Genomic DNA, 288,358 nt, shown 5'->3' on the forward strand with positions numbered 1-288,358 from the left:
TGATAATACCTATCAAATGGTTCTACACACAGCAAGCTACCCAGGTCATCAGTAGATTCCTAAATTACTAATGCAGACCAATGTGCCATCATAAAAAACAAATGGCTCACAGGAACAAACAGGATGAAAGTAGATTTTGGAAAGAATCTTACATTGTACTATGGTAAGCATCTAACAACTCACCAAAGTATAGGAAAGGGATTCCACAATACATCAAAATATTCAACAAGCAGCAGGCTACCTGGACCATCAACAAAACACATTCAGCAATTAGATTACATCTAATGGGAATCAGCCAGCTCCTCAGTAGATTCCTGATATAAAACGGCTCAGGCTTGGTCTCAAGGTCTCGAGTCATGAACAGTATGAGGATGTAAGTAGGTCTTGGAAAGACTCTTCCATTTTATTATGGTAAGTGTCTAACAGCTAACTCAACAATAGCTCTGTATAAGGCTCTTTGCCATGTAAGTTTAAATAGCAGTTCCATGCCAACTGCCCACCCCATATCATTGGGAGGAGCTTTAGAACTTATCCCAAAGCAGAGCCACAAAATGTCTCAACAGTCCAGACTAGAGAGCAGCTAACAGAATCATATTCATATATTTCAACTTAGCAGTCATTCCCAGACCTATATATGTCATCTTCTGCAAGGAATAATGCTTTTATCAGAAGATAATCAGTGAATTCTATGATTCTTACAAATAGCCTCTATTATTGAGACCATGACTGGTATAAGATATCCTGTTGCCCAGTTGCATCATCAGACCTTATGTCCAATTAGAAGCCTTACAACCCACTCCATTGACTAAAAGCAGAGCATACTGGAGCAGGAATGTGTGCCCAGGACCACTGTTGATGCAGGAGTGTATTAAAGGGCTTGTCAACTACAGAAAATGGCATTGCTTTTAGTTAATGGGGTGGGCGGTATATCATCTGATTTGCTGTACAGTCCAACTAAACAACTGCAAATAACTTCAGTGTATGCTCGGGCAGGGGTTACAATACAGACATAAACTATTTTTAATATTAAGGGACACTGAACCCAAATTTCTTCTTTCGTGATTCAGATAGAGCATGCACTTTTAAGCAAGTTTCTAATTTACTCCTATTATCAATTTTTCTTCGTTCTCTTGCTATCTTTAATTGAAAAGGAAGGCATCTAAGCGTTTTTTTTTGTTCAGGACGCTGGACAGCACTTTGTTATTGGTTGATGAATTTATCCAGCAATCAGCAAGGAAAACCCAGGTTGTTCATCAAAAATGGGCCGGCATCTAAACTTACATTCTTGCATTTTAAATAAAGATACCAAGAGAATGAATAAAATATGATAATATGAGTAAATTAGAAAGTTGCTTAAAATTTCATGCTCTATCTGAATCACAAAATAAAAAAATTGGGTTCAGTGTTCCTTTAAGGGATAGATTATAAGACACAATAGGGATAATAGGTTTAACAAACAATGGAGAGCGCTACCAAGGGCATTACAAATCAAAACAAGAGCAAAATAAAGTGAATATGTATTAATAATATATTATAATAGCAGCCCTTATAGAAAAAGACCAGATAAAAAAACACAAAGAAAACAGCGCTATAAAATCATATATACAAAATATTTATTTCAAAATTAAAATGACTAACAATCAGTGAAATAGTCTATAAAAGACACAAGAAATAAAAATATATCTGTCTGTCATGGAGATCAAACAATGTGGGGCTCACTTATCACTTGACACCATATATTATTATTGCAGGATCTCTTGTTTGAGCAGTATTTTACCAATTCAATAGGTATAATGTTGGAAAGGAAAAAGTTTGTTTATTGTACCTTTAACCATGTTTCCATAATCTTGATAGAGGTTAAGTAGATGCCAATTTACATTACTTATATATACTTCTTTTGTTTATGTTGAACATAATGTTCTGAACACTTGTTCTTTTTCCTGGACTATGATCATTCATCCAAGACAATTCTGAATCCAACCACTTTGATCTCCATTCAATTCTCCACACACCCTTGGCTGAGAGAGGTATCTGTAAGTTTTTTATGTTTCATTATTCACCTATCTATTAATTAAATGTAGTAACCTTGATAAGTGTAATTATTAACTGCTGGGATATGGAGAATGCCTGGGGGATTTCTATTTTCCAGTGTGGAGGAAATTTCATTGCCATCCCCATATTGGTATGCACTTTCCCAAATTTGCTTTCATATGATGATGCTACACACAATGATAAAGGGTCCATAGGCAGATCCACCTTCACTTCTTTATTACTCATGGTGTAGTATGAGGCTATTACAGGCCAATACCACTTTGGGGGTACATTAGACTACCTGCAAAGTGAGGCAACAGTGAGTTTTGGCTGATGAGTAAGGGCCTGCTAACAGACACCTTATCCCCCCGGTTTCATCTTTTTTTAAATGAGGGGTTTAACTTGTACCCCTAGGATGCTGGTGATTGTAGATGCCAAAGTCACAAAACATTTCTTATGTGAAAGATATTATGCTCAAAATGGATAGAAATCGAAAGATGAGGCAGCAGTCGTTCCTTGTATGCATAAAAGTCAAATCTTTATTCTTCAATTTAAAACATCACAGCAAAGGGTAACAAGAATGCAGGCTGGTTGACTAGTTTCGGCACTGATTACGGCACTGCCGAAACTAGTCAACCAGACTGCATTCTTTTTACCCTTTGCTGTGATGTTTTAAATTGAAGAATAAAGATTTGACTTTTACGCATACAAGGAACGACTGCTGCCTCATCTTTCGATTTCTATCCATTTTGGGGATGACAAGGAGTCCCCCTTTTTGGCAGTCAGTCTCCTCAAGGATCCTCACACTCTGGCTACAAAACAGTGAAGTTGCTTGAGAGTAAGTGCCGTGTTTTCCTGATGGCGATAGGCTGAAGACGACACCCCCCCCCCCCCCGATTCTGCATGCCCCTGATGACGTCATACGCCACTCTACGGAGACCCGGAAGTCTGAAAGTGTAAGAGAACGGAGAGGAGCTGACCCTTGCAAGGGAGCCGGCGTTTTTTGCCGAAGTTTGTCCCTATTTAGGACTACACCTCTGAGGAGTTCGCACTGATAAGCCTAACGGGATACTAGTGACTTCTAACGGCAGAAGGGTGAGTTTTGTGATTTCACCTATTCCGCTTCAGTGGATGCCTTAGAGGACTGGGGTAATTACAGATTGTGCATTTGTTTGGGGGGTGGGGGTTTGCGCCACTACCACAGCCTTGTTTCACACGGTACACTTTGCCCATCACTGACATTTTCCAGAGTGCTACTTTATCCAGATTGAGTGTTCATGTTACATCTGGGATAGTTTTCTCTATATTGTAAATGAATATATACATGCCTCTCTATAATATTTTCATTAAACTGACACATTTCCACATCTCTCAGCACACTTATTTTACTATATAGTTTGTGAACATATATTATAGCTGAACACTTGATTAGAAATGCTGACAAACTAAAGTTAATTGGTTGAGTGTTAAGTGTTCGGAAATAAGGTACTTTTCCCTATCTCTTAACATTGAAAACAACCACCTGAAGCTGTAGCAAAAAAAAAGCTGCCCCAGCCTTTATGAAATTTGACATGCCGTCCCGTTGCAACGATTCTTGTCCACCCAAATGAAAAAAATGTTTTGCCTCCCCCTTGACAAATCCCTGCTTCAAGCTTATATGTATCTATAAGAAGAGGAGGAGATTATATAGTTGTAATTGATTATTCCCTCTTACTGGTGATGATTACTGGTAATATTTTAATTGTTAGGGCTATTTAAAGGGTAATGGTATATTTTAGTATAGTTAAAGGGATAGAAAGGTTAAAATTGAAATGTGCATAGATGCATTTCACTTTTGAATAGAAACATTTTGCAATAAACTTCCATAAGCAAAAATGATTACTGTTTCATCTGCATATGCACATATGCTACAATTGACTAGAGGATCAGAAATCAAACACCCTGCCTGCTTAGAAAGCTGATGGTGGTGTGTATCGTATCTGTTCAAAAAAAGTGTACTTTGAAAGCAGCTAAAGAAATAAATTGTGTTTATTTTAAATAGATAAACTGAAACCACAAAATTATGCAAATAGTTTTATACCTTATATCTAAATAAAACCATTGGGGGTACTTAATATAAATATTAGAATAAGATACATTCAGCATTTATGCACATAAAATTGCAAGTTATAGTAAAAAGTCTCAATGAAACTACTTGATTTATTTAGAAAAGAATAAAAGCTTATTTTAAATTCTTGTTACTGCCCGAAAAAAAAACAACGATCCAATGATATAGAAAAAGTCTATGGCCTAGATTTGGAGTTTGGCGTTAGCCGTGAAAACCAGCGTTAGAGGCTCCTAACGCTGGTTTTAGGCTAACTCCGGTATTTGGAGTCACTCAAAATAGGGTCTAACGCTCACTTTTCAGCCGCGACTTTTCCATACCGCAGATCCCCTTACGTAAATTTCGTATCCTATCTTTTCAATGGGATTTTTCTAACTCCGGTATTTAGAGTCGTGGCTGAAGTGAGCGTTAGACATCTAACGACAAAACTCCAGCCGCAGGAAAAAAGTCAGTAGTTAAGAGCTTTCTGGGCTAACGCCGGTTTATAAAGCTCTTAACTACTGTGCTCTAAAGTACACTAACACCCATAAACTACCTATGTACCCCTAAACCGAGGCCCCCCACATCGCCGCCACTCGATTCAATTTTTTTAACCCCTAATCTGCCGACCGCCACCTACGTTATCCTTATGTACCCCTAATCTGCTGCCCCTAACACCGCCAACCCCTGTATTATATTTATTAACCCCTAACCTGCCCCCCACAACGTCGCCTCCACCTACCTACACTTATTAACCCCTAATCTGCCGACCGCAAAGCGCCGCCACCTACGTTATCCTTATGTACCCCTAATCTGCTGCCCCTAACACCGCCGACCCCTGTATTATATTTATTAACCCCTAACCTGCCCCCCACAACGTCGCCTCCACCTACCTACACTTATTAACCCCTAATCTGCCGACCGCAAAGCGCCGCCACCTACGTTATCCTTATGTACCCCTAATCTGCTGCCCCTAACACCGCCGACCCCTATATTATATTTATTAACCCCTAATCTGCCCCCCACAACGTCGCCTCCACCTGCCTACACTTATTAACCCCTAATCTGCCGACCGGAGCTCACCGCTACTATAATAAATGTATTAACCCCTAAAGCTAAGTCTAACCCTAACACCCCCCTAAGTTAAATATAATTTTTATCTAACGAAATTAATTAACTCTTATTAAATAAATTATTCCTATTTAAAGATAAATACTTACCTGTAAAATAAATCCTAATATAGCTACAATATAAATTATAATTATATTATAGCTATTTTAGGATTTATATTTATTTGACAGGCAACTTTGTAATTATTTTAACCAGGTACAATAGCTATTAAATAGTTAAGAACTATTTAATAGCTACCTAGTTAAAATAATTACAAAATTACCTGTAAAATAAATCCTAACCTAAGTTACAATTAAACCTAACACTATACTATCATTAAATTAATTAAATAAACTACCTACAATTACCTACAATTAACCTAACACTACACTATCAATAAATTAATTAAATACAATTCCTACAAATAAATACAATTAAATAAACTAGCTAAAGTACAAAAAATAAAAAAGAACTAAGTTACAAAAAATAAAAAAATATTTACAAACATAAGAAAAATATTACAACAATTTTAAACTAATTATACCTACTCTAAGCCCCCTAATAAAATAACAAAGACCCCCAAAATAAAAAATGCCCTACCCTATTCTAAATTACTAAAGTTCAAAGCTCTTTTACCTTACCAGCCCTGAACAGGGCACTTTGCGGGGCATGCCCCAAGAAGTTCAGCTCTTTTGCCTGTAAAAAGAAAAACATACAATACCCCCCCCCCCAACATTACAACCCACCACCCACATACCCCTAATCTAACCCAAACCCCCCTTAAATAAACCTAACACTAAGCCCCTGAAGATCTTCCTACCTTATCTTCACCATACCAGGTTCACCGATCCGTCCTGAAGAGCTCCTCCGATGTCCTGATCCAAGCCCAAGCGGGGGGCTGAAGAGGTCCATGATCCGGCTGAAGTCTTCATCCAAGCGGGAGCTGAAGAGGTCCATGATCCGGATGAAGTCTTCATCCAAGCGGGAGCTGAAGAGGTCCATGATCCGGATGAAGTCTTCTATCAACGGCATCTTCAATCTTCTTTCTTCCGGATCCATCTTGCAGACCTCCAACGCGGAACATCCTCTTCTCCCGACGCCTACTAGCCGAATGACGGTTCCTTTAAGGGACGTCATCCAAGATGGCGTCCCTCAAATTCCGATTGGCTGATAGGATTGTATCAGCCAATCGGAATTAAGGTAGGAATATTCTGATTGGCTGATCGAATCAGCCAATCAGAATCAAGTTCAATCCGATTGGCTGATCCAATCAGCCAATCAGATTGAGCTTGCATTCTATTGGCTGATCGGAACAGCCAATTGAATGCGAGCTCAATCTGATTGGCTGATTGGATCAGCCAATCGGATTGAACTTGATTCTGATTGGCTGATTCCATCAGCCAATCAGAATATTCCTACCTTAATTCCGATTGGCTGATAGAATCCTATCAGCCAATCGGAATTCGAGGGACGCCATCTTGGATGACGTCCCTTAAAGGAACCGTCATTCGGCTAGTAGGCGTCGGGAGAAGAGGATGTTCCGCGTCGGAGGTCTGCAAGATGGATCCGGAAGAAAGAAGATTGAAGATGCCGTTGATAGGAGACTTCATCCGGATCATGGACCTCTTCAGCTCCCGCTTGGATGAAGACTTCAGCCGGATCATGGACCTCTTCAGTCCCCCGCTTGGGCTTGGATCAGGACATCGGAGGAGCTCTTCAGGACGGATCGGTGAACCTGGTATGGTGAAGATAAAGTAGGAAGATCTTCAGGGGCTTAGTGTTAGGTTTATTTAAGGGGGGTTTGGGTTAGATTAGGGGTATGTGGGTGGTGGGTTGTAATGTTGGGGGGGGTATTGTATGTTTTTCTTTTTACAGGCAAAAGAGCTGAACTTCTTGGGGCATGCCCCGCAAAGGGCCCTGTTCAGGGCTGGTAAGGTAAAAGAGCTTTGAACTTTAGTAATTTAGAATAGGGTAGGGCATTTTTTATTTTGGGGGTCTTTGTTATTTTATTAGGGGGCTTAGAGTAGGTGTAATTAGTTTAAAATTGTTGTAATATTTTTCTTATTATTGTAAATATTTTTTTATTTTTTGTAACTTAGTTCTTTTTTATTTTTTGTACTTTAGCTAGTTTATTTAATTGTATTTATTTGTAGGAATTGTATTTAATTAATTTATTGATAGTGTAGTGTTAGGTTAATTGTAGGTAATTGTAGGTAGTTTATTTAATTAATTTAATGATAGTATAGTGTTAGGTTTAATTGTAACTTAGGTTAGGATTTATTTTACAGGTAATTTTGTAATTATTTTAACTAGGTAGCTATTAAATAGTTCTTAACTATTTAATAGCTATTGTATCTGGTTAAAATAATTACAAAGTTGCCTGTCAAATAAATATTAATCCTAAAATAGCTATAATATAATTATAATTTATATTGTAGCTATATTAGGATTTATTTTACAGATAAGTATTTATCTTTAAATAGGAATAATTTATTTAATAAGAGATAATTAATTTCGTTAGATGTAAATTATATTTAACTTAGGGGGGTGTTAGTGTTAGGGTTAGACTTAGCTTTAGGGGTTAATACATTTATTAGAATAGCGGTGAGCTCCAGTCGGCAGATTAGGGGTTAATAATTGAAGTTAGGTGTCGGCAATGTTAGGGAGGGCAGATTAGGGGTTAATACTATTTATTATAGGGTTAGTGAGGCGGATTAGGGGTTAAAAACTTTATTATAGTAGCGCTCAGGTCCGGTCGGCAGATTAGGGGTTAATAAGTGTAGGCAGGTGGAGGCGACATTGTGGGGGGCAGATTAGGGGTTAATAAATATAATATAGGGGTCGGCGATGTTAGGGCAGCAGATTAGGGGTACATAGGGATAATGTAAGTAGCGGCGGTTTACGGAGCGGCAGATTAGGGGTTAATAATAATATGCAGGGGTCAGCGATAGCGGGGGCGGTAGATTAGGGCTTAATAAGTGTAAGGTTAGGGGTGTTTAGACTCGGGGTACATGTTAGAGTGGTAGGTGCAGACGTAGGAAGTGTTTCCCCATAGGAAACAATGGGGCTGCGTTAGGAGCTGAACGCGGCTTTTTTGCAGGTGTTAGGTTTTTTTTCAGCACAAACAGCCCCATTGTTTTCTATGGGAGAATCGTGCACGAGCACGTTTTTGAGGCTGGCCACTTGCGTAAGCAACTCTGGTATCGAGAGTTGAAGCTGCGTTAAATATGCTCTACGCTCCCTTTTTGGAGCCTAACGCAGCCTTTATGTGGACTCTCAATACCAGAGTTATTTTTATGGTGCGGCCAGAAAAAAGCCGGCGTTAGCTACGCGGGTCTTTATCGACAAAACTCCAAATCTAGCTGTATGATTTTAAGGGATTATTTTTCAACCAGTATTATAATTGCAGCATAAAATCCCTTTAGAATATATATAAAACAGAAGTTACTGATGGTACCTTTACTTTGATAGCCAGTGCTTTATTATGGTTTATACCAAGGTTATTTGCAATTGTTATGAACAAATAAAATCACCCAGAACCCGAAAACTGATTTCTCCGCTCTATCCTCCACTCTTGCAATCTGGGATGCTCATGCTGTCTAATGGCAGAATGGCATTCACTCTTATGTATTACATCACTGATCGGGTGTCTGGAGGTCACGTGATGTTGAAACGCCTATCAGAGAGGTAGATTACCGGCATTGAGTCTTAATACAACTTCAGTAATGTTACTAAATTCACAAATAAAATTAGAGCACTCTAATATGAAAGTGTATTGTAACAAATCCAAAAGGATTGCGAAAGTTACGAAATTTCCAAGATACTGGCACATCAGCTATGCACAAATAGTGCACAATGCATTCATTGACTAACGATTCTGTAGTCTATTTATTATTCACATCCACTATCCTACAAATTGAATCCCATGACCTTAAATATCAATCAAATTTCACATGGCCAATATTGTATATCATGTTACTTATGTCAGTACATACAATATTGTCTTTTCTCATATTTCTTATTCCCAAAAATTGATTAGGTCTCATTTGGAGTTGAGACCCCTTGGGGTCCTTGTGCCCAGTCTATAGAGCATCTCTATCTATTTTATTATGGTCCAAACCAAACTGTCTGGGCAACTATGAGGTACCTTTCTAAAATGAGTAACCAAAGGTGTTGTAAGGGAACCTGTTTTTATATTTGACAGATGTTCCCTTATTCGCGATCTGACGTCACGTGTTGTGAGGCCTACATATTGAACTTGACATACTTACACAAGTCAAAAGATACACTGCATCTGTGGTGTGACAGTTCATACAATTGTTGTGTTCAAATCTTTTTCCTGTAATCACATTGTGGAAGCTTGCACAGATGCTCACAAACTTTACAGGTGGAGTTCCCACACCTGTAAACTCCCTTGTGACTTAACCATGTATTCTACTGACTCCTAGTTGCCTCTAATTTTGTGGGTGATAAAATATTCCACAGGGTTCTACCTTTCCTATAAGAAAACCTACACCCCTTGGTCACCACCCATTCCAGCATCACACCTGATGATAGGAGAGGGAAATGTTTTCAAATGATGTTACACACATTCTGATATTGATCATTATATCTAGTCACAAAGTTGACCCCTTCAAATTTATTAGGGGATACATTTTTTACCTTCAATAATTCCTCATTTGCAATATCATTTACTGTATTTCTAGATGTTTCTATGAAATGATGTGTGTACCCTCTTTCTTTGAGCTGTTTCACTAGTCCATCTCACTATTTCACTTAAAGGGACAGTCAAGTCCAAAAAAAACTTTCATGTCTCAAATAGGGCATGTAATTTTAAACAACTTTCCAATTTACTTTTATCACCAATTTTGCTTTGTTCTCTTGGTATTCTTAGTTGAAAGCTAAACCTAGGAAGGCTCATATGATAATTCCTAAGCCCTTGAAGGCCGCCTCTAATCACATGCTTTTGTATTTGCTTTTCACAACAGGGGAGAGCTAGTTCCTGTAAACCATATAGATAACATTGTGAGCACGCCTGTGAATTGTGGCAGACTGCACTAATTGGCTAAAATGAAAGTTAATAGATAATAAATAAAATGTCATGTGATCAAGGGGCTGTCAGAAGATGCTTAGATACAAGGTAATCACAGAGGTAAAAAGTATATTAATATAACCGTGGTGGCTGTGCAAAACTGGGGAATGGGTAATAAAAGGATTATCTATCTTTTAAAACAACAAAAATTCTGGTGTTGACTGTCCCTTTAAGTGAAATGTTCTGTACAACAGTAATTGACCCATACTGGCGAATACAAGGTAAGCCGGATAGAGATACTTTTGATGCAGTTTGCTTTGTGACAGATTGACAGGCTAAGAAGCATAGAGGCCAGGGGGGAATCCATGGATACGTCCAATTATTACAATTGAATGTGATATAATATGAATGGTACTTACAAATCTATAGCACACATGACGGTTCTCCTATCAATCGCATTACAATCCTCTTGTTATTTATGTGACTTATTATTTACGTGACTGATTGCAGTACAATAGACGGTTGCTATATTAGCCCTTTGTCTACACCCAACCCCCCAAATCAAGTACGTTTAGAAACCGCATTGAAGATTATATGATCCCAATCAGGTAATATAGGAGACTTTACTTTTTTTCTACTTTTTTTAAGATGTACATGTGATGATGTTTGGATCCTTTTTATTTATTTCAGTTGATTTTATTTAAAAGGGCAGTATTAGTGTATTGTTTGTACAAATGGCATCTGTTTTTACTATGGACACTGTTTACACTGTTCAGCAGTTTATTATTATTACTCATTAGTAAGGATAAGATAAAATAACATAACTTATGCATCTATATATTATCATCCAGTGGCATTGATTTCAAATCTAATTACTTAACGTTTAATATAAAACAAGTAAACTTCTGTATACAATAAAGAATCAACATTCCATTTATTTATTGGTTCAAAAAACTCTTTTTTAATCACTGTAGACACCACCATTTTGTTTTATTATTGAATTGACATGCTTTGTAATATATTTTCATGCAGATCTATCTGAATTTCTTTACTCTTCAAAATGAATGGTACTTGGTAAAAGCATTATTTTAATGTTTTTTTTTTATAAACAACACTTTGTCTTTTATTTATAAGTTCCCCAATTAAGTTTATGTGCGCAAGCGATATTTAGCGCTCCACCTGTAATCTGGCCCTTAATCTTTAAAACGTATTAATAAAAATGATACTGGACATCCTTGAATAGTTACATGGGCCTCTATTTAAGAAATTCTGGAGGACCTGATCCGACAGTGCGGATCAGGTCCGCCAGACCTCACTGAATATGGCGAGCAATGCACTCGCCGTATTCAGCATTGCACCATCAGCTCACAAGAGCTGCTGGTGCAACGCCGCCCCCTGCAGACTCGCCAACAATGGGCCGCCAGCAGGGGGTGTCAATCAACCCGATCGTACTCAATCGGGTTGATTTCCGGCGATGTCTGTCCGCCTGCTCAGAGCAGGCAGACAGGTTATGGAGCAGCGGTCTTTGTGACCGCTGCTTCATAACTGCTGTTTCTGGCGAGCCTGCAGGCTCGCCAGAAACACGGGGCATCAAGCTCCATTCGGAGTTTGATAGATAAGCCCCATGATCTCAATCCAATAGTGCAACAGAGCACTTATGGGATGTGATGGAAGGAGTTGCAGCATAATGTGCACCCGGAAAATCAGTAGCGATTGTGTGATGCTAGCATGTCCACGTTACCCTGAACTTCTAAGTGATGTTTCCAGCACCTTTTTAAACGCGTACTACAAAGAATGCAGACTGTTCTGAGGCCAAAGTGGAGTCCTTCACAGTATTTAAAATATGTATCTAATTAAGAGGCCACTATTTAGCCCTAGTATAACTCTTCAAGCTTATACATAGATAAGTAATGAAATACAGAATGCATATGACTATTTGTGTAGCTTAAAGGGGCAGACAACACAAAATTCTTCTTTCATGATTCAGACAGAGCATACAATTTAAAACACCTTTTCAATTAACTTCTAATATCAAATTTGCTTGATTCTCTTAGTATCATTTTGAAGGAGCCCAATGCAGTACTGAGAGCTAGCTGAACACATTAAATGAGCCAATTGCAAGAGTCATATATATGCAGCCACCATTTACCAGTAGTGCATTGCCTACATATGTATGTTTTTTCAACAAATCAAAGAGAATGAAGCAAATTAGATAGAAGTAAATTGGAAAGTTTTTTTTTTTTTAATGGTATGCTCTATTTAAATCATGAAAGAACATTTTTGGATTTAATATCCCTTTAAAGGGATGTTAAATCTTTTATTTATTTTTGACCAATATCCCTCTATTCCCTCCTTTCTGTTATGTATTCTAATTTAGTCCATACCTTGTGCAAAATAATGATATGTGAAATAGTACCCCTAATCAAACCCCACCTTATTAAATATATGGCATGTGTATGGCTGGCCCTTGGCTCTTCTTAAATGAATACAAATAGTAAAAAAAAACTTCATAAAGTAGGGTAAAATAACTCACAATATTTAACAATTATTCAGTCAGAACTTAAAGAGAATAAATATCTAATATATTCATATTAAGCTTAAACTGTATTCTTAAATAGCTCAGCCTCTCATAGAGCAAGAAACAAGTTTAGGCCTAAATAACCTGCATCGTAGAAACTGTGCACTCTCAGAGGAATAAAACAATATTTTCCTTGTATGTGAAATGATGTATCAGCAAGTATTCATTCCTCTATCCCAGCGGTTCCCAACCTTTTTTCCCTCCCATACCCCTTGATTAGACTTTTCATTTAGGAGTACCCCATATCTCCATTACCCCTACTCATCCATCAAAAACGTTTTTTTTTTTCATTTTCTTAGGTTAGCTCTGAGGAGTCCCAGCAGGGAAGCAGCCTATATGGATTGCCACCACCCACAAGATAAGACCAACAAGACCTTCTATGGGAGGCCATGGGACACTATGGAGATTTTTTTTTTACATGTTGATGTCCATATCTATTATATGCAGCTGAGAAGGGAAGCGTGTAACCTCAATTACTCAGCTGCATACGAGAAGCGTTATTGCTATATAGAGCGCTGCAGAGAATAGGATTAGGATGTATTCTAGTCCAGACAGTGTGCTGATATAAAATATACACAGGCCGTTCTGCCACTATGGTTCAGCACTACACTGCTACGGCTTTACTGTATGGAACTAAAATATATCAGGTGTTCTGAGGCTCTCTAGCTGCAGCAGACTAGCACTATATAGCTAGCAATGCTTCTTGTATGCAGCTGAGTGAGAAGCAGCTGGTGTCCTCATTTACTGATCATATGGTACCTGCGCCTGTTAGAGTTGCGATGTTGCAGATCTCCATAGTCCGCATCACATACCTCCATGGCAGACCCTCCACCAAGCAGTTCAGACACTGTAACAGGCTAGTAGGCTACAGAGTTGTGGTGTGTGTTACGGATCGCCAGGGCCTGGATCACATCTGTGATATTTTCGCAGGGGAAGTTCTGCCAGTGGGAGGTTGTAGCATGAGCAGGCTTTAATAAAATACTGTTTTTAGTGGTCACCGGTCACCACCTCCTTCAGCACGATTAGGGGCAAGACACAGGATACAGGGAAGGGACTACAGTGCACAGTGTAAGTGAAACACCCTAACACTTACCTCAGAGCTGTCAAAGTCGATCTGGCGGTTAAATTCACAAAATTAGCGAGTAGATCTTTCGCATCCAGCAGCAGCCAATTATTGCACTAAACTGTTAAGCATTATGAAAGCTAACAACGGAACATTATGATCAGATTACCACCAATCACTGATCAGATTACATTGTAATGGCCAATCAGTTAGTTAGAAAATGACATACTAGGCAGAATAAACTGTGAGGCAGAATAAACTGAGTTTAGGACCATTCTTTGTGCAACGTACTTGCCTGTGCTTTCTGCAGAGCTACTGTTTCTGCGATAACATCGCAGTATGTTCTGCCTTGGGGCGCACTTCTGTTCCGCCATTACCAACAATATTTTCGCGTACCCCCGACTGGTCCACCGTGTACCCCCAGGGGTACACGTACCACAGGATGGGAACCGCTGCTCTTTCCCACAAAAGACCAGCAAATTCTTGGTCTCAGCAAAGCATGTTGAATCATAGAATAGAGACGAATGTTGCGAGCTGCCACCTTCTTCCGCATTCGGATCATAACAAATGGCCCGAATGCACATTCAACAACTTTCAGCAAATCCTATTCTCATTTAAGACACAGTGGAATAAAATTAAAGTGTGAAATACATCAAAATTATTAATTAAATGAGGGTACAAGAGTGCAATATTAAATGTTTGAAATGGAGATTTTACATGTAAAAAACATAAAGGAGAAACATAGTCCAAGAGTAGATAAATAAGGGAGCCTGGGAGACCACAAAAAAGTATGGGCAAATAATGGGGATCCCTGGAAATATGGAAGGAATGGCAACCCTATAAAACGATTAAATAGTTTTCACCCAAATTACAAGATATTAAATATGGAATTAATCTATTCCATAACCTGTATGAGATTCACAGATGCCTGTTCACCAAGTTAACATATTAACATAATGTTGCTTTCTTTATTATTTATTAAATACAGATTTGCTGCATTAGCATTCAGTAAAACTGGATTTTAAAATAAATTCCTGAAAACAGAAAAATATAGCTGATACTAATTTGTCACATTCTTAGGTTTCAGAATTTGCCAGGAAACTTGGAACATTTGGCAAGTGTACAGAAGAGTGACAGTGTTTTATTAAAGGGACAGTCAACACCAGAATTGTTGTTTAAAAAGATAGATAATCCCTTTATTACCCATCCCCTAGTTTTACAGTTATAATAATACACTTCACCTCTGTGATTACCTTGTATCTAAGCCTCTGCAAACTGCCCCCTTATTTTGTTATTTTGACATATTTTCATTTTAGCCAATCAGTGCTCAATCCTAGGTAACTTCACGTGCGTGAGCTCAATGTTATCTATATGAAACACATGAACAAACACCCTCTAGTGGTGAAAACGGTCCAAATGCATTCAGATTAGAGGAGGCCTTCAAGGTCTAAGAAATTAGCATATGAACCTCCTAGGTTTAGCTTGGTAAGAATACCAAGAGAACAAAGCAAAATTGGTGATAAAAGTAAATTGGAAAGTTGTTTAAAATGACATGCCCTATCTGAATCATGAAAGTTTATTTTGGACTTGACTGTCCCTTTAAACTGTATGAGCATGATAAATGGCATGTTTATTTACACGATCTGCTCCCATTCTTTGAGACAAACAGTTAAACTATGTACAAAATAGCAAGATTAGATGGTTGTAAATAGATGATAACAAATAACGGGTTAAACCATTGTACCATCTTTTTAAAGGCACATTAGACGACCTTTTGAGAGTTAGCTGTAGCTTATATCACACTCAATACAGATGTTACGTGGCAATTGGCAAAGGGACCGAGCCTTTATTAGCACCTATATGTAGCACCTAGTAGAAGAGGGTCTTCACTAAGCCGCGCCCTCGTCCCCCGTGAATGGCGGCCTGCCAAACACAAACAGTTACCATTGGATAAAGGCGACAGCTGCCGTGTTCTAATTTGCTGACAAATAATGGGCCGTAGCTAAAGATCAACTGTTCTCCTATTGGTTGCAAATGAGTAACTGTAGAACTAGATGTTTTCGGGATGATTGGATTTCTGGTATCTGACAGTTTTGTGATTGGCTACTACTCACTCAGGGCGGGACTGGTACCCCCGGCGTGTCCGACTCCTAGCTGGGGACACAGACCAGAAGAAGATTACGCGTGAACTGGATAAGGGACGATGGCTAGTCTCGGTGTTGGAGGTTGCTTATTTTTTCTGCTCTGTGGAGTGGCTGCTGGGGAGACCCGGATCAAAGAGTCAGTGAAAACCGGTAATGAGAGGAGTGAACGATTAATTAATAAATTAATGTGTTGTCTATACTATAGCACGACCAATAACTGAAGAAATGACTTTTGTAAACAATTATTATTAGAACTGAGTTGAGGCCAAAGTTATATTTAGATATGGCTTTCATATGAACATGTAATAGAAGTGAATACTACGAGATGCGCTATCTAGGAGTATTAGAAGGTTTACCTGAGGTTATGAGTGTATTCTCTAGGAAGTAAACCAATCAACAGCTCAGTAAATAAACAAAAGTTGTTTTATAGGATTTGATAAAGAATTAGTAGTGTGAACCATTGGCTAATCAGACAGCTGTCTGTATTTGTATGCTTTCCAGGGCTGTATAACCTTTTCAGATGGGGGCTACAATGGATAAAGTTTTTGCCAGCAGAACTGTGATTTTTTTTAAAAATATTTTAACCAAAAGAAAATGTGTAATTGTATTGAAGCATACCCCCAAATCTCTACATTTTAGCAATATGAATTGTACTGCTAGAGAACCATAAGCTGTACATACATTCAGACCTAGAAACTGGTGTCTACATTGGATTTTGTTTTTCTGAAGAGCAAGAATGAGTCATTTGTAGAGAAAAAGATAGATCTGTCTCTTTCCTTGCTTAAAGGGACATTCCAGCCAAAATTGGAGTCCACATGGATGCATTTCAGTCTTGAATAGAAGCATTTTTGTAATATACATGTATAAGCAAAAATGCTTCTTATAAAAGCTAGTGGTATCAAAAGTTTTTTTTTAAGTATGCACCATGGATCATCATTTTAAACATCACTTGCCCAGAGAGCCTAATGTGCTTGTACCATCTGGTAATGACTTAATTTAATTGCTGACATTATACAAGCCCCACTTGTGCTCCCAGCAGCTGCATTATTTTAAATGCTGATGCACTGAAATTGTCTAGCTATGCTTCACATGCATGTGCAGAGAAAAAATGTTAACACTAAAACAGTGATAACTTTTACTAGAAGCATTTTTAGAAGCATGTATATTGTAAATGTTTCTTTTCAAAGATGTAATTAATCTGTGGATATTTCAATTTTGACCGGAATGTACCTTTTTAAAGGGATAGGAAATTAAAAGTTAAACTTGCATGATTCAGATAGATCATGTCATTTTAAGACGCTTTTAAATTAGCTTCTATTTTCAAATGTGCTTCATTCTCTTAGTACCCCTTGTTAAAAAAGAATACGCACATATCATACACTAGTGGGAGCTGCTGCTGATTGGTGCCTGCACACATTTGTCTCTTGTGATTGGCTAACTAGATGTGTTCAGCTAGCTGCCAGTAGTGCAGTGCTGTCCCTTCAACAATGCATAACATGAGAATGAAGCTACTTTGATAATAGAAGTAAATTGGAGAGTTGTTTAAATTGTATGTTCTATCTGAATCATAAAATAACATTTTGGGTTTACTATCCCTTTAAGTTGCCTTAATGATAATGTGTTGCAAATGGGGAGAGGTAGAGAGGACTCACTCTAAAATACTATACTGTATAAGACAATGGTACACATAAGTATTTACCCCATAAACACCATAGGTAGGATGCTAGATAAAATAACATTAGAGATGGTACCTTCCCTCATCCATCCCGGAGTATAAGCACAGATGTATAGGTGCTAGAAATGTCCACGCACTCTGGGAGAAAGCTGTTTTGGTAATTAAGTGATGGAATGTTAGAATTCAAAGTCTGTTATGTTAAAATGACAAAAAATGTATTTTAGATGTGACTTTAAGCATTTTTTGCTACATAATTTTGCAAAAAAATGCTTCTGAGAACTTTATCATTTATCTTGTGAGAACTTTTGTCTAGAAAGCATTGCCAATAAGTAAAGCCACTTGCACTCCGTTATGTACTCGGCATTCTGTGATGTCACCAGCAGTTGAATCACACACTTATCAGATGCTATTGCACACAGCTCTACCTGTGAAAAAAAAGCAGTGTGTATATATATATATATATATATATATATATATATATATATATATATATATATATATATATATATATATGCACTTTGTATATATGTGTGTGTGTGTATGTATATATGTGTGTGTATATATATATATATATATATATATATATGTATATGTATATATATATATATGACATAATGTTTATCAAAATCATTTTGCAAATAAGTCTATTGCAAATTACATGTTTCAAATCTGAGATGTGCTACTGTGCATTTCAAATGTGAATTTCACTTCCCTTTAAAGGAACATTCTAGTTTTTTGTGCTCATGATGAAAAGGGCATTGCTTTTTTTGTAGCAAGAGATTCTGGTGAGCCGTATACACACATAGCCGCAAATTACTGGTTGTGTCCTGCTATGGTTAAACCGGGTTAAATACCAATACCTTAAAGTGATGGTAAGCGAGGATTTACCATTGCTGTAAATAAAGGGGACTTTCAGTCATGAAGTATAAAAAAACTTTAATGCTGAAAGTATCTTTATTTGCAAGTTTATGCCGAGCTGAGTGCATGCCCAAAACACTGTTTTCTCCTTAAGGTGACTTATTCACCTCTTGGCCAATAACGTTCTAGTCATACAGCATAATGCCAATCGGCTAGCACGCTATTGGCTAAGAGGTGGAAACGTCACCTAGTTAAAAAAATAGATTTTTGCAGTGGGTAGCAGGAGTCGCTTAGCTCGACATAATTTCGCTGCAAATAAAGGTACTTTCAGCATGAAGTTTTTTTTTTATACTTCATGACTGAAAGTCTCCTTTATTTACTGCACTGGAAAATACTAGCATTTCAAAAATGCTAGGATTTACCATAACATTAAAGGGATACTAACCCCACATTTTTTTTCTTTCATGATTCAGATAGAGCATGCAATTTTAAGCAACTTTCTAATTTACTCCTATCCCCAAGGCAAAACATGCTGTGATCTGAGATGTCATCGCAGAAAATGCAGCATGTCTGCAGAAAGAATGGGACACATGCAGGGACTGTTAGTGCTTTAACTTTTGCAGTGCTGCTCCACATTAGACTGTTCTCATCAAACAGAGCTTTGCTCTGGCTACATTGTGTAAGTTTTTTCTTAAACACAGTCCATCCAGAGAAAAGCCCTGTTGGAAGTGAACTGTCAGATATGCAGTAAAGCTGTAAAGCAGCAGTGCATTAATTGTGGACTAACTATTCAAACCCGCCCCTAGCCTTTCCCAGTCTGCAAAGCTGTGTTTTTTTTTTTTTTTATGTAAGACATTCTTATGAGAAATGCACATTTTTTATTACTACATTTTTATGTTAGACCAAGGGAAAAGGAAACAAATTTATTCAAGAGACATTATACCATTTATTTGTATGCAGCTAATTTGCAATGCAATTTTCAACTACTGCACTATATTATAAAACTTTAAAAATTGCAATTTAACTGGTGCTTTGGTGCAACTGCCTAATTTAAAATTTTATTTTATTTGAAAATGACCTGCAGAAAAATTTTCACTAAAAAAAAATCTCATTGCAGAAAGTGAAAATAAGTTCTGCCTCTAGGACTCCTATTATCAATTTTTCTTTGTTCTCATGTTATCTTGGTTTGAAAAAGCAGTAATAAAAGGTTAGGAGCCGTCCCATTTTTAGTTCAGCACCTTGGTAGAGTTTGCTGATTGGTTTGCTACATTTAGCCACAAATCTGCAAGTGCTACCCATGTGCTGAACACAAAATGGTCTGGCTCTAAAGCTTACATTACTGCTTTTTCAAATCAAGATAGCATGATAGCAAAGGAAAATTTATAATAGGAGTAAATTAGAAAGGTGCTTAAAATCTCATGCTCTATCTAAATCATGAAAGAAAACAATTGTGTTTATTATCCCTTTAAAGGGCCATAATACCCAAATGTTTAAACACTTGAAAGTGATGCAGCATAAATATAAAAAGCTGATTAGAAAATATCACCTGAACATCTCTATGTAAAAAAGAAAGATATTTTACCTCAAAAGTTCCTCAGTAGCCACCTCCCATTGTAAAGGATTTCTAAGCAGCATATTAGTGCGTCTGTCCTGGGACAGCTGAAAGGATGAGCTTCGTGCACTCTCATATTATTTCACCAATCAGGTAAAGGAAGCTTACTATGAAATCTCATGAGAGTTAAGTCAAATGACCTCAGCACTGCTGATGCTGATTGGCTGCTGTTCATTTATTAATTTTTTTAATTTTTTTACCTGCAGCTGGGAGCAGCGGAGTATAACTTTTTACACAGAACTTAACTCTGCTGAGCTGAGGAGATTGTGAGGTAAAATATCTTCCTTTTTTACATAGTGATGCTCAGGTGATATTTTCCTGTCAGCTTTTTACAGTTATACTGCATCAGTTTCAAGTGATTTAGCATACGAGTATTATGTCCCTTTAAGAATAAAATGCTTTATAACACAGCATAAGTGTAATAGAATGCTCTAGTTTGTTAAAGGGTCATTAAAGTCATAATTAAACTTTCAAGATTCAGATAGACCATGCAGTTTTAATCAACTTTCCAATTTACCTTTATTATTAAATTTACTTTGATCTTCTGGTACCCTTTGTTGAAGAGTAAGCTTTGGTAGGCGCATAGGAGTTCAGAAGCGTGCACATGTTTTTAGTGTATATATTGACATATGCACATTCTTATTTAAAGGGACAGTCTAGTCCAAAATAAACTTTCATTATTCAGATAGGGCATGTCATTTTAAACAATTTTCCAATTTACTTCTATCACCAATTTTGCTTTGTTCTCTTGGTATTCTTAGATAAAAGCTACATCTAGGAGGTTCATATGCAAATTTCTAAGCCCTTGAAGGCCGCCTTTTAGCTTGGGGCATTTTGACAGTTTTTCACCACTAGAAGGTGTTAGTTTATGTGTTTTCATATAGATAACACTGCTCACGCACGCGGAGTTCCTAGGAGCCAGCACTGATTGGCTAAAATGCAAGTCTATCAAAACAACTGACATAAGGGGCAGTCTGCAGAGGCTTAGATACAAGGTAATCACAGAGGTAAAAAGTATGTTTATATAACTGTGTTGGTTATGCAAAACTAGGGAATGGGTAATAAAGGGATTATCTATGTTTTAAAACAATAAATATTCTGGTGTAGACTGTCCCTTTAAAAACTGGCATGCTGAAGCTTATAGTGATGGTAAATTGTAGTGTTTCAGAAATGCTAGGATTTACCATCATTAAAAATAAAGGCGACCTTCATTCGTCAGTTAAAAAACAAACAAAAAAAACCTGATGAATAGGTACGTTTATCTCGCCGCGGCTTATTCGATAACCTAAGCGCTACCGGCCGCCCAAGGCACAGCTCAATTAAGTGACTTTTCTACTGCCTTAAAATGAAAGTAAATCCTAGTGTTTTACAAACGCTCGGATTTACTATTGAAACAAATAAAGGGCACTTTCATTCATGAAGTATAAGATACCTCATGTAGAAAGCTCCTTTATTTGATTCAATCGATCGCCGCTCTTAGCTCCTACAGCAGAGCACAGCTAAAAAAATTTTTGGCTAAGAGGTGACGTTTTCACCTCTTAGCCAATAGCCGTGCGCGGTAAATCCGGCTTCCATGGCCGCCAAGCCGCATTTACTGCACTTCTATTGGCTAAGTGGTGAAAACGTCACCTTAGCCAAAAAATTTTTTAGCTGAGCGCGGCTGTAGCAGCTAAAAACGGCGAGCGATTGAATCAAATAATGGAGCTTTCTACATGAAGTATCTTATACTTCATAAATGAAAGTGCCCTTTATTTGTTTCAATAGTAAATCCTAGCGTTTGTAAAACGCTAGGATTTACTTTCACTTTAAAGTGAAGGTAAATCCTAGCATTTCAGAAACGCTAGGATTTACCATGGGAACAAATAAAGGGCACTTTCATTCATGCTGAAAGCTCCTTTATTTGTTCAAAGCGATCGCCTTCACTGAGCTGCTAAGGCAGCCAACCGGCAGAACGCTATTTTCGCTATATGGCAGAGAGGTGATGTTTCCACCTCCTTAGCCAATAGCCGTGCCGGAAATCTGGCTTGGCGTAGCGTATTTGAATTTCAGCGCTATATTAAAATGTAAATTACACAGCATCTTCATTACAACTGACAAATCAAACCCCATCTAAAATATTAAAATTCCGGATCTGTTTTTATAAAGGGGAGAGTTAACCATCACTTTTAAAGATTCCTAAAGGAGTAAAAATGGAATGCTCATTTATTACTGTATTTTATTATTATTATTATTATTATTATTATTATTATTATTATTATTATTATAACAAAAACTTGTTTCTGTGTTTAACCTCTTTGCAGAAGTTAAAGTGAAGGTAAACTTAGCACGCTTCGATTATTTCCAATGTAAATACTTATAAAATTAGCAGTACTTTAAGTCATCAATTTAATTATTTTCATGTATTTACCGAGTTATCAGCATTTTTATCTTCATTTCTAATCGTTTCCAAATCAGCCCGTTTTTTTTTTTTTTTTTTGGCCGGTCACGTTCTTGAAACAGCCAATAGTGAGTCTGGCCGTTAGGCGGCCGTCATTTGACGTCACAACATAGCTTGATGTTCTGCGCATGCGTTGGCATCACTTACTCTGCCTTCCAAGCCGGGCTCGCTCTAGTTTAGCGCATGCGCGATTAAGAGGATTGACGACTGCGCTTTAGATATAAAATGATTTGAGTCACGCAGGCGCAAATAGAGTATACAGGGAAGTGTGCGCATGCGCAAGTTTTCCGGCAATCTAGAACGCGCTTTGGAAGTACGTATAGAGCGGGTGGGACCGCTCTGTACGTAATAGATTGAAAAACCCGGAAATCCATGGAGGGAGGAGCGAAGACCGGCCGAGATCGTAAATAAAAATGTTTTATAATACAATTATCTATATACAAATAGTTAAAAAAAACATAGCGATCAGACTATATAGTAGATGACTAATATAATAAAGCTTGCTAAAACAGAAAACTTTACCTTCACTTTAAATATGTAATTAAAGGGACAGTCTAGTACAACATTTTTGTTGTTTAAAAAGATAGATAATCCCTTTATTACCCATTCTCCGGTTTTGCATCACTAACACTATTATATACAGTTACTTTTAACCCCTGTGATTACCTTGTATCTGAACCACTGCAAACTGCTCTCTTATTTCAGTTCTTTTGACAGGCTTGCATTTTAGTCAATTAGTGATGACTCATAAATAACTCCACGGGAGTGCACACAATGTTATCTATATGACACAAATGAACTAGCACTACCTAACTGTGAAAACTGTCACAATGCACTGAGATAAGAGGTGGACTTCAATCACTTAGAAATTAGCATATGAGCCTACCTAGGTTTAGCTTTCAACAAAGAATACAAAAGCAAATAAAGCAACTTTGATGTTAAAAGTAAATTGGAAAGTTGTTTTAAAAGGACATGCCCTATCTGAATCATGACAGTTTAATTTTTACTAGACTGTCCCTTTTGAATTGCCACCAGGACCACCTCCATGCTGTTTCATAGTAGGACACTAGTGATTGGTGACTGTGCGCATATGCTGTTTCTGACTTGTTTGCCAATTGCACATTCCTTAGCTAGCAGCAATGCATTGTGACCCCTGAGTGCAACTTTAACACCTTTGCAGGTGTTAGACACAACAATAAACTAGCATGTGTCACTGTAGGTTAGGTACCCTGGTGGAAGAGACAATCTCTATCTATCTCAGACTATGCCTCATACTTTATAAACAAGGGATAATATAGATTTGCAAGTCGGCATACTCATGATGTACAAGTAGTACAATCCACTGTATTCCCAGCTGCCCCATTCCCTGAGGCACTGTCTATCTATCTGAATATCTAAGCACATACCTGTAAAATCTACTTGTCCATCACTCCCTTCCCTGAAGGTATATTAAAAAATGTATTGCAGTTCTTCCTAACATCCGTTCCTAGCCTACATATTAAACATGGGAACAAGTTATATAAGAGATGAATCAGCTCACTGCAAGTAAAAAAAAAAAGTTTTTATAGTCTCCTGTAAACAGTAGTCTATTCCTTAGCATTGTACTGTAATTTAATGATGCCATATATTAATACTAGTGATGTGTTACGTTTGGTAAAGAAACATTGAGTAATAAAGCTACAAAAATATTGGATTATAAAGAGAAGTCTTCACATTGCTGACAACTTCCTTTTTGCAAAAGAATATCCATAGTCAACACATTACTATCATTTTAAAAATACTTCCTATATTTTAGTGCTATAACCTAAAATGTCCTTTTTGCTTCAGAAGCTAAAGCTTTATATTGATAGTTTAATCTGGTACCTACTTGAGATAAATTATGTTGCATAATGTGACTAAACTATCTGTCTGTATCCTACGAGTCCCTGCATATACAAGTATTTCCGTGCACCGCCTCTTCCCTTGTAATGTTTTTATTCCCAGAAAGTTCCTTGGAGGAAATCCAGCATATTTGTCCCTCATCCTTCTACACAGCTGTTACACTCATCATCTGACGTTTTTTTTCTTCCCGTCCTTTTTGCTCTCTGCTCCTTCCTCTTTGTCTCTTCTATCTTATACATCTACTGTTTCATCCTTTTGACATTATGTATATTTTTTCTCTTTATACTGTCTCCTTTTTATTTGTATTATGCCCTTTTTATTTCATCTTTATGTTTTCTATGTGTATTTTTTTTTTAACTTTTTTTTTTTCCCCTCTTTTTTTTTTTTTTCTTTCATTTTTTTTCCACAGTTCTGAATTTTCTTTTTCTCCTTAGGCAATCCCCATACATTCCCTTGGCTCCTCTCGTAACCGGATCCCAGACTTTTGCAAAGTTATTTAGTTTAGGAATTAAATGGGCTTCTTTGTCCAACCCTTCGTGCCACGTTTAGTATTATTAGTACCCAAGAGGCAACATGCAGTAGTAATAAATTCCTACAGCCCCTATTAAGAGTTACTTGTTATATTTACTGCTTTAGTTGATCAGTTCACTAGTTTTTCTTTTTCCTAGAAATATCTTTGTGAGACATCATGTTAACTAGTCTTTTAAGATTTGTATTACCGATCTAGCAAATTCATAAATATTATATAAAAAAATGCACAAAAAATAAACTTGTGTGTGGATTTGCAAACGTCTTTACACACAAAGCAAATTGTTCTAATAAATTCAGTTTCACACATCAGCACACAGCAAATATGCAGAAATTATCCAAACTGTCTAAACTCATTTGATGTGGGATATAATATAGCAGTGCTTGTAGCCAAAGTTTTAGGCTTGTTATAAAGGCTCCTTTATATACATTTTGCATGTTTATATGTGCGTGTGTGTTTTTTATAACTATGGATTTTAATAATGTAAAATAGAAATGTTACCTCAGCAGAGATCTGCAATCAGTTTAAATCCTGTGAAAGTAAATGAGTTTAGTTTTGTAATATTTGAATAAAAATTATTTTCTTTGGATACTGATGCGGCTGATCACGAGTCGTTTGGCGTTACATTTGAATGTGGTTATTGCTAGAAAGAGCTTCCGGTGCCCTTTGGAAGAATTTTCTTTTTGTATATATTAGGCGTTTCCGTTTTTTAGGTACTTTATTTTATGCAAAGTTCATTTTGGGGTTTTTTAGTTACTGTATTGTACAAATGTTGAGATGTCAAATTCACAGGCGGTTTTAATCTGAACCTCAGCATCACATATATTATTTGTACCACCTTTTACATCATGCAACTTTTTTTTTTTTAAACTTGCTTCCATTACTGGACAAGAATCTGACCTCCCTATTTAGATGTGTTTTGTAAGGTGATTATACTTACTGAAGAAATAACTGAGTTGTATTGTAAAATGCACAAGGCCAGACTTGCAAGAAAAATAGCTTCAATTAGTCATTCCTAAATTGTGCTCACACCTACATATGGTAACCTTAATTAGTGGTTATTTTCTATGAGGATGACTGTTTAATTACTTTGAATGTTGATATGTGCATGCAATTTGATGCATGATGAAACGCAAACAGCTAGATTAAATATGACAATGTTGGACATGCCTGGTACAATAATTAAAGGGTCATGAAACCCATTTTTTTTTTCTTTCATGATTGAGATAAAACATGCAATTGTAAACAACTTTCCAATTTACCTCTATGGTCTAATTTGTTTTGTTGTCTTTGTATCCTTTGTTGAAAAGGATACCTAGGTAGACTCAGGAGCTGCTGATTGGTGTCTGCCAGTATTCAGCTAGCTCCCAGTATTGCATTGCTGTTTCTTCAACAAAGGATACCAAGATAATTAATTCTGTAGCAGTGCTTGACAAATGTGTTTAAAAATTAGGAGCCAGTAAGAATATTTAGGATCCAGGTATATTCTTAGGAGCCAGACAGTTGATTTTTATATAGACATATGGAGAATAACCCAAAAAGTTAGGAGCCAGGGGTAAAATTCTAGGAACCAGTGGCTCCCAGGCTCCTGGGTTTGTCGAGCCTTGCTGCAATGAGTTAAGGGAAGACCTTTAAAGAAATCTGCAGGTACAGGAGGGAAAAAAATACCATCTTGAGTAGAAACCGTGCCACTGTAGTTGTACCCAGCAGTTTAATGTCCCTTTTTTAAATAATGAATACAGTGAGCGACTTTGATTATACAAGATAAAAGTAGTAGTTAAAAATAGACTAGCTTGTAAAGGACAAAAAAAATGAAAATATATACAGCTCTGGAAAAAAAATTAAGACAACTACAAAATGATCTGTTTGTCTGGTTTTACTATTATAGGTATGTGTTTGTGTAAAATAAGAAGAATTTTTGTTTTATTCTATAATTACTGACATTTCTCCCAAATTCCAAATGCAAATATTGTAATTTATAGTGTTTATTTGCAGAAAATGCCAAAATAACAAAAAAAGATGGTAGTTTCAGACCTCGATTAATGTAAAGAAAACCAGTTCATATTAATTTGTAAACAACACAATACTAATGTTTTTACGTAGCAATAGTTCAGGAATCAATATTTGGTAGAATAACCCCGATTTTATAATCACAGCTTACATGCGTCTTGGCATGATCTCAACCAGTCTCCCATTGCTGTTGGGTGACTTTATGTCACTCCTGGCGCAAAAAATTAAAGCAGGCTTTGTTTGATTGCTTGTGACGATCTATCTTCCTCTTGATCACATTCCAGAGGTTTTCAATGGGGTCAGGTCTGGAGATTGGGCTGGCCTTGACCGAGTCTTGATCTGGTGATCCTCCATCCACACCTTTTATTGACCTGGCTGTATGACATGAAGCATTGTCTTGCTGGAAAAAACAAATCCTCAGGAATTGCGAAATTTGTTAGAGTAGAAGGAAACGTTTTTTTTCCAGGATAACTTTGTAAGTGGGTTGATTCATGTGTCCTTCACAAAGATAAATCTTCCTGATTCCAGGTCATCTTCTCTGATTAGTCCAGTTTTTAGCTTTGCCCAACATCTGGTTGTCAAATAGTTAGATGGAGACCTGGAGAGGCTTACAAGCTACAGTGTCTCGCACCCACTGTTAAATTTGGTGGACGATCGACGATGGTCTGGGCATGCTTCAGCAAGGTTGGAATCAAGCAGATTTATATTTGTGAAGGACGCAAGAATCAAGCCACATCCAAGGTTATTCTGGAAAAAAAACTTTCTTTCTGCTCTGACAAAGTTCCCCAACTCTGAGGCTTGTTTTTTTCCCCCCCAGAAGGACAATGCTCCATGCCACACAGTCAGGCCAATCAAGGTGTGGATGGTGATCAAGATCCTGTAATAGTCAGCTCATTCTCCAGACCTGGACCAATTGAAAGCCTGGAATCTAATCAAGAGGAAGATGGATGGTCACAAGCCAACAAACAAAGCCGAGCTGATTTATTTTTGTGTCGGGAGTGGCATAAAGTCACCCAACAGCAATGTGGAAGACTGGTGGAGAGCATGCCAAGACGCATGAAAGCTGTGATTGAAAATCAGGGTTATTCTACCAAATATTGATTTCTGAACTCTTGTAATGCTAAGTTAAAACATTAGTATTGTTGTGTTTTAAAAATAAATATGAACGTGTTTTATTTGCATTAATCGAGGTCGGAAAACACTGTATCTTTATGTTGAACAGTTGTAATTTCCTGCAAATAAACGGCGAGATTACGAGTTTTGCGTTATGAGGGGTGCGGTACTAACTTGCACGTTATTGTCACCGCTCACTTTCCTACAGCGCTGGTATTACAGGTTTTTACAAACCCGGTGTTAAAAGGCAAGAAGTGAGCATAGAGCAAAATTGAGCTCCATACCGCACTCCCAATACCAGCGCTGCTTAAGTCAGCGGTGAGCTGGTTGTACGTGCTCGTGCACAATTTCCCCATAGACATCAATGGGGAGAGCCGGCTGAGAAAAAGTCTAACACATGCTAAAAAGCAGCGTAAAGCTCAGTAACGCAGCCCCATTGATTCCTATGGGGAAACACATTTTATGTTTACACCTAACACCCTAACATGAACTCAGAGTCTAAACTCCCCTAATCTTACATTTATTAACCCATAATCTGCCGCCCCCGACATCGCTGACACCTGCATTATACTTATTACCCCTAATCTGCCGCCCCCAACGTCGCTGCCACTATATTAAATTTATTAACCTGTAAATCTAACCCTAACACCCACCTAATTTAAATATAATTAAAATAAATCTAAATAAAACATACTGTCATTACCTAAATTATTCCTATTTAAAATTAAATACTTACCTATAAAATAAACCATAAGCTAGCTACAATATAACTAATAGTTACATTGTATCTATCTTAGGGTTTATTTTTATTTTACAGGCAAGTTTGTATTTATTTTAACTAGGTAGAATAGTTACTAAATAGTTATTAACTATTTAATAACTACCTAGCTAAAATAAATACAAATTGACCTGTAAAATAAAACCTAACCTGTCTTACACTAACACCTAACCTAACCCTACAATTAAATAAATTCCCTAAATTAAATACAATTAAATAAATTCAATACAGTTAGCTAAATTACAAAAAAAAACAGAACACTAAATTACAGAAAATAAAAAACAAATTACACCTAATCTAATAGCCCTATCAAAATAAAAAAAGCCCACCCAAAATTAAAAAAACCCTAGCCTAAAAAAAAACTACCGATAACCCTTAAAAGGGCCTTTTGCGGGGCATTGCCCCAAAGAAATCAGCTCTTTTACCTGTAAAAAAAAATACAAACAACCCCCCAAACAGTAAAACCCACCACCCACACAACCAACCCCCCAAATAAAACCCTAACTAAAAAAACCTAAGCTCCCCATTGCCTTGAAAAGGGCATTTGGATGGGCATTGCCCTTAAAAGGGCATTTAGTTCTATTGCAGCCCAAACTCCTAATCTACAAAATAAAACCCACCCAATACACCCTTAAAAATAATATTTAACAAGTGTTTGTGAGGCGGGAGTTTAGGGGTTAATGTTTATTCTAGTGGCGGAGATTAGGGGTTAATATTTTTATTATAGTGTTTGCGATGCGGGAGGGCCTCGGTTTACGGGTTAATAGGCAGTTTATGGGTGTTAGTGTAATTTTTAGCACTTTAGTTATGAGTTTTATGCTACAGCGTTGTAGTGTAAAACTCATAACTATTGACTTTAAAAAGTGGTAAGAATTTTGATGGGATAGGGTGTACCGCTCACTTTTTGGCCTCCCAGGATAAGCTCGTAATAACGGCGCTATGGAATTCCCATAGAAAAAAGACTATACGCAATTTGCGCAAGTTAATTTGCGGTAAGGCCAAAAAAGTGTGCAGTGCCCCTAAATCTGCAAGACTCGTAATAGCAGCGGTAGTAAAAAAAGCAGTGTTATGAGGCTTAAAGGGCCACTAAACCCAAAATCTTTCTTTAATGATTCAGATAGAACATACAAATTTAAACCATATTACAATTTACTTCTATTATTTATTTTGCTTCATTTTTTAGATATCCTTAGTTGAAGAAAAAGCAATGCACATGGGTGAGCCAATCACATGAGGTTTCTATGTGCAGCAACCAATTAGCAGCTACTGAGCATATCTAGATATGCTTTCTCCAACATAGGTGTGTCCGGTCCACGGCGTCATCCTTACTTGTGGGATATTCTCTTCCCCAACAGGAAATGGCAAAGAGCCCAGCAAAGCTGGTCACATGATCCCTCCTAGGCTCCGCCTTCCCCAGTCATTCTCTTTGCCGTTGTACAGGCAACATCTCCACGGAGATGGCTTAGAGTTTTTTAGTGTTTAACTGTAGTTTTTATTATTCAATCAAGAGTTTGTTATTTTAAAATAGTGCTGGTATGTACTATTTACTCTGAAACAGAAAAGAGATGAAGATTTCTGTTTGTAAGAGGAAAATGATTTTAGCAACCGTTACTAAAATCGATGGCTGTTCCACACAGGACTGTTGAGAGGAATTAACTTCAGTTGGGGGAACAGTGAGCAGACTTTTGCTGCTTGAGGTATGACACATTCTAACAAGACGATGTAATGCTGGAAGCTGTCATTTTCCCTATGGGATCCGGTAAGCCATTTTTATTACAGACAGTAAATAAGGGCTTCACAAGGGCTTGTTAAGACTGTAGACATTTTCTGGGCTAAATCGATTCATATATAAACATATTTAGCCTTGAGGAATCATTTTAATCTGGGTATTTTGTAAAATAATATCGGCAGGCACTGTTTTGGACACCTTATTCTCTAGGGGCTTTCCCTAATCATAGGCAGAGCCTCATTTTCGCGCCGGTATTGCGCACTTGTTTTTGAGAAGCATGACATGCAGTCGCATGTGTGAGGAGCTCTGATACATAGAAAAGACTTTCTGAAGGCGTCATTTGGTATCGTATTCCCCTTTGGGCTTGGTTGGGTCTCAGCAAAGCAGATACCAGGGACTGTAAAGGGGTTAAAGATAAAAACGGCTCCGGTTCCGTTATTTTAAGGGTTAAAGCTTCCAAATTTGGTGTGCAATACTTTTAAGGCTTTAAGACACTGTGGTGAAATTTTGGTGAATTTTGAACAATTCCTTCATACTTTTTCGCAATTGCAGTAATAAAGTGTGTTCAGTTTAAAATTTAAAGTGACAGTAACGGTTTTATTTTAAAACGTTTTTTGTACTTTGTTATCAAGTTTATGCCTGTTTAACATGTCTGAACTACCAGATAGACTGTGTTCTGAATGTGGGGAAGCCAAGGTTCCTTCTCATTTAAATAGATGTGATTTATGTGACACAGAAAATGATGCCCAAGATGATTCCTCAAGTGAGGGGAGTAAGCATGGTACTGCATCATCCCCTCCTTCGTCTACACCAGTCTTGCCCACTCAGGAGGCCCCTAGTACATCTAGTGCGCCAATACTCCTTACTATGCAACAATTAACGGCTGTAATGGATAATTCTATCAAAAACATTTTAGCCAAAATGCCCACTTATCAGCGTAAGCGCGACTGCTCTGTTTTAGATACTGAAGAGCATGAGGACGCTGATGATAATGGTTCTGATATGCCCCTACACCAGTCTGAGGGGGCCAGGGAGGTTTTGTCTGAGGGAGAAATTTCAGATTCAGGGAAAATTTCTCAACAAGCTGAACCCGATGTGATTACATTTAAATTTAAGTTGGAACATCTCCGCGCTCTGCTTAAGGAGGTGTTATCCACTCTGGATGATTGTGAGAATTTGATCATCCCAGAGAAACTATGTAAAATGGACAAGTTCCTAGAGGTCCCGGGGCCCCCAGAAGCTTTTCCTATACCCAAGCGGGTGGCGGACATTGTAAATAAAGAATGGGAAAGGCCCGGTATACCTTTCGTCCCTCCCCCCATATTTAAAAAATTGTTTCCTATGGTCGACCCCAGAAAGGACTTATGGCAGACAGTCCCTAAGGTCGAGGGGGCGGTTTCTACTTTAAACAAACGCACCACTATACCCATAGAAGATAGTTGTGCTTTCAAAGATCCTATGGATAAAAAATTAGAAGGTTTGCTTAAAAAGATGTTTGTTCAGCAAGGTTACCTTCTACAACCAATTTCATGCATTGTCCCTGTCACTACAGCCGCGTGTTTCTGGTTCGATGAGCTAGAAAAGGCGATCGATAGTGATTCTCCTCCTTATGAGGAGATTATGGACAGAATCCGTGCTCTCAAATTGGCTAATTCTTTCACCCTAGACGCCACTTTGCAATTGGCTAGGTTAGCGGCGAAAAATTCTGGATTTGCTATTGTGGCGCGCAGAGCGCTTTGGTTGAAATCTTGGTCAGCGGATGCGTCTTCCAAGAACAAATTGCTTAACATTCCTTTCAAGGGGAAAACGCTGTTTGGCCCTGACTTGAAAGAGATTATCTCTGATATCACTGGGGGTAAGGGCCACGCCCTTCCTCAGGATAGGTCTTTCAAGACCAAAAATAAACCTAATTTTCGTCCCTTTCGTAGAAAAGGATCAGCCCCAAGTGCTACGTCCTCTAAGCAAGAGGGTAATACTTCTCAAGCCAAGCCAGCCTGGAGACCAATGCAAGGCTGGAACAAGGGAAAGCAGGCCAAGAAACCTGCCACTGCTACCAAGACAGCATGAAATGTTGGCCCCCGATCCGGGACCGGATCTGGTGGGGGGCAGACTCTCTCTCTTCGCTCAGGCTTGGGCAAGAGATGTTCTGGATCCTTGGGCACTAGAAATAGTCTCCCAAGGTTATCTTCTGGAATTCAAGGGGCTTCCCCCAAGGGGGAGGTTCCACAGGTCTCAATTGTCTTCAGACCACATAAAGAGACAGGCATTCTTACATTGTGTAGAAGACCTGTTAAAAATGGGAGTGATTCATCCTGTTCCATTAGGAGAACAAGGGATGGGGTTCTACTCCAATCTGTTCGTAGTTCCCAAAAAAGAGGGAACGTTCAGACCAATCTTAGATCTCAAGATCCTAAACAAGTTTCTCAAGGTTCCATCGTTCAAAATGGAAACCATTCGAACAATTCTTCCTTCCATCCAGGAAGGTCTATTCATGACCACGGTGGATTTAAAGGATGCGTATCTACATATTCCTATCCACAAGGAACATCATCGGTTCCTAAGGTTCGCATTCCTGGACAAGCATTACCAGTTCGTGGCACTTCCTTTCGGATTAGCCACTGCTCCAAGGATTTTCACAAAGGTACTAGGGTCCCTTCTAGCGGTACTAAGACCAAGGGGCATTGCAGTAGTACCTTACTTGGACGACATTCTGATTCAAGCGTCGTCCCTTCCTCAAGCAAAGGCTCACACGGACATAGTCCTGGCCTTTCTCAGATCTCACGGATGGAAAGTGAACGTAGAAAAGAGTTCTCTATCTCCGTCAACAAGGGTTCCCTTCTTGGGAACAATAATAGACTCCTTAGAAATGAGGATTTTTCTGACAGAGGCCAGAAAAACAAAACTTCTAAACTCTTGTCAAACACTTCATTCCGTTCCTCTTCCTTCCATAGCGCAGTGCATGGAAGTAATAGGTTTGATGGTAGCGGCAATGGACATAGTTCCTTTTGCGCGCATTCATCTAAGACCATTACAACTGTGCATGCTCAGTCAGTGGAATGGGGACTATACAGACTTGTCTCCGACGATACAAGTAAATCAGAGGACCAGAGACTCACTCCGTTGGTGGCTGTCCCTGGACAATCTGTCACAAGGGATGACCTTCCGCAGACCAGAGTGGGTCATTGTCACGACCGACGCCAGTCTGATGGGCTGGGGCGCGGTCTGGGGACCCCTGAAAGCTCAGGGTCTTTGGTCTCGGGAAGAATCTCTTCTACCGATAAATATTCTGGAACTGAGAGCGATATTCAATGCTCTCAAGGCTTGGCCTCAGCTAGCAAAGGCCAAGTTCATACGGTTTCAATCAGACAACATGACGACTGTTGCGTACATCAACCATCAGGGGGGAACAAGGAGTTCCCTGGCGATGGAAGAAGTGACCAAAATCATTCAATGGGCGGAGACTCACTCCTGCCACCTGTCTGCAATCCACATCCCAGGAGTGGAAAATTGGGAAGCGGATTTTCTGAGTCGTCAGACATTACATCCGGGGGAGTGGGAACTCCATCCGGAAATCTTTGCCCAAATTACTCAACTGTGGGGCATTCCAGACATGGATCTGATGGCCTCTCGTCAGAACTTCAAGGTTCCTTGCTACGGGTCCAGATCCAGGGATCCCAAGGCGACTCTAGTAGATGCACTAGTAGCACCTTGGACCTTCAAACTAGCTTATGTATTCCCGCCGTTTCCTCTCATCCCCAGGCTGGTAGCCAGGATCAATCAGGAGAGGGCGTCGGTGATCTTGATAGCTTCTGCGTGGCCACGCAGGACTTGGTATGCAGATCTGGTGAATATGTCATCGGCTCCACCATGGAAGCTACCTTGGAGACGAGACCTTCTTGTTCAAGGTCCGTTCGAACATCCGAATCTGGTCTCACTACAGCTGACTGCTTGGAGATTGAACGCTTGATCTTATCAAAACGAGGGTTCTCAGATTCTGTTATTGATACTCTTGTTCAGGCCAGAAATCCTGTAACTAGAAAAATTTACCACAAAATATGGAAAAAATATATCTGTTGGTGTGAATCTAAAGGATTCCCTTGGGACAAGGTTAAGATTCCTAAGATTCTATCCTTTCTTCAAGAAGGATTGGAGAAAGGATTATCTGCAAGTTCCTTGAAGGGACAGATTTCTGCCTTGTCTGTGTTACTTCACAAAAAGCTGGCAGCTGTGCCAGATGTTCAAGCCTTTGTTCAGGCTCTGGTTAGAATCAAGCCTGTTTACAAACCTTTGACTCCTCCTTGGAGTCTCAACTTAGTTCTTTCAGTTCTTCAGGGGGTTCCGTTTGAACCCTTACATTCCGTTGATATTAAGTTATTATCTTGGAAAGTTTTGTTTTTGGTTGCAATTTCTTCTGCTAGAAGAGTTTCAGAATTATCTGCTCTGCAGTGTTCTCCTCCTTATCTGGTGTTCCATGCAGATAAGGTGGTTTTACGTACTAAACCTGGTTTTCTTCCGAAAGTTGTTTCTAACAAAAACATTAACCAGGAGATAGTCGTGCCTTCTTTGTGTCCGAATCCAGTTTCAAAGAAGGAACGTTTGTTGCACAATTTGGATGTTGTTCGCGCTCTAAAATTCTATTTAGATGCTACAAAGGATTTTAGACAAACATCTTCCTTGTTTGTTGTTTATTCTGGTAAATGGAGAGGTCAAAAGGCAACTTCTACCTCTCTCTCTTTTTGGCTTAAAAGCATCATCAGATTGGCTTATGAGACTGCCGGACGGCAGCCTCCTGAAAGAATCACAGCTCATTCCACTAGGGCTGTGGCTTCCACATGGGCCTTCAAGAACGAGGCTTCTGTTGATCAGATATGTAGGGCAGCGACTTGGTCTTCACTGCACACTTTTACCAAATTTTACAAGTTTGATACTTTTGCTTCTTCTGAGGCTATTTTTGGGAGAAAGGTTTTGCAAGCCGTGGTGCCTTCCATTTAGGTGACCTGATTTGCTCCCTCCCTTCATCCGTGTCCTAAAGCTTTGGTATTGGTTCCCACAAGTAAGGATGACGCCGTGGACCGGACACACCTATGTTGGAGAAAACAGAATTTATGTTTACCTGATAAATTACTTTCTCCAACGGTGTGTCCGGTCCACGGCCCGCCCTGGTTTTTTAATCAGGTCTGATAATTTATTTTCTTTAACTACAGTCACCACGGTATCATATGGTTTCTCCTATGCAAATATTCCTCCTTTACGTCGGTCGAATGACTGGGGAAGGCGGAGCCTAGGAGGGATCATGTGACCAGCTTTGCTGGGCTCTTTGCCATTTCCTGTTGGGGAAGAGAATATCCCACAAGTAAGGATGACGCCGTGGACCGGACACACCGTTGGAGAAAGTAATTTATCAGGTAAACATAAATTCTGTTTTTCAGCAAAGAATATCAAGAGAATAAAACAAATTAGATAATAGAAGTAAATTAGAAAGATGTTTAAAAATGCATTCTCTTTCTAAATCATGAAAGAAAAAATGTGGTTGTCATGTCCCTTTAACGCTGCTTTTTTACTCATAACGCAAGACTCGTAATCTAGCCGAAATACTCTAAATGACAATATGTTTATTTGAAATTTGGGAGAAATGTTGTCATTAGTTTATAGCGTAAAACAACATTTTTCATTTTACTCAAACATACACATAAATAGTAAAAATATATATATTTTTTGAAAACTATAAGATATTTGACTTTTGATATCAAATCGGCATACACCAAGTAGGAAGGGAATTTATAGGAGGACTGTTTGTGGTCAGAACAAATACTTCTGTGTGCATTCCTTGCTGGATTGACTCTCATTGTCTGTCTCTCTTTCCTAGCCCACCCTGAAATGAGTGAATTCAGTTGGTAGGACCAGCCATTTATATGTGGCTTCTATTGTGGGCTTGTGGCCCATTGTCAGAGGTGAATTTAGCTTATGTGGCTCATAGACGTGGAAAATTTGGTTTGTGTGACTACTTGGGAAATAGTTATTTTGATTTGCATTCATCCTGGCTGGGATATATATATATATATATAATTTTTTTTTTTTTTTCTGTCACAATAATGGTTACATACCATAATATACATCTGCCTGATATTTTTGATGCCCAATTTACCATGTGTGGACCCAGGAACCGCTAAGAATAATGCATTTATTTACAAACAAATGTAAATCAAATACTGACAATCTATATGCAGTGTGCATCCTTTATTGGCCAGTAACACAAGTGTTGAATTTATTTTGGTCATCAGCAAACAAGAAATACCAGTGCCAGTGTTGTTGTATACAGAAATAGACTCCGCTGCCTGCACAGTCTCAAATATATCCCTTTTACTAGATGTATTTTTGCTAAACTGTAATAGAAAATAAAGATTTAAGCAGTGGGGGAGCTCTGATACAGAAGGAAGTGAAAAGACATTGTTTAGCAGAATGGAAGGTAAGATGTGATATTGGACATAATACAGAAGAACTAACATAGCATTAAAGGAGAAACGTTTTGTACTTTCTGGGTAGCATAAAGGGACAATAAAGTAAAAATTAAGCGTCATGATTCAGCTAAGAGATGCAATTTTCCAATTTACTTTGGTTATCTCATATGCACTTGTTATGCTTTGTTGAAAAGCATACTTAGGTAGGAGCAGCAATGCACTACTGAGAGCAAGCTGCTGATTGGTGGCTGCACATATATGCTTCTTGTTATTGCCTTACTTGATTTGTTCAGTTAGCTCCCAGTAGTACATTGCTGCCCCTTCAGCGAAGGATACCAAGAGAATGAACCAAATGTGATAATAGAAGTCATTTAGGAAGTTGTTAAAAATCACACGTTGTGATTTATGGAAGGAAAACAATGTGGGTTTCGTGTCGCTTTAACTGGAAGTGACTAGAGAGATCTCAGTAGGGTAGAGGATGAAGATACCTTAATAGCTTCATTCAGAACAGTTTGCAGGTAAGACGTGGGATGCATGAAGACCAGAGAGTGAAATATTTTGCAGTTATCTAGACAGAAGAAGCCTGAATAAGAATTTATCAGTGGAATGTCCATAAAGTGCATATTTACAAAATGTGGCACTTCAAAAAATTGTAGACTGATTTATGTAACAGAAAAATGTTAGTGGCCCAGTATGATTGCCAGGTAGCAGCCTTGCTGAAATGGTGGAATTAAAGTATTAATGACTTAATATAAAATACGGATATAGGGTCAGGGTTTGGAAATAATGGGGAAATATGTCAGACACCTGGAAGCCATCAACAATGCACTGATGTGTTTTGTCTAAATTGCAGGTATAAAGTGTAGAGGGGGGGGGGGGTTACAGGTAATTTTCATCAGAAGAGATCTGATATTATGGACCCTATTTCTTTATTCCAATGCTTAAGTAACCCAACAGACCAGGTTGTAAGACTTTTTCTTCCTTAGCACAGTTTAGTCAATGACAGTGATGGGGTCTGATCAGCTTAAGCAGGAAAATGACATCTGGTCTCTGGCCTACTTGCTCTCAAGTTAAAAAATATGGCTGTAGAGAAGGAAAGTGTGTGTAGAAACCTAATGCCTACCTCAGACTTCAGTTCATAACCCATGCTCCTGTTCACCTTCTCAGCCACATCCCCTCATCAGGCATCTTATCAGATCCTGGCAGCCCCTCTCAGCCAGATGCCTCAGATCAGATCCTGGCAGCCCCTCTCAGCCAGATGCCTCAGATCAGATCCTGGCAGCCCCTCTCAGCCACATGCCTCAGATCAAATCCTGGCAGCCCCTCTCAGCCACATACCTCAGATCAGATCCTGGCAGCCCCTCTCAGCCACATGCCTCAGATCAGATCCTGGCAGGCCCTCTCAGCCACATGCCTCAGATCAGATCCTAGCAGCCCCTCTCAGCCACATGCCCACATCAGGCCTCAGATCAGATCCTGGCAGCCCCTCTCAGCCACATGCCCACATCAGGCCTCAGATCAGATCCTGGCAGCCCCTCTCAGCAACGTGCCCACATCAGACTTTAGAGCAGCCCGTCTCGGTCACATGCTCACATCAGACCTCACTTTACACTCTGGGAGCCCCTCTCAGCCACATGCCCACATCAGGCCTCAGATCAGAACCTGGCAGCCCCTTTCAGCCACATGCCCACATCAGGCCTCAGATCAGAACCTGGCAGCCCCTTTCAGCCACATGCCCACATCAGGCCTCAGATCAGAACCTGGCAGCCCCTTTCAGCCACATGCCCACATCAGACCTCAGATCAGATCCTGGCAGCCCCTCTCAGCAACGTGCCCACATCAGACTTTAGAGCAGCCCGTCTCGGTCACATGCTCACATCAGACCTCACTTTACACTCTGGGAGCCCCTTTCAGCCACATGCCCACATCAGGCCTCAGATCAGAACCTGGCAGCCCCTTTCAGCCACATGCCCACATCAGGCCTCAGATCAGAACCTGGCAGCCCCTTTCAGCCACATGCCCACATCAGACCTCAGATCAGAACCTGACAGCCCCTCTCAGCCACATGCCCACATCAGATCCTGGCAGCCCCTCTCAGCCACATGCCTCAGATCAGATCCTGGCAGCCCCTCTCAGCCACATGCCTCAGATCAGATCCTGGCAGCCCCTCTCAGCCACATGCCTCAGATCAGATCCTGGCAGCCCCTCTCAGCCACATGCCTCAGATCAGATCCTGGCAGCCCCTCTCAGCCACATGCCTCAGATCAGATCCTGGCAGCCCCTCTCAGCCACATGCCTCAGATCAAATCCTGGCAGCCCCTCTCAGCCACATACCTCAGATCAGATCCTGGCAGCCCCTCTCAGCCACATGCCTCAGATCAGATCCTGGCAGGCCCTCTCAGCCACATGCCTCAGATCAGATCCTAGCAGCCCCTCTCAGCCACATGCCCACATCAGGCCTCAGATCAGATCCTGGCAGCCCCTCTCAGCAACGTGCCCACATCAGACTTTAGAGCAGCCCGTCTCGGTCACATGCTCACATCAGACCTCACTTTACACTCTGGGAGCCCCTCTCAGCCACATGCCCACATCAGGCCTCAGATCAGAACCTGGCAGCCCCTTTCAGCCACATGCCCACATCAGGCCTCAGATCAGAACCTGGCAGCCCCTTTCAGCCACATGCCCACATCAGGCCTCAGATCAGAACCTGGCAGCCCCTTTCAGCCACATGCCCACATCAGACCTCAGATCAGATCCTGGCAGCCCCTCTCAGCAACGTGCCCACATCAGACTTTAGAGCAGCCCGTCTCGGTCACATGCTCACATCAGACCTCACTTTACACTCTGGGAGCCCCTTTCAGCCACATGCCCACATCAGGCCTCAGATCAGAACCTGGCAGCCCCTTTCAGCCACATGCCCACATCAGGCCTCAGATCAGAACCTGGCAGCCCCTTTCAGCCACATGCCCACATCAGACCTCAGATCAGAACCTGACAGCCCCTCTCAGCCACATGCCCACATCAGATCCTGGCAGCCCCTCTCAGCCACATGCCTCAGATCAGATCCTGGCAGCCCCTCTCAGCCACATGCCTCAGATCAGATCCTGGCAGCCCCTCTCAGCCACATGCCTCAGATCAGATCCTGGCAGCCCCTCTCAGCCACATGCCTCAGATCAGATCCTGGCAGCCCCTCTCAGCCACATGCCTCAGATCAGATCCTGGCAGCCCCTCTCAGCCACATGCCTCAGATCAGATCCTGGCAGCCCCTCTCAGCCACATGCCTCAGATCAGATCCTGGCAGCCCCTCTCAGCCACATGCCACAGATCAGATCCTGGCAGCCCCTCTCAGCCACATGCCTCAGATCAGATCCTGGCAGCCCCTCTCAGCCACATGCCTCAGATCAGATCCTGGCAGCCCCTCTCAGCCACATGCCTCAGATCAGATGCTGGCAGCCCCTCTCAGCCACATGCCTCAGGTCAGATCCTGGCAGCCCCTCTCAGCCACATGCCCACATCAGGCCTCAGATCAGATCCTGGCAGCCCCTCTCAGCCACATGCCCACATCAGGCATCAGATCAGAACCTGACAGCCCCTTTCAGCCACATGCCCACATCAGACTTTAGAGCAGCCCGTCTCGGTCACATGCCCACATCAGACCTCACTTTACACTCTGGGAGCCCCTCTCAGCCACATGCCCACATCAGGCCTCAGATCAGAACCTGGCAGCCCCTTTCAGCCACATGCCCACATCAGACCTCAGATCAGAACCTGACAGCCCCTTTCAGCCACATGCCCACATCAGACTTTAGAGCAGCCCGTCTCGGTCACATGCCCACATCAGACCTCACTTTACACTCTGGGAGCCCCTCTCAGCCACATGCCCACATCAGGCCTCAGATCAGAACCTGGCAGCCCCTTTCAGCCACATGCCCACATCAGGCCTCAGATCAGAACCTGGCAGCCCCTTTCAGCCACATGCCCACATCAGGCCTCAGATCAGAACCTGGCAGCCCCTTTCAGCCACATGCCCACATCAGACATCAGATCCTGGCAGCCCCTCTCAGCCACATGCCCACATCAGACTTTAGAGCAGCCCGTCTCGGTCACATGCTCACATCAGACCTCACTTTACACTCTGGGAGCCCCTCTCAGCCACATGCCCACATCAGGCCTCAGATCAGAACCTGGCAGCCCCTTTCAGCCACATGCCCACATCAGGCCTCAGATCAGAACCTGGCAGCCCCTTTCAGCCACATGCCCACATCAGACCTCAGATCAGAACCTGACAGCCCCTCTCAGCCACATGTCCACATCAGATCCTGGCAGCCCCTCTCAGCCACATGTCCACATCAGATCCTGGCAGCCCCTCTCAGCCACATGCCTCAGATCAGATCCTGGCAGCCCCTCTCAGCCACATGCCTCAGATCAGATCCTGGCAGCCCCTCTCAGCCACATGCCTCAGATCAGATCCTGGCAGCCCCTCTCAGCCACATGCCTCAGATCAGATCCTGGCAGCCCCTCTCAGCCACATGCCTCAGATCAGATCCTGGCAGCCCCTCTCAGCCACATGCCTCAGATCAGATCCTGGCAGCCCCTCTCAGCCACATGCCTCAGATCAGATCCTGGCAGCCCCTCTCAGCCACATGCCTCAGATCAGATCCTGGCAGCCCCTCTCAGCCACATGCCTCAGATCAGATCCTGGCAGCCCCTCTCAGCCACATGCCTCAGATCAGATCCTGGCAGCCCCTCTCAGCCACATGCCTCAGATCAGATCCTGGCAGCCCCTCTCAGCCACATGCCTCAGGTCAGATCCTGGCAGCCCCTCTCAGCCACATGCCTCAGGTCAGATCCTGGCAGCCCCTCTCAGCCACATGCCCACATCAGGCCTCAGATCAGATCCTGGCAGCCCCTCTCAGCAACGTGCCCACATCAGACTTTAGAGCAGCCCGTCTCGGTCACATGCCCACATCAGACCTCACTTTACACTCTGGGAGCCCCTCTCAGCCACATGCCCACACCAGGCCTCAGATCAGAACCTGGCAGCCCCTTTCAGCCACATGCCCACATCAGACCTCAGATCAGAACCTGACAGCCCCTTTCAGCCACATGCCCACATCAGACTTTAGAGCAGCCCGTCTCGGTCACATGCCCACATCAGACCTCACTTTACACTCTGGGAGCCCCTCTCAGCCACATGCCCACATCAGGCCTCTGATCAGAACCTGGCAGCCCCTTTCAGCCACATGCCCACATCAGACCTCGGATCAGAACCTGGCAGCCCCTTTCAGCCACATGCCCACATCAGACTTTAGAGCAGCCCGTCTCAGCCACATGCCCACATCAGGCCTCAGATCAGAACCTGGCAGCCCCTTTCAGCCACATGCCCACATCAGACCTCAGATCAGAACCTGACAGCCCCTCTCAGCCACATGCCCACATCAGACCATGGCAGCCCCTCTAAGTCATATATTCACATCAGACCATAGCAGCCTCTTTCAATCACGTTTCACATCAGATCCTCGCAACCCCTCTTACACTCTGGGAGCCCCTCTCAGCCACATGCCCACATCAGGCCTCACATTACACTCTGGGAGCCCCTCTCAGCCACATGCAAATATCAGACTTCAGATCAGACCCTAGCAGCCCATCTCCGCCATATATTCACATCAGACCTCAGATCAGACCATAGCAGCCTCTATCAACCACATGCCCACGTTAGGCCCCACATCAGATCCTGGCAGCCCTCTTAGCCACATGCCCACATCAGACTTCAATTCAGACCATGACAGCCTCTCTTAGCCATATGCTCTCATCAGACCTCCAGACAGTTAGTCCTATTTATAGATGATTAAGAACAGCTGTACTCTATATATGTGTAGTATAAAGCTGTGCACTGAATGAATGATCATTTTGAATGAATTATGATAGTTTTAAATGTGTAGCTACCAGGGATAACACTTTTTTTTCTACCTCACAGGGGCATGCTAGGTTGAAAACAATGTATTCCATTTTGTTAGACCTTGTTGTTCACTACCTGTTTAACCCAAGCAAAGGTTTTAAACATGTAGTTAAAGTTGTGCGCCCATTGCCAGTCCTGAGAAGAAGCTGCATAAATACATTTCCACCAATCACTGGCTTAGTTACCAGGTGTTAAACTTATATTGAAAAAGAGCATTAGTTTAAAAATAAAATGCTGTAGCATTTATTTTTTAACACTAGAATGTCACTTTAAGTTGCATAAATAATGGCAGCTTTATAAACACAATCATAAACACTTTAGACATTTAAATGCCACTCTATCTCAATATCTCTGATATGAATGTATTTTATCAGGAATAAATGAGCTATTGTATAAATGGTAGGTTATAATAGTACAGAATAAAAAAAAATTGATGTTGATAATTGAGATGAACCCTTCCACTACGGAGTCTTGTTACACCCCCTGTGCTGAAGCCATTCCCTATAAATGTCCAGGTTTAACAAGTAAAATCAGGGCCAGTAAGTTCTTTGCCCCTACATGACTGTGGCACAACTGATCCCGCCTGCGTCACACCAGACTCTGCATAGTTTAGTATAATGTAACTTGTAGCCAATCCTGCCATATAAAAATTTTGATCACCCCTGCTTTAGACAATATGGCCTCAGTCTTGAATGCAAAAAAGTTGCAGGTGAACCCCCACTGCAACTTTTCCCAGCCAAATACTGTACTAGGGCTTCAGGTACCAGACATAAAGCCCTATCTTTTGGTTACAGTAGCATTCTGGTTCCTTGTGTCCCTTTAAATTAAAGGGACAGTCAACACCAGAATTTTTGTTGGTTAAAAAGAAAGATAATCCCTTTATTACTCATTCCCCAGTTTTGCATAACCAACACTGTTATATTAATACACTTTTTACCTCTGTGATTAACTTGTATCTAAGCATATTCTGACAGCCCCCTGATCACGACATTTTATTTATTATCTATTGACTTTCATTTTAGCAATTAGTGCAGTGTCTGCCACAAGTCACGGGCGTGATCACAATGTTATCTATATGGCTCACATGAACTAGCTCTCCCCTGTTGTGAAAAGCAAATAAAAAAGCATGTGATAAGAGGCGGCCTTCAAGGGCTTAGAAATTATCAACCATAAACAGAGGAAATAGTTCAAGTGGTGTGAGTTTAACCAGGTAAAAAATGGAGAAGATAGTAGTAGTGGAGGTGCTTTTATAGATACAGAAAGTTACTTTCAAACCTCCTTTTCACGTACTCTACCCTAACTCCCCCTGGAAACAAAGCACCAGACCAAACAGCGTGGGGGAGTTCCTCTCTCCTCACACAAAGTTGAATGTAGAAACCTACCTTCCGGTTTACAACATACTCTCATATAGCAAATATTCACAAGCAGGTAACCTTAAGCCTCTAAGCAATGCTGCACATACCTCCAATCTTGCAATACTCCAGTGTTTTTTTTCACATTCTGTTTCTGGGATGCGACTCGGTGTGCAGTATATGTAGACGCTTCCTGATTGAGGCAATCCTCGGTCCCCCGTCCTACTGGCACTTCCGGTTCGTTGCGCCAAACTCTGCAGTCTCCAGCCTAAAGCTCCGTGCTCACTCTGGCCAAAAAAATGGTTGTTATATTACCTTTGTGTGTGGAGCCTTTGGCCAGGCTCCAGGTGTGATCTTTTAAATATCGCCAACTCTGCAGTCACTATGGACAATGGGGGTAATACAGAGACAGCCCCACTCTTGTTTTCCTTGAGATCAGAGAAAGAAAGGGACACAGCAGCAAGGGATTACAATAACATTTTCTCTACAGATAAAACCAACTACAGTTTAATAACACTATTTGAAGAATTGGAATTTTTACTTCTCAAAGAGGATAAATGAATTTGGGATATCAAAACCCTGAACAAGTATCAGGAATTGGGCATTATACCAATGGGTCTTAGGCTAAACAAGTTCCCTACATTCCTAACGGAGGATAGGACATTCATAGAGCTTTGGAATAGTTATCTATCCGAATGTTCTTTCAAGCTAATGAAACTTATCTGTGATTACAAACAGAAGGCTCTGGAGGAGATTGCTTTGAAGATAAGAGAAGTACAAAAGGAATTGAATCTGCGAAGTAAAGAGCCTAATTTTCTAAAGTTTGATAATACCTTACAGCAAATAACAGCAGAAGCAAAGGCACTTCTTCTTGAAGTGAAACATAAGTACCTGAGGGACCAGCAAGATCATGACTTGAACAGAGTCTATGTATGGAATAAGAGGGATAGATCCCTATTAAGGAAAGAACAGAATAAAAGTGAATTCTTCCCTGGTCAACAGCGAGGTACAAACAGACAGACGTATTCGTGGAAGGAGGGTGAACTTTTATGAAAGGGAGGGTGAGTCCTGGGACGAGGGCTCAGCCTCAGGAGGAGAAGAACGCCAAACCTCTGAACAGGTGGTGAAACTAAAGGCTATTCCCCCCCATCCTTAAGACACTGACTCCTCAATTCCACCAGCAGTCGCACTACAGGGACGAGACAATACCTGGATTAGGAGGCCGAAGGGACATTGGAGACCAGGATCAAGCTTAGTTGGAGCAGGTTTTTTCCATCCCCCAAAAAACACCAAAAGGGGGGGAGAAGTAAATCCAAACGAAGATCCTGCTTACCAGTACAAGGAGCAGACAAGGTATCCACAGAGGAGAGGAAGAAGGGGTAACTACAGATACGGAACATAATGAATCTATCTAAGTATACCCCCAATATCCATGAACTGGAAGTCTTGAGCCTTGGGTTAACCTTTGTACCAACAGCCAATTTCAACTCGTTTGTAACTCTACTTAATGTGAACAAACTCATCAGAGACTTGACATTGAGAACATTTTTCAATACTCACCCTAAGAAAGGGAGTCATGATGCCATTCAAGTAAATATTTCTTGGAGGGTGCAAGGGCCACTGAGGGATAATACTCTGTTTTCAGGAGATATGTGACGTAGGAGTTTTGGAATCTCTAGAGGAAGGTGGAGGAACAGAAAGACACGAAAGTGTTAGGACTCCTTCCCTTAGGGAAAAGTCCACCTTCTACCCCATACAAAGTAGGGGGAACATCCTCGAGAAATTTCAAAAAAGAGTAGAGGAAGATCTCACTCGCCTCTACTATAAATCTGTCAGGTGCAGAAATAATATCACTGACCAACAGAAGAGGGTGCTCAATAGGCTAAGTAAAAATAATGACATCATCATTAGGGCCGCAGATAAGGGTGGGACCATTTGTCCTTTTGAATAGGAGTGATTTCATAGCAGAGGCTGAGAGACAGCTATGCAATCTAGAGGATTACACAAGTTTGCCTGGGGACCCTACGCGGGCCTACCAACATCAATTGGCCTCCCTTGTAGATGACGGGTTGGAACTTCGTTTTATTGATCTAGACACACAAAACTTATTGGTGTCTAATCCTACCATTGCTACCTTTAATCACCTACCTAAGGTTCATAAGTCGGTAGAAAATGTACAGGGGAGGCCAATAATTAGTGGTATTGACTCCTTACTGGAACATCTGTCCGAGTGGCTGGACAACATCTTACAGCTTATGGTGAGTACCTTGTGGAGCCACTTGGCAGATACCAAGCATGTTATAAATCTTCTTAGTAACATTACATGGAGATCTAATTACAAGTGGCTTACTGTGGATATCAAATCACTCTATACCTCTATACCACATACTAAGGGCCTGGAGGCTATACGCTTTTTTATGGATAAACACTATGGAGGGGACCCAGACTTTGTATAATATGTAGTGGAAGTCACCAGATTCCTCCTTACCCATAATTATTTCGAATTTTAGGGGAGTTTCTTTCTCCAGAGGCGAGGGACGGCGATGGGGGCTAAATTTGCCCCCTCCTATGCCAACCTGTTCATGGGTTGGTGTGAGCTGTCCCACGTCTTTGGGGAGGGGAACCCCCACAGGCAAGGGATAATTTGGTACGGACGTTTTATTGACGACCTGCTCTTTATCTGGGGGGGATCGGATAAATATCTGACTTTATTGAGAACCTTGACAATAACACTGTGGGTATTGGTTTCACCTCTGAGGTCCAGACCACACAAGTACATTTTTTAGATATCACTCTTGAAGGGGTATCTGGTCAAGGGATCAGGACGGAGGTATACCGTAAACCGATTGCAGGAAATTCGATTCTCCATGCCTCCAGTTGTCACCCCGAAGGGTATTCGGGGGGGTAGCTAAGGGCCAATTCATCCGCTTAAAAAGAAACTGTAATTTTTCTTCAGTATATGAGAAACAGGCGGATGAATTGACGACAAGGCTTTAGGAGAGAGGGTATAGTCCTCAGAAGAACAGTAGAGCCAGGAAAACAGTTAAAAGGATTCCCAGAAGAAACCTACTGAGCCAGAAAAGAAATGCCCAGAAAACAAAATTGGATGTGACTGAATACTCCAATAACAGTCACCTTTATTACTGAATATTCCAGACCGTATAGTGAAATTTGTCAAATTGTAGGCAAACATTTTAAACTCCTTGCCGCGGATGATGGTTTGATCAACGTGGTTGATCAAGGAGTGAGGTTTGCCTATAAAAAGAACAGGACCATAGGGAATATTGTGGCCCCTACCAGGATTAGATCTGAGATCCCAACTGGCTCTTCATGGCTCAGATGTGTGGGCACGTTTAGATGCCATCATCACACCTGTGTAGCATGTGAAAGAGTGAGTGTAGGGGACTCCTTTAGCACGTCTGTAACGAGAGAGAATTTCAGGATTAAGTTTTGCCTCAATTGCAGACAAACCTACATAATGTATGTGATTACATGTAAAGAATGTTCCCTCCAGTGTGTAGGGCTTACGACGAGGGAGGCTAGAACCTGTATCAAGGAGCATCTGTCTGACATTGCTATCCCCATGGTACAGGACCCTCATAGCTCCATATTGTTTCTATTGTTCATTATGGTATATTTGTAGTTTCCCTCTGTCTGTTAATTATCTGCATTTTGTGAGGTCGAACAGTCCCCTGATCTGATCCCTTGCAATATGACTGGTGTCATGATTAAATTCAAGATTTATTATTGTCTGGTGTTAGATTTTGCAAAACTATCTAATATTTTTTTATTTTCACAACATTGTTTTCCAGCATTAGTATTTATCTTGTTTAGGCTCCGGAAGGAGGCATGTTAGTCTGAAGCAGACTTTTAATGTGTATACATCCGGTCCCGTTTCTCTGACCACATTCGTAGGGGACCTACCTACAGTGTTCATATCAGCACTATGCTTAAGTTAGTCTATTTAATTAAAGGATTACTTTCCGTTATAATTTTTAAGCCAAACAACTAACATATTAAATTTAATAAACAATTAAAACTTACTGACCTATATTTTCTCCAAAGCGAAGTTTCATAACGTTCTAAAAGTTATATCTTTTATTTGCCGATGATGTCACGTTATCCTGCCCACTATTTTCAGCACTGCATGTTCAAAATACTTAAACCAATGAAATTGTGTTTAAAGCGCCATTTTGAAACCTAGGTATTGTAAACGGATTGGTACAGAGCAAAGGATACCCGCAGAGTGGGTGTGGAAAACAATTCAATTTGCAGACAAGATTTCTGATATACGGTAGAGATATGTTAATGAAATGCTATTGATAAAAAGCGTATTTGGGGTAGTTAGTTGGTAACAGGCATAGAAAATATTTACTTACAGTGGCCCTTTAAACTAAGCATTTTCCATTACTATACTAAGTATATTTGCCTTCCCCTGGTCGGTTATTTAGACATAGTCTTAGTTGTGACGTATTAATTTCCACAATATATTTGACAGAGAAGTTTCCATAACAACCGAGGGGATAGGATCTTAAATGTGGGCACAGTACAGATTACGGAACTTGAGGGTGTGTGTCGCAGGTTGTAAACCTGATTGGTCACATTGCTAGGGGGTGTGAATACCCAGTGACCAATCACAGTGAGGGCTAGAGTTTTTAACTTTAATAGATTGTTTGCTTTTTAGCGTGGCTATGAGTAAGGCTAATGCTGAAACGCGTCAGCCATAGTATTTGTTAGCTCTTGTAACTATTCATCTCTGTATTTTACCCGAGGCTATACACCCTCTAGCACACTCTGTTAGTTTTACATTCATTTTGGATAGTCCATCCATTAAACTCACTTAACAGCAATCGCTCCGTGCTTCTCAGTTTTTTTTTGTATACAATTAGAAATTATCATATGAGCCTTCAGGTTTAGCTTTCAACTAAGAATACCGAGAGAACAAAGCAAAATTGGTGATAAAACTAATTGGAGAGTTGTTTAAAATTATATGCCCTATTTGAAACATGAAAGTTTTTTTATATTTTATATATTTCACTATAAGTTAAAGGGATATGAAACCCAAAAAAAATTCTTTTGTGATTCATTTTAAAAAAAGTTTCCAATTTACTTCCCATGATATTCTGTGTTGAAGAGATACCTATGTATGCATTTGGAGCATTACATGGCAGGAAATAGTGCTGCAATCTAGTGCTCTTGCAAATGGATAACATTCTTGCAAAACTGTTGCCATATAGTGCTCCAGAAGTGGGGTGGCTCCTAAGCATGCATCCATGCTTTTCAACAAAAGAAACCAAGAGAATGAACAAAAATTGATTATAAAAGTAAATTGGAAAGTTGTTTAAAATCACATGCTCTAAATGGGCACCATTTATTAAATCCCTCCCGATTATATTATATTCCCCTTTCAAAACACAGAGCTGGTTTTACTGGGGCTTTGGTGAATGGATTGGACTCAGGAGAGTTGGTGGGGGGGGGGGGGAGGAGGGAGGACTGAGGAGGAAGAATCCTTCCCCTTATTATTTTTTTTGTTTGTTTGTTTTTTTTTGTTTTCTTTCATGTAATTAGCAAGAGTCCATGAGCTAGTGACGTATGGGATATACATTCCTACCAGGAGGGGCAAAGTTTCCCAAACCTTAAAATGCCTATAAATACACCCCTCACCACACCCACAATTCAGTTTTACAAACTTTGCCTCCGATGGAGGTGGTGAAGTAAGTTTGTGCTAGATTCTACGTTGATATGCGCTCCACAGCAAGTTGGAGCCCGGTTTTCCTCTCAGCGTGCAGTGAATGTCAGAGGGATGTGAGGAGAGTATTGCCTATTTGAATGCAGTGATCTCCTTCTACGGGGTCTATTTCATAGGTTCTCTGTTATCGGTCGTAGAGATTCATCTCTTACCTCCCTTTTCAGATCGACGATATACTCTTATATATACCATTACCTCTGCTGATTCTCGTTTCAGTACTGGTTTGGCTTTCTACAAACATGTAGATGAGTGTCCTGGGGTAAGTAAATCTTATTTTCTGTGACACTCTAAGCTATGGTTGGGCACTTTATTTATAAAGTTCTAAATATATGTATTCAAACATTTATTTGCCTTGACTCAGAATGTTCAACTTTCCTTATTTTTCAGACAGTCAGTTTCATATTTGGGATAATGCATTTGAATTAATCCATTTTTTCTTACCTTCAATTTGACTCTTTTTTTTCCTGTGGGCTGTTAGGCTCGCGGGGGCTGAAAATGCTTCATTTTATTGCGTCATTCTTGGCGCGGACTTTTTTGGCGCAAAAATTCTTTTCCGTTTCCGGCGTCATATGTGTCGCCGGAAGTTGCGTCATTTTTTGACGTTATTTTGCGCCAAAAATGTCGGCGTTCCGGATGTGGCGTCATTTTTGGCGCCAAAAGCATTTAGGCGCCAAATAATGTGGGCGTCTTATTTGGCGCTAAAAAATAAGGGCGTCGCTTTTGTCTCCACATTATTTAAGTCTTATTTTTTCATTGCTTCTGGTTGCTAGAAGCTTGTTCTTTGGCATTTTTTTCCCATTCCTGAAACTGTCATTTAAGGAATTTGATCAATTTTGCTTTATATGTTGTTTTTTCTCTTACATATTGCAAGATGTCTCACGTTGCATCTGAGTCAGAAGATACTACAGGAAAATCGCTGTCTAGTGCTGGAGCTATCAAGCTAAGTGTATCTGCTATAATTTTTTGTATCTGTTTCTCCAGCTGTTGTTTGTATTGCATGTCATGTCAAACTTATTAATGCAGATAAAATTTCCTTTAGTACTGTTACATTACCTGTTGCTGTTCTGTCAACATCTAATTTTCATAGTGTTCCTGATAAACATAAGAGATTTTATTTTTTAAATCCATTAAGAAGGCTATGTCTGTTATTTCTCCTTCTAGTTTACATAAAAGTCTTTTAAAACTTCGCTTTTTTCAGATGAATTTTTAAATGAACATCATCATTCTGATACTGATAATGGTTCTTCTGGTTCAGAGGTTTCTGTCTCAGAGGTTGATGCTGATAAAATCTTTGTATTTGTTCAAGATGGAATTTATTCGTTCTTTATTTAAAGAAGTATTAATTGCATTAGAAATAGAGGATTCTGGTCCTCTTGATACTAAATCTAAACGTTTAATTAAGGTTTTTAAATCTCCTGTAGTTATTCCAGAAGTGTTTAATCTCCCTGATGCTATTTCTGAAGTAATTTCCAGGGAATGGAATAATTTGGGTAATTCTTTTACTCCTTCTAAACGTTTTAAGCAATTATATCCTATGCCATCTGACAGATTAGAGTTTTTTTGGGACAAAATCCCTAAGGTTATGGGGCTGTCTCTACTCCTGCTAATTGTGCTACTATTCCTACGGTAGATAGTAATTCATTTTAAGGATCCTTTAGATAGGAAAATTGAATCCTTTCTAAGAAAAGCTTACTTATGTTCAGGTAATCTTCTTAGACCTGCTATATTTTTAGCGGATGTTGCTGCAGCTTCAACTTTTTGGTTAGAAGCTTTAGCGCAACAAGTAACAGATCATAATTTTTTAGCATTATTATTATTCTATAACATGCTAATAATTTTATTGGTGATACCATCTTTTGATATCATTAGAGTTGATGTCAGGTATATGTCTCTAGCTATTTTAGCTAGAAAAGCTTTATGGATTAAACTTGGAATGCTGATATGTCTTCTAAGTCAACTTTCCTTTTCTTTCCAGGGTAATAAATTATTATTTCAACTGTTTCTGGAAGGAAGGGAACTTTTTTTACCAAAGGATAAAAAAAATCTAAGGTAAATTTAGGTCTAATAATCATTTTTCGTTCCTTTCCTCACAATAAGGAACAAAAGCCTGATCCTTCATCCTCAGGAGCGGTATCAGTTTGGAAACTATTTCCAGTTTGGAATATATCCAAGCCTTATAGAAAACCTATAGCCAGCTCCTAAGTACCCATGAAGGTGCGGACCTTATTCCAGCTCAGCTGGTATGGGGCAGATTACGTTTTCTTCAAAGAAATTTTGATCAATTCCGTTCTCAATTTCTGGTTTTAGAACATTGTTTCAGAAAGGTACAGCATTGGCTTCAGTTAAGGCCTCCTGCTAAGAGATTTTTTTCTTTCCCATGTCCCAGTTAACACAGCAAAGGCTCAGCATTTCTGAAATGTGTTTCAGATCTAGAGTTGGCTGGAGTAATTATGCCAGTTCCAGTTCTGGAACAGGGGCTGGGGTTTTATTTTATCTCTTCATTGTACCAAAGAAGGTCAATTCCTTCAGACCAGTTCCGGATCTATCAATATTGAATCGTTATGTAAGGATACCAACATTCAGTTTCTGTAGGACTGTCCTGCCTTTTGTTTAGCAAGGGCATTATATGTCTACAATAGATTTACAGTATGTGTATCTGCATATTCCGATTCATCCAGATCACTTTTAGTGTCTGAGATTCTCTTTTTAGACAAGCATTACCAGTTTTGTGGCTCTACCGTTTGGCTTAGCCTCAGTTCCAAGAATTTTTTTCAAAGATTCTCGGTGCCCTTCTTTCTGTAATCAGCGAACAGGGTTTTGGTATTTCCTTATTGGACGATATCTGGGTACTTGCTCAGTCTTCTCATTTTCGAAGAATCTCATATGAATCGACTTGTGGTGTTCTTCAAGTTCATGGTTGGAGGATCAATTTACCAATCAGTTCATTGATTCCTCAGACAAGGGTAACCTTTTTAGGTTTCTAGAATAGATTCAGTGTCTATGACTCTGTCCTTGTCAGACAAGTGAAGTTTAACATTGATTTCAGCTTGTCAAAACCTTCAGTCACAATCATTCCCTTTGGTAGCCTTATGCATGGAAATTTTAGGTCTTAGGACTGCCGCATCAGATGCAATCTCCTTTGCTCGTTTTTCACATGCGACCTCTTCAGCTCTGTTTGCTGAACCAATGGTGCAGGGATTACTCAAAGATATCTCACTTAATATCTTTAAACCGATTATACGACACTCTCTGACATGGTGGACAGTTCACCATCGTTTAGTTCAGGGGGCTTCTTTGTTCTTCCGACCTGGACTATAATCTCAACAGATGCAAGTCTTACAGGTTGGGGAGCTGTGTGGGGGTATCTGACGGCACAAGGGGTTTGGGAATCTCAGGAGGTGAGATTTCCGATCAATATTTTGGAACTCCGTGCAATTTCAGAGCTCTTCAGTCTTGGCCTCTTCTGAAGAGAGAGTTGTTCATTTGTTTTCAGATAGACAATGTCACAACTGTGGCATACATCAATCATCAAGGAGGGACTCACAGTCCTCTGGCTATGAAAGAAGTATCTCGAATTTTGGTTTGGGCGGAATCCAGCTCCTGTCTAATCTCTGCGGTTCATATCCCAGGTATGGACAATTGGAAAGCGGATTATCTCAGTCGACAAACGTTGCACCTGGGCGAATGGTCTTCACCCAGAGGTATTTCCTCAGATTGTTCAAATGTGGGAACTCCCAGAAATAGATCTGATGGCTTCTCATCTAAACAAGAAACTTCCCTGGTATCTGTCCGGATCCAGGGATCCTCGGGCGGCGGCAGTGGATGCATTATCTCTTCCTTAAAAGTGTCATCCTGCCTATATCTTTCCGCCTCTAGTTCTTCTTCCAAGCGTATTCTCCAATATTCTAAGGAATGCTCGTTTGTCCTGCTGGTAGCTCCAGCATGGCCTCACAGGTTTTGGTATGCGGATCTTGTCCGGATGGCCTCTTGCCAGCTGTAGACTCTTCCGTTAAGACCAGTCTTTCTGTCTCAAGGTTCTTTTTTCCATCAGGATCTCAAAACCTTAATTTTAAGGTATGGAGTTTGAACGCTTGATTCTTGGTCAAAGAGGTTTCTCTGACTCTGTGATTGATACTATGTGACAGGCTCGTAAATCTGTATCTAGAGAGATATATTATAGAGTCTGGAAGATTTATATTTCTTCAGGATGGTTTAGATAAAGGTTTGTCCGCAAGTTTCTTGAAAGACAAATCTCTGCTCTTTCTGTTCTTTTTCACAGAAGGATTGCTAATCTTCCTGATATTCATTGTTTTGTACAAGCTTTGGTTCGTATAAAACCTGTCATGTCAATTTCTCCTCCTTGGAGTTTGAATTTGGTTCTGGGGGCTCTTCAAGCTCCTCCTTTTGAACCCATGCATTCTTTGGTCATTATATTACTTTCTTGGAAAGTTTTGTTTCTTTTGGCCATCTCTTCTGCCAGAAGAGTCTCTGAATTATCTACTCTTTTTTGTGAGTCTCCTTTTCTGATTTTGCATCAGGATAAGGCGGTGCTGCGAACTTCTTTGGAATTTTTTACCTAAGGTTGTGAATTCTAACAACATTAGTAGAGAAATTGTGGTTCCTTCATTATGTCCTAATCCTATGAATTCTAAGGAGAAATCATTGCATTCTTTGGATGCTGTTAGAGCTTTGTGATATTATGTTGAAGCTATTAAGTCTTTCCGAAAGACTTCTAGTCTATTTGTCATCTTTTCCGGTTCTAGAAAAGATCAGAAAGCTTCTGCCATTTCTTTGGCATCTTGGTTGAAATCTTTATTTCATCATGCCTATGTTGAGTCGGGTAACACTCCGCCTCAAAGGATTACAGCTCATTCTACTAGGTTAGTTTCTACTTCCTGGGCGTTTAAGAATGAAGCTTCGATTGATCAGATTTGCAAACCAGCAACTTGGTCCTCTTTGCATACTTTTACTAAATTCTACCATTTTGATGTGTTATATTCTTCTGAAGCAGTTTTTGGTAGAAACGTACTTCAGGCAGTGGTTTCAGTTTGAATCTTCTGCTTATGTTTTTTCATTAAAAATTTTATTCTGGGTGTGGATTATTTTCAGCAGGAATTGGCTGCCTTTATTTTTATCCCTCCCTCTCTAGTGACTCTTGTGTGGAAAGATCCACATCTTGGGTAATCATTATCCCATACGTCACTAGCTCATGGACTCTTGCTAATTACATGAAAGAAAACATAATTTATGTAAGAACTTACCTGATAAATTCATTTCTTTCATATTAGCAAGAGTCCATGAGGCCCGCCCTTTTTTGTGGTGGTTATGATTTTTTTGTATAAAGCACAATTATTCCAATTCCTTATTTTATATGCTTTCGCACTTTTTTCTTATCACCCCACTTCTTGGCTATTCGTTAAACTGAATTGTGGGTGTGGTGAGGGGTGTATTTATAGGCATTTTAAGTTTTGGGAAACTTTGCCCCTCCTGGTAGGAATGTATATCCCATACGTCACTAGCTCATGGACTCTTGCTAATATGAAAGAAATGAATTTATCAGGTAAGTTCTTACATAAATTATGTTTTTTTTTTTCGTTTTGAGTTGCCAGTTCTTTTTTTTTTGTTTTTGTTTTTTGTTTTTGTTTTTTTAGGGTTAGTAATTGTATGGAATTACAAATAAAAATATTTCAACAGGATAACCTTAAAACTTAAGGATTAATAGAGTTAATTTATTTTCTTTTTTTTAGGCTATCAGAGGCCAGAAAAAGCTTAAAAAATATTAGAGGGTTTTATGTTTGTTCTTTCTTGTTTTACCTTCTCTTTTGCTCATATGCAGGAATACTTGAATTGTCAATTGCTGGCCTAACTTACTTTACTTACTCTTTTTGAAATCAAATGTATTTGTTTAAACATGTTGAAATATACAATAAAAAATTAATATAAAAAAAAAATCACATGCTCTATCTGAATCGTGAATGAAAAATTTTGGGTTTCTTATCCCTTTTAAATAAATCTGTAAATAAACATTAATTTCTCTTGTAAGGTGTATCCAGTCTACGGATTCATCCATTACTTGTGGGATATTCTCCTTCCCAACAGGAAGCTGCAAGAGGACACCCACAGCCGAGCTGTCTATATAGCTCCTCCCCTAACTGCCACTCCCAGTCATTCTCTTGCAGCTCTCGACAAGAAAGTAAGTATCAAGAGATATGTGGCGACTTAGTGTAGTTTATCTTCAATCAAAAGTTTGTTATTTTTAAACGGTACCGGCGTTGTACTGTTTTTGCATCAGGCAGAAACCTCTGCCTGAGGTTTTTGATGATCTTAGCAGGTTGTAACTAAGGTCCACTGCTGTTCTCACACATAACTGAAGAGTATGGGAACACTTCAGCTGGGGGAATGGCCTGCAGAATTAACTGCTCTGAGGTATGTTCAGTATATTTTTTTCTAAAGAGATAAGGTCGAAAATGCTGACAGTGCCTGATATATTTAAGGTAAGCCTGATTACAGTGATTTAACAAACGACTGGGATCATGCTTGCAGTAAAGGGTAATATTCATGTTAATTGCTCTTATTACTTAGTATGTAAAACGTTTGCATGATATATAAAAAACGTTTTTTACTGAAGGTGATAAATCTTTATTTGGGGCCTAGTTTTCCACATGGCTGACTAGATTTCTCCTAGGAGTAGTTATTATGGCCCTTTCACTTTGAGTGCATGGTGGGAGGGGCCTATTTTCGCTCTCTAATTGCGCAGTAGTTTTTGCAGTCTGAGACATCCAGCTTCCCTGAAGGAGTCCCCTGACATATAGGACCTCTGTAAAGGGTTTTTGTTCCTACAAAAGTAGTTTAAGGGCAGGTAGGAGACACAGTAGAGCTGTGGCAGTTTGCTGTGACTGTTTATAACGGTTTTACCGTTTTTCTGATTCGTTTTTGAGCCTGAGGGGTTAATCATCCATTTGCAAGTGGGTGCAATGCTATTTTAGTAAATTTCGTAGAGTTTACTGCTTTTTTTCACTGTTTTGCAGGTTATGTGATTGTTTTTTCCCTTAAAGGCACAGTACCGTTTTTTATATTCTGCTTTTTCACATTTATTAAAGTGTTTTCCAAGCTTGCTGGTCTCATTACTAGTCTGTTAAACATGTCTGACATAGAGGAAACTCCTTGTTCATTATGTTTAGAAGCCATTGTGGAAACCCCTCTTAGAATGTGTACCAAATGCACTGATCTTACTATAAATTATAAAGACCATATTCTGGCTTTAAAAGATTTATCACCAGAGGAAATTGACAAGGGGGAAGTTATGCCGACTAACTCTCCCCGCGTGCCAGAACCTATAATTCCCGCTCAAGGGACACCAAGTACATCTAGCGCGCCCATTGCGTATACCTTACAAGACATGGCGGCAGTTATGAATCATACCTTTACAGAGGTATTGTCCAAACTGCCAGGGTTACAAGGAAAGCGAGACAACTCTGGGGCTAGAACAAATACAGAGCTCTCTGACGCTTTAGTAGCTATGTCTGATATACCCTCACAATGTGCAGAAGCCGAAGCAGGAGAGCTTCTATCTGTGGGTGATTTTTCTGATTCAGGGAAGACACTTCAACCTGATTCTGATATGTCTACATTTAAATTTAAACTTGAACACCTCCACGTGTTGCTCAGGGAGGTTTTAGCAACTCTGGATGACTGTGACGCCATTGTAGTCCCAGAGAAATTGTGTAAGTTGGATAAATACTATGCAGTGCCTGTTTACACTGATGTTTTTACAATCCCTAAGAGGTTTTCAGAAATTATTACTAAGGAATGGGATAGACCAGGTGTACCGTTCTCTCCCCCTCCTGTTTTAAAAAAGATGTTTCCTATAGATGCCGCTACACGGGACTTGTGGCAGATGGTCCCTAAGGTGGAGGGAGCAGTCTCTACCCTAGCGAAGCGTACAACTATCCCCGTCGAGGACAGTTGTGCTTTTCTAGATCCAATGGATAAAAAATTAGAGGGTTACCTTAAGAAAATTTTTATTCAACAAGGTTTTATTCTCCAGTCACTGCTGCTGCGGCCTTCTGGTTTGAGTCTCTAGAAGAGGCTCTACAGGTAGAAACCCCTTTGGATGATATCCTTGACAAGCTTAAAGCTCTTAAGCTATCCAATTCATTTGTTTCTGACGCCGTTGTTCATTTAACCAAGCTAACTGCTAAAAACTCAGGTTTTGCTATTCAGGCGCGTAGGGCGCTATGGCTTAAATCCTGGTCAGCTGACGTTACTTCAAAGTCTAAGCTTCTCAACATTCCCTTCAAGGAGCAGACCCTATTCGGGCCTGGACTGAAGTTGATAATTTCTGATATTACTGGAGGAAAAGGTCACGCCCTTCCTCAGGATAGGTCCAACAAATTAAGGACAGACTAATTTTCGTTCCTTTCGAAACTTCAAGAGTAGCGCAGCTTCAACTTCCTCTAATACAAAACAAGAGGGAAATTTTGCCCAGTCCAAGCCGGTCTGGAGACCTAACCAGGCTTGGAACAAAGGAAAGCAGGCCAAAAAAACTGCTGCTGCCTCTAAGACAGCATGAAGGATCAGCCCCCGATCCGGAAACGGATCTAGTAGGGGGCAGACTTTCTCTCTTTGCCCAGGCTTGGGCAAGAGATGTCCAGGATCCCTGGGCGTTGGAAATTGTATCCCAGGGATATCTTCTGGACTTCAAAGCTTCTTCCCCAAAATCGAGATTTCATCTCTCACAATTATCTGCAAACCAGATAAAGAGAGAGGCATTCTTACATTGTGTTCAAGACCTCCTAGTTATGGGAGTGATCCACCCAGTTCCAAAGGAGGAACAGGGGCAAGGCTTCTATTCAAATCTGTTTGTAGTTCCCAAGAAAGAGGGAACTTTCAGACCAATCTTAGATCTCAAGATCTTAAACAAATTTCTCAGGGTTCCATCCTTCAAGATGGAGACTATTCGAACCATCCTACCTATGATCCAGGAGGGTCAATATATGACTACTGTGGACTTAAAGGATGCTTATCTTCACATTCCGATACACAGAGATCATCATCGTTTTCTCAGGTTCGCCTTCCTAGACAGGCATTACCAGTTTGTGGCTCTTCCCTTTTGGGTTAGCTACGGCACCAAGAATCTTTACGAAGGTTCTAGGGTCACTCTTAGCGGTCCTAAGGCCGTGGGGTATAGCAGTAGCCCCTTACCTAGACGACATTCTGATACAGGCGTCGAATTTTCAAATCGCCAGGTCCCATACGGACATTGTTCTGGCATTCCTGAGGTCTCATGGGTGGAAGGTGAACGAGAAAAAGAGTTCTCTATCCCCTCTCACAAGAGTTTCCTTCCTGGGAACTCTGATAAATTCTTTAGAAATAAAGATTTACCTGACAGAGGCCAGGTTGTCAAAACTTCTAAATTCCTGTCATGTTCTTTATTCTACTTCTCGCCTTTCAGTGGCTCAGTGTATGGAAGTAATCGGCTTAATGGTAGCGGCAATGGACATAGTGCCGTTTGCCCGCCTACATCTCAGACTGCTGCAACTTTGCATGCTCAGTCAGTGGAATGGGGATTACACAGATTTGTCCCCTCTACTAAATCTGGATCAAGGGAACTCCCTGAAGGCTCAGGGCTCGTGGACTCAGGAGGAGGCACTCCTTCCGATAAACATTCTGGAACTAAGAGCGATATTCAATGCTCTTCAGGCTTGGCCTCAGCTTGCTGCGGTCAGGTTCATCAGATTTCAGTCGGACAATATCCCGACTGTAGCCTACGTCAACCATCAAGGGGGAACAAGGAGTTCCCTAGCAATGTTGGAGGTTTCAAAAATAATTCTATGGGCAGAGGTTCACTCTTGCCATCTATCAGCTATCCATATCCCAGGAGTAGAGAACTGGGAGGCGGATTTTCTAAGTCGGCAGACTTTTCACCCGGGGGAGTGGGAACTCCATCCGGAGGTATTTGCACAGTTGATTCAACTTTGGGGCAAACCAGAACTGGATCTCATGGCGTCTCATCAGAACGCCAAGCTTCCTTGTTACGGATCCAAGTCCAGGGATCCCAAGGCAGCGCTGATAGATGCTCTAGCAGCGCCTTGGTCCTTCAACCTGACTTATGTGTTTCCACCGTTTCCTCTGCTCCCTCGTCTGATTGCCAAGATCAAGCAGGAGAGAGCTTCGGTGATTTTGATAGCACCTGCGTGGCCACGCAGGACTTCGTATGCAGATCTGGTGGACATGTCATCCCTTCCACCATGGACTCATTGAACGCTTGATTTTATCAAAGCGTGGTTTCTCTGAGTCGGTCATTGATACCTTAATTCAGGCTCGAAAGCCGGTCACCAGGAAAATCTATCATAAGATATGGTGTAGATATCTTCATTGGTGTGAATCCAAAGCTTACTCATGGAGTAAGGTCAGGATTCCTAGGATATTATCTTTTCTCCAAGAAGGATTGGAGAAGGGATTGTCAGCTAGTTCCTTAAAGGGACAGATTTCTGCTCTGTCTATTCTTTTGCACAAGCGCCTGGCTGATACTCCAGATGTTCAGGCGTTTTGTCAGGCTTTAGTTACAATCAAGCCTGTGTTTAAACCTGTTGCTCCGCCATGAAGTTTAAATTTAGTTCTTAAGGTTCTGCAAGGGGTTCCGTTTGAACCTTTGCATTCCATAGATATTAAACTTTTATCTTGGAAAGTTCTGTTTTTAGTAGCTATCTCCTCGGCTCGAAGAGTTTCGGAGTTATCTGCTTTACAATGTGATTCCCCTTATCTCATTTTCCATGCAGATAAGGTAGTGTTACGTACCAAACCTGGTTTTCTTCCTAAGGTGGTATCTAATAAAAATATCAATCAGGAGATTGTTGTTCCTTCACTATGTCCTAATCCTTCTTCAAAGAAGGAACATCTATTACACAATCTTGATGTGGTTCGTGCTTTAAAATTTTATTTACAAGCTACGAAGGATTTTCGTCAAACATCTGCTTTGTTTGTGGTCTACTCTGGACAGAGGAGAGGCCAAAAGGCTTCGGCAACTTCTCTTTCTTTTTGGCTAAGAAGTATAATCCGCTTAGCTTATGAGACTGCTGGCCAGCAGCCTCCTGAAAGAATTACAGCTCATTCCACTAGAGCGGTAGCTTCCACATGGGCTTTTAAGAATAAGGCTTCTGTTGAACAGATTTGTAAGGCGGCGACTTGGTCTTCGCTTCATACTTTTTCTAAATTCTACAAATTTGATACTTTTGCTTCCTCGGAGGCTATTTTTGGGAGAAAGGTTTTACAGGCAGTGGTGCCTTCCATTTAAGCGCCTGCCTTGTCCCTCCCTTCATCCGTGTCCTATAGCTTTGGTATTCGTATCCCACAAGTAATGGATGAATCCGTGGACTGGATACACCACAAGAGAAATAAATTTATCGGGTAAGCATAAATTTTGTTTTTATATATATTTTTTGTGTGTTCTCAGAAAAGCTCCTGGTTATTACCGTAGCCACAGATGTTACAGAAGGATATCAGCGATTCTTGCGCACTGCCCGGCACTTTAACTACACTGTTAAGGTGAGGATGAACCACTCCCTATCTCTTGTGCTCTCTTAAAGGAATATTCTAGTCAAAATTAAATGTTCATGATTCAGATAGAGCAGGCCATTTTAAGCAACTTTCTAATTTACTCCTATTATCAATTTATCTTCGTTCTCTTTGTATCTTTATTTGAAAAAGCAGGAATGTAAGCATTGGAGCTGGCCCATTTTTGGTTCAGAACCTGGGTAGCACTTTCAGATTGGTGTCTAAAATGTAGCCACCAATCAGCAAGTGCTACCCAGGTTCTGAACTAAAAATGGGCCGTCTCTTAAGCTTACATTCAAATAAAGATACCAAGAGAAGGAAGAAAAATTGATAATAGGAGTAAATTAGAGCAGGCAATTTTAAACAACTTTCTATCTGAATTTAAAAAGTTTAATTTTGACTAGACTATCCCTTTAAGATTAACAAGAATTAATATCAAATCATGTATAAAACTTTTTTTCCACCTGTCTTTCCGTAAGTTGCCCCCCACCCTCACCCCCCAAATCTTACTTTGTCTCTGAGACATCTCTCTGTTGTAGACTTTGGGCCTTGGGCAGGAGTGGAAAGGAGGAGATGTGGCACGCACTGTGGGTGGAGGTCAGAAGGTCAGATGGCTGAAAGAAGAACTGAAGAAATACTCCAAGGAGGAGGACTTGATCATCATGTTTGTAGACAGGTAAGTGACGTCCTTCAGGGAGATGGTGGGTTCGTGTGGTGTTTTGGATTTAATGGGACATGAAACACTAATAGATTATAATGTAGTTATTATTAGTTATGTACAGTAAAACAACTTTCATGATTTATATTGCCTCATTTTACTCTGAAAATTATGGATTTTCCTGTTCAGATAATTGCAAGTGCAAAATCCAGATTGCACCAACCTAACACTGCTACATATTTGTCCCTAAATGGCTTCAGCAGAGTTGATAGTGACCAAGATGACAATGTAAAGTCTTGTCTAGTCTGGATTGGCCTCTCCATCTCCAAACAAGGGATATATATGTGTGGGAAGGGACTTTGGTCATTTAAAAATAGATGCAGCAGAGTGATATTATTTGGCTGATATGTTAACCTCTTACAAATCTGCAGAAAAGTCTTGTCAATAAAGGGACATAAAAACCCTTATAATTCTATTTGCACTGCCTGATAGTTTTAAAGGCTCTCTTTTAAATGCAGGCTCAGAGTGAGGTGAGGAGAGATCAGTCACTTCCATTTCTCTGAAGGCCATTAATCAAGCTTATTTTATGTAAAATATAGTGCATATAGTACCATAGGTATACAACAGAATCTGGTAAATGTGCATCTGACAGTTTACAATATTGTCCATATCTGTAAATATATCATCATCTAACTGTGCTATATGGCCTTTAATAAAATACATCTAATTCTCAAATACACAACTGAACATATTTCCATGGTCTACAAAAATAGTTTAATTTGTTTTTTGCTGTTGCATCTAGTTTGCAAGGCTTTTCTATAGCCAGTACTGCAGTATTGACATTTACAGTATAGATTAGAGCTGCGCATCTTCACTTGTCTCACGATTCGATTCGATTACGATTATCATCGTAACGATTCGATTCGATTCTACGATGCATCGCGATGCATCACGATTACTGCCTATGATTTTCATGATCTTGTTCTATTCCATATTTTATATATATATATATATATATATATATATACACACACACTTATATATATATATATATATATATATATATATACACATACACACATTTATTTATATATATATATATAGAGAGAGAGATCTATACATACACACACTATATATATATATATATATATATATATATATATATTGTGTGTGTGTGTGTATATATAATAATCTTTTAAACAACTGTGTAAGATGGAAGAGCACTTATAAACATAATGCTACAATATGCACAGATATGTATGTGTAGATTTATTTTACAAAGGAAAACCAGCAGCAGTGTACTCACTCAAACATTCTCACAGAGTACATGCAGACATCTGAAACCTGACCCAGAGAGCATTACCAATAGACCTCCTCTCACATGTTCCGGTCAGGAATTTTTATGACACCTATCCTAAAGAGCCGACAGCAGCCTCATGTAAACAGTGAATCTTTTCTTGTATTATAGATTCACTGTTTACTGTTGCGGTCTCTGCTGCATGTTTCCTCTGTCAGATCCCTAGCCCAAACGAGCATTTGAGGGTTGCTGTAAAACTTTTGACTTGCTGTATCTAATAGCAACCCTCAAATGCTCCTTTGGGCTAGGGGTCTGACAGAGAGGAAACATGCAGCAGAGACCGCAACAGTAAACAGTGAATCTATAATACAAGAAAAGATTCACTGTTTACATGAGGCTGCTGTCGGCTCTTTAGGATAGGTGTCATAAAAATTCCTGACCGGAACATGTGAGAGGAGGTCTATTGGTAATGCTCTCTGGGTCAGATATCTGCGCAGAGTGCACAGCAAGTCCTGATGTGGTGTAGCTGGGGGCTGTAACCAGATTAATCCTGACACAAATGCTGTCGGCTCGTCTGCTATGTGAGAGAGGCGGGGTCACGTGACGTTGCGCGATGATGTCACCCCTGAATCGATTCTGATCTGCACTGCATCGATGCAGCATCGTTAACAGGCTGCATCGCGATGCATCGCAGAATCGATTATTTTAGGCACCCCTAGTATAGATGGAGGTTTTAACAGGCAATAAAAGCTATTTCAAATGGGATTCAGGCAGACCATAATATTGTTATGTTTCTAATTTACTTCTATGATCAAAATTGCTTTGTTCCCATAGTCTTCTTTGTTGAAGAGATACCTAGGTAGGTGTCTGGAGCACTACACAGCAGGAAATAGTGCCGCTACCTAGTGCTTTTGAAAATGGATAACATTCTTGCAGAACTGCTGCAATATAGTGCTCCAGACGAGTGCATGCTCCTGCGCGTATATTTCTGCTTTTCAACAAAAGATACAGAGAGTACAAAGACAATTTGAAATTAGAAGGTTGTTTAAAATTGAATTCTCAATCCGAGTTTCATGTCTCTTTAGGACTAGTCTATATAATAATAATAAAATTGTACCTTTTGATATCCTACCAATTGTCAGCCTGAGGGAGCTGATGAGTTAAAATGTTACATTTTTCTAAACTTTAGAGGGGTTTTCTATCCTTCAATGTTATTGACTTGAACATTTAACTAAATTCTCATGGCCCAACAGGGAGAACAGATCTCATGAATCACTGGGAGATCTCTAAGAGCAGTAATCGTGTATAATGGGAAAGAACCAACATGGTAGTTTATATCTTGAGATATTTGTTTATAATATACATATTATTACAACCTATTTGTTCACATTCTTTTCTAGTTATGATGTGATATTTGCTGGCAGTCCTATTGAGCTGCTGTGGAAGTTTCAGCAGTTGGAACACAAGGTGGTCTTTTCTGCTGAGGGCTTCTGCTGGCCAGACTGGTCCCTTGCTGAGAAATACCCACCTGTTAGCAATGGGAAGCGTTTCCTTAACTCTGGAGGTACTACACCGTCTGTTAACTTGCCAATCTGTATAATAAAATAATGTGTTTCTCAAAGTGAAGCCTTTTCCATTATTTTATTTGCCGTGTTGGCTTTTCTTAGAGTACTACAATTGCCACTATGTTATCTGCTGATTTTCTTCCAACAGGTTTTATTGGCTATGCTTCTCAGCTCTATAAGATTGTGCAGCTTTGGAAGTATAAAGATGATGATGATGATCAGCTCTACTACACCAAGGTTTACCTGGACCCAGAGCTAAGGGTGAGGGACTGATCTGTTGGATAAATAACTTAAAAGATACCAGCCAAAAAATAATCTGTTACATTAATAAAGAGCAGTCTAATGTTTACGTATATACCCTTTAATTATTATTAAAGTGAATGTAAACTTGTGCGTACTCGCTCAAGTCATAGGATAGAATTAAAAAAATTAGTGAGACTTTTATTTAGCAATTTGGTAATATATCCTAATCTTCTGAGATTTTTACCTTTTTTTTTTTTTTTTTTTTTTTTTTTTTTTTAATGCTATAACTATAAGCACCTTCCTCCTCCTGCCATATTCCCCAATTGATTGACAGATCACGAATCTGCAATCCACTTATCGTTGTTCCCCCACCCAGGCCGTGACATTTGTGCAAAGGGGCTGAACGTCTGGGGGGGGGGGGGGGGATAACGATTAGTGGATTGCAGATTTTCATCTGTCAATCAATTGAGTAATATGGTGGGAGGAGGAACGGTACTTATCTTTATAGCATTAAAAGGTAAAAATCTCAGAAGATTAGGATATATTACCAATTTGATGAATGATCGTCTTACTATTTTTTTTTAATTCTATCCTATGACTTGAGCAAGTACAATCAAGTTTACATTCACTTTAATAATGATTTAAAGGGGCATATAAGTAAACATTAGACTGCTCTTTATTAATGGAACATATTATTTTTTTGGCTGCTATCTTCTAACCAGCTTCTAAATAATAAAGTCTTAAAGAACCCATGGTAGCTGCTGATTGGCTTATCCTCCCTTATTTGTTTGAGGATCTAGATACTAAGAAGCTTTACTGTATTATGCCACCAACCTTTTTGGCTCTGTGTAGGTTTGATCCGATTCCATGTACGATCTTCCTTGAAATTTTTTATTTTTAAATCCTTTTCTCTATATTGAATTCATTAATCTTGCTACTAATTGGGTAAAGGTTGAAGATTATGCAAGAGTTAAAAAGAAAGGGCCAGTGAAGAACTAAGTTCACAAATGCTTAATGGTATCTTGAAGATTAAAAGGGTGTAAAAGTAATAAAATATACTTCGCTAGAGCAATTTATTATTAATGTTAATTTATGACTATGTAGGAGTTAAGCTTGTAATTAAAGTAGTTAAAGTAATTTAAAGTTTATTAATTTGCTGGCTAGTATATAATATTATTATTAAAAATACTTTCATTGATTACATTTTTTAAGATGATTCATTTGTTAAATATTTACCACTTAGTGATGGTAAACATCACACTGTTCCTCAGCCTGCATCTCATACTTTTTTTTTAGCTGAACAATGACTAATATGGCTACTTCCAATCATTGTGTGCCCCACTAGCTGGATGCCAAGTGGGGCACACAAAGATTGGATGAAGCAAGATTCGTCATCACTCAGCTAAATAAAGTATGAGATGCGGGTAGAGGAACAGCATGATGTTTACCATCACTAAATGGTAAATATTTAACAAATTAATCATCTTAAAATGTTTTAATCAAATTGAAGTAAATTCATAAACTTTACAATCACTTTAAGTAGCCATATGTGGTGTTGACATTACTTGTGAACCAATCAGCAGCAGCATACTCAGGTACACACCAGTTTTTTCTCTGCCTGAGAAGGGCATAAATTAGTACAGTTTAGTATTACAATTTTTTTTATTTTTTGAAGACCATACATTTGATGGGCAGACTAGCCTTTTTTTATCTATGAATATTTGTTATACTACTTCATCAGGAAGATAATACAGGTATAGAAATGTAACTGTGTGTCTGCTTTTCTTTTCTCTCCTAGGAGAAATACAGTATCACTCTTGATCACAAGTCAAAGATTTTCCAGAATCTAAATGGAGCTATTGGTGAGTGTGTAGAAATGTCGAAAGACCATATTGGTTGATCTGTAAATCCATATAAGGAAATATCGTTAACATAAACATAATTTTTTTTTTTTTTTTATAACTTACCTATTTCATAAGTGCTTTTATTAGACTTTATCATTTAGCAAAAAAGTTGGGCCACCCTGTTAACTTCAGTATCACTTTCTTCCTTCAGATGAGGTGGTCTTAAAGTTTGAAAGAAATAAAGTGCGTGCTCGGAATGTGGCTTACGATACATTACCTGTAATTGTACATGGGAACGGACCCACAAAGGTACAATTCCACATATTCTCATGTTCCACTTCTCTTTTTTTTTCTTTTGATTTGTATTACCCTCTCTGTCTCTCTCCCCCTCCCCCTAACTTATTTCCTCTCTCCACCCTGTTGTTCTGTTGTTGGTTTTTTTCTCCCTTCTTATTTGATAACTGCTTGTCCTTCAGCTTCAGTTGAACTACCTGGGGAATTATGTACCGAACGCCTGGACCCATGAAGGCGGCTGTGAGACCTGTGACTTTGATCTGCTGGACCTGTCTGAGGTGGAGGTGAGATGAGATTCACCCACACAAAGCTATCATCATGTATTCGGTTTATGCTAAAGGAAATATGTACCCTTTAAATCTACTTTTTGCATCTTTATTATATCCAATTTTCCCTCCTCCTGTAGCATGACAGCCATCAGTCAATCAAAGAATGCATATACATATACACTGTGCACTTTTGCACAGGCTCAGTAGCAGCTGGGGCCTTAGAAAGTGTGCATATAAAAAGAATGTGCAGGTTTTGATAATGGAGGTATATTGGAAAGTTTTTTTTTTTTTTTTTTTTAAATTGCGTTCTTTATTTGAAAAAGAGAAAATGAAATTTGGGTTTGTGCGACTTGTGGTGTCCCCCCTCCCCCCACACACTTTTCACGTGAACGTGGTCGCAATGTTCGAAGTTCGTTTATATTGTATGCGTCAGGTTAGCGCTCATGCAAAATCTTTTAACTTTTATAATACATACACTACCCAACGTGCGCAAGAAGGATTACTTCAAGCAGGGTTTGTGCACAAGCTGGATCTATAAATAGCGCTCCACTCGTAATCTTGCCCTAAATGTAGCAATCGCTAACAAACGGAAGAGTCTGTACTTTGTAACCAAACTTCTAGTAATACGTTAAGTGAGAATACTGGAAATAAATACCTTGTTTAGTCTTACAGTTTAGATATAAATAGAAAATGTTTGTTTTTTTTTTGTTTGTTTTTTAATTCTAGTTGTTTCATGATCACCTTTTTTAATACATGTTCTCTGGGTTTGGTTAGTAAAATTATTATTATTATTATTACGTTACCATTCCCCTTAAAATCATTATAGCATTTTCTCATTGCACTAGTGTCCCTTGATAACTGTTTGTTTAACCCCTGCAAATGGGGTTACATATACTGTATAGCTAGAGTTCTGCTCCAGGAGCCAATCAGTGATTGGTGGCTACATGCATATACCATTCCTAACTGTAGACATAACTGGAGGTCAATCACAATACTTAGAAAAACGTATCAAATAATATCAACAGAGAAATGCTATTCAATTCTTTAAGGATTTTTGTAGAAGAATCATTTGATCTAAAGCATTGTGATAGACCCATATGTGTTTAATATTATTGCAAGGGTTAAACATCCAAATAATCTTTGTACATCAATAACGTTTTCCAAGAGCGTGCCCCTTTATGATTACTGTAAAGGGACGTGAAGCACCAAATTTTTCTTTCATGATTCAGCTAGAGCATATCATTTTAAACAGCGTTCTAATTTGCTTCATTCTCTTGGTATCCTTTGTTAAAGGAGCAGCAATTCACTACTGGGAGCTAGCTGAACACATTGTGTGAGCCAATAACAAGAGGCATATCTCTTCAGCCAGCTCCAAGTAGTGCATAGCTGCTTTTCAACAAAAAGCTAACGGCTAGATTTAGAGTTTTGTCGGTAAGGACCCGCGTATCTAACGCTGGCTTTTTTCTGGCCGCACCTTTACAATAACTCTGGTATTGAGAGTCCACAGAATGGCTGCGTTAGGCTCCAAAAAAGGAGCGTAGAGCATATTTAACGCAACTTCAACTCTCGTTACCAGAGTTGCTTACGGACGCGGCCAGCCTCAAAAACGTGCTCTTGCACGATTCCCCCATAGAAAACAATGGGGCTGTTTGAGCTGCAAAAAAGCCGCGTTCAGCTCCTAACGCAGCCCCATTGTTTGCTATGGGGAAACACTTCCTACGTCTGCACCTAACACCCTAACATGTACCCCGAGTCTAAACACCCCTAACCTTACACTTATTAACCCATATTCTGCCGCCCCCCGCTATCGCTGACCCCTGTATATTATTTTTAACCCCTAATCTGCCGCTCCGTAAACCGCCGCTACTTACATTATCCCTATGTACCCCTAATCTGCTGCCCCTAACACCGCCGACCCCTATATTATATTTATTAACCCCTAATCTGCCCCCCACAACGTCGCCTCCACCTGCCTACACTTATTAACCCCTAATCTGCCGACCGGACCTGAGCGCACTATAATAAAGTTATTAACCCCTAATCCGCCTCACTAACCCTATAATAAATAGTATTAACCCCTAATCTGCCCTCCCTAACATCGCCGACACCTAACTTCAATTATTAACCCCTAATCTGCCGACTGGAGCTCACCGCTATTCTAATAAATGTATTAACCCCTAAAGCTAAGTCTAACCCTAACACTAACACCCCCCTATAATATAATATATATATATATATATATATATATATATATTTAAATCTAACGAAATAAATTAACTCTTATTAAATAAATTATTCCTATTTAAAGCTAAATACTTACCTGTAAAATAAATCCTAATATAGCTACAATATAAATTATAATTATATTATAGCTATTTTAGGATTTATATTTATTTTACAGGTAACTTTGTAATTATTTTAACCAGGTACAATAGCTATTAAATAGTTAAGAACTATTTAATAGCTAAAATAGTTTAAAATAATTACAAATTTACCTGTAAAATAAATCCTAACCTAAGTTACAATTAAACCTAACACTACACTATCAATAAATAAATTAAATACAATTCCTACAAATAAATACAATGAAATAAACTAACTAAAGTATAAAAAAGAACTAAGTTACAAAAAATAAAAAAATATTTACAAACATTAGAAATATATTACAACAATTTTAAACTAATTACACCTACTCTAAGCCCCCTAATAAAATAACAAAGACCCCCAAAATAAAAAAATGCCCTACCCTATTCTAAATTACTAAAGTTCAAAGCTCTTTTACCTTACCAGCCCTGAACAGGGCCCTTTGCGGGGCATGCCCCAAGAAGTTCAGCTCTTTTGCCTGTAAAAAAAAACATACAATACCCCCCCCCCAACATTACAACCCACCACCCACATACCCCTAATCTAACCCAAACCCCCCTTAAATAAACCTAACACTAAGCCCCTGAAGATCTCCCTACCTTGAGTCGTCTTCACCCAGCCGAGCCAAATTCTTCATCCAAGCGGAGCAAGAAGAGGTCCTCCATCCGGTAGAAGTCTTCATCCAAGCGGGGCAGAAGAGGTCTTCCATCCGATTGAAGTCTTCATCCAAGAGGCATCTTCTATCGTCATCCATCCGGAGTGGAGCGGCAGCATCCTGAAGACCTCCGACGTGGAACATCCATCCTGGCCGACGACTGAACGACGAATGACGGTTCCTTTAAATGACTTCATCCAAGATGGCGTCCCTCGAATTCCGATTGGCTGATAGGATTCTATCAGCCAATCGGAATTAAGGTAGGAAAAATCTGATTGGCTGATAGAATGCAAGCTCAATCTGATTGGCTGATTCAATTGGCTGATCGGAACAGCCAATAGAATGCAAGCTCAATCTGATTGGATCAGCCAATCGGATTGAACTTGATTCTGATTGGCTGATTCCATCAGCCAATCAGAATATTCCTACCTTAATTCCGATTGGCTGATAGAATCCTATCAGCCAATCGGAATTCGAGGGACGCCATCTTGGATGACGTCATTTAAAGGAACCGTCATTCGTCGTTCAGTCGTCGGCCAGGATGGATGTTCCGCGTCGGAGGTCTTCAGGATGCTGCCGCTCCACTCCGGATGGATGACGATAGAAGATGCCTCTTGGATGAAGACTTCAATCGGATGAAAGACCTCTTCTGCCCCGCTTGGATGAAGACTTCTACCGGATGGAGGACCTCTTCTTGCTCCGCTTGGATGAAGAATTTGGCTCGGCTGGGTGAAGACGACTCAAGGTAGGGAGATCTTCAGGGGCTTAGTGTTAGGTTTATTTAAGGGGGGTTTGGGTTAGATTAGGGGTATGTGGGTGGTGGGTTGTAATGTGGGGGGGGGGGGGTATTGTATTTTTTTTTTCACAGGCAAAGGGCCCTGTTCAGGGCTGGTAAGGTAAAAGAGCTTTGAACTTTAGTAATTTAGAATAGGGTAGGGCATTTTTATTTTGGGGGGCTTTGTTATTTTATTAGGGGGCTTAGAGTAGGTGTAATTAGTTTAAAATTGTTGTAATAAATTTCTAATGTTTGTAAATATTTTTTTATTTTTTGTACTTTAGTTAGTTTATTTCATTGTATTTATTTGTAGGAATTGTATTTAATTAATTTATTGATAGTGTAGTGTTAGGTTTAATTGTAACTTAGGTTAGGATTTATTTTACAGGTAAATTTGTAATTATTTTAACTATTTTAGCTATTAAATAGTTCTTAACTATTTAATAGCTATTGTACCTGGTTAAAATAAATACAAAGTTACCCGTAAAATAAATATAAATCCTAAAATAGCTATAATATAATTATAATTTATATTGTAGCTATATTAGGATTTATTTTACAGGTAAGTATTTAGCTTTAAATAGGAATAATTTATTTAATAAGAGTTAATTAATTTTGTTAGATTTAAATTATATTTAATTTAGGGGGGTGTTAGTGTTAGGGTTAGACTTAGCTCTAGGGGTTAATACATTTATTAGAATAGCGGTGAGCTCCGGTCGGCAGATTAGGGGTTAATGTTTGAAGTTAGGTGTCGGCGATGTTAGGGAGGGCAGATTAGGGGTTAATACTATTTATTATAGGGTTAGTGAGGCGGATTAGGGGTTAATAAGTGTAGGCAGGTGGAGGCGACGTTGAGGGCGGCAGATTAGGGGTTAATAAATATAACATAGGGGTCGGCGGTGTTAGGGGCAGCAGATTAGGGGTACATAGCTATAATGTAGGTGGCGGCGCTTTGCGGTCGGCAGATTAGGGGTTAATTATTGTAGGTAGCTGGCGGCGACGTTGGGGGCGGCAGATTAGGGGTTAATAAATATAATATAGGGGTCGGCGGTGTTAGGCGCAGCAGATTAGGGGTACATAAGTATAACGTAAGTGGCAGTCGGCAGATTAGGGGTTAAAAAAATTTAATCGAGTGGCGGCGATGTGGGGGGACCTCGGTTTAGGGGTACATAGGTAGTTTATGGGTGTTAGTGTACTTTAGAGTACAGTAGTTAAGAGCTTTATGAACCGGCGTTAGCCCAGAAAGCTCTTAACTACTGACTTTTTTCTGCGGCTGGAGTTTTGTCGTTAGATTTCTAACGCTCACTTCAGACACGACTCTAAATACCGGAGTTAGAAAGATCCCATTGAAAAGATAGGATACGCAATTGACGTAAGGGGATCTGCGGTATGGAAAAGTCGCGGCTGAAAAGTGAGCGTTAGACCCTTTTTTGACTGACTCCAAATACCGGCGGTAGCCTAAAACCAGCGTTAGGAGCCTCTAACGCTGGTTTTCACGGCTACCGCCAAACTCCAAATCTAGGCCTAAGAGAAGTAAGCAAATTAGATAATAGAAGTAAATTGGAAAGTTGTTTAACCCCTTAAGGACCATCGACGTACCCTGTATGTCACTGGCCTTTTTTTGGGACTTGATTGTTTTATAGCGCGGTCTTGCCACCAGCGTTGAGACTGCTCTATTCCACAAAGCCTGCTGGAGGGAGGGCATTAATAGCGTGTTCTTGCTAGACTTGTGCTATTATGCCCGGAAAAAACCCTTGACGACCAGTGACATACAGGGTACATTGTGGTCATTAAGGGGTTAAAATTGTATTCTCTATCTGAATCATGCATTTGTTTGTTTTTTTAGATTTTTTTTACTTTACTACCCCTTAGATAAAACCGAAGCTGTCCATTTTGATTTGAGAGAATTGTTATTTACATAAATTTGTGTCATTCAGGTATGAGCATCTGTTTTATCTCTGGTTCTGCTAAAGGACCTAGGAGTCAGTTTTTAAATAATATCCCTTTAACTTTGAGTTGCCGGTATGCGTAAAATGGGCTAAAGTTCAAAAAAACCTTTTTAATCTCAATGTCCTATTTACTTTCTAGATCTGGAGATAGATGCACCTGCATAGGAATTATCTGCAAATAAATATTACCAAATGTCTGTTTCTTGCAGGTGTTCTAAAAGAATAGCAAACATATCAGATCAGCAAACGTAAGTGACGTTCCGTAAGCTGTCTGATTTAAAAAAAAAAAACACACCGTGCATGTACTCCTCCAATGTCTGCACGTCACAACCCATCAGATTATATGTTAGTGCGGCCACGCGCACTAACAACATAACCATCAGATTGTTGACACTTGTTAGAGCGCATGTGTCTTCAAAATTTTATATATATATATATATATATATATATATATATATATATATATATACAAGCTTTTATATAATAAAGTTCAGAATCAAGCACTCACTTTCGTCAAATATGTTGCTGGAGTGCTAGTACGTAAAACACATATCCGGACCATCAATACCAGAGACGACACTCGCCGGACTTGTTCCAATGTGAATAATCACCGATTTTATTTGTGACGTTTCGGGGTCACCCCCTTTATCAAACGTATATGTTTGATAAAGGGGGTGACCCCGAAACATCACAAATAAATCGATGGTTATTATTATCGGTTATTTGTAGAGCGCCAACAGATTCCTCAGCGCTATAAACATATTGGAACAAGCTCAGCGAGTTCTGTCTCTGGTATTGATGGATATATATATATTATATTAAACCTGCCACAAACTGCAGCTACTGGGCATGCTTTTTTATAAATTATATACATGGGCATTTATTTAAAAAAATAAAGTGTTCTACAATATGGCTATGTTCTTAGTACACTTTTACACTTAGGACACTTTTTATTTTTTAGAATAAATGCCCATGTATATTTAATTTTAAAAAAATATGCCCAGTAGCTGCAGTTTGGGGCAGGTTTGTATTTTTGATCAGACAGCTGACGGAACGTCACTTCCATTTGCTGATCTGATATGTTTGCTATTCTTTTAGAACATCGGCAACACCTGTTTACTTTGTCAAATTAGATTGTCTAGAATCAATCTGTTTCACAATGTTTTAACAAGAAACGTTAAAGGCACATAAGGCTGTTTATAAGGAAATGCATTAAATCATTTAAGAATTTCATTATCTCTCTCCTATTATGATCACTGGTTGTCCTAAGCTGAACACAGCTGATTGGATATACACATATGCTGATTAGCTAGGCAGGAATGTCCTGCTCCAGGCCTATAGTTAATTTCTGCTCCAGAGCTGACTGTGTGTTTAACCCTTTTGCAAACCCTTTCTTTTTTTTCTTTAACTATATGCTCAATTTGCAAGGATAAACCAAAATGATCTATTACATTAACATCCTTAACCCCTTAATGACCGAGGACGTGCAGGGTACGTCCTCTTAAAAAAGTCACTTAACGACCAAGGACGTACCCTGCACGTCCTCGGTTTGGAAAGCAGCTGGAAGCGATCCTGATCACTTCCAGCTGATTTCCGGTTATTGCAGGATGCCTCGATATTGAGGCATCCTGCAATAACATTTTTTACCCCTCCGGTGCAGAGAGAGCCACTCTGTGGCCCTCTCTGCACCGGACATCGATGGCCGCATTCGTTGGTGGGTGGGAGCTGAAGTGGGAGGTGGGTGGGCGGCCATCGATGGCTTCTTAGTGAGAGAGGGGGGGCGGGATCAATTGCGGTATCGCCGGGGGCGCGCACGCGTGCACGGGGGGGGGTGGCGGGCGGGCGCGTGCACGGGGCGGGAGCGGGTGGGAACCGCTACACTACAGAAAAAAGGTACAAGTTGATTGTAAAAAAATATATAATAAACTTATTTTTTTGAAAGCATCTAAGGGATCAGGAAGGGGTGGGGGGTTGGTCTTGGGGGGGGGGGAAGCTACACTACAGAAAAGGGAGATTTTTTTAATATATAACAGCATATTTTTCACTAAAATGGGTACTGGCAGACAGCTGCCAGTACCCAAGATGGCGCACATTAAGTCAGAGGGGGAGGGTTAGAGAGCTGTTTGGTGGGGGATCAGTGAGGTTGGGGGCTAATGGGGATCCTACACATAAGCATATGTAAATATGCTAAAAAAAATGCACAAAAAAGCCAAAATTCTCCTTTTATTTTAGTACTGGCAGAGTTTCTGCCAGTACTTAAGATGGCGGGGACATTTGTGGGGTAGGGGAGGGAAGAGAGATGTTTGGGAGGGATCAGGGGGTCTGATGTTTCAGGTGGGAGGCTGATCTCTACACTAAAGCTAAAATTAACCCTGCAAGCTCCCTACAAGCTACCTAATTAACCCCTTCACTGCTAGCCATAATACACGTGTGATGCGCAGCGCCATTTAGCAGCATTCTAATTACCAAAAAGCAACGCCAAAGCCATATATGTCTGCTATTTCTGAACAAAGGGGATTCCAGAGAAGCATTTACAACCATTTGTGCCATAATTGCACAAGCTGTTTGTAAATGATTTCAGTGAGAAACCTAAAATTGTGAAAAATGTAACATTTTTTTTAATTTGATCGCATTTGGCGGTGAAATGGTGGCATGAAATATACCAAAATGGGCCTAGATCAATACTTGGGGTTGTCTACTACACTACACTAAAGCTAAAAATACCCCAAAAAGCTCCTTACATGCTTCCTAATTAACCCCTTCACTGCTGGGCATAATACACGTGTGGTGGGCAGTGGCATTTAGCGGCCTTCTAATTACCAAAAAGCAAAGCCAAAGCCATATATGTCTGCTATTTCTGAACAAAGGGGATCCCAGAGAAGAATTTACAACCATTTATGCCATAATTGCACAAGCAGTTTGTAAATAATTTCAGTGAGAAACTGAAAGTTTGTGAAAAAATTTGTGAAAAAGTGAACGATTTTTTGTATTTGATCGCATTTGGCGGTGAAATGGTGGCATGAAATATACCAAAATGGGCCTAGATCAATACTTTGGGATGTCTTCTAAAAAAAAATATGTACATGTCAATGGATATTCAGGGATTCCTGAAAGATATCAGTGTCCCAATGTAACTAGCGCTAATTTTGAAAAAAAATGGTTTGAAAATAGCAAAGTGCTACTTGTATTTATGGCCCTATAAGTTACAAAAAAAGCAAAGAACTTGTAAACATTGGGTATTTCTAAACTCAGGACAAAATTTAGAAACTATTTAGCATGGGTGTTTTTTGGTGGTTGTAGATATGTAACAGATTTTGGGGTTCAAAGTTAGAAAAAGTGTGTTTTTTTCCATTTTTCCTCATATTTTATAAATTATTTTATAGTAAATGATAAGATATGATGAAAATAATGGTATTTTTAGAAAGTCCATTTAATGGCGAGAAAAACGGTATATAATATGTGTGGGTACAGTAAATGAGTAAGAGGAAAATTTCAGCTAAACACAAACACCGCAGAAATGTAAAAATAGCCTTGGTCCCAAACGGACAGAAAATGGAAAAGTGCTCTGGTCACTAAGGGGTTAAAGCATAGGATAAACTATGATATATCTATTAATACAGAGCTCAATTTTGCCAGACCCCTGCACATTCCATTGCGCTTCTGAACTCTCAAGTATTTCCCTCTCAGTGCTTCTGCTCACAACCCTTTTTAATGTTAGAGCAGAGCTGGCAAGGCTGTAAGCAGAAGTGCTGAGTGGGAAATGCTTGAGAGTTCGGAAGCTCATTACTGCAGTGCTAGAAGCAGCCTTGTAAACGCGGACATTGAAGCTCAATGCTGGATGCCTGACAGACTTCTACTGGGGCGGGCACTGGCAGATGGAAAGGGGAGAATTGTTGCTAGAGCCTATGTTAGATGTAGACCTGATGCAAAATAATAATAGGACACCCTATTAATTTAATCTCTTAAAAAATGGTGTGTGCATATATATATATATATATATATGTGTGTGTGTGTATATATATATATATATATATATATATATATATATATATATATATATATATATATATATATATATATATATATATATATATATATATATATATATTGTGTGTACGCCCACTGTATACATATAAATTGTCGACATATTTGTTGAGCACTGTATTAAAACATTAATATGTCATTTATTTTTAGTGTGAGCTTTTAGAGAAATATGGTGTGTGGTGGTGTTTTTTTTTATGTAAATCTTCTTAAAGTGATGGTAATTTATATAGTTTTAGAAGCCTGATTCTAATAATGGTTAACTAGTAGAGTGGCTAACTTTATTTTCTTTCCACAAGGCAGGGAGAGTCCACGACTTCATTCCTTTAAAGGGATAGTCAACACCAGAATTTTTGTTGTTTTAAAAGATAGATAATCCCTTAATTACCCATTCCCCAGTTTTGCATAACCAACACAGTTATAATAATACTTATTTACCTCTGTAATTACCTTGTATCTAAGCCTCTGCAGACTGCCCCCTTATTTAAGTTCTTTTGACAGACTTGCATTTTAGCCAATCAGTTCTCTCTCCTCTGTAAACTTACATGCATGAGCTCAATGTTATCTATATGAAGATATGAAACACATGAACTAAAGCCCTCTAGTGGTGAAAAACGGTCAAAATGCATTTAGATTAGAAGCGGTCTTCAAAGTCTAATAAATTAGCATATGAAACTCCTAGGTTTAACTTTCAACTAAGAATAACAAGAGAACAAAGCAAAACTGGTGTTAAAAGTAAATTGGAAAGTTGTTTAAAATGACATGCCCTATCTGAATCACTAGGAGGAGGCAAAGACACCCCAGCCAAATGCTTAAATATCCCTCCCACTTCCCCTATCCTCCCAATCATTCTTTGCCTTTCGTCACTAGAGGAGGTGGCAGAGAAGTGTCAGAAGATTTGGATAGTCCTGTAATGGATATGGTCCCTTCAAGAGAGGACTGGAGTTTTAAGTAATCCTATAAACCTCTCAGTGAGAGTATTGATGAAAGTTAGAGTCTGGAGATACAGGAAAGTTTTTCTGCAAAACAATCCAGGCTGTTAGCTAACAACTCCTGAGCAATCAATGTTGATGAGTTTTACTGCTTGCTTTTAATCACTCAGGTCTCTGTCAGAGCGTTGCTACAAGGCTGTCACACTTGAGAGGCTGTATCTTTTCAACAGCATGGATCCTAGAGGGTAAGTCCGCTTTATTGTTATAGCAGGAACTCCTGTATAGGGTCATAGTGTGACTCCTCTATACCTCAATAGGATCAAGGGTTAATATCTCCTTTAGAGAGATTATTGGGAACAGTTATGGGGATTTTTATGTTCTCCATTAGGTTTAGGCTCATAAGAGTGTGTGTGCTTTTGGCTTGGGAACAGACAGGTTTCACTTTCGTTTTTAGGCTCATAAGACACTTTGCTTTTGGCTTGGGAACAGACAGGTTTCATTTTTGTTTTTGAGTGTTGTGCAGCTCATATTAGCGTAACACTCTTTCTTTCCTAAGATATGGTGAGTCTACAATGTCATCATTTACTGTTGGGAATATCACTCCTGGCTAGCAGGAGGAAGCAAAGAGCACCACAGTCAAACTGATAAGTATCACTCCCCTTCCCATAACCCCCAGTCATTCTCTTTGCCTTGGTACGTGGAGGAGGGGAAGTTTTTGGTGTCTGAATAAAATTGAATTTCCTTCGCTTCAAGCAAGATTTTGAGTCTAGCCATACTCCACTGTAATCTCTTCAGTAGGGTAGTGGTGGTTTTAAAGCAGTTAGGAACTTGTGAGTTAGGCCTCGCTGCGTTTTCTTAACATGTTGCTGCCCTAGTATAGAAAGCTAGAGTAGGTTTACTCTGTTCTTTCTTTTTTTTCTACAGGTCTCTGTGAGGAGTGGCATCCTCTCACACTGTGTAGGCTGTCCTGCTGCCGGACGGCTAGATGCAGGTAAGTGCTTTGATTCTTCTAAATTGGGAGACTAGCACTGGGGAAGGTTATGCTGTGGCTCAGAGGTAAATCACTGCAAAACAGAGAGCTTCTTCCGGAGGTGTTCTCCAGGTTAACCCTCAAATGAAGGGTGTTGGAGATGGCAGTACGCCAAGCTTCCAAGGTATGTTTAAAGGTCAAGAGATCAGCAGGCTTCCCTGTCATATACTCTGGCGGTTCCTTGGGATTTCAGTCTGACATCCCTGTTCCTGAGTTTGCTCTCCTTCCACGAGTCATTGCTCGTATCAAATGGGAGTGAGTATCAGTATTTTTAATAGTTCCTGCATAGTCTCGTAGGATCTGGCATGCAGTCCTAGCGGAGATGTATCTCTTCCACCTTGGTGGTTGTTTCTGAGGAAGGACCTTCTAATTCAGGGTCCATTCCTTCATCCAAATTTAGTTTCTCTGAAGCTTTCTGCTTGGAGATTGAATGCTTTGTTCTATTTAAGCGTGGGTTCTCTTGTAAGGTGTATCCAGTCCACAGATCATCCATTACTTGTGGGATATTCTCATTCCCAACAGGAAGTTGCAAGAGGACACCCACAGCAGAGCTAACTGTCATAGCCAGTCATTCTCTTGCAACTCTCAACAAGAAAGGACGTTGTAGGAGAGAGTGGTTAAATATAGCTAGTTTATTTTCTTCAATCAAAAGTTTGTTATTTTTAAATAGTACCGGAGTTGTGCTATTTTATCTCAGGCAGTAAATAGAAGAAGAATCTGCCTGAGGTTTCTATGATCTTAGCAGGTTGTAACTAAGATCCATTGCTATTCTCACATATGTCTGAGGGGATTACACAGATGAGGTAACTTCAGCGAGAGAATGGCGTGCAGTTTATTCTGCTATCAGGTATGTGCAGTTATAATTTTTTCTAGAGATGGAAAACACTAGAAAATGCTGCTGATACGACTGGTATCATGCTTACTGATTTAATAACGACTGGTATCATGCTTACTCCCAGGGTAATACCCTTATGATATTTACAATATAAAACGTTTGCTGGCATGTTTAATCGTTTTTATATATGCTTTGGTGATAAAACTTTATTGGGGCCTAGTTTTTTCCACATGGCTGGCTTAAATTTTGACTAGAAACAATTTCCACTGTTGTAGTATAAAAGTTAAAATTACAAACTGTGACATCCAGCTTCCCTCAAAGACCCTCTGAATGCTATAGGACATCTCTAAAGGGCCCAAAGGCTCTCCAAAGTCGTTTATTGGGGAAGGTAGGGCCACAGCTTACTGTGGCAGTTGGTTGTGACTGTTAAAAAACGTCTATTTCTCCAACATAGGTGTGTCCGGTCCACGGCGTCATCCTTACTTGTGGGATATTCTCTTCCCCAACAGGAAATGGCAAAGAGCCCAGCAAAGCTGGTCACATGATCCCTCCTAGGCTCCGCCTACCCCAATCATTCTCTTTGCCGTTGCACAGGCAACATCTCCACGGAGATGGTTAAGAGTTTTTTGGTGTTTAAATGTAGTTTTTATCCTTCAATCAAGAGTTTGTTATTTTAAAATAGTGCTGGTATGTACTATTTACTCTGAAACAGAAAAGAGATGAAGATTTCTGTTTGTAAGAGGAAGATGATTTTAGCAACCGTTACTAAAATCGATGGCTGTTTCCACACAGGACTGTTGAGATGAAGTAACTTCAGTTGGGGGAAACAGTGGGCAGACTTTGCTGCTTGAGGTATGACTGGCCACATTTCTAACAAGACTTTGTAATGCTGGAAGGCTGTCATTTTCCCTATGGGAACCGGTAAGCCATTTTCTTAGTTAAGTATAAGAATAAAGGGCTTCACAAGGGCTTTAAAGACTGGTAGACATATTTCTGGGCTAAAACGATTACTTTCTAAGCATATTTAGTGGATTATAACTATAAATAGTTCTTATAATCTTGGGGATTGTTTTAAAAAAAACGGCAGGCACTGTATTGGACACCTTTTTCACTGGGGGCCTTTTCTAGTCATAGGCAGAGCCTCATTTTCGCGCCACTAATGCGCAGTTGTTTTTGGAGAGCAAGGCATGCAGATGCATGTGTGAGGAGCTAAGAACCACTGAAAAAGCTTATTGAAGGCGTCATTTGGTATCGTATTCCCCTCTGGGCTTGGTTGGGTCTCAGCAAAGCAGATACCTGGGACTGTATAGGGGTTAAATGTAAAAACGGCTCCGGTTCCGTTATTTTAAGAGTTAAAGCTTTCAAATTTGGTGTGCAATACTTTTAAGGCTTTAAGACACTGTGGTGAAATTTTGGTGAATTCCTTCATACTTTTTCACATATTCAGTAATAAAGTGTGTTCAGTTTAAAATTTAAAGTGACAGTAACGGTTTTATTTTAAAACGTTTTTTGTGCTTTGTTATCAAGTTAATGCCTGTTAACATGTCTGAACCATCAGATAAACGATGTTCTATATGTTTGAAAGCCAAGGTTTCTCCCCATTTAAATATATGTGATGATTGTGACATAGTGTCCAAACAAAATAGGGACAATGATGCCACTGATAATGATGTTGCCCAAGATGATTCCTCAAGTGAGGGGAGTAAGCATGGTACTGCATCATCCCCTTCTGTGTCTACACCAGTCATGCCCACACAAGAGGCACCTAGTACATCTAGTGCGCCAATACTTATTACTATGCAACAATTAACGGCTGTAATGGATAATTCTATTAAAAACATTTTATCCAAAATGCCCACTTATCAGAGAAAGCGCGATTGCTCTGTTTTAAATACTGAAGAGCAAGAGGAAGCTGATGATAATTGTTCTGACATACCCTCACACCAATCTGAAGGGGCCAGGAGGGAGGTTTTGTCTGAGGGAGAAATTTCAGATTCAGGAAAAATTTCTCAACAAGCTGAACCTGATGTTATTACTTTTAAATTTAAATTAGAACATCTCCGCGCTCTGCTTAAGGAGGTATTATCTACTCTGGATGATTGTGACAATTTGGTCATTCCAGAGAAATTATGTAAGATGGACAAGTTCCTAGAGGTCCCGGTGCCCCCCGATGCTTTTCCTATACCCAAGCGGGTGGCGGACATTGTAAATAAGGAATGGGAAAGGCCCAGCATACCTTTTGTTCCTCCCCCTATATTTAAGAAATTATTTCCTATGGTCGACCCCAGAAAGGACTTATGGCAGACAGTCCCCAAGGTCGAGGGGGCGGTTTCTACTCTAAACAAGCGCACTACTATCCCTATAGAAGATAGTTGTGCTTTCAAAGATCCTATGGATAAAAAATTAGAGGGTTTGCTTAAAAAGATGTTTGTTCAGCAAGGTTACCTTCTACAACCAATTTCATGCATTGTTCCTGTCACTACAGCAGCGTGTTTCTGGTTCGAAGAACTAGAAAAGTCGCTCAATAAAGAATCTTCGTATGAGGAGGTTATGGACAGAGTTCAGGCACTTAAATTGGCTAACACTTTTATTTTAGATGCCGCTTTGCAAATAGCTAGATTAGAGGCGAAGAATTCAGGGTTTGCTATCGTGGCGCGCAGAGCGCTTTGGCTAAAGTCTTGGTCAGCGGATGTGTCCTCCAAGACCAAATTGCTTAACATCCCTTTCAAGGGTAAAACACTGTTTGGCCCTGACTTGAAAGAGATTATTTCAGACATCACTGGGGGAAAGGGCCACGCCCTTCCTCAGGATAGGTCTTTTAAGGCTAAAAATAAGCCAAATTTTCGTCCCTTTCGCAGAAACGGACCAGCCTCAAATTCTACACCCTCTAAGCAAGAGGGTAATACTTCTCAAACCAAGCCGGCCTGGAGACCGATGCAAGGCTGGAACAAGGGTAAGCAGGCCAAGAAACCTGCCACTGCTACCAAAACAGCATGAAGTGTTGGCCCCCGATCCGGGACCGGATCTGGTGGGGGGCAGACTCTCTCTCTTTGCTCAGGCTTGGGCAAGAGATGTTCAGGATCCTTGGGCGCTAGAAATAGTTTCTCAAGGTTATCTCCTGGAATTCAAGGAACTACCCCCAAGGGGAAGGTTCCACAGGTCTCAATTATCTTCAAACCAAATAAAAAGACAGGCATTCTTACATTGTGTAGAAGACCTGTTAAGAATGGGAGTGATTCATCCAGTTCCATTAGGAGAACAAGGGATGGGGTTTTACTCCAATCTGTTCATAGTTCCCAAAAAAGAGGGAACATTCAGACCAATTTTAGATCTCAAGATTCTAAACAAATTTCTCAGGGTTCCATCGTTCAAAATGGAAACCATTCGAACGATTCTTCCTACCATCCAGGAAGGTCAATTCATGACCACGGTGGATTTAAAGGATGCGTACCTACATATTCCTATCCACAAGGAACATCATCGGTTCCTAAGGTTCGCCTTTCTGGACAAGCATTACCAGTTTGTGGCACTTCCATTCGGATTAGCCACTGCTCCAAGGATTTTCACAAAGGTACTAGGGTCCCTTCTAGCGGTGCTAAGACCAAGGGGCATTGCAGTAGTACCTTACTTGGACGACATCCTGATTCAAGCGTCGTCTCTGTCAAAAGCAAAGGCTCATACGGACATTGTCCTAGCCTTTCTCAGATCTCACGGGTGGAAAGTGAACATAGAAAAAAGTTCTCTGTCCCCGTCAACAAGAGTTCCCTTCTTGGGAACAATAATAGATTCCTTAGAAATGAAGATTTTTCTGACAGAGGCCAGAAAATCAAAACTTCTAAGCTCTTGTCAAGTACTTCATTCTGTTCTTCTTCCTTCCATAGCGCAGTGCATGGAAGTAATAGGTTTGATGGTTGCGGCAATGGACATAGTTCCTTTTGCACGAATTCATCTAAGACCATTACAACTGTGCATGCTCAGACAGTGGAATGGGGATTATACAGACTTGTCTCCGACGATCCAAGTAGATCAAAGGACCAGAGATTCACTCCGTTGGTGGCTGACCCTGGACAACCTGTCACAGGGAATGAGCTTCCGCAGACCAGAGTGGGTCATTGTCACGACCGACGCCAGTCTGGTGGGCTGGGGCGCGGTCTGGGAACCCCTGAAAGCTCAGGGTCTATGGTCTCGGGAAGAATCTCTTCTCCCGATAAACATTCTGGAACTGAGAGCGATATTCAATGCTCTCAAAGCTTGGCCTCAACTAGCAAAGGCCAAATTCATAAGGTTTCAATCAGACAACATGACGACTGTTGCATATATCAACCATCAGGGGGAACAAGGAGTTCCCTGGCGATGGAAGAAGTGACCAAAATAATTCAATGGGCGGAGAATCACTCCTGCCACTTGTCTGCAATCCACATCCCAGGAGTGGAAAATTGGGAAGCGGATTTTCTGAGTCGTCAGACTTTCCATCCGGGGGAGTGGGAACTCCATCCGGAAATCTTTGCCCAAATAACTCAATTATGGGGCATTCCAGACATGGATCTGATGGCGTCTCGTCAGAACTTCAAGGTTCCTTGCTACGGGTCCAGATCCAGGGATCCCAAGGCGACTCTAGTAGATGCACTAGTAGCACCTTGGACTTTCAACCTAGCTTACGTATTCCCACCGTTTCCTCTCATTCCCAGGCTGGTAGCCAGGATCAATCAGGAGAGGGCTTCGGTGATCTTGATAGCTCCTGCGTGGCCACGCAGAACTTGGTATGCAGACCTGGTGAATATGTCATCGGCTCCACCATGGAAGCTACCTTTGAGACAGGACCTTCTTGTTCAAGGTCCATTCGAACATCCGAATCTGGTTTCCCTCCAACTGACTGCTTGGAGATTGAACGCTTGATTTTATCAAAGCGTGGGTTTTCAGATTCTGTCATAGATACTCTTATTCAGGCTAGAAAGCCTGTAACTAGGAAAATTTACCATAAAATATGGAAAAAATATATCTGTTGGTGTGAATCTAAAGGATTCCCATGGAACAAGATAAAAATTCCTAAGATTCTATCCTTTCTACAAGAGGGTTTGGAGAAAGGATTATCTGCAAGTTCTTTGAAGGGACAGATCTCTGCTTTATCTGTTTTACTTCACAAAAAGCTGGCGGCTGTGCCAGATGTTCAAGCTTTTGTTCAGGCTCTGGTTAGAATCAAGCCTGTTTACAGACCTTTGACTCCTCCTTGGAGTCTAAATTTAGTTCTTTCAGTTCTTCAAGGGGTTCCGTTTGAACTCTTACATTCCGTAGATATTAAGTTACTATCTTGGAAAGTTTTGTTTTTGGTTGCAATTTCTTCTGCTAGAAGAGTTTCAGAGTTATCTGCTCTGCAGTGTTCTCCTCCTTATCTGGTGTTCCATGCAGATAAGGTGGTTTTGCGAACTAAGCCTGGTTTTCTTCCGAAAGTTGTTTCTAACAAAAATATTAACCAGGAGATAGTTGTGCCTTCTTTGTGTCCGAATCCAGTTTCAAAGAAGGAACGTTTGTTACACAATTTGGATGTAGTTCGTGCTCTGAAATTCTATTTAGAGGCTACAAAGGATTTCAGACAAACATCTTCTTTGTTTGTTGTTTATTCTGGTAAAAGGAGAGGTCAAAAAGCAACTTCTACCTCTCTCTCTTTTTGGCTTAAAAGCATCATCCGATTGGCTTATGAGACTGCCGGACGGCAGCCTCCTGAAAGAATCACAGCTCACTCCACTAGGGCCGTGGCTTCCACATGGGCCTTCAAGAACGAGGCTTCTGTTGACCAGATACGTAAGGCAGCGACTTGGTCTTCACTGCACACTTTTGCCAAATTTTACAAATTTGATACTTTTGCTTCTTCTGAGGCTATTTTTGGGAGAAAGGTTTTGCAAGCCGTGGTGCCTTCCATCTAGGTGACCTGATTTGCTCCCTCCCTTCATCCGTGTCCTAAAGCTTTGGTATTGGTTCCCACAAGTAAGGATGACGCCGTGGACCGGACACACCTATGTTGGAGAAAACAGAATTTATGCTTACCTGATAAATTACTTTCTCCAACGGTGTGTCCGGTCCACGGCCCGCCCTGGTTTTTTAATCAGGTCCGATGAATTATTTTCTCTAACTACAGTCACCACGGTATCATATGGTTTCTCCTATGCATATTCCTCCTTTACGTCGGTTGAATGACTGGGGTAGGCGGAGCCTAGGAGGGATCATGTGACCAGCTTTGCTGGGCTCTTTGCCATTTCCTGTTGGGGAAGAGAATATCCCACAAGTAAGGATGACGCCGTGGACCGGACACACCGTTGGAGAAAGTAATTTATCAGGTAAGCATAAATTCTGTTTTCGTTTTTTTGATCCGTTTTTTGAACTAAGGAGTTACTCATCCATTTGCAAGTGGGTGCAATGCTCTGTTAGCCTATTATACACACTGTAAAAATTTCGTTTGATTTACTGCATTTTTTCACTGTTTTTCAAATTCTGACAAAATTTGTTTCTCTTAAAGGCACAGTACCGTTTTTTATATTTGCTTGTTAACTTGATTTAAAGTGTTTTCCAAGCTTGCTAGTCCCATTGCTATTCTGTATAAACATGTCTGACATAGAAGAAACTCCTTGTTTATTATGTTTAAAAGCCATGGTGGAACCCCCTCTTAGAATGTGTACCAAATGTAATGATTTCATTTTATGCAATAAAGATCATTTTCTGTCTTTAAAAAATGTATCACCAGAGGAATCTGACGAGGGGGAAGTTATGCCGACTAACTTTCCTCACGTGTCAGACCCTTTGACTCCCGCTTAAGGGACTCACGCTCAAATGGTGCCAAGTACATCTAGGGCGCCCATAGCGTTTACTTTACAAGACATGGCGGCAGTCATGGATAATACACTGTCAGCGGTATTAGCCAGACTACCTGAACTTAGAGGTAAGCGAGATAGCTCTGGGGTGAGACAAAATGCAGAGCATACTGACGCTTTAAGAACCATGTCTGATACTGCCTCACAATATGCAGAAGCTGAGGAAAGAGAGCTTCAGTCAGTGGGTGATGTTAATGACTCAGGAAAGATACCTGATTCTAATATTTCTACATTTAAATTTAAGCTTGAACACCTCCGCGTGTTGCTTAGGGAGGTTTTAGCTGCTCTGAATGACTGTGATACCATTGCAGTGCCAGAGAAATTGTGTAGACTGGATAAATACTTTGCAGTGCCGGAGTGTACTGATGTTTTTCCAAATACCTAAAAGGTTTACAGAAATTATTAATAAGGAATGGGATAGACCAGGTGTGCCGTTCTCTTCCCCTCCTATTTTTAGAAAAATGTTTCCAATAGACGCCACCACATGGGACTTATGGCAGACAGTCCCTAAGGTGGAGGGAGCAGTTTCTACTCTAGTAAAGCGTACTACTATCCCTGTCGAGGACAGTTGTGCTTTTTTTTTTTTAGATCCAATGGATAAAAAATTAGAGGTTACCTTAAGAAAATATTTATTCAACAAGGTTTTATCCTACAGCCCCTTGCATGCATTGCCCCTGTCACTGCTGCTGCGGCGTACTGGTTTGAGTCTCTGGAAGAGGCTTTACAGGTAGCGACTCCATTGGATGACATACTTGGCAAACTTAGAGCACTTAAGCTAGCCAATTCTTTTATTCTGATGCCATTGTTCATTTGACTAAACTAACGGCTAAGAATTCTGGTTTTGCTATACAGGCGCGCAGAGCGCTATGGCTTAGATCATGGTCAGCTGACGTGACTTCAAAATCTAAGCTACTTAACATTCCCTTCAAGGGGCAGACCCTATTCGGGCCTGGTTGAAGGAGATTATTGCTGATATCACTGGAGGAAAAGGTCATGCCCTTCCTCAGGACAGGTCCAAATCTAGGGCCAAACAGTCTAATTTTCGTGCCTTTCAAAACTTCAAGGCAGGTGCGGCATCAACTTCCTCTAATAATAAACAAGAGGGAACTTTTGCTCAATCCAAGACGGTCTGGAGACCAAACCTGACATGGAAAAAAGGTAAGCAGGTAAAAAAGCCTGCTGCTGCCTCTAAGACAGCATGAAGGAACGGCCCCCTATCCGGGAACGGATCTGGTAGGGGGCAGACTTTCACTCTTTGCCCAGGCGTGGGCAAGAGATGTTCAGGATCCCTGGGCGTTGGAAATTATATCCCAGGGATATCTTCTTGACTTCAAAGCTTCCCCCCAAAAGGGAGATTTCACCTTTCACAATTATCTGCACACCAGATAAAGAGAGAGGCATTCTTACACTGTGTACGAGTCCTCCTAGTTATGGGAGTGATCCATCCAGTTCCAAAGGAGGAACAGGGACAGGGTTTTTACTCAAATCTGTTTGTGGTTCCCAAAAAAGAGGGAACCTTCAGACCAATTTTGGATCTAAATATCTTAAACAAATTCCTCAAAGTTCCGTCCAAGATGGAAACTATTCGTACCATCCTACCACTGATCCAGGAGGGTCAATATATGACTACAGTGGATCTAAAGGATGCTTATCTTCACATTCCGATACACAAAGATCATCGGTTTCTCAGATTTGCCTTTTAAGACAGGCATTACCAGTTGTAGCTCTTCCCTTGGGATTAGCTACAGCCCCAAGAATCTTTACAAAGGTTCTAGGGTCACTTATGGCGGTCCTAAGGCCGCGGGGCATAGCAGTAGCCCCTTATTTAGACAACATCCTGATACAGGCGTCAAACTTCCAAATTGCCAAGTCTCATACGGACGTAGTAATGGCATTTCTGTGGTCGCATGGGTGGAAAGTGAACGAGGAAAAGAGTTCTCTATCCCCACTCACAAGAGTTTCCTTTCTAGGGACTCTGATAGATTCTGTAGAAATGAAAATTCACCTGACGGAGTCCAGGTTATCAAAGCTTCTAAATTCCTGCCTGGTTCTTCATTCCATTCCGCGCCCTTCAGTGGTTCAGTGTATGGAAATAATCGGCTTAATGGTAGCGGCAATGGACATAGTGCCGTTTGCACGCTTACATCTCAGACCGCTGCAACTATGCATGCTCAGTCAGTGGAGCGGGGATTACACAGATTTGTCCCCTCAACTGAATCTGGACCAAGAGACCAGGGATTCTCTTCTCTGGTGGCTATCTCGGGTCCATCTGTCCAAAGGTATGACCTTTTGCAGGCCAGATTGGACAATTGTTACGACAGATGCCAGCCTTCTAGGTTGGGGTGCAGTCTGGAACTCCCTGAAGGCTCAGGGATCGTGGACTCAGGAGGAGTCTCTCCTTCCATTAAATATTCTGGAACTAAGAGCAATATTCAAGGCTCTTCAGGCTTGGCCTCAGTTAGCAACTCTGAGGTACATCAGATTTCAGTCGGACGACATCACGACTGTAGCTTACATCAACCATCAAGGGGGAACGAGAAGTTCCCTAGAGATGTTAGAAGTTTCAAAAATAATTTGCTGGGCAGAGATTCACTCTTGCCACCTATCGGCTATCCATATCCCAGGTGTAGAGCACTGGGAGGCGGATTTTCTAAGTCATGAGACTTTTCATCCGGGAGAGTGGGAACTCCATCCGGAGGCATTTGCACAACTTATTCATCGTTGGGGCAAACCAGAACTGGATCTCATGGCGTCTCGCCAGAACGCCAAGCTTCCGTGTTACGGATCCAGGTCCAGGGATCCCAAGGCGACACTGATAGATGCTCTAGCGGCGCCCTGGTCTTTCAACCTGGCTTATGTGTTAACACCGTTTCCTCTGCTCCCTCGACTGATTGCCAAGATCAAGCAGGAGAGAGCATCAGTCATTCTGATAGCACCTGCGTGGCCACGCAGGACCTGGTATGCAGATCTAGTGGACATGTCATCCTTTCCACCATGGTCTCTGCCTCTGAAACAGGACCTTCTACTTCAGGGTCCTTTCAACCATCCAAATCTAATTTCTCTGAGGCTGACTGCCTGGAGATTGAACGCTTGATTTTATCAAAACGTGGCTTCTCCGAGTCAGTTATTGATACCTTAAGACAGGCACGAAAGCCTGTCACCAGGAAAATTTACCATAAGGTATGGCGTAGATATCTTTATTGGTGTGAATCCAAGGGTTACTCATGGAGTAAGGTCAGGATTGCTAGGATATTATCTTTTCTCCAAGAAGGTTTGGAAAAAGGATTGTCAGCTAGTTAAGCGTCTGGCAGATGTTCCAGACGTTCAGGCATTTTGACAGGCTTTAGTTAGAATCAAGCCTGTGTTTAAACCTGTTGCTCCACCATGGAGCTTAAACTTGGTTCTTAAGGTTCTTCAAGGAGTTCCGTTTGAACCTCTTCATTCCATAGATATCAAGCTTTTATCTTGGAAAGTTCTTTTTTTGGTAGCTATTTCCTCGGCTCGTAGAGTCTCTGAGCTATCTACCTTACAATGTGATTCTCCTTATCTGAGTTTTCATACGGATAAGGTAGTCCTGCGTACCAAACCTGGGTTCTTACCTAAGGTGGTATCTAACAAGAATATCAATCAAGAGATTGTTGTTCCATCCTTGTGTTACACAATCTGGACGTGGTCCGTGCTTTAAAGTTTTACTTACAAGCTACTAAAGATTTTCGTCAAACATCTGCTTTGTTTGTTGTCTACTCTGGACAGAGGAGAGGTCAAAAGGCTTCGGCAACCTCTTTTTCTTTTTGACTAAGAAGCTTAATCCGCTTAGCCTATGAGACTGCTGGACAGCAACCTCCTGAAAGGATTACAGCTCATTCCACTAGAGCTGTGGCTTCCACTTGGGCCTTTAAAAATGTGGCTTCTTTTGATCAGATTTGCAAGGCGACGACTTGGTCTTCGCTTCATATTTTTTCAAAATTTTACAAATTTGATACTTTTGCTTCTTCGGAGGCTATATTTGGGAGAAAGGTTTTACAGGCAGTGGTTCCTTCCATTTAAGTTCCTGCCTTGTCCCTCCCTTCATCCGTGTACTTTAGCTTTGGTATTGGTATCCCACAATTAATGGATGATCCGTGGACTGGATACACCTTACAAGAGAAAACACAATTTATGCTTACCTGATAAATTTATTTCTCTTGTGGTGTATCCAGTCCACGGCCCGCCCTGTCATTTTAAGGCAGGTAATTTTTACATTTAAACTACAGTAACCACTGCACCCTATGGTTCCTCCTTTCTCGGATTGTTTTCGGTCGAATGACTGGCTATGACAGTTAGGGGAGGAGCTATATTACAGCTCTGCTGTGGGTGTCCTCTTGCAACTTCCTGTTGGGAATGAGAATATCCCACAAGTAATGGATGATCCGTGGACTGGATACACCACAAGAGAAATAAATTTATCAGGTAAGCATAAATTGTGTTTTTTCTGAATCTGTCATTGGGACCATGATTCAGGCTCACAAGCCTGTTACTAGTGACTTGTACCATAAGGTTTGGCGTTAATTCCCTTATTGGTGTGAAACCCAGGACTACTCTTGCAAGTAGAATCAGGATTCCTAGGGTTTTTGTATTTTCTCCTGGTAGGCTGGAGAACGTTTTTTGTTTTTTTTGTCAGGCAGTTTTTCTGAAGGGTCAGATTTCTGCTTTATACTTTTTTTTTTACACAAGTGTCTTGCGAATGTGCCAGCTGTGTAATCTTTTTGTCAGGACTAGTTTAGTATTACTCCTGTGTTTAAGTGTGTTGCTTTTCTTTTAGCTTTAACCTTGTTTTTAAGGTTTTGCAGCGGCTCAGTTTGAGCCAAAGCATTCCATAGATATTACATTTTTATCTTGGAAGTTTCAAATTGAAATATTATTTGGTAACTTGTTGTCCCCTTTCTTTGTCCTCATTCTTTATTCTCATAAGGAATGTGTGTGCATGACTTGGATGTGCACGCTTTCATATATATATTTTTTTTTTCTACTGGCGACTAGGATTTTTCGACAATCTTCTGCCCTGTTTTTGTTGTTTTTTCTAGAAAAAGTATAGTTCAGAAAGCTTCTGCTTTCTCTCTTTTCTCTGATTGAGAAGTTTAATTTGTTTCCTTTTCAAAATTCTGCGCTGCAGTCTCCTGAGAGATTTATGGCTCATTCCACAAGGGCTGTCTCTTCTTTTGCGTTTTTAAAGATGAAGCTTCTGTGGCTCAGTTTTGCAAGACTGCAACTTGGTCATCTCTACATACTTTTTCAAAATTTTACAAATTTGATTTTTTGGTCTCGGATGAGGCTTCTTTTGGGAGAAAGGTTCTTCAAGAGGTGGTGCCTTCTGTTTAGGTCTACCTGTCTTGTCCCTCCCTAGTCATCTGTGTCCTCTAGCTTGGGTATTGGTTCCCAACAGTAAATGATGACGTTGTGGACTCGCCTATCTTAGGAAAGAAAACAAAATTTCTGCTTACCTGATAACTTTTTCTTTCCGGATACGAGTCCACGACCCGCCCCTTTTTTTTTTTAAGACATTTATTTTTTGTCTACACCTCAGGCACCTCTACACCTTTGTATTACTTCTTTTTCTCCATTTTCCTTCGGTCGAATGACTGGGGTTTATGGGAAGGGAAGTGATACTTTACAGTTTGTTTCTGGTGCTCTTTGCCTCCTCCTGCTGGCCAGGAGTGATATTCCCAACAGTAAATGATGAAGTCATGGACTCACCATATCCAGAAGTAAATACATTTATCAGGTAAGCATACATTTTTGTTTTGGCATAGCAGGGGAAGTCCTGTCTTGCGCACCACATGACCGGGTGCTGCTTCTTTCACTTCCTTGCAATCCTGCTGCAGACCGCACTCCTGAGGAGAGCGTTTCACCTATTATTTGTCTGGGTCTAGTGGGTGGTGAGTGCCCCAGCCATTGGGATTGTAAAGGTGCCTGTTTATATTAAAAATGCTTGTTTTTTGTAACGTTTTTCATTCCATCTGTAGAATTACATACCAAAGCTATGGAGGACTCTGATACTACATTAGAGGGCTCCACTCAATCTATAGTGAATAATACCTGTTTATATTGTGAGGAGGCTGTGGCTTGCCCGTCTGCTCAATTTTGTTCCAATTGCCTAAGCACTGTTTTAAAGTCTTAAGAAGGGAGCTACGTCTGCCAATACCCAGAGCGCAATTAGTTCCTCTGAGCCATTAACCTCTCGGGATTCTATGACCCAAGAGATTTCTGCCCAGTCTACTCAAACCGCTTCACATGTAGTTCCCCACGGCACAGCTAATTCTCCATCTGGAGGGCTCCTTTTTCCTGCGGAATTTACCACGTAGCTACAATCGGCAGTGTCTGCGGCCCTAAATGCCCTTCCTATCTCTGAAAAACGTAAGAGAAAGGTTAAACTTAGTTCTCCCGACTTAGTGATATAAATTTCTATCGGATCTAGCCTGTATGTCTCAGCCATCCGAGGATGAGTTAACCTCTGTAGCGTCAGTGGGTGAACTTCTGAGTCGGAAACGTCTGTTACTAAGCCTCCTCTGGCAGAGAAAGACTCCTTTTAGATTCAAAATTGAACATTTGTGTTTTTTTACTAAAGGAGGTCCGGTCTACGCTAGAGGTTCCAGAGTTTAAGTTACCTGAGGAACCTAAGGTCCTTAAGTTAGACAGGGTCTACGAAGACAGACTTTTCCTGTACAAGTTCGTATGGCGAACATTATTAGTAACGAATGGGAAAGAATCAGAACTTCCTTTTCTCCCTCGGCAAATTTTAAGAAATTTTTCCCGTTCCCTGACTCTCAAATAGATTTGTGGGGTTTCATACCTAAGGTGGATGGCACCATTTTGATGCTTGATAAGCATACTACTAGCCCCCTTGAGGATAGTTTGTAATTTAGAGAGCCTATGGACAAGAAGTTGGAATCTTTCTTGAGAAGAATGTTCCAACACACAGGATTTTTATTCCAACCTGCGGCAGCAGTAGGCGCAGTGGCGGGAGCAGCTTCTTACTGGTGCGACTCTGTCTTAACTTATTGAGGTGGAATCTCCCCTCGAGGATATTCAGGAGAAAATTAAGGCATTAAGAATAACTAACTCCTTTATCTGTGATGCGAATATGCAAATTATTCGCCTGAACGCAAAAGCTTCAGGTTTTGCGGTTCTAGCCCGCCAGTCTCTCTGGTTGAAGTCTTGGTCTGCGGTTATGACTTCTAAATCCAAGTTACTTTCTCTCCCTTTCAAGGGGAAGATCTTATTCAAGCCAGATCTGGACTCCATCATTTCCACGGTTACCGGAGGAAAAGGAGCCTTTCTGCTACAGGATAAGGGCAACAGTCCTAAGGGACAACAGTCGTCAAATTTTCGTTCGGGCAAGTCCCAATGATCTCAATCCTCATCCAAGCCTGAGCAGCCCAAGAGTACTTGGAATCCAGCTCAGTCCTGGAACAAGTTCAAACAGACAAAGAAGCCCGCCGATAACAAGTCTGCATGAGGGGATAGCCTACTGATCTGGGATCGGATTAAGTAGGGGGCAGATTGTCGCTTTTCTCAGACGCTTGGTTTCAGGATGTTAAGGACCCTTGGGTTCTGGAGGTCGTATCTCAGGGATACCGGATAGGATTCAAGTCCCATCCGCCCAGGGGCAGATTCCTTCTCTCTAGACTGTCTACAAGACCAGAGAAGAGGACTGCCTTTTTAGGTTGTGTACGGGACCTAGTCTTTTTTGGAGTAATTGTCCCGGTACCTGCATCAGAAAGAGGTCTGGGATTCTATTCAAACCTCTTCGTAGTTCCCTAGAAGGGACTTGAAGTGCCTAAACAAATTTCTAAGCGTCCCATCCTTCCAGATGGAGCCAATAAGATCAATTCTTCCTCTGGTTCAGGAAAGACAGTTTGTTTCCTTTCTGAATTATGCATGCTGAGACAATGGAATGGCGATCATTCTGACCTGTCCCAACAGATAATACTGGATGGGGGAAACCAGACGTGGACTCCTTGCCCAGTGTGCTTAGAGGAATGTGGCTGCACCTCACTGACGAGGCCCATAGGAGGCCGAAACGATCGTCTGGGGTTGTCATGTTCCTTGTTTAGAGGAGAATTGCCTGGTATTTCGGGGCTGGACTGACCTTACTTGGCGGGATCAGACTGATATACTTCAGGAAAGTTTTCTTCTGTGAAAAGCACACTGGTCTAAAAGAGGCTGCTTCCGGGTGGTAAATCGCCATAGAACAAGCCACTGAGCTGTTGTTCGTTCCTGGTAGAGCGCTTCTCTCTTTGTATGCAAATTATTATGACCCTGGGGAAGTCTCCCTATGGGTGATGAGGGAAACCAGACGTGGACTCCTTGCCCAGTGTGCTTAGAGGAATGTGGCTGCACCTCACTGACGAGGCCCATAGGAGGCCGAAACGATCGTCTGGGGTTGTCATGTTCCTTGTTCAGAGGAGAATTGCCTGGTATTTCGGGGCTGGACTGACCTTACTTGGCGGGATCAGACTGATATACTTCAGGAAAGTTTTCTTCTGTGAAAAGCACACTGGTCTAAAAGAGGCTGCTTCCGGGTGGTAAATCGCCATAGAACAAGCCACTGAGCTGTTGTTCGTTCCTGGTAGAGCGCTTCTCTCTTTGTATGCAAATTATTATGACCCTGGGGAAGTCTCCCTATGGGTGATGGGGGAAACCAGACGTGGACTCCTTGCCCAGTGTGCTTAGAGGAATGTGGCTGCACCTCACTGACGAGGCCCATAGGAGGCCGAAACGATCGTCTGGGGTTGTCATGTTCCTTGTTCAGAGGAGAATTGCCTGGTATTTCGGGGCTGGACTGACCTTACTTGGCGGGATCAGACTGATATACTTCAGGAAAATTTTCTTCTGTGAAAAGCACACTGGTCTAAAAGAGGCTGCTTCCGGGTGGTAAATCGCCATAGAACAAGCCACTGAGCTGTTGTTCGTTCCTGGTAGAGCGCTTCTCTCTTTGTATGCAGATAATACTGGACAGCCTGTCGAGAGATTCACTCTTATTGGCTCTGTCAAGATCACCTGTCCCAAGGCACATGCTTCTTGAGACCGTCCTGGGAGATTGTGACTACGGACTCAAGTCTATCTGGCTGGGGAGCCGTTTGGGGTGCCAGGAAGGGAGAGCGTCTGTGGACTCAGGAGTCCACGTTGCCAATCAATATCTTGGGACTTCGGGCAATATTCAATGCCCTGAAGGCTTGACCCCCTTCTGAGTTCGTCCCAGTTTATCAGATTCCGATCGGACAATATAACTTCGGTAGCCTACATCAACCATCAGGGAGGAACGAGAAGTTCCTTAGCGATGAGAGAGGTTTCTCAGATCCTGGATTTGGTGGAGAGCGATCCACATTCCGGATGTGGACAACTGGGAAGCTGACTTTCTCAGCAGGCAAATGTTTTCACCTGGGGTAATGGTCTCTCCACCTGAGGTATTTGCAGAGATATGCTCCAGCTGAGGGATGCCGGAGATCAAGAGATTGTTGTTCCTTCCTTGTGTCCCAATCCTTCCTCGGTGAAGGAACGTTTGCTTCACAATCTAGATGTGGTTCGTGCCTTGAAATTTTACTTTCAGGCTACTAAGGAGTTCAGATAATCTTCATCTTTGTTTGTCATCTATGCAGGTAAACGTAGGGGTCAAAAGGCCACTACGTCTTCCTTGTCTTTCTGGTTGAGTAGTGTCATCCGTCTAGCTTATGAGACAGCGGGACAACAGCCTCCTGAGAGGATTACGGCTCATTCCACTAGAGCAGTAGCATCTTCCTGGGCTTTTAAGAACAATGCCTCTATGGAGCAGTGTCCTCTGGAGCTTGGTTATGGTTTTTCCAACAGTAAGGAATGAAGTTGTGGACTCTCCCTGCCTTATGGAAAGAAAACAGAATGTATGCTTACCAGATAAATTCCTTTCTTTCCTGGCAGGGAGAGTCCTCAACCCTGCCCGTAAGATATTTTGTTTGGGTGGCTCCCTTTTTATACTTTCTTCTGGCACCTTTATACCCTGATAATTCTCCTACTTATCCTTGTTCCCTCGGCCGAATGACTGGGAGGATACGGAAAGTGGGAGGGATATTTAAGCCTTTGGCTGGGGTGTCTTTGCCTCCTCCTGGTGGCCAGAAATGAAGTTGTTGACTCTCCCTGCCAGGAAAGAAAGGAATTTTATCTGGTTGGCATCATTTTTTTTTTTTTTAAAGTCACTTAGGCATTTATAGTATGATTCTTACCATCGTATAGCGGCATCCGTTCACTCTGCCCCCCTTATTGTTCCTGGTATGTGCCCAGTGCGTTAGAGAGAGAGGTCCCACTTGCTCTCTGCGTATGCATGACGCTCTGCATTGCTGGAAGGCTGAGCAAATCCATGACGTAGCAAACGCATGCTTAAAAGAACCGTTTTGTTTTTTTCTTAATTCAAACATGCCCCAAATCTAATTGGGCAACAGCAATAACGTCATCAGGAGAAAAAAAATGCACTTAGTGGTGGGGCTGCCGGAGCGCACAATACAATCGGAGTAGTTTTATTTACAATACAATAATAGATTGGATTATTGACATTTTTTTCATGAATGAAACACACATAGTTATGTATATGATTGATGATAGACAGACTAAGTTACCATCACTTTAAAGGGACATAAAACCCATTTTTTTTTTTTCTTTGATTCAGATAGAGCATACAATTTTAAACAACTTTCCAATTTACTTCTATTACCAAATTTGTTTAAAGGGACATAAAACCAAGATATTTTATTTCATGGTTCAGATGGAGCATACAATTTTTTTAAACAACCTTCCAATGTACAGCTATTATACATTTTTTGTTTTTTTGTTCTGCTTTGTTGAAATCAGGAAGGAAAGTTCAGGAGAGTGCACGTGTCTGCATTACTATATCACAGCAGTTTTGTAACAATGATATACATTAGCAAGAGCACTAGACGACAGCGCTATTTTTTTGTCACACAGCATCCCTGCGCACGCAGTATACATGCGCACGCTACCTATCTCGATAGCTCTGCAAATTTTATAATAGAGAATACAATTTTTAAAAAAATGTTTTAAATTTACTTCTATCTGAACCATGAAAGACAAATTTTAGGTTTCATGTCCCTTTAATTCTTTCGGTATCCTTTGTTAAAGGAGCAGCAATGCACTACAAGCTAGCTGAGCACATCGGGTGAGCCAATGAGAAGAATCATTTGTATGCAGCCACCAATCAGCAGCTATCTCACAGTTGTGCATTGCTGTCACTGAGTCTACCTAGGTATGCTTTTCAAAACAAGGATAACAATAGAGGCAAGCAAATTGGATAATATAAGTAAATGAAAAAGTTGTTTAAGATTGCATGCTCTATCTGAATCATCAAAGAAAAATTGAGTTTTATATCCCTTTAACCTCCTACTTTCAAATAATTATTTTCAGAAAGGTAATGCTTCTTTTCTTTTAAAGGGACGTTTAATTCAACATTTAATTCCTATGTAAAATATTTAATTAAGGAAACTAAAACAGCATTGTAATATAAATTCATTATTTTGCTGGCTTTTGCTGTGTTAACTCTAAATTAGCCTTGTCGTGCATTCACCAGGAAGGCTAGACTGTCATCTGTAATTATAGGGTCTGCAAGATTCTACACATTGATTGGTTTGATTAATGTACATGCTCGTTTGCATCTGTCCCTTATTGGCCACACAGCAGGGGATATCATAATCATAGATTCCACCAGGATTATCAAAGGGTGCATTCCTGATCTGCAAAACTGTGCTAAAACAACTCTAAATTTAAAGTAATTTTAAATTTATTTAAAAAAATGCAATCACTGTCTACATTTTACCTATTATTTTTAAATAAATGGTTTAATTAACATAATGTTATAGTTTATCATTTCTGCTGATGTAGAATATAGATTATATCTTTATTTGTAAGAATACAGGCAGTTTTCTACCTTTCATTTATATATCTTCTCTCCAATAGGATGATGCCTTGCCCCGTGTCCTTCTGGCAGTCTATATTGAACAGCCAACCCCATTCCTGCCTGAGTTTCTGAACCGATTGGTGTCCTTAGATTACCCAAGGAACCGTCTGTCTCTGTACATCCACAACAGCGTGAGTCTGCTTAATTACTTCATTTTTTTAATTAAAGCTGCTAAATCTCCAAATTTCACATACATAACTTTATTTGTATATATTTTAATTACAAAGCTGCATTGTATATAACTGCTGTGGTTCTGTAATTCAAGAAATCCACAGTCTTATTCTGAAAGCTGCTATCTTATGGAACACAATTGCTGAGGTTATAATATCTAGATATATTCGCTATATCTGTCTCTTTTCTTTCTTTTTTTTTTTTTTCATTTCTGGATAGTAAAACCTTATCATTTAATACAATATTTGCTTTGTGTGATAATTTAAATTTACTACATTGTATTCATATGAAGGTAGTTTCTAATATGGGATTAGTTTCTAATATGGGATTTGTCCTTATAAGACTGTAAAGGAAATACAATTCAAATATTTTGTTTACATTTTAAAGAGCAGTAAGGTTTGTATGGGAAAATATTGTTAAATCTGTGTAAATTGATATTAAAGCTAGCAAGAAATGCAAATTTGTTGCTCAACTCAATTTCAATGACTTACTGATAACAGACAGAGCTAGCCTATAGGAAGTATTCCTATTGATATATAGTGACACACCTTCGCAAGCATGAAATCAAAAGGTAGTTTCATTCAGGACAGGAAGAGGTGGTGTAATGTCAACTTTAATTTTTTTTTTTCCTCTCTAGGAAGTTTATCATGAAAAACATATCCAGTCTTTTTGGGAGAAACATAAAGATGATTTTTCAAATATTAAAATTGTGGGGCCAGAAGAAGCTTTAACTCAAGGAGAGGCCAGAGATATGGGCATGTAAGTATGTATGAGCTGTCAAATTAATAGTGAGCTTTAAAACTATGAATCTCATAGTATAAATATGATATGTATGTTGGACTGAATAATCTGACGCACAAAATACACCTGCAAAATAATATTTCTTTCTTTCTAATGACACGATGAGTCCACGGATCATCTAATTACTATTAGGAATATCACTCCTGCCCAGCAGGAGGCGGCAAAGAGCACCACAGCAAAGCTGTTAAATATCACCTCCAACCCCAGTCATTCTCTTTGCCTACGTTAGCGCAAGGAAGTGGTAAAGTTAGGTGTTGGATAAGAAGATTCTTCAAGCAAGATTTTATTATTTTTTAGCAGTGCAAGATTGTGCTGCTTTGTCCTAGGGTGTAGCTGTAGTTCATATCAGTCTCTTCAGTAGAGCAGTGGTGGCTTTTAAGCAATGGGAACTTGTGGGACATAATTCTCACTGCGCCTCCCAAATAGTTGTTGCTGCCCTTTCCTTAAAGCCTGATTAGCATTATTCAGCCTCTTTGTTTTTCCATGGGTCTATGTGAGGAGGTGTGCCTCTCAAACCAGGTGAGCTGTCCTCCTGCCGGACGGCTAGATGAAGGTAAGTGCGTTGGTCTTCTTTGTCTGGGGGACTTGCACTTAAGGGTAAAAGACTGCATTAGTATTTGGGACTTTTATTTCCTTTATGGAATATTTCAGGCAGGACGCAGGCACTATGTGACAGGAGACATACAGCTTCAGGGTTAATACTTTGATTATTGTATTTCCTGGAAGAGACGATCACAAAAGTTTGCTGTCGTTTTTTATTATGGCATTAATGTAGCCTTTGAGGGGTTAAGTTTTCCTCTAGCGTGCATTGCAAGCTTATTTCTTCTGTTATGTGTGATCAGTCCACGGGTCATCATTACTTCTGGGATATTATCTGCTCCCCTACAGGAAGTGCAAGAGGATTCACCCAGCAGAGTTGCTATATAGCTCCTCCCCTCTACGTCATCTCCAGTCATTCTCTTGCACCCAAAGACTAGATAGGAGGTGTGAGAGGACTATGGTGATTATACTTAGTTTTTATAACTTCAATCAAAAGTTTGTTGTTTTACAATAGCACCGGAGCGTGTTATTACTTCTCTGGCAGAGTTTGAAGAAGAATCTACCAGAGTTTTTCTTATGATTTTAACCGGAGTAGTTAAGATCATATTGCTGTTTCTCGGCCATCTGAGGGAGGTAAAAGCTTCAGATCAGGGGACAGCGGGCAGTTGAATCTGCATTGAGGTATGTAGCAGTTTTTATTTTCTGAATGGAATTGATGAGAAAATCCTGCCATACCGTTATAATGACATGTATGTATACTCTACACTTCAGTATTCTGGGGATGGTATTTCACCGGAATTACTCTGTAAAAGTACATTAAACCTTTTAATAGGTATTTAATTCATGTTAAACGTTTTTGCTGGAATGTAGAATCGTTTGCATTTCTGAGGTACTGAGTGAATAAATATTGGGCATTATTTTTCCACTTGGCAGTTTGCTTGTTTTGATTATGACAGTTTCGTTTCTCTCTCACTGCTGTGTGTGAGGGGGAGGGGTCGTTTTTGGCGCTCTTTGCTACGCATCAAAAATTTCCAGTACAGTTACTCTTGTATTTTCTGCTTGATCCGGTTCATCTCTAACAGAACTCAGGGGTCTTCAAACTTCTTTGAAGGGAGGTAGATTCTCTCAGCAGAGCTGTGAGACTTATGTAGTGACTGTGTTTTAAAACGTTGCTCTGTGATTTTTATGTTTAAAATTTAATTCGTGTTTCTTTACTAATGGGAACAAACCTTTGCTAACAAGTTGTGTTGTTTTTAAAGAGTGATGCTATAACTGTTTTTCAGTTCATTATTTCAACTGTCATTTAATCGTTTAGTGCTTCTTTGAGGCACAGTACGTTTTTGTTAAATAAGATTGTAACCAAGTTGCATGTTTATTGCTAGTGTGTTAAACATGTCTGATTCAGAGGAAGATACCTGTGTCATTTGTTCCAATGCCAAGGTGGAGCCCAATAGAAATTTATGTACTAACTGTATTGATGCTACTTTAAATAAAAGCCAATCTGTACGAATTGAACAAATTTCACCAAACAGCGAGGGGAGAGTTATGCCGACTAACTCGCCTCACGTGTCAGTACCTACATCTCCCGCTCAGAGGGAGGTGCGTGATATTATGGCGCCTAGTACATCTGGGCAGCCATTACAGATAACATTACAAGATATGGCTACTGTTATGACTGAAGTTTTGGCTAAGTTACCAGAACTAAGAGGCAAGCGTGATCACTCTGGGGTGAGAACAGAGTGCGCTGATAATTCTAGGGCCATGTCTGATACTGCGTCACAGCTTGCAGAGCATGAGGACGGAGAGCTTCATTCTGTAGGTGACGGTTCTGATCCAAGCAGATTGGATTCAGATATTTCAAATTTTAAATTTAAATTGGAAAACCTCCGTGTATTACTAGGGGAGGTCTTAGCGGCTCTTAACGATTGTAACACTGTTGCAATACCAGAGAAGATGTGTAGGTTGGATAAATACTTTGCGGTACCGGCGAGTACTGACGTTTTTCCTATACCTAAGAGATTAACTGAAATTGTTACTAAGGAGTGGGATAGACCCGGTGTGCCGTTCTCACCCCCTCCAATATTTAGAAAGATGTTTCCAATAGACGCCACCACACGGGACTTATGGCAAACGGTCCCTAAGGTGGAGGGAGCAGTTTCTACTTTAGCTAAGCGCACCACTATCCCGGTGGAGGATAGCTGTGCTTTTTCAGATCCTATGGATAAAAAATTAGAGGGTTACCTTAAGAAAATGTTTGTTCAACAAGGTTTTATATTGCAACCCCTTGCATGCATCGCGCCGATTACGGATGCGGCAGCATTTTGGATTGAGTCTCTGGAAGAGAACCTTAGTTCCGCTACGCTGGACGACATTACGGACAGGCTTAGAGTCCTTAAACTAGCTAATTCATTCATTTCGGAGGCCGTAGTACATTTAACCAAACTTACGGCTAAGAATTCAGGATTCGCCATTCAGGCACGTAGGGCGCTGTGGCTAAAATCCTGGTCGGCTGATGTAACTTCTAAGTCCAAATTACTTAATATACCTTTCAAGGGGCAAACTTTATTTGGGCCCGGTTTGAAAGAAATTATCGCTGACATTACAGGAGGTAAGGGCCACGCTCTACCTCAAGACAAAGCCAAAGCTAAGGCTAGACAGTCTAATTTTCGTCCCTTTCGGAATTTCAAAGCAGGTGCCGCATCAACTTCCACTGCACCAAAACAGGAAGGAGCTGTTGCTCGTTACAGACAAGGCTGGAAACCTAACCAGTCCTGGAATAAGGGCAAGCAGGCCAGAAAACCTGCTGCTGCCCCTAAGACAGCATGAACCGAGGGCCCCCGATCCGGGACCGGATCTAGTGGGGGGCAGACTCTCTCTCTTCGCCCAGGCTTGGGCAAGAGATGTCCAGGATCCCTGGGCGCTAGAGATCATATCTCAGGGATACCTTCTAGACTTCAAATTATCTCCCCCAAGAGGGAGATTTCATCTGTCAAGGTTGTCAACAAACCAAATAAAGAAAGACGCGTTTCTACGCTGTGTACAAGATCTATTATTAATGGGAGTGATCCATCCGGTTCCGCGGTCGGAACAAGGACAGGGGTTTTACTCAAACCTGTTTGTGGTTCCCAAAAAAGAGGGAACTTTCAGGCCAATCTTGGATTTAAAGATCCTAAACAAATTCCTAAGAGTTCCATCGTTCAAGATGGAAACTATTCGGACAATCTTACCCATGATCCAAAAGGGTCAGTACATGACCACAGTGGATTTAAAGGATGCTTACCTTCACATACCGATTCACAAAGATCATTACCGGTATCTAAGGTTTGCCTTCTTAGACAGGCATTACCAGTTTGTAGCCCTTCCATTCGGATTGGCTACGGCTCCAAGAATCTTTACAAAGGTTCTGGGTGCCCTTCTAGCGGTTCTGAGACCGCGAGGAATTTCGGTAGCTCCGTACCTAGACGACATTCTGATACAAGCTTCAAGCTTTCAAACTGCCAAGTCTCATACAGAGTTAGTTCTGGCATTTCTAAGGTCGCATGGATGGAAAGTGAACGAAAAGAAGAGTTCTCTCTTTCCTCTCACAAGAGTTCCATTCTTGGGGACTCTTATAGATTCTGTAGAAATGAAGATTTATCTGACAGAAGACAGATTAACAAAGCTTCTAAATGCATGCCGTGTCCTTCATTCCATTCAACTCCCGTCAGTAGCTCAATGCATGGAGGTGATCGGCTTAATGGTAGCAGCAATGGACATAGTACCCTTTGCACGTCTACATCTCAGACCGCTGCAATTGTGCATGCTGAGTCAGTGGAATGGGGATTACTCAGATTTGTCCCCCACTCTGAATCTGGATCAAGAGACCAGAAACTCTCTTCTATGGTGGCTTTCTCGGCCACATCTGTCCAGGGGGATGCCGTTCAGCAGGCCGGACTGGACAATTGTAACAACAGACGCCAGCCTTCTAGGTTGGGGCGCTGTATGGAATTCTCTGAAGGCTCAGGGACAATGGAGTCAGGAGGAAAGTCTCCTGCCAATAAACATTCTGGAATTGAGAGCAGTTCTCAATGCCCTTCTAGCTTGGCCCCAGTTAAAGACTCGGGGGTTCATCAGGTTTCAGTCGGACAACATCACGACTGTAGCTTACATCAACCATCAGGGAGGGACAAGAAGCTCCCTAGCAATGACAGAAGTATCAAAGATAATTCGCTGGGCAGAGTCTCACTCTTGCCACCTGTCAGCAATCCACATCCCGGGAGTGGAGAACTGGGAGGCGGATTTCTTGAGTCGCCAGACTCTTCATCCGGGGGAGTGGGAACTTCATCCGGAGGTCTTTGCCCAAATACTTCGACGTTGGGGCAAACCAGAGATAGATCTCATGGCGTCTCGCCAGAACGCCAAACTTCCTCGCTACGGATCCAGATCCAGGGATCCGGGAGCGGTTCTGATAGATGCTTTGACAGCACCTTGGAACTTCAGGATGGCTTATGTGTTTCCACCCTTCCCGCTGCTTCCTCGATTGATTGCCAAAATCAAACAGGAGAGAGCATCAGTGATTCTAATAGCGCCTGCATGGCCACGCAGGACTTGGTATGCAGATCTAGTGGACATGTCATCCTGTCCGCCTTGGTCTCTACCTCTAAGACAGGACCTTCTGATTCAGGGTCCATTCAAACATCAAAGTCTAACTTCTCTGAAGCTGACTGCTTGGAAATTGAACGCTTGATTTTATCAAAACGTGGTTTTTCGGAGTCGGTTATTGATACCCTGATACAGGCTAGGAAGCCTGTTACCAGAAAGATTTACCATAAAATATGGCGTAAATACCTATACTGGTGTGAATCCAAAGATTACTCCTGGAGTAAGGTTAGGATTCCTAGGATATTGTCTTTTCTACAAGAAGGTTTAGAAAAGGGTTTATCGGCTAGCTCATTAAAGGGACAGATCTCAGCTCTGTCCATCTTGTTACACAGGCGTCTGTCAGAAAATTCAGACATCCAGGCCTTTTGTCAGGCTTTAGCTAGGATCAAGCCTGTGTTTAAAACTGTTGCTCCGCCATGGAGTTTAAACTTAGTTCTTAACGTTTTACAGGGTGTTCCGTTTGAACCTCTTCATTCCATTGATATAAAATTGTTATCTTGGAAAGTTCTATTTTTAATGGCTATTTCCTCGGCTCGAAGAGTCTCTGAGTTATCAGCCCTACATTGTGATTCTCCTTATCTGATCTTTCACTCAGACAAGGTAGTTCTGCGTACTAAACCTGGGTTCTTACCTAAGGTTGTCTCTAACAGGAATATCAATCAAGAGATTGTTGTTCCATCCTTGTGTCCAAATCCTTCTTCAAAGAAGGAACGTCTTCTACACAATCTGGATGTAGTTCGTGCCCTCAAGTTCTACTTGCAGGCAACTAAAGATTTTCGCCAAACTTCTTCCCTGTTTGTCGTTTATTCTGGACAGAGGAGAGGTCAAAAAGCTTCTGCTACCTCTCTCTCTTTTTGGCTTCGTAGCATTATACGTTTAGCCTATGAGACTGCTGGACAGCAGCCTCCTGAAAGAATTACAGCTCATTCCACTAGAGCTGTGGCTTCCACTTGGGCCTTTAAGAATGAGGCCTCTGTTGAACAGATTTGCAAGGCTGCAACTTGGTCTTCGCTTCATACTTTTTCCAAATTTTACAAATTTGACACTTTTGCTTCTTCGGAGGCTATTTTTGGGAGAAAGGTTCTTCAGGCAGTGGTTCCTTCTGTATAATGAGCCTGCCTATCCCTCCCGTCATCCGTGTACTTTTGCTTTGGTATTGGTATCCCAGAAGTAATGATGACCCGTGGACTGATCACACATAACAGAAGAAAACATAATTTATGCTTACCTGATAAATTCCTTTCTTCTGTTGTGTGATCAGTCCACGGCCCGCCCTGTTTTTTAAGGCAGGTAAATATTTTTTAAATTATAATTCAGTCACCACTACACCCTTGGCTTCTCCTTTCTCGTTGGTCTTTGGTCGAATGACTGGAGATGACGTAGAGGGGAGGAGCTATATAGCAACTCTGCTGGGTGAATCCTCTTGCACTTCCTGTAGGGGAGCAGATAATATCCCAGAAGTAATGATGACCCGTGGACTGATCACACAACAGAAGAAAGGAATTTATCAGGTAAGCATAAATTATGTTTTTTTATGTCATATGTATGAGGTTTGCGGGATAAAATCTATTCATACACTGTACAATTTTATTATCTTTAATTTCTTTCATGTAATTAGCATTAGCATCTATGAGCTAGTGACGTATGGGATATACATTCCTACCAGGAGGGGCAAAGTTTCCCAAACCTCAAAATGCCTACAAATACACCCCTCACCACACCCACAAATCAGTTTTACAAACTTTGCCTCCGATGGAGGTGGTGAAGTAAGTTTGTGCTAGATTCTACGTTGATATGTGCTCCGCAGCAGGTTGGAGCCCGGTTTTCCTCTCAGCGTGCAGTGAATGTCAGAGGGATGTGAGGAGAGTATTGCCTGTTTGAATTCAATGATCTCCTTCTACGGGGTCTATTTCATAGGTTCGCTGTTATCGGTCGTAGAGATTCATCTCTTACCTCCCTTTTCAGATCGACGATATACTCTTATATATATATATATATATATATATATATATACCATTACCTCTGCTGATTTTCGTTTCAGTACTGGTTTGGCTTTCTACAAACATGTAGATGAGTGTCCTGGGGTAAGTAAGACTTATTTTCTGTGACACTCTAAGCTATGGTTGGGCACTTTTTTAATAAAGTTCTAAATATATGTATTCAAACATTTATTTGCCTTGACTCAGGATGTTCAACATTCCTTATTTTCAGACAGTCAGTTTCATATTTGGGATAATGCACTTGAATCAATTATTTTTCTTACCTTAAAAATTTGACTTTTTTTCCCTGTGGGCTGTTAGGCTCGCGGGGGCTGAAAATGCTTCATTTTATTGCGTCATTCTTGGCGCAGACTTTTTTAGCACAAAAAATCTTTTCTGTTTCCGGCGTCATACGTGTCGCCGGAAGTTGCGTCATTTTTTGACGTTCTTTTGCGCCAAAAATGTCGGCGTTCCGGACGTGGCGTCATTTTTGGCGCCAAAAGCATTTAGGCGCCAAATAATGTGGGCGTCTTATTTGGCGCTAAAAAAATATGGGCGTCGCTTTTTGTCTCCACATTATTTAAGTCTCATTTTTCATTGCTTCTGGTTGCTAGAAGCTTGTTCCTTGGCATTTTTTAGGAGGAACAAGTATAGAGTGAGTGCACCTAGTGTGTGTATATTTAGAGATAAATAATTTTTATCTAAAGAAAATACTTTTGTAACCTCGCTCTGTACCCTACAATTATTGACAGTTGTTCCTTCAAACGACTGTCTAGAGATGAAATATGAATTAACCAAGGTGAGGGGAGCTTACGGTGTGGGTTAAGAGAGTTGTGTCAAAGTGTTTATCACAATGTGTATTATCACAGTAGAAATGAAAATAAAAAATAATTAAGCTTATATACAGATTGTATTTATTTAAAACACTTTAAAACAAGTTTGATTATAAGTATAGAGCTCTAATACTTTAAAACATTAAAAACAGTATACAATTATATAAGGACAACATTGGAGAATTATGAGCAGTCTTTTTGATTTGTTTTCAATTCGTTCATATAATTTGATCAATTGATTTGATTGATTTCGTGTTTCGTTTAGAAAGTATTTTATATGAATGTTTTACTTTTACTCACGTTTTTGTCCTGAATAAAAAACCTTTTAAAGATGTCCTTAGTATATGTCCAGGATAGGCCGTTGTGGAGACAAAGGAAATAGGTAACTGTCTTATGTTTAAGACGCTCCTTCTCTTAAAAGGTCAGAATTGGCAACTTAAAAAAGGAAAAAGTTGTAACGTTGTTTCTATTTTAGAAGGTTTTTTTCTTTTTGTTCCAATTCTTAGATAGTCTTTTAGGAGGAGAGACAATTTTTGTCTCTATTGGATGTGCTTGGAGAATTCGATGTGCTTAAGGTTTCTTTGCCGTTTTCACTTGTAAATGTGATGTTTGATAGAAAAATGGACTCGTTGGTCTCCGAGACTTTTTACCCTATTTGTGGTAGATTTGATGTCTAGGGTTTGCAGGAGTCTCTAAGAGGCTTGTAGTATTTGTTGGTATTAAAGTCTTTGGTCCAAAATCGTGATCGTTGGTCTCTGAGACTATTTACCCTATTGTTATGGTAGATTTGATGTTCAGGGTTTGCTGGAGTCTCTAAGAGGCTTGGAGTATTTCTGGATAATACTATCTTGGATCCTGATATCGGTTTCGGATACAGGTAATTTTACTTTGAAGGTTCTGAGGACCGGGACAATTTAATCTGTCCGTAGAGGTTCCTTGTAGTGAACTGCTTCTTTTTACGTTTGTCAGCGTTCAAACGTTAGATATGGTGAATCCGTTTAAAAGTTCAACATCCCACAGTGTGGGCATATAGTATCAAGAGAGGGTGCACACTCAGGTGGGCAAATCTACGCGTTTCGGCGGATGCCTTTATCAAGATGCCTCTGAGAGTGTTCGCGGTCATTTTTAAAGGTGTAGGTTAGTTCTGATTGGTCAATTTGTGACCAATCCTTGCTCAAATTTTTAGAGCGTTTTTTTCACATTTATTAGCGTGTATTACAAGATAGACAAGTTGTTAGTGATAAGTGTTAAACATTTTGAAAGACTTAAAATGTGATCTAATACTTTATCTGGTGAATATTTGTGATTGCGTGTGTACCCTCTTAGTAAATTATTGTTTGATAATTCATAATTTGGAAAGGCGAACCTGAACTACTAGAATTATTCCTAGAAGATTTAAATAACAACACACTAGGCCTCAACTTCACTCACGAATTCAGCACAAATTCTATCAACTACCTAGACTTAGAAATAGAAATTAAAAACAAACTAATCACAACTAAAACCTATTTTAAAAAAAACTGATGCCAACAACTACATACACAATAAAAGCTGCCATTTAAATAAATGGAAAACAAATATTCCCAAAAATCAATTTACTCGTATTAGAAAAAACTGTTCAGACATAAACCAATACTCTACTCAATCAGAAATTTTAAAACAAAGATTCATTGAAAAAAGATATAATATCCAATCACTGGATAGAACACAACTAGAGGTAAAAGAAATGGATAGAAACTCAATACTTTCACCCAAACAAAAGCCAGAAATCAACCCAAAAATAAATGATCCATTGTTTATACCGTTCATAACACAGTACAATTCACAACATTTTGAAATAAAAAAGATCCTAAACAAACACTGGCATTATATAAAACAAGATCAAGTTATAGGACATAGACTGAAAAACCACCCAGACATCATTTTTAAGAAAGCAAAAAATCTTAAAAACATAATATCACCAAGTGAATTCAAGAAAAAGGCTACCCATAACCCCAACACAATTGATCTTAATAATGAAAAAGTTGAAGGTTATTTCCCTTGCATATCCTGCAAATCTTGCAAACATAGCAGCAAGATAAAAACCGTAAAATCAACTAATAATAATCAATACATCAATATCAAAGAAATTATACGCTGTTCTGATAGGAATATTATCTACTGCATACAATGTTTATGTGGTTTACAATACTTTGGTCAAACTAGCCGTATGCTTAGAGACCGCATAAGAGAGCACCTTCATCATATAGAACATAAATCAACCAACACCAACTTATACAAACATTTTACTGAACATCACAATGGCAACATCCAAGATTTGAAATTTTGGGGAGTTAAAAAAGTTTTCCTCAATCCCAGAGGTGGTAATTTAGAAAACCTCTTACTTACAAAAGAAGCGGAGTACATTTACTCCTTTAAAACTCTACACCCATATGGATTAAATATGGAGTTCGATCTGAATTTTCTAATTTAAAATGATCAAATTTAAAATATCTATTTCTATACTGCGAAAACTAGTCAACTCTAAAATAAACCACATTAGAAAAATCAGTGTTATAATATCATAATATCATTGGTTTCAACAAAAGTTTCATAAAGAACAAAAATACTCGAGATTCCAAACTACACACATCTATAACATGGCCAATATTAGCACTATATTGCTCAACCTTTTAACCCAAGTTATCACATTATCTGATTATTTATATCCCATTATTTGTTTTTTCAAACAATAATTTACTAAGAGGGTACACACGCAATCACAAATATTCACCAGATAAAGTATTAGATCACATTTTAAGTCTTTCAAAATGTTTAACACTTATCACTAACAACTTGTCTATCTTGTAATACACGCTAATAAATGTGAAAAAAACGCTCTAAAAATTTGAGCAAGGATTGGTCACAAATTGACCAATCAGAACTAACCTACACCTTTAAAAATGACCGCGAACACTCTCAGAGGCATCTTGATAAAGGCATCCGCCGAAACGCGTAGATTTGCCCACCTGAGTGTGCACCCTCTCTTGATACTATATGCCCACACTGTGGGATGTTGAACTTTTAAACGGATTCACCATATCTAACGTTTGAACGCTGACAAACGTAAAAAGAAGCAGTTCACTACAAGGAACCTCTACGGACAGATTAAATTGTCCCGGTCCTCAGAACCTTCAAAGTAAAATTACCTGTATCCGAAACCGATATCAGGATCCAAGATAGTATTATCCAGAAATACTCCAAGCCTCTTAGAGACTCCAGCAAACCCTGAACATCAAATCTACCATAACAATAGGGTAAATAGTCTCAGAGACCAACGATCACGATTTTGGACCAAAGACTTTAATACCAACAAATACTACAAGCCTCTTAGAGACTCCTGCAAACCCTAGACATCAAATCTACCACAAATAGGGTAAAAAGTCTCGGAGACCAACGAGTCCATTTTTCTATCAAACATCACATTTACAAGTGAAAACGGCAAAGAAACCTTAAGCACATCGAATTCTCCAAGCACATCCAATATAGAGACAAAAATTGTCTCTCCTCCTAAAAGACTATCTAAGAATTGGAACAAAAAGAAAAAAACCTTCTAAAATAGAAACAACGTTACAACTTTTTCCTTTTTTAAGTTGCCAATTCTGACCTTTTAAGAGAAGGAGCGTCTTAAACATAAGACAGTTACCTTTTTCCTTTGTCTCCACAACGGCCTATCCTGGACATATACTAAGGCCATCTTTAAAAGGTTTTTTATTCAGGACAAAAACGTGAGTAAAAGTAAAACATTCATATAAAAAACTTTCTAAACGAAACACGAAATCAATCAAATCAATTGATCAAATTATATGAACGAATTGAAAACAAATCAAAAAGACTGCTCATAATTCTCCAATGTTGTCCTTATATAATTGTATACTGTTTTTAATGTTTTAAAGTATTAGAGCTCTATACTTATAATCAAACTTGTTTTAAAGTGTTTTAAATAAATACAATCTGTATATAAGCTTAATTATTTTTTATTTTCATTTCTACTGTGATAATACACATTGTGATAAACACTTTGACACAACTCTCTTAACCCACACCGTAAGCTCCCCTCACCTTGGTTAATTCATCCTTGGCATTTTTTTCCCATTCCTGAAACTGTCATTTAAGGAATTTGATCAATTTTGCTTTATATGTTGTTTTTTCTCTTACATATCGCAAGATGTCTCACGTTGCATCTGAGTCAGAAGATACTTCAGGAAAATCGCTGTCTGGTGCTGGAACTACCAAAGCTAAGTGTATCTGCTGTAAACTTTTGGTAGCTGTTCCTCCAGCTGTTGTTTGTATTAATTGTCATGACAAACTTGTTAATGCAGATAATATTTCCTTTAGTAATGTACCATTACCTGTTGCAGTTCCATCAACATCTAATGTTCAGAATGTTCCTGATAACATAAGAGATTTTGTTTCTGAATCCATCAAGAAGGCTATGTCTGCTATTCCTCCTTCTAGTAAACATAAAAAATCTTTTAAAACTTCTCTTTATACAGATGAATTTTTAAATGAACATCATCATTCTGATTCTAATGACTCTTCTGGTTCAGAGGATTCTGTCTCAGAGGTTGATGCTGATAAATCTTCATATTTATTTAAAATGGAATTTATTCGTTCTTTACTTAAAGAAGTACTAATTGCTTTAGAAATTGAGGATTCTGGTCCTCTTGATACTAAATCTAAACGTTTAGATAAGGTCTTTAAATCTCCTGTGGTTATTCCAGAAGTTTTTCCTGTTCCTGGTGCTATTTCTGAAGTAATTTCCAGAGAATGGAATAATTTGGGTAATTCATTCACCCCTTCTAAACGTTTTAAGCAATTATATCCTGTGCCGTCTGACAGATTAGAATTTTGGGACAAAATCCCTAAAGTTGATGGGGCTATTTCTACCCTTGCTAAACGTACTACTATTCCTACGTCAGATGGTACTTCGTTTAAGGATCCTTTAGATAGGAAAATTGAATCCTTTCTAAGAAAAGCTTATCTGTGTTCAGGTAATCTTCTTAGACCTGCTATATCATTGGCTGATGTTGCTGCAGCTTCAACTTTTTGGTTGGAAACTTTAGCGCAACAAGTAACAGATCATGATTCTCATAATATTATTATTCTTCTTCAACATGCTAATAATTTTATCTGTGATGCCATTTTTGATATTATCAGAGTTGATGTCAGGTTTATGTCTCTAACTATTTTAGCTAGAAGAGCTTTATGGCTTAAAACTTGGAATGCTGATATGTCTTCTAAATCGACTCTACTTTCCATTTCTTTCCAGGGTAACAAATTATTTGGTTCTCAGTTGGATTCTATTATCTCAACTGTTACTGGTGGGAAAGGAACTTTTTTACCACAGGATAAAAAATTTAAGGGTAAAAACAGGGCTAATAATCGTTTTCGTTCCTTTCGTTTCAACAAAGAACAAAAACCTGATCCTTCATCCTCAGGAGCAGTTTCAGTTTGGAAACCATCTCCAGTCTGGAATAAATCCAAGCCTTCTAGAAAAGCAAAGCCAGCTTCTAAGTCCACATGAAGGTTCGGCCCTCATTCCAGCTCAGCTGGTAGGGGGCAGGTTACGTTTTTTCAAAGAAATTTGGATCAATTCTGTTCACAATCTTTGGATTCAGAACATTGTTTCAGAAGGGTACAGAATTGGTTTCAAGATAAGACCTCCTGCAAAGAGATTTTTTCTTTCCCGTGTCCCAGTAAATCCAGTGAAAGCTCAAGCATTTCTGAAATGTGTTTCAGATCTAGAGTTGGCTGGAGTAATTATGCCAGTTCCAGTTCTGGAACAGGGGCTGGGGTTTTATTCGAATCTCTTCATTGTACCAAAGAAGGAGAATTCCTTCAGACCAGTTCTGGATCTAAAAATATTGAACCGTTATGTAAGGATACCAACGTTCAAAATGGTAACTGTAAGGACTATCTTGCCTTTTGTTCAGCAAGGGCATTATATGTCCACAATAGATTTACAGGATGCATATCTGCATATTCCGATTCATCCAGATCATTATCAGTTCCTGAGATACTCTTTTCTGGACAAGCATTACCAGTTTGTGGCTCTGCCGTTTGGCCTAGCTACAGCTCCAAGAATTTTTACAAAGGTTCTCGGTGCCCTTCTGTCTGTAATCAGAGAACAGGGTATTGTGGTATTTCCTTATTTGGACGATATCTTGGTACTTGCTCAGTCTTTACATTTAGCAGAATCTCATACGAATCGACTTGTGTTGTTTCTTCAAGATCATGGTTGGAGGATCAATTCACTAAAAAGTTCATTGATTCCTCAGACAAGGGTAACCTTTCTGGGTTTCCAGATAGATTCAGTGTCCATGACTCTGTCTTTGACAGACAAGAGACGTCTAAAATTGATTTCAGCTTGTCGAAACCTTCAGTCACAATCATTCCCTTCGGTAGCCTTATGCATGGAAATTCTAGGTCTTATGACTGCTGCATCGGACGCGATCCCCTTTGCTCGTTTTCACATGCGACCTCTTCAGCTCTGTATGCTGAACCAGTGGTGCAGGGATTACACAAAGATATCTCAATTAATATCTTTAAAACCGATTGTATGACACTCTCTAACGTGGTGGACAGATCACCATCGTTTAATTCAGGGGGCTTCTTTTGTTCTTCCGACCTGGACTGTAATTTCAACAGATGCAAGTCTTACAGGTTGGGGAGCTGTGTGGGGATCTCTGACGGCAAAAGGAGTTTGGGAATCTCAGGAGGTGAGATTACCGATCAATATTTTGGAACTCCGTGCAATTTTCAGAGATCTTCAGTCTTGGACTCTTCTGAAGAGAGAATCGTTAATTTGTTTTCAGACAGACAATGTCACAACTGTGGCATACATCAATCATCAAGGAGGGACTCACAGTCCTCTGGCTATGAAAGAAGTATCTCGAATTCTGGTTTGGGCGGAATCCAGCTCCTGTCTAATCTCTGCGGTTCATATCCCAGGTATAGACAATTGGGAAGCGGATTATCTCAGTCGCCAAACGTTGCATCCGGGCGAATGGTCTCTTCACCCAGAGGTATTTCTTCAGATTGTTCAAATGTGGGAGCTTCCAGAAATAGATCTGATGGCGTCTCATCTAAACAAGAAACTTCCCAGGTATCTGTCCAGATCCCGGGATCCTCAGGCGGAAGCAGTGGATGCATTATCACTTCCTTGGAAGTATCATCCTGCCTATATCTTTCCGCCTCTAGTTCTTCTTCCAAGAGTAATCTCCAAGATTCTGAAGGAATGCTAGTTTGTTCTGCTGGTAGCTCCGGCATGGCCTCACAGGTTTTGGTATGCGGATCTTGTCTGGATGGCATCTTGCCATCCGTGGACTCTTCCGCTAAGACCAGACCTTCTGTCGCAAGGTCCTTTTTTCCATCAGGATCTCAAATCCTTAAATTTAAAGGTATGGAGATTGAACGCTTGATTCTTGGTCAAAGAGGTTTCTCTGACTGTGATTAATACTATGTTACAGGCTCGTAAATCTGTATCTAGAGAGATATATTATAGAGTCTGGAAGACTTATATTTCTTGGTGTCTTTCTCATCATTTTTCTTGGCATTCTTTTAGAATTCCGAGAATTTTACAGTTTCTTCAGGATGGTTTAGATAAAGGTTTATCCGCAAGTTCTTTGAAAGGACAAATCTCTGCTCTTTCTGTTCTTTTTCACAGAAAGATTGCTAATCTTCCTGATATTCATTGTTTTGTACAAGCTTTGGTTCGTATAAAACCTGTCATTCAGTCAATTTCTCCTCCTTGGAGTTTGAATTTGGTTCTGGGGGCTCTTCAAGCTCCTCCTTTTGAACCCATGCATTCATTGGACATTAAATTACTTTCTTGGAAAGTTTTGTTCTTTTTGGCGATCTCTTCTGCCAGAAGAGTCTCTGAATTATCTGCTCTTTCTTGCGAGTCTCCTTTTCTGATTTTTCATCAGGATAAGGCGGTGTTGCGAACTTCTTTTGAATTTTTACCTAAGGTTGTGAATTCCAACAACATTAGTAGAGAAATTGTGGTTCCCTCATTATGTCCTAATCCTAAGAATTCTAAGGAGAAATCGTTGCATTCTTTGGATGTTGTTAGAGCTTTGAAATATTATGTAGGAGCTACTAAGTCTTTCCGAAAGACTTCTAGTCTATTTGTTATCTTTTCCGGTTCTAGAAAAGGCCAGAAAGCTTCTGCCATTTCTTTGGCATCTTGGTTGAAATCTTTAATTCATCATGCCTATGTCGAGTCGGGTAAAACTCCGCCTCAAAGGATTACAGCTCATTCTACTAGGTCAGTTTCTACTTCCTGGGCGTTTAGGAATGAAGCTTCGGTTGATCAGATTTGTAAAGCAGCAACTTGGTCCTCTTTGCATACTTTTACTAAATTCTACCATTTTGATGTATTTTCTTCTTCTGAAGCAGTTTTTGGTAGAAAAGTACTTCAGGCAGCGGTTTCAGTTTGAATCTTCTGTTTGTTTTTCATTAAACTTTATTTTGGGTGTGGATTATTTTCAGCAGGAATTGGCTGTCTTTATTTTATCCCTCCCTCTCTAGTGACTCTTGAGTGGAAAGATCCACATCTTGGGTAGTCATTATCCCATACGTCACTAGCTCATGGACTCTTGCTAATTACATGAAAGAAAACATAATTTATGTAAGAACTTACCTGATAAATTCATTTCTTTCATATTAGCAAGAGTCCATGAGGCCTGATTTTTTTTTTTGTGTAAAGCACAATTATTCCAATTCCTTATTTTATATGCTTTCGCACTTTTTTCTTATCACCCCACTTCTTGGCTATTCGTTAAACTGATTTGTGGGTGTGGTGAGGGGTGTATTTGTAGGCATTTTGAGGTTTGGGAAACTTTGCCCCTCCTGGTAGGAATGTATATCCCATACGTCACTAGCTCATGGACTCTTGCTAATATGAAAGAAATGAATTTATCAGGTAAGTTCTTACATAAATTATGTTTTTGGGACTGTTTGTGAGACGTCTTCTCCGTTTTTCTTGTAGGTCTAACGGAGCGGCGCAATTTTATTATTTTCAGAAACATAGGTTTGGGTTAAAAATGAAGTGCGATGTTAGAGAGAATTTCGTGCTTCATTTGCCTGTTGTTGCCTAGTCTCCGCCTCCTTCTTCACAGTGAAGGTGAGAGGCGCCATTTTTGGCTATAGTTTGATCTGGTCATGTGACCCACACTTTCTTAACTGCTCCGTCGGAGATCTGAGCAGCGTTGGGCTCGGCCTGTATCCAGAGAGCTCTGGTCAATAAACATTTGTGAGAGTAATTGTGGAATGTTTTAGAGATCTAAGTTTTTTTCATAATTACGGCTAATGTGCAAAAATAAAAATGTTACACTTCATTTTTTAATAGATCATGCCTTCCTTATCCCTTGCTGGTATGCCATAGAATATTTTTAGGCTTATTCTATAGAGTTTATATCTCTGTACATAGGGGTAGTCATCCTGGGTGGGAAGTTATTCCAGGCTAGGACTATCTAAAGCGAGTGTTATATTCTTAAAGTGATAGTACGTTTTAATGAAACGTTTTCACTTGTGGGGCATTTGTTCAGGTTTCTGTACCTAAGAAGAAAATGTGTATTTTCATGCTCTTCAGATATATTTTTGTTTGCCTTTTGTCTAACACTCTGGATTTTAAATATTGATGGTCATTTTTCTTTTATATACCACTTTGGTTAGAGGTAGCATTCATTTGTATTTGGAACAGGGATAGCTAAGTTTGTTTGGCAAACATTTATGTCTATTATATTTTGGAGGGCAGATTGTTGTGGTAAACTTTTGTCTCTCATGTTACATAAAATATATATATATGACTTCCGGGAGGCGGAGCTGTAGAGTGGAAGCAAGGACAGAGAGCTCCGGACAAGCGATAGTAATAAACTATTAAAAAACCGCTCAATCAGCTCCAACGCACAAGCCTTACATGACCCCTAGTCCTTAACACCTTGGACAGGTCAGTGTTGGCCAGAGAAGCGTGTGGGGGAAATTCACCGCCCCGGCACCCGGACAGACAGTACATCAGTGGCGCGAAAGCGCAGCAACCATCTCGCCCGCACAAGGCATAGAGGCATAAAAGCGACGATACCGGAGGAGTGCAAAAAGGCAAAAAAGATAGTGGAGGAAATCGCCCGGTACCCACAGTGACAGTGAGTAATAAAGAGACCATTTGACACACAGCCGAAAGACCCACGTGGCAAGGGTAACACATTATAGCAGGGTGAACGGAACTGCAACTTAAGAGAACCACGCTATATATTGCAAAAAAGACACTAAAAACCCTACATATATTTGTATCAGAAGGGACACTGGCCAGAAACAAAGGGACAATATACCCAGAAATAAAAATCACTTGAAGGGGTAATAGCGCAAAAGCCACGCAGCGCACAGAATTTACAGGCCCCTACACAGACATCAGGTGGAGAGAAAGGACATACAAGATAGAGAGCTGGGCAGAAAGGTCATTATCCCTAAAACAACTCCCTTACTACACATAGCAGCAGGGATACGAAGGGGGGTGCAGCACAGCAAGGGGATTGGGCCCTGGGAAAGGAAAAATTAATCATTGGAAAGGAGGTAATAGATTCACAATCAGTAATGATGACGCCATGTGAGGAGTAAAACCCTATGGCCTGAACCCCCCCCAATGCCCCAATACACCCTCGCCTGAACAAGCACAGCGACATTCCTATAATGGTGAAGACCAAGACCTCATTGAGAGACTAACACAACCTACCAGGACTACAGATACTCCTACAGGGCCAATTACACAAGGGGTGCAGCCGAGCAAAGGGGCATACATATATCCCTTAGAACTCTCACTAACCCGATTCCTGTTTTAATAAGAAGCTCAATTGTCAGACAACTGTATGCAAAAATATTATCATAGCTTCAAAAAAAGAACAGAAACCATGACATCCAGGAACAAAACTGCAGAGCGCAAAACAAAGCACTTGGCAGAAATACATGCAGAACCCAACAATGAAGACGCAACATTTGACTCTCAATTACATGACACTCACCCCATAGTCTCTCAGTTGTCAGCGTTGTTCCTCCCAAAGATTGAACAGCTCCAAAATGGGATGGATTCACTTTCGTCTGAATTCAAACACTTCTCAACAAGATTGACACAAGTTGAACAAAGAATCTCAGACACAGAGATCAGACAACGGGATACCAACACGAACGTCACACAACTTCAGAGACAAAATTCTATACTGCTAGCAAAAGTGGATGACCTGGAAAACGGGTCGAGGAGGAACAACTTGAGGGTTGTGGGGTTGCCAGAGTCAGTTCCAGGCACCGAACTGATACATTTTGCAGAGGTTATATTACCACAAACACTACAAATTCCAGAAGCCAACATTCCGTGTGTAGTGGAAAGGGCTCACAGAGTAGGTAGGATGAGAGAAATGGACAATAAAGATGCACCACCTCGGCAAGTTATGATAAAATATTTAAATTTTAAAGACAAAGTACAACTGTTGAGAGCATACAGACAAGTTGGACCTATCCAATATGAGGGCAAAAAACTACACGTCTTTCAAGACTACTCAGCAGATGTGACCAGGAAGAGGAGAGAATTTTCCCCATATTGTCGACAATTCATAGAAAATGGAATCCCAGTGGCATTATTATACCCAGCAAAACTCAGGATTCAAACACCTCAGGGCCCAAGACTCTTTGACTCAACGAGCCAAATACAGAAGTATCTAAGACAAGCTGCAGGAGGTGGAAACCAGCAGGAAGAAGAAGAGCACGACCTACCGGTAGAGCAGTAAAAATAACAATGTATCAACATCCCTATAGGAAAGGTTTCATACAAGCAAGGCAAGACCTGCTATAGGACTGGTAGAAACACCAAGAGCAAAAGGAGAAGAAAGACCAAAGGTCTTCACCTAAGGACTTAAATAGGACACAGCAATGAATAGTTATAATAAGTATCACAGTTCAAGTTATTGGGGGGGGGCTTGTTACTTAATTGTTATTTAATAGATATATCGTTTTCTGCAAAGTATACGAAGGCTGGGTGTTGGGAAACTAAGGTAATCAAGACAAGTTATTGTTTAAACTGTTTTTCTTTTATCCTCGACAAGCAGGTTGGACTCCCCTGGGACTCAGCTACAATTCACAGAAAAGGAAAATAAGTAGGTCATAAACATCTTTAAATACTTCTGGTGAACACAACAAGGGTAAGCGTTTACTAGACGAACACAAATACCATACAAACATACATAAAAGATACATTTCATTCATAGCACAATGGCACTAAATCAGATCAAGATAGTAGCATGGAATGTGGGTGGGGTCACGTCACCCGTCAAGAGAAAAGCAATTCTTAAATATCTTAAAAAACAAAGAGCAGACATTGCAGTGTTGGAGGAGACACATTTATCCCAAGGAGAACACCGGAAACTCCAACAAGATTAGGTGGGGGAGGTCACCTTCACACCATATGAAGCTAGACGAGCAAGAGGGGTAGCCATTCTATTCAGAAAACAATTACCATACAAGATAACATACAAGGAAATTGACAACGAGGATAGATATATCATTCTAAATATAGAAGTGGAACAAACGACATTTACTCTATGTGGACTGTATGGCCCCTTACACAGGAAGGCTGAGTTTTGGCAAACATTACAAAGAAAACTACTGACTCATACAGGGACACAACTAATAGTGGTAGGTGACTTCAACATCGCACCACAGGTACCAGCGGACAGATTCCCCAACCCAGACATTCCAGGGAACAAAAAACAGCCAGCCATATACTGCAAGAGAGACACAAGGATACTGAACAAATTTAAGAGGGCATTGAAAGTGACAGACATCTGGAGGGCAAGGTACCCAGACAGTAGAGACTACACATGCATATCCCCATCTAAGCAGACACTATCAAGGATAGACTTCTTTCTCACATCATCCACTTTGAGCACACAGATTATGGACACTAAAATTGATAGTCACACTCTCAGACCACGCACCAATTTCCATGACCATGACGATAGGGCCCAGGCGACCCAAAAGAGAGGGTTGGAAATTCCCATACTATTTGTACAGAGATGCTAATCTGCTAAATCATCTCAAAGGAGAATGGCTGCATTATGCAGAAGCTAATAAAGCACATATGACAACACCGGCCCTATTCTGGGACACAGCTAAGGCGGTTTTAAGAGGAGTCATAATGTCATACGCATCAGGGGTTAACAAGAAATACAAACAAAGGGAGGACATACTACTAAGACAAGTCACGAACGCATACAATAAATATCTTAGAGCCCCGAACACAGAGAACAGGCAAAAGTATACTGAAGTTAAATTACAAAGGGACACATTTTTGATGCAAAATGCTAAAGGCACCATAACCAGAGCCAGGGCACGTTTTTACAGATATGGCAATAAGATAAGCAGCACCCTAGCCAACATTACAAGGTTAGTGAGAAAACCTAACATAATACAGACACTGAGGGTCCAGGACAAAACTTTAATCACGGAAGATGAAAAGCAGCAGGCATTCAGCGAATACTACTCAGAACTATATACACCACATTCAGTAGACGGAAGACACAGAGATCAGTTTTGGGAAAACATTAAATTACCCCAAATCACGGAGGAGAACCTTCAACTATTAAACGCACCAATCACAATACAGGAAATACATAAGACAATAGGACAATTACCACTAAATAAGACAGCAGGACCTGACGGCTTACCCAACGAATTCTACAAACTGATGAAAGAGGAAATATTGGCACCACTAGTCACGCTATTTGATAAGATAACAGGAGGGGAGGAGCTAAGTGACAGATTTACAGAGGCACATATCTGTGTCCTTCCAAAACCAGGTAGGGACCCCACAGCCAGGGAATCATATAGACCCATATCACTATTAAATAGTGACTACAAAATTTTCACAAACATTTTGGCCAACAGGTTAGCTATCATACTACCATCCTTGATCCACAACGACCAAACAGGGTTCATCAAGGGCAGATCATCAGTCCTCAACATCAGGAAAGTACAATTAGTTTTACAACATTACTGGAACACTAGAAAGGGAGGAAAAACAGACAATCCATTACAAAAAGCATGTATGCTGGCGATCGACGCGGAGAAGGCTTTTGACAAGGTGCTGTGGGAACATTTATTCCACACGTTGACTAGATATGGAATTAGGGGCTCCTTCTTCGGGTCGGTCGCCAGCATTTATAGATCAGCTCAGGCAGCAGTAATCATAAATGGCACACTCTCTCCAAGATTCCGACTGGGAAGGGGGACGAGGCAGGGCTGCCCCCTGTCCCCCCTCCTTTTTGACTTGGCCATGGAGCCGCTAGCATTCAGAATTAGGACTGACACACAAGGAATAAGGGTGGGGAAGGCGACATTACACCTATCCCTGTACGCAGACGATATGATAGTATTCATATCAGACCCAGAAAGGGACACACCACGACTAATGTCTATTATTGAGGACTTTAGCAAAATCTCGGGGTACCAAATTAACAAAGATAAGAGTGAGATCTTGTGGCTATCTCCATCTGGCTATAAAGAAGACCTAGGATTTAACTTTAAAATACTAGAGGACACTATTAAATACCTGGGGATTAGTTTATCAAAGGACCCAGCCAGATGGTATGCACTTAACTATAAACCGATAATTAACAAAATTATAGAGGATCTGGAAAATTGGAAGGCATTACCGATATCAATGTCAGGTAGAATTAGCCTGATAAAAATGATCCTGTTTCCTAGACTTATGTATCCCTTCCAAATGCTCCCCATGCTATTGCATAAGAAAGATCTGAAACATTTAAACACACAATGGGCGAAGTTTATATGGTCAGGGAAAAAACACAGGCTTAGCCTGGAGAAGATCATGTGTTCGGTTCATGCAGGAGGCTTTGGCCTACCGAACCTGGAACTATACAATTGGGCCACAACTAGCAAATACGTCTTGGACTGGCTAAGTAACACAAACCATTTCACACACAAGGAAATAGAAAGCAGTATGGTTCAGCCATGGGCATTAGCTATGTTACCACACATGGAAAATCACAAATTACGCACATGGTCCAAGGACTTTCCAATCTTTGGGGAATCAGTAAGGGCCTGGACGAAAATGTGTAAGTGGATGGGGGTATCACATACACACACGAAATTTATACCCATGGGGGGGAATCCTGACTTCCCGGCAGGTCTGACGACAAAGCCATTCCAACAATGGAAAGACATAGGCTTACACACTGCTAAACAGTTGGTGTCGGAGTCCACAGGGCTGATCCATACATTCCAAGACCTACAAAAAGAATACACACTACCTAGACAACACCATTTTGCATACTTGCAAGTCAAACACTACGTTACACAATTACAGAAACACATAGATTTCACAGATCATACTGACCCGATATCAAAACTGGTTGCTCGAACATCCCAAGGGGGTCACTCTGTTTCCCCAATATACAAAATGCTGATAGAAAAGCCAAACCAAAAGCACAAGGCAAGCCTGGGCGACAAATGGTCAGACATACTGCAGACACCAATTTCGGAGGAACAAATTACAGAGAGTATAGAAAAAGTCAGGAGAGCCACCATAGGAGCAGACATAAGGGAGATGCACATCAAAACGATTCATAGGGCACATATCACCCCCAGATTATACAGTAAATGGGTGAAGGACACAGAAAATGTATGTGTCAAATGCAGACAGCCAGACCCTGAATATATACACCTACTTGAGACTTGCCCAAGACTGACAAAATTTTGGGCCATGACGGAAAGATGGATAAACAAGATGTGCTCCACACAGATTAAACTAGATGGGAAAGCTATAGTACTTCTTGACATCACAGCTAAACTAGGCACACAGAAAAGACTTATATATAACATAATCCTTACAGCAAGGAAATTAATTCTCAAGGAGTGGAGGAAGAGGGAACCGCCAACACTAAGACAGCTCAAAAGTGCGCTACGGCAACAAATGATAATAGAACAGTTTGATACCATGAGTGATGTAAAAGATAGGGTAAAGGTTTTCATGAGGAAATGGGAGAGGTTGATCCTACAACAGTCAACAGAGATACAAAAACAGATATTACACCCATTCCGCAACTCAGAATACATATTAGCTGCACAACTGAGAGGGGAATGGAACATACTGTAAACACTACAAATTGAAAAAGCGAGTCCCAGGGGGGAAAGGAGTCCACTGCTGAACATTAAAGTGTGGAGGTAATTAACTGCAGAATACTAACAGCAAAGTATAATAACGGGCAAGAACTTGTACCAACCTGAAAGACACAAAACGTTATACATGCAGAAATGATAGGAGAAGAAGGGGAGAGGAGTATAAGGAGCCTCAGAAAAGGAGGGGCAGAGATAGAGAGGATAATAGAACAGGGGAGATGGTTGACGTTAAATAGGGGAGGGGGCGAGATATAATGAAAAGAGGGGAGGGCAATTCAGCAGAAAAAATTTGATCATAAGTTCTGTTGTTGAAAGTATAACATGTTTTTCGATTCTATTGTTATCACGTGACTAAAAGTTTGTGAATGCGAATGCTGTTGGAATTGTCACCCAATAAAAATCTTATTTTAAAAAAAAAATAAAAATATATATATATATTTTTTAAATAACGATATGCATTTTTCTTATCTGCGGCTTTGTCTGGTGTTTGTTTGTTTTTTATAGGGAAAATACAAGAGGACATTAAAGTTTTTTTCATATAGTTAGGTTCTGTTCCACATTCTGCTACAGAGATTGTTCTCTCGCCTAAGTCTGGTGAGGAAGACTCGCAGGTAGTTTCTGAGGGTGAAATCTCAGATCTGGACAGTTTAATTTCTTCATTTGATGCTGAAGTTATCTCCTTCAGATGTATGCTTGAAATACCTTGTGTATTATTAAAGGAGGTTTTTGGCTAATTAGACGACAACGATACTTCCTTCGTTGTCAACCCTTGAAAGTGATATCAAGATATTTTTGTTAGGGGTAGTTCAGGGTGCCTTTCCTCCTGTCTCCAGTCCTTTTGGAATTCTCCTATTGCTGACTTCTTGAATGCACGGTGTCCTATGTAGAAGGGAACTTTTCTACTTTGGTGAAAGCTTGTGGGGTCATACCCAAGAGTTCGATGGATCGCTACGATCCTCTAAGTTCATCAGGACAATATCCTCTAAGTTCATCAGGATAATGCCTTGTCTTATTACAGTCTTGACTGGATACGAAAGGTCCTAGATCCCTAAGGAGCTGTTGATATAATACTCCAGGGTTTCGATTTTGAATTCAACCCCTTCCTCCCAGGAGCAGGGTTTGCCTCTCAAGATTATCTGCAGTCAGATAAGAAGTGAGGTGTTTTCATAATATGTTCAGGATCTTCCTCCCTAGGAGTGATTGTCCAGTTCCAGTTATGGAACAGGGGTTTGCATAATTCCATTCTGTTCGTGGTTCCAGAGGGAACTTTTCGTTCTAATTTAGAACTCAATTGTCTAAACAATTTCTCAGAGTACTGTTCTATATGGAGGCTATTCTCTCCATTCTTCCTTGGTGCAGAGGGTCAGTTTATTATGACCTTAGACCGAACGGAGGCATATTCTCAGGTTCCCATTTTAAGGGTTTTCTCTTGTAAGGTGTATCCAGTCCACGGGTTCATCCATTACTTCAAAGTCTAAGCTTCTTAACATCCCCTTCAAAGGACAGACCCTATTCGGGCCGGGCCTGAAGGAGATCATTTCTGATATTACTGGAGGGAAAGGTCACGCCCTTCCTCAGGATAGGTCCAATAAATTAAGGACCAAACAGAATAATTTTCGTTCATTTCGAAACTTCAAGAGTGGCGCAGCTTCAGCTTCCTCTAATGCAAAACAAGAGGGAAATTTTGCCCAATCCAAACCAGTCTGGAGACCGAACCAGGCTTGGAACAAGGGGAAGCAGGCCAAAAAACCTGCTGCCGCCTCTAAGACAGCATGAAGGAGTAGCCCTCGATCCGGGACCGGATCTAGTAGGGGGCAGACTTTCTCTCTTCGCCCAGGCTTGGGCAAGAGACGTCCAGGATCCCTGGGCATTAGAGATTGTTTCCCAGGGATATCTTCTGGACTTCAAAGCTTCATCTCCAAAGGGGAGATTTCATCTCTCACAATTATCTGTAAACCAGATAGAGAGGCATTCTTATGTTGTGTTCAAGACCTACTGGTTATGGGAGTGATCCACCCAGTTCCAAGGGAGGAACAGGGGCAGGGCTTCTATTCAAATCTGTTTATAGTAACCAAAAAAGAGGGAACTTTCAGACCAATCTTGGATCTCAAGATCCTAAACAAATTTCTCAGGGTCCCATCCTTCAAGATGGAGACTATCCGAACCATCCTCCCTATGATCCCGGAGGGTCAATATATGAAGCCCCCTGGCAATGTTGGAGGTTTCAAAGATAATTCTATGGGCAGAGATTCACTCTTGCCATCTCTCAGCTATCCATATCCCAGGAGTAGAGAACTGGGAGGCGGATTTTCTAAGTCGGCAGACTTTTCATCCGGGGGAGTGGGAGCTCCATCCGGAGGTATTTGCCCAGCTGATTCAACTATGGGGCAAACCAGAGCTGGATCTGATGGTGTCTCGTCAGAACGCCAAGCTTCCTTGTTACGGGTCCAGGTCAAGGGATCCCCAGGCAGCGCTGATAGATGCTCTAGCAGTGCCCTGGTCCTTCAGCCTGGCTTATGTGTTCCCACCATTTCCTCTCCTCCCTCGTCTGATTGCCAAGATCAAGCAGGAGAGAGCTTCAGTGATTTTGATAGCACCTGCGTGGCCACGCAGGACTTGGTATGCAGATCTGGTGGACGTCATCCCTTCCAACATGGACTCTGCCGCTGAGGCAGGACCTTCTACTCCAAGGTCCATTCAAACATCCAAATCTAATTTCTCTGCGGCTGACTGCTTGGAGATTGAACGCTTGATTTTTATCAAGACGTGGTTTCTCAGAGTCGGTCATTGATGCCTTAATTCAGGCTCGAAAGCCTGTCACCAGGAAAATCTATCATAAGATATGGTGTAAATATCTTCATTGGTGTGAATCCAAGGGTTACTCATGGAGTAAAGTCAGGATTCCTAGGATATTATCCTTTCTCCAAGAAGGATTGGAGAATGGATTGTCAGCTAGTTCCTTAAAGGGACAGATTTCTGCTCTGTCCTTCTGCACAAGCGTCTGGCAGATGTTCCAGACGTTCAGGCGTTTTGTCAGGCTTTAGTTAGAATCAAGCCTGTGTTTAAACCTGTTGCTCCGCCATGGAGTTTAAATTTAGTTCTTAAAGTTCTTCAAGGGGTTCCGTTTGAACCTCTGCATTCCATAGATATCAAGCTTTTATCTTGGAAAGTTCTGTTTTTGGTAGCTATCTCTTCGGCTCGAAGAGTTTCAGAATTATCTGCCTTACAGTGTGACTCCCCTTATCTGATCTTCCATGCAGATAAGGTAGTTTTGCGTACCAAACCTGGGTTTCTTCCTAAGGTGGTATCTAATAAGAATATCAATCAGGAGATTGTTGTTCCGTCACTGTGTCCTAATCCTTCTTTAAAGAAGGAACGTCTATTACACAATCTCGACGTGGTTCGTGCTTTTAAAGTTTTATTTACAAGCTACTAAGGATTTTCGTCAAACATCTGCATTGTTTTTTGTCTACTCTGGACAGAGGAGAGGCCTAAAGGCTTCTTCTCTTTCTTTTTGGCTGAGAAGCATAATCCGTTTAGCTTATGAGACTGCTGGCCAGCAGCCTCCTGAAAGAATTACAGCTCATTCCACTAGAGCGGTAGCTTACACATGGGCTTTTAAAAATGAGGCCTCTGTTGAACAGATTTGTAAGGCGGCGACTTGGTCTTCGCTTCATACTTTTTCTAAATTCTACAAATTTGATACTTTCTCCAACATAGGTGTGTCCGGTCCACGGCGTCATCCTTACTTGTGGGATATTCTCTTCCCCAACAGGAAATGGCAAAGAGCCCAGCAAAGCTGGTCACATGATCCCTCCTAGGCTCCGCCTACCCCAGTCATTCTCTTTGCCGTTGTACAGGCAACATCTCCACGGAGATGGCTTAGAGTTTTTTAGTGTTTAACTGTAGTTTTTATTATTCAATCAAGAGTTTGTTATTTTGAAATAGTGCTGGTATGTACTATTTACTCAGAAACAGAAAAGAGATGAAGATTTCTGTTTGTATGAGGAAAATGATTTTAGCAACCGTCACTAAAATCCATGGCTGTTCCACACAGGACTGTTGAGAGCAATTAACTTCAGTTGGGGGAACAGTGTGCAGTCTCTTGCTGCTTGAGGTATGACACATTCTAACAAGACGATGTAATGCTGGAAGCTGTCATTTTCCCTATGGGATCCGGTAAGCCATGTTTATTCAGCAAGTAAATAAGGGCTTCACAAGGGCTTATTAAGACTGTAGACTTTTTCTGGGCTAAATCGATTCATTATTAACACATATTTAGCCTTGAGGAATCATTTTATCTGGGTATTTTGATATAATAATATCGGCAGGCACTGTATTAGACACCTTATTCTTTAGGGGCTTTCCCAAAGCATAAGCAGAGCCTCATTTTCGCGCCGGTGTTGCGCACTTGTTTTTGAGAGGCATGGCATGCAGTCGCATGTGAGAGGAGCTCTGATACTTAGAAAAGACTTTCTGAAGGCGTCATTTGGTATCGTATTCCCCTTTGGGCTTGGTTGGGTCTCAGCAAAGCAGATACCAGGGACTGTAAAGGGGTTAAAGTTCAAAACGGCTCCGGTTCCGTTATTTTAAGGGTTAAAGCTTCCAAATTTGGTGTGCAATACTTTTAAGGCTTTAAGACACTGTGGTGAAAATTTGGTGAATTTTGAACAATTCCTTCATGTTTTTTCGCAATTGCAGTAATAAAGTGTGTTCAGTTTAAAATTTAAAGTGACAGTAACGGTTTTATTTTAAAACGTTTTTTGTACTTTGTTATCAAGTTTATGCCTGTTTAACATGTCTGAACTTCCAGATAGACTGTGTTCTGAATGTGGGGAAGCCAGAATTCCTATTCATTTAAATAAATGTGATTTATGTGATAATGACAATGATGCCCAAGATGATTCCTCAAGTGAGGGGAGTAAGCATGGTACTGCATCATTCCCTCCTTCGTCTACACGAGTCTTGCCCACTCAGGAGGCCCCTAGTACATCTAGCGCGCCAATACTCCTTACTATGCAACAATTAACGGCTGTAATGGATAATTCTGTCAAAAACATTTTAGCCAAAATGAACACTTATCAGCGTAAGCGCGGCTGCTCTGTTTTAGATACTGAAGAGCATGACGACGCTGATAATAATATTTCCGAAGGGCCCCTAACCCAGTCTGATGGGGCCAGGGAGGTTTTGTCTGAGGGAGAAATTACTGATTCAGGGAACATTTCTCAACAGGCTGAACCTGATGTGATTGCATTTAAATTTAAGTTGGAACATCTCCGCATTCTGCTTAAGGAGGTATTATCCACTTTGGATGATTGTGACAAGTTGGTCATCCCAGAGAAACTATGTAAAATGGACAAGTTCCTAGAGGTGCCGGGGCTCCCAGAAGCTTTTCCTATACCCAAGCGGGTGGCGGACATTGTTAACAAGGAATGGGAAAGGCCCGGTATTCCTTTCGTCCCTCCCCCCATATTTAAAAAATTGTTTCCTATGGTCGACCCCAGAAAGGACTTATGGCAGACAGTCCCCAAGGTCGAGGGAGCGGTTTCCACTTTAAACAAACGCACCACTATACCCATAGAGGATAGTTGTGCTTTCAAAGATCCTATGGATAAAAAATTAGAAGGTTTGCTTAAAAAGATGTTTGTTCAGCAAGGTTACCTTCTACAACCAATTTCATGCATTGTCCCTGTCGCTACAGCCGCATGTTTCTGGTTCGATGATCTGATAAAGGCGGTCGATAGTGAGTCTCCTCCTTTTGAGGAGATTATGGACAGAATCAATGCTCTCAAATTGGCTAATTCTTTCACCCTAGACGCCACTTTGCAATTGGCTAGGTTAGCGGCTAAGAATTCTGGGTTTGCTATTGTGGCGCGCAGAGCGCTTTGGTTGAAATCTTGGTCGGCTGATGCGTCTTCCAAGAACAAGCTACTTAACATTCCTTTCAAGGGGAAAACGCTGTTTGGCCCTGACTTGAAAGAGATTATCTCTGATATCACTGGGGGTAAGGGCCACGCCCTTCCTCAGGATCGGCCTTTCAAGGCAAAAAATAAACCTAATTTTCGTCCCTTTCGTAGAAACGGACCAGCCCAAGGTGCTACGTCCTCTAAGCAAGAGGGTAATACTTCTCAAGCCAAGCCAGCTTGGAGACCAATGCAAGGCTGGAACAAGGGAAAGCAGGCCAAGAAACCTGCCACTGCTACCAAGACAGCATGAAATGTTGGCCCCCGATCCGGGACCGGATCTGGTGGGGGGCAGACTCTCTCTCTTCGCTCAGGCTTGGGCAAGAGATGTTCTGGATCCTTGGGCGCTAGAAATAGTCTCCCAAGGTTATCTTCTGGAATTCAAGGGACTTCCCCCAAGGGGGAGGTTCCACAGGTCTCAGTTGTCTTCAGACCACATAAAAAGACAGGCATTCTTACATTGTGTAGAAGACCTGTTAAAAATGGGAGTGATTCATCCTGTTCCATTAAGAGAACAAGGGATGGGGTTCTACTCCAATCTGTTCATAGTTCCCAAAAAAGAGGGAACGTTCAGACCAATCTTAGATCTCAAGATCTTAAACAAGTTTCTCAAGGTTCCATCGTTCAAGATGGAAACCATTCGAACTATTCTTCCTTCCATCCAGGAAGGTCAATTCATGACCACGGTGGATTTAAAGGATGCGTATCTACATATTCCTATCCACAAGGAACATCATCGGTTCCTAAGGTTCGCATTCCTGGACAAACATTACCAGTTCGTGGCGCTTCCTTTCGGATTAGCCACTGCTCCAAGGATTTTCACAAAAGTACTAGGGTCCCTTCTAGCTGTGCTAAGACCAAGGGGCATTGCTGTAGTACCTTACTTGGACGACATTCTGATTCAAGCGTCGTCCCTTCCTCAAGCAAAGGCTCACACGGACATTGTCCTGGCCTTTCTCAGATCTCACGGATGGAAAGTGAACGTGGAAAAGAGTTCTCTATCCCCGTCAACAAGGGTTCCCTTCTTGGGAACAATAATAGACTCCTTAGAAATGAGGATTTTTCTGACAGAGGCCAGAAAAACAAAACTTCTAGACTCTTGTCGGATACTTCATTCCGTTCCTCTTCCTTCCATAGCTCAGTGCATGGAAGTGATCGGGTTGATGGTAGCGGCAATGGACATAGTTCCTTTTGCGCGCATTCATCTAAGACCATTACAACTGTGCATGCTCAGTCAGTGGAATGGGGACTATACAGACTTGTCTCCGAAGATACAAGTAAATCAGAGGACCAGAGACTCACTCCGTTGGTGGCTGTCCCTGGACAACCTGTCACAAGGGATGACATTCCGCAGACCAGAGTGGGTCATTGTCACGACCGACGCCAGTCTGATGGGCTGGGGCGCGGTCTGGGGAGCCCTGAAAGCTCAGGGTCTTTGGTCTCGGGAAGAATCTCTTCTACCGATAAATATTCTGGAACTGAGAGCGATATTCAATGCTCTCAAGGCTTGGCCTCAGCTAGCGAGGGCCAAGTTCATACGGTTTCAATCAGACAACATGACAACTGTTGCGTACATCAACCATCAGGGGGGAACAAGGAGTTCCCTAGCGATGGAAGAAGTGACCAAAATCATTCTATGGGCGGAGTCTCACTCCTGCCACCTGTCTGCTATCCACATCCCAGGAGTGGAAAATTGGGAAGCGGATTTTCTGAGTCGTCAGACATTGCATCCGGGGGAGTGGGAACTCCATCCGGAAATCTTTGCCCAAGTCACTCAGCTGTGGGGCATTCCAGACATGGATCTGATGGCCTCTCGTCAGAACTTCAAAGTTCCTTGCTACGGGTCCAGATCCAGGGATCCCAAGGCGGCTCTAGTGGATGCACTAGTAGCACCTTGGACCTTCAAACTAGCTTATGTGTTCCCGCCGTTTCCTCTCATCCCCAGGCTGGTAGCCAGGATCAATCAGGAGAGGGCGTCGGTGATCTTGATAGCTCCTGCGTGGCCACGCAGGACTTGGTATGCAGATCTGGTGAATATGTCATCGGCTCCACCTTGGAAGCTACCTTTGAGACGAGACCTGCTTGTTCAGGGTCCGTTCGAACATCCGAATCTGGTTTCACTCCAGCTGACTGCTTGGAGATTGAACGCTTGATTTTATCGAAACGAGGGTTCTCAGATTCTGTTATCGATACTCTTGTTCAGGCCAGAAAGCCTGTAACTAGAAAGATTTACCACAAAATTTGGAAAAAATATATCTGTTGGTGTGAATCTAAAGGATTCCCTTGGGACAAGGTTAAGATTCCTAGGATTCTATCCTTCCTTCAAGAAGGATTGGAAAAGGGATTATCTGCAAGTTCCCTGAAGGGACAGATTTCTGCCTTGTCGGTGTTACTTCACAAAAAACTGGCTGCTGTGCCAGATGTTCAAGCCTTTGTTCAGGCTCTGGTTAGAATCAAGCCTGTTTACAAACCTTTGACTCCTCCTTGGAGTCTCAATTTAGTTCTTTCAGTTCTTCAGGGGGTTCCGTTTGAACCCTTGCATTCCGTTGATATTAAGTTATTATCTTGGAAAGTTTTGTTTTTAGTTGCAATTTCTTCTGCCAGAAGAGTTTCAGAATTATCTGCTCTGCAGTGTTCTCCTCCTTATCTGGTGTTCCATGCAGATAAGGTGGTTTTACGTACTAAACCTGGTTTTCTTCCAAAAGTTGTTTCTAACAAAAACATTAACCAGGAGATAGTCGTGCCTTCTTTGTGTCCGAATCCAGTTTCAAAGAAGGAACGTTTGTTGCACAATTTGGATGTTGTTCGCGCTCTAAAATTCTATTTGGATGCTACAAAGGATTTTAGACAAACATCTTCCTTGTTTGTTGTTTATTCCGGTAAAAGGAGAGGTCAAAAAGCAACTTCTACCTCTCTCTCTTTTTGGATTAAAAGCATCATCAGATTGGCTTACGAGACTGCCGGACGGCAGCCTCCCGAAAGAATCACAGCTCATTCCACTAGGGCTGTGGCTTCCACTTGGGCCTTCAAGAACGAGGCTTCTGTTGATCAGATATGTAGGGCAGCGACTTGGTCTTCACTGCACACTTTTACCAAATTTTACAAGTTTGATACTTTTGCTTCTTCTGAGGCTATTTTTGGGAGAAAGGTTTTGCAAGCCGTGGTGCCTTCCATTTAGGTGACCTGATTTGCTCCCTCCCTTCATCCGTGTCCTAAAGCTTTGGTATTGGTTCCCACAAGTAAGGATGACGCCGTGGACCGGACACACCTATGTTGGAGAAAACAGAATTTATGTTTACCTGATAAATTACTTTCTCCAACGGTGTGTCCGGTCCACGGCCCGCCCTGGTTTTTTTAATCAGGTCTGATAATTTATTTTCTTTAACTACAGTCACCACGGTACCATATGGTTTCTCCTATGCAAATATTCCTCCTTAACGTCGGTCGAATGACTGGGGTAGGCGGAGCCTAGGAGGGATCATGTGACCAGCTTTGCTGGGCTCTTTGCCATTTCCTGTTGGGGAAGAGAATATCCCACAAGTAAGGATGACGCCGTGGACCGGACACACCGTTGGAGAAAGTAATTTATCAGGTAAACATAAATTCTGTTTTTGCTTCCTCGGAGGCTATTTTTTGGAGAAAGGTCTTGCAGGCAGTGGTGCCTTCCGTTTAAGTTCCTGCCTTGTTCCTCCCTTCATCCGTGTCCTAAAGCTTTGGTATTGGTATCCCACAAGTAATGGATGAACCCGTGGACTGGATACACCTTACAAGAGAAAACAAAATTTATGCTTACCTGATAAATTTCGTTCTCTTGTGGTGTATCCAGTCCACGGCCCGCCCTGTCACTTTAAGGCAGGTGTTTTTTATTTTTAAACTACATTCACCTCTGCACCCTATAGTTTCTCCCTTTTTTTTCTTGCTTGTCTTCGGTCGAATGACTGGGAGTGGCAGTTAGGGGAGGAGCTATATAGACAGCTCTGCTGTGGGTGTCCTCTTGCAACTTCCTGTGCCTTTTCCACTCTTGAAGTTTCGAAATGAACGAAAATTATTCTGTTTGGTCCTTAATTTATTGGACCTATCCTGAGGAAGGGCGTGACCTTTTCCTCCAGTAATATCAGAAATGATCTCCTTCAGGCCCGGCCCGAATAGGGTCTGTCCTTTGAAGGGGATGTTAAGAAGCTTAGACTTTGAAGTAATGGATGAACCCGTGGACTGGATACACCACAAGAGAAAGAAATTTATCAGGTAAGCATAAATTTTGTTTTGCTAAGATTTTTTCAGTTTGGGGTTCAACAATGGCTTTGCCATAGCCTCTTGAGTGTTTTCATGGATTCTGGATTGCAGTGGCCGCCCTATTGGTTAGGCATCATCCTTCCTCTAGTAAGCTCTCATTTGTCTTGTTTGAAGTTGGAAAGAAGTCCCTTGTCTCAGCTACAGGGTAGTCTGCGTAGGGACTATAATTGTTTTCCTATCAATAACATTTTTTCTGATAGAGGTCAGAAAATCAAAGATTTTCGATTCTTGTCTGGCGCTTCAGTCCCCTCCTTGGCCATCAGGGGTTCAATGTATGGAGGTGATCGGTCTGATGGTAGCTGCCATGGACATCATTCCGTTTGCCCGTTTCCACCTCAGACCTCTACAGTTATGCATGCTCAGTCTGTGGAACGGGGATTATGCGGATCTGTCTCCGTGATTACATCTGGACCAAGCGACATGAGATTTTCTTCTTTGGTGGTTATTGCAGGGAACCTGCTTTCCGCAGACCCACCTGAGCGATTGTGACAACAGATGCCAGCCTGCTGGGAGCAGTCTGGGGCTCTCTAAGGCTCAAGGGACATGGACTCAGGAGGAGTCTGTTCTTCCATAAGCATTTTAGAGCTGAGGGCGATCTTATTGTTCTTCTGGCCTGGCCTCAGTTAGCTTCAGTCCGGTTTATCAGGTTCCAGTTGGACAACATAACTTCAGTGGCTCACATCTCCATCAGGGAAGAACTTGGAGTTCCTTCGCTATGACAGAGGTAGCCAAGATTATTCGGTGGGCAGAGTCTCACAACTGATGTCTATCTGCAATCCACATTCCAGGAGTGGACTATTGGGAGGTGGATTTTCTGTGCAGACAGACTTTTCACCCGGGGGAGTGGGAACTCCATCCGGATGTGTTTTCCAGCTTGATTCTCAAATGGGGACAGCTGGTATTGGATCTCATGGCATCTCATCAGAATGCCAAGCTCCCGAGGTATGGGTCGAGGTCGAGGGATCCTCAGACTGTACTGATAGATGCTCTAGCGGTCCCTTGGAATTTCAGTGTAGCATACCTATTTCCTCTGTTCACTCTCTTTTCTCTGGTTATTGCTCGAATAAAACAGGAGAAGGCGTTGGTGATCTTCATTGCACCGGCGTGGCTTCACAGGATCTGGTATGCAGACTTAGTGAAGATGTCAACTCTTCCAACTTGGAGACTTCCACTGTGGAAGGATCTTCTACTTCAAGGGCCCTTCCTTTATCCAAATCTTGTTTCTCTGAAGCTGACTGCTTGTATATTGAACGCTTAATTTTATCTAAGTGGGGATTTTCGGAGTCGGTCATTGAGACCATAATTCAGGCTCGTAAGCCCGTTACCAGGAAGATTTACTACAAGATATGGCGTAAATATCTGTTTTGGTGTGAATCCAAAGGCTACTCTTGGAGTAGAGTTCGGATTCCTAGAATCTAGCCTTTTTCCAAGAGGGTTTGGAGAAGGGTTTATCGGCAGTTCCTTGAAAGGTCAATTATCTGCCTTGTCTATTTTGTTACATAAACGTCTGACGGATGTTCCAGACGTGCAATCGTTCTGTCTGGCCTTGGTCAGAATCAGGCCTGTATTTGAACCTGTTACTTCTCCCTGGAGTCTTAACCTGGTTCTTAGAGTTCTTCAGCAGGCTCCATTTGAACCTATGCATTCCTTAGATATTAAGATGTTATCTTGGAAGGTTTTGTTTCTTGTTGCCATTGCTTACGCAAGTAGAGTCTCAGAGCTCTCGGCGTTGCAGTTTGAATCTCCTTCCTTATTTTTCATCGGATATGGTAGTTTTGCGTACCATGTTAGGGTTTCTCCCTAAAGTGGTTTCGGATAGGAACATTAATCAGGAGATTGTTTTTCATTCTTTATGAAAAAAAAACAGTTCCTGAAACCCATCTTCTCATATAGAGAGTCTGCTGCACAACCTAGACGTGGTGCATGCGTTAAAGTTCTATCTACAGGCGACTATGGATTTTCACAAGTCTTCTGTTCTGTTTGTGGTTTTCTCTGGGAAACTCAAGGGGCAGAAAGCTCTTTCTTTGTGGCTGAGGAGTATCATTCGCTTCTCCTATGAAACTGCTGGACAGCAGCCTCCTGAGAGAATCTCGGCTTATTCTACGAGGCATTCAAAAATGAAGCTTTTATAGAACAGATTTGCAAGGCTGCAACTTTGTCCTCTCTTCTCTTTTTCTAAATTTTTAAAAAAATTTTGGGGAGAAAGGTTCTTCAAGCAGTGGTGCCTTCGGTTTAGGTTCCCTGTCTTGTCTCCCTCCCGTATCATCTGTGTCCTCTATCTTGGGTATTGATTCCCAATAGTAATTAGATGATCCGTGGACTTATCCTGTCATTAGAAAGAAAACAAAATTTATGCTTACCTGATTTCTTTCTTTCTTGACACAATGAAACTACGGCCCACCCTGTTTTTTTAGACAGGCCTTTGTCATACTATAAACCTCAGATACCTCTGCACCTTGTTGCTTCCTTTCTTTCCTTTACTTCGGTCGAATGGCTGGGGTTGGAGGGAAGGGAGGTGATATTTAACAGCTTTGCTGTGGTGCTCTTTGCCGCAGGAGTGATATTCCCAACAGTAATTAGATGATCCGTGGACTCATCGTTTCAAGAAATAAATACATTTATCAGGTAAGCATAAATTTTGTTTTCATGTAATTGGCAAGAGTCCATGAGCTAGTGATGTATGGAATATACAATCCTACCAGGAGGGGCAAAGTTTAGCAAACCTCAAAATGCCTATAAATACACCCCTCACCACACCCACAATTCTGTTTTACAAACTTTGCCTCCTATGGAGGTGGTGAAGTAAGTTTGTGCTTGATTTTTATGATTTCTTTTATAATAAGCTCTTCTAAGCCTTCTGAAGCCAAATTCCTCTCAGAGTACAGTGAATGTCAGAGGGATGTGAAGGGAGTATCGCCTGTTTGATTTTATGGTTTTCCTTGCAGGAAATCTTTTAAAAGGTTTTCTGTTATTGGTCGTAGGGATTCATCTCCTACCTCCCTTTTCAGATCGACGATATACTCTTATATACCATTACCTCTGCTGATAGCTTTCAGCACTGGTTTGGCTATCTGCTATATGTGGATGGGTGTCTTTCGGTAAGTATGTATCATTGTTTAAGACACTCTCAGCTATGGTTTGGCGCTTTATGTATTAATGTAAAGTTTTAAATATATGTATTTTACTTATATTTGTCATGAGTCAGGTCTATGTGTATTTCCCTTTGCAGTCCAGCAGCTTCATTATGGGAATCATGTTTAGGAAGATTGTCTTACCTGGGGTATAGTCTTTTCTTTTTAATGACATGATGAGTCCACGGATCATCTTAATTACTAATTGGATATTCACCTCCTGGTCAGCAGGAGGCAGCAAAGAGCACCACAGCAGAGCTGTTAAATTGCTCCTCACTTCCCTCCCACTCCAGTCATTCTCTTTGCCTACGTTAGTGATAGGAAGTGGCAAAGTGAGGTGTTAGATTAGATTCTTCAATCAAGAGTTTATTATTTTTCAAGTGTGCAAGATTGTGCTGCTTTGTTCTGGGGTGTAGCTGTAGTCCATATCAGTCTCTACAGTAGAGCTTTGGTGGCTTTAGAGCAATGGGAACTTGTGGGACATAATTCTCACTGCGCCTCCCATACTAATGCTGCCCTGTTTGCAAGAGTCTGAGAGAGAAATACTCAGATCCTTTGTTTTCCACAGGCCAATGTGAGGAAGAGGACCTCGCAAGCCAGATGAGCTGCCTTACTGCCGGACAGAGTTCTCAGGTAAGTGCTAAATTTTATTTTCTGGCCCCCCTGGGAGTGTACATACACATAAAATTTGGCACTTTTATACTCTTTATATACTTTTAAGGCATTATCCCTAGGAGGTAATGGACATATTTCTAGGGATGTGTTATTGGGCAGTGAATGCAGGCACTGAAGGACGTGGAGAGGTGGCTCTGTTTTTTATTTTGGGTGCTTTCTCACTTTTGTAACTCCCAACGGCTTAGTTTCCTTAGCAGCCGTCTGGGAGGTTTAGCATATTCCCTCATGATAGGGTGCATGTCTAGGGCTATGCTGCTTTGGTGCACTGTTTCTCCCTTTGGCTCCCTTTACTTTAGTGGAACCGGGAGCCTTGTTTCTTTAATGACATTGTGACTTAGTCTTTTGATGGCCCCATCCTTACTATTTGCTGCCGGGGAGGTTTAGCTGTATATACCCACGACGGGCGGAGCTTAGATACGCGCCATGTTTGTGTGTATCGGCGGTAGTTCGGATGCCTTCTCTGCTGTATTATAACTTCTACAGCAGGGAGGCTTTTTCTCAGTGACAGAATGAGGGGTAGTCCGTATACCTTCTCTGTTGAACTGCGTTTCATTCAGCAGAGAGGCTTCCCTTTTAGCGTATCATATGTATTTAGGCGGACACCTTCTCTGCTGCCTTATGTCTAACACAGCAGGGAGGCTTAATCAGCGTAACTTATTGTACTTCAGAGTGTATAGTAAACATTTGAATAGACTTCAATACAGTTTAAGATCAGTGTTAAATAAACATTTGAAATGTTCCGGATGCCTTCGCTGCTGTGCTATGTTATGCATCAGAGAGGTTTTTTCACTCGGTACCAAGTTCTGATTACAGTAGGCAGAATGACTACTATTTGTTAGTGTTTCATCTGCTAATAGAAGGATTTTTACGCTAAGTTTAGATGGGATAGCTGATTCTCAATAATATACGTTAAAGAATCATTTTTTGGGGAAAATTTGCACTGTACAGTATTTAAAATTTAAAGACACAGTACCATCCTTTTTTAATAAGCAGATGGTGGGGTTCAAGTGGCCTTTTTCCTCATGCATGTTAATTAATATATCCAATGTTAAGGGAACCAGGTTAGAACGTTCTCTTTATCATTTAAAGGCACAGTAATTTTTGTTATGATGTTCATTTTTATCTAATAAAAAGTGAATAAGGTGGTTGTTTTGATACTTCTGTGGAACGGCCAAGGATATTATGTTCCCCATGTATTAAGAGGTTTTAAAAAAATAAATAAATAAAAATATATATATTGGACTGGATACACTACAAGAGAAATAAATTTATCAGGTAAGCATAAATTATGTTTTTCAGAGCCATCATTGCCTCAGATGTTTTAGAAACATTAGGACAATGTTCCATATTTTCTGCTGTTTTCTCCTCAAGTGTCCTAAAACCTTGGCGTCCATTCATCCAGTTTCCTGCGCTTCCTTTATGACTCCTTTTGGGGTTAGCTTGCAAGACATAGTTTCCCTCTGTGTTTGTCGGGTGTGTTGTCTGCTTTTCCCATACTGCAGGGAGAGCGCAAGAGGAAGACTAAAATGTTCAGTGAGTAGATTACTATCTCAGGGGTTCCCTCCAAGTTACATAGGAAGGGGATACTTTGGTAGTATATGGAAGTGAGTTCTCAGTTCTGTCGGTATGATTCCTCCCGCTGATACTGAAGTAGTATCTTCAAGTTTGAGCTACTCTGGAACGACATTGCGGTCGTTGTTGTTTTTTATGTGGTACCAAGAGGTGGTACTAGGAAATGAGTGAATGGGTATAACCCTTTAATTTACATTTCCTAAATTATCAGAGAGGTTTTTATTAGAGGACCTCTCAAGGAAGGAGGCTTCTATCCATATAGAGGATAGCTTTTCCCTTTCAGGATCCTATAGATATTGGGGTAGTGGGTTTGTTCAAAATGACATCTCAGGTTGGTATTGCTACCTTTTGTGACAGCATACTAGCTCATACGTTGGGCAGATACCTCAGCATGCTAGGGCACTGTGGCTGAGCTCTGTATTATCTGGAACCAGATAGAATGGGTTCCTTTCATGAGGTAGGAGTTTTCTCTCCTCTGGGAGTGATAACTCAGGTTCTGGAACAGGGTCTGAGATTTATTTCAAGGATGCTATGAGTTAGTATAATAGTCAGAACAACAGCTTAAGACTTTGACATTTCAGGTTCAATTCCAATTACAGGGAAATTATAAAGAACCTTCAGATCAAGGTTATATTTGATGAATCTAAAATAGTACCGTCCTTCTAGGTGGAATCTCTTTGTGACATCCTTCCTTTGATCCTGGAGAATCAGTTTCTCACAAGTTTAAAGGACGGGTATCTGTATGTTCCCTTCTATGGGATAATCTCAAGTCCCTATGGTTTGCCTTTCGGGACAAATACTTCTAGTTGGCTCTTTCCTTCGGTCTTGCCACAGCTTCAGAATTTTTATGGTGCATTGTAGCACCATATTTAGTTGTCATCCCAGTCCAGGCGATTTTGTTACATCAAACAAGTTTGTACTTGGACATGGTGTTCTCCTTCCTGCGTTCCCGAGTGGAAAGTAAATCGGGGAAAGAACCCTGAGTTCTAAGTTTGTGATGAATTTCTGGGATCTATGTTAGATTCCCTATCAATGAAGGTTGTTCTGACAGAAGTCAGGAAATCAAGGATCATTGATACTTGTCTTGTTCTTCAGCACACTTTTCGGCCATCAGTGGCTCAGTGAATGGAGGTACTCGGGCTGATGTTGACAATGCTCATCATCCTGTTCCATCTCAGACCTCTGCAGTTAAACATGTTCAGGCTATGGAATGGAGATTTTGTGGACTTGTCTCCGTGAAGAGACTAGGGTTCTCTTCCATGATAGTTGTCTTTGAATCATCTTCCCAGGGACCCTACTTTCACAGTCCTTTTGAGTGATGTATCAGGGGAGTTTGGACTCAGCCAGAGTCTGTTCTCCCTATTAACATTCTGGATCTGAGAGCAATCTTCAATGCTCTTCTGGACTGGTCTCAGTTAGTCTAGGTACAGTTTATCAGGTTCCAGTCGGACATTACATTTATCATCAGAAAAGAACGAGGAGTTCATTTGTGATGACGGAGGTAACCAAGATAATTTGGTGAGCGGAGACCCGTTCTTGCTACCTGTTGGCGATCCACATCTCAGGGATGGTCATCTGGGAGGCGACCTTCTGAACGGGCGGTCTTTTCTCTCGGGGGAGTGGGAACTCTATCCGGAAGTGTTCTCCAGCCTGATTCTCAAGTGGGATCAGTCGGAATTTGATCTCATGGAATCTTGTCAGATTGCCAAGCTCCCGAGATACAGGTCGAGGTTCAGGGTTCCCCAGGCAGAACTGATAAATATTCTGGCGGTTCCTTGGTTCTTCAGTCTAGCATTCCTATTTCTTCTGTTTGCGCGTCTTCCTCGGGTCATTGCTCGAATCAAACAGGAGAGGGCGTTGGTGATCCCTTTGTTCCGGCTTGGCCTCACAGGATTTGGTATGCAGATCTGGTGGACAGGTTATCTCTGCCACCTTGGAGTTTTCTGTTGAGGAAGGATCTTCTAATTCAAGGGCTTTTCCTTCATCCAAATCTATTTTCTCGGAAGTTGTCTGCTTGGAGATTGAACACTTAATCTTGTCCAGGCAGAAGTTTTTTGTCTACGGTTCTAGAATAGAATTTTTTTTTTTTTTACCATAAGATGTGGTATAAATATCTCTATTGTTGAGAATCCGAGGACTATTAATGGAGTAGAGTTAGGATTCCTAGAATTTTGTCTTTTCTCCAAGAGGGCTTAGAGAAAGGGTTTATCGACAAGCTCCCTAAGGGGTCAATCTCGACCTTATCTATTTTGTTTCACAAACATCTGGCGGAGGCCCCAGATGCACATTCTTTTTGTCAGACCTTGGTCAGGATCAGGTCTGTGTTCAATCCAGTTACTCCTCCATGGAGTCTTAATTTAGTTCTCAAAGTTCTTCTAGGGGCTCTGTTTGAGCCTATGCACTCATTGATATTGAGTTATTATCTTGGAGAGTTTAATTTCTTGTTGCTATCTCTTACGCTCGTAGAGTGTCAGAGTTCTTGGCATTTCAGTTTGAGTCTCCTTACCTTATTCTCCATTCAGATAAGGTAGTTTTACGTATTAAATTGGGATTTCTTCCTAAGGTTGGTTCTGATTGGAACTTTAATCAGGGTATTGTTGTTCCTTCTTTGTGTCCTAGTTCTTCTCCTCAAAAGAAAGACTTCTGCACAATGGGTGGTGGTCCGTTTTTTAAGGTTTTACAAGCGACTAAAGACTTTCGTCAGTCTTTTTCTTTGTTTGTGATTTCTCAGGAAAACGTAAGGGAACAGAAGGCTTCGGCTACTTCTCTCTTTTTTGCTGAAGAGAATCTAACGGTTTGTTTATGAAACTGCTAAACAACAACTTACCGAGAGGGTTGTGGCTGATTCAACGAGGGTTGTTGCATCCTCCTGGGCTTTAAAAATGAAGCTTCTGTGGATTAGATTTGCAAGGCTGCAACTTGGTTCTCTCCTCACATTTTTTCAAAGTTTTTAAAATTTGATTTTTTTGCCTCAGCTGAGGTCATTTTTTGGAGAAAGGTTCTCGAGCAGTGGTGTCTTATGTTTAGGTTCCCTGTCTTTGTCCCTCCCGTATCATCTGTGTACTCTAGCTTTGGTATTGGGTCCTATTAGAAATTAAGATGATCCGTGGACTCATCGTGTCATTAAAAAGAAAACAAAATTTATGCTTACATGATAAATGTATTTCTTTTTTGACACGATGAGTCCACGGCCCGCCCTGTTCTTGTGAGACAGGTTGTTGGATATTTTAAACTTCAGACACCTCTGCACCTTGGCTTTTTCTTTCTCTTCCTAACTTCGGTCGAATGACTGGAGTGGGAGGGAAGGGAGGAGCTATTTAACAGCTCTGCTGTGGTGCTCTTTGCCGCCTCCTGCTGACCATGAGGTGAATATCCCATTAATAATTAAGATGATCCGTGGACTCATTTTGTCAAAAAAGAAATACATTTATCAGGTAAGCATAAATTTTGTTTTTTCATTTTCTCTTGGAAAACTTGTGGGAAAATTAAGCTTGCGTGGGCGCAAAATACTGTTATTTATTGCGTCATTATTGGCGCGAGAATTTTTTTGGGCGCAAATGTGCGTCGGTCATGACGCAAATTCGTCATATCCTGTGTCTTAGTTGACGCTAGTTTTTTTTTTTGCGCGGAATTGTGTTATGACGCGAGCTGCGTCATTTCCGGGTTTGTTGGTGCCAAAAAAAGTTCAACTTCCTTTTGCGTTGTGCGTCATACTTGGTGCCAAAAAAAATTGTTTTATTTTAGCTCACTTCCTATATGCTCCTTGCCTTCTTTATGCTCAGAGGGCTATGCTATTTGCGTTTTTTGCTAAATTTAGCACCTTTTTTCCCATTTCTGAAACTGCTATATGTGGAAATAAGATATTTCTGTTTAATGTTATTTTTCTTTTTTTTTTACATTTTACAAGATGTCTCAATCTGATCCTGTCTCAGAAGCTGCTGTAGGAACCATGCTGCCTGAACACAGTTCTACCAAAGCTAAATGTATCTGTTGTAAGCTAGTGGAGATTATATCTCCAGCTATATTATGTAACAGTTGTTATTATAAGCTTTTGAATGCAGAGGCTTCTATTAGTGCTAGTACAGTATCTGTTGTTTCTTCAACATCTAAAGTACATGATATCCCTGTTGATATGAAAAATTATATTGCTGATCCGATACAGAAGGCTATGGCTGCTATACCGCCTTCAAATAAACGTAAAAGGTCTTTTAAAACTTCTCATAATACTGATGAAATTTGTAATGACCGACAACATACTGCTATATCCTCCTCTGAGGAGGATCTCTCTGGTTCAGAGGATCCTACTTCAGAGATTGACACTGATAAATCATCTTATCTTTTTAAGATTGAGTATATTCGTTCTTTGTTAAAAGAAGTGTTAATAACTTTGGATATTGAGGAGTCTGGTCCTCTTGATAATAAATCCAGTAAACGTTTAAATTCTGTCTATAAACCTCCTGTGACTACTCCTGGGGTTTTTCCTGTTCCTGAGGCTATTTCTGATGTGATGATTGCTAAGGAATGGTCTAAGCCTGGTACTTCTTTTGTTCCTTCTTCAAGGTTTAAAAAGTTGTATCCTTTGCCGGTGGCTAGATTAGAGTTTTGGGAAAAAGTCCCTAAGGTTGATGGGGCTATTTCTACTCTTGCTAAACGTACTACTATTCCTATGGAAGATAGTACCTCTTTTAAGAATCCTTTATATAGGAATATTGAATCTTATATAAGGAAAGCTTATTTGCATTCTGACACTATGCTCAGACCTGCCATTTCTATGACTGATATTGCGGCTACATCAACTTTTTGGTTGGAAAGCGTAGCACAATGGGAAAAAGACTCTGATTTGCATAGCATTGTTCGTTTGCTTCAACATGCTAATTATTTTTTCTGTGATGCTATTTTTGATATCAAGATAAATGTTAAATCTATGTCTTTAGCTATTTTGCTGACATGGTATCTAAATCTAGCTTTCATTCTAGGGTAATAATGATTCAATTAGTTCCACTATAACTGGGGGGAAGGGGAGTTTTTTTGCCTCAAGATAAAGTCTAAAGGCAAATCTAGAGCTTCTAATTGGTTTTGTTCCTTTCTACAGAATAGAGAACAGAAAACCACTCCTTCCCCTAAGGACTCTAGCTCCAATTGGAAGCCTTCCTCGAGTTGGAATAAATCCAAGCCTTGCAAGAAACCAAAGCCATCCCCCAAGACTGCATGAAGGTGCGGCCCTCGATCCAGTTTTACTGGTGGGGAGCAGATTGAAATTATTTCAAGACGTTTGGGCAGGTTCCATTCAGAATCATTGGATTCAGAATATTGTCTCCCAGGGGTATCGAACAGGTTTCAGAATAAGACCTGTGAGAAGATTTTTTTTCTCTCTCACATTCCAACAAATCCTGTGAAAGCTCAGGCTTTTCTGGAGTGATTGTACCAGTTCCAATTCTGGAACAGGGTCTGGGTTTTTATTAAAATCTATTCATTGTCCCGAAGAAGGAAAATTCTTTCAGACCAGTTCTGGATCTGAAGTTTTTGAATCATTTTGTAAGAGTCCCAACCTTCAAGATGGTGATTATAAGGACTATTCTGCCTTTTTGTTCAGCAAGGTCATTTACATGTCCTCAATATACTTACAGGATGTGTATCTTCATATTCCGATTCATCCAGACCACTATCGGTTTCTGAGATTCTCTTTACAAGCATTAGACAAGCATTACCAGTTTGTTGCTCTTCCATTTGGCCTAGCAACAACTCCAACAATATTTTCAAAGGTTCTGTAATCAGAGAGCAGAGTATTGCGGTGTTTCCTTATTTGGACGATATATTGGTACTGGCTCGGTCTTCATTTAGCAAAATCTCACACAAATCAACTTGTGTTGTTTCTTCGAAGACATGGTTGGAGGATCAATTTACCAAAGAGTTCATTGATTCCTCAGACAAGGGTCTCCTTTTTAGGTTTTCAGATAGATTCAGTGTCCATGACTTTGTCTTTAACAGACAAGAGACGAATGAAATTGGTTTCTGCCTGTCGAAACCTTCAGTCTCGATCATTCCCTTCAGTGGCTATGTGCATGGAAGGTTTAGGTCTCATGACTGCAGCATCGGACGCGATCCCCTTTGCTCGTTTTCATATGAGACCTCTGCAGCTTTGCATGCTGAATCAATGGTGCATGGATTATATTTGGATATCACAGTTGATATACATAAATCCCAACATTCAACTCTCTCTGTCCTGGTGGTTAGTCCATCATCGGATTATTCAAGGGGCCTCTTTTGTTCATCCTGCCTGTACTGTGATTTCAACAGATGCAAGTCTCACAGGTTGGGGAGATGTCTGGGGGTCTCTGACAGCTCAAGGAGTTTGGGATCCTCAAGAGGCGAGGTTACCAATCAATATTTTAGAACTCCGTGCTATTTTCAGGGCTCTTCAGGCTTGGCCATTGTTAAAGAGAGAATCATTCATTCGTATTCAGACAGACAATATCACAACTGTGGCATATGTCAATCATCAAGGGGGACTTGCAGTCCTTTAGAGATGAAAGCAGTATCTCGGATACTTTTTTGGGCAGAATCCAACTCCTGTCTAATTTATGCAATACATATTCCAGGTGTAGACAATTGGGAAGCAGATTATCTCAATCGTCAGTCTTTACATCCAGGGGAGTGGTCTCTCCATCCAGATGTATTTTGTAAGATTGTACAGATGTGGGGTCTCCCCGAAATAGATCTGATAGCTTCCAATCTAAACAAGAAGCTTCCTAGGTACCTTTCCAGGTCCAGGGATTCTCAGGCGGAGATGGTGGCTGCATTAGCAGTTCCTTGGTTTTACCAACCTGTTTACATTTTTCCACCTCTAGTTCTCCTTCCAAGGGTGATCTCCAAGATCAAATTGGAACAATCGCATGTGTTTCTGATAGCACCAGCGTGGTCTCACAGGTTTTGATATCCGGACCTTGTCCGGATGTCCAGTTGCCAACCTTGGCCACTTCCTTTAAGGCCAGACCTTCTGTCTCAAGGGCCGTTTTTCCATCAGGATCTCAAATCGCTAGATTTGAAGTTATGGAAATTGAACGCTTAGTGCTTAGTCATAAAGGTTTCTCTGACTCAGTGATTAATACTATGCTACAGGCTAGTAAGTCTGTTTCAAGAAAGATTTATTATCGGGTTTGAAAAACTATATTTCATGGTGTTTTTCTCATAAATTCTCTTGGCATTCTTTTAGAATTCCTAGAGTTTTACAGTTTCTTCAGGATGGTTTGGAATTTAGATAAAGGTACTTTGAAGGGACAAATCTCTGCTCTTTCTGTTCTATTTCACAAAAAAATTGCTAATCTTCCTGATATTCACTGTTTTGTTCAGGCTTTAGTTTGTTTCAAGCCTGTTATTAAATCAATCTCTCCTCCATGGAGTCTTAATTTTGGTTTTGAAGGCTTTGCAGGTTCCTCCTTTTGAGCCTATGCATTCTTTGGATATTAAATTACTTTCTTGGAAAGTGTTGTTCCTTTTGGCTATCTCTTCATCTAGAAGAGTTTCTGAATTGTGTAAGAACTTAGCTGATAAATTAATTTATTTCAAATTGGCAAGAGTCCATGAGGCCCACCCTTTTTTATGGTGGTTATAATTTTTATATAAAAAGCACAATTTTATTTCCAGTTCCTCTTTTTGTATGCTTTTTTACTCATTTTATCACCCCACTACTTGGCTATTTGTTAAACTGAATTGTGGGTGTGATGAGGGGTGTATTTATAAGCATTTTGAGGTTTGGGAAACTTTGTCCCTCCTGGTAGGATTGTATATCCCATATGTCACTAGCTCATGGACTCTTGCCAATATGAAAGAAATGAGTTTATCAGGTAAGATCTGACATAAATTGTGTGTGTGTGTGTGTGTGTGTATGTGTATATATATATATATATATATTTGTATTTATTTTTTAAGTCTGCACAGGAGTCACTTTAATCCTATCATACAACACAAGACACCCTTTACTTATTGTAAGGTTCTTTCTCTTGTAAGGTGTATCCAGTCCACGGATCATCCATTACTTGTGGGATATTCTCATTCCCAACAGGAAGTTGCAAGAGGACACTAACAGCAGAGCTGTAATATAGCTCCTCCCCTAACTGTCATAGCCAGTCATTCTCTTGCAACTCTCAACAAGCAAGGACGTTGTAGGAGAGAGTGGTTAAATATAGCTAGTTTATTTTCTTCAATCAAAAGTTTATTTTTAAATAGTACCGGAGTTGTGCTATTTTATCTCAGGAAGTAAATAGAAGAAGAATCTGCCTGAGGTTTCTATGATCTTAGAAGGTTGTAACTAAGATCCATTGCTGTTCTCACATATGTCTGAGGGGATTACACAGATGAGGTAAAACTTCAGTGAGAGAATTGCGTGCAGTTTATTCTGCTATCAGGTATGTGCAGTTATAATTTTTTCTAGAGATGGAAAACACTAGAAAATGCTGCTGATACCGGATTAATGAAAGTTAAGCCTGAATACAGTGATTTAATAACGACTGGTATCATGCTTACTCCCAGGGGTGATACCCTTATGATATTGCAATATAAAACGTTTGCTGGCATGTTTAGTCGTTTTTATATATGCTTTGGTGATAAAACTTTATTGGGGCCTAGTTTTTTCCACATGGCTGGCTTAAATTTTGACTAGAAACAGTTTCCTAGAGGCTTTCCACTGTTGTAATATAAAAGTTACAAACTGTGACATCCAGCTTCCCTCAAAGGCCCTCTGAATGCTATAGGACATCTCTAAAGTGCCCAAAGGCTTTCCAAAGTCGTTTATTGGGGAAGGTAGGGCCACGGCTTGCTGTGGCAGTTGTTTGTGACTGTTAAAAAAACGTCTATTTATTTTTTTTTAATCTGTTTTTTGAACTAAGGGGTTAATCATCCATTTGCAAGTGGGTGCAATGCTCTGTTAGCCTATTATACACACTGTAAAAATTTTGTTTGATTTACTGCATTTTTTCACTGTTTTTCAAATTCTGACAAAATTTGTTTCTCTTAAAGGCACAGTACCGTTTTTTATATTTGCTTGTTAACTTGATTTAAAGTGTTTTCCAAGCTTGCTAGTCTCATTGCTAGTCTGTATAAACATGTCTGACATAGAAGAAACTCCTTGTTTATTATGTTTAAAAGCCATGGTGGAACCCCCTCTTAGAATGTGTATCAAATGTACTGATTTCATTTTATGCAATAAAGATCATTTTCTGTCTTTAAAAAAATTATCACCAGAGGAATCTGACCAGGGGGAAGTTATGCCGACTAACTTTCCCCACGTGTCAGACCCTTTGACTCCCGCTTAAGGGACTCACGCTCAAATGGCGCCAAGTACATCTAGGGCGCCCATAGCGTTTACTTTACAAGACATGGCGGCAGTCATGGATAATACACTGTCAGCGGTATTAGCCAGACTACCTGAACTTAGAGGTAAGCGAGATAGCTCTGGGGTGAGACAAAATGCAGAGCATACTGACGCTTTAAGAACCATGTCTGATACTGCCTCACAATATGCAGAAGCTGAGGAAAGAGAGCTTCAGTCAGTGGGTGATGTTAATGACTCAGGAAATATACCTGATTCTAATATTTCTACATTTAAATTTAAGCTTGAACACCTCCGTGTGTTGCTTAGGGAGGTTTTAGCTGCTCTGAATGACTGTGATACCAATGCAGTGCCAGAGAAATTGTGTAGACTGGATAAATACTTTGCAGTGCCGGTGTGTACTGATGTTTTTCCAAATACCTAAAAGGTTTACAGAAATTATTAATAAGGAATGGGATAGACCAGGTGTGCCGTTCTCTTCCCCTCCTATTTTTAGAAAAATGTTTCCAATAGACGCCACCACACGGGACTTATGGCAGACAGTCCCTAAGGTGGAGGGAGCAGTTTCTACTCTAGTAAAGCATACTACTATCCCTGTCGAGGACAGTTGTGCTTTTTTTTAGATCCAATGAATAAAAAAATTAGAGGTTACCTTAAGAAAATATTTATTCAACAAGGTTTTATCCTACAGCTCCTTGCATGCATTGCCCCTGTCACTGCTGTTGCGGCGTACTGGTTTGAGTCTCTGGAAGAGGCTTTACAGGTAGCGACTCCATTGGATGACATACTTGGCAAACTTAGAGCACTTAAGCTAGCCAATTCTTTTATTCTGATGCCATTGTTCATTTGACTAAACTAACGGCTAAGAATTCTGGTTTTGCTATACAGGCGCGCAGAGCGCTATGGCTTAGATCATGGTCAGCTGACGTGACTTCAAAATCTAAGCTACTTAACATTCCCTTCAAGGGGCAGACCCTATTCGGCCTGGTTTGAAGGAGATTATTGCTGATATCACTGGAGGAAAAGGTCATGCCCTTCCTCAGGACAGGTCCAAATCTAGGGCCAAACAGTCTAATTTTCGTGCCTTTCGAAACTTCAAGGCAGGTGCGGCATCAACTTCCTCTAATACTAAACAAGAGGGAACTTTTGCTCAATCCAAGGTGGTCTGGAGACCAATCCAGACCTGGAAAAAAGGTAAGCAGGCCAAAAAGCCTGCTGCTGCCTCTAAGACAGCATGAAGGAACGGCCCCCTATCCAGTAACGGATCTAGTAGGGGGCAGACTTTCACTCTTCGCCCAGGTGTGGGCAAGAGATGTTCAGGATCCCTGGGCGTTGGAAATTATATTCGAGGGATATCTCCTGGACTTCAAAGCTCCCCCCCCCCAAAGGGAGATTTCACCTTTCACAATTATCTGCAAACCAGATAAAGAGAGAGGCATTCTTACACTGTGTACGAGACCTCCTAGTTATGAGAGTGATCCATCCAGTTCCAAAGGAGGGACAGGGTTTTTACTCAAATCTGTTTGTGATTCCCAAAAAAAGAGGGAACCTTCAGACCAATTTTGGATCTAAAGATCTTAAACAAATTCCTTAAAGTTCCATCATTCAAGATGGAAACTATTCGTACCATCCTACCAATGATCCAGGAGGGTTAATGTATGACTACAGTGGATCTAAAGGATGCTTATCTTCACATTCCGATACACAAAGATCATCATCGGTTTCTCAGGTTTGCCTTTCTAGACAGGCATTACCAGTTTGTAGCTCTTCCCATTGGATTAGCTACAGCCCCAAGAATCTTTACAAAGGTTTTAGGGTCGCTTCTGGCGGTCCTAAGGCCGCAGGGCATAGCAGTAGGCCCTTATTTAGACGACATCCTGATACAGGCGTCAAACTTCCAAATTGCCAAGTCTCATACGGACGTAGTACTGGCATTTCTGAGGTCGCATGGGTGGAAAGTGAACGAGGAAAAGAGTTCTCTATCCCCACTCACAAGAGTTTCCTTTCTAGGGACTCTGATAGATTCTGTAGAAATGAAAATTTACCTGACGGAGTCCAGGTTATCAAAGCTTCTAAATTCCTGCCGGGTTCTTCATTCCATTCCGCGCCCTTCGGTGGCTCAGTGTTTGGAAGTAATCGGCTTGATGGTAGCGGCAATGGACATAGTGCCGTTTGTACGCTTACATCTCAGACCGCTACAACTATGCATGCTCAGTCAGTGGAACGGGGATTACACAGATTTGTCCCCTCAACTGAATCTGGACCAAGAGACCAGGGATTCTCTTCTCTGGTGGCTATCTCGGGTCCATCTGTCCAAAGGTATGACCTTTCGCAGGCCAGATTGGACAATTGTAACAACAGATGCCAGCCTTCTAGGTTGGGGTGCAGTCTGGAATTCCCTGAAGGCTCAGGGATCGTGGACTCAGGAGGAGTCTCTCCTTCCAATAAATATTCTGGAACTAAGAGCGATATTCAATGCTCTTCAGGCTTGGCCTCAGTTAGCAACTCTGAGGTACATCAGATTTCAGTCGGACGACATCACGACTGTAGCTTACATCAACCATCAAGGGGGAACAAGAAGTTCCCTAGCGATGTTAGAAGTTTCAAAAATAATTTGCTGGGCAGAGATTCACTCTTGCCACCTATCAGCTATCCATATCCCAGGTGTAGAGAACTGGGAGGCAGATTTTCTAAGTCGTCAGACTTTTCATCCGGGAGAGTGGGAACTCCATCCGGAGGTTTTTGCATAACTGATTCATTGTTGGGGCAAACCAGAACTGGATCTCATGGCGTCTCGCCAGAACGCCAAGCTTCCGTGTTACGGATCCAGGTCCAGGGATCCCAAGGCGACACTGATAGATGCTCTAGCAGCGCCCTGGTCTTTCAACCTGGCTTATGTGTTTTCACCGTTTCCTCTGCTCCCTCGACTGATTGCCAAGATCAAGCAGGAGAGAGCATCAGTGATTCGGATAGCACCTGCGTGGACACGCAGGACCTGGTATGCAGATCTAGTGGACATGTCATCCTTTCTACCATGGTCTCTGCCTCTGAGACAGGAGCTTCTACTTCAGGGTCCTTTCAACCATCCAAATCTAATTTCTCTGAGGCTGACTGCCTGGAGATTGAACGCTTGATTTTATCAAAGCGTGGCTTCTCCGAGTCAGTTATTGATACCTTAATACAGGCACGAAAGCATGTCACCAGGAAAATTTAACATAAGATATGGCGTAAATATCTTTATTGGTGTGAATCCAAGGGTTACTCATGGAGTAAGTTCAGGATTCCCAGGATATTATCTTTTCTCCAAGAAGATTTGGAAAAAGGATTGTCAGCTAGTTCCTTAAAGGGACAGATTTCTGCTCTGTCTATTCTTTTGCACAAGCGTCTGGCAGATGTTCCAGACGTTCAGGCATTTTGTCAGGCTTTAGTTAGAATCAAGCCTGTGTTTAAACCTGTTGCTCCACCATGGAGCTTAAATTTGGTTCTTAAGGTTCTTCAAGGAGTTCCGTTTGAACCTCTTCATTCCATAGATATCAAACTTTTATCTTTGAAAGTTCTTTTTTTGGTAGCTATTTCCTCGGCTCGTAGAGTCTCTGAGCTATCTGCCTTATAATGTGATTCTTCTTATCTGATTTTTCATACGGATAAGGTAGTCCTGCGTACCAAACCTGGGTTCTTACCTAAGGTGGTATCTAACAAGAATATCAATCAAGAGATTGTTGTTCCATCCTTGTGTCCTAATCCTTCTTCGAAGAAGGAACGTCTATTACACAATCTGGACGTGGTCCGTGCTTTAAAGTTTTACTTACAAGCTACTAAAGATTTTCGTCAAACATCTGCTTTGTTTGTTGTCTACTCTGGACAGAGGAGAGGTCAAAAGGCTTCGGCAACCTCTCTTTCTTTTTGGCTAAGAAGCATAATCCGCTTAGCCTATGAGACTGCTGGACAGCAGCCTCCTGAAAGGATTACAGCTCATTCCACTAGAGCTGTGGCTTCCACTTGGGCCTTTAAAAATGAGGCTTCTGTTGAACAGATTTGCAAGGCAGCGACTTGGTCTTCGCTTCATACTTTTTCAAAATTTTACTAATTTGATACTTTTGCTTCTTCAGAGGCTATATTTGGGAGAGAGGTTTTACAGGCAGTGGTTCCTTCCATTTAAGTACCTGCCTTGTCCCTCCCTTCATCCGTGTACTTTAGCTTTGGTATTGGTATCCCACAAGTAATGGATGATCCGTGGACTGGATACACCTTACAAGAGAAAACACAATTTATGCTTACCTGATAAATTTATTTCTCTTGTGGTGTATCCAGTCCACGGCCCGCCCTTTCATTTTAAGGCAGGTAATTTTTAAATTTAAACTACAGTTACCACTGCACCCTATGGTTCCTCCTTTCTCGGCTTGTTTTCGGTCGAATGACTGGCTATGACAGTTAGGGGAGGAGCTATATTACAGCTCTGCTGTTAGTGTCCTCTTGCAACTTCCTGTTGGGAATGAGACTATCCCACAAGTAATGGATGATCCGTGGACTGGATACACCACAAGAGAAATAAATTTATCAGGTAAGCATAAATTGTGTTTTTGAATGACTTCTTCATCATTAAAAAGATCAAAGATGGGCTCTTAAAGCAGAGTTCTCCTACTAGACCAAAACGATTACAAATTGTAAATCATAAAAATATATTTGCTTCTGTTGGGATTCAGTAAAGTATTGAATGCAAAATATGAAACCTCCTGTCTTCAATAAAATTTATAAATCCTAAAAATTCATAACCGTTTAATCACTGCATTAAAAATGACTTTTTGTAAATTAAAGGGACATGAAAGCCAAAAATTTTCTTTCATGATTCAGATAGACAATACAATTTTTAACAACTTTCTAATTTACTTCTATTATCTAATCTGTTTCATTCTCTTGGCATCATTTGTTGAAGGAGACAGCAATGCCCTAATGGTTTACACATGGGTGAGCCAATCGCAATCGAGATATATGCAGCCACCAATCAACAGCTAGAACCTAGGTTCTCTGCTGCTCCTGAGCTTGCCTAGATAAACCTTTTAAGCAAAGGATTACAAGAGAAGGAAGCAAATTAAATAATAGAAATAAATTAGAAAGTTGTTTAAAATTGTATTCTCTATCTGAATCATGAAAGAAAATGTTTGGGTTTCATTAAAGGGAGAGTCTACTCCAGAATTTTTATTGTTTAAAAAGAGAGACAATCCTTTTATTATTCATTCCCCTGTTTTGCATAACCAACACTGTTATAGTAATACACTTTTTACCTATGTGATTACCTTGTATCTAAGCCTTTGTAGACTGCCCCCATATTTCCGTCCTTTTCACAGACTTGCATTTTGCCAATCAGTGCTGACTCTTTAATAACTCCATGGGAGTGAGCGCTATGTTATCTATATGAAACACAGGAACTAGCATTGTCTGTCAAAAACTGTCAAAATGCACTGAGATAAGAGGCAGTTCAACAGCTTAGAAATTAGCATATGAGCCTACTTAGGTTTCGCTTTCCACTAAGAATACCAAGAGAGCAAAGAAAATTTGATGATAAAAGTAAACTGGAAAGTTGTTTTAAAATTGCATGAAAGTTTAGTTTTGACTAGATTGCCCCTTTTAAGACAACATTGGTTTCTTGAAACCAAATCATGCAGGTGTATGACTTAATGTACAAGCAAACATTGTGTTTAATAGAGGGATATCTTTTTATGATGTAATTCAACTGTATTTAATGATTCTGTAAGAATGAAAACATTTAATTCTGTTGAACAGTTCATTGGTATAAAGATTTCTCCTAAAAATAGAGCAACCTACTTGTCAATAAAATGGCATTCTGTTTATGCTGTTCCATGATGTTCAGGAAGGTCTTTTTTTTTCTCCTCTATAGGGACCTTTGTCGTCTTGACAAGACCTGCGATTATTACTTCAGTATTGATGCTGACGTGGTGATAACCAACCCAGACATTTTATACATGCTGATCCAGGAGAATAAGTGAGAAAGGGGAAAAGCAAATGGAAGCGACTGGGGAGGGTCACGGAGGATCTTAAACAAGGGATATATGTCCAATAAAAATGGTGGACAGTATAAAAACTGATGACTTACTATTAAAGGGACATGTCTAATTGTTCTCCCCTTTAATGTGTTCCTAAGGGTTATTTTACCTGCTGTAGTGTATTCAATTGCTTGTAAACTACTACTTTTATTTTGTTTGAAATAGCTGCTTTTTCTTGTATGAACCACAACCTACACTGAGCATATGAATAACAAACGTATTCTCTGTAGAAAAAGATATGTAAACAGCAGACAATAGCACTAATTAACCCCTTAATGACAACTGACGTACCAGGTACGTCATGCATTAACTAACAGTTAATGACAATGGACGTACCTGGTACGTCAGTTGTCTAAGAGAGTGCTGGAAGCGATCGCAATCGCTTCCAGCAGCTCTCAGGGTATTGCAGTGATGCCTCCATATGGAGGCATCCTGCAATACCATTTAGAAGACTCCGATGCACAGAGAGCCACTCTGTGGCCCTCTCTGCACCGGTAGCGATGGTGCCGGTTCGTTGGTGGGTGGGAGCGTAACAGGGAGGCGGGTGGGCGGCCCATCGCTACCCGGCATCCGGTCCCTAGAAGTGCAATGTGCACGCCGGGTGCCGGGAGCGTGCGGGGCGCGCGCGTGCGCGCATTAGCTGACACTGACACCAATGAGGAGGGAAGAGGGGGGGGGGGAAATATTTTTTTTTAAAAATGATATAAAAGGATCTGGGAGGGGGAGGGGGGTAGGGGTATTGTGGGGGGCTGCTACACTACAGAAAACAAAAAAAAATCCAAAAGAGGAAAAAATACTTTTGTTTTTGGGGCAAATTGGGTACTGGCAGACAGCTGCCAGTACCCAAGATGGCCGCAATTAGATAGGGGAGAGGGTTAGAGAGCTGGGGGGGGGGGATCATGGAGGTTGGGGCTAAGGCAGGAGTCCATCACAGCTAAAATATTATTTTTCTCCTGTTAAGTGTGATCAGTCCACGGGTCATCATTACTTCTGGGATATTAACTCCTCCCCAACAGGAAGTGCAAGAGGATCACCCAGCAGAGCTGCTATATAGCTCCTCCCCTCTACGTCACACCCAGTCATTCTCTTGCACCCAACTAATAGATAGGATGTGTGAGAGGACTGTGGTGATTTTACTTAGTTTTTATAACTTCAATCAAAAGTTTGTTATTTTAAAACAGCACCGGAGTGTGTTGTTCCTTCTCAGGGAGAATTTGAAGAAGAGTCTACCTGAGTTTTTCTGTATGATTTTAACCGGAGTAGTTAAGATCATGTTGCTGTTCTCGGCCATCTGAGGAGTGAGGTAAACTTCAGATCAGGGGACAGCGGGCAGGTTCACCTGCAAAGAGGTATGTAGCAGTATATTATTTTCTGAGAATGGAATTGACTAGAAAATACTGCAAATACCTATATAAAGTAAGTTCAGCCTTAAATGCAGTAGTAGCAACTGGTATCAGGCTGTCATGTATGTATATTTTCACTTCAGTATTCTGGGGAATGGCATTTCACTGAAATAATACTGTTTACATAAAGCTTTAGCCTATTTTGCAGTAAAAACGGCTTGCAGCAGGCTTTTTATGACAAATACATTTATTGATCTTAAACGTTTTTGCTGGCATGTGAAATCGTTTATTTTTCTGAGGTACTGGGTGAAAACTTATTTGGGCATTAGTTTTATCCACTTGGCGGGCATTTTGTTTGATTTATGACAGTTTACTGATCTCCCTCACTGTTGTGTGTGAGGGGGAGGGGCTGAATTTGGCGCTTTTGCTACACATCAAAAATTCAGTCACAAGTCTGCTCTTCTTCCCTGCATGATCCGGTTCATCTCTACAGAGCTCAGGGGTCTTCAAAAGTTATTTTGAGGGAGGTAATCACTCACAGCAGACCTGTGAGATTGTGCTTGACTGTGATAAAAAACGTTACATTCTGTACTTTTTTTCTGCTATTAAAGGGCTAGTTATCCATTACTAATGGGAGCAATCCTTTGCTAAAATTGTAATTTTACTGGGAAAAAAGTTTGTTTTCATAAAATTATCTGTTTTATTGTACTCAACTGTCATATCTTTCTGTGCTTCTTAAAGGCACAGTGCGTTTTTGCATACTATTTATAAAAGTGAATTGAAAAGTATTTCCAAGTTTGCTGGTTATTTGCTAGTGTGTTAAACATGTCTGACTCAGAGGAATATCTCTGTGCTATATGTGCTAAAGCCAAAGTGGAGCCCAATAGAAATTTATGTACTAATTGTATTGATGCTACTTTAAATAAAAGTCAATCTGTACAAATTGAACAGCATTCACCAGACAACGAGAGGAAAGTTATGCCGACTAACTCCCTTCACGTGTCAGTACCTGCATCTCCCGCTCGGGGGATGCGTGATATTGTAACGCCGGGTACTTCAGGGCGGCCATTACCAATCACATTGCAGGACATGGCTAATGTTATGACTGAGGTTTTGTCTAAATTACCAGAACTTAGAGGGAAGCGGGACCACTCTGGGGTGAGAACAGAGTGCGCTGATAATACTAGAGCCATGTCAGATACTGGGTCACAGTATGCGGAACATGAGGACGGAGAGCTTCAATCTGCAGGTGATGGTTCTGATCCCATTAGAGTGGATTCAGACATTTCTAATTTTAAGTTTAAGCTTGAAAACCTCTGCGTACTGTTAGGGGAGGTATTAGCGGCTCTGAATGATTGTAACACCGTTGCAATTCCAGAGAAATTATGTAGGCTGGATAGATACTATGCGGTACCGGCGAGTACTGACGTATTTCCTATACCTAAGAGGCTTACAGAGATAATTACTAAGGAGTGGGATAGGCCCGGTGTGCCCTTTTCCCCCCCTCCTGTATTTAGAAAAATGTTTCCAATAGACGCCACCACACGGGACTTATGGCAGACGATCCCTAAGGTGGAGGGAGCGGTTTCGACTCTGGCTAAGCGTACCACTATCCCGGTGGAGGATAGCTGTGCTTTTTCTGATCCAATGGATAAAAAATTAGAAGGTTACCGTAAGAAAATGTTTGTTCAACAAGGTTTTATATTGCAACCTCTTGCATGTATTGCGTCTGTCACGGCCGCATCAGCCTTTTGGTCCGAGTCCCTGGAAGAGACTCTTGACTCAATAACTATAGAGGAAATTTCAAACAAGCTTAAAACACTTAAGCTAGCTAATTCATTTGTTTCAGATGCCGTTGTACATTTAACTAAACTTACGGCTAAGAATTCCGGATTCGCCATTCAGGCACGCAGAGCACTGTGGCTAAAATCCTGGTCAGCTGATGTTACTTCTAAATCTAAGTTACTCAACATACCTTTCAAAGGGCAGACCTTATTCGGGCCCGGTTTGAAGGAAATTATCGCTGACATTACAGGAGGTAAAGGCCACGCCCTGCCTCAAGACAGAGCCAAGCCGAAGGCTAGACAGTCTAATTTTCGTTCCTTTCGTAATTTCAAGACAGGAGCAGCATCAACTTCCTCTGCACCAAAACAGGAAGGAGCTGTTGCTCGCTACAGACAAAGCTGGAGACCTAACTAGTCCTGGAACAAGGGCAAGCAGGCCAGAAAACCTGCTGCTGCCCCTAAGACAGCATGAATTGAGGGCCCCCGATCCGGGAACGGATCTAGTGGGGGGCAGACTTTCTCTATTCGCCCAGTCTTGGGCAAGAGATGTCCAGGATCCCTGGGCGTTAGAGATCATATCTCAGGGATATCTTCTGGACTTCAAATCCTCTCCCCCAAAAGGGAGATTCCATCTGTCAAGGTTGTCAACAAACCAAATAAAGAAAGAGGCGTTTCTACGCTGTGTACAAGATCTTTTACTAATGGGAGTGATCCATCCGGTTCCGCGGTCGGAACACGGACAGGGGTTTTACTCAAATCTGTTTGTGGTTCCCAAGAAAGAAGGAACCTTCAGACCAATCTTGGATTTAAAGATCCTAAACAAATTCCTAAGAGTTCCATCGTTCAAAATGGAAACTATTCGGACAATCCTACCCATGATCCAAAAGGGTCAGTACATGACCACAGTGGATTTAAAGGATGCTTACCTTCACATACCGATTCACAGAGATCATTTCCGGTATCTAAGGTTTGCCTTCCTAGACAAGCATTACCAGTTTGTAGCTCTTCCATTCGGGTTGGCTACGGCTCCAAGAATCTTCACAAAGGTTCTGGGGGCTCTTCTGGCGGTGCTAAGACCGCGAGGAATCTCGGTAGCTCCATACCTAGACGACATTCTGATTCAAGCTTCAAGCTTTCAAACTGCCAAGTCTCATACAGAGTTTGTACTGGCATTTCTAAGATCGCATGGGTGGAAGGTAAACGAAAAGAAGAGTTCTCTCGTTCCACTCACAACAGTTCCCTTCTTGGGGACTCTTATAGATTCTGTAGAAATTAAGATTTACCTGACAGAAGACAGGTTAACAAAACTTCAAAACGCCTGCCGTGTCCTTCATTCCATTCAACACCCGTCAGTGGCTCAATGTATGGAGGTGATCGGCTTAATGGTAGCGGCAATGGACATAGTCCCCTTTGCACGCCTACACCTCAGACCGCTGCAATTGTGCATGCTAAGTCAGTGGAATGGGGATTACTCAGATTTGTCCCCCACTCTGAATCTGGATCAAGAGACCAGAAATTCTCTTCTGTGGTGGCTTTCTCGGCCACATCTGTCCAAGGGGATGCCATTCAGCAGGCCAAATTGGACAATTGTAACAACAGACGCCAGCCTGTTAGGTTGGGGCGCTGTCTGGAATTCCCTGAAGGCTCAGGGATCATGGACTCAGGAGGAGAGTCTCCTGCCAATAAACATTCTGGAATTGAGAGCAGTTCTCAATGCCCTTCTGGCTTGGCCCCAGTTAATAACTCGGGGTTCATCAGATTTCAGTCGGACAACATCACGACTGTAGCTTACATCAACCATCAAGGAGGAACAAGAAGCTCCCTAGCGATGATGGAAGTATCAAAGATAATTCGTTGGGCAGAGTCTCTCTCTTGCCATCTCTCAGCAATCCACATTTCGGGAGTGGAGAACTGGGAGGCGGATTTCTTAAGTCGTCAGACTTTTCATCCGGGGGAGTGGGAACTTCATCCGGAGGTCTTTGCCCAAATACTTCGACGTTGGGTCAAACCAGAGATAGATCTCATGGCGTCTCGACAGAACGCCAAGCTTCCTCGTTACGGGTCCAGATCCAGGGATCCGGGAGCGGCCCTAGTAGATGCTTTGACAGCACCTTGGACCTTCGGGAGAGCTTATGTGTTTCCACCCTTTCCGATGCTTCCTCGATTGATCGCCAGAATCAAACAGGAGAGAGCATCAGTAATTCTAATAGCGCCTGCGTGGCCTCGCAGGACCTGGTATGCAGATCCTAGTGGACATGTCATCCTGTCCACCTTGGTCTCTGCCTCTGAGACAGGACCTTCTGATTCAGGGTCCTTTCAAACATCAAAATCTAATTTCTCTGAATCTGACTGCCTGGAGATTGAACGCTTGATTTTATCAAAACGTGGATTCTCTGAGTCAGTAATTGATACCCTGATACAGGCTAGGAAGCCTGTTACCAGAAAGATTTATCATAAAATATGGCGTAAATACCTATATTGGTGCGAATCCAAAGGTTACTCTTGGAGTAAGGTTAGGATTCCTAGGATATTGTCTTTTCTACAAGAGGGTTTAGAAAAGGGCTTATCCGCTAGTTCTTTAAAGGGACAGATCTCAGCTCTGTCCATTTTGTTACACAAACGTCTGTCAGAAGTTCCAGACGTTCAGGCTTTTTGTCAGGCTTTGGCCAGGATTAAGCCTGTGTTTAAAAATGTTGCTCCGCCATGGAGTTTAAACCTTGTTCTTAACGTTTTACAGGGCGTTCCGTTTGAACCCCTTCATTCCGTTGATATAAAATTGTTATCTTGGAAAGTTCTATTTTTAATGGCTATTTCCTCGGCTCGAAGAGTCTCTGAGTTATCAGCCTTACATTGTGATTCTCCTTATCTGATTTTTCACTCGGATAAGGTAGTTCTGCGTACTAAACCTGGGTTCTTACCTAAGGTAGTCACTAACAGGAATATCAATCAGGAGATTGTTGTTCCATCCTTGTGTCCTAATCCTTCCTCAAAGAAGGAACGACTTCTGCACAATCTAGATGTAGTTCGTGCCCTAAAATTTTATTTACAGGCAACTAAAGATTTTTGACAAACATCTTCCCTGTTTGTCGTTTACTCTGGTCAGAGGAGAGGTCAAAAAGCTTCGGCTACCTCTCTCTCTTTTTGGCTTCGTAGCATAATACGTTTAGCCTATGAGACTGCTGGACAGCAGCCTCCTGAAAGAATTACAGCTCATTCCACTAGAGCTGTGGCTTCCACTTGGGCCTTTAAGAATGAGGCCTCTGTTGAACAGATTTGCAAGGCTGCAACTTGGTCTTCACTTCATACTTTTTCCAAATTTTACAAATTTGATACTTTTGCTTCTTCGGAGGCTATTTTTGGGAGAAAGGTTCTTCAGGCAGTGGTTCCTTCTGTATAAAGATCCTGCCTATCCCTCCCGTCATCCGTGTACTTTTGCTTTGGTATTGGTATCCCAGAAGTAATGATGACCCGTGGACTGATCACACTTAACAGGAGAAAACATAATTTATGCTTACCTGATAAATTCCTTTCTCCTGTAGTGTGATCAGTCCACGGCCCGCCCTGTTTTTTACGGCAGGTCTAAATTTTTAAATTATACTCCAGTCACCACTGCACCCTTTAGCTTCTCCTTTCTCGTTGGTTCTTGGTCGAATGACTGGGTGTGACGTAGAGGGGAGGAGCTATATAGCAGCTCTGCTGGGTGATCCTCTTGCACTTCCTGTTGGGGAGGAGTTAATATCCCAGAAGTAATGATGACCCGTGGACTGATCACACTACAGGAGAAAGGAATTTATCAGGTAAGCATAAATTATGTTTTTTTATAAAAAAAAAAAAAACTCCTTTTATTTAGTACTGGCAGACTTTCTGCCAGTACTTAAGATGGCGGGGACATTTGTGGGGTGGGGGAGGGAAGAGAGCTGTTTGGGAGGGATCAGGGGGTGGGATGTGTCAGGTGGGAGGCTGATCTCTACCCTAAAGCTAAAATTAACCCTGCAAGCTCCCTACAACCTACCTAATTAACCCCTTCACTGCTGGGCATAATTTACGTGTGGTGCGCAGCAGCATTTAGCGGCCTTCTAATTACCAAAAATCAGTGCCAAAGCCATATAAGTCTGCTATTTCTGAACAAAGGGGATCCCAAAGAAGCTTTTACAACAATTTGTGCCATAATAGCACAAGCTGTTTGTAAATAATTTCAGTGAGAAACCTAAAATTGTGAAAAATGTAAAGTTTTTTTTTTTATTTGCTCGCATTTGGCGGTGAAATAGTGGCATAAAATATACCAAAATGTGCCTACATCAATACTTTGGGTTGTCTTCTAACAAAAAATATATACATGTCAAGGGATATTCAGGTATTCCTGACAGATATCAGGGTTCCAATGTAACTAGCGCTAATTTTGAAAAAAAGTGGTTTAGAAATAGCGAAGTGCTACTTGTATTTATTGCCCTATGACTTGCAAAAAAAGCAAAGCACATGTAAACATTGGGTATTTCTAAACTCAGGACAAAATTTAGAAACTATTTAGCATGGGTGTTTTTTGGTGATTGTAGATGTGTAACAGATTTTGGGGGTCAAAGTTAGAAAAAGTGTGTTTTTTCCTCATATTTTTTTTTTTTTTGTAGTAAATTATAAGACATGATGAAAATAATGGTATCTTTAGAAAGTCCATTTAATGGCGAGAAAAACGGTATATAATATGTGTGGGTACAGTAAACGAGTAAGAGGAAAATTACAGCTAAACACAAACACCGCAGAAATGTAAAAATAGCCATTGTCAATAAGGGTAAGAAAATTGAAAAATGGTCCGGTCATTAAGGGGTTAAACTCCCAGTGGGGTTATGAGAGAGACGTTTTTGTATCAAAAATTGCTGGTTGTGCTCATTGAACACCCCACCTGAGTTAGCATTTTAATACATAACTATTAGGCAGTGTGTTTAGATATAGATAATATTAGCACCTGGAGGCTCCGCCGATTTTATGGTTTTAATAAGCAAAACTAGCTATTTAAAACATAAAAATAAACAAGAAAAATGTTTCCATACGTTTAATACTCTGCATTAGGTATAACAAGTCATTTGGAACACATTAAAGGGACATTTAACTTAAAAAATAATGTTTTATAATGCTGCTCATAGTGAATGTATGTAGCTCGCTCCCACTACCAAGCCAGAGCGGGAGAAAGCTACATTTATTTCAATGGCTCGATCGGGCGTGCTGTGATTAGACAGCGCACCTGCAAAGCGCTTTTAAAATTCAAGACCCGCTCAGAAGATCCTGGAGCAGAGAGCTGCTAAATCCAGGTTTAATATAAAATATCTCGCAATGCTTTTTTTTTTTTTGCTACCTGCCGCTAAGATAATGTTATATAATGCTGCACTATGTGCAGCATTATAAAACATTATTTTTAAAGTTTACTGTCCCTTTAAGGGAAAAACAATTTTATAGAGCAGTGTCCCCTTAAAGAGGGATAATTGAGGAGAGGTGGCAACACTTTGATTGCAGAATACTCAACCTTTGAAATTTTATCTTTCCATAGAAAAGTTATAGCCCCTATGGTGTCTCGTAGTGGGAAGCTTTGGTCCAACTTCTGGGGGGCTTTGAGCCCAGAGGGTTACTACGCTCGATCTGAAGACTATGTGGATATAGTTCAAGGAAAAAGAGTGTAAGTATAATGAGATCGTCTTGTCGTCAAGATCTTTATCAACCTAGAGAATACTTGTAGTTGTCTGTATTTTGCACCGTCATCCCATCGTTTAAATAGGTTGTTTTGTTCTGTTGTAGTGGAGTCTGGAATGTGCCGTATATCGCTCATGCTTATCTCATCAAGGGTGAGACTATACGCAAGGAGCTGTCACACAAAAACATTTTCACTGCGGGCCAAGATGATCCGGACATGTCTTTTTGCAAGAGCGTACGACTCAAGGTCTGCAAAGAAAACTGTTAATTGATAGTGTTTTTTCTGAAATTTTGGTAGTGGTATCGTGTTCTAATGGGATGAAAAGTCACCTTAAAGGGACACTGAACCCAAATGTTTTCTTTCGTGATTCAGATAGAGCATGAAATTTTAAGCAACTTTCTAATTTACTCCTATTATCAAATTTTGTTCATTCTCTTGGTATCTTTATTTGAAATGCAAGAATTTAAGTTTAGATGCCGGCCCATTTTTTGGGAACAACCTGGGTTGTTCTTGCTGATTGGTGGATAAATTTATCCACCAATAAAAAAGTGCTGTCCAGAGTTCTGAACCAAACAAAAAGTGTAGAAGCCTTCTTTTTCAAATAAAGATAGCAAGAGAACGAAAAAAAAATGATAATAGGAGTAAATTAGAAAGTTGCTTAAAATTGCATGCTCTATCTGAATCACGAGAGAGAAAAAAATTTTGGTTCAGTGTCCCTTTAAAGTAATGGTAAATTTCAAACTAAGAATGTTGCAATAAAAAATACATTGGTGTACAAGCAAAGTTTCTCCAACATAGGTGTGTCCGGTCCACGGCGTCATCCTTACTTGTGGGATATTCTCTTCCCCAACAGGAAATGGCAAAGAGCCCAGCAAAGCTGGTCACATGATCCCTCCTAGGCTCCGCCTTCCCCAGTCATTCTCTTTGCCGTTGCACAGGCAACATCTCCACGGAGATGGCTTAGAGTTTTTTGGTGTTTTAATGTAGTTTTTATTCTTCAATCAAGAGTTTGTTATTTTAAAATAGTGCTGGTATGTACTATTTACTCTGAAACAGAAAAGAGATGAAGATTTCTGTTTGTAAGAGGAAGATGATTTTAGCAACCGTTACTAAAATCGATGGCTGTTTCCACACAGGACTGTTGAGATGAAGTAACTTCAGTTGGGGCAAACAGTGGGCAGACTTTGCTGCTTGAGGTATGACACATTTCTAACAAGACTTGGTAATGCTGGAAGCTGTCATTTTCCCTATGGGATCCGGTAAGCCATTTTATTAGTTTAGTATAAGAATAAAGGGCTTCACAAGGGCTTTAAAGACTGGTAGACACTTTTCTGGGCTAAAACGATCACTTTATAAGCATATTTAATGGATTATAACTTTAAAGAGTTATTTTAATCTTGGGGATTGTATTAAAAAAACGTCAGGCACTGTATTGGACTCCTTTTTCACTGGGGGCCTTTTCTAGTTATAGGCAGAGCCTCATTTTCGCGCCACTAATGCGCAGTTGTTTTTGGAAAGCAAGGCATGCAGATGCATGTGTGAGGAGCTCAGAACCACTGAAAAAGCTTATTGAAGGCGTCATTTGGTATCGTATTCCCCTCTGGGCTTGGTTGGGTCTCAGCAAAGCAGATACCAGGGACTGTATAGGGGTTAAATGTAAAAACGGCTCCGGTTCCGTTATTTTAAGAGTTAAAGCTTTCAAATTTGGTGTGCAATATTTTTAAGGCTTTAAGACACTGTGGTGAAATTTTGGTGAATTTTGAACAATTCCTTCATACTTTTTCACATATTCAGTAATAAAGTGTGTTCAGTTTAAAATTTAAAGTGACAGTAACGGTTTTATTTTAAAACGTTTTTTTGTGCTTTGTTATCAAGTTTATGCCTATTTAACATGTCTGACCCATCAGATAGACGACGTTCTGTATGTTCGGAAGCCAAGGTTCCTCCCCATTTAAATATATGTGATGAATGTGACATAGGGTCCAAACAAAGTAGGGACAATGATGCCACTGATAATGATGTTGCCCAAGATGATTCCTCAAGTGAGGGGAGTAAGCATGGTACTGCATCATCCCCTTCTGTGTCTACACCAGTCTTGCCCACTCAGGAGGTCCCTAGTACATCTAGTGCGCCAATCCTCCTTACTATGCAACAATTAACGGCTGTAATGGATAATTCTATTAAAAACATTTTAGCCAAAATGCCCACTTATCAGCGAAAGCGCGATTGCTCTGTTTTAGATACTGAAGAGCATGAGGACGCTGATGATAATGGTTCTGACATGCCCTTACACCAGTCTGAAGGGGCCAGGGAGGTTTTGTCTGAGGGAGAAATTTCAGATTCAGGAAAAATTTCTCAACAAGCTGAACCTGACGTTATTACATTTAAATTTAAATTGGAACATCTCCGCGCTCTGCTTAAGGAGGTGTTATCTACTCTGGATGATTGTGACAATTTGGTCATTCCAGAGAAATTATGTAAGATGGATAAGTTCCTAGAGGTCCCGGTGCCCCCCGATGCTTTTCCTATACCCAAGCGGGTGGCGGACATTGTAAATAAAGAATGGGAAAGGCCTGGCATACCTTTTTGTCCCTCCCCCTATTTTTAAGAAATTATTTCCTATGGTCGACCCCAGAAAGGACTTATGGCAGACAGTCCCCAAGGTCGAGGGGGCGGTTTCTACTCTAAACAAGCGCACTACTATCCCTATAGAAGATAGTTGTGCTTTCAAAGATCCTATGGATAAAAAATTAGAGGGTTTACTTAAAAAGATGTTTGTTCAGCAAGGTTACCTTCTACAACCAATTTCATGCATTGTTCCTGTCACTACTGCAGCGTGTTTCTGGTTCGAAGAACTAGAAAAGTCGCTCAATAAAGAATCTTCGTATGAGGAGGTTATGGACAGAGTTCAAGCACTTAAATTGGCTATCTCTTTTATCTTAGACGCCACTTTGCAATTAGCTAGATTAGCGGCGAAAAATTCAGGTTTTGCTATTGTGGCGCGCAGAGCGCTTTGGCTAAAGTCTTGGTCAGCGGACGTGTCCTCCAAGAACAAATTGCTTAACATCCCTTTCAAGGGTAAAACGCTGTTTGGCCCTGACTTGAAAGAGATTATTTCAGACATCACTGGGGGAAAGGGCCACGCCCTTCCTCAGGATAGGTCTTTTAAGGCTAAAAATAAACCAAATTTTCGTCCCTTTCGCAGAAACGGACCAGCCTCAAATTCTACATCCTCTAAGCAAGAGGGTAATACTTCTCAAACCAAGCCAGCCTGGAGGCCGATGCAAGGCTGGAACAAAGGTAAGCAGGCCAAGAAACCTGCCACTGCTACTAAGACAGCATGAGGTGTTGGCCCCCGATCCGGGACCGGATCTGGTGGGGGGCAGACTCTCTCTCATCGCTCAGGCTTGGGCAAGAGATGTTCAGGTTCCTTGGGCGCTAGAAATAGTTTCTCAAGGTTATCTCCTGGAATTCAAGGAACTACCCCCAAGGGGAAGGTTCCACAGGTCTCAATTGTCTTCAGACCAAATAAAAAGACAGGCATTCTTACATTGTGTAGAAGACCTGTTAAAAATGGGAGTGATTCATCCTGTTCCATTAGGAGAACAAGGGATGGGGTTTTACTCCAATCTGTTCATAGTTCCCAAAAGAGAGGGAACATTCAGACCAATTTTAGATCTCAAGATTCTAAACAAATTTCTCAGGGTTCCATCGTTCAAAATGGAAACCATTCGGACAATTCTTCCTACCATCCAGGAAGGTCAATTCATGACCACGGTGGATTTAAAGGATGCGTATCTACATATTCCTATCCACAAGGAACATCATCGGTTCCTAAGGTTCGCCTTTCTGGACAAGCATTACCAGTTTGTGGCACTTCCATTCGGATTAGCCACTGCTCCAAGAATTTTCACAAAGGTACTAGGGTCCCTTCTAGCGGTGCTAAGACCAAGGGGCATTGCAGTAGTACCTTACTTGGACGACATACTGATTCAAGCGTCGTCTCTGCCAAAAGCAAAGGCTCATACGGACATTGTCCTAGCCTTTCTCAGATCTCACGGGTGGAAAGTGAACATAGAAAAAAGTTCTCTGTCCCCGTCAACAAGAGTTCCCTTCTTGGGAACAATAATAGATTCCTTAGAAATGAAGATTTTTCTGACAGAGGCCAGAAAATCAAAACTTCTAAGCTCTTGTCAAGTACTTCATTCTGTTCTTCTTCCTTCCATAGCGCAGTGCATGGAAGTAATAGGTTTGATGGTTGCGGCAATGGACATAGTTCCTTTTGCGCGAATTCATCTAAGACCATTACAACTGTGCATGCTCAGACAGTGGAATGGGGATTATACAGACTTGTCTCCGACGATCCAAGTAGATCAGAGGACCAGAGATTCACTCCGTTGGTGGCTGACCCTGGACAACCTGTCACAGGGGATGAGCTTCCGCAGACCAGAGTGGGTCATTGTCACGACCGACGCCATTCTGGTGGGCTGGGGCGCGGTCTGGGAACCCCTGAAAGCTCAGGGTCTATGGTCTCGGGAAGAATCTCTTCTCCCGATAAACATTCTGGAACTGAGAGCGATATTCAATGCTCTCAAGGCTTGGCCTCAGCTAGCAAAGGCCAAATTCATAAGGTTTCAATCAGACAACATGACGACTGTTGCATATATCAACCATCAGGGGGGAACAAGGAGTTCCCTGGCGATGGAAGAAGTGACCAAAATAATTCAATGGGCGGAGGATCACTCCTGCCACTTGTCTGCAATCCACATCCCAGGAGTGGAAAATTGGGAAGCGGATTTTCTGAGTCGTCAGACATTTCATCCGGGGGAGTGGGAACTCCATCCGGAAATCTTTGCCCAAATAACTCAATTATGGGGCATTCCAGACATGGATCTGATGGCGTCTCGTCAGAACTTCAAGGTTCCTTGCTACGGGTCCAGATCCAGGGATCCCAAGGCGACTCTAGTAGATGCACTAGTGGCGCCCTGGACCTTCAACCTAGCTTATGTATTCCCACCGTTTCCTCTCATTCCCAGGCTGGTAGCCAGGATCAATCAGGAGAGGGCTTCGGTGATCTTGATAGCTCCTGCGTGGCCACGCAGGACTTGGTATGCAGACCTGGTGGATATGTCATCGGCTCCACCATGGAAGCTACCTTTGAGACAGGACCTTCTTGTTCAAGGTCCATTCGAACATCCGAATCTGGCTTCGCTCCAACTGACTGCTTGGAGATTGAACGCTTGATTTTATCAAAGCGTGGGTTTTCAGATTCTGTCATTGATACTCTTATTCAGGCCAGAAAGCCTGTAACTAGGAAAATTTACCATAAAATATGGAAAAAATATATCTGTTGGTGTGAATCTAAAGGATTCCCATGGAACAAGATAAAAATTCCTAAGATTCTATCCTTTCTACAAGAGGGTTTGGAGAAAGGATTATCTGCAAGTTCTTTGAAGGGACAGATTTCTGCTTTATCTGTTTTACTTCACAAAAAGCTGGCGGCTGTGCCAGATGTCCAAGCTTTTGTTCAGGCTCTGGTTAGAATCAAGCCTGTTTACAAACCTTTGACTCCTCCTTGGAGTCTCAATTTAGTTCTTTCAGTTCTTCAAGGGGTTCCGTTTGAACCCATACATTCCGTAGATATTAAGTTATTATCTTGGAAAGTTTTGTTTTTGGTTGCAATTTCTTCTGCTAGAAGAGTTTCAGAGTTATCTGCTCTGCAGTGTTCTCCTCCTTATCTGGTGTTCCATGCAGATAAGGTGGTTTTGCGTACTAAACCTGGTTTTCTTCCGAAAGTTGTTTCTAACAAAAATATTAACCAGGAGATAGTTGTGCCTTCTTTGTGTCCGAATCCAGTTTCAAAGAAGGAACGTTTGTTGCACAATTTGGATGTAGTTCGTGCTCTCAAATTCTATTTAGAGGCTACAAAGGATTTCAGACAAACATCTTCCTTGTTTGTTGTTTATTCTGGTAAAAGGAGAGGTCAAAAAGCGACTTCTACCTCTCTCTCTTTTTGGCTTAAAAGCATCATCCGATTGGCTTATGAGACTGCCGGACGGCAGCCTCCTGAAAGAATCACAGCTCACTCCACTAGGGCTGTGGCTTCCACATGGGCCTTCAAGAACGAGGCTTCTGTTGATCAGATATGTAAGGCAGCGACTTGGTCTTCACTGCACACTTTTACCAAATTTTACAAATTTGATACTTTTGCTTCTTCTGAGGCTATTTTTGGGAGAAAGGTTTTGCAAGCCGTGGTGCCTTCCATCTAGGTGACCTGATTTGCTCCCTCCCATCATCCGTGTCCTAAAGCTTTGGTATTGGTTCCCACAAGTAAGGATGACGCCGTGGACCGGACACACCTATGTTGGAGAAAACAGAATTTATGCTTACCTGATAAATTACTTTCTCCAACGGTGTGTCCGGTCCACGGCCCGCCCTGGTTTTTTAATCAGGTCTGATGAATTATTTTCTCTAACTACAGTCACCACGGTATCATATGATTTCTCCTATGCATATTCCTCCTTTACGTCGGTCGAATGACTGGGGAAGGCGGAGCCTGGGAGGGATCATGTGACCAGCTTTGCTGGGCTCTTTGCCATTTCCTGTTGGGGAAGAGAATATCCCACAAGTAAGGATGACGCCGTGTACCGGACACACCGTTGGAGAAAGTAATTTATCAGGTAAGCATAAATTCTGTTTTTTTTGTAAAACTATATATATATATATTATAATAAGATGGTATATTCTGTTCCTCTGCCCCCTTCATTTCCTTTTTTGACTTGGTTGTAACATAAAAAGCAGTCCCACCCACTCTCTACATAGGCTTCCTAAGGGCTTTCAAGGGACTGGACTTCAAGTGTTGTATGACACACAGACTTATTGGATGTTCATTGGAATTATCATTAAAAAATGGGGGGGAAAAAAGTTAATCCCTGTAGACCTGCATAACATTGTAATAAAAACGGTACTATAGGCACAGATTTAATCCTTTTCACTGATAGATTAAAAAAAATGCATAAACTTTTTTTAAGGTAAAGATTACATATATGGCATTTGATTAGCAAAAGTTTACCATCACTTTTAAATTAAAATGTATATATATGAATGGGTTTAATAACTTGCACCTCTAGTGAGGAAAAGAGCACATTTTACTTAGAGATTTACAGATGATATCACTATGCCTGATAATAGCATAAACTACAAATACTTGCAAGACTTATCATAAATTGTATGTTTTTACATATATTATATGGATGAAAAAATATCAGCATAGTTCACCAGTCGGGAAAAAGTTATTCATTGATCCCAGATGACCTAATTTCATTTTTTAGTCCGGAACTAGTAAACTACTGTCAGTTTCCAGCCTTGTGTATATATAAGTACAGATTTTCTTTTGCATGATGTACCAAGTCCATGGATTCATCCTAACTTGTGGGATATTGCCCTTCCTGACCGGAAGTAGCAAAGAGAGCACCACAGCAGAGCTGTCTATATAGCTCCCCGCTTAACTCCACCCCCTAGTCATTCTCTTTACTCTTCCTGCTTAGAGCCAGCAAAGAGAAGAGGTGTTAAACTGTTAATTTTTATTTCATCTTCAATCAAGAGTTTGTTATTTTTAAATGGTACCGGTGTTGTACTATTTGCTCTCAGGCAGGACATACAGGGAGTGCAGAATTATTAGGCAAATGAGTATTTTGACCACATCATCCTCTTTATGCATGTTGTCTTACTCCAAGCTGTATAGGCTCGAAAGCCTACTACCAATTAAGCATATTAGGTGATGTGCATCTCTGTAATGAGAAGGGGTGTGGTCTAATGACATCAACACCCTATATCAGGTGTGCATAATTATTAGGCAAGTTCCTTTCCTTTGGCAAAATGGGTCAAAAGAAGGACTTGACAGGCTCAGAAAAGTCAAAAATAGTGAGATATCTTGCAGAGGGATGCAGCACTCTTAAAATTGCAAAGCTTCTGAAGCGTGATCATCGAACAATCAAGCGTTTCATTCAAAATAGTCAACAGGGTCGCAAGAAGTGTGTGGAAAAACCAAGGTGCAAAATAACTGCCCATGAACTGAGAAAAGTCAAGCTTGCAGCTGCAAAGATGCCACTTGCCACCAGTTTGGCCATATTTCAGAGCTGCAACATCACTGGAGTGCCCAAAAGCACAAGGTGTGCAATACTCAGAGACATGGCCAAGGTAAGAAAGGCTGAAAGACGACCACCACTGAACAAGACACACAAGCTGAAACGTCAAGACTGGGCCAAGAAATATCTCAAGACTGATTTTTCTAAGGTTTTATGGACTGATGAAATGAGAGTGAGTCTTGATGGGCCAGATGGATGGGCCCGTGGCTGGATTGGTAAAAGGGCAGAGAGCTCCAGTCCGACTCAGGCGCCAGCAAGGTACTGGTTTGGGCTGGTATCATCAAAGATGAGCTTGTGGGGCCTTTTCGGGTTGAGGATGGAGTCAAGCTCAACTCCCAGTTTCTGGAAGACACCTTCTTCAAGCAGTGGTACAGGAAGAAGTCTGCATCCTTCAAGAAAAACATGATTTTCATGCAGGATAATGCTCCATCACACGCGTCCAAGTACTCCACAGCGTGGCTGGCAAGAAAGGGTATAAAAGAAGAAAATCTAATGACATGGCCTCCTTGTTCACCTGATCTGAACCCCATTGAGAACCTGTGGTCCATCATCAAATGTGATATTTACAAGGAGGGAAAACAGTACACCTCTCTGAACAGTGTCTGGGAGGCTGTGGTTGCTGCTGCACGCAATGTTGATGGTGAACAGATCAAAACACTGACAGAATCCATGGATGGCAGGCTTTTGAGTGTCCTTGCAAAGAAAGGTGGCTATATTGGTCACTGATTTGTTTTTGTTTTGTTTTTGAATGTCAGAAATGTATATTTGTGAATGTTGAGATGTTATATTGGTTTCACTGGTAAAAATAAATAATTAAAATGGGTATATATTTGTTTTTTGTTAAGTTGCCTAATAATTATGCACAGTAATAGTCACCTGCACACAGAGATATCCCCCTAAAATAGCTATAACTAAAAACAAACTAAAAACTACTTCCAAAACTATTCAGCTTTGATATTAATGAGTTTTTTGGGTTCATTGAGAACATGGTGGTTGTTCAATAATAAAATTAATCCTCAAAAATACAACTTGCCTAATAATTCTGCACTCCCTGTAGAAGAAGATTTCTGCCTGGAGGATGATGATCTTAGCATTTGTAACTAAGGTTACCCACATGAGCTGAGGAGTACAGGAAAACGTCAGTGTGAGGAACGGTTCTTGCTGTATAGCAATGAGGTATGTTCAGTCATTTTTTCTGCAGAGACTGTGTTAACTCAGAAAGGCTGACAGTATCCCCATTAGGGGAAGAGTAAGCAGTAATCCTAGTATGAAAGAGGTTTTACTAGCTTGCATAAAGGGCTTAAATATTTTTGGGCACTCAGTTTGTTTATGTAAAATTGGTACAAACATTTGTGTGTTCTGGGAGTAACGTTTATGTTTATGGGACGTTTGCTTGAGGGGTCATTTGGCTTATTTTGGGTTTGTTATAACCCACATGGTTTTCAAACTAGGTTTGTTAAATTTGAGTAGGCCCCAGTAACATCGAGTGAGGTGGGCTGGGCCTATTTTCGCGCCTCAGTTGCGCATTTAGTTATACAGACAAGCAGCAAGCAACTTCTCCTGAGGTCCTGATGATCTTCTGAGGGCCTGTTCGCAGCTTTAACCCCATATTATCGTTCCTAAGGGCAGGTAGGGCCACAGCAGAGCTGTGGCAAGGTGCTTATAGGGGTGTTTAACCGGTTTTAGACATTTTTCAATCCGTTTTTTTTCATTTGGGGGTTTATTGCTTATTAACTTGTGGTGCAATCCTTCTAAAGCTTAGTGGGTACACTGTTAAAATTTCAGAAAAATTGAAGCAATTTTAACCTGTTTTGCAGTTTGTGTATGCCGTTTTTTTCTCTTAAAGGCACAGTACCGTTTTTGCAAATTGTGTTTTTTTCATTAAATAAAGTGTTTTCCAAGCTTGCTTGCTTTATTACTAGTCTGTTAAACATGTCTGACACTGAGGAAACTCATTGCTCAAATTGTTTAGAAGCCATTGTGGAACCCCCCTCTTAGAATGTGTCCCACTTGTACTGATATGTCTGTAAATTGCAAACAGCATATTTTGACTTATAAAAGTTTGGCATTAGATAATTCTCAGACAGAAGGAAATCAGGTTTTGCCATCTAGTTCTCCCCAAGTGTCTCAACCAGTAACGCCCGCACAAGCAACGCCAAGTACTTCTAGTGCGTCTAATTCTTTCACCTTGCAAGATATGGCTTCAGTTATACATACTACCCTCACAGAGGTTTTATCTAAGCTGCCTGGTTTGCAAGGGAAGCGCAGTAGCTCTGGGTTGAGAACAAATGCTGAGCCTTCTGATGCTTTAGTAGCCGTATCCGATATTCCCTCGCAATGTTCTGAAGTAGGGATGAGGGATTTGATGTCTGAGGGAGAGATTTCTGATTCAGGAAAGACGTTCCCTCAGACAGATTCAGATATGACGGCATTTAAATTTAAGCTAGAGCACCTCCGCTTATTGCTCAGGGAGGTTTTAGCTACTCTGGATGATTGTGACCCTATTGTAGTTCCAGAGAAATTGTGTAAAATGGACAAATATTTAGAGGTTCCTGTTTACACTGATGTGTTTCCGGTCCCTAAGAGGATTTCGGACATTGTTACTAAGGAGTGGGATAAACCAGGTATTCCGTTCTCTACCCCTCCTGTTTTTAAGAAAATGTTTCCCATTTCTGACACCATAAAGGACTCATGGCAGATTGTCCCTAAGGTGGAGGGAGCTATTTCTACCCTGGCTAAGCGTACAACTATACCTATTGAAGACGGTTGTGTAGAAGACCTTTTTACCATGGGAGTGATCTGCCCAGTTCCAAAAGCAGAACAGGGGCAGGGGTTCTACTCCAATCTGTTTAGTTCCCAAAAAGGAGGGAACCTTCAGACCAATTCTGGATCTCAAGATCCTAAACCAATTCCTAAGAGTTCCATCTTTCAAGATGGAGACCATTCGGACTATCTTACCATTGATCCAGTAGGGTCAATATATGACCACCGTGGACTTAAAGGATGCATATCTACACATTCCTAACCACAAAGATCATCACCAGTTCCTCAGGTTCGCCTTTCTGGACAAGCATTATCAGTTTGTGGCCTTTCCTTTCGGGTTGGCCACGGGAAGGTGTTTCCGCAGGCCAGAATGGGTTATAGTGACGACAGACGCCAGTCTTCTGGGCTGGGGTGCAGTCTGGAATTCCCTGAAAGCTCAGGGTTTGTGGACTCGGGAGGAGGCTCTCCTACCTATAAATATTCTGGAATTAAGAGTGATATTCAATGCTCTCCAGGCATGGCCTCAGCTGGCTTTGGCCAGATTCATCAGGTTTCAGTCGGACAACATCAAGACTGTGGCTTATATCAATCATCAGGGCGGAACAAAGAGTTCCTTAGCGATGATAGAGGTCTCAAGGATAATCCAATGGGCAGAGGCTCACTCTTGCCATCTGTCAGCGATCTATATCCCAGGTGTAGAGAACTGGGAGGCAGATTTTCTAAGTCGTCAGACTTTTCATCCGGAGGAGTGGGAACTCCATCCGGAGGTGTTTGCTCAGCTGGTGCGGCTATGGGGCACACCAGAGTTGGATCTGTTGGCGTCTCGTCAAAACGCTAAACTTCCTCGTTAAGGCTCCAGGTCAAGGGATCCTCAGGCTGTACTGATAGATGCTCTAGCAGTACCCTGGTCTTTCAACCTGGCTTATGTGTTTCGACCTTTCCCTCTCCTTCCATGTCTGATTGCCAGAATCAAACAGGAGAGAGCGTCAGTGATTTTGATAGCGCCTGCGTGGCCACGCAGGACTTGGTATGCAGACCTGGTGGACATGTCATCCCTTCCACCATGGTCTCTTCCATTGAGACAGGACCTTCTGATTCAAGGTCCATTCAAGCATACAAATCTAATTTCTCTGCAACTGACTGCGTGGAGATTGAACGCTTGATTCTATCAAAGCGGGGTTTCTCTGAGTAAGTCATAAATACCTTGATTCAGGCTTGAAAGCCTGTTACCAGGAAAATTTATCATAAGATATGGCGTAAATATCTCTTGGTGCGAATCCAAAGGCTTCTCCTGGAGTAAAATCAGGATTCCTAGGATTTTGTCTTTTCTCCAAGAGGGATTGGAGAAAGGATTATCAGCTAGTTCCCTAAAGGGACAGATATCTGCTCTGTCTATTATGTTGCACAAGCATCTGGCATATGTTCCAGACGTTCTGGCTTTTTGTCAGACTTTAGTTAAAATTAAGCCTGTGTTTAAACCTATTGCTCTGCCATGGAGTCTAAATTTAGTTCTTAGAGTTCTTCAGGGGGTTCCGTTTGAACCCATGCATTCCATAGATATTAAGCTTTTATCTTGGAAAGTTTTGTTCCTAGTTGCTATCTCTTCAGCTCGAACAGTTTCTGAACTATCTGCATTACAATGTGACTCTCCTTATCTTGTGTTCCATGCTGATAAGGTGGTTTTGCGTACCAAGCCTGGGTTCCTACCTAAGGTTGTTACTAACAGGAATATCAATCAAGAAATTCTTGTAAGAAGGAACGTCTGTTGCACAACTTGGACGTGGTTCATGCTTTGAAATTTTTTTTGCAGGCAACCAAAGATTTTCGTCAAACATCTTCTTTGTTGTCTATTCTGGAAAGCGTAGGGGTCAAAAGGCTACAGCAACTTCTCTTTCCTTTTGGATGAAAAGCATCATCCGTTTGGCTTATGAGACTGCTGGACAGCAGCCTCCTGAAAGGATTACAGCTCATTCTACTAGAGCGGTAGCTTCCACATGGGCTTTTAAAAATGATGCTTCTGTTGAACAGATTTGTAAGGCTGCGACTTGGTCTTCGCTTCATACCTTTTCAAAATTTTACAAATTTGATACTTTTGCTTCTTCTGAGGCTATTTTTGGGAGAGAGGTTTTGCAAGCAGTGGTGCCTTCCGTTTAGGTTCCTGTCTTGTCCCTCCCTTCATCCGTGTCCTAAAGCTTTGGTATTGGTATCCCACAAGTTAGGACAGATAGTATTTTTTATGTAAACTTCAGTCACCTCTGCACCTTATAGTTTCTCCTTTTCTTCCTTGGCCTTCGGTCGAATGACTGGGGGGTGGAGTTAAGGGGGGAGCTATATAGACAGCTCTGCTGTGGAGCTCTCTTTGCTACTTCCTGTCAGGAAGGACAATATCCCACAAGTTAGGATGAATCCGTGGACTCGGTACATCGCAAAAGAAAGAAATTTATCAGGTAAGCATAAATTTTGTTTTTTTTATAAGATAGTATAGTCTTCACAAGTATCTAACATGCACTAAATAAAGATTAAAGTTTTATATACACTTGTAAATATGGATAATTGAAAGCAGATAAATAAAATCATCTATACAATTACCTATCTATAAAAACAGTTATAGCAGGAGGATTCGTTTATCCTGATATCTGAAAAAAAAAATCACATCTCTTTACCTATAAAGGGGTCCTTTAAAGGGACACAAAACCCAAACATGTTCTTTCATGATTCAGATAGAAAATACACTTTTTAGAAAGTTTCCAATTTACTTCTATTTTAAAATTTGCTTTGTTTTCTTATTATTCTTTGTTGAAGGGATATTTTGATAGGTAGTGTGCACGACTGGATCTCTACGTGACAGGAAATAATGCTGCCATTTAGTGCTCTTGCTAATGTAGAACATTGTTGCAGAACTGCTAGCATATAGTACTGCAGGCACGTGCACACTCCTGAACTTACCTTCCTGCTTTTCAACAAAGGATAACAAGAAAATGAAGAAACTTTGAAGTTCATTGGAAAGTTATTTAAAATTGTATGATCTATCTGAGTTATGAAAGACAGAAAAATTTTGGGTTTTATGTTCCTTTAATTAAAGGGAAAGTAAAGTGAAAATTAAACTTTCAAGAGTTAGAGCATGCATTTTTAAATCAACTTTCCAATTTACTTAATTTTTGTTCTGTTGGTAGCCTTTGTTGAAAAGCATACATTGGTAGTCTTAAAAGCAGCTGCTGATTGGTGGCCACACACATTTTTCTTGCCATCTGATATGTTCAGCTAGCACCCAGTAGTGCATTGCTGCTCCTTCAACAAATGATACCAAGAGAATAAAGTAATATATTGGAAAGTTTGTTTATCTGAATCATGAAAACAAAAATTGGATTTCACATCCCTTTTAACATCTAAGTGCAGCATTAAGACAGCAAAGCCAAGAACAGACAGTCTATGTAATGATCAGTTTTAGGTACACCGTGATAGGCATAAGAAACCATATGCAGAAACCAAGTATAGTCCATTTCTAATGATTGTTAAATAAATGTACTTTTAACCCTTTGCGGTCCTTTATCGGAATATATCCGACAAAGGGTTTTAGCGCATGCGCTCAAATGTCGGATATATTCCGACTTTGCCGCTTTTGAATTTCACAGCTAAATAGCAACATCTAGTGGTGACTTGTTATTTGGCTGTGTAAATCAAAAATATTGGCGCGAAAAGTAAGTAAAACCTGCCGGCCACACCAATTAAATATTTAAAGGACCGGAAAGGGTTTAGTTTGCTATGCAAGTAGCAGATATTTTACTAAGCTTATCACTAACCAAATTATATGTCAAGTTGGTTATTGTTACTGATGTAAAACTTACATGGTAACATTTTAGACAGATTTATTAATCAAATAATAATAGTAAACTTAAAATGCTAAAGAAGGCAGCCGCTCGCCACATTTTGGTTCTTTTCGGAGCCACATTTTTTTTTGTAAAAGTGCAACACACAAATATCTGTGCAAATCCAGATCTCAGTGTGTTGTACTTTCTGAAGAATAAATGTGGCTCGAAAAAAGAGGCAAATGCGTTGAGCAGCTACCGCCTTCCGCATTCTGATGCTACTAAAGCATACGAATGCACACCCCTAATCAGGAGCATGCACGTATCTTGAGCATTATATGGCAGCAGTGTTTTTAACAATTTAACACATATAGTGCTGAAGATGTGCTTGATCCTGAGCCTGCCTTAGTATGATCTCATGGAAAAGAGCTAAGTTCAGCAAAGGATACCAGGAGAAAGAGGTACATTTCTCCAACATAGGTGTGTCCGGTCCACGGCGTCATCCTTACTTGTGGGATATTCTCTTCCCCAACAGGAAATGGCAAAGAGCCCAGCAAAGCTGGTCACATGATCCCTCCTAGGCTCCGCCTACCCCAGTCATTCTCTTTGCCGTTGTACAGGCAACATCTCCACGGAGATGGCTTAGAGTTTTTTAGTGTTTAACTGTAGTTTTTATTATTCAATCAAGAGGTTCCACAGGTCAAGGCTGGAGCAAAGGAAAGCAGGCCAGGAAACCTGCCACTGCTACCAAGACAGCATGAAATGCGGGCCCCCGATCCGGGACCGGATCTGGTGGGGGGCAGACTCTCTCTCTTCGCTCAGGCTTGGGAAAGAGATGTTCTGGATCCTTGGGCGCTAGAAATAGTCTCCCAAGGTTATTCTCTGGAGTTCAAGGGGCTTCCTCCAAGGGGGAGGTTCCACAGGTCTCAGTTGTCTTCAGACCACATAAGAAGACAGGCATTCTTACATTGGGTAGAAGACCTGCTAAAAATGGGAGTGATTCATCCTGTTCCATTAGGAGAACAAGGGATGGGGTTCTACTCCAATCTGTTCATAGTTCCCAAAAAAGAGGGAACGTTCAGACCAATCTTAGATCTCAAGATCTTGAACAAGTTTCTCAAGGTTCCATCGTTCAAGATGGAAACCATTCGAACACTTCTTCCTTCCATCCAGGAAGGTCAATTCATGACCAAGGTGGATTTCAAGGATGCGTATCTACATATTCCTATCCACAAGGAACATCATCGGTTCCTAAGGTTTGCATTCCTGGACAAGCATTTCCAGTTCGTGGCATTTTCTTTCGGATTAGCCACTGCTCCTAGGATTTTCTCATAGGTACTAGGGTCCCTTCTGGCGGTGCTAAGACCAAGGGGCATTGCTGTAGTACCTTACTTGGACGACATTCTGATTCGAGCGTCGTCCCTTCCTCAAGTAAAGGCTCACACGGACATTGTCCTGGCCTTTCTCAGATCTCACGGATGGAAAGTGAACGTGGAAAAGAGTTCTCTATCTCCGTCAACGAGGGTTCCCTTCTTGGGAACTATAATAGACTCCTTAGAAATGAGGATTTTTCTGACAGAAGCCAGAAAAACAAAACTTCTAGACTCTTGTCGGATACTTCATTCCGTTCCTCTTCCTTCCATAGCGCAGTGCATGGAAGTGATAGGTTTGATGGTAGCGGCAATGGACATAGTTCCTTTTGTGCGCATTCATCTAAGACCATTACAACTGTTCATGCTCAGTCAGTGGAATGGGGACTATTCAGACTTGTCTCCGAAGATACAAGTAAATCAGAGGACCAGAGACTCATTCCGTTGGTGGCTGTCCCTGGACAACCTGTCACAAGGGATGACCTTCCGCAGACCAGAGTGGGTCATTGTCACGACCGACGCCAGTCTGATGGGCTGGGGCGCGGTCTGGGGATCCCTGAAAGCTCAGGGTCTTTGGTCTCGGGTAGAATCTCTTCTACCGATAAATATTCTGGAACTGAGAGCGATATTCAATGCTCTCAAAGCTTGGCCTCAGCTAGAGAGGGCCAAGTTCATACATCAACCATCAGGGGGGAACAAGGAGTTCCCTAGCGATGGAAGAAGTGACCAAAATCATTCTATGGGCGGAGTCTCACTCCTGCCACCTGTCTGCTATCCACATCCCAGGAGTGGAAAATTGGGAAGCGGATTTTCTGAGTCGTCAGACATTGCATCCGGGGGAGTGGGAACTCCATCCGGAAATCTTTGCCCAAGTCACTCAACCGTGGGGCATTCCAGACATGGATCTGATGGCCTCTCGTCAGAACTTCAGAGTTCCTTACTACGGGTACAGATCCAGGGATCCCAAGGCGGCTCTAGTGGATGCACTAGTAGCACCTTGGACCTTCAAACTAGCTTATGTGTTCCCGCCGTTTCCTCTCATCCCCAGGCTGGTAGCCAGGATCCATCAGGAGAGGGCGTCGGTGATTTTGATAGCTCCTGCGTGGCCACGCAGGACTTGGTATGCAGATCTGGTGAATATGTCATCGGCTCCACCATGGAAGCTACCTTTGAGAGACCTTCTTGTTCTAGGTCCGTTCGACCCACTCCAGCTGACTGCTTGGAGATTGAACGCTTGATCTTATCAAAGCGAGGGTTCTCAGATTCTGTTATTAATACTCTTGTTCAGGCCTGAAAGCCTGTAACCAGAAAAATTACCACATAATTTGGTATATCTGTTGGTGTGAATCTGCAGGATTCCCTTGGGACAAGGTTAAGATTCCTAAGAGTCTATCCTTCCTTCGAGAAGGATTGGAAAAAGGATTATCTGCAAGTTCCTTGATGGGACAGATTTCTGCCTTGTCTGTGTTACTTCACAAAAAGCTGGCAGCTGTGCCAGATGTTCTAGCCTTTGTTCAGGCTCTGGTTAGAATCAAGCCTGTTTACAAAATTTTGACTCCTCCTTGGAGTCTCAACCTAGTTCTTTCAGTTCTTCAGGGGGTTCCGTTTGAACCCTTACATTCCGTTGATATTAAGTTATTATCTTGGAAAGTTTTGTTTTTGGTTGCAATTTCTTCTGCTAGAAGAGTTTCAGAATTATCTGCTCTGCAGTGTTCTTCTCCTTATCTGGTGTTCCATGCAGATAAGGTGGTTTTGCGTACTAAACCTGGTTTTCTTCCAAAAGTTGTTTCTAACAAAAACATTAACCAGGAGATAGTTGTGCCTTCTTTGTGTCCTAATCCAGTTTCAAAGAAGGAACGTTTGTTGCACAACTTGGATGTAGTTCGTGCTCTCAAATTTTACTTAGCAGCTACTAAGGATTTCAGACAAACTTTGTCTTTGTTTGTTGTTTATTCTGGTAAACGGAGAGGTCAAAAAGCAACTTCTACCTCTCTCTCCTTCTGGATTAAAAGCATTATCCGATTGGCTTATGAGACTGCCGGACGGCAGCCTCCTGAAAGAATCACAGCTCACTCCACTAGGGCTGTGGCTTCCACATGGGCCTTCAAGAACGAGGCTTCTGTTGATCAGATATGTAAGGCAGCGACTTGGTCTTCACTGCACACTTTTACCAAATTTTACAAATTTGATACTTTTGCTTCTTCTGAGGCTATTTTTGGGAGAAAGGTTTTGCAAGCCGTGGTGCCTTCCATTTAGGTGACCTGATTTGCTCCCTCCCTTCATCCGTGTCCTAAAGCTTTGGTATTGGTTCCCACAAGTAAGGATGACGCCGTGGACCGGACACACCTATGTTGGAGAAAACAGAATTTATGTTTACCTGATAAATTACTTTCTCCAACGGTGTGTCCGGTCCACGGCCCGCCCTGGTTTTTTTAATCAGGTCTGATAATTTATTTTCTTTAACTACAGTCACCACGGTAACATATGGTTTCTCCTATGCAAATATTCCTCCTTAACGTCGGTCGAATGACTGGGGTAGGCGGAGCCTAGGAGGGATCATGTGACCAGCTTTGCTGGGCTCTTTGCCATTTCCTGTTGGGGAAGAGAATATCCCACAAGTAAGGATGACGCCGTGGACCGGACACACCGTTGGAGAAAGTAATTTATCAGGTAAACATAAATTCTGTTTTTTTATTTTGTTTTATTATATATTCTGTTAGAATCAAGAACGTTTATGTCTGTCTCTTAAGTGAGGAATTGAAATAAATAAAGCCACACTCTGGTTAGTTTAGGGATTTGTTATGGGTTTGCTGCCTGTCTCTGTAATCCCCCTGCTCATTGGATTTTCTCTCTCTTTCTTTAGAGCGTGTTTCTGCATATCAGCAACAGAGACGAATTTGGTCGTCTGATCTCTACTTCCAAATATAATATTTCTCATCTACACAGTGACCTGTGGCAGATCTTTGAGAATCCTGTGGTAAGAGAGAGTGTATATCTACAGAACTTATTTATACGGTGTGGCTGTTACCATGGCATTGGGGTATTGATTTGACAGTAGTTTGGGCACCCTGCTTTGCTGAAATGTTGATGTAAAATATCCATACCAAGCAGGAGATAAATGCATCCAAGAACACACAGCGGTAGGTCAGATAGCAAGTTAGAACCTACATCCAATAGAAGAGATAGACACTCGCTACCTCTGTGAATATCTTTACCCACCCATCGTATGTGACTTGGAGGATGTCTTGCCTTACCTGTACACAAACTTTCTCATTCAGTGGAACCTCTCAAACCATTTATGTACAGGGAAGACAATTTATCCTCAGAATGAGGGACCAAGTCACATCCAAACAGTAGGTAAAGAGAACCACAGTGGTGGCAAGCACCTCTTTTTTGCTTGTCTTGTCTTCCCTGTACATATACTTGTTTAGTGGAACCTCTACCAACCCACTCCCTTGGCATCACTACAGAGTCCCATGGAGTACACTACATGCTGTATTCCACCCCCACCCCCCATTAAATCTCACCCTAAACCTCCATTTTACCATTGTCCTTTACACACACTATTAAAAATGTTTCTGTTGTCTACAGTGTAATACATTTCTTCTTAAATGGAAAGAGTCCACAGCTGCATTCATTACTTTTGGGAAATAAGAACCTGGCCACCAGGAGGAGGCAAAGAAAACCCAGCCAAAGGCTTAAATACTCCTCCCACTCCCCTCATCCTCCAGTCATTCTTTGCATTTCGTCCCAGGAGGTTGGCAGAGAAGTGTCAGAATTTAAAATTTTTGTTTATTGTCTCTTATGGAGGGTAGTACTCTTCGGCATGGGACAGCAGTTTTAAGTAGTCCTGTCAGTCACTCAGTTAGGGCTTGGATGAAAGTTAGAGTCCAGAGATGCAGGGAGAGTTTTTCTGCGAAACCATCCCGACTCAGATTAAGGCTCCTCAAGCAATCAGTGTTGTCGAACTTTGCTTCTCTGCCTGCTTTCTTCTCTCAAGTCCATGGCGGAGGTGATGCTACTATCCGTCACACTTGAAAGGCTGTGTTCCTGTTCCACGGCGTAGATTCCGGTAAGATTGTTTCATTTTACTTTATTCATCAATGTACTGTAATGTGAATGTTTTCCCGAGAGGCTACCACCTTGCAGGTCTAACTTAACAAGGGTCTCAGTGAGTGTCTTGTAGTATCTTGGAATCGAAGGTTAATATCTCCTGAGGGGGGTTATTGAACAGGGGGGTTTATAATCATGTTTATGTGATTCAACCTGCTTATGTGTGATGTTTATGGGATTGTGGTTTGGAACATGGAGGCCTTTGGAAGTGACGCTGCCTTTTGGTTGGGCGTGCTTTTTTGGACTGTACGGTTCACCTTGTGTTCGGGCGTGGTTACATTCTGTTTTCCATTTCCGCATTCCCGACCGTGTGGCGAAGGAAATTTTCTAGTCTGCAGGGGTCTGGTCATAGGAGGTGGTGAGTGCCCCAGCCATTGGGGGTGTCAGGTGCCGTTTTTGTTTTTGCTACTTAGTCCATATTTATATATCCTCTACCCAGTTATGGAGGATTCTGATGCTGAGACTGTGCTAATTGCAGATTCAGTTACGGAGGATTCTGATACTGAGATTATTTTGATTTCAGATTCTGTGTCCGGTGAGGAATCCGGATTGGCCTCGTTGACACATGTCAACCAGTTTTGTTCCGTATGCCATTTTCAGAGCGCCTGGTTCCTCGGGCTCAGGGAATCAAAGAACTGTTGAGCCATCCGCCTCTGGGGGTTCTGTCCTCAGAGAGGTGTTCCCTACCAATTCATACTTCTACACATGTGGGTAACCCCGTTTCTGATTCCTCCATGCACCCCCCCCCACACACATTTTCGTTTCCACATAATGTTGGCAATTGTTCGTCTGCAGAGTCCAGACATTTCTTGTGCTCGTGGGGAGGGCCCAGATACGGGGAATTTAGTCTAATTCGAATGGTGCACCTCATTAGACATGTGGGGATGAAGTAATCTCCTGATTGCCATTTGTTTGAGATCTTTCCCAGTTTTTTTAAAGATAGGGCTCCGTTTGGCTGGTCCTGCGGGTAGGCCTGTGTCTTTTTGGGCGTTTACCTCTGGGTTGACTTATATTTTATTTATATCCGATGGAATGTCCTTTTTGTTTTTGTTTCCTTCGGGAACCTTCTGGGATTGATACTCTATTACTTCTTCGGAAGTTGTTTGGACATGTTAGTCCTATGTTAAAAATGTCTGTTTTCTGTTTTTTCCCCTATGAGGGAGAATTTATGCAGCTTGCCGGTTAGGACCCTAGGTGCAGGCTGGTCCTGTCGGGTTCATTCGGTCTTGCTTCTGTTCAGGAACGTGGCGCTGCTCTGCTCGGCTGGTTTGGTAGAAGTGCCAAGTGCTCAGGTTATCATTGTTTTTCATGTTCAATTAAGCATTCGAGAGGACCTGTGGATCCGTGAGACGGGAAGGATTGTTTCAGCCCTTATAGCCTTTAGTCATAGATGACTAGGCAGGGGAGTTTTCTGCTGCGTCACTCTATCTGACATCTGATTTCATCATAACATAGAGTTTTTCTCCCCCGTGTGGTGGAGGGTTGGAGGGCTTAAAGAGGTGATATGATAGTAACTTTCAAGTACATTAAAGGGTTTAGTAAAACTGAGGCTGTGGGTATTTTACATAAAATGGAAAATTCAAGAACAAGGGGTCATGAGCTCAAGCTAAAGGGTAGTAGATTCAGGAGTAATTTGAGGAAGCACTTCTTTACAGAAAGAGTGATTGATTTATGGAATAAACTTCCTCAAGAGGTAGTAGCAACAAACACTGTGGGGGACTTTAAAAATGCATGGGACAAGCATAGGGCTATCCTACGAACTAGATAAGTTTATACTGTTAGGTAAGGTCGGGCAGACTTGCTGGGCCTATGGCTCTTATCTGCCGTCAATATCTATGTTTCTATGTTAACACCCCTTACCGCAGTTGAGCGGTTTGGCCTTTATTTTTAGTCCTCTGGATTTATTTTGATCCAACAGCTTGTACAGGATAGCTGTCTAGCATGCGGAACGTTTGCAGTTTGAAACCAGTTGCAGCTCTTGACACCTTGCAGGTGTACGCATAAGCTGTTTTTAGTGTATCTAGATGCAGCTCTTTGACGTGTACTGTCTGTCTGAGTTATAAGAGACCTTTTGGGTCTTCTTCCATTGTCTCTGGGTGAGTTGGATCTCCTGTTAGGGATCTGTGTTTCCGGGTGATGGTTGTTCCCTGCGGGGACTTTTTGTTTAGCTTGGGGTTTTCCGGAGCTGGGTAGGCTTAGTGCCTTTCTCATCCTTGTATCCTCTGCTTGTGCGGAGGTGATAGGGAGACCAGTCCTGCTATTAGGTTTTTTTTATACCTCGAGGTATCCCTTGGATGTCCTTAGGCTCTGAGAAGTATCTTCATACGACTTCTAGCCTTGCTCCTTGGAGCGTTGGACTTTAGCTAGGGGTGGTTCCTTCCTTTTGGTTGGGGCTTTCAAGTTCTTCTCGCTATCCGGATTCTCTGGCTATGCATCCATACCCTTGTGTCTGGCTTTTTGGCCAGTTGGGGTGTTTAATTCTAGGGTAAGATTTGCCCGAACCTGGTTTTTTTTTTTTAGTTTTTTTCCTCTGAGACTTTCGGTTGCTGAAGCTTCGCTTGGCCTTTTTCCTGACCCAGTCTTGGGTGCTTTTGGAATCTTGAATCTCAGGGCTAGTCGGGGTGTTCTACGGTAGTAGAAACTTGGGCTATGTCCTTGCTCCATCTACCTAACCTGGTTATGGTTGGCCAGGTTTTCAGAGTATTTTTTTACTGTTTGCTACAGAGTAGCCCATGTCATCTGGTGGTTAGCCGTGTGGCTTGAGCCTCAAGGGTGGTTGGTTCATACCCCCAGCTGCTGGCGCTGGATGTCCAATTTCTGGTGCGCCTTAGGATTGCATTACCCTGGTCGGCTTTCCAGTGTTCTTGTGGATTCCCTGCTCTGCAGGTGAATGGGTTGGCGGTGCCTCTGCTTGGCAAGCTACTTGTAGGGGGTCCTTTTCTAGGACATCTGTGTTGGGAGTTTCTCTTCCCATTAGCCGGTGACTTGAGGACAGCTGTTGCCCTTCCGGCATTATCCCTTTTCTTTAGGGGATATTCTCCTCCCTATGGAGATGGAGCCCTTGCTTGGGGCTTCTCCTGGATGGGAGGCAGAAAGGTGGGATTGGTTGGCTCAAAGCAGACTTGTTGGGCCTTCATTTTGATAGATCCTTAGATCTATGGCTTTGTTGTCTGTTTTCAGAGTCAGGTTGTACTTGTACTCTGTGGGGATGGCTGTGCTATCCTTACGCTCGTTCCTGTACTTGTTTTGGGATTCTTTTGTTCCCCTGTCTTGGATCCCTGAGGCTAGGTTGGTCCAGCTGGGTGTGGGTCTGCAGGTCAGGATGGACATGCGGTCTAAGGCACTTTGTTCGGGTTGCAGTCTCCTCTGAATGTGTGAGCTTTGTTGAGTCTATCCTGATAGCTTAGTCTGCTAGGGTATAGATTTTCCTTTCAACTTGCTCCATTGATTTCAGAAGAGGGTTTACTCTTCCTTCAAATTCTGAGGGTATGCTCTCCTCGGGGGGCCTCGATTGAGGTTTTGTGTTCCCCTTTTTAGGGACCTGTGTGTAGGTCTGGTGACTTGGGTTGCCTGGAGCGTTCCCTCTGTCTGGGGGTTGCTTTTGCGGTCTGTTTCTTACTTGACTACTGCTTCTTCCTCGCAAGTACCCTCTGTGTCGTCCTGTTATGGACTCTGTGTTCTCAAACTTGAGGTTTTTCACCTGGGTGTATTACACACTTTTTCATGGTCAAATGCTTTGGTATTCTATGGTCAGACACTGGGAGGACTTTGCCTCTTCAGTTGCATTCCGTGCTTGCAGGATGTTGATGAGATGTCTGTTCTGTCTCTGTGCCTGGTCTTATCCCGGGTTTCGCTTGGTATAGGCGTGTCCTCCTTTACCTGTTTGGGCCCCTTTGGGTCTCTGTGAGCTGGGCTCACTCGTGGAGGTGTTCTTTTTTTGTATTAAGGGACCTTTCGGTTTCCTTGTTCCCTTGGGGGTTTAGGCTGTTGTCTCCTTCATTTGTGGAGATGAGCGGTGGGGGACCGTTTGTTGGGCGACGATGTCTCCTGGAGGACTGTTGACTCAGTCGAGTCAGTTTGCGGTCTCTAGTTTGGCTTCTGGACTAACTGCGTGTCAGTGTCATTGGGGCTTTGCCTCTTAAAATTTTCTCGGCTTCGTTCAGAGCGGGGTTTTTTATTGGGTAGAGGTTCAGGCCTGGTGCCCTCAGTATGGGCCGCCTATTGTACCCTCCCGTCTTGGCATTCAGTGTCCTCTTTAGCTTGGATATTGTTTTCCCAAAAGAAATGAATGCAGCTGTGGACTCTTTCCATTTAAGAAGAAAAACATAAATTATGCTTACCTGATAATTTCCTTTTCTTCTGATGGAAGGAAAGAGTCCACAGCTCCCCACCCATAATTTTATGTGGGGCATCTTTCTTATTCTTCTGGCACCTTTTATCCTGATATTTCTTCTACTTTTCCTTGTTCCTCGGCAGAATGACTGGGGGATGAGGGAAGTGGGAGGAGTATTTAAGCCTTTGGCTGGGTTGTCTTTGCCTCCTCCTGGTGGCCAGGTTCTTATTTCCCAAAAGTAATGAATGCAGCTGTGGACTCTTTCCATCAGAAGAAAATGAAATTATCAGGTAAGCATAATTTATGTTTCTTAATTTAAACCATCACCGCTTGACATATACAAATCTTTTTACTATATGTTTTAGTTTTAACTATGGCACAATTTAGATTGACCTACATTATTAGAATACCAAGCATCCTCTGGATATTATTCTCACACATTGCTTTGAATACATCTTTCTATCTAGTGTTAAACCCCTTTGCTACCAGGATTTTTGGAGACTTTTTAGAATTTTTGCTATCACTATATTTAAACAGAAATACAGCCTTGGTGTTTTTGACTTACCTATCAAAACCATATATTTTATTTTTAAGTAGAAAACCCAAGGTATTGATCTAGGCCCATTTTTATATATTTCATGTCACCATTTTGCTGCCAAATGCGATCATATATATATATATATATTTTTTTTACTTTTTTCACAAATTTTGGGTTTCTCATTGAAATTATTTACATACCACTTGTGCAGTCATTACACAAATGGTTGTAAAAGCTTATTTGGGATCCCCTTAGCCATTGTTTTTTGGTAATTAGAAGACTGCTTATTGTAGCTGCGCACCATACTTCTGAAATTCCTGGCAGTTAAGGCGTTAGCTGGTAAGGGTAATAGTATAGTAATGTAGGTATTACACTTCCAACTGACACCTCACAAATCCTCTCTGATCCCTCCCAAACAGCTCACCCCCACCCCCCACCACACACACACACACTCTCCTCCCTACCCTACCAACTTAGGTAATGTTTGCCAGTATGAAGTTTTGATGGCTTTTTATAATTATTTTTTTATTTATGTTTATATTTTATGCAGTGTAGGATCCCCCTTACCCTCTCACCTCCCTGACCCCTCCCAAACAGCTCTCTAACTCTCCCCCCATCTTAGGTACTGGCAGCTGTCTGTCAGTATACAGTTTACATAAATTTAAAATACTTTTTATTATATTTTTTTTTTTTTGTAGTGTAGTGATCCCCCTCAACCCTCCCCAATTGATCATATTGTAGGGCCCCCTTTCACAATCCCCTTTGTCTTATAAGGTCCCATCTCTCCTAATCCATTTATTTTCTGTAGTGAAGGGAACTCCCCCCTCCTGCAATGGACTGCTTCTCTTTTTCCATCCCACGGCACCACCACCGCAGCAGATACAGACAGTGACACTGTCTGTATCGGTGATCTGGCTTCTTATGGTAAAGGGAGCACAATGACTTCTGACAACGGCTGCAATCTCGGCTGTCTAAGCTTTGACTGTAACATGCACTTTTATGTTGTAGGGGTTAATGTACCATGTATTATTGTCTGTTTCTTCTTCATAGCACTTGATGTCATATTTTATAATGTAATTCTATTAATATTTACCTAGATCCTAGACTTGTTTTCAAGTGTTCCATATTATAAGGAAATGGAAAGCAATCTGTTTCTATAATGCATATGAGGGAGTATGAGTTACACAAAATATGTTTTCATTAAATAAGTTATATACATTTTGTTTATAATGACCTATTAATACTCCTTGTTTGTTAAAGGGACAGTAAAAAACTTGAGATTTTTAAATAAAATAATATTTAGCTATGCAAAGTGAAACAACTTTGCAACATATTTTCATTATTTATTTTGCCCCCTTTTTATGTAATTTATCTCTGAAAATTGAGCCATTTCTAATTCTCTGAATGCACCCTTCTGACTTATCAAGGCTAACTCTGCAACATACCTGTCCCTAATTGACTTTATCCGATAACAACTGCAAAATAATTCACTTAATACTAACTGTATGACTGTGACTAGCCTTGTTGTCTGTGGACTAAAGCCCAGATTGGCTTCGTCAAATAAGGCAAATTGGTTGATGAAGTTTGGCTACAAAAAAATAAACTGCAGTAAAATTTATGTTAATTTGTTTTAAAAGCGTTAAGACTTGGCTGATAGCTTATTTTATATCAGCACAAGAAAAAAATGTCTTGTAATTACAAGGTGCTTACTGTCCCTTTTTAAGGGGAACTCACAGCTCTGTTGGTAGAAAGGGGCAAATCTGTTCAGCCCTAAAAAAAGGTTTATTCAGCATAAAAACCTGCACTGCTTTATAAAAAATGTAAATAACTCCTTTTTGATCCATCTAATATAATCATTCTTGCATATCTGCTTAATATTGAAGACGTTGATCCTATAAATGGAATATGTGCTATACATTTTGCTCATAACATTTCTGATTTATTTTTAGGATTGGAAAGAGAAATATATCCATGAAAACTACTCAAAAATCTTTGATGAAGATTATTTTGAACAGGTAATTTCAGAATACTTTGCCCAGTATAGATTCCAGGAACAGTAAAATACAGATGTGGCTGAAAGTATTGGAACCCCTCCACCTTCTTAGGAAAACGCACAATTTTCTCTAAACTAAGTAAAAAATTACAAAAGTATTTATTTCAAATGTAGAACAGAAACTTCGCTTTTGATTTATGACTTCACATTTCATTTAAATGGTAAAACAAATGAGAATGGCACGGACAAAAATATTGGTACTGTTAACCTAATATTTCCGGGCACTGCCTTTGGAGACAGTAACTGCAATCAAGCGCTTTCTGTAGCTCTGAATAAGATTTCTACACTTTTTAGGTTGGGATTTTGGCCCACTGTTCTTGAGCAAACTGCTGCAGTTCTCTCAGGTTTGAGGGGTGCTTTTTCCATCTGCGAGTTTTAACTATTCCCCAGATGTTCGATGGGATTCAGATCTGGACTCGTAGAAGGCCACTCCTGAGCAGTCCAATGTTTTCTTCTCATCCATTCTTGGCTTCTTTTTGAGATATGTTTCAGGTCATTATACTGTTGGAGGACCCATGACTTGCAACTGAGACACAGCCTTCATAGTCTTCTAATTTCATTGTGCCCTGAACAGATTCTAGGCACCTAGTGCCAGAGGCATTAAAGAAACCATAAAACATCACTGTGGCTCCTCTGTGTTTCATGGTAGTGATGTTTTTTTTTTCTTTTGACATCTTTGTTTTTCCCACTGTAAAACGTGAAGTTGTGATTTGTCACAAATCTCTACTTTTGTTTTGTCTGTCCAAAAATGTATGAACTTGCATTTAGGCAAACTCCAGTCTGGCTTTTTTGTTTTTCTCTCTTAGAAGTGGGGTCTTCCTAGGTCTTTTACCATGGAGCCTATTTTCAGTCAAACAGCGACGGATCGTGCGACTTGAAACTGTTGCACCTTGAGCTTCAATTTCACCTTGGACCTGTTTTTTATTTATCCTTGGTTTACATCTATTATTACATTTACTTTAATCTCATTGTATCCTTTGCTGAAAAGCATACATAGGAGTGTAGCAATGTACTACTGGGAACTAGTTGCTGATTGGTGGCTGTATTTATTTGCCTCTTGTCATTGGTTCACCGGATGTGTTGTACTAGCTCCTAGTAGTGCATTGCTGCTCTGCTGCTGACTTTGACCCCTACAAAAGGATTGAACACATAGTTATATGCAATCGTGTAATAATAAAATGCTCTAATGCATTGGAGCATTTTATTTTTGCACTTTTATTTCCCTTTAACCCCTTTACAGCTGTTAAACACATTAGATTAGCTAGATTACAAGTGGAGCGCAAAATTATCGCGCAATAATTAACCTGCCATTACAAGTGGCTGGATATTGCTACAGCAAGCTTGTGGTAGCAATTAGCGCTCCGAAAATTAACCAGAGGTCAGACCTCTGGTTAATCTTCTAAAAGTACCCCAAATGCCTTCAATATTGAGGGCATTTATAGTTTTTTAGTAAAAAAAACATTTAACATTATTATTATTTTTTTAATAAAAAAAAATGAACTAGGCAGTTTTGAGGCTTTAAAGTTGGTGGGAGTAGGGTGTAAGAAAAAAAACGGCAGTGAAAAGTGCCTTTATATTGCGGTCTATAGAAACACACAGTTCGCATAGACCGCAATATAAATATATATGTATATCATAATTAACACATGAATATATATGTGTGTGTGTGTATATATATATATATATATATATATATATATATATATATATATATATATATATATATATATATATATATATATACATATACATATATATTTAAGTTTGCTGTACTACTTACCTCCCTCACTGCATGATGTTCTGATGTGACAGCATCAGAACGAGGCTCCCATAGGAGACTATGGAAGCACACTCTTGTGAGCGCAATGCAAACGCGAGCGATTAACTTGTAATGGCAGCGCACATTATCGTGCACTGGTATTACAAAGTGGAGTGCTAATATCGCTTGCACGCAAGCGATATTTAGCACTCCACTTGTAATCTAGCCCATCGTAGGCAATTTTTTTTTTTTTAATAACATGATCTAACAGAAAAAGAGCGTGTATTTTTTTTTTTTAATACCAGAATGTCCCTTTTTTTTTTTTTTTTTTTTTTTTTAAAGTTAATTTCCAAAAAATAATGATCTCTCCATTAGAATTAGATTGGTGGTCTTTGGTTCTGTTATAACTCTTTGGTGTCTGATTCTCCCTTGCAGCCATGCCCAGATGTGTACTGGTTCCCAATCTTTAAGGACATTATGTGCGATGAGTTTGTGGAGGAGATGGAGAATTTCGGACAGTGGTCAGGAGGCAGAAATGAGGTAAGCTAAGAACTGGGTTTAGGAGTGAAAGTGTTAGTTTACATAAATGCTTTTTTACCGTGTTTTCCTGCATAACTTTCAAGAACCGCACATGAATGGAAATGCCTGAAACGGCAATCTTACCCACAGATCTGCACTATAGATGTTTATGTATATACTACTAATACCTACAGGGTGTGTTACCTTTTTTAGTGACCTTGCACAAAGAATAATGCACAATTTAATGTTACAAGTGGATGGTTAAACCATGCAGTAAATATAACCCATTATTATTTCTAGTAAAGCACAGAACGAGATGAAGAACTAGACTACTTGCGCGTGCTCTGCTTAGCGCACCATCGTCTTAGCACTCAGAGTGATATCCAACATAAATTGTCTATTATGTGAGGGATTTAGCGCACACGCTACCCGACATACAGATATTGGTGCACCAAAGGCTATCGCTCAAGCGTTAAAAAAAATAAGACTTGTAATAGGAGAGGGAAAATAGAAGCTCTATTGATTGCTCTTGTGCGATGTTACCACACAATAGCTCTATTGGTTTTGCTCTCCAATTAGCTCATAATCTTTTGCTCTTATGCTTGTGTGGGTGTCACTGTGTTTTAATGTCATAGTTCCTCCATATTTAGTCTAAGAGATGTACATCTCTCTTCAGGACCAGCGGTTGGCAGGCGGATATGAGAATGTCCCAACTGTGGACATTCATATGACACAAGTGGGCTATCAAGAGGAGTGGCTGAAGTTCTTGCAAGAATATGTTGCACCTGTCACAGAGAAAATCTTCCCAGGCTACTACACAAAGGTAATCCAAGGTTCACTTTTTTTAATCTTTAAACAAGATAACTAGGGAAGTATTGGTATGCGCTGTTCTATGAATAACACATTTCTTCTGTTATGTGTGATCAGTCCACGGGTCATCATTACTTCTGGGATATTATCTGCTCCCCTACAGGAAGTGCAAGAGGATTCACCCAGCAGAGTTGCTATATAGCTCCTCCCCTCTACGTCACCTCCAGTCATTCTCTTGCACCCAAAGACTAGATAGGAGGTGTGAGAGGACTATGGTGATTATACTTAGTTTTTAGAACTTCAATCAAAAGTTTGTTATTTTACAATAGCACCGGAGCGTGTTATTACCTCTCTGGCAGAGTTTGAAGAAGAATCTACCAGAGTTTTTCTTATGATTTTAACCGGAGTAGTTAAGATCATATTGCTGTTTCTCGGCCATCTGAGGGAGGTAAAAACTTCAGATCAGGGGACAGCGGGCAGTTGAATCTGCATTGAGGTATGTAGCAGTTTTTATTTTCTGAATGGAATTGATGAAAGAATCCTGCCATACCGTTATAATGAACATGTATGTATGCTTTACACTTTAGTATTCTGGGGATGGTATTACACCGGAATTACTCTGTAAAAGTACATTAAACCTTTTATTAGGTATTTTTCATGTTAAACGTTTTTGCTGGAATGTAGAATCGTTTGCATTAATGAGGTACTGAGTGAATAAATATTTGGGCATTATTTTTCCACTTGGCAGTTTGCTTGTGTTAATTATGACAGTTTCGTTTCTCTCTCACTGCTGTGTGTGAGAGGGAGGGGCCGTTTTTGGCGCTCTTTGCTACGCATCAAAAATTTCCAGTCAGTTTTTCTGCATGATCCGGTTCATCTCTAACAGAACTCAGGGGTCTTCAAACTTCTTTGAAGGGAGGTAGATTCTCTCAGCAGAGCTGTGAGACTTATATAGTGACTGTGATTTAAAACGTTGCTCTGTAATTTTTATGTTTAAAATTTAATTAGTGTTATTTTACTAATGGGAACAAACCTTTGCTAAAAAGTTGTGTTGTTTGTTAAGAGTGATGCTATAACTGTTTTTCAGTTCATTATTTCAACTGTCATTTAATCGTTTAGTGCTTCTTGAGGCACAGTACGTTTTTATTAAATAAAATTGTAACCGAGTTGCATGTTTATTGCTAGTGTGTTAAACATGTCTGATTCAGAGGAAGATACCTGTGTCATTTGTTCCAATGCCAAGGTGGAGCCCAATAGAAATTTATGTACTAACTGTATTGATGCTACTTTAAATAAAAGCCAATCTGTACAAATTGATCAAATTTCACCAAACAGCGAGGGGAGAGTTATGCCGACTAACTCGCCTCACGTGTCAGTACCTGCATCTCCCGCCCGGGAGGTGCGTGATATCATGGCGCCTAGTACATCTGGGCAGCCATTACAGATAACATTACAAGATATGGCTACTGTTATGACTGAAGTTTTGGCTAAATTACCAGAACTAAGAGGCAAGCGTGATCACTCTGGGGTGAGAACAGAGTGCGCTGATAATTCTAGGGCCATGTCTGATACTGCGTCACAGCTTGCAGAGCATGAGGACGGAGAGCTTCATTCTGTAGGTGACGGTTCTGATCCAAACAGATTGGATTCAGATATTTCAAATTTTAAATTTAAATTGGAAAACCTCCGTGTATTACTAGGGGAGGTCTTAGCAGCTCTCAACGATTGTAACACTGTTGCAATACCAGAGAAAATGTGTAGGTTGGATAAATACTTTGCGGTACCGGCGAGTACTGACGTTTTTCCTATACCTAAGAGATTAACTGAAATTGTTACCAAGGAGTGGGATAGACCCGGTGTGCCGTTCTCACCCCCTCCAATATTTAGAAAGATGTTTCCAATAGACGCCACCACACGGGACTTATGGCAAACGGTCCCTAAGGTGGAGGGAGCAGTTTCTACTTTAGCTAAGCGTACCACTATCCCGGTGGAGGATAGCTGTGCTTTTTCAGATCCTATGGATAAAAAATTAGAGGGTTACCTTAAGAAAATGTTTGTTCAACAAGGTTTTATATTACAACCCCTTGCATGCATCGCGCCGATCACGGCTGCGGCAGCATTTTGGATTGAGTCTCTGGAAGAGAACCTTAGTTCAGCTACGCTGGACGACATTACGGACAGGCTTAGAGTCCTTAAACTAGCTAATTCATTCATTTCGGAGGCCGTAGTACATTTAACCAAACTTACGGCTAAGAATTCAGGATTCGCCATTCAGGCACGTAGGGCGCTGTGGCTAAAATCCTGGTCGGCTGATGTAACTTCTAAGTCCAAATTACTTAATATACCTTTCAAGGGGCAAACTTTATTTGGGCCCGGTTTGAAAGAAATTATTGCTGACATTACAGGAGGTAAGGGCCACGCTCTACCTCAAGACAAAGCCAAAGCTAAGGCTAGACAGTCTAATTTTCGTCCCTTTCGGAATTTCAAAGCAGGAGCAGCGCCAACTTCCACTGCACCAAAACAGGGAGGAGCTGTTGCTCGTTACAGACAAGGCTGGAAGCCTAACCAGTCCTGGAACAAGGGCAAGCAGGCCAGTAAGCCTGCTGCTGCCCCAAAGACAGCATGAACCGAGGGCCCCCGATCCGGGACCGGATCTAGTGGGGGGCAGACTCTCTCTCTTCGCCCAGGCTTGGGCAAGAGATGTCCAGGATCCCTGGGCGGAAGGACGCGTTTCTACGCTGTGTACAAGATCTATTATTAATGGGAGTGATCCATCCGGTTCCGCGGTCGGAACAAGGACAAGGGTTTTACTCAAACCTGTTTGTGGTTCCCAAAAAAGAGGGAACTTTCAGGCCAATCTTGGATTTAAGGATCCTAAACAAATTCCTAAGAGTTCCATCGTTCAAAATGGAAACTATTCGGACAATCTTACCCATGATCCAAGAGGGTCAGTACATGACCACAGTGGATTTAAAGGATGCTTACCTTCACATACCGATTCACAAAGATCATTACCGGTATCTAAGGTTTGCCTTCTTAAACAGGCATTACCAGTTTGTAGCCCTTCCATTCGGATTGGCTACGGCTCCAAGAATCTTTACAAAGGTTCTGGGTGCCCTTCTGGCGGTACTAAGACCGCGAGGAATTTCGGTAGCTCCGTACCTAGACGACATTCTGATACAAGCTTCAAGCTTTCAAACTGCCAAGTCTCATACAGAGTTAGTTCTGGCATTTCTAAGGTCGCATGGATGGAAAGTGAACGAAAAGAAGAGTTCTCTCTTTCCTCTCACAAGAGTTCCATTCTTGGGGACTCTTATAGATTCTGTAGAAATGAAGATTTATCTGACAGAAGACAGATTAACAAAGCTTCTAAATGCATGCCGTGTCCTTCATTCCATTCAACTCCCGTCAGTAGCTCAATGCATGGAGGTGATCGGCTTAATGGTAGCAGCAATGGACATAGTTCCCTTTGCACGCCTACATCTCAGACCGCTGCAATTGTGCATGCTGAGTCAGTGGAATGGGGATTACTCAGATTTGTCCCCCACTCTGAATCTGGATCAAGAGACCAGAAACTCTCTTCTATGGTGGCTTTCTCGGCCACATCTGTCCAGGGGGATGCCGTTCAGCAGGCCGGACTGGACAATTGTAACAACAGACGCCAGCCTTCTAGGTTGGGGCGCTGTCTGGAATTCTCTGAAGGCTCAGGGACAATGGAGTCAGGAGGAAAGTCTCCTGCCAATAAACATTCTGGAATTGAGAGCAGTTCTCAATGCCCTTCTAGCTTGGCCCCAGTTAAAGACTCGGGGGTTCATCAGGTTTCAGTCGGACAACATCACGACTGTAGCTTACATCAACCATCAAGGAGGGACAAGAAGCTCCCTAGCAATGATAGAAGTATCAAAGATAATTCGCTGGGCAGAGTCTCACTCTTGCCACCTGTCAGCAATCCACATCCCGGGAGTGGAGAACTGGGAGGCGGATTTCTTGAGTCGCCAGACTCTTCATCCGGGGGAGTGGGAACTTCATCCGGAGGTCTTTGCCCAAATACTTCAACGTTGGGGCAAACCAGAGATAGATCTCATGGCGTCTCGCCAGAACGCCAAACTTCCTCGCTACGGATCCAGATCCAGGGATCCGGGAGCGGTTCTGATAGATGCTTTGACAGCACCTTGGAACTTCAGGATGGCTTATGTGTTTCCACCCTTCCCACTGCTTCCTCGATTGATTGCCAAAATCAAACAGGAGAGAGCATCAGTGATTCTAATAGCGCCTGCATGGCCGCGCAGGACTTGGTATGCAGATCTAGTGGACATGTCATCCTGTCCGCCTTGGTCTCTACCTCTAAGACAGGACCTTCTGATTCAGGGTCCATTCAAACATCAAAGTCTAACTTCTCTGAAGCTGACTGCTTGGAAATTGAACGCTTGATTTTATCAAAACGTGGTTTTTCTGAGTCGGTTATTGATACCCTGATACAGGCTAGGAAGCCTGTTACCAGAAAGATTTACCATAAAATATGGCGTAAATACCTATACTGGTGTGAATCCAAAGATTACTCCTGGAGTAAGGTTAGGATTCCTAGGATATTGTCTTTTCTACAAGAAGGTTTAGAAAAGGGTTTATCGGCTAGCTCATTAAAGGGACAGATCTCAGCTCTGTCCATCTTGTTACACAGGCGTCTGTCAGAAAATTCAGACATCCAGGCCTTTTGTCAGGCTTTAGCTAGGATCAAGCCTGTGTTTAAAACTGTTGCTCCGCCATGGAGTTTAAACTTAGTTCTTAACGTTTTACAGGGTGTTCCGTTTGAACCCCTTCATTCCATTGATATAAAATTGTTATCTTGGAAAGTTCTATTTTTAATGGCTATTTCCTCGGCTCGAAGAGTCTCTGAGTTATCAGCCCTACATTGTGATTCTCCTTATCTGATCTTTCACTCAGACAAGGTAGTTCTGCGTACTAAACCTGGGTTCTTACCTAAGGTAGTCACTAACAGGAATATCAATCAAGAGATTGTTGTTCCATCCTTGTGTCCAAATCCTTCTTCAAAGAAGGAACGTCTTCTACACAATCTGGATGTAGTTCGTGCCCTCAAGTTCTACTTGCAGGCAACTAAAGATTTTCGCCAAACTTCTTCCCTGTTTGTCGTTTATTCTGGACAGAGGAGAGGTCAAAAAGCTTCTGCTACCTCTCTCTCTTTTTGGCTTCGTAGCATAATACGTTTAGCCTATGAGACTGCTGGACAGCAGCCTCCTGAAAGAATTACAGCTCATTCCACTAGAGCTGTGGCTTCCACTTGGGCCTTTAAGAATGAGGCCTCTGTTGAACAGATTTGCAAGGCTGCAACTTGGTCTTCACTTCATACTTTTTCCAAATTTTACAAATTTGACACTTTTGCTTCTTCGGAGGCTATTTTTGGGAGAAAGGTTCTTCAGGCAGTGGTTCCTTCTGTATAATGAGCCTGCCTATCCCTCCCGTCATCCGTGTACTTTTGCTTTGGTATTGGTATCCCAGAAGTAATGATGACCCGTGGACTGATCACACATAACAGAAGAAAACATAATTTATGCTTACCTGATAAATTCCTTTCTTCTGTTGTGTGATCAGTCCACGGCCCGCCCTGTTTTTTAAGGCAGGTACATATTTTTTAAATTATAATTCAGTCACCACTACACCCTTGGTTTCTCCTTTCTCGTTGGTCTTTGGTCGAATGACTGGAGGTGACGTAGAGGGGAGGAGCTATATAGCAACTCTGCTGGGTGAATCCTCTTGCACTTCCTGTAGGGGAGCAGATAATATCCCAGAAGTAATGATGACCCGTGGACTGATCACACAACAGAAGAAAGGAATTTATCAGGTAAGCATAAATTATGTTTTCTTGGCACATCAACTGGCAGATAAATGAAGATAAGCGATATAGATTTGTTAATTTAGGGTAAATCAATATTTTTATAAAATGAAATTAGGGCTGCTTAAATGGCCATTATAGTGCAAGCATTACATTCTCTTATTCAATGAGATTAAACACATAGTTAAAGTTCTGCTCAGGAGACAGAGAACTGCTGGTCCCAAACAGAAACAGCCACTGGGTCAATTAGCAGTGGCAGTCACACATCAACCACCACTGCTGATTAACTAACAATAAATAAGTGCAGTTTAAACATTCTGAGACATCTGTTTTTATTTGTTCTTTATGTATAAACTAAACAACATTTAAAACAAGCTAAATGTAAAGGGACATAACGTGTTACAGTATTTTATTATTGCACTAATGTTTGTATAAACCAATTTGTTTAACGTTTGCAAAAGTTAATGTTGACTCCAAACTGGCAATGATCTATAGGTCTGGAGCTGAGCATTGCAGCTGAGCCAATCAGCCATGTTTAGCTCTGGATTGTAAATGCATTCCCAGTCCTGAGCTGACTTGAGCTATGTGTTTAACCACTTTGCTGTGTTTAAACACTCAGCATTTTTGTGCAAATCTTTTATGTTGATTTAAAGGGACAGTAATGTCAAAATTAAATTATTATGATTCAGACAAAGCATGCATTTTTAAACAACTTTCCAATTTACTTATCTAATTTGCATTGTTCTCTTGGTATCCTTTGTTGTGAAGTAAACTTAGGAAGTCTCTGGAGCAGCAATTCTGATTGGTGGCTGCACATATATGCCTCTTGTCTTTGGCTCAGGTGATGTGTTCAGCTAGGTTCCAGTAGTGCATTGCTGCTCTTTCAACAAAGGATACCAAGAGAATTAAACACATTTCATAATACAAGTAAATTGAAAAGTTGTTTAAAATTGTATGTAAATGTCTCATGAAGGAAATCTTTAGAGTTTCATGTCCCTTTAAAAGATTTCCCTGTCTGAGCACAGCTGAAGAAATTGAGCTGACAAATATCTCACAAAGGGCTGCAGACTGGAATTGAAAAACTATGATCCAAAATAATACTTTTATGATTAAAAAGCTGGTTTAAACAGAATCTGTTACATTTGATCTTAATTTATAATTGTGTTAAAGAAATGACACTCCCAGTGGGGGTTAGGAGAGAGTAGTACTAAAATGTTAATTTCTTTCCTAAGACATGGAAAGTTCACGACGTCATTCCAATTACTAGTGGGATATTCACTCCTGGCTAGCAGGAGGAGGCAAATAGCACCACAGCAAAGCTGTTAAGTGTCACTTCCCTTACCCATAACCCCCAGTCATTCTCTTTGCCTCTGTCAATGGAGGACATGAAGTTCTGTGTCTGAAGATTTATTCCCTTTTCTGGGTACTTTTTCATGCAAGCAAGGATTTGTGGTTAGCTGTGTCCACGTCAATCTCTTGAGTAAGAGTAGTGGTGGCTTTTAAGCAGTTAGGAAGTGGTGAGGTGGTCCTTGCTTGGTTTCCTAACATTTTGCTGCCCTTGTTATAGAAAGCCGGAGTTGGTTACTCTGTTCTTTATTTTTCTACAGGTCTCTGTGAGGAGTATGTGTCCTTTCACACCTTGTAAGCTGTCGTCCTGCCTGACAGTTAGATTGCAGGTAAGTGCTTTTTGTCTTCTAGGTATTGGAGACTTGCACTTGAAGAAGATTGAGCTGCAACTTTAATTTGGGACATGTTATATCCTTTATATAGGATACTTATAGGCAGGGTGCAGGCACTTTATATGTGACTAAGGGGTTAATACTTTTTATTTGGGTATAAAGCATATCCCTTATTGTTAATTGTGGCTCATGTACTATTTATTCACATGAGTTATTGAATATTGAGGAGATTAGGCTAAAGTGTAAGGACGGTTTAACGGTCTTGCAGATAAACTATCAGTTTTCGGAAACGTGCACTTTTATTTTAGCTGCGCAGCTTCTCGTTGGATAGTCATGTGACTTCCGCTCTTCAGCATTCAGTTTTCTAAGCGTTTCGGCGGCGTCACTGTTCCAACATCTCCTGTGTTCACTTGATCGACAGGAGAGTCCTCTGACGTTTCCCATTATCAGTTATATTAACGGTGGTCAGGTAAAAGACCTCTGTTTATGTACATACTTTTCCAGTGTCGCCATTGGAACCTTTTGAAACAAGACACCTCAGTCTGTCTGAGGTGTAGAGGGTCTGATTTGGTTTTGTTAAGCTATCTTTTTATAGCGTTAAACGCTCTGAGGTATCAAGTATTTTCTTAAAGTAACAGTACTTTTTGGTTTAAAAATATATATATTTAATTTTTTTTTCAATTATTTTTGGGCAATTTATTTTTATTTTATTTGCTATTATGGACATGGATCAAGACTCAGGTGTGTTAGTGCATAATTGATCCAATTAGTAATTACTACTAATTGGATCAATTATGCACTAACACACCTGAAAAGTGTGTCAACCATTAGAGGATAGGGGTTGGTTGTTTGTATATAAGCCAGTACTCTATTTTAGTTAACAGAAGCCTGATGAAACAGACAGGGTTCTGAGAAATGCATAGCATTGTTATTATAAATAGTTATTTGGTTGACTTCTGTTTCTTCTACAAGATACGAGTCCACGGATTCATCCTTACTTGTGGGATATTATCCTCCTGCTAACAGGAAGTGGCAAAGAGCACCACAGCAGAGCTGTATATATATATATATATATATATATATATATATATATATATATATATATCCTCCCTTCTCTCCACCCCCAGTCATTCTCTTTGCCTATGCTAGTAATAGGAAGGGTAAAGTGAAAGAGGTGTTAAAATGATAGTTTTTATTTTCTTCAATCAAGAAGTTTTTTATTTTAAATGGTACCGGTGAGTACTATTTTTTCTCAGGCAGGATAGAAGAAGATTTCTGCCTTGAGGTTTATGATCTTAGCAGATGTAACTAAGATCCATGTCGGTTCCCACAGAGTTGCTGAGGAGTACAAGTGAAATCTTCAGGTGGTAAGCAGTAGACCTATATATCAGGGTGGTACTGAAAGCCTGTGTAAAATAATCTTTGTTATAAATACAGCAAAGGAAAATTCAGGGCTAATTGCATGGTTAAGACACTGGGGCAGCCTAACGTTTTTTATTATATAAAAGAGTTTCATGGCTGACAATGTTATGTTATGCTGGGGGTTCACATGGCATATATTTTATTGTTTAAGATAGATAATCCTCATGGCTGTTTTAAACCGCTTCCCATGCGGTGGTTGAGGCGGTCAGCACATCGTTCATGATGGGCGGGGCCTAATTTTCGCGCTTCTAGTGCGCAGTTAGTTTCTGAGAGAAAGCAGCAGCCATCGGCTCCGGTTGGGCCCAGACTTAGGGGTTTTTCTCCGGAGTTATATCGGATCGTTTATCAAGCTCTTGGGTGCAGAAACTGGAACCGGGACAGGGTTTTTACTCAAATCTATTCGTGGTTCCCAAAAAAGAGGGAACCTTCAGACCGATTTTAGATCTCAAATGTCTAAACAAATTTCTCAGAGTCCCATCGTTCAAGATGGAGACTATTCTAACAATTTTACCAATGATCCAGGAGGGTCAATACATGACCACCGTGGACCTGAAGGATGCGTATCTTCACATTCCTATCCACAAGGATCATCATCAGTTTCTAAGGTTTGCCTTTCTGGACAAACATTATCAGTTTGTGGCCCTTCCCTTCAGGTTGGCCACAGCTCCCAGAATCTTCACAAAGGTGCTAGGGTCCCTTCTAGCGGTTCTCAGACCGCAGGGAATAGCAGTGGCGCCCTATCTGGACGATATTTTGATCCAGGCGTCAACTTATCATCTGACCAACTCTCACACTGACATCGTGCTGTCATTTCTAAGAACTCATGGTTGGAAAGTGAATATAGAAAAGAGTTCACTTGTTCCACAAACAAGAGTTCCATTCTTGGGAACTCTGATAGACTCGGTAGACATGAAAATATTTCTGACGGAGGTCAGAAAATTAAAGATTCTAAATACTTGCCGAGCACTTCAGTCCATTCCTCGGCCGTCAGTGGCTCAGTGTATGGAGGTCATTGGATTAATGGTAGCGGCAATGGACACCATTCCGTTTGCTCGCTTTCATCTCAGGCCACTGCAGCTGTGCATGCTCAGACAGTGGATTGGGGATTATGCAAATTTATCTCCTCAGATAAATCTGGATCAAGAGACCAGAGAGACTCTTCTTTGGTGGTTGTCACAGGATCATCTGTCCCAGGGAATGTGCTTCCGCAGACCATCATGGGTAATAGTGACGACGGACACCAGCCTCTTGGGCTGGGGTTCAGTCTGGAATTCTCTGAAGGCTCAGGGTGTTTGGACTCAGGTGGAGTCTCTACTACCAATCAATATTCTGGAACTGAGAGCAATATACAACGCGCTTCAGGCGTGGCCTCAGTTGGCTTTGGCCAAATTCATAAGATTCCAGTCGGACAATATCATGACTGTGGCATATATAAATCAGGGGGGAACAAGGAGTTCTCTAGCGAGGATAGAGGTATCAAAGATAATTCGATGGGCGGAGACTCACTTTTGCCATCTATCAGCAATCTATATCCCAGGAGTAGAGAATTGGGAAGCGGATTTTCTAAGTGTCAGACTTTTCATCCGGGGGAGTGGGAACTCCATCCATCCGGAGGTATTTGCATCATTGATTCATCAGTGGGGCACACCGGAATTGGATCTGATGGCATCTCGACAAAATTCCAAAACTTCCTCGTTACGGGTCCAGGTCAAGTGATCCCCAGGCTGTACTGATAGATGCTCTAGCAGTACCTTGATCGTTCAACCTGGCTTATGTGTTTCCACCATTTCCTCTCCTGCCTCGTGTGATTTCAAGAATCAAACAGAAGAGAGCTTCAGTAATTCTAATAGCGCCTGCGTGTCCACGTAGGACTTGGTATGCGGATCTAGTGGACATGTCGTCTCTGCCACCGTGGAAACTGCCATTGAGACAGGACCTTCTCATTCAAGGTCCGTTCCAACATCCAAATCTAAATTCTCTGCAGCTGACTGCCTGGAGATTGAACGCTTGATTTTATCTAAGCGGGATTCTCTGAGTCGGTCATTGATACTTTGATTCAGGCTCGCAAGCCTGTCACGAGAAAGATTTACCATAAGGTATGGTATAAATATTTTTATTGGTGCGAATCCAAGGGCTACTCATGGAGTAGGGTTAGGATTCCTAGGATTTTGTCCTTTCTCCAAGAAGGATTGGAGAAGGGATTATCAGCTAGTTCCTTAAAGGGACAAATTTCTGCTTTGTCAATTTTACTACACAAATGTCTGGCGGATGTCCGAGACATTCAGTCTTTTTGTCAGGCTTTAATCAGAATCAAGTCTGTGTTTAAACCTATTGCTCCGCCATGGAGTTTGAATTTAGTTCTCAATGTTCTTCAAGGGGTTCCGTTTGAACCCATGCATTCCATAGATGTTAAACTGTTATCTTAGAAAGTTTTGTTTTTAGTTGCTATCTCTTCTGCTCGAAGAGTTTCTGAGCTTTCTGCGTTACAATGTGATTCACCTTATCTTATATTCCATTCTGATAAGGTGGTTTTGCGTACTAAACCTGGATTCCTTCCTAAGGTTGTTTCAAATAAGAATATTAATCAGGAAATTGTTGTTCCTTCTTTGTGTCCTAATCCTTCTTCTAAGAAGGAACTACTGTTACATAACTTGGACGTGGTTCGTGCCTTGAAGTTTTATTTACAAGCAACCAAGGATTTCCGTCAAACATCTTCTCTATTCATTGTTTATTCCGGAAAGCGTAGGGGTCAAAAAGCTACGGCTACCTCTTTTTTGCTGAAAAGCATCATCCGCCTGGCATACGAGACTGCTGGACAGCAGCCTCCTGAAAAGATTATGGCTCATTCCACTAGAGCTGTGGCTTCAACATGGGCTTTTAAGAATGATGCTTCTGTTGAACAGATTTGTAAGGCTGCGACTTGGTCCTCCCTTCATACTTTTTCCAAATTTTACAAATTTGATACTTTTGCTTCTTCTGAGGCTATTTTTTGGAGAAATGTTCTTCAAGCAGTGGTGCCTTCCGTTTAGGTATCTGTCTTGTCCCTCCCGTTCATCCATGTCCTGTTGCTTTGGTATTGTATCCCACAAGTAAGGATGAATCCGTGGACTCGTCGTATCTTGTAGAAGAAAAGGAAATGTATGCTTACCTGATAAATTGATTTCTTCTACGATACGACGAGTCCACGGCCCGCCCTGTCCTTTTAAGTCAGAATTTATTTTGTTTTTCAAAACTTCAGTCACCTCTGCACCTTTTAGCTTTTCCTTTCTCTTCCTATACCTTCGGTCGAATTACTGGGGGTGGAGAGAAGGGAGGAGTTATATATACAGCTCTGCTGTGGTGCTCTTTGCCACTTCCTGTTAGCAGGAGGATAATATCCCACAAGTAAGGATGAATCCGTGGACTCGTCGTATCGTAGAAGAAATCAATTTATCAGGTAAGAATAAATTTCCTTTTTTATGTGTATCATTTAAATTGTGGGATTTTATACCATACTTGAGTCTGAGCTTATTTTACCTATTGAGGACATTGGAAAGACCGGCACTATCGCTGTGACAGTGAGCTGGGACACTGCAAATTCCCAGTAGGCCCTACTTAGCACAATTGGGTGCTGCTCCATTTGTGAGTATTCATTTGACAACATTATTATCCATTTTGTACACTGTATCACACTAGGAGGCGCCTTTGTCTTGTGATTCCATTCACATAGAAAGTTTCTCTCAGGATTATGCTGTTCAGGCTATGCCACACCTTTCTCCTCAAACGTCCCAAGCCTCAATGGCATCACATACAGTGCCCTTCAGTTCCTCTCAGCCTCCTGGAGGAGTTTATTTGCCATCAGATTTTGCGGCACAGATATCCTCTGCGGTGTCTGCAGAATTATCTGCCTTTCCTATGTTGGGAAAACGCAAAATCTAAACATTTTTTCAGATGGTAAGGTGTCTGTCCCTTCTGCTGCCGTGAAGGTTGACCCTCCTCATAAGTCTGATGAGAAAGATACTTCGGTAGCCTCTGAGGGTTTAAATCTCAGATTCTGACAGTATAATTCCTTTGTCTGATTCTAAAGGGGTAAACTTCATATTTAAGCTTGAACACCTCTGTGTACTGTTAAATGAGGATTTGGCTACTTTGGACGACTCAGATGCTTCTGTCACACTCAACCCTAAGAAATCTATTAAACTTAACAAATACTACGATGTTCCTTCCACGGTGGAAGTGTTTCCTGTTGTGTGTCAGAGATTATTGCACAGGAATGGGATAAACCTGGGATTCCTTTCTCAGTGTCTCCCGTTTTTAAGAAGATGTTTCCTGTTGCTGACTTTATTTGAGACTCATGGTGCACAGTTCCTAAGGTAGAAGGGGCTATTTCAACTCTGGCTAAGAGAACCATGATTCCTATTGAGGATAGTTGTTCTTTTAAGGATCCTATGGACAAGAAACTGGTGGCCTATTTAAAGAAAATGTATATTTATCAGGGTCTACAATGGCAACCTGCGGTTTGTATTGCCACAGTAGCTAGTGCATCTTATTGGTGCGATGCCCTGTCCGTACTGATTTTAGAGGATACTCCGTTAGAGGAGATCCAAGATAGGATTAAGGCTCTCAAACTAGCCAATGCCTTTATCACGGATGCTAACATACAAGTCATTAGACCAGGAGCCAAGATGTCTGGCTTCTCTGTCCTAGCCCTCATGGCTCTGTGGCTAAAATCATGGTCAGCTGATGTTACCTCAAAGTCCAAGCTCCTGTCGATACCTTACAGGGGTAAGACTCTGTTTGGTCCTTGTCTGGCGGAGAGAATTTCTAAAATTACTGTCATTTGCGTTCCTCTCGTAACTTCAAGGGTTAAGTCTTCATCTCCCTCTTCCAAGCAAGATCAGTCCAAGTCTTCCTGGAAACCCAATTAGTCTTGGAAGAAGGGAAAGCAATTAAAGAAGTCCTCTGCTGAGACTAAATCAGCATGAAGGGTCTGCCCCCGGTTCGAGATCGGATCAAGTGGGGGGCAGACTTTCCTAGTTTCGTCTAGCCTGGATAAGGAATGTCCCAGATCCTTGGACTGTGGTCAAAGTATCTCAGGGGTACAAAATAAAATTTAAATCTTGTCATCCCAAGGGCAGATTTCTCCTCTCAAGGTTAACTGCAAATCAGGTAAAAAGAGACCCATTCTTAAGGTGCATTCAGAACTTTTGCTCCCTGGAAGTGGTTTTTCCAGTTCAAGTAACAGAACAGGGTCTAGGATTTTATTCAAATCTGTTTGTGGTTCCAAAAAAAAGAGTGAACTTTTCTACCCATTTTAGACCTAAAGTGTCTCACCAAATTTCTCAAGGTACCGTCCTTCAAAATGGAAAACATTTGTTCCATTCTTTCTTTGGTCCAAGAGGGTCAGTTTATGACGACCATAGACCTGAAGGACGCTTATCTTCATGTTCCCATACACTGGGATCATCACCAGTTTCTGAGATTTGCTTCTCTAGACAAGCATTTTCAGTTTGTTGCTCTTGCGTTTGGCCTTGCCACAGCTCCCAGGATCTTTTCAAAGGTTCTGGGGGCTCTTTTGGCAGTTGTCAGGTCACAGGGAATTGCGGTGGCTCCAGGGGCGTATTTAGGTTTTGTGCTGCCCTAGGCACTCAAAATTCTGCTGCCCACCCCACCCCAGGTTTAATGCCTTTTTTTAGACATAATATTTTTGGGGCAGGGTGTAAAAATTTAAAAAAAATGTCTTTTTAAGTAGATGTTCACCAGGGCTTGCATTCACTCTGGTCACACACACACGTACATATATATATATATATATATATATATATATATATATATATATATATATATATATATATATATATATATATATATATATATATATATATATATATATATATATATAGAGACATTATTTTGCAAGTCAGATGATTAAAGTGTTTATATCAAAAAAAAATATCATTCACTGTATGATAGTTTGTCAGTAGGTAGTTGTTTAACCTTAAACATCTTCTTTGGTGGTTGACAGTTATTTAAGAAAAATATCTGCTTGGATAAATATGTAATGAATATACAAACTGGCCTTTAAAAGTACTTAAAAAATACAACAGTAGCGGCAGGCACTGATGGGCTGCCGATCGAATTCTATAAGTTACTGACGGCACAGGTTACCCCCACCCTCACCAAATTGTATAATACATATTATAGGGATCTGATCCTCCCTCCCAAGACTTTCACCATGGCGCATGTGTCTTTGATTCAGAAGCCAGGGAAAGACCCCAAATTGCCTGAGTCATATCGTCCGATCTCCCTCCTCAACTCGGACTATAAGGTGCTCATGAAAATCCTGTCCGACAGACTAAAACTAATACTAACTGACATCATCCACCCTGATCAGACGGGGTTCATGTGTAATAGAACCTCGGTGACTAACGTGAGACGAGTATTACATGCTATAGCACACTTCTCAAGTGAGTCGAAAACTGCGGGAGTACAAACGGAGTCGGAGGCCTTACTGCTATCCTTGGATGCAGAGAAGGCCTTCGACAGGGTGGTCTGGAGCCATTTATTTGACGCCATGAGACGTTTTGGTTTCGAAGGTGCCTTCCTGGCCTATATCAGCAACATATATACTGCTCCCTGGATTCATGTTATGGCCAATGGCCTGTTTTCACCATGCATCACTCTACAGAGGGGAACCCGTCAGGGATGCCCCCTCTCCCCCCTACTCTTTAATCTGGCCTTGGAGCCCTTGGCAATTAAACTGCGTAACATATACCCGGGTATCGTCATAGGGGGTGCTAGGTTACACCTGGCGCTGTATGCGGACGATATGCTTCTATTTGTAGAACACCCGGCGAAGTATATACCCAAAATAATGGCGACCATTGAAGCCTTTGGGTCCTTTTCGGGCTACAGGGTAAATAAAACTAAGTCGGAGATATTGTGGCTCCGCAGACACCGCACTAAGCCGAATACTTTCCCGTTCAGGGAGGCCGCTCCCACCCTGACTTATCTGGGGATCCGACTATCCACAGACGTGGATACTTTATACAAAGCTAATATCACGCGGGTATGTAGGGAAGTCGAACAGACTTTAGAGGGCTGGAGGAAGCTCCCTGTGTCGCTCTCGGGACGAGTTAGCCTGATAAAAATGGTGATTTTACCGCGGATATTGTATCCATTACTAATGCTACCTCTATTAATATCAAAGAAAGACCTGGCTGCATACACGCGAGCGGTGGGGGGCTTTCTGTGGAGGGGAGGCAAATCGCGAATAGCCCTAAGTAAGTTGCATGCGCATCCCTCCCAGGGAGGTTTGGGTTTGCCCAACCTGCGGTTATACAACTGGGTGGCACCGAGTCGTTTGGTACTAGACTGGCAGCTTGGCACGGAACACTTCTGCATGAATGAATTGGAGGGCTCGGCGTTAGGAGACATGAGTGTTGCTTTCCTGCCCTTTGCCCACTTTAGTGATATTCCTGCGGAGGTCCGAGGAAACTTTCTATATAGAGACATATTGAGGGCGTGGAGGCTGACGCTCCGCTATCTGGGACGCACTTGTGTGTCATCCAGGATGATACCGCTAAGATACAACAATAACTTCCCTCCGGGAATAGACACCTCCCCCTTCGTTATTTGGGAAACTGCGGGCCTACGCTTGGTGGGAGATGCTCTAGATCACTCTACAAAGGGAATTAAAACATTCACTGACTTACAGCGCCAGTTTGGTCTACCAAGAAGGCATTTTTATGCTTACCTGCAAATGAGACACTATGTAGACCAACTGATCAAAACAGACTCACATTTTTGGGCACCACATACATTTAACCCTTCTATGATCTCGTTTAAGCTAGGTAAATTCACACTTTCAGGACTGTACAAAACCTTACTTGATAAGATTGAGACAAAAAATCTGGAGACACTGGTAGATAGGTGGAGCACTGACTTAAGTAGGGAAGGCCTACAGGACACAATCCTACAAAGCTTAGAGAATGTGAGAAAGGCGACACTATCTATGACACTTAGAGAGTCCCAGGTCAGAATGCTACACAGAGATTACCTAACTCCCCGAAGGACATCTAAGTGGAATCCCACAGTAGTGAATGAATGTAGTAAATGCAGACTGAATGATCCTGATTTGCTTCACTATTTTCTTAAATGTCCCAAGATTGCACAGTTTTGGGGGCGCATTGCTTACTGGACCACCAATACCTTGATGATCAGGGTTGAAATTGGAATAGAACAGGTATGCTTTCTGAACTGGGGATAGCAAGACCCCAAAATGAGCCCCTTACTTACGACGATAATACTAGTCGCAAGAAAGATTATACTGAAGGTGTGGACTGAAAAAACAACACCCTCCTTTGTGAAGTTTAGACATAGTCTCTTTAGGCAGCTTCTCATAGAACAATTAGATACTAAAATGGACACTTGGAAGCGCCTACGGCATTTTCTAAATAAATGGTGAATTTATATAGCTACACTAGATATTGAACATCAGAGACGGATTCTGACACCCTTTGCCCATACTGAACTCATGCTAACGGCCTCTCTGAGAGGTGAATGGGGATTTCTCTACCACCAAATAGGCGGTGAAGGGGGAGGGAGGGACTAGAGACATATCAAGGTGCTTTCATTATATAAATTTCCCTTTTTTTTTTTTTTTTTTTTTCTCCCCCCTGCCATCACTCAGGCCGGAAGAGTGTGACCACAACGGTGCAATTAGAAGGCATACTATTGTCAACAGCAGACTCATATTAACGGATTCTATGTGTTATAATTTATAAAGTTAAAATGAGGATGAGGTATATTATAGTTACCATTAAAGCTTAATCACTAAAGAATGCGGAAAGCTATATGTGAGATGTTTTCATACTAATTAATGTAACTTAATGCAATGGACTACACTGCTTGCACCAATGATGTAATGCTCATTGTGATTTCTATCTGTATATTATATTGTAAGCAATACTGAAGGATATACCTGTAATTGTAACGTTTGTAATGTATATTTCACTTCCTACATCCTCAATAAAAAGTTAATTTAAAAAAAAAAATACAACAGTAGTTATGATAGGTTTAGGAATTGTATCGTAGGGGATAAAGTCACATGATACAATCATAATAAAGTATATACTTGTATTGTTTCTGAATGTATTAAATGCATACAACATATTTTTAGTTGTGTTTTAAGTCACATGGTTGTATAGATTCAGCAATAAATATTTATTCTTTGCATGTATAACAGATAGACAAACAGTAAATTTACAAGTATTTAGTGACTAATCCGTTTAAGTATTTTAATGCCTAATGAAGATGTATTGAAGGGAGAAAGGCATATGCTGTTTCACAGTGGTCACGGTGTAGTGCACGCTGCACTGTGTAGTCTGTGTGAGTGTCAATCACGCGGTGGAGCCAGGAAGAATACCGCATTCCCTCTCAGGCCAGGCTGCGCAAGTGAACTCCGCCTACACTGTCACCACGTCATGCGCACCCACATATAACCCCATAGGATAGTAATAGCCGGGCCCTGGTTGATTTAGCCACCTGGCCCTGAGTTCAGTAGAGTGGCCCTAGGGACTCAAAATTCTGCTGCCCCTTAAAAATCTGCTGCACTAGGCACTGGCCTCGTTGGCCTATGCCTTAATACGCCCCTGGGTGGCTCCTTACTTGGATGATATATTGGTTCAGGCGCCATCTTTTCAACAAGCAAACTCTAATACTGAGATCTTGTTGTCTTTTCTACATTACCACGGATGGAAAGTGAATCTGGAGAAGAGTTCCCTTGTTCTTGCTAAAAGGGTGGTTTTCTTAGGGACCATCATAGATTCTCTATCTATGAAGATTTTTCTGACAAGCTTCTCACTTCTTGCCTCTCTCTTCAGTCTACTGTTCGGCCATCAGTAGCTCAATGTATGGAGGTAATTGGTCTGATGGTCGCTACCATGGACATCATTCCCTTTGCTCGATTCCATTTGAGAGCTCTGCAGTTGTGCATGCTCAGACAATGAAATGGGAATCATTCGGATCTATCTCAGAGGATAGATCTAGACCAGTTGACAAGAGACTATCGTGGTGGATTTCTCAGGATCATCTGTCTCAGGGCACATGCTTCCGGAGACCTTCCTGGGTAATTGTGACCACGGATGCCAGCCTGCTGGGCTGGGGAATAGTCTGGGACTCGTTAAAGGCTCAGGGTTTATGGTATCGGGAGGGGTCGTCTCTCCCAATAAACATCTTGGACTTAAGGTCAATCTTCAATGCCCTGAAGGTGACTTGCATTCTGCAGTGGGTAGAAGCTCACAATTGTCTTCTATCTGCCATCCACATTCCAAGAGTGGACAACTGGGAGGTGGATTTCCTGACAGACTTTTCATCCTGGGGAGTGGGCTCTCCATCCGGAGGTGTTCTCCAGGTTAACCCTCATGTGGGGGGTGCCGGAGTTTGATCTAATAGCATCTCATCAGAACGCCAAGCTTCCAAGGTACGGTTCAAGGTCAAGAGATCCTCAGGCCACTCTGATACATGCTCTGGCAGTTCCTTGGGATTTCGGTCTAGCATACCTGTTTCCTCCGTTTGCTTTCCTTCCAATGCTCGTATCAAACAGGAGAGAGCGTCTGCAATTCTAATAGCTCCTGCATGGACTCTCAGAATCTGGTTTGCGGACCTAGTGAAGATGTCATCTCTTCCATCTTGGAGGTTACCTCTGAGGCAGGACCTTCTAACTCAGGGTCCTTTCCTCCATCCAAATCCTTGTTTCTCTGAAACTGACTGCTTTGAGATTGAACGCTTAGTTCTGGCGGTCATTAATACTATAATTCAGGCTTGCAAGCCTGTTACTCGTATGATCTACCATAAGGTATGTAGCGTAAATACCTTTATTGGTGTGAATCAAAGGGCTGCTCTTGGAGTAGGGTCAGGATTCCTAGAATTTTGTCTTTTCTCCAGGATGGTCTGGAGAAAGGGTTGTCGGTCAGTTCTCTGAATAGTCAGAATTCTGCATTATCTGTTACATACATAAATGTCTGGCGGATGTGCCAGATGTTCAATCATTTTGTCAGGCCCGGGTTAGAATCAGGCCTGTGTTTAAATCTGTTGCTCCTCCTTGGAACCTTAACCTAGTTCTTAGAGTTTTGCAACAGGCTCCGTTTGAGCCAATGCATTCCATAGATATTAAGCTGTTATCTTGGAAGGTTTTGTTTCTTATTGCTATTTCTTCTGCTCAGAGAGTTTCTGAACTCTCGGCTTTGCAGTGCGATTCGCCTTACTTTATTTTTCATGCAGATAAGGCGGTACTTCGTACTAAATTGGGGTTTTTCCCTAAGGTGGTTTTGGATAGAAATATTAATCAGGAAAATGTTGTTCCTTCTCTTTGTCCTAATCCTTCCTCTCATAAGGAACGTCTGTTGCACAATTTGGATGTGGTGCACGCTCTAAAATTCTACCTACAGACTACTAAGGATTTTTGCCAGTCTTCTACCCTGTTGGTTTGTTTCTCTGGAAAGCGTAAGGGTCAGAAGGCTACTTCTACTTCTATCCCTCTGGTTGAGAGAAGTAGGATTCATTTTGCTTATGAGACTGCTGGACAGCAGCCTCCTGAGAGACTTACAGCTCATTCCACTAGGGCTGTCTCCTCTTCTTGGGCTTGCAAAAATGAAGCTTCTGTGGAACAGATTTGCAAGGCTGCAACTTGGTCCGCTCTGCATACTTTTTCTAAATTCTACAAATTTGATATTTTTGCCTCGACTGAGGCTTCTTTTGGGAGAAAGGTTCTTCAAGCGGTGGTGCCTTCTGTTTAGGTCTGCCTGTCTTATTCTCCATCCCTATTCATTCAGTGTTCTCTAGCTTGGGTATTGGTTCCCACTAGTAATTGGAATGACGTTGTGAACTCTCCATGTCTTAGGAAAGAAAACAAAATGTATGCTTACCTGATAAATTTCTTTCTTTCCGGACATGGAGAGTCCACGACCCCACACTTTAGATTAGATAGTCATTTTTTACTAAACCTCAGGCACTAAACCCTCTACACCTTTGTGTTATTTTCCTTTTCCATTTCCCTTCGGCTGAATGACTCTGGGTTATGGGTAAGGGAAGTGACACTTAACAGCTTTGCTGTGGTGCTCTTTGCCTCCTCCTGCTGGCCAGGAGTGATATTCCCACTAGTAATTGGAATGACGTTGTGGACTCTCCATGTCCGGAAAGAAAGAGATTTATCAGGTAAGCATACATTTTGTTTTTCAATTGTTCTAAGTATTGTGGTTTGATATACAGACATAAATAATCTAAAGAAGCATGTGTATGTACAGAAAGTGATAAAAGGAGATCTGATTTCCCTCAAAATCATTTTAATGAGATGTGGTTTCAAAGAACAAAAATAGGTATTTCATATACAAAAATAAACCTAAAGAAACAATTTCTCATACATTTTATACTCTGCAGCTGGTATAACAAGTAATTGGAAAATCAATTTTACAGTACTTTAAATACTTAATTCAACTTTTTTCTTTCAGTCTTCACAGACTCTCCTGGGCCACCCCCAAGCCAGTAGTTTTTTCTCTTTTACAATAGTGTACAGTACAGCCAAGTAAAAGCAGACTGTCACTTATTCACCTAGTAGGTAATGTTTATCCACTGCAACACCTGGAGTACACACTATAAGTGAATGGGTTGGACGGTCTTCTTTTGGTTGGTTGTCCTACTCACTGCAATATTGTAGATAAAACGTACATGCATGGGGTGTGTCCAGGAAAACCTTCCTGGCATGAAAGTAAAATAATATTGCAAATACACAAGTCCAACTATCAGTTAAAGAGACATTATATAGTTAAATCCAAAAACTACATATATATGAGGGGGGAATTAAAATTTGCTGTCTTTTTAACCCATTAAGGAGCAGAGCCGTACCCTGTATGGTGCTGCTGTCCTGGGCCTCTTTCTGCCTGCAATCTCGCCAACAGTGGCAAGATTGCTCTATTTCTGCTTGCCCCACTAGTAGGGCAGTGCAGAGAGACAGTCTGTGTCCCTCTCGGCATCGGGTAGTGGAGTTGCCGATCATTGGTGGTGTGTGAGGGTCAGGAGGGAGACAAGTAGGCGGCCAATCACTGAAGGGGGCGGGAATGGTTTCCACAGAGAGCAGGAGGCAAGGGGAGAGGAGGATACTCCTTATTAGAGGGGGGCCCTAGAAAAGGATCGCTTGGAGGGGGAAGGGGAGCCTCTACACTACAATATTTTTTTATTTTTTTTAATAAACAAACCCCCCCCATATAAATGTATATAAACTGGGTAATGGCAGACATAAGTTGATGGACACTAATTAGAGGGGGTGAACGATTAGAGAGCTGTTTTAGAGGTATCAGGGAGGTGGAAGGCTAAGGGGGGAATCCTACACTGCAGGAAGAAAAACTAAAACTTCACATTGGCAGACTGGTGGTGACCAGTGGGGGGGTGTGGGAGTGAGGGAAGAGAGCTGTTTAGGAGAGATCAGGTCGGGATCAGGGGGTGGGTGATATCAGATGGGAGGGTAAACTCTACTCTACAGGTAAATGTTACCTTTTAAGCTACCTGATTAACCCATTCACTGCTTGGAATTTCAGAAGTGTGGTGCACAGTTGCAATATGCAGCCTTCTATTTACCAAAATCCAATGTCAAAGCCATGCATGTCTATTTCTGAACAAAGGGGATCCTAAAGAAGCTTTTACATCCATTTGTGTTATGATTGCACAAGCGGAATGTAAATTAATTTCAGTGAGAACCCCAAGGTTTGTAGAAAAGTTTTTTTTTTTTTTAATATGATCGCATTTGGCAGCAAAACGGTGGCATAAAATATACCAAAATGGGCCTAGATCAATACCTTGGGTTGTCTACAAAAAAAAATATATGCAAAGTTTTGCTAGAGACTTTTTTTTTTTTTTTTTTTTTTAAATGTACTATTTACCTATTTCTGTTAAAATGGAGTGATGGCAAAAATGCTAAACATTCTCTGGTATTTTGGCCAAGTTTTTGTCTAAAATGCTCGGTCCTTATTCAGGACAATGGAATAGTCATACACTGCAATCTCTAATGCTTCATGTAATATTTTCTCTTCTGTACAACTAGGCAAAGGCTGTTCTTAACTTCATTGTCAGATACAGACCGGATGAGCAGCCTTCTCTCCGCCCGCATCATGATTCATCCACTTTCACTATCAACGTTGCCCTCAACAGTAAGGGGATCGACTATGAGGTCAGTAGATCTTAGATTATTTTTGAGACATAATTGCTTCATTATTTTGCTCTTTTCCTGTCTTTACCATTGACCTTTCTTTGCTTACCTACAAGGCTTCTCTCCTTAGCTCTCACATTTTTCTGTTTGGTAAATGATTTGTTTGTAATGATAATTTTTTAATTGTTAGCCAACTGTACTGGCAGCAGTGTAGTAGAGAGTTGGTAAGGGAGTCTTGCCGAGGACTTTTATAAAGGACAGTTAAAGAATGGGGGGGGGGGGAGGGGTAAATATAGAATATATTTATATTAGCGCTGTGGAATCTGTTGGCTCTCTACAAATAATTAATATTATATATTTTGTGGGTGAAGTATATCAGTTGTAGTTAATTAGCCTTTCATCTTTCTTTCTGCTAGGGAGGTGGCTGCCACTTTATCCGTTACAAATGCAAAGTAGAAGCGCCACGCAAAGGCTGGTCCTTCATCCACCCAGGTCGCCTTACCCACTACCATGAGGGTCTTCCTACATCCAGCGGAACTCGCTACATCATGGTCTCATTTGTGGACCCTTGACCAATAAATCACCATATGGAACTCCCCTCCCCATAATAGCAGCACATTGCAAAGCGGAGAACACGGTTTTTCCAAGTTGCCTGAATTGCTCGAGAGCTGCGGAAAAAAGACACTGTCAGATTTTCCCATTAATCATAGAAGAATCCTGGTCTTTTTTTGTTCTGAAGAGTTTTGTGACTATCCATGGATGATGCATTGTGGAAGTATCCTTGATGAGCTGCTTTCTTCATTTTCGCAATGAAATCTTCCACTGAGCTTCATCATGGGTAGGAAAATAAGATCCATCATTACCGGCGACTAAACTATTTGGCACTGTCCTGTTCTGATGCTACACTAAGATTTCTATCCCATTTATGCAGCACAAAGTTGGACTAAAGAGCGATCCGTACTTACTTCATTAATTTGTCACTTTACTTTTGTCTTGTTTTACCAAAATCTAAAGCTTTTGCACAAAAAATAGTTGTGTTAAGATATTTGCACATCAGCAAACAGATTATTTTTCTAAACTTCAGAACATTTTCTACTTGTGGACTAAGGGGTAATGGGAGAAATATATAGAATATCTTTTGGTGACATGGGGAGAATAAAACCATAGAGGCATTTCAATACAGATAAGAAGGTAGTATTTACTGAATAGTTAAATTAATTCTAAGAATTTGTTGCCTTTTGTACAAAGTGCTTTAAATTATTTGCTACAGTAACACGTTTTTTAAGAGGAATTAAAAAAATCATCATGTATACACTTTTATAATGTTCAATAAAATGATTTCTCTGTTACAGTTGGCCAGACCTTATGCAGTTTTTTTATCTTTATTTTCTGTGTCAATAAACCTAATATGGTTGGTTATCATTTAAAGTGTCATTAAAGGACCACTCGAAGTAGAATTGCATAATTAACAAGGGCATAATAAAAAGACAATGATTTAACACCTGAATTTCAAATAAGCAGTAGATTTTGTTTTCTGACAAATATTATTTTTTATCCCATTTTCTGGCCCCCTGTATCATGTGACAGACATCAGCCAATCACAGACTAGTATACATATACCCTGTGAGCTTGTGCACATTCTCAGCAGGAGCTTTCCCCCCAAAAAGGTGTGTATATTAAAAGACTATGCAAAATTTGATAATGGAAGTAAATAGGAAAGTGTTTTAAAACTGCTGCTCTGTCTGAATCATAAAAGTTTATTTTGACTTGAGTGTCCCTTTAAAATCAATATTGGGTCAGGTAGAAACATTTAAGACTTTGATTTATTTCTGTTATCCAATTCACTCTGTTCTCTTGATACCCTTTGTAGGTAGCCTTATGAGCAGCAATGCAATACTGGAAGCTAGCTGGTTATTGGTAGCTATGCATATATGCCTCTTGTCATTGGCTCATCAGATATGTTCAGTTAGCTTTCAGTAGTGCATTTCTGCTCTGGGGCGGACTTTGTGTTTAATACCATTGTAGTTAAACACATTTATATGCAAGCACTAGCTCAATCAATACCTGTTAAATAGACAGGGCTTTAAATTACAGCGCAATTATGAAGTTCAAAAACCAATAAGCCAATAAAGAGAAATTTAAATCATAATATCTACATAAAATAGTGTAATATAAATTTCTTGTTTTGTAAATATATTGCACCATAATATTTACACAAATGTACACTTTATTGAGAACAATAAGATGTGTATACTTTTAATATATAAAAAACCGTAACAGTAAAGTCAAAATTTAAATTTTCATTATTCATATAGCACATGGAATTTTAAACAACTTTCCAATTTACTTTTAGTATCTAATTTGCACCATTTTCTTGGTATCCTTTGTTGGAAAGCATACCTTGGTAGGCTAAGGAGCAGAATGCACTACTGGGAGCTGCTTGGCACATGCGCATATATGCTTCTTGTCATTGGTTCACTTGATGTGTTCAACTAGCTTCCAGTAGCGCATTGCTGCTCCTTCATCAAAGGATGCCATGAGTATGAAGCAAATTTGGAAATAGAGCTAAATTGGAAAGTTGTTTAAAATGTAATTCTCTGAATAATAAAGAACAATTCACTTTAATAAGGTAAATATATTTTTAACTGATAACACTGCCGTCGGGAAACAACAGTATGGTCACACTGAAATTTACAACGCATTTCAATCTTTTTGTCAGGTAGGCCTAGATTGAGAATTGCAAAATAGACATACACCATTCCTTATATAGCACGAATACAAATTCTTACTACTGCTACGTAATAGTTATGATTTGTATAACATTAAAGGTACATACAACTCCAAATTGAAGTGGACATAAACCACTCCCCCAGCATATTCACACAGATCTGTGAGCCTCAATTGGTTATGTGACCTGATGTTTTTAATACTCATTTAAAATAAAGTATGTAAGATGATGAAATCCAGCCTCTATTGAGTCGAAGTAAACTTTTATTGTCACCACATTGGGGTTAAAAAGGACTAGTCTAGACATTACTAAGGGCCTATAGCTGGCCTGAAACATTGTCCTTTTTTAACCCCAATGTAGTGACAATAAATGTTTACTTTGACTCAATAAAGGCTGGATTCCATCCTCTTATTTTCGTATGTATTGTATGTAATCTCCCTGATTGTATATTTTAATTTGAAATAAAGCACAGACAGTTTATACTCATTATAAGCCCTATGACAAACTTTTGAATAACACAAATATTGGAAGAGCTGATTAGCAGCGCATATACAGTACTGTGCAAAAGTCTTACCCCACAATTAGATTTGTTGTTTTAGCAATGGTATAATGACCATATATAACTATTTTACATCTCTTTAGTAGAATACAACCAGAAAATACAGGTTGTTTGCATGTAGTATTAACAAACAGAAAAAAAATAAAAAAAACAGCTTCTATAGGCTAAAGTGGCAAGAATTTAATGTGAACTCCCCTTATATTTGAGCAACAGCAGGAACCTGGCTCTCATAAACCTAAATGGAATGGAACCCTAATGTCATCCGCATTTGTCCTACTATTATATGTCAAAATGACTGCTGTGAAAAAGGTCTATTACACCAGGTTTGTGCAAGACATGCTTGAGCATTACATACACATGTGGTATGAGTTTTATTCATTGGAAGCTTGCTAGTAAGACCAACTTTCAAATCATACTTTTGCATCAGCAAGGTCACTCTCAAAGGGAAATCGGCAAACAAACTGGATACTCAAGATATGGTATTCAAGCTGTTATTAAGCAATTTGAAGAATCAGGAGAGGTCAAGGACAAAAGAGAACTGGAAGGCTAAGCAATCCTTTTAAAATCTGATTAGAAGTTTTTCAGAGTTTCTTCTTTGAGAGACCGGAAGAAGTCCAGCAAGGACCTGGCTCACCATCTGGCAGCTTCATCGGGATGCCAAGTTGACCCTTCTACAGTCCCAAGAAGCTTGATCAGGAATGGTCTTTGTGGAAGGGGAGCAACCAAGAAACCACCTTTCTCTTGTAAGGTGTATCCAGTCCACGGATCATACATGTGCAGTTAAGATTTTTCTAGAAGATGTGAATGCTAGAAAATGCTGCTGATGCCAAATTTATGTAAGGTAAGCCTGAATACAGTGATTTAATAGCGACTGGTATCATGCTTACTTTCTAAGGTAATACTCTTTTATATTTACAATATAAAACGTTTGCTGGTATGTTTAAACGTTTTTATATATACTTTGGTGATAAAACTTTATTGGGGCCTAGTTTTTTCCACATGGCTGGCTTAAATTTGCCTAGAAAGAGTTTCCTGAGGTTTTCCACTGTGTTACTATGAGTGGGAGGGGCCTTATTTAGCGCTTTTTTGCGCAGTAACTTTTACAGACTGAGACATCCAGATTCCTCCAAGAGTCCCCTGAATGCTATAGGACATCTCTAAAGGGCTGTTAGGCTTTCCAAAATCGTTTGTTGGGGAAGGTAGGCCCACAGCATGGCTGTGGCAGTTTGGTGTGACTGTTAAAAAAACGTCTATCGTTTTTTTGATCCGGTTTTTGAACTAAGGGGTTAATCATCCATTTGCAAGTGGGTGCAATGCTCTGTTAGCTTATTATACACACTGTAAAAATTTCGTTTGATTTACTGCCTTTTTTCACTGTTTTTCAAATTCTGACAAAATTTGTTTCTCTTAAAGGCACAGTACCGTTTATTATATTTGCTTGTTAACTTGATTTAAGCTTGCTAGTCTCATTGCTAGTCTGTATAAACATGTCTGACATAGAGGAAACTCCTTGTTCATTATGTTTAAAAGCCATTGTGGAGCCCCCTCTTAGAATGTGTACCAAATGTACTGATTTCACTTTAAGCAATAAAGATCATATTCTGTCTTTAAAAAATTTATCACCAGAGGAATCTGACGAGGGGGAAGTTATCCCTACTAACTCTCCCCACGTGTCAGATCCTTTGACTCCCGCTCAAGGGACTCACGCTCAAATGGCGCCAAGTACATCTAGGGCGCCCATAGCGATTACTTTACAAGACATGGCGGCAGTCATGGATAATACACTGTCAGCGGTATTAGACAGACTACCTGAATTTAGAGGAAATCGAGATAGCTCTGGAGTTAGACGAAATACAGAGCATACTGACGCTTTAAGAGCTATGTCTGATACTGCCTCACAATATGCAGAAGCTGAAGAAGGAGAGCTTCTTTCTGTGGGTGATGTTTCTGACTCAGGGAAGATGATGCAACCTGATTCTGATATTTCTACATTTAAATTTAAGCTTGAACACCTCCGCGTGTTACTCAGGGAGGTTTTAGCTGCTCTGAATGACTGATACAATTGCAGTGCCAGAGAAATTGTGTAGACTGGATAAATACTATGCAGTGCCGGTGTGTACTGATGTTTTTCCAATACCTAAAAGGTTTACAGAAATTATTACTAAGGAATGGGATAGAGACCAGGTGTGCCGTTCTCTCCCCCTCCTATTTTTAGAAAAATGTTTCCAATAGACGCCACCACACGGGACTTATGGCAGACAGTTCCTAAGGTGGAGGGAGCAGTTTCTACTCTAGCAAAGCGTACTACTATCCCTGTCGAGGACAGTTGTGCTTTCTTAGATCCAATGGATAAAAAGTTAGAGGGTTACCTTAAGAAAATGTTTATTCAACAAGGTTTTATCCTACAGCCCCTTGCATGCATTGCTCCTGTCACTGCTGCTGCGGCGTTCTGGTTTGAGTCTCTGGAAGAGGCTTTACAGGTAGCGACTCCATTGGATGACATACTTGACAAGCTTAGAGCACTTAAGCTAGCCAATTCTTTTGTTTCTGATGCCATTGTTCATTTGACTAAACTAACGGCTAAGAATTCTGGTTTTGCTATCCAGGTGCGCAGAGCGCTATGGCTTAAATCATGGTCAGCTGACGTTACTTCAAAGTCTAAGCTGCTTAACATTCCCTTCAAGGGGCAGACCCTATTCGGGCCTGGTTTGATGGAGATTATTGCTGATATCACTGGAGGAAAAGGTCATGCCCTTCCTCAGGATAGGTCCAAATCAAGGGCCAAACAGTCTAATTTTCATGCCTTTCGAAACTTCAAGGCAAGTGCGGCATCAACTTCCTCTAATGCAAAACAAGAGGGAACTTTTGCTCAGTCCAAGACGGTCTGGAGACCTAACCAGACCTGGAACAAGGGTAAGCAGGCCAAAAAGCCTGCTGCTGCCTCTAAGACAGCATGAAGGAACGGCCCCCTATCCGGTAACGGATCTAGTAGGGGGCAGACTTTCGCTCTTCGCCCAGGCGTGGGCAAGAGATGTCCAGGATCCCTGGGCGTTGGAAATTATATCCCAGGGATATCTTCTGGACTTCAAGGCTTCCCCCCCAAAAGGGAGATTTCACCTTTCACAATTATCTGCAAACCAGATAAAGAGAGAGGCATTCTTACACTGTGTACAAGACCTCCTAGTTATGGGAGTGATCCATCCAGTTCCAAAGGAGGAACAGGGACAGGGATTTTACTCAAATCTGTTTGTAGTTCCCAAAAAAGAGGGAACCTTCAGACCAATTTTGGATCTAAAGATCTTAAACAAATTCATCAGAGTTCCATCATTCAAGATGGAGACTATTCGTACCATCCTACCTATGATCCAGGAGGGTCAATACATGACTACAGTGGATTTAAAGGATGCTTATCTTCACATTCCGATACACAAAGATCATCATCGGTTTCTCAGGTTTGCCTTCCTAGACAGGCATTACCAGTTTGTAGCTCTTCCCTTTGGGTTAACTACAGCCTCAAGAATTTTTACGAAGGTTCTGGGGTCGCTTCTGGCGGTCCTAAGGCCGCGGGGCATAGCAGTGGCCACTTATTTAGACGACATCCTGATTCAGGCGTCAAACTTCCAAGTTGCCAAGTCTCATACGGACATAGTGTTGGCATTTCTGAGGTCGCATGGGTGGAAGGTGAACGAGGAAAAGAGTTCTCTATCCCCCCTTACAAGAGTTTCCTTCCTAGGGACTCTGATAGATTCTGTAGAAATGAAAATTTACCTGACGGAGTCCAGGTTATCAAAACTTCTAAATTCTTGCTGTGTTCTTTATTCCATTCCTCGCCCTTCGGTGGCTCAGTGCATGGAAGTAATCGGCTTAATGGTAGCGTCAATGGACATAGTGCCGTTTGCACGCCTACATCTCAGACCGCTGCAACTCTGCATGCTCAGTCAGTGGAATGGGGATTACACAGATTTGTCCCCTCTACTAAATCTGGATCAAGAGACCAGGGATTCTCTTCTCTGGTGGCTATCTCGGGTCCATCTGTCCAAAGGTATGACCTTTCGCAGGCCAGATTGGACAATTGTAATGACAGATGCCAGCCTTCTAGGTTGGGGTGCAGTCTGGAACTCCCTGAAGGCTCAGGGATCGTGGACTCAGGAGGAGTCACTCCTTCCAATAAACATTCTGGAACTAAGAGCGATATTCAATGCTCTTCAGGCTTGGCCTCATCTAGCGACAATGAGGTTCATCAGATTTCAGTCGGACAACATCACGACTGTGGCTTACATCAACCATCAAGGGGACACAAGGAGTTCCCTAGCGATGTTAGAAGTCTCAAAGATTATTCGCTGGGCAGAGATTCACTCTTGCCACCTATCAGCTATCCATATCCCAGGTGTAGAGAACTGGGAGGCGGATTTTCTAAGTCGACAGACTTTTCATCCGGGGGAGTGGGAACTCCATCCGGAGGTGTTTGCACAATTGGTTCTAGCAGCGCCTTGGTCCTTCAACCTGGCTTATGTGTTTCCACTGTTTCCTCTGCTCCCTCGTCTGATTGCCAAAATCAAGCAGGAGAGAGCATCGGTGATCTTGATAGCGCCTGCGTGGCCACACAGGACTTGGTATGCAGATCTGGTGGACATGTCATCCTTTCCACCATGGACTCTGCCGCTGAGACAGGACCTTCTACTTCAAGGTCCTTTCAACCATCCAAATCTAATTTCTCTGAGGCTGACTGCCTGGAGATTGAACGCTTGATTTTATCAAAGCGTGGTTTCTCTGAGTCAGTCATTGATACCTTAATTCAGGCACGAAAGCCTGTCACCAGGAAAATCTATCATAAGATATGGTGTAAATATCTTTATTGGTGTGAATCCAAGGGCTACTCATGGAGTAAGGTCAGGATTCCCAGGATATTATCTTTTTCTCCAAGAAGGATTGGAGAAAGGATTGTCAGCTAGTTCCTTAAAGGGACAGATTTCTGCGCTATCTATTCTTTTGCACAAGCGTCTGGCGGATGTCCCAGACGTTCAGGCATTTTGTCAGGCTTTAGTTAGAATCAAGCCTGTGTTTAAACCTGTTGCTCCACCATGGAGTTTAAATTTGGTTCTTAAAGTTCTTCAGGGGGTTCCGTTTGAACCTCTTCATTCCATAGATATCAAACTTTTATCTTGGAAAGTTCTTTTTTTGGTAGCTATTTCCTCGGCTCGTAGAGTTTCCGAGTTATCTGCCTTACAATGTGATTCTCCTTATCTGATCTTCCATGCAGATAAGGTAGTTCTGCGTACCAAACCTGGGTTTTTACCTAAGGTGGTATCTAATAAGAATATCAATCAAGAGATTGTTGTTCCGTCTTTGTGTCCTAATCCTTCTTCAAAGAAGGAACGTCTATTACACAATCTAGACGTGGTTCGTGCTTTAAAGTTTTACTTACAAGCTACTAAAGATTTTCGTCAAACATCTGCTTTGTTTGTTGTCTACTCTGGACAGAGGAGAGGTCAAAAGGCTTCGGCAACCTCTCTTTCTTTTTGGCTAAAAAGCATAATCCGCTTAGCCTATGAGACTGCTGGCCAGCAGCCTCCAGAAAGGATTACAGCTCATTCTACTAGAGCTGTGGCTTCCACATGGGCCTTTAAAAATGAGGCTTCTGTTGAACAGATTTGCAAGGCGGCAACTTGGTATTTGCTTCATACTTTTTCAAAATTCTACAAATTTGATACTTTTGCTTCTTCGGAGGCTATTTTTGGGAGAAAGGTTTTACAGGCAGTGGTACCTTCCGTTTAAGTACCTGCCTTGTCCCTCCCTTCATCCTTGTACTTTAGCTTTGGTATTGGTATCCCACAAGTAATGGATGATCCGTGGACTGGATACACCTTACAAGAGAAAACATAATTTATGCTTACCTGATACATTTATTTCTCTTGTGGTGTATCCAGTCCACGGCCCGCCCTGTCATTTTAAGGCAGGTATTTTTTAATTTTAAACTACAGTCACCACTGCACCCTATGGTTTCTCCTTTCTCTGTTTGTTTTCGGTCGAATGACTGGATATGGCAGTTAGGGGAGGAGCTATATAGACAGCTCTGCTGTGGGTGTCCTCTTGCAACTTCCTGTTGGGAATGAGAATATCCCACAAGTAATGGATGATCCGTGGACTGGATACACCACAAGAGAAATAAATTTATCAGGTAAGCATAAATTATGTTTTTCTGAAGGGAAACACGGTTTTGTTCAGTCTATCTAAGGGTTAATATGATATATGCAAAGTTAATTAGTTGTGTCCCTTTAAATAGACTGATGGCAGACTGACAAGTTAAGCAGTGATCAAGTGTGGTAGCCCAGCATGAAACGCGTCTGCTGTTGCTGCCTTTTTTTAAACGTTCTCTGTTTAGGGATGATCTTTATGTCTGTTACCTTTGTTCGCTTTTATTAGTGCATTTTTTTGGAATAAACTGTTATGCTTTAATCATACCCTTGCATGGAGGATTCTGTACCCAGTGAAGCCCGAACCTGTGTGGTTTGTTCAAACAGGGTGAAAAGGCTAAGCTATGCTAATGCTCACAAAGATTGGAAGATCAGTAGAAAAGAGTATTATGGAGTGACAAATTCAAGTTTGAAATTTTTAGGTCCATTCGTTGACAATATGTGAAAAGAAGAATTGGAGAGAGATGGAAGAATGAGTGCTTGCGTCCTTCAGTGAAACATGGTGGAGGGTGTGACCTGGTTTGGGGCTGCATTTCTGTTAGTGGTGTTGGTAATATTGTCTAAATTGATGGGATGATGAATGCTGAAAAATACAGACAGGTTTTTTTCATCATGCCATTCCTTCTGGAAAGTGCCTGATTAGAAATGGTTTTATTTTTCAGCATAACGATCCCAAGCGCACTGCTAATGCAGTGAAATCATATTTGGAAAGAAAAACAGCTGATAAAACACTGACCGTCATGGACTGGCCACCAGAGTCCAGACCTGAATATTATAGAGGCTGTATGGGATCACCTGGATAGAGAAATATATAAAAAAGACAACCTAAATATAAATAAGTACTCTGGGAAGTGCTGAAAGAAGCCTGGTATAATATTACTTATGAAAATTTCAGGACAGTCTCCCCAAAAGAGTTCATAATGTGCTAAGGGAGGTCACACTAAATACTGACTTTCCTTCTAAATACAGGGAGAGTCCACAGCTGCATTACTTTTGGGAAATGCAGAACCTGGCCACCAGGAGGCGGCAAATACACCCGGCCAAAGGCTTAAATACCTCCCCCACTTCCCTCATCCCCCAGTCATTCTTTGCCTTTTGTCACAGGAGGTTGGCAGAGAAGTGTTAAAAAATTTACGGAGTAGTTCCTTATGGAGGGTAGTACTCTGAGATGGGACTGGAGTTTTTAGTAGTCTTGTCAGCCTCTCAGTGAGAGCATTGATGAAGGTTAGAGTCCGGAGATACAGGGAGAGTCTTTTTGCAAAACCATCCCGACTCATATTAACAGCTCCATAAGCAATCAGCATTAACTAGTTTCGCTGCCTGCTTTCTATACTTAAGTCCATGTCAGAAGCTCTGCTACCATCTGTCAAACTTGAAGGACCGTGTTGCTGTTCCACGGCATAGATTCCGGTAAAATCTTTTAAATTTTTACTGGCATGTTTACGTAAAATAAGAAGACAGGGTCTCAGTGGGACTCCTTTATCTTTATGGAATCAAGGGTTAATATCTCCTGAGGGGGATTATTGAACAGTGGGGACTTTATTCATGTTTGTTATGCGATTCTGACTGCTTTGGTGTAGGAGACGTTTAGGGCTCATAGGCTATTACGGAACATACAAATTTTCTTGCTGCACAGTTTTATTACACTGGCGTGTTTTTCCTTAGCAGGAGTGATCTTGCACGTTGCACCATGTGACCGGGTGCGGTTACGTTTTTTGTCTTTCGATTTACGTATTCCTAACCGAGCGTCTGCGGAGAGGATCTGTTTCTCTACCTGTCTGGGTCATAGGAGGTGGTGAGTGCCCCAGCCATTGGGGGTGTATGGTGCCAGTTGTTTTTGACCATAAGCTACTTAGTCGAGTTATGGAGGATTTTGATATGTTAGAGGGGGGTTCCTCTGAGTCAGATTTTGATACTTTTATATATTGTGAGGAGGCCCAGGTAACTCGGACCTCTCAATTATGTTCCGTATGCCGCCATAGGGTGTTCTCCTCTTCCAATGTTGAGAGGTTAGAAAACACTGAGCCATCCACCTCTGAGGATTCTGCATCCCGTGAGGTTTTCTCCCTAGAATCTTCTGTTCCTACACCGGAAGTTGTCCCGAATTCCATTACCACTTCTCCTGAAGGAGGTCTCTTTCCACCAGAGGTTACTGCGCGGTTTTGCATGGCCATATCTCTGACTTTAGCGCATTTACATCTTCCTGCCACGTGCAAGAGAAGATTTAATCCGTGTGATCCTACCCAAGATCCGGCATGTAAGAGGACGATGGGATCCAATCAGTCTTCTGGGTAAGCAGTGTCCTCTGAGGCTTCAGAGGTGCTACCTCCAGATTCAGAGCCCCCAGATAATCCGACGGAGGTGAAATTTGCTTTTAGATTTAGAATGGCTCACCTGCGTGTACTTCTGAGAGAGGCATTGGTGACATTGGCTGCTCCTTCAGCGGAATCTGTCTTCTGAATCAGATAGCGAGCTTGTTTAGACGACTGGAGGGATGGTGATCTTATTCCTTATCGTCTCAGTTTGTTCTTTCTTTGTTTTTTGTATCAGATTCCCAGTTCAGAGCTCTTGAGGAATGGTGTCGCATGACGTGCTGGACCTGTCGGTTTCACTTTCCCTTTGGTTATCACTTGTGTTGCCTAATTTCTTTTATAAACCAGTTAGGATAAGTTTTTATTTTCTTGTAATTTTAGAGCTCAAGATTGTTACTCTGGGTTTTTCTGTTACTGTCGCGATTGATGTCTCTTCCAGTGGAAGATATATATTAAAAAAAATAAAAAATAAAACTGAACAAATACTAAAACAGGATGTTTCTGGTCGGGGTGATGTTCCCCTGATATGTCCGAGACTATGTTTAAGCGTTAGAGCTTATATGTTTTTCTGTTTGTTATTCTCCCCTTTCTGGCTCTGCTAGAGTGTTAGAATTTTCAGTTTGAGACCCTTGAACAGATAAGTTGTATCCTACATATTGGGCTGGTCCTGGTTGGGTATTAGTTATCGCTGTTCTTTTGAGGTTAATATCAAGATATGTTGTATCCTATATAACTGTCAAGCTGCTCTTTGCTCTGGCCATTGCCATGGACACAGGCACTCCTCCTGTTGCTAGGGATACTGCAGTGTAACTGCAGCACGGTGATGACATCATCACCGCTTGCCCTGTCTTCCCTATGTAAAGGCCTCAGTCTCTCTAACCTGTGCCCAAGTATAGGTGTGTCTTCTTGTGCTCCTGTGTGCTGTATTTCTTATGCTGAATTGCTGTATTGATTCACTGTTGCTGAACTCTGCCTGTTTGACTACGCTGCTTGCCTTAACCCCTGAATTGCTGGATTGCTTTACCGTTGATTAACTCTGCCTGTTTGACTATTCTGCTTGCCTTAACCCTAAAATATTGGATTGCCATTCTGTTGCCGAACTCTGCCTGCCTGACCATTCTATTGATTTACCCTAGAACTGCCTTACCACTGGATTCCCTACCTATTGCCATCAGGAACTATCCTGTCTGTTTCAGTCCTTTAAGTGGTTTACCCTTGAACTGCCTAACCGCTGATTCCTACCTGCTGCCGCCAAAAGACTACGCTGCATAGTGTGAGTACTGTTTACCATATTTTGCGAACTTTCTCTGCTCTGGGATATTCCCTATCATTCCAGCTTGATGCCGGGATAAGAAGACTACTGGCCAAGTTCGGTCTGATAGTGGAATATCCCACGAGCATTACAATAACAGGCAGGACATTATTCGTGGGCCATGGACCCAAATGAGGTAGCAAATGCAGTTACTCATCAGGGTCTGACGCTGGGATCACATACTGCACAATTACAGAGTGTGGATTAAAAACTACAGACTATAACCACTTTGCTCTCCTCACTGGTTGCTGAAAAGAACACTGCTCCTGTTGTTACACAGCCAGTACCTGCTGCTAGTGCCGCAGCTCCTTCCCCTGCTTCTGGAAGTATACCCTGCATACCATTGCACAACAAGTATGATGGTACTACTGACTGTAGAGGTTTTCTGAGTCAGTGCAGGCTGCACTTTCGCAATAACCCCCACGCCTTCCAGTCTCATCAGTCAAAGGTGACTTTTATTATTTCCTTACTAAAAGGCAAGGCCCTAGCCTGGGTCTCTCTTCTTCTGGAACAAAGCGCTCAACTCCTGAACGATGCTGATGCCTTCACTTCTGCGTTATCTTCTGTATTCGGGACCTCCAGCCGCGCTGCTGCTGCAGAGTACTCACTCTTGAATCTCCGCCAGAGTAATAGAACTGTGGCACAATATGCCATCGAATTTTGCACTTTGGCACTCGAGACCTGTTGGGATGGCAGTGCTCTCAAGGTGGCCTTTAGGAGAGGTTTGCATGAACGCATCAAGGACGAGCTTACCTATTGTGATGTCCCTACTTCCCTTGATGAATTCATAGCACTTTGTATTACTCTGGACTCTCGCTTTCAGAAGAGACAAACAGAGAGACAGAACTCGTAGAATCCTTCCTTCCCATCATCCTACTCATCCGGTCTCTATACCATCCTCTACCCCTTCAGTACCTCCAGTTACCTCAGTAGAGGAATCCACAAATCTCTCCTCCCTCAAACCCACAGAATCTGAAAGACAGAGAAGGAGATTAAGACTGTGTTTCTACTGTGGTTCTAACTCACACCAGCTAAAGAACTGTGATACCCTGCCAGGAAAAGCCAATGCTTAGAGGATAAAACTGGGGTACTTCAAAGCATGGTCACTACTAAATCGCCTCAATCTTCTTCTTGAATCCTGGTACCTATTACCCTCTCCTTTCTTAAAAAAATTCTGTCCACACTCAGGCCTTTATTGATTATGGGGCAGCTGGAAATTTTTGGATCACCGTTTCATGATTCAGGCAGGGTTACCTCTTCTGCAGAAAAAAACACTGTCTTAAAATTACTGCTCTGGATGGCACTCCCCTTGTATCAGGTTTAATCCATTTTGAGTCAGCACCCCTAACCATGACTGTGGGAGTCCTTCATACTGAACAGTTGCAGTTCAATGTCATTCATTCTCCAGCACAAACAGTAATCCTTTGTCTTCCTTGGCTCCGTATACACATTCCACAGTTCAACTGGACTGAGGTACAGTTGGCCTCCTGGGGTACATCCTGCTTCCACTTCTTTCTGGCTAAAGTTACTCCATTATGACACATCCCCATTGCCAGCCTTCAGACCCCTTCAAGCCTTCCATCAATTTACGCAGATTTTACTGATGTGTTTGAAAAGAAAGCAGCTGATGTGCTGCCACCCCACCGTCCTTACGACTGCAAGATTGACCTCTTTCCTGGAGCCTCACTTCCTAAAGGGAGGACTTATCCACTCTCCAAAGCTGAAACCAAGGCCATGGAGGAGTATATTCAAGAGAACCTAGCTAAAGGTTTTATTCGCCCTTCCTCTTCTCCTGCCGGGGCTGTCTTATTTTCTTATGCAAGATGTACCGAGTCCACGGATTCATCCTAACTTGTGGGATATTGTCCTTCCTGACAGGAAGTAGCAAAGAGAGCACCACAGCAGAGCTGTCTATATAGCTCCCCCTTAACTCCACCCCCCAGTCATTCTCTTTGCTGGCTCTAAGCAGGAAGGGTAAAGAGAAGAGGTGTTTTTATTTTATCTTCAATCAAGAGTTTGTTATTTTTAAATGGTACCGGTGTTGTACTATTTACTCTCAGGCAGTCATAGATGAAGATTTCTGCCTGGAGGAGGATGATCTTAGCATTTGTAACTAAGGTCCACTGCTGTTCCCACAGAAGCTGAGGAGTACAGGAAAACTTCAGTGTGAGAAACGGTTCTTGCTATACAGCAATGAGGTATGTTCAGTCATTTTTCTGCAGAGACTGTGTTAACTCAGAAAGGCTGACAGTATCCCCTTTAGGGGAAGGGGAAGCAGTAATCCTAGTGTTTCAGGGGTCTTACTAGCTTGCATAAAGGGCTTATTTGTTTTTTTGGGCACTCAGTTTGTATGAGAGAGTGGGACAAATGTTTGGGTGTTCTGGGAGTAACGTTTTTTATTGATGGGACATTGCATGAGGGTTCATTTGGCTTATTCGGGGTTGTTATAACCCACATGGCTTTCAGACAAGGTTTGTTGGATTTGTGTAGGCCCCAGCCACATCAAGTGTGGTGGGCGGGGCCTATTTTCGCGCCTCTGTTGCGCATTTAGTTATACTGTCAAGCAGCAAGCAACTTCTCCTGAGGTCCTGATATTCTCTGAGGGCCTAATCGAAGCTTTAACATAATTTTATCGTTCCCTAAGGGCAGGTAGAGCCACAGCAGAGCTGTAGCAAGGTGCTAATAGGGGTTTAAAACGGTTTTAGACATTTTTCAATCCGGTTTTGTCAATTAGGGGTTAATTGCTTATTTACTTGGGGAGCAATCCTCCTAAAGCTTAGTAGGTACACTGTTAAAATTTCAGAAAATTTGAAGCTATTTTATCCTGTTTTGCAGTTTGTGTATGGCTTTTTTTCTCTTAAAGTCACAGTACCGTTTTTGCAAATTGTGTTTTTTTCATTAAATAAAGTGTTTTCCAAGCTTGCTTGTCTCATTACTAGCCTGTTAAACATGTCTGACATTGAGGAAACTCATTGCTCAATTTGTTTAGAAGCCATTGTGGAACCCCCTCTTAGAATGTACCTCACTTGTACTGATATGTCTGTAAATTGCAAACGGCATATTTTGATTTATAAGAGTTTGGCATTGGATGATTCTCAGACAGAAGGAAATCAGGTTTTGCCATCTAGTTCTCCCCAAGTGTCTCAACCAGTAACGCCCGCACAAGCAACGCCAAGTACTTCTAGTGCGTCTAATTATTTCACCTTGCAAGATATGGCCTCAGTTATGAATACTACCCTCACAGGGGTTTTATCTAAACTTCCAGGGTTGCAAGGGAAGCGCAGTAGCTCTGGGTTAAGAACACATGCTGAGTCTTCTGACGCTTTAGTAGCCGTATCCGATATTCCCTCACAATGTTCTGAGGTAGGGATGAGGGATTTGCTATCTGAGGGAGAGATTTCTGATTCAGGAAGGATATTCCCTCAGACAGATTCAGATATGACGGAATATAAATTTAAGCTAGAACACCTCCGTTTATTGCTCAGGGAGGTTTTAGCGACTCTGGATGATTGTGACCCTATTGTAGTTCCAGAGAAATTGTGTAAAATGGACAAATATTTAGAGGTTCCTGTTTACACTGATGTTTTTCCAGTCCCTAAGAGGATTTCGGACATTGTTACTAAGGAGAGGGATAGACCAGGTATTCCGTTCGCTCCCCCTTCCTGTTTTTAAGAAAATGTTTCCCATATCTGACACCATGAGGGACTCATGGCAGACGGTCCCTAAGGTGGAGGGAGCTATTTCTACTCTGGCCAAGCGCACAACTATACCTATTGAAGACAGTTGTGCTTTCATTGATCCTATGGATAAAAAATTAGAGGGTCTCCTAAAGAAAATTTTTGTTCATCAAGGTTTTCTTCTTCAACCTATAGCGTGCATTGTTCCTGTAACCACTGCAGCTGCCTTCTGGTTTGAGGCTCTGGAAGAGGCTCTTCAGGTGGAGACCCCACTAGATGATATTCTGGACAGAATTAAGGCTCTTAAGCTAGCTAATTCTTTTATTACAGACGGCGCTTTTCATCTCGCTAAGTTAGCGGCAAAGAATTCAGGTTTTGCCATTTTAGCGCGTAGAGCGTTATGGCTTAAGTCCTGGTCGGCTGATGTGTCATCTAAATCTAAGCTGTTGACCATCCCTTTCAAAGGTAAGACCCTATTCGGGCCTGCACTGAAAGAGATCATTTCGGACATCACTGGGGGGAAGGGTCATGCCCTCCCTCAAGATAAGTCGAATAAGACAAGGACCAAAAAAAATAATTTTCGTTCCTTTCAAAACTTCAAGGGTGGTCCCGCTTCCACTTCCCCTGCTGCAAAGCAAGAGGGGAACTTTGCTCAATCCAAGCCAACCTGGAGACCTAACCAGGCTTGGAAAAAGGGTAAACAGGCCAAAAAGCCTGCTGCTGCCACTAAGACAGCATGAAGGGGTAGCCCCCGATCCGGGACCGGATCTAGTAGGGGGCAGACTCTCTCTCTTTGCTCAGGCCTGGGCAAGAGATGTTCAGGACTCCTGGGCTGTGGAAATTGTAACCCAGGGGTATCTTCTAGATTTCAAAGATTCTCCTCCAAAGGGGAGATTCCATCTTTCTCAATTGTCTGTAAACCAGACATAAAGAGAGGCGTTCGTACGCTGTGTAGAAGACCTTTTTACCATGGGAGTGATATGCCCAGTTCCGAAAGCAGAACAGAGGCAAGGCTTCTACTCCAATCTGTTTGTGATTCCCAAAAAAGAGGGAACCTTCAGACCAATTCTAGATCTCAAGATCCTAAACCAATTCCTAAGAGTTCCATCCTTCAAGATGGAGACCATTCGGACTATTTTACCAATGATCCAGGAGGGTCAATATATGACCACCGTGGATTTAAAGGATGCGTATCTACACATTCCTATCCACAAAGATCATCACCAGTTCCTCAGGTTTGCCTTTCTGGACAGGCATTACCAGTTTGTGGCTTTTCCCTTCGGGTTGGCCACGGCGCCAAGAATCTTCACAAAAGAGCTAGGGTCCCTGCTGGCGGTCCTAAGGCCGCGGGGCATTGCAGTAGCGCCTTATCTAGACGACATCCTAATTCAAGCGTCGACTTTCCAACTAGCCAAGTCTCACACGGACTTAGTGTTGGCCTTTCTAAGATCTCATGGGTGGAAGGTGAACGTGAAAAAGAGTTCACTTATCCCTCTCACAAGAGTTCCATTCCTGGGAACTCTGATAGATTCGGTGGACATGAAAATATTTCTGACGGAGGTCAGGAAATCAAAGATTTTAACCACCTGCCGAGCTTTTCATTCCATTCCTCGGCCGTCAGTGGCTCAGTGTATGGAGGTAATCGGACTTATGGTAGCGGCAATGGACATAGTTCCATTTGCTCGCTTGCATCTCAGACCACTGCAACTATGCATGCTCAAACAGTGGAATGGGGATTATGCAGATTTATCTCCTCAGATAAATCTGGATCAAGAGACCAGAGACTCTCTTCTTTGGTGGTTGTCACAGGATCACCTGTCCAGGGGAATGTGTTTCCGCAGGCCAGCGTGGGTTATTGTGACGACGGACGCCAGCCTACTGGGCTGGGGTGCAGTCTGGAATTCCCTGAAAGCACAGGGTTTGTGGACTCAGGAGGAGGCCCTCCTACCGATAAATATTCTGGAATTAAGAGCGATATTCAATGCTCTTCAGGTGTGGCCTCAGTTGACTTCGGCCGGATTCATCAGGTTTCAGTCGGACAACATCACGACTGTAGCTTATATCAATCATCAGGGGGAACAAGGAGTTCCTTGGCGATGAAAGAAGTTTCCAGGATAATCCGAAGGGCAGAGACTCACTCTTGCCATCTATCAGCGATCTATATCCCAGGGGTAGAGAACTGGGAGGCAGATTTTCTAAGTCGTCAGACTTTTCATCCGGGGGAGTGGGAGCTCCATCCGGAGGTGTTTGCTCAACTGGTTCAGCTATGGGGCACACCAGAATTGGATTTGAGGGCGTCTCGTCAGAACGCCAAACTTCCTTGTTACGGATCCAGGTCCAGGGATCCTCAGGCAGTACTGATAGATGCTCTAGCAGTACCCTGGTCGTTCAACCTGGCTTATGTGTTTCCACCTTTCCCTCTCCTTCCCCGTTTGATTGCCAGAATCAAACAGGAGAAAGCTTCGGTGATTTTGATAGCACCTGTGTGGCCACGCAGGACTTGGTATGCAGACCTGGTGGACATGTCATCTCTACCACCATGGACTCTGCCACTGCGACGGGACCTTCTAATTCAAGGTCCGTTCAAGCATCCAAATCTACTTTCTCTGCAACTGACTGCTTGGAGATTGAGCGCTTGATTTTATCAAAGCGGGGTTTCTCTGAGTCGGTCGAGATTCAGTCTCGAAAGCCTGTCATCAGGAAAATCTATCATAAGATATGGCGTAAATATCTTTTTTGGTGCGAATCCAAAGGCTACTCATGGAGTAAGATCAGGATTGGCAGATGTTCCAGACGTTCAGTCGTTCTGTCAGGCTTTAGTTAGAATTAAGCCTGTGTTTAAACCTGTTGCTCTGCCATGGAGCTTGAATTTAGTTCTTAAAGTTCTTCAAGGGGTTCTGTTCGAACCTATGCATTCCATAGATATTAAGCCTCTATCTTGGAAAGTTCTGTTTTTAGTTGCTATCTCTTCGGCTCAAAGAGTTTCTGAACTATCTGCAATGCAATGCGACTCGCCTTATCTTGTTTTCCATGCTGATAAGGTGGTTTTGCGTACCAAACCTGGATTCCTTCCTAAGGTTGTTACTAATAGGAATATCAATCAGGAAATTGTTGTTCCTTCTCTGTGTCCTAATCCTTCCTCTAAGAAGGAGCGTCTGTTGCACAACTTGGACGTGGTTCGTGCTTTGAAGTTTTACTTGCAAGCGACCAAAGATTTCCGTCAAATATCTTCTTTGTTTGTTGTCTATTCTGGAAAACGTAGAGGTCAAAAAGCTACGGCTACCTCTCTTTCTTTTTGGCTGAAAAGCATCATCCGTTTGGCATACGAGACTGCTGGACAGCAGCTTCCTGAAAGGATTACAGCTCACTCTACTAGAGCGGTGGCTTCCACACGGGCTTTTAAAAATGATGCTTCTGTGGAACAGATTTGTAAGGCTGCGACTTAGTCTTCGCTTCATACCTTTTCCAAATTTTACAAATTTGATACGTTTGCTTCTTCGGAGGCTATTTTTGGGAGAAAAGTTCTTCAAGCAGTGGTGCCTTCTGTTTTACCATCTGTCTTGTCCCTCCCGTTCCTGTAGTTTTGGTATTGTATCCCACAAGTAAAGGATGAATCCGTGGACTCGTTATACCTTATAGAAGAAAAACATAATTTATGTAAGAACTTACCTGATAAATTCATTTCTTTCATATTAGCAAGAGTCCATGAGCTAGTGACGTATGGGTATGGGATATACATTCCTACCAGGAGGGGCAAAGTTTCCCAAACCTTAAAATGCCTATAAATACACCCCTCACCACACCCACAATTCAGTTTAACGAATAGCCAAGAAGTGGGGTGATAAAAAAGTGCGAAAGCATATAAAATAAGGAATTGGAATAATTGTGCTTTATACAAAAATCATAACCACCACAAAAAAAGGGCGGGCCTCATGGACTCTTGCTAATATGAAAGAAATGAATTTATCAGGTAAGTTCTTACATAAATTATGTTTTCTTTCATGTAATTAGCAAGAGTCCATGAGCTAGTGACGTATGGGATAATGATTACCCAAGATGTGGATCTTTCCACACAAGAGTCACTAGAGAGGGAGGGATAAAATAAAGATAGCCAATTCCTGCTGAAAATAATCCACACCCAAAATAAAGTTTAATGAAAAACATAAACAGAAGATTCAGACTGAAACCGCTGCCTGAAGTACTTTTCTACCAAAAACTGCTTCAGAAGAAGAAAATACATCAAAATGATAGAATTTAGTAAAAGTATGCAAAGAGGACCAAGTTGCTGCTTTGCAAATCTGATCAACCGAAGCTTCATTCCTAAACGCCCAGGAAGTAGAAACTGACCTGGTAGAATGAGCTGTAATCCTCTGAGGCGGAGTTTTACCCGACTCAACATATGCAAGATGAATTAAAGATTGAACCAAGATGCCAAAGAAATGGCAGAAGCTTTCTGGCCTTTTCTAGAACCGGAAAAGATAACAAATAGACTAGAAGTCTTTCGGAAAGACTTAGTAGCTTCAACATAATATTTCAAAGCTCTAATAACATCCAAAGAATGCAATGATTTCTCCTTAGAATTCTTAGGATTAGGACATAATGAAGGAACCACAATTTCTCTACTAATGTTGTTGGAATTCACAACTTTAGGTAAAAATTCAAAAGAAGTTCGCAACACCGCCTTATCCTGATGAAAAATCAGAAAAGGAGACTCACAAGAAAGAGCAGATAATTCAGAAACTCTTCTGGCAGAAGAGATGGCCAAAAGGAACAAAACTTTCCAAGAAAGTAATTAAATGACCAATGAATGCATAGGTTCAAAGGGAGGAGCTTGAAGAGCTCCCAGAACCAAATTCAAACTCCAAGGAGGAGAAATTGACTTAATGACAGGTTTTATACGAACCAAAGCTTGTACAAAACAATGAATATCAGGAAGAATAGCAATCTTTCTGTGAAAAAGAACAGAAAGAGCAGAGATTTGTCCTTTCAAGGAACTTGCAGACAAACCCTTATCTAAACCATCCTGAAGAAACTGTAAAATTCTCGGTATTCTAAAAGAATGCCAAGAAAAATGATGAGAAAGACACCAAAAAATATAAGTCTTCCAGACTCTATAATATATCTCTCTAGATACAGATTTACGAGCCTGTAACATAGTATTAATCACAGAGTCAGAGAAACCTCTTTGACCAAGAATCAAGCGTTCAATCTCCATACCTTTAAATTTAAGGATTTCAGATCCTGATGGAAAAAAGGACCTTGTGACAGAAGGTCTGGTCTTAACGGAAGAGTCCACGGTTGGCAAGAGGCCATCCGGACAAGATCCGCATACCAAAACCTGTGAGGCCATGCCGGAGCTACCAGCAGAACAAACGAGCATTCCTTCAGAATCTTGGAGATTACTCTTGGAAGAAAAACTAGAGGCGGAAAGATATAGGCAGGATGATACTTCCAAGGAAGTGATAATGCATCCACTGCCTCCGCCTGAGGATCCCTGGATCTGGACAGATATCTGGGAAGTTTCTTGTTTAGATGAGACGCCATCAGATCTATTTCTGGAAGTTCCCACATTTGAACAATCTGAAGAAATACCTCTGGGTGAAGAGACCATTCGCCCGGATGCAACGTTTGGTGACTGAGATAATCCGCTTCCCAATTGTCTACACCTGGGATATGAACCGCAGAGATTAGACAGGAGCTGGATTCCGCCCAAACCAAAATTCGAGATACTTCTTTCATAGTCAGAGGACTGTGAGTCCCTCCTTGATGATTGATGTATGCCACAGTTGTGACATTGTCTGTCTGAAAACAAATGAACGATTCTCTCTTCAGAAGAGGCCAAAACTGAAGAGCTCTGAAAATTGCACGGAGTTCCAAAATATTGATCGGTAATCTCACCTCCTGAGATTCCCAAACTCCTTGTGCCGTCAGAGATCCCCACACAGCTCCCCAACCTGTGAGACTTGTATCTGTTGAAATTACAGTCCAGGTCGGAAGCACAAAAGAAGCCCCCTGAATTAAACGATGGTGATCGATTCGTATGAGATTCTACGAATGAGAAGACTGAGCAAATACCAAGATAATCGTCCAAATAAGGAAATACCAAAACCCTGTTCTCTGATTACAGAAAGAAGGGCACCGAGAACCTTTGAAAAAAATTCTTGGAACTGAGGCTAGGCCAAACGGTAGAGCCACAAAACTGGTAATGCTTGTCTAAAAAGAGAATCTCAGACACTAAAAGTGATCTGGATGAATCGGAATATGCAGATACACATCCTGTAAATCTATTGTAGACATATAATGCCCTTGCAAAACAAAAGTCCTACAGTAACCATCTTGAATGTTGGTATCCTTACATAACGATTCAATATTGATAGATCCGGAACTGGTCTGAATGAATTGACCTTCTTTGGTACAATGAAGAGATAAAATAAAACCCTAGCCCCTGTTCCAGAACTGGAACTGGCATAATTACTCCAGCCAACTCTAGATCTGAAACACATTTCAGAAATGCTGAGCCTTTGCTGTGTTAACTGGGACACGGGAAAGAAAAAAATCTTTTAGCAGGAGGCCTTAAATTGAAGCCAATTCTGTACCTTTCTGAAACAATGTTCTGAAACCAGAGATTGAGAACGGAATTGATCCAAATTCCTTTGAAGAAAACGTAATCTGCCCCATACCAGCTGAACTGGAAAAAAGGGGCCGCATCTTCATGGGTACTTAGGAGCTGACTATAGGTTTCTATAAGGCTTGGATATATTCCAAACTGGAAATAGTTTCCAAACTGATACCGCTCCTGAGGATAAAGGATCAGGCTTTTGTTCCTTATTATGAGAAAAAGAACGAAAAAATGATTATTACCCTGGAAAGAAAGGGAAAACAAAGTTGACTTAGAAGACATATCAGCATTCCAAGTTTAATCCATAAAGCTTTTCTAGCTAAAATAGCTAGAGACATATACCTGACATCAACTCTAATGATATCAAAAGATGGTATCACCAATAAAATTATTAGCATGTTATAGAATAATAATAATGCTATAAAATTATGATCTGTTACTTGTTGCGCTAAAACTTCTAACCAAAAAGTTGAAGCTGCAGCAACATCCAGTAAAAATATAGCAGGTCTAAGAAGATTACCTGAACATAAGTAAACTTTTCTTAGAAAGGATTCAATTTTCTTATCTAAAGGATCCTTAAATTTAGTACTATCTGCCGTAGGAATAGTAGTACATTTTAGCAGGAATAGAGACAGCCCCAAACCTTAGGGATTTTGTCCCAAAAAACTCTAATCTGTCAGATGGCATAGGATATAATTGCTTAAACGTTTAGAAGGAGTAAAAGAATTACCCAAATTATTCCATTCCCTGGAAATTACTTCAGAAAAAGCATCAGGGAGATTAAACACTTCTGGAATAACTACAGGAGATTTAAAAACCCTATTTAAACGTTTAGATTTAGTATCAAGAGGACCAGAATCCTCTATATCTAAAGCAATTAATACTTCTTTAAATAAAGAACGAATAAATTCCATCTTGAACAAATACAAAGATTTAACAGCATCAACCTCTGAGACAGAAACTTCTGAACCAGAAGAACCATTATCAGTATCAGAACGATGATGTTCATTTAAAAATTCATCTGAAAAAAGAGAAGTTTTAAAAGACTTTTATGTAAACTAGAAGGAGAAATAACAGACATAGCCTTCTAAATGGATTTAAAAAATAAAATCTCTTATGTTTATCAGGAACACTCTGAAAATTAAATGTTGACGGAACAGCAACAGGTAATATAACAGTACTAAAGGAAATTTTATCTGCATTAATAAGTTTGTCATGACATGCAATACAAACAACAGCTGGAGAAACAGATACCAAAAATTTATACCAGATACACTTAGCTTGGTAGCTCTAGCCCCGGGCAGTGATTTTCCTGAAGTAACTTCTGACTCAGTTGCAACATGGAACATCTTGCAATATGTAATAGAAAAAACAACATATAAAGCAAATTGATCAAAATCCTTAAATGACAGTTTCAGGAATGGGAAAAGAATGCCAGTGAACAAGCTTCTAGCAACCAGAAGCAATAAATAATGAGACTTAAATAATGTGGAGACAAAAGCGACGCCCATATTTTTTTTTAGCGCCAAACAAGACGCCCACATTATTTGGCGCCTAAATGCTTTTGGCGCCAAAAATGACGCCACATCCGGAACGCCAACATTTTTGGCGCAAAATAACGTCAAAAAAATGACGCAACTTCCGGCGACACGTATGACGCCGGAAACGGAAAATAATTTTTGCGCCAAAAAAGTCCGCGCCAAGAATGACGCAATAAAATGAAGCATTTTCAGCCCCCGCGAGCCTAACAGCCCACAGGGAAAAAAGAGTCAAATTTTTGAAGGTAAGAAAAAATGATTAATTCAAATGCATTATCCCAAATATGAAACTGACTGTCTGAAAAATAAGGAAAGTTGAACATTCTGAGTCAAGGCAAATAAATGTTTGAATACATATATTTAGAACTTTATAAACAAAGTGCCCAACCATAGCTTAGAGTGTCACAGAAAATAAGATTTACTTACCCCAGGACACTCATCTACATGTTTGTAGAAAGCCAAACCAGTACTGAAACGAGAATCAGCAGAGGTAATGGTATATATAAGAGTATATCATCGATCTGAAAAGGGAGGTAAGAGATGAATCTCTACGACCGATAACAGAGAACCTATGAAATAGACCCCGTAGAAGGAGATCACTGCATTCAAATAGGCAATACTCTCCTCACATCCCTCTGACATTCACTGCACGCTGAGAGGAAAACCGGGCTCCAACTTGCTGCGGAGCGCATATCAAAGTAGAATCTAGCACAAACTTACTTCACCACCTCCATCGGAGGCAAAGTTTGTAAAACTGAATTGTGGGTGTGGTGAGGGGTGTATTTATAGGCATTTTAAGGTTTGGGAAACTTTGCCCCTCCTGGTAGGAATGTATATCCCATACGTCACTAGCTCATGGACTCTTGCTAATTACATGAAAGAAAGTAAATTTATGCTTACTTGATAAATTAATTTCTTCTATGGTACGATGAGTCCACGGCCCGCCCTGTCATTTTAAGACAGATTATATTTTTTGATTTTAAACTTCAGTCACCTCTGCACCTTTTAGTTTCTCCTTTTTCTTCCTGTACCTTCGGTCGAATGACTGGGGGGTGGAACTAAGGGAGGAGCTATATAGACAGCTCTGATGTGGTGCTCTTTGCCACTTCCTGTTAGCAGGAGGATAATATCCCACAAGTAAAGGATGAATCCGTGGACTTGTCGTACCATAGAAGAAATTATTTATCAGGTAAGCATAAATTTACTTTTTATTGTACTAACCTAATCCTTAAAAGACAACTTTTCAAGAGTTTTCCTTTTTCCCTCAGGTATTGCTTCAGACCTGAGAAAGAGAGGAAAACAAAAGCTTTTCTTTAGTTTAAAGCAATTTCAGCAAACACCGGGGCTCTGTAAATAATAATCCCCATGTTAAATATGTCACAAATGAAGACCAATGAACTGATAGATAACGCCTTTACTACCCATTCCCCAGCTTTACACAACCAACATTGTCATATTAACCTCTAAACTTCTATCTGTTTCTAAGCTACTACAGACAGCCTCTTATCACATGCTTTTTTATTAGCTTTTCACAACAGAGGACTGCTAGTTCATGTGAGCCATATAGATAACATGGTGCTAATGCCGTGGGTTGTGCCCCTCCCCCCCAATAAAATTTTATATCCTCACACATATGTATTACATACTCTTTCCTTCCCTCACACACACAGTCACAGATACACTGTCTCTCTCTTTATCTCTGTCTCTCACAAACACCCATATATTGTCTCACACAAACACATAGAAACACACTCTCTCTCTCACACACACACACACACTCTTCTTACACAAGTACACAGAGATAAACTCTCACACATACATACTCTCTCACACACAGTCACAGATACACACTGTCACACACAGAGATACTTTCACACACACACACACACACACACAAACAGAGATACATACACAGTCATGCACACACATATATACACACATATATACATACACACACACATATATACATATACACAAACACACATACATACACACAGACATTAATACATACATATACATAAAACATACATACATACATACAGTTACACATATACATACATATGCACACACAGCTATGATTACGGTTTTCACCGAAACATGTTAGCGAAGCTTCTTGGTCACACTGATATGCTGGATCCCCCTGTCTCTTTTTTATCCTAAGTGGAATCTAATAAAGACTTTGTTTTAAATTTTGCAGCCTGGATATTGCTTTCTATTTTTGGTTATACATTTCCAGCACTCTGGGCTGCTTCAGGAGCGTGCCTCTATTCCACTCCCCCTTCATCTCTCTACACTGTGCATCCCCTCCTACGTTGACTTCTGCAAGCCTCCTGGTAGGCAAACGGATCCCATTGGCTGTGACGCCCGATGCTCATCACATGACCGGAACCGGCTGGATTTTGGCATCAGGGCTGCCCTAGACGCCGTGGAAAACGAAGCACACGACAGGATTTCTCTTCATAAGTTGGGAGCATTTAACTTCAAGCAAGAGCGGTGAGTTACACAGCTATAAGCTGTTCGGGTATTGCTACACATATCCCGCTATACTGTTGCATTGGATGCACGAGGGTGATACATCCTCAGTTATTGACATTGACACTCACTAGTTTGCTTTGATATACGATATCTCTGCAATGGCTGCTTGAGGGGTGTTTGCACATTTTATGACTGTACATTCTGGCTCTTTACAGCGAACTGTCTATGAAGCTTATATAGGGGTTGAATGGAATAGATATCCATATGGTGGCTTAATATATACATATTCCTTTGAAGTCCCTTTACCTTACTTTCATTGCTTTTTCTGCACACACACATACATATAAATACAAACACACAGTTACACACACATGCACATACATACATACACACAAACACAAATAGAAACATGACAAAACAATTACAACAGTCCATATTTTTTTCATAAGAAGATATAAAGAAAATAGAAGTCTGTTAAACTAAATATTAGAGCACTATGGAAAAAAGCACACTGGCTAGTGGGACGTACGTATTATCAGACATTATCAGGCATGTAAAGTCATGCATTTCAAATACTATTAGAAGCATTTTTTTAAAATATGGCAGATATTAATATGTGAACTAAATTATTGTCCCCACTGGCTGATCTGACCTCATTGAGGATGACTCTCAGTGTCGGACCTAATGAAAAGTGGGCCCTGGTGCAAGAAATGTTTTAGGGCCCCCCCAAGACATCTTGCATTTCCATAAAAGCATATAAACAATTTAGGCATATGCCCTTCATATATATGCAGCAACATTATATATCTCAACACACACACACATATATATATATATATATATATATATATATATATATATATATATATATATATATATATAAAAACAGAAAATTGGTCAGCATGTACATTCTCTATACTCAATATGTCCACCCATGCAAGAAATCAGAATCAAAAGACATGGCTTCTGTACACCATTGGATTTTTAGCTATACATATTACTATTTTATTGAAATATGAGAAAAAAAAAAGTGTTACACACTGGCACATATAGCAAGGAAATAAAATGGAGACTTAAATAAGCATTCACACTATTTCCTTATAGTTTATAGAGATATTAATGGGCAGCAGTAAAGCCAAATCACTGACATGGAGGATTTTTAAAGTCAAGTGAGAGAAGTTTACAGAGACGAGAGTGTTAGAATGCCACCAGTGCAGCAATATATCCTGTCATGTCTTTTGCTGAAGGGGATCATCCTATCTGCCACCTGTTTGCATGGATGGAAAAATTTACTTTCTACTAACTTTCTAAAAACATACTTACAAAAGGGCACTAGGACCATGTTTTTACTTACATTCCATGGAGCAGACTCATCTCTGGCAGACAGCAGCAGGACCCGGTAAAACATAATTTATGTAAGAACTTACCTGATAAATTCATTTCTTTCATATTAGCAAGAGTCCATGAGCTAGTGACGTATGGGATATACATTCCTACCAGGAGGGGCAAAGTTTCCCAAACCTTAAAATGCCTATAAATACACCCCTCACCACACCCACAATTCAGTTTAACGAATAGCCAAGAAGTGGGGTGATAAGAAAAAAGTGCGAAAGCATATAAAATAAGGAATTGGAATAATTGTGCTTTATACAAAAAAATCAAAACCACCACAAAAAAGGGCGGGCCTCATGGACTCTTGCTAATATGAAAGAAATGAATTTATCAGGTAAGTTCTTACATAAATTATGTTTTCTTTCATGTAATTAGCAAGAGTCCATGAGCTAGTGACGTATGGGATAATGATTACCCAAGATGTGGATCTTTCCACGCAAGAGTCACTAGAGAGGGAGGGATAAAATAAAGACAGCCAATTCCTGCTGAAAATAATCCACACCCAGAATAAAATTTTAATGAAAAAACATAAGCAGAAGATTCAAACTGAAAACACTGCCTGAAGTAAGTTTCTACCAAAAACTGCTTCAAAAGAAGAAAACACAACAAAATGGTAGAATTTAGTAAAATTATACAAAGAGGACCAAGTTGCTGCTTTGCAAATCTGATCAACCGAAGCTTCATTCCTAAACGCCCAGGAAGTAGAAACTGACCTAGTAGAATGAGCTGTAATCCTTTGAGGCGGAGTGTTACCCGACTCAACATAGGCATGATGAAATAAAGATTTCAACCAAGATGCCAAAGAAATGGCAGAAGCTTTCTGGCCTTTTCTAGAACCGGAAAAGATGACAAATAGACTAGAAGTCTTTCGGAAAGACTTAGTAGCTTCAACATAATATTACAAAGCTCTAACAGCATCCAAAGAATGCAATGATTTCTCCTTAGAATTCATAGGATCAGGACATAATGAAGGAACCACAATTTCTCTACTAATGTTGTTAGAATTCACAACCTTAGGTAAAAAATTCAAAAGAAGTTCGCAGCACCGCCTTATCCTGATGCAAAATCAGAAAAGGAGACTCACAAAAAAGAGTAGATAATTCAGAGACTCTTCTGGCAGAAGAGATGGCCAAAAGAAACAAAACTTTCCAAGAAAGTAATATAATGACCAAAGAATGCATGGGTTCAAAAGGAAGAGCTTGAAGAGCCCCCAGAACCAAATTCAAACTCCAAGGAGGAGAAATTGACTTAATGACAGGTTTTATACGAACCAAAGGTTGTACAAAACAATAAATATCAGGAAGATTAGCAAACCTTCTGTGAAAAAGAACAGAAAGAGCAGAGATTTGTCTTTCAAGGAACTTGCGGACAAACCTTTATCTAAACCATCCTGAAGAAACTGTAAAATTCTCGGTATTCAAAAAGAATGCCAAGAAAAAAGATGAGAAAGACACTAAGAAATATAAGTCTTCCAGACTCTATAATATATCTCTCTAGATACAGATTTACGAGCCTGTCACATAGTATCAATCACAGAGTCAGAGAAACCTCTTTGACCAAGAATCAAGCGTTCAAACTCCATACCTTAAAATTAAGGTTTTGAGACAGAAAGACTGGTCTTAACGGAAGAGTCCACGGTTGGCAAGAGGCCATCCGGACAAGATCCGCATACCAAAACCTGTGAGGCCATGCTGGAGCTACCAGCAGAACAAACGAGCATTCCTTTAGAATATTGGAGAATACCCTTGGAAGAAGAACTAGAGGCGGAAAGATATAGGCAGGATGACACTTGTAAGGAAGAAATAATGCATCCACTGCCTCCGCCCGAGGATCCCGGGATCCGGACAGATACCAGGGAAGTTTCTTGTTTAGATGAGAAGCCATCAGATCTATTTCTGGGAGTTCCCACATTTGAACAATCTGAGGAAATACCTCTGGGTGAAGAGACCATTCGCCCAGGTGCAACGTTTGGCGACTGAGATAATCCGCTTTCCAATTGTCCATACCTGGGATATGAACCGCAGAGATTAGACAGGAGCTGGATTCCGCCCAAACCAAAATTCGAGATACTTCTTTCATAACCAGAGGACTGTGAGTCCCTCCTTGATGATTGATGTATGCCACAGTTGTGACATTGTCTATCTGAAAACAAATGAACAACTCTCTCTTCAGAAGAGGCCAAGACTGAAAAGCTCTGAAAATTGCACGGAGTTCCAAAATACTGATCGGAAATCTCACCTCCTGAGATTCCCAAACCCCTTGTGCCGTCAGATACCCCCACACAGCTCCCCAACCTGTAAGACTTGCATCTGTTGAGATTATAGTCCAGGTCGGAAGAACAAGAAGCCCCCTGAACTAAACGATGGTGATCTGTCCACCATGTCAGAGAGTGTCGTATAATCGGTTTAAAGATATTAATTGAGATATCTTTGAGTAATCCCTGCACCATTGGTTCAGCATACAGAGCTGAAGAGGTCGCATGTGAAAACGAGCAAAGGAGATCGCATCTGATGCGGCAGTCCTAAGACCTAAAATTTCCATGCATAAGGCTACCAAAGGGAATGATTGTGACTGAAGGTTTTGACAAGCTGATATCAATGTTAAACTTCTCTTGTCTGACAAGGACAGAGTCATAGACACTGAATCTATCTAGAAACCTAAAAAGGTTACCCTTGTCTGAGGAATCAATGAACTGATTAGTAAATTGAACCTCCAACCATGAACTTGAAGAAACAACACAAGTCGATACGTATGAGATTCTTCGAAAATGAGAAGACTGAGCAAATACCAAGATATCGTCCAAATAAGGAAATACCAAAACCCTGTTCTCTGATTACAGAAAGAAGGGCACCGAGAACCTTTGAAAAAAATTCTTGGAACTGAGGCTAGGCCAAACGGTAGAGCCAAAAAAACTGGTAATGCTTGTCTAAAAAGAGAATCTCAGACACTAAAAGTGATCTGGATGAATCGGAATATGCAGATACACATCCTGTAAATCTATTGTAGACATATAATGCCCTTGCTAAACAAAAAACAGGATAGTCCTACAGTAACCATCTTGAATGTTGGTATCCTTACATAACGATTCAATATTGATAGATCCGGAACTGGTCTGAAGGAATTGACCTTCTTGGTACAATGAAGAGATAAAATAAAACCCCAGCCCCTGTTCCAGAACTGGAACTGGCATAATTACTCCAACCAACTCTAGATCTGAAACACATTTCAGAAATGCTGAGCCTTTGCTGTGTTAACTGGGACATGGGAAAGAAAAAAATCTCTTAGCAGGAGGCCTTAACTGAAGCCAATTCTGTACCTTTCTGAAACAATGTTCTGAAACCAGAGATTGAGAACGGAATTGATCCAAATTTCTTTGAAGAAAACGTAATCTGCCCCATACCAGCTGAGCTGGAATAAGGGCCGCACCTTCATGGGTACTTAGGAGCTGGCTATAGATTCCTATAAGGCTTGGATATATTCCAAACTGGAAATAGTTTCCAAACTGATACCGCTCCTGAGGATGAAGGATCAGGCTTTTGTTCCTTGTTGTGAGGAAAGGAACAAAAAAGATTATTAGACCTAAATTTACCTTAGATTTTTTATCCTTTGGTAAAAAAGTTCCCTTCCTTCCAGAAACAATTGAAATAATAATTTAATACCCTGGAAAGAAAGGGAAAGCAAAGTTGACTTAGAAGACATATCAGCATTCCAAGTTTAATCCATAAAGCTTTTCTAGCTAAAATAGCTAGAGACATATACCTGACATCAACTCTAATGATATCAAAAGATGGTATCACCAATAAAATTATTAGCATGTTATAGAATAATAATAATGCTATAAAATTATGATCTGTTACTTGTTGCGCTAAAGCTTCTAACCAAAAAGTTGAAGCTGCAGCAACATCCGCAAAAAATATAGCAGGTCTAAGAAGATTACCTGAACATAAGTAAGCTTTTCTTAGAAAGGATTCAATTTCCCTTAAATAAAGTACTATCTGCCGTAGGAATAGTAGTACATTTAGCAGGAGTAGAGACAGCCCCATAACCTTAGGGATTTTGTCCCAAAAAAACTCTAATCTGTCAGATGGCACAGGATATAATTGCTTAAACGTTTAGAAGGAGTAAAAGAATTACCCAAATTATTCCATTCCCTGGAAATTACTTCAGAAATAGGATCAGGGAGATTAAACACTTCTGGAATAACTACAGGAGATTTAAAAACCTTATTTAAACGTTTAGATTTAGTATCAAGAGGACCAGAATCCTCTATTTCTAATGCAATTAATACTTCTTTAAATAAAGAACGAATAAATTCCATCTTGAACAAATACAAAGATTTATCAGTATCAGAATGATGATGTTCATTTAAAAATTCATCTGAAAAAAGAGAAGTTTTAAAAGACTTTTATGTAAACTAGAAGGAGAAATAACAGACATAGCCTTCTTAATGGATTTAAAAAAATAAAATCTCTTATGTTTATCAGGAACACTCTGAAAATTAGATGTTGATGGAACAGCAACAGGTAATGTAACAGTACTAAAGGAAATTTTATCTGCATTAATAAGTTTGTCATGACATGCAATACAAACAACAGCTGGAGAAACAGATACCAAAAATTATAGCAGATACACTTAGCTTGGTAGCTCCAGCACTAGACAGCGATTTTCCTGTAGTATCTTCTGACTCAGATGCAACGTGAGACATCTTGCAATATGTAAGACAAAAAAACAACATATAAAGCAAAATTGATCAAATTCCTTAAATGACAGTTTCAGGAATGGGAAAAAATGCCAAAGAACAAGCTTCTAGCAACCAGAAGCAATGAAAAAATTAGACTAAAATAATGTGGAGACAAAAGCGACGCCCATATTTTTTAGCGCCAAATCAGACGCCCACATTATTTGGCGCCTAAAATGCTTTTGGCGCCAAAAATGACGCCACATCCGGAACGCCGACATTTTTGGCGCAAAATAACGTCAAAAAATGACGCAACTTCCGGCGACACGTATGACGCCGGAAACGGAAAAGAATTTTTGCGCCAAAAAAGTCTGCGCCAAGAATGACGCAATAAAATGAAGCATTTTCAGCCCCCGCGAGCCTAACAGCCCACAGGGAAAAAAGAGTCAAATTTTTGAAGGTAAGAAAAAATGATTAATTCAAATGCATTATCCCAAATATGAAACTGACTGTCTGAAAAATAAGGAAAGTTGAACATTCTGAGTCAAGGCAAATAAATGTTTGAATACATATATTTAGAACTTTATAAACAAAGTGCCCAACCATAGCTTAGAGTGTCACAGAAAATAAGATTTACTTACCCCAGGACACTCATCTACATGTTTGTAGAAAGCCAAACCAGTACTGAAACGAGAATCAGCAGAGGTAATGGTATATATAAGAGTATATCGTCGATCTGAAAAGGGAGGTAAGAGATGAATCTCTACGACCGATAACAGAGAACCTATGAAATAGACCCCGTAGAAGGAGATCACTGCATTCAAATAGGCAATACTCTCCTCACATCCCTCTGACATTCACTGCACGCTGAGAGGAAAACCGGACTCCAACTTGCTGCGGAGCGCATATCAACGTAGAATCTAGCACAAACTTACTTCACCACCTCCATCGGAGGCAAAGTTTGTAAAACTGAATTGTGGGTGTGGTGAGGGGTGTATTTATAGGCATTTTAAGGTTTGGGAAACTTTGCCCCTCCTGGTAGGAATGTATATCCCATACGTCACTAGCTCATGGACTCTTGCTAATTACATGAAAGAAATCTGACTATGAGAGGTGACTGACCACCTGTGTCTTCTGCTTCACTGATTAGAGCTGAAGCATTCAGAGCAGCTTTACATTTTCTGTATACATCTACATTGTACAGGCGTTTTAAAGTTGCTCTGTCTGTTTCACTCGTGATCAGGAATCTCAGGGAACTAAGTGCCATGCATTGTATACGGCTGAACCTGCAGTAACACCACTCTAAAATATGACCTATCAGCCCCTGGGAAATCTACCAGTCCCGTAAGTGCCTAAATACAAACTAAACAAGTCTGTTTAAGTCTCTTAATTAAGCTCTGCTTTTTTTTTTCCTGGGCGCAGTGTGGACTGCAGGTGGAAGAAAAACGGAGCACAATTCAGGGACCTAAGCAGACTTTTTGTGCTGCAGCCGGCCCTAATTCCTCCACTGATGGAGCAATTTTGAGGAAAAGTTAGATTTAAAAAATGGTAGGAATATAAAGCAGAAAAAGTCTCAGCCTGCTGTTTAATGGGCCCCCTCCACTCAGACCCCGTGGCACCGGCTGCTAGATTACTCTGATTTACTGCAGGACTTCTGTGCACTGTATATATATATATATATATATATATATATTAATTAAAGTAACCACTGTCTTTTGTACTTGCCTGTCAGCCCAGATCTTCGTCTTTGACTTTCTGCCTGCTGATGCCGCTTCTTCTTCCCGCTCTATAGTTCAGTCTTCTGTCCTGTCCTGCACAGCACCTGGCTGGCTCATCTTTTCCCATACCATGATTGGCATTACGTGTCATAGGGTAAAATTGGAGTCAGTGCTGCCACCAGCCTGTGCTGGTGTTGAGCCAGCATGAGGCGTGTGCTGTGTGTGCGACAGACAGTGCGGGACTTAAGTTCCAAATAATTACAATGTCAACTCAATGAATTGAATAATTTAAAGAGTCTCCGGTCGGTCAGCACTGCAGGCCAGGACTTCACTGGAAGGCCGCGCTGTCTTTACCCTTAGGCTGCCGCTTAGTATCATGATCATCATCATCGTATCTCTCAGTGTCTCAGCAAATGACTCAAAAAATAAAAATCGGACAGTAAATATATACACAAACATAATTTAAAAATAATAAATACTCTCACACATACTCCTGACTCTCACTCATCCCAGACAGTCCCTCCTGATCCTCCAGATTTATAAAAGTGCCGGGGCTTGCGGGGGGGGGGGGGGGGCAAGCCGTTTTTATGGGGGGGCAAATGCCCCCCCTAGCCCCCCTGTAGTGACGCCACTGCTTGTCAGAGGGACCTGCTGATATAGGGTACCTTCCAACATCAAAATCTATATTATCTAAGGCTGACTGTGGAGATTGAACTCTTAGTCTTAGCCAGGAGAGGTTTCTCTGATAGTGTCAGACACTTTGATTCAAGCTCGTAAGCCGGTTACTCGGCACATCTACCATAAGGTGTGGCAGATTTACCTGCACTGGTGTGAGGAACGTGGTTTTTCTTGGCATAAGGTCAAGGTTATCAGAATTGCATCTTTTCTCCAAGATGGATTGGAGAAGGGCCTATCTGCCAGCTCTCTGAAGGGACAGTTTTGGCCCTGTCAGTGTTGCTGCACAAGAGATTAGCCGAGCTTCCAGATGTGCAGACCCTTTGTTAAAGGGATACTAAACCATGATTCAGATAGAGCAAAGCAACTTTCTAGTTTACTCCTATTATAATTTTTCTTCGTTCTCTTGCTATCTTTATTTGAAAAAGAAGGCATCTAAGCTAAGGAGCCAGCCAATTTTTGGTTGAGACCCTGGACAGCACTTGTTTAATAGTGGCTGACATTTAACAACCAATCAGCAAGAACAACCCAGGTTGTGAACCAAAAATGGGCCGGCATCTAAACTTACATTCTTGCTTTTCAAATAAGGATAGCAAGATAATGAAGAAAATTTTATTATAGGAGTAAATTATAAAGTTGCTTAAAATTGCATGCTCTATCTGAATCATGAAAAAAAATTGGGTTCAATGTCCCTTTAAGGCTCTGACTAGGATCAGACCTGTGTTTAGTCCTGTGACTCCGCCTTGGAGTCTCAATCTTGTTCTCAGTGTTTTGCAGCAGGCTCCGTTTGAGCCCATGCATACTGTTGACATTAAACTGTTATCTTGGAAAGTTTTGTTTCTATTAACCATTGCCTCTGCTTGCAGAGTCTCTGAGATTTCAGCTTTACAGTGTGACCCATCTTACCTTGTTTTTCATGCCGATAAGGCGGTTTTGCGTACTGGGTTTGGTTTCCTTCCTAAGGTGGTGTCAGATCATAACATTAATCAAGGATCGTTGTTCCTTCCCTATGTCCCAATCCTCCTTCAGCGAAGGAATGTTTGCTTCACAATCTGGATGTGGTTTGTGCTTTGAAGTTTTACCTTCAGGCTACTAAGGAGTTCAGACAATCTTCATTGTTGTTTGTCATTTATGCGGGTAGACGTAGGAGGGAGAAAGCCACTACGTCATTCTGGTTGAGAAGTGTAATCTACTTGGCTTATGAGAAAGCGGGACAGCAGCCTCCTGGGAGGATTACGGCTCATTCACTAGAGCAGTAGCTTCTTCCTGGGCTTTTACAAACAAAGACTCTATGGATCAGATTTGTAAGGCGGCTACCTGGTCCTCCTTACATACTTTTTCAAAATTTTACAAATTTGATGTGTTTGCTTCGGCTGAAGCAGCTTTTGGGAGAAAGGTTTTACAGGCTGTGGTGCCCTCAGATTAGAATCCGCATTTTTCTTGTTCCCTCCCGTTATTTCTTCAGTGTCCTCTAGAGCTTGGGTATTGTTTCCCAACAGTAAGGAATGAAGTCATGGACTCTCCCTGCCTTTGGAAAGAAAACAAAATGTATGCTTGCCAGATAAATTCCTTTCCTTCCTGGCAGGGAGAATCCTCGACCCCGCCCGTAAAACGTTTTTTGGGCGGCTCCCTTTTTGTTTTTCTTCTGGCACCTTTATAACCTGATTTTTCTCCAACTTTTCCTCGGCCAAATGACTGGGGGGATGGGGGCAGTGGGATGGATATTTAAGCCTTTGGCTGGGGTGTCTTTGCCTCCTCCTGGGGGCCAGGTATTGTATTTCCCAACAGTAAGGAATTAAGTTGTGGACTCTACCTGCCAGGAACGAAAGGAATTTATCTGGTAAGCATGAATTTTGTTATTTCCAATTTAGCTAGATGCACTACTATTCCAATGGAGGATAGTGCTTAGACCTGCAGTAGCTATCACCTGTGTGGGTGCTGCAGCTTCCTTCTGGTGTGATTCTCTTTCTCAGATGGGACCAAACTTCTGAGATTTTCACAACTGCATTAAAAGTCCTTAAGATTCTTTTTGGATCAGAATTGGATTCTATAATCAAAACTGTCACTGGGGAAAAGTGGCTTTTCTGCCTCAGGACAAGAAGTCTAAGGGGAAGTACAAACAACGAACAGACAGACCAAAAATCCCAATTCCAATCAGAAATCTGCTTGAAGGGACAGCCCCCTTTCCAGAAGATCTTCTGGTAGAGGGCAGATTGATTCAGTTTCAGAAGGCCTGGTCTCAATCAATTCAGTATCCCTGGGTTCTCAGTATCATATCCCAGGGTTATCACATAGACTTTCACACCACACCTCCCTGGGATTGGTTTAATCTGTCTCACGTTCCAAAGGATGTGTTGAAGAGGACATGGGAGTGATCCAACCTGTTCCAAGCTCTCAAAAGGGACAAGGTCTCTGTTCCAACCTCTTCATTGTCCCAAAAAAGGAGAGCACCTACCATCCTTTTCTGGACCTAAATACTCTAAACAAATTTGTTTACGTGCCTACTTTGAAAATGGAAACGGTCCGTACCATTTGAGTTCAGGAAGGTCTATTTATGACAACCAAATATTTAAAGGATGCTTGTCCACACATCCCAGTTCACAAGGATCATTTCCAGTTTCTAATATTTGCATTTCTTAACACAGCCCTACACATCTTCACAATGGTATTAGGGGCTCTCTTAGCAGTGATCAGAGCACAGGGAATCTCCATTGCCCCCTTATTTGGATGATATTTTGGTGCAAACTCCATCTCTTTCTCTGTCTACTGCTCAAACCTACAAAATTGTATTTTTCCTTCAGAAACATGGATGGGAATCAAAGTCCCCAAAAGTTCTTTATCACCAGTCACAAGGGTGTTTTTTCTGGGAGTGATAATAGACTCTGTTCAAATGCGCTTGTTTCTCACAGAACCAAAACTTCAGACTGCCTGTCGTTCCCTGTTTTGGAAGCCCCCGCCCCTTGAACCTATGCATTCTCTGGACCTAATGGTATTATCATGGAAGGTTGTCTTTATTCTAGCCATTTCTTCCGCTAGAAGAGTTTCTGAATTATCAGTTTTGTCTTCTGATTATCCATTTTTGATTTTTCATCAGCATAAAGCGGTTCTCCGAACTAAATAGTATATTCTCCCTAAGGTAATGTCTTCAGAAAATATTAATCAGAATATTGTTGTTCCTTCTCTAAACCCAAATCTTTCTAACTCTAAGGAACGCCTACTACACAATTTGGATGTAGTCAGAGCCTTAAAATTTTATCTTCAGGCTACTAAAGATTTTAGACTGACTTCTAGCTTTTTTGTCAACTTTTCAGGTCCCAGAAACTCAAAAGGCTACAGTGGTGGCCTTGACATCATGGCAGAAGCAGATTATTTGTAAAGCTTATTTGGTTGTGGGGAAACCACCTCCAAAAAAGTAACTGTTCATTCTACTAGGTCTGTATCTACTACTTAGGTCTTCAAAAATGACGTCGCCTTGCAACATATTTGCAAGGCAGCAAATTGGTCTTCTCTCCATACCTTTTCTAAATTTTACCATTATGACATTTGCTACTTCCGAAGCTTCTTTTGGTAGGAAAGTCCTTCAGGCCACAGTGTCCGGCAAATAGTAACTTGAAATTTATTGGTAAGTATAAATTCTGTTTTTTATTATTGGTTCTTAAATTGGTTATAATAGATATTATGATGGTATTAGAGAGGTTTTATATTTGAACACAATAAAGCCCTATTTATGTGTATTATGGATTATTTTAATATTCTGATAATAGTAGGCAGGTCTTTTTCACTATGTGTGTTTTCATTGGTTGTTCTCATGTTTATATAGTAGCGTGTCTTTATGTTGTTATAAACCCAATGAAACGGTGCACTGACAAACACTTTGCTTGCAACATTTTAACCTTTTAAATCTGACATTGCCACTGGTAAAATGTTCCACTTGTGATATATTTGGCTTGCCTGCTTCCTCTTAACGGCTTGTTGTATCTTCAGCATTTAACAAATGTAGAGTAGAGAGAGATACTACCCATGTGAAGTGACACCTAAACGACTGAGATCCAGATGCTGAGGTATTCCGTGGCGTGGTGCAAGTCTGCTGGATGACTCAGAGGACCTAGTCTGCCTATTAAGCACTCTTTTGCTGACTGTCTAGGTTTACTGCACCATGAGGCGCCTTCTGTTTTGTGTTGTATAGGTGATCATGTATGTCTGGCCTAACATTTCAGAGCCTGTTGGAAGTCTGAGATATTGTGTTTTCCAGTAACTTGGTGGCCCTGTTTTATGTAGTATAGTGATTGCTATATTTTACACATATCACATATAGTACTGTTCAAAAGTTTTAGGCAGGTGTGAAAAAAATGCTGCATTAATTCTAGGTAGACTTGCACACAGCTTTTTAGGGACCTTGACAGGTAGATTTTTTTTTTTTTGAGAACTAATCACACTTTTTTTTTTAATTCAGAATTTTTTTATTTAGGTTTTTATAAAACACATAATAAAATATGATTTCAAATACAACAATATTCAGAAGTCAGGTTATATTTCAAAGTATTGCCATAAAATATATAGCTACAAAATTTCAAGTATAGCCCAGCACTCACAGCCAAATGTCCAGGTGCACGCTGTAAGGATCCTGCACAGATCCCAGACAACTTCAGTAAATCCAAAAAACAGCAGCACAACTAGGTATGCATCAAAATCCTTTTATTGTTGAGACATCACATAAAACAACGACGTTTCGGTCACCAACTGACCTTAATCATGATTAAGGTCAGTTGGTGACCAAAACGTCGTCGTTTTATGTGATGTCTCAACAATAAAAGGATTTTGATGCATACCTAGTGGTGCTGCTGTTTTTTGGATTTAATTTAATATATAGCTAACAGTGTTTTAAATATTAAAACACATGTTATTTGAGAATATTGTTGGCTTAACAATGAGCTTTACTTATTGGCAATATCCTGCTTCTTAATTGTAGACTTTGGTAAAAGTAACAACCTCTGCTTAGAATGAACATACACCAAGATTATAAGTTTTGCGCTATACCGGGTGCGTAAATAACGCAAAAAAAATTGCGTTATTGCACTTTCCATAGCGCTGCCATTACAAGTTACTGAAAAACCTTCTCTTGTTGTGCAGTATGGTGCAATAAGCTCTATACCGCACAAAACCCAAGGCCTGAGTTGACAATCTCGTGCACGCTTTCCCCCATAGACATAAATGGAGAGAAAGTGTTAGAAAAAAAACTAACACCTGCGATCGCAGAATGGAGATCGCTATACCGCAATCCCCATTGATGTCTATGGGGAAAAGAAAGTTATGTTAAATATAAACCCCTGGTCTAAATACCCCTAATCCGCCACCCAACACTAAATAAAAGTATAACCCCTAATCCGCCGCCCTGTCACTAAAGATATTAACCCCTAATCTGCCGCCCGACACTAAATAAACATATTAACCCCATAAACTGCCGGCCTCCCACATCACTACTAATAGAATAAACCTATTAACCCCTAAACTGCTTGCCCCCCACATAGCAACTACTGAACTAAACTTTTTAACCCCTAAACCGCCAGCCCCCCACATCACAACACACTAAATTAAACTATTAACCCCTAAACCTAATACCCCCCTAATTTTAAATTAATTTTACAATATAACTATCTTTAAATAATTAAAAACTTACCTATGAAGTAAAAAAAAACTAAGTTTAAACTATAAAGTAACCTAACATTACTACTTTAAAACAATAAAATTAACGGAAAAAAACACTATGAAAAAAAAAATAACATTTCAAAAAAATAAAAAACTCTAAAATTACGAAAAATTAAAAAAACTCTAAAATTACAAAAAATAATAAACAAAATTATCCAAAATAATAACAAACCTTATCTAATACCCCTATAAAAACAAAAGCCCCCCCCCCCCCAAAGTAAAAACACCCCCTAACCTAACAGTAAACTACTAATAGCTCTTAAAAGGGCCTTTTGTAGGGCATTGCCCTCTAGCAATCAGCTCTTTTATCTTAAAAAATTACAAAGTCCCCCCTAAAAGTAAAACCCCCACCCAAAACCCCCCAAAATAAAAAACCTAAGTCTAAAAAATACCTAAGCTACCCATTGCGCCTAAAGGGGCATTTGAATTGGCATTGCTCTTAAAAGGGCATTCAGCTCTTTTGTGCCCAAAGCCCTAATCTTAAAAAACAAACAAAAAAAAAACACCCACAAAAAAATTAAGAAAAACCTAACACTACCCCCAGATGCCCCCCGCGATGGATGAAGACTTCTCGCCGCCTGGATGAAGATCGATGCACTTCAGGAACTGTGAGTAGAATTCCTGGGTCTAGTGTTAGTTTTTTTTTGTTTGTTTTTTGGGTGTTTTTTTTTTTAGATTAGGGCTTTGAGCACATAAGAGCTGAATGCCCTTTTAGGGGCAATGGGTAGCTTAGGTTTTTTTTAGACTTAGGTTTTTGATTGTGGGGGGTTTTATTTTAGGGGGGACTTTGTAATTTAAAGGGCCAGTAAACCTAGGAAATAATGTTATATAATTCTGCACATAGTGCAGAATTATATAACATTAGCTTAGCTCCAGATTTCTAAAGTGAATAGTTAAATAGATATCACGCAAAGAAAACAGAACGCCGCTCCTGGCTCTACTGAGCGGGTCTGTTTTCTTCTGCTAAGCGCATCACGGGCACGCTGTCTTCACAGCGTGCCCGATCGGTCTGGTAGCATGAGCGAGCTACATTGATTTTAATAGCGCAATCAGGCCGGCTGCGAGCTAAAACAGAAAACCCTGACGTATTAGCATTCAGGCGAATAATCTGCATGTTGGCATCACAGATGAACGAATGCGCTACCCTTAAGGCTTTGATTTGATCCAAAATCTCCTCGAGGGGGGTCTCCACCTCGACCATTGCTGATAGGGCGTCACACCAATAGGTAGCTGCACCAGCCACTGCAGCGACTGCCGCTGCCGGTTGGAAAACGAACCCCATCAGTTATTATTATTATCGGTTATTTGCAACAGATTCCGCAGCGCTAGCAGTTGGAACATCTTCCGCAACATGGACTCCATCTATTTATCCATGGGTTCCTTAAAAGAGGAGCTATCCTCAAATGGAATGGTCATTCTCTTAGCGAGCGTGGAGATAGCACCATCCACCTTAGGGATGGTTCCCAACAGTTTAAGCTGTGCGTCCGGAACGGGGAAAAGCTTCTTAAAAGAAGACGAGGGAGGAAAGGGCGAACTCAGTTTCTCCCATTCATTTTCTTTTTTATGACACGATGAGTCCACGGATCATCTTAATTACTAATGGGATATTCACCAGCTGTAATACAGAGTGTGAGCTCAGTGAAGGGGGCTTCACTATTGTGATTTAACAAGCGATGTGCTGTAACGTAGGGTGCAAACTCAGTGTGAGGGTGCTTCACTATTAACATTATCAAACGGGCTAAGCAACTACCTAATCTTGAAAGACTGCTCAGTCTGTTATTTTACTCCCGGTGGCTTAACTTAATAGATAATAATGGCGACCCGAAAATGACTTCTGAAACGCCCACGAGTGGAGGAGCTTGTATGGGGCCAATTTAGTTGTGCGTCCCTTTACTAGGCTTCCGGTTATCGAAAGAAACAGGGTATTTCAGTCAGAGCGTTTTAGCTTAGGAGACAGTACCTCTTTATTAGTACTTCCGCTTATCGGAAGGACCTCTGAATTTATGTCAGTGTTTGCGCTTTAAAGGCAGCGTTTCAGCTGAGTCAGGAAATGGAGCAGAAGGGCTGACAGGCACCTCAGCTGGGTTAAGCTGAGGTGTAGAGGGGGTTTGCAGTACTTATCTACCTCATGTTACCTATTCAGCTGTTTCTGCTAACTTAAATAAAGAAGTTACTCTTTAAAAATTAAAGAGACAGTAACGGTTTTATGTGATAAATTTTATTAAAAATGTTAAGACTTTTATTTGATTACTCATCCAGATGTGAATCCTAAGAGGCCCTACAAAGTGTCTCTTTATGTGGAACTACCAATCCTTTTCTCTGTTCCTTATTTTGTAGGAACCTTACTAAAGGGATAAAGATTTTGTAGCCCACACATGCAGTGCCCTGCGCTTCCTCGCAAACTCCATCTGGAGTTGCTTTGCAAGACATCGCTCCTATAATGTCATTAGCGATATCTGTTACATTGTCTGCTTTTCCCATGCTAAGCAGGGAATACTCTTGATGAAGTGTATTTAATTCCGAATGTTTCTTCCCTGAAGACTGAAGGAGGAAGATTCTTCGGTAGCATATAGGGGGAAAATCTCAGACTCCGTCTGGGTAATACCTTTATCTGATACTGAAGTTGTTTCTTTCAGTTTAAACTTGAACACCTCTGTTTGCTACCTAATGAGGTTCTAATAATTCTGATTGACTGAATTGACATAATTGGTGTAGTCAATCCTTAACAGTACAGTAAAACTAAAAGTATTGTTGGTACCAGAAAGACAGGGTACCTCTTTTTCTCCATTTCCTAACTTTAATGGACGCTTCCTCTGTCAGACTCTATGGAGGAGTCTTGGTGGACGGTTCCCTAGGGGGTAAAAGAAAGTAGTACACTAAGATTTACAATGACTACCTGCAGTGGTAGTATCATTAGTGTGAAAACATAATGGATTAATGTGTTGTCTATTTCTAGGGACAGACACTCCCCTCAAAAATATCCAGGACTGGATAGGGGCATTGAAGTTATCCATCTTTTTTTCTACAGATGCTTGCCTTCAGCGGGAGTCAAGATTTCAGGCTTAGGGTTAAGATCCTGGTCTGTGGATGTCTCACTTAAGTCTAAATTTGTGGTAATCCTTACAAGGGAAGGACCTTGTTTGGGCCTGATTTGACGGTGATATCTCTGATATTACGGAAATATAAAGTGGACAGAGTAATTTTCTTTCCTTTCAAATTTTAAGGAAAATCCTTCTACTCCCTCTTCCAAGCAGGAGCAGTCCAACCCTTCATGGAGGCCCACCTCCGATCCGAGACCGGATCTTGTGGGGGGCAGGCTTTCCTTCTTCGTTCAAACAAGTTACAAACTGGAGTTTAAGATTTTTCCTCCCAGGGGCAGGTTCTGCTTTCAAGATCTTCTGCAGACCATACAGAAGGAGAGCCATTTTTGCACTTGTATGGAACTTCTCCGACCTGGGAGTGATAGTTTCTGTTCGAAGGCAGGAACGAGGTCTGGGTTTCTATTCCGTTCTGTTTGTGGTTCCTAATGAAACTATTCGTTCCATTCTTCCTTGGGCCCAAGAGGGTCAATTCATGACAACAACAGAATGAAAGGATGTGTTCCTACATATTCCTATTCTCAAGGATGATCACAAGTTTCTAAGGTTTGCCTTTCTAGTCAAACACTTCCTATTTGGGGCTCTTCCCCTTCGCTGTTGACAGTGCTTCGGGTTAAAGCGAATTGCAGCGGCGCCCTATCTGGACGTCATCCTGGGCCAGGCGCCATCCTTTCAACAAGCAAGATTCCTCTCGACATTGTGGTCTTCCGTCCTGCGATCTCTTGGTTGGAAGGTTAGTTTGGAAAAGGAGCTGCGTAGTTCCAAACTCAAGAGTATCTTGTTTAGGAACATTAAATTCCCTACCAATGTAGTTTTTTCTGACAGAAGTCAGGAATTTAAAGATTTTGATTCCGATTTAGTTCTGCAGTCCACTCCTTGGCCATAAGTGGCTCAGTAAAGGAGATTATGCGGACTTGTCTCCTCAAATAATACGGGAGCAGGAGACAAGGGATTCTCTTTCATGGGGGTTGTCTTTAAATCATCTCTCCCAGGGAACCTGCGTTTGCAGACCTTCCTGGGTGATTATGACAACAGATGTCAGCTTCTAGGATGGGGAGCAGTCTGGGGCTCCCTAAAGACTCAGGGAGCCTGGACTCAGTCTGAGTCTGTTCTAACCATAAACATGCTGGAGCTGAGAGCGATCTTCAATGTTCTTCTGGCCTGGCCCCAGTTAGCCCGGTTCCACTTTATCAGGTTTCAGTCGGACAACATATCTTCAGTGACTTACATCTATCATCAGGGAGGAACGAGGAGTTTCTTAGTGATGATAGAGGTAATCTAAATTCTGGGGGCGGAAGCCCACTGTTGCGGTCTGTCGGCGATCCTCATCCCAGGGGTGGACAACTGGGAGGCAGACTTCCTGAGCAGGCAGATTTTTCATCTGGGGGAGTGGGAACTCCATCCGGAAGTGTTTTCCAGTCTGATTCTCAGATGTGGTCAGTCGAAATTCGATCTCATAGCATCTCGGCAGAATGCCAAGCTTCCGAGGCTCGAGTCAAGGTCCAGGGACCCTCAGGTGGTACTGAAGTTGCACTGGCGGCGCCTTGGATCTTCAGTTTAGCATACCTATTTCTTCCGTTGGCTCCTCTTCCTAGAGTTATTGCTTGAATCAAGCAGGAGAGGACCTTGGGATCCTCATTGCACCAGCTTGGCCTCGCAGTATTTGGTATGCAGACCTGGTGGACATGTCAACTCTGCCACCTTGGAAACGTCAGTTGAGGAAGGATCTTCTACTTCAAGGACCCTTCCTATATATAGTTTCTCTGAAGCTGACTGCTTGAAGATTGGATGCTTTTTTATCAATACCAATTTTAGCCAAGCGGGGGTTTTCTGACTGTCATAGAGACCATGATTCAGGCTCGTAAGCCTGTAACTAGAAAGATTTACCATAAGATTTGGTGTGAATCCAAGGGCTACTCATGGAGTAGAATTAGGATCCCTAGAATTTTGTCTTTTCTTCAAGAGGGTTTGGAGAAAGGATTATCAACAAATTCTCTAAAGGGTCAAATCTCAGCCTTATCTATTTTGTTACACAAACGTCTGGCGGATGTCACAGATGTACAATCATTTTGTCAGGCCTTCAGGATCAGGCCTGTGTTCAAACCAGTTACTCCTCCATGAAGTCTTAATTTAGTTCTCAAAATTATTCAAGGGGCTCCGTTTGAGCCTATGCATTCCTTAGTTATTAAGTTGTTATCTTGGAAAGTTTTATTTCTTGTTGCTATTTCTTCTGCTCGTAGAACCTACGGCCACACCACCCTGAATGTGCCCGATCTCGTCTGATCTCAGAAGCTAAGCAGGGTCAGGCCTGGTTAGTACTTGGATGGGAGACCGCCTGGGAATACCAGGTGCTAAGAGCTCTCGGCATTGCAGTAGGAGTCTCCTTACCTTATTATCCATTCAGATAAGGTAGTTTTACGTACTAAATTAGGATTTCTTCCTAAGGTTGTTTCTGATCGGAACATTAATCAGGAGATTGTTGTTCCTTCTTTGTGTCCTAATCCTTCTTCTCAGAAAGAACGTCTTCTGCACAATTTGGACGTGGTCCGTGCTTTAAGGGTTTACCTGCAGGCGACTAAGGACTTTCGCCAGTCTTCATCTTTGTTTGTGATTTTCTCAGGAAAACATAAGGGACAGAAAGCTATGGCTACTTCTCTTTCCTTTTGGCTGAAGAGTATCATATGTTTTGCATATGAGACTGCTGGACAGCAGCCTCCTGAGAGGGTTACGGCTCATTCCACGAGGGCTGTTGCTTCCTCATGGGTATTCAAAAATGAAGCTTCTGTGGAAGGCTGCAACTTGGTCCTCTCTTTACACTTTTTCAAAGTTCTACAAATTTGACACTTTTGCCTCGGCTGAGGCCGCTTTTGGGAGAAGGGTTCTTCAAGCAGTGGTGTCTTCCATTTAGGTTCCCTGTCTTGTCCCTCCCATATCATCTGTGTACTCTAGCTTGGGTATTGAATCCCATTAGTAATTACGATGATCCGTGGACTTTTTTGACACGATGAGTCCACGGCCCGCCCTGTTCTTGTAAGACAGGTTGTTGGTTATTATAAAACTTCAGACACCTCTGCACCTTGGTTTTTCCTTTCTATCCTTAACTTTGGTCGAATGACTGGAGTGGGAGTGAAGGGAGTAGCTATTTAACAGCTTTGCTGTGGTGCTCTTTGCCACCTCCTGCTGACCAGGAGGTGAATATCCCATTAGTAATTAGGATGATCCGTGGACTCATCGTGTCAAAAAATAAATAAATTTATCAGGTAAGCATAAATTTTCTTTTTAATAATCTTCACCATTTTGATAGGTACCGGTAAGGCCTGGGGTGCTACCCTATCCTCGTAAACCCTATCCAATTTAGGTATAGAAGGTTCCTCCAGTAGTTTCGGTTCCGGAACCTCCAGAGTAGCAAGCACTTCCTTCAGCAGGAGATGCAAATGCTCCATACATTTCTGGTATGTTCTTATTCTCATTTAGATTGCACCTTTATCGCCCCCATATAATCTTCCCACAAAAATGTATGGAATGGTATTCTTCAATACGGTTGGTTTGCTGATAGTGGTATTTTTCTAGGGATAATAGCCTTGATACCTGTTCCCTCCACTCTTGTACCTTAGGAACTCTTGTGCTTTTCCATAACCCTGGTTTTAGCTGTTTAGCACAATTTAACATAATGTATAGTAACATTGATCTCAGTTTACACTTTATTTTAGGTGCTCTATTAAATAAAAATACAAATGGGTTATTTTCCAATTGGGATGCTAGTATCTTTTCTATTTCTATCTGTATGTCATTCCAGTAATGTCTTAATAAAGGACAATTCCACCATATATGTGAGAGAGTCCCTTCCTGACCACATCCTCTTCAACAGAGTTTGCTGGTATTTGGGTAAATATTAGATAATCTTTTTGGGGTCAGGTACCATCTGGTAAGTAACTTCATATTGGTCTCTGTGATGTTCATAGAAGATGGAGCTCTTCCCATCTGGTGAAAGATCGTCTGCCACTCTTTTGGTGCCAAAGACTTTTGTAATTCCCCCTCCCACACCCTAGTATAGGATGGTAACTGTTGTGAGTGCATCGCTAATAACAGTTTGTATGACTGTGATAACCCCTTTTTCGAGGTACCCGTAGAGTAGCATATGGATTTAAAAGGGGTGAGTGGTCAAACAAGGTCTGATTTATTCTTGTTATGGTTAATGTAGTGTGAGAGTTGAAGATATTCATACCAATTCTGACAGTTGTATATATGTTTGTCTGCTATTTCCTTCCTTGTCAATTCTCCCAGTCATTTTTAATAATCTTCGCCATTTTGATAGGAACCGGTAAGGCCTGGGGCTCTACCCTGTCCTCGTAAACCCTATCCAATTTAGGGATAGAAGGTTCCTCCGGTAGTTTCGGTGCCGGAACCTCCAGAGTAGCAAGCACTTCCTTCAGCAGGAGATGCAAATGCTCCATCTTAAATCTGGTTCCTCCGACGGAGGCCTAGAGGTAGCCAATTCCGACTCAGAAGCGGCCTCATCTGAAAAATCGGAGTTGCCCTCCTCCGCGGATAATCTGTCTGAGATATCCACCAGAGTCAAAGACCCCTGAGATGGATAGCAGTGCCATACCTTCTGCTTGCGCTAAGTAGGACGAGGCATCGCATTTATGGCCGCAGAAACCGCCGTCTGCAACTTATTGGCAAAGTCTGGAGGCCAAAGGACCCCTCCCATGGGAGGATTAGTAGTGCTCTGGGGAACAGCTTGTGTAATCGAAGTTGCTTGTAGGGAACGCACCTCACGGGACAGAGAACCCTCAGAGGTGGACAGCTGACAGGGTGCCAGGAATCAGACTGAGACAAAAAGTGCAAAAATAATCACACCTTTATTAATAGCAAAAAATAATGAGGCCCTTTAAATAATAAGTGATGACATCACAATTCTGAGACTGCATTCTGTCTCACACGGATGATGACACCAGTCTGGCCATAAAAGAAAGTGCAGGAAATGAGCATCATCACACAGTATGCACCAGGATCAGCAAGAGAGGTGAGTAAAATGGCTACCAGCAGCACATGGCAAACAGATCAGGGGAAAAACCCTGACAGTACCCTCCCCTCAACGACCCCTCCCCTGCGAGAGGACAAAAGGCTTATTTGGGAAACGGGCATGGAAGGCACGGAGGAGGGCGGGAGCATGAACATCAGAGGAGGGAACCCATGAACGCTCCTTCGGCCCGTAGCCCCTCCAGTGAACCAAATACTGTACGCGGCCCCTGGACATACGAGAGTCAATAATGCTGCTGACCTCATACTCCTCATGGTTGTCAACAAAGATAGGGCAGGGACGAGGCAACACAGTGGTAAACCGATTAAAAACCAATGGTTTCAAGAGGGAGACATGGAAAACATTGGAGATGCGCATTGCAGGAGGAAGGTCAAGAGTGTAGGCCACAAGATTGACCCGTCGGAGTATTCGAAAAGGACCAACATAACGGGGAGCCAGTTTATTGGAAGGCACACAAAGGTTCAAGTTGCGGGAGGACAGCCAAACTCTCTCACCAACCTGGTAGGAAGGCGCGGGCAAACGCCTACGATCAGCCTGGAACATTTGGCGCTGCATAGAACGATGAAGGCAATCCTGAATCTGCACCCACGTGGAACGAAGTTGCCGGAGATGCTCCTCCAAAGCCGGAATACCCTGAGACATGAATGAATCGGGCAACAAGGATGGTTGAAACCCATAATTCGCCATGAACGGGGATAACTTGGAGGAAGCATTAATAGCACTATTACGAGCAAACTCTGCCCAAGGTAACAGTTCAGACCAATTATTGTGGTGATCTGAGACATAGCAACGGAGGAACTGTTCCAGTGCTTGGTTAGACCGTTCCGCAGCCCCATTGGATTGAGGGTGATATGCCGAGGAGAAGGAAAGCTGGATGCCCTTTTGAGCACAAAAGGAACGCCAAAATCTGGAGACAAACTGGCTACCCCGGTCTGACACTATCTCCTTGGGTAACCCATGTAAACGGAAGACATCCCGGGCAAAAATTGAAGCAAGCTCCTGAGCGGTAGGCAACTTCTTCAAAGGAATGCAATGTGACATTTTAGAAAAACGGTCAACCGCCATAAGGATAACAGTATTGCCATTGGAAACAGGGAGCTTGACAATGAAGTCCATGGAAAGATGTGTCCAAGGACGCTCTCACCATTAGCAATAGGTTGAAGAAGACCCACAGGAAGACGTCGAGGAGTCTTATTATGTGCACAAACTGAGCAGGAGGCAACATACGCAGCAACATCAGAACAAAGAGCTGGTCACCAGAATTGTCGAGTGACAGACCAAATCATTGGGTTCTTGCCTGGGTGACCTGCGGCTTTAGGATAGTGGTAAATGTGCAAAAGTTTAGTTCAAAGATTCTCAGGAACAAAACACTTACCACTAGGTTTCTCAGGAGATGCATTGGTTTGTGCAGCCAGGATCTCCTCCCCCAAGGGAGAAGTCAGATTAGTACGTATGGTAGCCAAAATATGGTCAGGAGGTATAACTGGAGTAGGTACAGACTCCTCCTTGGACAGAGGCGAAAATTGTCGAGAGAGGGCATCAGCCCTAACATTCTTACTACCAGGCAGGTAGGAGACCACATAATTAAAACGCGACAAACGTTTTGCTTCAGATAGATAAGTTAAATTCTTGTGGTCAATAAGAATGAGCACTGGCACACTAGTACCCTCGAGAAGATGCCTCCATTCCTTGAGTTCCAAAATTATGGCCAGTAATTCCCTGTCGCCAATTTCATAATTGCACTCCGCTGGAGATAATTTCTTAGAGAAGAAACCACACAGATGCAAGGAACCATCAGGCGTAGGACGTTGAGACAAGAGGGCACCTACTCCAGTCTCAGGCGCATCGACCTCAAGAACAGGGTTAGGATGAGCCAGAACTGGAGCGGCAGCAAAGGCAGTCTTAAGACGATCAAAGGCCTTAATGGCAGTAGGTGACCAATGGAGTGGATCATTCTCTTTACGGGTCATGTCTGTGATAGGTTTGACCAAGGAAGAAAAGTTTTTAATAAACTTTCTATAGTAATTGGCGAACCCCAAAAAACATTGAATAGACCGAAGACCGACTGGGCGAGGCCACTGCAGAACTGCAGATAACTTGTCAGGATCCATGGAGAACCCTGCAACGGAGATAACATAACCTAGGAAGGTTACTTGAGACTGATGGAACTCACATTTCTCGAGTTTACAAAACAGGCCGTTCTCACGTAGTCTCTGAAGAACCCGTGTAACATCAGAACGATGAGCCTCAAGTGTGGGTGAGTGTATGAAGATGTCGTCTAAGTACACCACAACACATTGTTGCAACATATCTCGTAGGACATCATTAACAAATTACTGGAAAACAGCAGGAGCATTACATAGGCCAAAGGGCATTACAAGATACTCATAATGCCCACTCCTGGTGTTAAATGCTGTTTTCCATTCGTGGCCCTCCTTGATACTAATGAGATTGTACGCTCCTCTCAAATCAAGTTTAGTAAAGACCGTAGCTCCCTTGAGGTGGTCAAAGAGTTCCGTAATGAGCGGAATAGGGTAAGCATTCTTAATGGTAAGACGATTAAAACCCCTATAATCGATGCATGGTCTTAACTCGCCACCCTTTTTCTTCACAAAGAAGAAGCCAGCCCCTGCAGGAGAGCAGGATTTGCGGATGATCCCCTGCAACAGAGCATCGGCAACATGCTCCTCCATAGCACAATTCTCTGCAACAGACAGAGGGTAAACCCGGCCCCGAGGAGGAATGGCTCCGGGTTGCAGGTCTATGGCACAATCGTAAGACCGGTGAGGAGGCAACGTACTGGCATGCACCTTGTCAAAAATGTCTAGGAACTCTCGGTACTCCTCTGGCAATTGAGATACCGAAAACGTGCACAAGACTTTAACTGGTTTCCAAAGACAAGTGGAAATACATTGCGGAGACCACAACAAAATTTCGGACCTGCGCCAGTAGAGACTGGGATTGTGCTTTTGGAGCCAGGGATAACCCAGAATAACCGGAAAATGCAGAGAGTTTATCACCTGGAACTGGAGGATTTCAAAATGGAGAGCCCCAACAGCCATGGATAACGGAGCAGTTTCGTGAGTAACGAGTGCGGGCTGAAGGGGCCTGCCATCAATGGCCTCAATAGCAAGCGGAACGGACCGAGGCAAAACAGGAATGGAGTGCTTTGATACAAAAGCACTGTCAATGAAATAGCCCGCAGTAACAGAGTCAACAAGAGCCTGGGTGACTATGGAGGAGTCCACCCAGGAAAGGACAACGGTGACCAAAGGTTTCTCCTTTAGTGGTTCCGGGGACGAGGATAAACCATCCAAGGTCTGCCCCCGACAGGACCTTAGGTGTAAGCGTTTCCCGGCTGTGTAGGACAAGACTTCAAAAGGTGACCCTGTAACCCACAATAGAGGCAGAGCCCCTCCCTCCTCCTAAAGACCCTCTCCGCCGCAGAGAGACGCGTGAATCCCAACTCAGCAGTACCTGGAGACTCGGGACCAGGAGGCATGGGAGGAGAGGGAGGCAGGGGTGGGAAAAAACACGTAGGAGACAACGGAACAGGAGACTTCCGCAAGCGCTCCTTGAAAGAGGACCTCTCACTTAGTCGGATGTCAATTAGGATAAAAAAAGACACCAATGCCTCAAGATCTTCTGGTAAATCTCTGGCAGCAACTTCGTCTTTAATCACATCAGAGAGCCCATGAAAGAAGGAGGCAACAAGGGCTTCATTGTTCCAACCTACCTCTGCAGCAAGCGTACGGAACTCAATGGCATATTGAGCAACAGATCTTGTACCTTGCTGAATGGACATGAGTCGTTAAGCAGCAGAGGAGGAGCGAGCCGGAATATCAAATACCCTTCGAAAGGAGGCCACAAATTCAGGGTAATTTGAAATCACAGGTTTATTGGTCTCCCACAAGGGATTAGCCCAGGCAAGAGCTGTGTCAGAGAGTAACGAGATGAGAAATCCCACCTTAGCTCTGTCAGAGGGAAACACCTGAGGTAACATCTCAAAGTAAATGCCCACCTGGTTCAAAAACCCTCTGCATTGATTAGGATCGCTTCCATATCGCTGAGGTAGAGGTGCAGAACTGGACATGCTCCTGGTAGGACTAGGTGCAGCCATAACTTGCGGAACACTTTGGTCCAAATGTACAGTGCGAGTCAGCAGGGTTTGCAGGGTAGTGCAAATTGATCCAAGCGGTGATCCTGTTCATCCATCCTGGAAATTATGACAGGTAAAGGTGGATTATTAGCACCATCAGGATTCATGGCCCTTGCGTAATGTCAGGGTGCCAGAAATCAGACTGAGACAAGAAGTGCAAAAATAATCACACCTTTATTAATAGCAAAAAATAATAAAAAGTCCACAAGTCAAATAACAAGCCAGGAATCAAAACCAGAACTGGTAGTCAGACGAGCCGAGTCAGGAGCCAAAGCGAATAGTCAGACGAGCGGGAATCAGGAACAAGGAGAACAGCAGAGTCAGGAACAAGCCAGGGATCAGGAACCAGGAGCGACGTCAGACAGCCAGGTAATACACAGGAGCTCGCACAAACAGGTTTGAGAAAATGCAAGGGCAAAGCATACTGAACAGAGGCCCTTTAAATAATAAATGATGACATCACAATTCTGAGACTGCATCCTGTCTCACACGGATGATGACACCAGTCTGGCCATAAAAGAAAGTGCAGGAAATGAGCAGTATGCACCAGGTCAGCAAGAGAGGTGAGTAAAATGGCTGCCAGCAGCACATGGCAAACACAACAGGGAAAAAACCCTGACAACAGCTCAGTTGTACTAAATACTTTATTCTTTTTAGAAATAGTAATATTGTCATAACATGTAGAACAGAGTTGTATTGGCAGTTCCACCGGAACCTCCTCACAGAATACACAGTTAGTAGTTTTAGATAAGGAAGGAGTATCCTCCAACATAAAGAGTCCTTTATTAAGAGATGAGAGATCCCTTGCACACCCAAGGAAGGCGTCTCTCTTTTGTGGGCGTGAAGAGATATTTGAAAGGAGGAACCTGCCCCTGGGCGGATACGATTTGAAACCTATCCTGTACCCCTGGGCAACAACCTCCAGGACCCACGGGTCTGTAACGTCTCCCCTCCAGGCCCCCACGAAGAAAGATAGTCTGCCCCCTATCTGGTCCAAGGATGGGTCGGGAGCCACCCCTTTATGCTGATTTTGACTCTGCGGGCTTCTTGTTTTGCTTGGACGTGTTCCAAGAGTTTGCTGGCTTCCAAGATCCCTTGGATTGCTCAGATTTTGTGGAGTCTGCTGGCACTGAGACTTGTCTGTACGAAAGGGACGAAAAGTAGATCCCTTACGTTTGGTTTTCTTATCCTGAGGTAAGAAGGCACCCTTGCCGCCCGTGACTGTAGATATGATGGAATACAGGCCTGGGCCAAACAAAACCTTCCCCTTGAATGGGAGGGAAAGCAAGCGAGACTTAGGGACGGTTCCCCACAGTTCAAGCTGCGCGTCAGGAACGGGGAAAAGCTTCTTAAAAGAAGACAAGGGAGAAAAGGGCGAACCCAGTTTCTCCCATTCATTTTTTTATTTTTTTTATTTAAATTTTTTATTAGGTTTTCATTATACAGGTTAATGGAGTTAACAGTAAATGTAACAACAACATAATAAACAAATATTAATAGAAATAGCAACTTGTTGTTCCTTGACTTCGGTTTTGACAATCGCGATATTATAAAACTGTTGTTGCACTTACTTTTTTTATTTGTCACATCTAGAGAGGACTAATTCAGACCCTCTGTTATAGGTTCTTTCCACCTCTTTCGCTATCTGGGACACTTCTCCCAAACTCACTGCCCCATAAATTTCTGGTATGTTCTTATTCTCATTTAGATTGCACCTTTATCGCCCCCATATAATCTTCCCACAAAAAAATTATGGAATGGTATTCTTCAATACGGTTGGTTTGCTGATAGTGGTATTTTTCTAGGGATAATAGCCTTGATACCTGTTCCCTCCACTCTTGTACCTTAGGAACTCTTGTGCTTTTCCATAACCCTGGCATTAGCTGTTTAGCACAATTTAACATAATGTATAGTAACATTGATCTCAGTTTACACTTTATTTTAGGTGCTCTATTAAATAAAAATGGGTTATTTTCCAATTGGGTTGCTAGTATCTTTTCTATTTCTATCTGTATGTCATTCCAGTAATGTCTTAATAAAGGACAATTCCACCATATATGTGAGAGAGTCCCTTCCTGACCACATCCTCTCCAACAGAGTTTGCTGGTATTTGGGTAAATATTAGATAATCTTTTTGGGGTCAGGTACCATCTGGTAAGTAACTTCATATTGGTCTCTGTGATGTTCATAGAAGATGGAGCTCTTCCCATCTGGTGAAAGATCGTCTTCCACTCTTTTGGTGCCAAAGACTTTTGTAATTCCCCCTCCCACACCCTAGTATAGGATGGTAACTGTTGTGAGTGCATCGCTAATAACAGTTTGTATGACTGTGATAACCCCTTTTTCGAGGTACCCGTAGAGAAGCATATGGATTCAAAAGGGGTGAGTGGTCTAACAAGGTCTAATTTATTCTTGTTATGGTTAATGTATTGTGAGAGTAGAAGATATTCATACCAATTCTGACAGTTGTATATATGTTTGTCTGCTATTTCCTTCCTTGTCAATTCTCCCATTCATTTTTAATAATCTTCACCATTTTGATAGGAACCGGTAAGGCCTGGGGCTCTACCCTGTCCTCGTAAACCCTATCCAATTTAGGGATAGAAGGTTCCTCCGGTAGTTTCGGTTCCGGAACCTCCAGAGTAGCAAGCACTTCCTTCAGCAGAAGATGCAAATGCTCCATCTTAAATTTGAAATCTGGTTCCTTCGACGGAGGCCTAGAGGTAGCCAATTCCGACTCAGAAGCGGCCTCATCCGAAAAATCGGGTGTTGCCCTCCTCCGTGGATAATATATCTGAGATATCCACCGGAGTCAAATACCCCTAAGATGGATAGCAGTACCGTACCTTCCACTTGTGCTTAGTAGGACGAGGCATCGCATTTATGGCCGCAAAAACCGCTGTCTGCAACTGATCGGCTTAGTCTGGAGGCCAGAGGACCCCTCCCACGGGAGGATTAGTATTGGCCTGGGGAACTGCTTGTAGAGAACGCACCTCGCGGGACAGAGAACCCTCAGAGGTGGACAGCTCAGTTGTACTAAATACTTTATTCTTTTTAGAAATAGTAATATTGTCATAACATGTGGAACAGAGTTGTAACGGCGGTTCCACCGGAACCTCACAGTATACACAGTTAGTAGTTTTAGATAAGGAAGGAGTATCATCCAACATATCAAGAGTCCTCCATAGCTTGCACCTTTATTACGGACTTGATTATTGATTAAAATGCACCTTTATATCCCAATGGTTGGGGCACTCACCACCTCCTATGACCCGGACTACAAGAAACAGCTTTTGTCTCCTCTGAATACAGGTCGAGAAAGAGGAAGTTACTGAGGCCACACCCGGTCACATGGAGAACCATGCAGGACCGCCCCTGCACTAAGCGTGAAACGCGCCAAAAAAAGCCCCCCTCAATCTCTCTCTAACTGTTCCACACTGACAGAGCCTCATCTCACACAAGTGCAGTAAAAAACAGAATAAACATTATCATGTATATTACAATCCCCCATTCTATAACCCCCTTCTGAGGGTATTAGCCTAGATTCTATACAGATAAAAGGAGTCACACTGTGACCCTGTCTTCTTGCCTTTTCTCATATATATATATATACTGTATAATAAAACGACCTTACCAGAATCAACGCCGTGGAACAGGAACACAGCACTTCAAGTGTGACAGGTTAGTAGCGTCGCTCCTGACATGGACTTGAGAGAATAAAAGCAGGCAGTGAAATTCGTCAATGCTGATTGCTTAAGGAGCAGCTATATGAGTAACAAAAACCTCTTTTGACATATATATTTAGTGCAGTATTGGTGTGACATGCAAGGAACATTACCTTCCGCAACTTGGCTTCATATATTATACCGCTTTAGTCAGATGCAGATTTGATACATCCAGCGGTATAATATATGAAGCCAAGTTGCGGAAGGTAACGTTCCCTGCATGTCACACCAATACTGCACTAAATATATATGTCAAAAGAGGTTTTTGTTACTCATATAGCTGACTAGCTTTTGGACTGGCTTGCTTTAACCATTTCCTGTCTGCTTTCTTGCCTAACTGACTGTTCTCTATACAGCGTGTTGTATATCTGGAAGATAATTGGACTGCTTGTTGCACATATTTTACCTGGCTCCTATGCAAAGCTACTGGACTTTTTTCACAAAACAGATCTGTTGTTTCTGTTTTAGTATCAGCGCTGATCACTATAAGTCTCCAATATGATTCTTAATATGGCCATTTAATACAAGCCTGTTATGATGCTGACGTAGAATTGTGATTTTTAGTGTGTGAGTGTATATAGGAGGCCTGTGTTTGTATGACTGCTTTAGGTGTTGTTGTGTGTATTTTGTATTATATGATGATTCTCTCATTTACACCGGTTCATGCTTATATTGTCTCAGTTCAGGAGATTAGAACTGTATTAATTAATTAAAAAAACAGAATTTATGCTTACCTGATAAATTACTTTCTCTTGTGGTGTATCCAGTCCACGGATTCATCCTTTACTTGTGGGATATTCTCATTCCCTACAGGAAGTGGCAAAGAGAGCACACAGCAGAGCTGTCCATATAGCTCCCCCTCTAGCTCCACCCCCCAGTCATTCGACCGGAGGTTAGGAAGAAAAAGGAGAAACCATAGGGTGCAGTGGTGACTGTAGTTTAAACAAAAAGATCTACCTGACTTAATAGCCAGGGCGGGCCGTCGACTGGATACACCACAAGAGAAAGTAATTTATCAGGTAAGCATAAATTCTGTTTTCTCTTGTAAGGTGTATCCAGTCCACGGATTCATCCTTTACTTGTGGGATACCAATAGCAAAGCTTTAGGACACGGATGAAGGGAGGGAACAAGACAGGTACCTTAAACGGAAGGCACCACTGCTTGTAAAACCTTTCTCCCAAAAATAGCCTCCGAAGAAGCAAAAGTATCGAATTTGTAAAATTTGGAAAAAGTATGCATCGAAGACCAAGTCGCTGCCTTACAAATCTGTTCAACAGAAGCCTCATTTTTAAAAGCCCATGTGGAAGCCACTGCTCTGGTAGAATGAGCAGTAATTGTTTCAGGAGGCTGCTGGCCAGCAGTCTCATAGGCCAGACGGATGATGCTTTTCAGCCAAAAGGAAAGAGAGGTAGCAGTCGCCTTCTGACCTCTCCTCTTACCAGAATAGATAAACAATGAAGTTGTTTGTCTGAAATCTTTAGTTGCTTGTAAATAGAACTTTAAAACACGAACCACATCATGATTGTGTAACAGACGTTCCTTCTTCGAAGAAGGATTAGGACACAGAGAAGGAACAACAATTTCCTAGTTAATATTCTTATTAGACACAACCTTAGGAAGAAAACCAGGTTTGGTACGCAAAACTACCTTATCTGCATGGAACACCAAGTAAGGTGAGTCACACTGTAAAGCAGATAATTCTGAAACTCTTCAAGCAGAAGAGATAGCTACCAAAAACAAAACTTTCCAAGATAAAAGCTTAATATCTATGGAATGTAAAGGTTCAAACGGAACCCCTTGAAGAACTGAAAGAACTAAATTCAGACTCCATGGCGGAGCCACAGGTCTATAAACAGGCTTGATTCTGACTAAAGCCTGAGTAAACGCTTGAACGTCTGGTACCTCCGCCAGACGTTTGTATAAAAGAATAGACAAAGCAGATATCTGTCCTTTTAAGGAACTAGCTGACAATCCTTTCTCCAATCCATCTTGGAGAAAAGACAATATGCTGGGAATCCTAATCTTACTCCATGAGTAACCCTTGGATTCGCACCAACAAAGATATTTTCGCCAAATCTTATGGTAGATTTTCCTGGTGACAGGCTTTCTAGCCTGAATCAGGGTATCGATAACCGACTCAGAGAAACCACGCTTTGATAGAATTAGGCGTTCAATCTCCAAGCAGTCAGACGCAGAGAAATTAGATTTGGATGTTTGAAAGGACCTTGTAGTAGAAGGTCCTGCCTCATTGGCAGAGTCCATGGTGGAACGGATGACATGTCCACTAGGTCTGCATACCAGGTCCTGCGTGGCCACGCAGGCGCTATTAGAATCACCAACGCCCTCTCCTGTTTGATTCTGGCAACCAGACGGGGAAGGAGAGGAAACGGTGGAAACACATAGGCCAGATTGAAGGACCAAGGCGCTGCTAGAGCATCTATCAGCACCGCCTGGGGATCCCGGGACCTGGACCCATAAAGAGGAAGTTTTGCATTCTGACGGGACGCCATCAGATCCATTTCTGGAGTGCCCCATCGCTGAATCAGCTGGGCAAATACCTCCAGGTGGAGTTCCCACTCCCCCGGATGAAAAGTCTGACGACTTAGAAAATCCGCTTCCCAGTTGTCTACTCCTGGGATGTGAATTGCTGAGAGGTGGCAAGAGTGATCCTCCGCCCACCTGATTATTTTGGTTACTTCCATCATTGCTAAGGGACTCCTTGTTCCCCCTTGATGGTTGATGTAAGCTACAGTCGTGATGTTGTCCGACTGAAATCTGATGAATTTGGCCGCAGCTAGCTGAGGCCATGCCTGAAGAGCGTTGAATATCGCCCTCAGTTCCAGAATGTTTATTGGGAGAAGAGCTTCTACCCGAGACCATAAGCCCTGAGCTTTCAGGGAGTCCCAGACAGCACCCCAGCCCAACAGACTGGCGTTGGTCGTTACGATGATCCACTCTGGTCTGCGGAAACACATTCCCTGAGCCAGGTGATCCTGAGACAACCACCAGAGAAGAGAATCTCTGGTCCCCTGGTCCAACTGTATTTGAGGAGACAAATCTGCATAATCCCCATTCCACTGTTTGAGCATGCATAGTTGCAGTGGTCTGAGGTGTATCCGTGCAAAAGGGACTATGTCCATTGCCGCTACCATTAGTCCGATTGTCTCCATGCACTGAGCTACAGACGGCCGAGGAATGGAATTTAGAGCTCGGCAAGTAGTTAAGAGTTTTAACTTTCTGACCTCCGTCAGAAATATTTTCATTTCTACCGAGTCTATTAGTGTTCCTAGGAAGGGAACTCTTGTGAGGGGGGAGAGAGAACTCTTTTTGATGTTCACTTTCCACCCGTGAGACCTCAGAAAGGCCACTACGATTTCCGTGTGAGACTTGGCTCTTTGGAAAGTTGACGCCTGAATTAAGATGTCATCTAGATAAGGCGCCACTGCTATGCCCCGCGGTCTTAGCACCGCCAGGAGGGACCCTAGCACCTTTGTGAAAATTCTGGGAGCAGTGGCCAACCCGAAAGGGAGAGCCACAAACTCAAAATGCTTGTCCAGAAAGGCAAACCTGAGAAACTGGTGATGATCTTTGTGGATAGGAATGTGTAGATACGCATTCTTTAGATCCACGGTAGTCATATATTGACCCTCCTGGATCATTGGTAAGATTGTCCGAATGGTCTCCATCTTGAATGATGGGACTCTGAGGAATTTGTTTAGAATTTTGAGATCCAGGATTGGTCTGAAAGTTCCTTCTTTTTTGGGAACCACAAACAGGTTTGAGTAAAACCCCAGCCCTTGTTCCGCAATTGGAACTGGGTGGATCACTCCCATGGTATGTAGGTCTTCTACACAGCGTAAGAATGCCTCTTTCTTTGTCGTGTCTGCAGACAGACGAGAAATATGGAACCTTCCCCTTTAAGGGGAGTCCTTGAATTCTAGAAGATATCCCTGGGATACAATCTCTAAGGCCCAGGGATCGTGTACGTCTCTTGCCCAGGCCTGAGCGAAGAGAGAGAGTCTGCCCCCTACTAGATCCGGTCCCAGATCGGGGGCTACCCCTTCATGCTGTCTTGGGGGCAGCTGCAGGCTTCTTGGCCTGTTTACCCTTGTTCCAGCCCTGATAAGGTTTCCAGGCTGCCCTGGGTTGTGAAGTGTTAGCCTCTTGCTTTGCAGCAGGGGAGGATGAAGCGAGACCGCTCCTGAAATTCCGAAAGGAACGAAAATTATTTTGTTTGTTCTTTGTCTTAAAGGACTTGTCCTGAGGGAGAGCATGGCCTTTTCCCCCAGTGATTTCTGAGATAATCTCTTTCAATTCAGGCCCGAAAAGGGTCTTTCCTTTGAAAGGGATGTTCAGCAGTTTGGATTTTGACGACACATCGGCCGACCAGGACTTGAGCCATAGCGCCCTGCGCGCCAGAATGGCGAAACCTGAATTCTTTGCCGCTAACTTAGCTAGCTGGAAAGCGGCATCTGTGATAAAAGAATTAGCCAGCTTAAGAGCCTTATTTCTGTCCATAATATCCTCATATGAGGTCTTCGTCTGGAGCGCATCTTCCAGCGCCTCGAACCAGAACGCAGCTGCAGTAGTTACAGGAACAATGCACGCTATAGGTTGGAGAAGAAAACCTTGATGAACAAAAATTTTCTTAAGTAAACCCTCTCATTTTTTATCCATAGGGTCTTTAAAAGCACAGCTGTCCTCAATTGGTATGGTTGTGCGTTTACCAAGCGAAGAAACAGCCCCCTCCACCTTAGGGACCGTCTGCCACGAGTCCCGCATGGTGTCAGATATAGGGAACATTTTCTTAAAAACAGGAGGGGGAACAAACGGAATACCTGGTCTATCCCACTCTCTAGTTACTATATCCGCAATACTCTTAGGGACCGGGAACACATCAGTGTAAACAGGAACTTCTAGGTACTTGTCCATTTTACACAATTTCTCTGAAACCACCAAAGGGTCACAGTCATCCAGAGTAACTAATACCTCCCTGAGTAATAAGCGGAGGTGTTCTAGTTTAAATTTAAAAGCCAACCTATCTGATTCTGTCTGAGGAACAACCTTTCCCGAATCGGAAACCTCTCCCTTAGACAGCACATCCCTCGCCCCCATTTCAGAGTGTTGTGAGTGTATATCGGATACGGCTACTAAAGCGTCAGAATGCTCATAATCTGTTCTTAAAACAGAGGATAGTATCCATAACTGCCGCCAAATCTTGTAAGGTAAAAGAGTTAGACGCACTAGAGGTGCTAGGCGTCGCTTGAGCGTGCGTAACTGGTTGAGACACTTGGGGAGAGGTCAACGGGCTAACATTACCTTCTGTCTGAGAATCATCTTGGGCCACATTTTTAAGTGCAACAATATGATCTTTAAAATGTATAGACATATCAGTACACGTGGGACACATTTTAAGAGGGGGTTCCACCATGGCTTCTAAACACATTGAACAAGGATTTTCCTTGGTGACAGACATGTTTAACAGACTAGTAGTAAGACAAACAGGCTTAGAAATCACATTAATCAAGCAAAAACACACTTTGCAAAAAAACGTTACTGTGCCTTTAAGAAATAAAAAAGGCACACAATTTTCCAAAACAGTGAAAAATGCACCAAACTTTCTGAAATGTTCACAGTATGTACCTAAAGCATTGGTAAGATTGCACAACTAGCAAAAAAATCGATTAACCCCTTAATGCCCAAACCGGATCAATAGTAAGCTAACAGACCGGTTAAAACAAATTTAGCACCTTGCCACAGCTCTGCTGTGGCCCTACCTTCCCTTAAGAGTCGGATTTATGGGGAAAAAGCTTCTTATGGTTCCTCAAATTGTAGCAGGAGCCACCATGTGAACACAGCCTGAAGATCTAGTCCATCTAACGCGCAAAATTAGGCCCCTCCCACCTTACTCCGGTGCTGTGAGGCCTAAAGAAACACTCCTAGGAATTATAATATTAGCCATGTGGGTAACAACCCCTGAAAGAAACCCAAAGGGACCTTTCTAAGTATCTCAAAAACGATGTTTATAAGTAAAAACCGTTTGCCATAAAAAAGTGTCAACCCATAAAAAAGTGTCAACCAGCATAAATTAGCCCTGTAATGTAAGCTTGTAATTCCATACTTAGTCTCTGAATAAAGCTTAACCTTCCCTCATGGGGATCTTATCAGTCCTTTTCTAGCATTATCACAGTTTTGTCTAGAAATAAATGACTGAACATACCTTATTGCAGCCTAATCTGCAAACCGTTCCCCCCCAACTGAAGTTTTCTTGTACTCCTCAGTCCTGTGTGGGAACAGCAGTGGATTTTAGTTACAACATGCTAAAATCATTTTCCTCTCTGCAGAAATCTTCATCTCTTTTCTGCTAGAGAGTAAATAGTACAAACCGGTACCATTTAAAAATAACAAACTTTTGCTTGTAGAACAAAAACTACAAATCTAACACCACATTCACTTTACCCTTCCGAGAGAGACCCTATTGCTTAGAGCCGGCAAAGAGAATGACTGGGGGGTGGAGCTAGAGGGGGAGCTATATGGACAGCTCTGCTGTGTGCTCTCTTTGCCACTTCCTGTTAGGAAGGAGAATATCCCACAAGTAAAGGATGAATCCGTGGACTGGATACACCTTACAAGAGAAATAGTGTTTATTGACAAAAAGAGTGCTGTATTCCCGGGCTTTTTATAGGACGACCTAACAGTTTATGATCCTATCTTCTTTTCTTATAGCTTCGATGTAATAATTTTCTTAAGGGTCTGCACCATTTAAGGCTACTATACCTAAAATTTGAAAAACAGTTTATGCTAAGAATATTTATGTTTATGAAAAGTTAAAATAATATATTATAATAAATGTATTACTTTATTACACACATCATATCTGCAAAACATATAATTTTGAAAATAAAATACACATAGAATGTCCTAAACACCAGCGCTGATCATACAAAACCCTCATTGGCAGCAGCAATATATGAAAACTCCACTAAGGCTGTAGTGTGTGTAAGTCACCATATTTCTAGTTCAGTTGTATACCACAATCCTTCCTCCTTTGATCTCAATATCTTATTTGACTTAAGACCTTATCAAGTGATATTGGGTGTATCTGGAGTATTAGGAAGATGGAATAGCTGTACTTATCCCAAAGCTCCGGTTCTCTATAGCTTCGCAGTAGGATGTGGGTTAAACTCAGACGTTTAGGCAGCAGGGTTTGCTATAATTGGTTGTAGTTGCTCTGAAGTATACCAGCTCTCCAGCGTCTTCCACAACCTCTTTGCCATTCTTTGGATGGCAAAGCGTGGAACTGAAATGCTAATTGCACTACTCCTAATACATTTGAATTGATGGAACAGCATTGCCCAACTGGCAGCTAGATGGACACATCTAGTTAGCCAATCACAAAAGACAAAATGTATGCAGGCACCAATCACCAGCTAGCTCCCACTAGTGTAGGATATGTGCGTATTCATTTTCAACAATGGATACCAACAGAACACTTTTGAAAATAGAAGTGATTTTAAAAGTGTCTTAAAACTGCATGCTCTGATTCTTGCAGGTTTCATTTTGACTTTCCTATCCCTATAAAGGGACATTCCAGCCCTATTTGCATTTGAATTCTAATAGAATTATATTTTTATTGGATTATCAAAACCATTTCTAGAAAAGCTGTGGGAGCTTTTTTTGTGCACAGGCACATGGAGCCAGTATTGCAAAGACTGACTGAATTTACATGATACTAGCCATCCTATTGGTGCACAGAGCATATATAGATATTTTCCATGTGCTTGTGAACAGTAAAAGCTCTCATACACAGTGATTTCAAAAATGCTTCTAGTAAAAAAAAGAGTTTATACAAGTACCTTGTTCGAAACGCTTCCATTCCTAATTGAAATGTGTTCATATAAAATAATGTATTTCTTTAAATAAAGCACCATCGTTTAAGGGTACAATTCTTTGTGCAATCATTTATTTGTTTGTAAAACAAATGCAGAATCTGGCGGCAGCATTCGGCTATTTTAAACACTGGATTTATCTGTGTGAGAGCGCATCATACAAAGATATTTGAGTGCTGTACTTTCATACAAATAAATCCAGCACAAAAATAGACTAATGCTGCTGCCTGCAGCCATATTCATCATTCGTTTCACAAATGAACGATTGCACATGCCTAGCATATGTACTGTATATATTTAACCGTTTCTCTATAATTAAACTGACACAAAACCCACATTTTTTCTTTCATGATTCAAATAGAGTCACAGATTCAAATTCCAGCAGGGCCGACTCAGCCCTTCATCCTTCCGATAAAATACCATTAAATTAAAGAGTACCATTTAATTGGGTAATAATAACATTACTATTCAGCTGCCGATTTGGTTAATTCCGAGAGCGAGCTCTGAAAAAGCGTTTTGAGTCCCACTGGGAGAAAGGCGCTATATAAATACTAGTTATTATTGTTATATTATTATAAATAGAGCATGTAATTTTAAGCAACGTTCTAATTTACTCCTATAATACGTTTTTCTTTATTGTCTTGCTATCTTTATTTGAAAAAGCAGGAATGTAAGCTTAGGAGCTGGCCCATTTTTAGATCAGCACCTAGGTAGACTTGCTGATTGGTGGCTATATTTAGTCACCAATCAACAGGAACTACCCAGGTGCTGAACCAAAAATGGACCGGTGTTCTATCTGATTTTCATTCCGCGTTCGATTTTCATACCCTCTAACTGAGCATGCTCAGTATGAGGTAATTGCATTTTACAGCTGACTCAAAGGAATGTGTGGAATGCAATTAGACATGCGCAGAGCTACTGGTAGCAAATTCTGAAGGGAGAGACATTTACCTCTTAAAAAGGCAACTCAACCCCACACATGCTCAGTAGAAGCAGAGGGGATTCTGTCCGATATTCATACCCCTCAAACTGTTTGGAGTGCTCTAGATGTTTTAGTATGTGACACACTCTTTACTAAAAACATCCAGAGCACAGACTCCAAAAAGTGTCTCAAATACTGAAACATCCAGAGCACAGACCCCAAACAGTATGTCACATACTGAAACATCCAGAGCAGAGACTCTAAAGAGTGTGTCACATACTAAAACATGCAGAGCAGAGACTCCAGTGTGTCAAATACTGAAACATCCAGAGCACAGACCCCAAACAGTGTGTCACATACTGAAACATTCAAAGCACAGACGCCAAATAGTGTGCCATATACTGAAACATCCAAAGCACAGACCCCTAACAGCGTGTCACATGCTGAAACATCCAGAGCAGAGACTCCAAAGTGTGTGTCACATACTAAAATATCCAGAGCAGAGACTCCAAAGTGTGTGTCACATACTGAAAAATCCAGAGCAGAGACCCCAAACTGTGCGTCGCATACGGAAACATGCAGAGCGGAGACTTCAGTGTGTCATATACTGAAACATTGAGCGCACAGACCCCAAACAGTGTATCCCATACTGAAACATCAAGCGCACAGACCCCAAGCAGTGTGTCACATACTGGAACATCCAGAGCACAGACTCCAAATAGTATTTCATATACTGAAACATCCAGAGCAGACACCAAATAGTGTGCCACATGCTGAAACATTCAGAGCACAGGCGCCAAATAGTGTGCCACATACTAAAACATCCAAAGCACAGACGCCAAATAGTGTGCCACATACTGAAACATCCAGAGCAGAGACTCCAGTCCGTCACATACTGAAACATCCAGAGCACAGACCCCAAACAGTGTGTCACATACTGAAACATCCAGAGCAGAGACTCCAAAGAGTGTCACATAGTGAAACATGCAGAGCACATTACCCATATAGTGTGTCTCATAATGAAACGTGAGCAATAACATCCACCCCACCTGCCCCTTTAAGACACTGGGTAATCAGTTAAAATTTCCCCAACTGCCCCTTTAAGATATCAGTAAAAAAAAAAAAAACAGCTATCCCTTTAAGACACGCAGTTTGAGGGCATATAATTATATGAATATCTGATAAAATCCTCCCTACCTGCACCTTTAAGAATAAAACACTTGTTTAATGGATATGAAACCTATGGCTCTCATGCATGGGCAGTTTGAGGGGTATGAATATCGGACAGAATCCCCTCTGCTTCTACTGAGCATGTGTGGGGTTGAGTTGCCTTTTTAAGCTGTAAATGTCTCTCCCTTCAGAATTTGCTACCAGTAGCTCTGCACATGTCTAATTACATTCCACACATTCCTTTCAGTCAGCTGTGGAATGCAATTACCTCATACTGAGCATGCTCAGAGTGTATGAAAATTGGACGGGGAATGAAAATCAGATAGAACACCGGTCCATTTTTTGTTCAGCACCTGTTGATTGGTGACTAAATGTAGCCACCAATCAGCAAGTCTAACCCAAGTGCTGAACCAAAAAATGGGCCGGTGTAATGTCGAAATCTGCGACCCGACGGAATGTGCGACCGTCGCCTCACCACATTCCTGAGCACATGTGACTGGTTGACCATCAATCACCTGCTAGAGACACCTCCTTCCAGATTTCGACACTACACCACGTGACGGGTCGCAGAAACAGACGGAAAAGCTGAGCCTGTCAAATTTTGCAGCCTTCACCGAAGCGCCGCTGTTCCACAGCTTGCCATGCCTTCGTAAATTTATTAGCCGTCCTGGGAAGCCAATACTAATATGGTAATGCCTACGAAAGTTAAAAATAGGTTGAAACTTTGACAAGCGCCTGCTCCATTTCATTCTTTCTCCATTATATTTTTACTATCACGTGCTGTATATATTTTTTTAAATTTACCCGTTATCTGTATGTTTTCATAAATGATGCAAGATGTTACCGTTTTTTTTTTTTAACCGACTTCAGCAGTGGAAAATATACAGCTAAAAGGTAAATTTAAAGGGATACTGACCCCAAATTTTTTCTTTCATGATTCAGATAGAGCATGCAATTTTAAGCAACTTTCTAATTTACTCCTATTATCAATTTTTCTTTGTTCTCATGTTATCTTGATTTGAAAAAGCAGTAATGCAAGGTTAGGAGCCGGCCCATTTTTAGTTCAGAACCTGGGTAGTACTTGCTGATTGGTTTGCTACATTTAGCCACAAATCAGCGGCGCTTCGGTGAAGGCTGCAAAATCTGACGTGCTCAGCTGTTCCGTCTGATTCTGTGACCCGTCACGTGGTGTAGTGTCGAAATCTGGAAGGTGTCTCTAGCAGGTGATTGGTGGTCAACCAGTCACGTGTGCGCTCAGAAATGTGGTTGCACATTCCATCGGGTCGCAGATTTCGACACACTGGCTCCTATGCTTACATAAGTTACATTCCTGCCTTTTTAAAGGACCAGCCAACACATTAGATTTGCATAATCAACAAATGCAAGATAACAAGACAATGCAATATCACTTAGTCTGAACTTCAAATAAGTAGTAGATATTTTTATAACAAATTTCAAAGTTATGTATATTTCCACTCCCCTTGTACCATGTGATCGCAATCAGCCAATCACAAATGCATATACATATAGTCCGTGAATTCTTGCACATGCTCAGTAGGATCTGGTGACTCAAAAATTGTAAATATAAAAGACTGTGCACATTTTTTTTAATGGAAGTAAATTGTAAAGTTGTTTAAAATTACATGCTGTATCTGAATCATGAAAACCTGAGTGTCCCTTTAAATAAAGATAGCAAGCAAACAAAGACATATTTATAAATAGCAGTAAAATAGAATGTTGCTTAAAATTGCATGCTCTATCTGAATCATAAACAAAGAAATTTGGGTTTTGAATCCCTTTAATAATAAAAAAAAAAAAAAAATTTTTTTTTTTAGAAATGAAACAATAAAACCTTTTTTTGTTGAAATATTCCAGTTTTATTTTCTTTTAGTATTTTCTCTCCGTGACTCCCTGGAATTTATAAACATACTGAACCCTATGAACAAAACTACAATTTTAATACGGTTGCAAAATTAGCAGAACCACTCATAATTAGCAGCATAACTGAATTGGTACAATTTATATATAGCCTGTTCAGATGATGAATACCTTTAAGTTCATTTATAACCTGCACGGCAAACAGCTCTCTCCCTTAAAACTGTTAAAATGTGGTTGTAATCTTTTTCAGTTAAAAATAAAACACATTTTTTTTCTTAAAATAACAAGGGTTTTCTTTAAAAAAAAATATAAAAAATATTGGAGATGACCATGTAGTATGTGTCCATATAGGAAAACATTGAAAGGAAAAAAATGTGAGGTAATAGTGGATAGACAAATATTGTGCATTATACCACTGAGTATAAATAGGAATAGTTAGAACTATAGGGAGAGATTATAAAGAGTACTGCAAAGCTATTTGTAGGAGACGGGTGAACGGCTTGGCACATTCGTTAAAAATAATTAACGTTGGCCGCATTCATTTACAAACATTCCACATTAGTTTTTAGAAAATGTTACTTTTACATTTATTGAAAGTAAGATTTAAATATTTCAATATAATTACAGTATTCAAATAATGACTCTCATAAACTTAGTTTATAGGAATCAATATTTAAATAAAAATAGTGTAATGTTACATTCGATATTCATTTGAATTACAGAACAAATGTAAAAAAGGTAAAATGATTGTTTTACCATTGAAAAGTACAAATTCTAACATTCACCCATTTCTGGTTGTTTGGACAAAGTGTTTAGTGAAATTCCAGTGAGCTTCAAACATATGACATAACACAATTTACACAAAAGACAAAAAATGTTTCCTTCACGCCATTGAACAATTTACAATCATATCATACTTTTTGTTTTCACAACATTTACAACATTTCAGAATCTATAAAATAACTCACTGAATTACACAGGCAATAACATTGCTGTAGGCAACACAGGTTAAAAAAAAAAAAGAATTCCAGCAAGAAAACCAGAAAGTTAATTCCCATGAATGTAAATTTACCCCTTTAAACATGGCTGTCCATGAACTGGAAAAGCACAAGATCAGGGTTATGCTTCACTTAATTTATTGAAAGGTTAATCCATTACAGTCCAAGAATAATTTCCCAGAACTCTGGAAGCTTCGGGAT

At 41.2% G+C, this 288,358-nt stretch overlaps 2 protein-coding genes and 1 pseudogene across 2 annotated transcripts in view; 2 read left to right on the forward strand and 1 right to left on the reverse strand.

The window, feature by feature from the left end:
- Window positions 1-16,035: 16,035 nt before the first annotated feature.
- Window positions 16,036-219,039, forward strand: PLOD3 (procollagen-lysine,2-oxoglutarate 5-dioxygenase 3). The gene is made up of 19 exons (XM_053718343.1): window positions 16,036-16,191; window positions 61,637-61,728; window positions 62,277-62,413; window positions 65,093-65,256; window positions 65,406-65,518; window positions 67,299-67,362; window positions 67,556-67,653; window positions 67,821-67,922; window positions 99,328-99,459; window positions 100,137-100,258; window positions 155,379-155,483; window positions 164,211-164,336; window positions 164,456-164,597; window positions 183,301-183,414; window positions 191,371-191,436; window positions 193,669-193,773; window positions 194,429-194,575; window positions 217,586-217,711; window positions 218,107-219,039. Exons 1-19 carry the CDS (start codon window positions 16,101-16,103, stop codon window positions 218,260-218,262), a joined length of 2,202 nt encoding a protein of 733 aa, XP_053574318.1. The 5' UTR covers window positions 16,036-16,100; the 3' UTR covers window positions 218,263-219,039.
- Window positions 219,040-264,612: 45,573 nt separating this feature from the next.
- Window positions 264,613-264,731, forward strand: LOC128665204 (uncharacterized; annotated as a pseudogene).
- A 22,403-nt stretch (window positions 264,732-287,134) lies between these two features.
- The window catches only part of LOC128664756 (rho guanine nucleotide exchange factor 15-like), a 243,905-nt gene continuing 242,681 nt past the window's right edge, over window positions 287,135-288,358 (reverse strand). The window contains exon 15 of the mRNA XM_053719564.1: window positions 287,135-288,358. This exon is cut by the window's right edge and continues 1,700 nt beyond it. The gene's annotated coding sequence lies outside the window, so the exon portion shown is untranslated.

This window comes from Bombina bombina, chromosome 6 (genome assembly GCF_027579735.1).
Source record: "Bombina bombina isolate aBomBom1 chromosome 6, aBomBom1.pri, whole genome shotgun sequence".
In the NCBI taxonomy this organism is placed as follows: domain Eukaryota; kingdom Metazoa; phylum Chordata; class Amphibia; order Anura; family Bombinatoridae; genus Bombina; species Bombina bombina.

Excerpts from the sequence above, each read along its gene's own strand:
- PLOD3 (XM_053718343.1), top strand. The coding sequence starts at position 16,101 with ATGGCTAGTCTCGGTGTTGGAGGTTGCTTATTTTTTCTGCTCTGTGGA. Across the intron at positions 67,363-67,555 it reads GAATCTAAATGGAGCTATTG|ATGAGGTGGTCTTAAAGTTT; the intron begins GTGAGTGTGTAG and ends TTCTTCCTTCAG. Across the intron at positions 67,654-67,820 it reads ATGGGAACGGACCCACAAAG|CTTCAGTTGAACTACCTGGG; the intron begins GTACAATTCCAC and ends CTTGTCCTTCAG.